The sequence below is a fragment of the Brachycentrus maculatus genome, unplaced genomic scaffold (genome assembly GCF_059751285.1).
Source record: "Brachycentrus maculatus isolate JH-2025_06_01 unplaced genomic scaffold, ASM5975128v1 h1tg000286l, whole genome shotgun sequence".
NCBI lineage: Eukaryota > Metazoa > Arthropoda > Insecta > Trichoptera > Brachycentridae > Brachycentrus > Brachycentrus maculatus.
Window position 1 is genome coordinate 1 of NW_028281037.1, and position 277,053 is coordinate 277,053.

The following is a 277,053-nucleotide window of genomic DNA, read 5'->3' on the forward strand; positions in this document are numbered from 1 at the left end:
ATCTCAACATAGATGAACAAGAATATGGAATTCTGGACATTCACAGGTCATAGGCTTGGTTAAGTGATCACTTTATACACACATTTTGAACAGATTTGTGAACAAGTATTTGATACTCTCAAAATGCTGTAAATAGAATAACTGGTCAAATTTTAATCTACATGAAATCTGCATTATCTCCAATAGGGTATTATCACTTGGAAGGACTATCTTATTTATCATACTCAACCTATAAAGGATTATGTAAAACTCGTTTTGTGTTTATAACAGCCGATATAATCAATAATTTCATTCATAATTTCCTTTAGCAAAATTCGCCTTCGTAAAAACATTGTTTTCCTAAGTTTGTAACGAATGACATCGCAGAAACAAATCCACACTACTACTATTACAGCTCAATAAAGGAGATACATAAAGGGATACGCCCCATAACACACCCAATGACGTAAAATTTGATGCCGTATAGCGGTGTCCATTCTAAACCTTCATATCTCCCTTACTTTTCTACAGATTTCAATAAGAATGTTACCAATAGTTAGATATTTTTCATATCAACTTATTAGCTAATAATAACACATCATTAGCTAAGAATGATCCATCAGGAGTTATTTTTTACATTATTTTGATATTTGTTTTTCAGTGTTGACAATGTGAATTATAACACCATCACTCGGTGCAACATAAACTGGCCCAAGAGTCGCGAGTGTGTGGAAATCCACTACTCAATCGGAGTCCATTACGACAATGAGACCGGGCGTTACGAACTGACCGCGGAACATCTTGACGAGATGTGGTCCAAGTATGGATCCACCATGAATATAACACAATTAGGATTAAATGTAAGTGTTTTTTTATATTTGTTTTAATAACAGCAACACATAAAACAAAAACATTAAAAGAATGTACATAAAATTTGTCCGCCTCCGTAGTGTAATGGTTAGCACGCTCCGCTACCGTTCTGGAGGTCCCGGGTTCGATTCCCAGTGGGATTTATATAAACATAAGTGATTTTTTCACTGTTTTCCATCGTGAACGATGCTCTCAATTTTGTCCGATCATTCCTGGACAGTAAGTACAACGTGGATAGGTGTTAAAACCTTAAAAACATATTTATTTATTTTAATTTACGTCATGTCGTTTACGTCATAATTTACGTTTTGTCCACCTCCGTAGTGTAATGGTCAGCACGCTCCGCTACCGTTCTGGAGGTCCCGGGTTCAATTCCCAGGGGGGTCAAATAAATATAAGTGATTTTTTCACTGTAATATTTATTTAATATTACCCTGGGCTTGTACCTGAAGCGGAGGGCTGATCACCTTTTCTTCGTGTGTTAACGATCAAGATAACACTGTGTTTGTATAATGCAGTGCCCTATGCACCACTGGGGTGCGGATAAGGGTTGAAAAGGAAAAACATAAAATAAAGCCAATTATAGTTAACCACAGAAAGACAAAAAAAGATTAGTACAAGAGTTCTAGATTGAAAAATATGTACGTCATTTATCCCACATTCTAGTTAAACGAACCCCCTACCCCCCCTTCAGTTATTACCTTACCTACGTCTTTTGCCTAAATTAACTATTGCTCGTTAGTTTGTATTTTCACCTGTTGATGAGAACATCCCTAGTTCTTGAAACAAGTTGTTTATATTAATAAATTCAAACATTTTCTTTCTTCTTGCTGGCTACATCCCAACTTATCGTCTTTGTAGACTGCTGGCGTCAGGTCTCCTCGTCCTCAGGTTGTTGGTCCTTCTGTCATGGATAGCGTCACCTAGGCCATGTCTTCGAACCATGTTCTCTCTTTGCAGCATCCATGATTTTATTTATTTAAATTTTTTGTGGTCTTAAATGAGCGTTTTAGTTTTATACTCAAATCGTCGTTCACTCAGAAAAACACAACTAAAACATGAATGATTTATTTTCCCCGACAGGTGTATGTGCCTCCAAATGACCGTGGGATTCTGTGGATGTGGATCGGAATATCCATCGGGGTGATTCTGACATTCTTATTTTTGGTATTCCTAGTCTGGAAACTTAACTGCTTAGGAGATAACGGATTACAGTAAGTATGAGATATTTCATTTATAAAAAAATCACAGGCACATTACATTCAAATACCTCAGACGGGAGGAATATCTAATTTAACATACTTAACCTATAAAGGATTGTATTAGACTTGTTTTGTGTTTATAACAGCCGATATAATCAATATTTTCATTCATCATTTTCTTTTGGAAAATTCGCCTTCGTAAATACGTTGTTTTCGTAAGTTGGTAATGAATGACATCACAGAAACGATGGACTTATTCTAATATTGGTAACATTGCTAAATTATTGGCGGCTCTATTTGTTGATGTCTGTGGTCCAACAAATAGAGCCGCCAATAATTTAGCAATAGTATTTGTGTTTTTATTATTTTTAAAAAAAACTTTAAATTCATACTATTTCTGTGAGCCTAAGCAGCTCATTATTAGAAATAGGTATCAAATTGGGTCGGAGTGGGTTCAAACCGAGAGAACTCTCGGAAAAGTTACATTTTTCTTTTGTTCATAAATATACTCAGTTAACCCTTTCAGGACAACTGGTTACTGCTGCTAACCACAAATTTAAAAAAAATTGTCTAAGTGCCTACAGGTTTCTAGTTAAAACCATAGTGCAATATGTGTTGCCTATGTAACAGAAATAGATTTCATGTTGGTATCATTATCTTGGAGCTTATTTCAGACTACTTATTGTGGCGATGTGCACATATCGGGATATTTATAGGTTTATCTGTATTTTAGTTTATCAATTTTGTAAGGTTATTGAACGAAATAAGCCAAATGACAAGTGAGTTATAGTGATAATAATATTAAAAATAAGTAGTGTTATATATCGCTCACTTCTTTCAAAAACGTCATGAATAAAAAAACTTGATTTTTCAGGAGAACGTTTTTAAAGTTTAAAAATATATTTTTTGACATCTCATCAAAGATGAAGAAGAATATGGAAGTCTGGGCATTTACGGGGCTTACGACCGTCATAGGCTGGTTTAAGTGATCACTTTACACACGTGTAACATTCACCAATTCTACCCATTATTGACAACCACACTACTCAAATTCTTGGAAGTTCTATATATATGAACCAATTTAGAAACCTTGTTCATGAATCACTAGAGACATCTATTGGTGAGATGTAAAGAAGCTTTTTATTAAGCAGAAACTCTTATATTAGTATGTGAGATCCGAATCCTGGATTATAATCACACACATGAGAAACGCCAGAAAATACCATTTTCATTTTTATTATTAAGCTTATAATTTAACCAGATAATTTATTTACAACATTTTGAGTGTGTCCAAATACTTGTTCACAAAAAAATACTTGTTCACTTGTTTTGTGAACAAGTATTTGGACACACTCAAAATGTTGTTTAAAAATATAATACAATGTATTAAAAATAAATATCAAGCCACTTATTGAACTTTTTACTGTGCAATACATCTTTTTAGGTGAAACCTGAAGGTTCTTTCTCCATTTGAAAAATATTTAGTATATTTCAAAAAATAATTGAACAATACCTCTTCTTTAAAATGCAAAAACGACACTTTATGCCCTGTAGCGGGTAAATATTAAGTTAAAAATATGCCGCTTTTGCTGGGATATAGTACATTTTCTGGGCATTCCGAAAACACGCACAACTGAAAATTGACGATTTTTGATTTATGACGTTCTTTAAAGGAGTGAGCAATATATCCTCATATTTTCAAGAATAAATGCTTTTATTTATATTTTATAAAACATGGTCTTTGTTGCTAACTACCAGGCACACAATATGTATTTTTAATTTTGTTGAGGGATAAATATTGTATCAATCTGTGTGCACAATTTTCAGTTGCTGTATACACTTATTTGTAAATAATTTCTAGAAATAAAAATGTGTGTAAAATATATATTTTTTCTGTCCTCAAAGGGTTAAATAGTAAATCTTTGTTCTTCTTGCATCCTTCCCTATTCCTGATAACAAAAAAGGTAGTAATGGATAAAAAATACTTTGCAGATCAGCTTCTATGCGTGAGAGCCTTGTGTCACAAAGAAAGAGCGATATGTCCCTATTTCTAACGCAACACCAAACAGTACCGCCTTTGTATGGATTGGAATCATACGATGAAAAGTTTTGGCCCGGAGAAGAGAACCTGCCTCCTAAATACTCCGGAGACAAGTTGGAAAATTGTGAGACAAAACTTTATTTCAATACGGGTTTATTCTACAATGTGATAGTGTAGTGGCTGCCGCGTTCGGCTACCAACCTGGAGGTCGCAGGTTCGATTCTTAGGGGAGGTCAAAATATCATTAATTGATTACCTAGGCAGTAATTTGAAAGCGGTAAGATTAGGAGTTGAAACAATCGCGGGTATGTATGAGATGCATGAACGTAAAGGGGCGAAGAATGTTTGCAAAGACAGAGTGGTGTGGCGTTCTATTCTCTCTGCCCACCCCTGCGGAGAAGCGGCGTGACGGTTAGTTAGTTTTAACTTTGTGATAATATCAATACATTGTTAATTTAAATTTTACCACTATTTCTTAAAAGCATGTATTTTTCAAACGTATTTTAAAATGATCCGGAATACATTATAACACTCATCTCTAAGGAATTTTTTTTAAAGTGTTATTTTACGAGTAAAATTCAATAATTTACTCGTCAAATACTACTGCCAAAAATATTTTTTTTTACTCTAATATTTATTTAATATTACCCTAGACTGGTACAATGCAACTGTCCTTCATAGTGTAGTGGTTACCGCGTTTGGCTTCCAAGCTGGAGGCCCTGGGTTCGATTCCCAGGGAGGGTTGAAACAAACAAAAGTTTTTGTACTGTAACATTTATTTAATAGTATCCTGGACTGGTACCTCAAGCGTAAGGCCGATCATCTTGCCATCAAATTAATGTTCAACTAAATATAACATCAATTTGAGGCAGTACCCTATGCATGATTGGGTGAGGATGAGGGTAAGAAGAAAAATATAATGCGAGAAATATGCTGTTATATCGACGTGCCATACGTAAAGTGCTCTAACTACATTTTTGTCAATTTTGAGATATTTGGTTATGTTATCAACTGACCGTTATCTACAATACAAATATAAACAAACAAAAAAATATATAAAAATAAATTACGCCTAGTTTTCAGGCGTATAAGCTGCTATCTACATTGAATTTTCGAAATGAACTGAACTCCTAAAACGCTAACAACTTAATTTTGACAAAGCATAAATTTTAAATCGATTTAATACATTATTTTATTGCGTTTTTGAATGTATAATACTAATTTAGAATTTCAGATAAAACCGTTAATTAATAAATTAAAATACGTTGAAAAAAATCTTCTAAGCTCTCCCCTGTAAAGTAACAGATTTGCAGATAGAGTACTTTACCGTAGTAGGGACCGTCAATATAACAGGCATAGTTGTGTAGAATTCTAATGCGAAACTGGCATTACGGGTTCGATTCCCGCCAATTGCAAAATAAATTTAAAGACGCGAGATGTATGTTTTTTACACCTTTCTTTCCCATCTGATCCTTCTTCCTGCTTTTAATTAAATATAGAAACAGATTTGAATCATAAGAAATGAAATCATTCAGAAATGAAGACTATAAGAAGCATATCTGGCAAGAGTCTACGAGATAGAATAAGGAACACCAGGATAAGGGAAATATGCGAGATTGAATATGTCGTTAGGTGGGGAAGGAAATGAAGGAAACAATGGTACGCGCATGTGAGGAGAATGGAACCATCCAGACTCCCCCACATTGCACTGTACGGCTAACCCCATGGTAGACGACTAAAGAGATGGATTGACAGCTGGGAATCGACATCACAGGAGGCTAATCCCTCTTAAAAACAGGCCACAAGGCCTACACCAAGCAGAAGGAGAATTGAATCATAATTTACTGAATTTTATTATTTTTTGTTATAGTTGCCAGTCATCAAAACTACGGATATGTTCATGATCCAGAATATAATGACTTGTATTCCGATGAAATCATAATGTCCATACCTGAAATGAAATATCAAGATCCATTTAGGTAATACTTTACTCAACTTTTATAACTTGTCCAACATCTCTTTAATTAGCTAAATACGGGTTTCTACCTATATTAATTACATCATTTTGAGTGTGTCCAAATACCTGGTACACAAATCTGTATCTCCAATTAGGAGTTATTTTTTATATTTTTGACGTCTCAGCATAGATGAAGAGGAATATGTAAGTCTGGGCATTTACAGGGCTTACGACTTGTCATGGGCTGGTTAAGTGATCATTTTACAGACTTTTTTAAATTATAAGCTACATAAAAAAATTAAAAACATGTTTTTAGGCGGGACTCAAGTATGTGAATATAATCCAGGATTCGGACCTTGCATACAAATAAAAAGAGTCTCTGCTTAATAAAAGCTTTCCTTATTCCGACATAGATGGCTGTTGTGAACTCGTATGTACTTTGTCACGAGATTGATCAATACAACTAGGAATTCCAAAAATTTGAGTAGTGTAGTTGTCAATTATGGGTAGAATTGATGAATGTTACACATGTCGCCCACTCCTTTTAACGTCATATATGTATAAAAAAAATATATTTTTCAGGAAATCGTTTTTAAAGTTAAATGTATTAAAAATAAATATCAATCCACTTATTGAAGTTTTTAGTGTGCAACAGATCTTTTTAGGTAAAACCTGAAGGTTTTTTCTCTATTTGAAAAAAAATATTTAGTATATTTAAAAAATATAATTAAACAATACCTTTTCTTCAAAATGTAAAAACAACATTTTCTGCCCTGTAGCGGGTAAATATTAAGTTAAAAATAAGCCGCTTTTGCTGGGATATAGTACATTTTCTGGGCATTCCAAAAATATGCACAGCTGAAAATTGAAGATTTTTGATATATGACATCGTTGAAAGGAGTGAGCGATGTGTAAAATGATCACTTTACCAACTTGTGTTAAATGATCTGATACCATTTGTCACAGTGTCTAATGGTGGGGACTGACCGGAGCCATTTGGTCGTAACGTAACACGTTACACTGCCATCGTTCGTAAAGTCATTACAGCAAGCTGGGCGCTCCGTCCATAGTCGGAGCGCATTTCGTTACTACGAAATGCTCTGGTCAGTCCTCACCCTAAAAAACACATCTGGCATAGCCAAAGGTGTCACAGACTGTGGGTAGATTTAACCTCCAACCAAAAACCATTCATTTCGCTGTACACTGATATTTTATTATGACTTTTTTCTTCATTTTAGGTTTCAAGGAAGAGACGAAAAAGATGATGTCGACGAATCAAATCTTTAATGCTCCATAACACATATTTTAATCATTCAAACCTTGTATATATAATATTAATATAAAATATATTAAATTTTGTACCGCCATTACTTGGCGAGCTGCATTTCATATAATAAAATATGTAACTACATATATAGCTTCTTCACTTTTATTTTATTTGACAAGTGACCGAGTTCCAACAAAACCCGGTCAATGTTCAAATTAAATTATAAGTGGAAAAAATTATGTTGTTTTACCAAATAATGCGATAAAATATATAAAAACATGTAAATTCATTTTCCAAATAAATATAGGCATAGATTATACTCATAGCATTGGAAGAAATAAAAAAAATAACACATTTTTGTCAATAGTTGGTTTTGTCACTTTTTTTTACTGTTTACACTTTTTCTAAATTTATAGATACCATGGCGTTGAAAATAGAACACTTGTTTGATGTATTTTTTAAGTTATTAATTTAAGTTTTACTTAGTAAATACCACTATTTACTATGTAAAACTTTAGTTAAAAATGGATAGATTTTACCACAAAGTGACTACCGAATCAATTAATGAAATGATTTTTAAGGTTTAATTTTTATGGCGTTGATGAGTACACTTTAAATATAAAAGTAGAACACTTGTTTAAGATAATTTTTATGGTCTTAAAACGACTGTTTTATTTTTATCTTTAAATCATGTCATTCCACAAAGTTAATAAATAATATGAGAACATCCTAATGTTTTTTGTTGATGGAATAAAATAATGATTTATTTAAAGATTTGGCATTTAGTTGGTAGTATTCTGTTTCAATTTGTATCTTAAATGTTAAAATTAAACACTTATTTTCTTGAGTGTACTAAATTGTATTTTATTGTTTTAAAGCACATAAAAATTATATTTGTGACAATTGTTTCACTTTGTTATGGCATTCTCAAACGAATGCCATTTTCATTGTCATTTTAAAACATTCGTTTGAAAATGCCATAACAAGGCCAATTGTCACAAATATAATTTTTATGTGTTTTTTTAACAATAAAATACAATTTGGTGGACTCAAAAAATCAGTGTTTGATTTTAACAGGGTCGGGTTGTGGTCCTGTGGTTAGCGTCGCAGACTCTTAAGTCAGAGTTTCTCGGTTTGAGCCCGCTCTACCGCAATTTGATACCTATTTCTAATAATGAGCCGCTTAGGCTCACAGAAATAGTGTGGAATTGAAATGTAAATAATAAAAACACAAATATTTATGTTTTTAAAAATAATAATACGTAGTGGTATTATTAATGATTTATACAATTTTATCATCAGTCTAGAACAGGAATGGAAATACATAAACCAAAAGACACCTGGGAGTTCCATAGGCTGCTGTGTTAGACATACCAAAACATTGAATTATATTTGGCAGCAATCTCAAGTGCCTTATACATCAAAGGAAACAGAAAAAAATACTTTTTAACAAAAAATTTAATCTCAAAAAAAAAAACATATAATATCAAAATATGTAACTTAAAAACACACAAACAAAATAAATATAACTAAAGCATTAATCTACAGCATATTCAGAACAAATTGAACCTGTAAATGAACCCTTTCTGGTCCAATGTCGAATCTCATTCGACACGGACTTTTTCCTCTTAGGTACCATGTCGGATATTATTTGACATTTTTTTCATCATTAGTATTATTTATTTAAATTCCAAGCTTACATTTTTGTCACTCGTATCTATTACAACAGTATGTGGAGCAGAGGACAAATGATTTTTCCAATTGGAATGTAACTGTCTACCTAGATTTTTTTTAAATTTTGGTGGACCGGAAAGGGTTAATATTACAGTATACCATCTTAACTAGATTTTATATATTTTTAAAAAAGAAAAGGACTCAATCATACTTTGGGTATGATGCCAAAAAGTTTAAATTGAAATTAAATAAAAAAAACATTCTAGTTTAACCGTTTGATTGCCGATCGTCGATTTTCGTCGATTCGTGTTTTAACGAAGATTGCCGATCGTCGATTTCCGTCGATTGCGTCAGTCGTGCTCTGATTCGCGCGTACGTAGGGTGTGGTGCTGCGGCGTTGGTAAATATTATTCTAATATTATCTTAATAGTTGTAAGATCGTAGTAAACCGTTTAAATTTCAGATTCATTTATTATTTTTTTTATTTTAGTTAATTTAAAAAACATAATGTCGAGCGCGTCCTCTGAAATGTCTGATAGCGGGAGCGACGATTTCCACTCCTCTAATTCAAGTTCGAGTAAGAGTAGCTCTGGTGAGAGTGATGTCATATCCGTGTTTCCCAACCGCAGGATGCGAATTTCCAGTAATTCTTCTGATCGTGACCAAGAAATGGAGAGTAACACCAGAAATTACTCATTTACAAATGTACCTCCCGGAACCAATTTTTCTACCGAAAATTCTCATTTTTTCGAAACGCCTGGACTTCGGGATCCTCCTCCGCGTGATTCCAAACCTATATCATATTTTGATTTATTTTTTAATGTCATTCTGTTAACAACGATAAAAAATGAAACCAACAAATATGCCCAACAATTTCTTGAAAACTCTTCTGGTCTGTAGTAATAAAGATGGTGCTGGGCTGCGTAGATCAACGACTATTTGTGCTTATTGTAAGAAGGGTGTCCACACGGCGTGTGCAGGAAAGCAGAGTTGTTGATTTTCTTTTGTTTTTCATTTTTGTCTTTCTTTTTTTCTAAATAAAATACTGTATTCATTTATACAAGCGTTTTATTTCAAATATTTCGACATTCTTTAATAAAACACCGAAAAAATCATCAAAATTCATGAAAATTCAAAGAATTTATGGGGTTTTAAAAAAATATATAGTTTCATAAAAAATGATGTTTTTTTGGTGGCATTTTACAAGAAACTGTATGCATTTTTTGGCACTCAAACGGTTAAATACGGAATGAAATTAAACATATTACATACTTATTATTATGGGTTCTGAATGGATTTCTGGAGTCCATATCATGAGAGAAGCGTTCATTTTCTTTCTACTGTCTGTTTCTGGGTTAGTGACCTCTATGGTCGTTTTGTGCGTTTCCGCTGATTTGGTAACCCGGTCAACCATGGATTTTGTTTATTCATAAAGCGTTATTGTTTCCATCGCGAACGATGCTCTCGATTTTGTCCGATCATTCCTGGGCAGTAAGTACAACGTGGATAGTGTTAAAACTTTAAAAACATATTTATTTCTTTTAACTTACGTCATAATTTACGTTTTGTCCACCTCCGTAGTGTAATGGTCAGCACGCTCCGCTACCGTTCTGGAGGTCCCGGGTTCAATTCCCAGGGGGGTCAAATAAATATAAGTGATTTTTTCACCGTAATATTTATTCAATATTACCCTGGACTGGTACCTGAAGCGGACGGCTGATCACCTTTCCTTCATGCGTTAACGATCAAGATAACACTGCGTTCATACGACGCAGTGCCCTATGCACCATTGGGGTGCGGATAGGGGGTTTATTTTATGTTTATTAATTTATGTCATACAAATGCCACGTGTGTTAACACGAATAATCATTGTGTTGTCTCAAATTTTTTTTGCGGGACGCCGCCATTTTGTTGGTCGCACGGTACTCGTTACAGTATCTCGTCTTCTATAAAAAAAACTAAAAAGCGCTCGGTTTATCAACTTTTGCTTCAATCTAACCGGCATTTTCGCGAATTTACTGAAAAAAACTTTATTTTTTCATTTCATAATCAAAACGACGCCATCTTGAAACACGTACGAGTGAAAATTTTCAAGAGCGACGGATAATTAATTAATTTTTTTATAAAGAATTTTATACTTTGTGTCTAATTTCCTGTAAATTTGCACAACTGTCGGAAAACACCGATCTTTATAAAAAATGAGTGATGAAGAAAATGTTTGGCCATTATCGCCAGTAGATGAATGCTTCTCTCCTGATATGGACTCCAGAAATCAACAGAAACATGATAAGAGTTTTAGTGGTAGGTAAAACTCCATTATTATCGACTTTGGTATATTTAAAAATTTAACATAACTATTAAAGCCTTTTATTATCACATACCAGTCTTCAAAAGTGAAAACTGCAATGGCAATTTTATATTACATTTAAAACTATCTTGAAATTACCTGTTTTCCAGTAATACAATGTATTTCATCATAGTACACCAGTTGCTATAACTGAGGCTCGAAATAGAGAATAATCTGGTTAAATACTATACCAACACTTGAAATAGAGCATGTACCAGTCACATGTTATAACCAAGAGTTTAAATAGAGAATGCACCAGTAATATCCTCTATCTTGATACCGCAATTTGATACCTATTTCTAATAATGAGCCGCTTAGGCTCACAGAAATAGTGTGGAATTGAAATGTAAATAATAAAAACACAAATATTTATGTTTTTAAAAATAATAATACGTAGTGGTATTATTAATGATTTATACAATTTTATCATCAGTCTAGAACAGGAATGGAAATACATAAACCAAAAGACACCTGGGAGTTCCATAGGCTGCTGTGTTAGACATACCAAAACATTGAATTATATTTGGCAGCAATCTCAAGTGCCTTATACATCAAAGGAAACAGAAAAAAATACTTTTTAACAAAAAATTTAATCTCAAAAAAAAAAACATATAATATCAAAATACTTGACAAAATACTTACATCAAGACTTGTCTTGAAATAGAGAATATACCAGTTATGTGCTATAACTCAGGCTTGAAATAGAGAATGTACCACCTCCGTGGTGTAAAACATGGTTAGCATGTTAAGCTACCGTGCTGGAGGCCCCGGGTTCGATTCCAGGGGGAGGGGGGGGGGTGAAAATAAATATTAGCGATTTTACACTCTAATATTTATTTAATTATTACCCTGCCTTCTTTATTTAATACACCTTGCCTACATCGAAGTAACAATCAAGATAACACTGAGTCAAAACAATGCAGTTCCCTATGCACCATTAGGTACGGATAATGGTTGAAAGGAAGATGTGCTAAACAAGGCTTGAATTGAGAAAACGCTGGTTATGTACCACAGGAAAAGCTCATTAATTCCAAATTGAAAAAAATGTTTTACAAATTTGGAATAAATAAAATGGGGAAAATTATTCTTTCATTTTCTATATATATAAATCGATCCACAGCCATTGCTGTATTTTTGCAAAAAATATTACCGACTAAATACAGGTAAACCTCGTTTTACGCCGGTTCAATTAATGCATATTCACATTTACACTGGTTGGGGCCGGCCGTGGGCTTCTCTTATCAAAAATAAGAAGAGTTGATGGAGCAATTCAATCAGAAAATCCTAAAGAAGAAGAGGATGAGAAAGAAAATTATGGAAAAACCCTAAAAACTGTCGATCTAACTCACATCCTTTCTAACTCATATGGTATTACATAAAGTGAAAGATGAATGATAAGGAGAGTGTCATATCCTTTCTTCTATATGTAAAAAGGTTAACAGATAATTTATTGTAACTGCAGACAGTTGGTAGAATTCTATTTTGAATTGTTGGGTAATATATCCAAAATTAAACACGGTTATTGGATTGAATTCTACTTTTATTTATATATATATATATATATATATATATATATATATATATATATATATATATATATATATATATATATATATATATATATATATATATATATATATATATATATATATATATATATATATATATATATATATATATATATATATATATGTATATATATATATATGTATATATATATATATATATGTATATATATATATATATATATATATATATATATATATATATATATATATATATATATATATATATATATATGATAATATGTGACGCGTTTTGTCTTATTAAGACATTATCAAACAATCAATCTATTTGATAATATCTTTAAGTCGAAACGCGTCACATATTATCATATATGTGTAAATAAAAGTAGAATTCAATCCAATAACCGTGTTTAATTTTGATTATACATTTTAGCCAACAATTAACAATAGACAAGGATTTCAATTGAAGTGCCAATATTAAGAGAAGCGTCACAACTGATGTTCGCCTATATGCTATGATTCCGCAAGTAAGGAGGCAATCAAATGAATTCAGAAACTTTTTTCAAAAAAGTGCTATAATTTCATTTCGTGCCAACGAACTGGTGAATTCATATTTATTTAAAAAAAATCATGAATTGAATTAAGAGATTACATATTTATTTTATAAACGTATTTAAGCGTAATATGTTAAATACATTCACAATTTATTTTGGACACATAGGTTATGTAAACTTGTTAGATTATTCTTAAAATTTCCACACGGAACGTAACCTTTTGTCGTCCATTATAATTTGTGTTCATTTTTGAGACATTGTTGAGACACGCCGGCGTCTCTCGGAAAACAAAGTTTACCTGTATACAAAGAATACATACAATGTATATGAAATCAATAAGATTATTGGATTTTTTTTCCTAAAACATTATGATTTTTGCAGCTTTGTCATATTTTATTTTCAATTTGAAATTATCAACCAATACTTACTGTATATAACCAAGGCTTGAAATACAGAACACGAAGGTTATGTGCTATAACCAAGATTTGAAATAGAGTGATAATAATCCACTGGTTGTTTTCTTTGACCAAGGCTTGAAATAGAGAATACATTGGTTGTGTGATTTAACCAAGGCTTGAAATAGAGAATACATTGGTTGTGTGCTTTAAGCAAGGCTTGAAATAGAGAATCCACTGGTTGTGTGCTTTAACCAAGGCTTGAAAGAGAGAATACACTGGTTTGTGCTTTAACAAAGGCTTGAAATAGAGAATACACTGGTTATGTGCTGTAACCAAGTTTTGAAATAGAGAAAAAAATAGTTGTGTGCTTTAACCAAGGCTTGAAATACAGAATACACTGGTTGTATGCTTTGAGCAAGGCTTGAAATAGAGAATAAACTGGTTGTGAGCTGGGAATTTGTTCACATTTGTTTACTTGAAATTGGAAATACATTGGATACGTGCCAAGGTATGAAATAAGGAGAACAGTCACACCAGAATTATTCTCAAACAAATCACAAATGAAACGCTAAAATGCAGGTATCAAAACTAGCGTTGAATTATTTCGACGCCTTACCATGTTAATATAAACACACTTCGGACGGGAAAGGTATTTCTACCCATTCGATCGATTGATGGTTAAGGACGGGAAGTGTTTTGTAACCTTCTGCGCTGGCTTCATCTCAAAGTTAAAAGAGAAGGAATTGTTTAATGTTTTTAAATCAACATTATGTACCAATCTTTGTTAAGATCTAAACTATATGTACACAATTATCAAATCCCGTCGCCAGCGGTCCACAGGCATAAAATAAACACCCGTCCAAAATGTGTTCATATTAAGATAATATTTTTAACATAATAACATGAACAACATTTCCTCACAATTTCAAAGCATATAAAAATATCTATTATGCACTCTGAGATTTTCAGAAATTTTGATACAAAGCCCCGGCCATATGTATTAGGCACCTCCTACAGAATTGGTTTGTCTTTAAATACTGCGACTCTTGGAATTCTTGCAATATTTTCGGATTGTATCGTATTTTGATGGATTTTACCTACTACTTATTACCTGCTATCTCGACCTACGACAATTAGGGACATGGTTTATTTAAAAACACCCTATTTACTAATTTCAAGGGTCAGTTTTATATGTGAACAAGTGCAGTTATTTCTGTACTTTTAATTTAAGCCTTCATTATTTCATATTAAAATGCCAAGAAAACGTGATTTGAGTGAAACTGAGCGGTCTCAAATAATTTATAAACCAATTCTGTGGGGGGGGGTCTAAAGGTAGGGACTGACCGGAGAATTTCATCGTAACTAACATTCGCGGCGAGCATCCGAACATCGGATGGAGTACTCGGAACGAGCTCGGCTCGCTGTACTGACTATACGAATGCTCGCATCGTAACGTGTTACGTTACGACGAAATGACTCCGGTCAGTCCTCACCATAATACATATCGCTCACTCCTTTAAACAATGTCATTTATCAAAAAACTTGATTTTTCAGGAGATCGTTTTTAAAGTTTAACAATATAATAAAATGTATTAAAAATAAATATCAAGCTACTTATTGAACTTTTTACTGTGCAACAGATCTTTTTAGGTAAAACCTGAATGTTTTTCTCCATTTGAAAAATATTTAATATATTTAAAAAAATAAATCAACAATACCTTTTCTTCAAAATGCAAAAACAACACTTTCTGCCCTGTAGTGGGGGAATATTTAGTTAAAAATATGCCGCTTTTGCTGGGATATAGTACATTTTCTGGGCATTCGGAAAACACGCACAACTGAAAATTGACGATTTTTGACGTTGTTGAAAGGAGTGAGCAATATGGCCAAGGCTGTATATTTCTATATGAAATAAACTCTTTAACAACAATAAAAAGTATCATAAAAAAACATTATATACGGTAGAACAGTACTGGTGAAGTCAGGGGTTAGTGGTTCAGGAACTGGTGGAGCGTGGGTCCGTTCCTTCCCAGCGGATCCTGGGGGAACATGAGCATGTCCCCGACCCAGGTGAAGGGCAGCAGGCGCTGCTCGATGGTCTCTCTCCAGGCTTCGTTCTCCAGCAGCAGGTCTCGGTAATTGTCACCGGAAACTATGACTCCGCTGCACTCCGCTGCGCACTGCACAATATACCTGAAACGGAACAATTTATACATAAAAAAAAAATTAAACCCTTATCCGCACCCCAATGGTGCATAGGGCACTGCGTCATATAAACGCAGTGTTATCTTGATCGTTTACGCATGAAGGAAAGGTGATCAGCCCTCCGCTTCAGGTACCAGTCCAAGGTAATATTGAATAAATATAACAGTGAAAAAATCACTAGTATTTATTTTACCCCACTTGGGAATCAAACCCGGGACCTACATAACGGTAGCCGAACGTGCTGACCATTACACTGCGGAGGCGGACAGAACACATAAACATATACATACAAACCGTATTTTTCAAGCTATTGTTAAGACCGCAAATCGCAACATAATTTTCTTTAAACACAAGTAACATGTGATGTAATTGAATTCTTTACTTAAAATACCATTTTTGTATAAAATAAGTTTTCTTCAAAATATGTTTTTATTATTTTTTTATTTTTTATTCAGGAATTGTACAGCTTTACATTTAGTAAAAGCATATAATAAAAAATAGTTACATTCATAAAAAAAAGAAAGCCAATTACACAATTCCACGAATTTGAAAAAGAGTTTTTAAAAAAGTTTAGGAGCTAAAAAAAATTTCAATACACGTTCTAAAAAAAAATTGCACTCAAAAACATGTCCGACCACTAGTGCAGCCAACCACATGTTAATTGTGTGCACTTTAATCAGATATACATGCAACGCAGTCGAGGGATAACTGGAGAAGAGTCATTGCTTCCACAAGGGCCACAACCCTCAGTAATGAGGAGTAAGAAGGAGAAGGAGCCTAAGGGCGGTGACTGACCAACATTTCGTCGTAATGTAACGTCGTAACATCGCTCGCGGCGAGCATCACCGAGCATCCAAAACTATGGGTGGAGTGCTCGGCTCGCTGTACTGACTATACGAATGCTCGCATCGTAACGTGTTACGTTACGACAAAATGCCTCCGGTCAGTCACCACCCTAAGGAAATTCTCCTTGCCTGTTATGCACAAGAATGTATAGCATATTCAGTTTATGTATCTTAAAAATGATAGTGAATAAGTATTCTTCTTCATCTTCTTGCTCAATGCTGAGCGTCGTGGTCTTCTGGAATGTCAGGCACTTGGTGCACAAGTCCTCTCCATTCTTCCCGGTCCTGGGCCAACTTGATGGCAGCGTTTAGCGAGGATCCGGTTAATTCCTTTATTTGGTCTGTCCATCTTGTTGGAGACCGTCCTCTTGCCCGCTTGCCTTCAACTGTACCTGTTACTACCAGTTTTTCAAGACTCTTCTCGTTCTTTCTGGCGATATGCCCAAAGTAGGACAGAATCCTTTTCCTGCAAGTCGTGGAGAGTCTTTCTGTCACTGACAGTTCGCGGAGAATGGAGACGTTTGTGCGTCTTGCAGTCCAAGGAATGCGCAGCATCCTCCTATATGAATATGAATAAGTATAGTAAATAATAAATGAATAAGGTGATCCCGATCATGATCAATGTTATAATGATCCTTAAAAACAATACAATACAATAGATGCAATGGATTCAACATCTTAAATAAATCAAGGTATGTCACATTCCTCTTTTCATATTTTCTAAATAAGACACCACTACATATTCTGTCCGCCTCCGTAGTTTCTCACCATGCTCGGCTACCATACTGGAGGTCCCGGGTTCGATTCCCAGGGGGGGTGAAATAAACATAAGCGATTTTTTCATTATAATATTTATTCAATATTACCCTGGATTGGTACATGAAGCGGAGGGTTGATCACCTTTCCTTCATACGTTAAAGATCAAGATAACACTGCGTTTATATGATGCAGTACCCTATGCACCATCGAGTGGGTGCGGATAAGGGTATGAAGATGTGAAGAAGACATATACCGCATAAAGCATAAAGAAAACATATACCGGGATTGTCGATTGTTGCGCGGTATGATCGATAATCCTGAAATTATCCGGAACATTGGTCTGTATGTTCCCGATATTTACCTAAGACAGCGTCGGCATAGATTGTTTCCCATTCCTATACACAGGACCAACCTGCCGATGGTTATGCCTGTAGGAAGAGCTACTGCTATGTTGAACAATATCTCATTGGATATTGATCTGTTTCATGTGTCTGAAGGAGTTTTCCGAAGCGGGATTATTCTACACCTTTAGCAATAGTTCTTGCATTTATTTTATTTTAATGTATACGATTTTAAAATCTTTATAGTTTGTAATGTATATATGAATTGAAATAAAGGTTGAAGAAAGGACAAACTGACCTGTCATCGTAAGAAGTGATACATCTTCCCATCACCTCTCTAGACGGAGTGTACACTACGTGGCCGGCGTTCTCCAATTGGTCCAACAGTCGGGGATTGGAACTCTTCCATCTTTTGTTTCTATAATACATAGCGCAAGAGTCAAATAAAGATTAATCATATCTCTAAAATTTATTTTAAAAATAATCAAAAAGCCTCAGAACGGTACCTAAATCGTGGAACAAAAGCCTTGACTATGTGTCCTCGTTTTAAAAAATAATCAATACATATTTTAAGTCCTTCGACGGAGAAATTCTTTCCATGGCGGTGCCTGTAAATTTAAAAGAAAATTATTAATTTATTAGATTAACCTTTCCTTTACGGTGCTAAAAAAACTGTATTTGTTACACCACATGAAAATGTGATTTAAACGAGAAAAATGTGAATATTCCTAAATGTTGCTTTTATTGACCATAGTTGAAGATAAAATGTAACAATTTTGTAATGTTAGCCCTGGTAAGCATCTGAAAATGAGAAAAAACAATGCATCGTATGTAGCCGCAATACATACCTCGTGTAGCGACACGACCGCCGCGTACAACGATCAGCGCACTACTGACGCTGTTAACCCGCTACGACATGCGCGTATACGCAAGGCACGACACGCATACGCACACTGAGAAATGTTTGTGTTGATCGGTCAAGTTAAGGCAGCAGCAGGCACCTCGGTGGTTGGAGCGCTTTGTGCAGCGCGGTCAAGGGATTAATGGAGAAGAGTCATCGCTTTGACAAAGGTCACAACTCTCAGTAATGAGGAATAAGAGCGAGATGAAGAATTTTAAATACTTACGACATTGCTACATTACTCCCGTCGATCACAACCAACCGCAGTCCAGTTCTTTTGACGTTTTTATCGTTTCCTGGGAAGTATATATTGGAGCCATTTCGATTGCCCTTGCTCGATTTCTTAGATAATCTTTCAGTCGAGTCGCGAACTGTGTCAGCGAGAGCTGCCAACAAGCGACTCCCTTTGTCCTCCCAACTGTTCAGACTGCCGATTCCCGAAGTGCTCTCATTTTCCAGAGTTAAATCGTAAACTTGGTCAGATTTTGCATAATTATTTACGCTCGTCAATGTATCATCCGTTAGATCGATACTGTGAACGGGTTGCGGGTTGACTAGCGGGATCTGCGTAGCTTGCAAAGTAGAATGATTATCGTCGTCTAAATTTATAACCGAATCGTCCAGAATGGTGCATTGCGATGAGCCGCATTTATCGATAGTTACCAAAGTGCCATCCTCATCGTCCAGAGTCACGATACTAGATCTGGCGCTTTCAAAATTGGGATTATTTATACTATTGGATAGTTTCAGCTTCTTATGGATAGGGGAGACATTTCCTACAAAATTTTTGGCAACGTGTGCGTATGTTTTCACGGCCGTGAGCGGAGTAGACGCAGCGTTAAACCGCTTGGATATTTCTGTAGTCGCATCAAATACACTGTTGTTGTTGTTGACAATCGTTGACGTTAGATCTATTTCACAAACAACCGGTATATTAATAGTTTTAGGCTGTAGAGATTCAGCGGGAGCATTTTCAAGTACCGTATTTTCATTGTCCTCTCTTTTTCGTTTGAGCGGCGCCATTTCAACATTCTTTTGTTCTTCGGCAACTACTTTTGTACCGGCTGATGGAGAACCAAAACTTTCAACGAACACGACGGAATCGGTTGATTTATTGGCAGACTCGTTGCAATCTTCAGACGCACTACTCAGTCTGTTATCATTTAGAATTTGAGAAACTCTTAAATTGAAATTCATCTGTTTTTTCGCAATTTCCTTGCGAGAATTTTTGACGATTTTTGATTTTTTTTTCTCATTTTTTGAAATAGTCGAATCCGCTTCGCCTTTTGAAGTATTCTGAAAATTACAAGGATAATTTATAAATATATTCAAGTTTAAATGATTAAGTAGTTTTAAAAATTGTATAGCAAGCAACCTAAACAAACAGAGGATACTACACCGTTTTCATAATGCATTTATAAAAATAAAAATAATAAATAATAAAAAACATCAAGGAATGCTGACACAGGGGAATTTAAATTTGTTTTATTTAGCTATATATATATATATATATATATATATATATATATATATATATATATATATATATATATATATATATATAACATTATAACTTATATTTATATTTTGGATAAGTTATATAGCACCATTATAGTAAAATGACAGCTTTATCATGCTCCACTAAGATTTAATTGGGGAAAAGGAGATTGTGGAAATGATTTTGCATAGGATACAGATGACATGAATGAAAAATGTTTAGGTAGAAACATGTAACTTTCTTGAATGTTTTTGCAGATACTTTTATGGCACATTTTACAAACTTTATAAAATAAAGCAACTTTGTTTTTTTATAAAAAATTTTCTCCAAACGGTTTCGACAAGAACCCTGTCATCATCAGGGTTTAACAGGTACATATTCAATATGCACAGATAGTTAGTACATTTTTGGATTTAGCGGAATATTCCTTCACCTGGGATTCTTTTTCACCAAAAAGATAAAAGGAAAGTACGATAATGATGTAAAATATGAAATTAACAAAATGTGTTGACAGTACCTCATTGAAAGACATTATAAAAACAATTTTTGAAAATATATAAAATATCAAAATATCACACACACACATGGAAGAAAAAAAAAGCATAAATTTGAATATGGAATGAAAAGTATAATCTAGTAATAATAGACAAAATTCAAAATATATTGTTGAGTAGGTACTGAGTACCTAAACGGCAATGCCTACTACATATCAAATGCAAGCTGATATTTAAATTTACCAATATCACATAAGCCATCTCAAGCAAACCAGTTTTTAAATTAGCATGCATATTTATTAATTATTTTAAATGAACTTTAAGACCATGCTTTAATATTATGGGTTCCCGAAATTAATGTTGTTTTTCAATGTTCCATTTTTAACGGCCAGTTGCCAGCTTGACAGCGCTTGTGGTTTAAATATTTCGAATCGAAGCCTAATTTATTTTTTGATAAAGGCATTAAAATGTTACCAGAAAGATAAAAGGAGGTCATAGAGAATAAAGGAAAATATAAATTGTAATTAAACTTGTGAAATAAAGAAAATAAAAATATATGTTTTTCAAAACATTCTCCTTACCATCCATAGTTTACTTTGTGTAGTAACACTTATTTGAGACTATAAGTGTTTGAAATTGCGTGTGTATAAAAATAAAATTTCTCTTTATTTTTTTTTTATATACAAATGTCAAATGTAATAATTTTATTTTAATTTTAATAATTTTAGTGACCTGAAGATGGAATAATTTTCCAAAACCGGAAGTCACAAATAAGTGTCTTTAAAAAATGGTATTACACAAAGTAAACAATGGATGGTAAGGAGAGTGTTTTATTACCATACCACAAAGTTATCAATGCTTTTAATTTACAAAATATATGTTTTTTTACTTTAATTTTAAAAATGAGATTAGTTTCAGGCGCCCCTAATATTATCCTCGTTCAGGAAAATTTCTTGTGGTGACCATGGTGAACCAATTCATCCCATAAATGCCAAAAAGAAAAATTATTTACAACATTTTGAGTGTGTCCAAATACAAAATCTGGATTATCTCCAATTACAGGAGTTATTTTCATATTATTTTTTGACATCTCATCAAAGATGAAGAAGAATATGGAAGTCTGGGCATTTACGGGGCTTACGACCGTCATAGGCTGGTTTAAGTGATCACTTTACACACGTGTAACATTCACCAATTCTACCCATTATTAATATAAGAGTTTCTGCTTAATAAAAAGCTTCTTTACATCTCACCAATAGATGTCTCTAGTGAAGTTTTAGTGATTCATGAACAAGGTTTCTAAATTGGTTCATATATATAGAACTTCCAAGAATTTGAGTAGTGTGGTTGTCAATAATGGGTAGAATTGGTGAATGTTACACGTGTGTAAAGTGATCACTTAAAGCAGCCTATGACGGTCGTAAGCCCCGTAAATGCCCAGACTTCCATATTCTTCTTCATCTTTGATGAGATGTCAAAAAATAATAAGAAAAATTATATTTCGAATTTAGTATTTCCACATGCACTATGTATAGGAATCTCTGTCGAGTGTACAATATAATAGGAAAAGATAGTTATGAAGCAAATTTTAAAAAAAATTAAAAGGAGAGTGCAAAAAAAATCAGCTGTGAAAAACCTCAACCATACGTACTTCAGGCGGCAACTCCTTCTGCGAACCTAGGCAAATCTTGCTTATCAATTTGTACGACGGAAGCGATGACTTTGGGAATCGTTTTTTATACATTTTCTGAACTTTCACGCGAGACTTTGTTTGCGAAAATTTCTCAATAAGGTAATTTTTTTCCAACACAGATAACTAAAAAAAAAAACGTAGTGAAGTACTGCGAATTCCGCAAAATATAATGATGGGAAAGATAGTAGGACGCCGAGGACCTGGAGGAAAACAAACATTATGGCAACATTCGCGACTGGACCGGGACGAGATGAGTGAAGGAGTTGTTCCGGACGGCGCAGGACCGTGAAGGCTTTGGACCTGACAAGGCACGCGAAGAAGAAGTGAAGTACCAGCTTTTCTGTTGAGTAATTGGTAAGATCTTCTTCTAACCCTTGAAAAATAATCGCATTTTTGCCTTCCCTTCATTGAATCGATCGGAAATTTTGCATTTCTTTGAATTTCAGGTTGGAATTTCTTTTCAATTTTATTTGATCATTAAAACTCGACAATTAAAATTTTGAAAAAAACATTAATCAATAATACTCATTCATTCAAACACTCATCCGCACCCGATGGTGCATAGGGCACTGCATCATATAAACGCCGTGTTATCTTGGTTAAACACATAAATGAAAGGTAATCAGCTCTTCGCTTCAGGTACTAGTCCAGGGTAATATTGAATAAATATTAGAGTGTGAAAAAATATTCTAACCCTTATCCTAATGGTGCATAGGGCAATGCATCGTATAAACGCAGTGTCATCTTGATCGTTTGCACATGAAGGAAAGGTGATCAGCCCTCCGCTTCAGGTGCCAGTCCATATCCAGTCTTATATTTATTTGAACCCCCCCCTGGGAATCGAACCCGGGATCTCCAGTATGGTTGCCTAGCTCGCTAACCACTACACTATGGAGGCGGATAAAAAAATTTTGAATTGGTAAAAATTTGTTTGAATTGGTAAAATACTAACTTTTATTACATTAACCAGTTGTCAGTTTATCCCGAGCGTATTTCGGGCAAGGAGTTTGTGTTGCATTGAGTCCGAGTGCTGCTCGGGCAAATCGTAATCCAACTTGGTGGTATTGATTTGCCCGAGCCAAATATATTTTGGTTTTATTGACTAACCCAAGCAGTGTTCGTGTAGTCCTGTTTCGAGTTGTTTGGTGATGATTTCCGACACCAACGAATTTTCTCGCCAAAATTTGACTGTTGAGTGGTTAATGGAATAAGCTAGTACTTCACCGATTGCGCAACTGATAGCGCTATAATCGGCCATATTTACAAATGTATCGAAACCATATCGCTCACTTCTTTCAAGAATGTCATAAATCAAAAAACTTGATTTTTCAGGAGAACGTTTTTAAAGTTTAAAAATATAATACAATGTATTGAAAATAAATATCAAGCCACTTATTGAACTTCTTACTGTGCAACAGATCTTTTTAGGTAAAACCTGAAGGTTTTATCTCCATTTTAAAAATATTTAATATATTGAAAAAAATTAATTAAACAATACATTTTCTTCAAAATGCAAAAGCAATACTTTCTGCCCTGTAGCGGGTAAATATTAAGTTAAAAATATGCCGCTTTTGCTGGGATATAGTACATTTTCTGGGCATTCCGAAAACATGCACAATTGAAAGTTGTCGATTTTTGATTTATGACATATGTTATGATATATGTTCTTGAAAGGAGTGAGCGATATATGAAAGACCGACATGTGAAAGGTTCCACGACTATTGCATATACACAGGTTTCGAGAATCAATGCACTATGGATGTTCATTAATGGCCAGAATGGCGAACATTACACAAATGTATAAAGTGATCGCCAAAGCCAGCCAAATGCCAGGCCGTAAGCCCTGGGATGCTCAGACTTCAATCTCCTTCTTTTATATAAAAAGGAATGGTAGATGTTTCACATTAAATTGGGACAACTGTAATATTGACATCTGATCCGTAGGGTGAATAATCCAGTGTCTGATATAATAAATAGCATTAATATTTTTAATTTACAAGATTCGCAAACTTTTGTTGTAAATAACATTGAATAATTCATTTTTGTATGCGAAAATATTAGTAAACATGCGTATTTTGAAATGACGTAAATGAATATTCGTAATCGTAATTGAATTGGGCGATTGAATTGTTCATTTTCCTCCCTTAAGCAGGTCATTCCCCTATTCTTATTTGACAACCATATGCGTGAAAGTAAGAAGACAAAATATTGCACTTGAATTGTATGGCATCTGAACGCAACTTAACTAATCTGTTAAAAAATTGGTGCAAGGTATACTTAATATAAGGTTGGCCACCACTGCAAAAAAAACTATAGAAATGAAGAAGAAAAATGAGATTACATATTGTATATCGCTCATTTAGCGCAACAATGGAGTAATTACACTTTTAGAAATATTACAGGAGATGCCATTCAGACGTTGTAGCAACAGAAATGGCGCCATTTTACTAAATTCTGCAATGAAACGCACCATCTAGCAGCATTTCACCACAAAATCAACTCTGTCCATGTTTCTCCCGATGTAAATAGTATTTATGCAAATTTTGATATATTGAATTTATTTTTAACCTTTTCATAGCCGCAAATAAATTACGCCGCAGTGCTCAACAGGCCAAGTATTTTTTTGAAAAAAAAAAGTTGTCTAAAGATTTTTTTTGTTGTTGTTTTTATTGAATTATAATTTACTTACCAAATATTATATCCCGCATCGATTGTTAGAGTTTTATTCTTGAAGTTAAACCAGTTTCAAATTTTCAGGGTTGTCACACTAAGTCGCACACGCAAGTTTTTATTAAATTTAATATTAACACACAACTATTATTTATCAATGGAATATTTTAAAATAATAAGAAAAACACAAAAAAATTGAGCAAAATAAAAACCCCTGGCGTTCAAAACAATCGATTAAAATAATCAATATTTCAAGTGGTTTGAGTGGTAGCCCTAATGACATCTGTCAACTGTCAGCTGAAAGTGATACCGATAAATCACTTAAAAGTATTTAAAAACTTTATAAAATATTTTGTGACAACTTCAACTGATGGCAATGTATGTTCCGTTTTTGACAGATTGTCAATATGAGTTAAAACTGCGGAGTAATACGTCATCAAAAGTACTGACGAGATATCTCGTCTCTGGCCATACGGGCACTCCGCCATTTGCCGAGATATCTCGTCTCTGGCAACCATCGGGTTAAAAAAAGTGTAATTAGGTCATTGTTGCACCAAATAAGCGATATGTGGAGAAGAATATATTTTTAAGACGCATTAGCTTTCAAAAATTGCAATTTCTTGGTACATGAAAAGATATTACAAATTAATAAGATAAAACAAATAATTGATATCAGTACTGTGCTGAAAACTGAGATAAAAATGTCAATTTTTTTTAAATGTTAATTTAATTAATTATTTAAACCGAGATAAAAATGTCTAATTTTTTTTTAATGTCACCCCACTGCTCAATCTCATCAGTTAATAGTAATAATAATAATAATAATAAATTTGGACAATTTATATGGCACCATATTCGTAAAATACTAGCTCAAAGGCGCTTGACTTGCAGTTTATGTATTCAAAAACGGTTTGAAAATTAATATTTAGTCTTAATATTTACATTATAACAAAGCTTTGCAGAATAAACAAAATACATCCATCTCGAAGAAAGGCCATAATTTAAAAGGATAAATAACATATAATCTCATTAATTGATTCGGCAGCCACTTTGTGGTAAAATCTATATATATTCATTTAAATTTTACTTGGTAAATACCACTATTTCTTATAAATAACAACAAAAAAGAAACAGCTCTTACCCCCTCTTCTCCTTCAAGGTCCCAAGCACAACTCTAAAATTTACATTTAGCTTCACATACGGTGTTTGAAAATTATGCGGAGTGCATCGAAACACGTGTCACAATAGATTTTAAGAATAGTGGTTTTTACCAAGTAAAATTATATTTGAAAAAAAAACAATAGTGAAGATTCTTTTTACCTGGAATACTTCCAGTTTCTTTTTGGGTTTCCTTTTGGGAGTGTTTTTGTTTACTTTCCCCATTTTTGGTTATGTTGTTATTGTACGAGTGGTCGTAGTTTTAAAACTTCATCTAAGTTTTATTTGTTCCAATAACTGTTGTTACGTTATTAAACGAGATTTGAGAAGATAATTTAAACGCAACCAAGTATGTCTCATAACAATATCAGACTACTAAATTTCACATACTGAAAATTGAAAATGAGAACCGCAAAAATACAAACAGCGATTTAAAACCGCAGTGCAAAGATTCTGCAGCGATTACAATGACAGATCCACAGACAAATTGTATGGACAGATCGACGGACAGATAGTTACGGAACCACAGTCATCACTAGTTAGGTAGGCTCTATAAACTAAAAAAATTGTTTTTTTTTACAATCGCCACTAATATTATATTGTATATTACTTTGGTCACAATCAACTCTAAAATTAGTTTGTGACTGAGACAACCGGGTAAACAGGCGTTTTCCGATGGCGTTTTCACCTGCAGTTTCCTCTTTCAGAATTCCGAATGCATGAATGCACAAAAATTACGTTCCAAGTACGATTGTTTTTCATACTACTACTTTTACCTCAACAAAGGTCACATCCCTCAGTAATGAGAAGCAAGACAGTGAAAAAGAATAAGACTTTTACCTACTAATCCATATCCGCTCCCTTTGTAGAGCATATGGAGTCGACATGCTTCCAGGCTTCTAGCTAGCTTGTTGGTTGCTAGCTCTTTCATATCTTCCTAAGTCATGTCCGAAGGCCAAAGTTCAGGCAAAGATTGCCAATAAATCATCAACATCGGACGTCCTGGACGATAGAAATCTGATGCCTTGTATAATAAGTTCTTTTCCTAATGCGGATAATACTGCGTGTCCGAAAATTTTGTATCGGATTCATGCATTTGGAATTTGCGTGTGCTAGAAGGCTTATCTGTCAAATTGTGCGATATGTAATGTTCGGTTTTGTTGCAATAATCATATTTTATAATTTGAATTAGTTGTGTTTCAAAAGCGAAAATGCAGTTAATAAATAGGTTTACATTGCCCGTTAGGGCCTTCAAGTCATACGGTCGACTCCTGGGATGTAATCAGTATTTGTCACATCACAAAATTTACAATAATAACAAGTTTCTAACCTCTACATCAAATTTCGATCAGTTCAGACTGTATTGTGAATCTTCGCCTCCCAGGAGTGCAATAAAACCTTTACCGACGCTTATGGACTTTCCAAATGTAGTCTGGCCATCTTTTATAAAGACTATTAGAAATTGGACATTTGCAACGTTCGTTATCAGACCGTACTTGGATAGAGAATTCGTGATTGAAGATTTTGTAGATGGATCGAAACAGGCCGTGGAGGTAAAAAAACCAAATAAAACAATGTAACAATTAATTTATTTTCTAAAAAAATTGTCAGAAGACTGTTCATCAAATCTCGTGAAGTAAATGTTATTTCGTGTAGTATAAATTGAAAGTACCCTAATTTTAGGTTATATCGGCTGCATTAGGTGCTAGTGATTTCTCCACTCTGAAGAACCTGGTATCCAAAGAAGCATATGACGAACTCCACGACTCCATCAGCAAAATGACTGTTGCCGAAAGGGAGCAATTAACCATTATTAGAGATGACATATACTTGTCTTTTCCTTACGAAGTAAGTTCAAATTATGATACAATGAATTCAATAATTCAAAAATCACTTTACACAAGTGTAACAATCGCCAATTCTACCCATTATTGACAACCACACTACTCAAATTCTTGGAAGTTTTATATATTTGAACCAATTTTGAAACATTATTCTTGAATCACTGGAACTTCACTAGAGACATCTATAGGTGAAATAAAAAGAAGCATTTTATTGAGCAGAAACTCTTTTATTAGTATGTGATGTCTGAATCCTGGATTATAATCACATACACGAGAAACGCCAGAAAATATCATTTTCATTTTTTATCATTTTAGCTTTTAATTTGACCAGATAATTTATTCACAACATTTTGAGTGTGTCCAAATACTTCTTCTTCATGTTTGATGAGATGTAAAAAAATAATATGAAAAATACTCCTATAATTGGAGACAATCCAGATTTGTGAACAAGTATTTGGACACACTCAAAATGTTGCATGTGAAAGTTGTTTTTTAACCCTTTTTTTAGGTTGGTGTGATGTTTGAGGATGATAATAGGCGCTGGGTTGAGATTACTATGTGTTTCCACGTGCTGAGAGGATTGAAAAACATGACAGACTCCGGAGAAGACCCGCCTCTAACATTAGGGTAAACATCTGCGTTTTTAAAAATCTATTACTTTTTTTTTCCATCTCTTTTTTTAGCTTTAACTTATCCATGTTTAACCTTTCCAGTACTGATCATCCAAAAATTACACAGCTTTACTTAGCTAAATCGATTCACTGAATAATAATTAAAAACACCAACGCAATTTAAAAAAACAATGACGCACAGCGAAAATGAGTCTTAATTCAGTAACGACGCAATGCGAGGTCTGAGTGTACCTGATTGGGCCAAGTTTTCCTCGGTCTTCTTCTGCTTTTTTTTCCAACTACATTTGCCTCATAAATTTGTTTTACCGTTCTTTCCTCACTCATACATTCCACATTTCCAAACCATCTCAACACACTTTACTTAATTTTATTGATAATGCTTTGAGATGTACTCAGCCTTGCATTCTTTCCTTCATCATTCGAACATCTTATCATGCATCGTTTTGCCGCATATCTGTCTGAGGGATCGCATTTCGCAACCTGACACTTTATTTATAATTTTCTCTTTTCTTCTTTCAGTCTGCAGCCGGAGTACCAAGAAAAGCTCTTTGTCCTCAATTATCGTTTTATAAGGGAGTACACAAAGGGTCTGGCAGAATCTAGTTGGATCGTGAATGTAGTCAACCATTTCAAATTAGCCGACTTCAAAAGACGATAATACCTAGCAATGAATCCCCCTAATTAGTCTCGCATGCATCCGCTGCCTTCTGCGGAAACCGTACTGTGTAAATAAAATAAATGATATCCATTGGTGGTCCCTCTGTAATCCAAACCTCGTAAAAATGTCAGGTTGAGTGTTGCAAGTGGATTTATATCCATAATTGCCATAAAAAATTACACAAAATCCCCAAATCGATGTGGAGATATCACTCACTCCTTTCAACAATGTCAAATATCAAAAAACTTGATTTTTCAGGAGATCGTTTTTAAAGTTTCAGAATATAATGAAATGTATTAAAAATAAAATCAAGCCACTTATTGAACTTTTTACTGTGCAACAGATCTTTTTAGGTAAAACCTGAAGGTTTTTTCTCCATTTGAAAAATATTTAGCATATTTAAAAAAATTAAGTAAACAATACCTTTTCTTCAAAATGCAAAAACAACACTTTATGCTCTGTAGCGGGTAAATATTAAGTTTAAAATATGCCGCTTTTGCTGGGATATAGTACATTTTCTTGGCATTCCGAAAACATGCACAACTAGAAATTGTCGATTTTTGATTTATGACATTCTTGAAAGGAGTGAGCGATATATGCTTTTATTTCTAAAAGATGGATGAATCAATTTTAATATACGAGTTCAAATTTTATTTTTAAGTGACATGAGGTTAGTGTAGATGAACAGTATTGACTCATTCTGATGGAGAACATATTTTTACAATTATATAATTAACTTACAAACTAAGCATAAAAATAATTTAATGAAAACAAGGCAATAAAATAAATAAAAATGATAATTAATATGCATTCTCTTTTTATTCAAGGAGGTTAATTTTTTTCAAATTGATGACTGAACGAATAAAATAAAATTGATGTTGCTACCGTTTTTTTTATAGTTAGGACACAAAAGGGCATAAAAAAAAATGCTCAATAATTCACACAACTGTAATTTGAATTTGTCATAATTTTGAAAAATTCTAGTCCCTCCGATGATTTTCATAGAAAACTTTTGAAAGTTGGAAGTTTATTTCATTTTAATTTTGAAAAATAATACGCTCAAAATTCAAAATAAAATTGTGAGAAAAAAAGTTATTGGTTGACATTTCCGATTTCAATCACTTATTTTGTTTTTAAAAGATTACAAATTATTCTGGAAGTTATTTTTTTTTTAAAATGGTATTGCTAATACTGAATATTTTTCAAATTTCGGTCTTATTAATTTCCAATCTATGAGATTTTAGTGTTATTCAATAAGGGAGAAAACCATCTACGTACTAGTTTTTATACTTAGGGGCCATCAATAAAAACGAATGGAAATAAAATTTCACTGTTTGTTTTATATACATTTTATTTCATCCCCACATAATTTTAATAGTTTATTTTAAGTACAAAACAATTAAAACAGTAATTAGTGCAGTGCAATTATATCCTTAGAATTACAACCGTTTGAAATATTAGTCAGAGAAGATGCACCGTTATACCTCGATAGTGGAGCCTTCCTATTGATTCTGTTATTTTACTTTCTGACGAGTCGTCACCTGTGAAAAATAAAAATTGTAAATATACATGTTTTTCAAAGCCTTCAATTGCTTTTTTCTACATGTCGCTCACTCCTTTCAACAACGTCATATATCAAAAATTGTCAATTTTCAGTTGTGCATATTTTGGGAATGCACAGAAAATGTACTATATCCCAGCAAAAGCGGCATATTTTAAACTTAATATTTACCCGCTACAGGGCAGAAAGTGTTGTTTTTGTATTTTGAGGAAAAGGCATTGTTTAATTATTTTTTTAAATATAATAAATATTTTTCAAATGGAGGAAAAACACTCGGGTTTTACCTAAAAATATCTGATGCACAGTGAAAAGTTCTAAAAGTGGCTTGATATTTTTTTTTTTTTACATTTTATTATATTTTTAAACTTTAAAAATGATCTGAAAAATCAAGTTTTTTTTTTATATATGGCGTTGTTGAAAGGAGTGAGCGATTGCTACGCTTTACCGCATGACTTAAAATTAAAAACTTTCAACACATTTACAGTTATGGCTGCTATAGCATTAGAATTTTTGTCTCATTTAGGAAATGACAGTATTGTCGTCAGCCAATAAAAACTGTAGGAAATGGTCAAAGCCAGTGATAAGCCTGAAGTAAGTAAAAGTCTCTTCACAAGAAATCTCAAAGAATATTATTTAAACCCATGATGCTTACTTATTAACACATTGTTTGCAGGATACGCTCAAAAGCGTCTTTTACATACTGTTGGTAGAGAGCGGGAGACGCTATAAGCGTATTGGCTTACTTTTGGTAGAGCACAAGACGCCAAAAAACATTGTATTGTATTATAAAAAGAGTTTCTGCTCAATAAAAAGATTCTTTTCATCTCACCAATAGATGTCTCTAGTGAAGTTCTGGTGATTCAAGAATAATGTTTCAAAATTGGTTCATATATATATATATATATATAGAACTTCCAAGAATTTGAGTAGTGTTATTGTCAATAATGGGTAGAATTGTTGAATGTTACACATGTGTAAAGTGATCGCTTAAACCAGCCTATGACGGTCGTCAGCCCCGTAAATGCCCAGACTTACACATTCTTCTTCATCTTTGATGATATGTCAAAAAATAATATGAAAATAACTTTGGTAATTGGAGATAATCCAGATTTTTTAACTAGTATTTGGACACACTTAAAATGTTGTAGGTCGAAATTGGGTTTGCGGTTACTTGTGATTAGTATACAACCCTAATTAGTATACTTATTAGTGTCATATACTAATCACAAGTAACCATAAACCCAACTCTGATCTGTACAATGTTTTTTTGGCTTTTGGTAGAGCACGAGAGACGGCAAGAAACTGTTGATTGTCGTCAAGAGGCCTTCCGTTCCACTAGAAGAGGGTTCAACATTTTGCGTCCTAGCTTGGTTTATGGTACCAATGTCCTTAACTATTTTTATCATGTATGATACCACCTATTGTGAGAGTTCCTTATGAACAACTACATCTAGTGAAATAAATTTAATATAAAACTCTTGTATACCTTTCGATTCACAGGATAAGTAAAATTTTGAAGACACATTGTCAAGCTTTTGTGGTTTCTGCAACGATGTTTGTTCACATTGCTCATCCGCAAAATCTGAAAAAGAAAAAAAAATAAGATAACAATTATAACTAGCTAATCATCACACCGCTGAATTGCAGGGGTAGGAAAAGAATAAAATACCATGCCACTCTGTCTTGGCAAACATTTATTGTAACTGTAGGCAGTGGGTAGAATTCCATATTGAATTGTTGGGTAATATATCCAAAATTAAACAAGGTTTATTGGATTGAATTCTATATTTATTTGTATATATGTTAATATGTGACGCGTTTCGTCTTATTAAGACATTATCAAGGACAGAGTGTTTGATAATGTCTTAATAAGACGAAACGCGTCACGTATTAACATACATAAATGTAGAATTCAATCCAATAAACCTTGTTTAATTTTGGATATATTACCCAACAATTTGCAAACATTCTTCGTCTCTTCCACATTGATGCATCTCCTAACAAACCCGCCGATCATTCCAACTCCTGACCTGACCCTGCCTAAGTATTTGAAATACTGTTGAAATCACCACTCATAATCATTGGAATCTTGTAGTAAATACATATATACGCCTTTCTGTGCATTTTCTACAACTCGACTTTTCAAATGCAAAATGCCACTACCTCTTAGGTAGTGGCATTTACCAAGTAAATAATTATGTATTACATATTACTTATTTCCGTCGCTGCAAATGAATAAAGTTATACTATAATACTCAAGTGGCAATGGGCAGGACATATCTGTCGAAGAGATGACGGTCGATGGGGAAGAAAAGTATTGGAATGGCGCCCAAGAACTGGCAAAAGAAGCATCGGCCGACCCCCTACAAGATGGACTGACGATATAAGAAGAATAGCGGGAGTGACCTGGATGCGGAAGGCGGAGGATCGAAGAGGATGGAGACTCATGTGGGAGGCCTACATTCAACAGTGGACGGACACAGGCTGATGATGAATAATACTTTCATGTAATACATAATTATATTGCAGAGGAATACAAAAATTCTGAGCCCGTATCTATTATATTTTATATTGATATTCTCATTTGAAAAGTCGAGTTGTAGTAAATACATATCGCCGGGAGGGGAAGGTTAAGAAATAGTGGCATTTACCAAGTAAAACTTAAATTAAAAATTAATACATTTTTTTAAAATTGTAACTGCAGACAGTTGGTAGAATTCCATATTGAATTGTTGGGTAATATATCCAAAATGTCCATGTATCCAAAATGAGTGTGATAATGTCCTAAGCAGACAAAACGCGTCCAAATTAACATATACATAAATAAATGTAGAATTCAATCAAACAAACCTTGTTTTATTTTGGATATATTACCCAACAATTAAATACATTTTTACCTCAAGTGACTGCTGAATCAATTAATGAAATTAGTGAAGAATTTGGTGTAAAATATACCTTTATGCACCATTTCCAAAATACTCAAGAAGTCGTCATCTTTCCTCAAGTGCCTCTGCAAGTGTCGCACGTACAAGCTGACTCCGGTCAGGTGCTCCTCCCCCCCCAGCCTGCGGGTCGGGCGGTTCCCGAGGTCTTCGCTGTCCAGGCCGCACGAGTTGGAGTAGCGGCTCTCGCAGCCGTCGTGCTGGGACTGCGAGATGGTGGACTCGCAGCACAGCTTCTCAAAGGACGGCATGAACGGAGATGTGGCGTATCCGATAATAAGATTTCGGTTGTGGAGGAACTCTTCTAACGGCGGTATGTTCGAGTATATGTCTGGGTTTAGGTTCCTTTAACAGAGATTAAAAAAAATCATAAACAAATTTTTAATTTTTCAGTAAATACGTAAGTTTAAGTCATGTATCAATTTTAAATCAAACAGATTTTTTGAGTACTAAATTGTATTTAAACAAAAACACATAAAAAATTTATACTGTGATTATTGTTTCGCCTTGTTAGGGCATTATCTAACGACATTCGTTTTCAAGTTTTTCATTTCCTTTTCAAGTCTCGTGATCCCGCAAACAATGTATTACAAAATGTTAACGTGCAAGATATTTACCTATCTGGTGGTTTTCTGCACATATCTAGGAGAAGAATGAAGAGGTCAGGTCTGCTACCGAAAGCATGTTTTGTTATAAAATTCTCGGATACTCCGTTTTGGACCGTGTACCTTTCCGACGGACATTCAATGCCCAACATATATTTGGCACCGCACAATTCAAACCCGTGACCGGCAAAGTAAACCAAAGCTGAAAAAACGCTCTCATAAATAAACGTAATATGAAAATCAGAAGAAAAAACAATAAAATATATTCATTTTTATTATTTATTCTATTAGACAGAATTATCCACCCGATGGATGACATATTTTAATATATATTATACGTAGGCAATATTACTTTTTTAATACTGCCCTAGACTGGTCCCTGAAGCGCAGGAGTGATCACCTTGCCTTTATGTAAGTTACTTACAATCTAGATAACATTGTGTCAATACAATGCAGTGCCCTTTGCACCATTGGGTGCAGATAAGGGTTAGAAGAAGAATACTAATACATAGGTGTCTAAACTTGAGACGAAGCGTCTATTGTTTTTTAATGAAAGAAGAGTTTGAGAATGGTGAATGTTACACTATTGTATAAAGTGTACTTAATCCAGTCAGGTCCAAGTCCTGGGATGCTCAGACTTCCATCTTCTTTCATATAAAAGTCATATCAAGCTGAGACACCTTTAAATTGACATCTCATCCGTAGGGTAAATAATCCAGTGTCCGATATAATAAATAATATTAACACACTAAGGATGGGTGATTTTTACGCCTGTGGAGCACTGGTGATGGGTTTTGATAATTGTATACATATAGTCTAGACCTTTGTATGCATATAGTTAAGAGTTTATGTCCGCCTCCGTAGTGTAATGGTCAGCATACTCGGCTACCGTTCTGGTGGTCCCGGGTTCGATTCCCAGGGGGGTTTAATAAATATAAGTGATTTTTTCACTCTAATATTTATTCAATATTACACTGGACTGGTACCTGAAGTGGAGGGCTGATGACCTTTCCTTCATGTGTAATCGATCGAGATAACACTGCGTTTATATGAAGCAGTGCCCTATGCACCATTGGGGTGCGGTAAGGGATTTTTTAATTATTATAGTTAAGACCTTAACAAAGCCATTGGTACATAATATTCATATAAAAACATTAAATAATTCATTCTTTTCTGACTTTGAAATGAGGCCGGCACAGAAGGTAAAATACCCTTCCCGTTCTTAAGCATCAATCCACCCAACTGGTAGAAATACCTTTCCTGCCCTTAGTGTGTTAATATTGTTAAAAATAATCAATATACGGATTATTACATGCGAGAACTGAAAGGTTCCAATATCGGAGCAACATCAAATATTAGTTGGTGACAAGGGTGTACGAGTATAATGCGTGCAAGGAAGGTAATTTGCTAATGAACGTCGACAAATTCACTTCAATAGCTCTATTTTATACAAAATAGAGCTATTAGAAATATATTTCGTCTACCGTACACCACTCATGTAAAAGACATTTATTTGAGCACTAACATAATACCTTTTGACATTCTACCATCTTATGAGATTACAAATACAATTACAATGCTTCAAATAATGTATTAATTTTAAATTAAAAACAGATTTTTTGAGTCTACTAAGCTGTATTTTATTAACAAAAATACATAAAAAATTATATTGTGACAATTGTTTCGCCTTGTTAGGGCATTATCTACAAATTAAATGTCAAATCAATAAATAAAAATGCTTCAAATAATGTTTAAAACGACTCACAGCAATACCATACCGATTTTTAACATAGAAATTCATAATTATAATACACAAGGACATAACAAAATACACGTGGAGCCAATAAACACTACTAAATTTGGAGTAAGGTCCTTAAAATATATTGGCAATACCCAAATTAACCAGCTGCCTAACATATATAAAATAAAACCCATTCGGGGGTCCAAAATAAATGATCTGAAAAAGTACTTTATGGAAATATATGTATGTATATGTAGTGATTAGTCATATTTTCTTATTTTGTTTTTACTTTGTTTTTTTTTTTTATATTTTCTCATTTGTTATATTTTATCATTTTTTATATTTTCTCATTTGTTTATTTTAAATATGCTTCTTACCTTATGTTTTTCTCATTTATTTCTTTTAAATATGCTTCTTATGCCTATTTATTATACCTGTTTATTGTTTTTATATTTTGCCATGTATTAGTATTAGTTTTGATTATTTAAAAAAAAAACTTTTTTGCTACTTTATTATTTGTGTTCCAATCTTGTTAAACTTAATCCCATGTCCCAAAATGAGAAATAGAAATTACCCATCGGGAATATTATATGTTTATCGTAGTCATACAGGAGAAAGTGACCAAGTGCATTTATTACAAAAACGTGATTATTGACTATTTGATATCTTACTAGCTCAATATTGCCCTGTAAAATTCCCAAAGCGATTTTAATCTTGGAAGTACAATATATTCATTTGTTAAAAATGACTAAATGCATTGATGTTTATTTTGTTGCCAATCAAAAGTGACTTAAATGGCCCTCCTGAACATTTTACGTTTTGTTAGTTGGTCACTTTCTCCTGTACGACTACGATATATGACTTATGTATGTAATATGTTTTGAAAAAAATAAAAATTATGTTAGGTTAGGTCCGGGGAACTTACTGTAAGAGTTGGGTGGTATTTTAGAGCATATACACTCGATCGCCTCTTTCAGCTGGTCGCTGCTAACGTTTTCCAGTATAACGACGATAAACCCCATGGACTTTAGAATGTCGCCGAGGACTCTGCAGTCGGACACGGGGGTGACCAGGTTCGACCAGTTGACGTAGACGGCATTCCCTATCAGTATGGCCACCTTGGCCGTCGGGTTGGAGTACTGCAAGACGGGCAGGGGGGTGATGTCGCTCTGCCACGGGACTTGGCACTCGTCCAGCAGTTTGTAAAATTTCCCTACCGAATAACCCCTCCTGTCCAAGGCGTTGATCACAAATTTCGCGGTATTCATCTCGGGTACATTTCTGGAAATGAATATTACGACATTATATTTTGTATATTAACCGCCCTACACATGCCAACGTACATAATACGCATAGTTTTTCTTCACCATTCCGCGCTAACCCGTATGACCTACAAGAAAAGATATCTGTTCAAAAAATATTTAATGCGTACCGGATACACTGACAAATTTTTGTCAGGTTTCATACCTGACACCATTTCGTGACAACAAACGTTGTGATTTTTTTTTCTTGTTTATAAAAAATATGTAGGGTGGTTAAAAGAATTGTTAACTTTGTGGTATCGTAATATAGCACTCTCCTTATCATTAGTTGTACTCTGTGTAATACCACTTTAATATAAAAATAAATATAAGTGATTTTTTCACTGTAATATTTATTCAATATTACCATGGACTGGTACCTGAAGCGGAGGGCTGATCACCCTTCCTTCATGTATAAACGATCAAGATAACACTGCGTTTATATGACACAGTGCCCTATGCACCATTGGGGTGCGGATAAGGGTTTATTATTATTATTATTATTATTATTCAAAAATTTGAGTAGTGTGGTTGTCAATCATGGGTAGAATTGGTGAATGTTACATGTGTGTAAAGTGATCACTTAACCGAGCCTCTGACGGTTTTTAACCCTGTAAATGCCCAGACTTCCGTATTATTCTTCATCTATGTTATGATGTCAACAATTTTAAACTTCTTTGATAGTTCATTTACAGAAGTAACTAAAAATGTTTACTTGCCCCAGTCATCAGAAAGATTAAATGATAATAATAAATTTGGATAATTTATACACAAAGCGATATTTTCGTAAAATACAACCTTATGGACGCTTAAATCCCAGTTTTATTAGCAAATATAATATTTCAGTATTGTTCAAGTTATCCAGTGGTATATTGTTCAAATTTCTAGTAAGCAAATATGTATAATTTTGATATTTTTTTCTTGAATGTTTTTTGCAGATACTTTGTGGCACATTTTATAAAACTTCATAAACTAAAACTTTGTTTTTAGCCACATTATTATTTGGTACTTTTCTCCAACCCGTTTCGAAACCTTGTCTTTTTTAGGGGTAGATATGTACTCAACTTAAAACTGTGAGATAATAGTAAGGTGAATAGGCGGGATAAAGGAGTGGGTAATTAAGTGAGGTTTAACTTTGCCTTGAGTTTTTTTGCTGTTTTTTTTCCGAGTAATAGCTCGCGATTTTTGAACAAACGAAATAAATGTGTTATTACCTGAGATTCTTAATTTCTGCCACTCTTAGAGCCCAACCATCTGTCCGCTGCAGTAGATCATTATACACTTGATAAGGTAAATTTTGAAGCAGTGACATTTTTTTATATCAAATTTAATATAAATTTATTTACACCGTTAAACATGTCACCCACCGTTAATTAACAATATATTACTAATTAAATGAATATGATGTAGTAATTAACAAATCTAACTAGTTTTAGCGAAATAATGGAATTATTCTAACCAATTCTGACAGCTGTCAAACTTTCCATCGTGCAGTCGTTTCCATAAACCACGGATGCACAGATTATATTCCATAAACGTTTTTCTAGTTCATTGTGTTATGGTCCATATACATACAGCGACACCTACGCGTTATGTTTACACATTTTTGTTTGTAAGTAACATCAGTAACATTAGTACATTCTGTCAAAAAAGGGTAGAAAATAATTGAATGGGTACTGGTGTTATGGCAACACTTAAATATTTATAAGGTCTCTAAGATTTCTTGAATTAAAATAGTAAAGTTGACAATCACAATAAAAAACTACCCTCATAAAATAGTCGTGCTAAAATCAAACGATTTCCCAATTCTCAAAGTAAAAACACAGCAATAACCTTTTATAATAAACTGCTCATAATGTAAACATTTGTTGTAGTACCAATTTTCACTTTTTGACAGACTATGTGTGGTTACATGGTTCAAACATGTTTGAGCTAACCTCATTTTCTCACTATCGAAAGTATGTATTTGTTTTCGAAACTACCAATAACATTGCGGGATATATAACAAATCGTTTTTACAACATTCATCATTACTTTCACTCTTGATTTTTTTAAGACAAAAAGAATAAAAAACAAATTCAAATTTTATCATGACTATGAGAGAAATAATTTTCATGAATATTTCAATTGATTCATTTTGAAACATTAACTTTTTTGCGGTTTGAACACTGTGCAAAAGAACAGAATAAGTAAATGTTGCGCAAACAAAGTTTGTAAAATCAAAAGTTTTAGCAATGGAACTTTCAAGATTTTTTTTAATTTATTCGGACAGCCTTACATTTCGTGAGAGTGTGTAATAAAAAAAAAGTTACATTAATAAAAATAAAGCCAATTACACAATTCCACATTTATGTTAAAATAACGATCAAAAACAACAAGAAAAAAAAAATAAAATAAAAAGAGTGGGATTGTGTGTGTGTGTGAGGAAGGGAGCCTGTGTTTTTCAAATTTTTATTTTTAATAACTATAAGTTTGCAAATTTATACCTACTCTCATTTACTTGGGTTACATTAGTTGCCACAAGGCACAAATAAACACAAAGCAGGCACATGTAGCCGGGCCATTACAATAATCTCAATAAACATAGAATTGTTTATGGTAAAGAGATTATATTTTTTCTATGAATTTATTTTTGTTGTTTTTCTTATCTAAAATCGTGTTCGAATGTGTCAAGATTCCTATTGGATTAATATTTGTATTTTCTATTATGAAAACTTGTAGACTCTGCCTCAGGAAAACTGCTGAAATGTATTTATTCACAGAGGATTTATCGCTCGTCGATACAATATTTTCATATTGTAAATTGAAAGTAGATATCGATGTTATATTCGTAAGTTTGACACTTCATAAACGGATCATATTTATCTATTATTGTTTTGTCTTAATTTTTACAGATTTATAAAGATGACGGTTTACCAGAATACGTATGCCTTAGATGCGTTGATAAGCTGAAAGAGGTAGTGACTTTTATTAATCAGTGTGAAGATAATGATAGAATTCTTCGATCGAATTTGGCATTAGACTTTGTAAAAGACATTAAACCTGAACAAGATGCCGACGTTAAAGAAGAGGACGTTATGGAATTTAAAGAAGAAAGTCTGGAACTGAGCTTAGTCGTTGATGAATATGATTTTAGTGAAATAGCCAACAATTCCCCTGACTGCGATGAAAAAAAGGATAAAACAGATGACACCAAAAAGCCAAAACGCAAAACCAAATGTAGAAAAGAGAAAAAACGGAAATTACTTGTGAACAGTGGCCGACTTTGCCCGGTTTGTGGTAAACACTTCGCTAAGAACTGCTATTTTGAACAACACATGCAAACTCACGGGGATAAAAACTATGTTTGCGACGAATGTCCCAAGTCTTTCCATCTGAAAGACAAGCTCAGAGCGCACAAAATGACGCACAGTGATCTGAGGAAGCACCCCTGCGAATTCTGTGACAAATTTTTCAAAACTAAGCACCACGCTAATCTTCACATGGAGTATGTCCACAGGAAATCTAAGCCCATTCCTTGCAATTTGTGCGGGAAAGTATTTTATAGGCCGCAGTATTTAAAGGTAGATATTTCAGTGATTTTTCTTCTTTTTGTCTGCCTTCATAGTGTAGTGGTCGGCACAATTGGTTACCATGCTGGAGGTCTCGGGTTCGATTCCCAGGGAGGTTGAAATAGAGAGTTTGCACAATATTACCCTGGATGCCTGTAGAGCAGGTCAAACATATCGCTCACTCCTTTCAAGAACGTCATAAATAAAAAATTGTTAATTTTCAGTTGTGCATGTTTTCGGAATGCTCAGAAAATGTACTATATCCCAGCAAAAGAGGCATATTTTTAACTAAATATTTACCCGCTACAGGGCAGAAAGTGTTGTTTCTGCATTTTGGAGAAAAGGTATTGTTTAAGTATTTTTTTTAAATATAATAAATATTTTTCAAATGGAGAAAAAACTTCAGGTTTTACCTAAAAAGATCTGTTGCACAGTAAAATGTTCAATAAATGGCTTGATACTCATATTTAATACATTGTATTATATTTTTAAACTTTAAAAACCTGAAAAATCAAGTTTTTTGATTTATGACGTTCTCGAAAAGAGTGAGCGATATCAGGAGCTAGAAATATGCAATACGCAACCAAATTTATACACTGATAGGCGTGATTAGCTTTAAGGGATCGAATCCAGAACTTTAATTAATTGACAACTTCTTTTAACCTCCCTACACATATGAACGTACGCGATATATGTGCTTTTTCTGCAACATTCCGTGTATGACACCATTCCATGCACACGAGTAAAATATAAGTGTCAAAAATATTTAATGCATGCTGTATACACATCCGGACAAGATAGAGAGAGGGGATAATGAGAAAGTTCCATCCTAAATGCACATATTATGGCAACATTTTGTTAGGTATGAATATAACAAACATTGTTTTCATTATTCTGTAGAAAAAAGGTTATTATTTTTTTTACTGTTTCTCATAAAATTACATCTTAGAGTAGGATGGTTTATTTAAATTTTTTTTATTTAATCGGGTTTTACGATTTGATCACCCATCTCTGAAATGCGCCCGAGTCAAATTTATGTATTTCTTTAAAGTGTGTATTTTTGTTTTTAATAACGTTGTAAGTTAGAAAATTTATTTAATCATCAGTGAATACATCATCAAATAAGATTAGTGAACACTCACACTAAATTTGTTATTTTTCGGTTTATTTTATTTAAATTTTTTCCTAGGAATATTGTAATTAGTACAGTGTAAAAATATTTTTCTTCTTCTGTTTGTGTCATGTCAGGTCCCCTTGACGTCGACTACCACTTGAGAGTAATTGTCCTAATCCTGAGCAGCTTTAAACAGCGCCTTGACGGTACTGATTTCCGTCCAATCTCGTATATTCCGGAGCCAGGAGATCTGCCTTCTGCCCACACCTCGCCGACCCTCTATTTTGCCTTTTATGATAAGGTGCAATAGCTCATACTTCTCTTCTGTAATAATTTTTCTAGACGCACATAATCACGCACACCGCCGAACGTAAGTACGAGTGCGAAGTCTGCCACAAGACGTACTACCTCCGCCACCTGCTGACGGCCCACATGCGCGTGCACACAGGCGAGCGGCCGTACGCGTGCCGCTTCTGCAGCAGCAAGTTCACCATGTTGCAGTCGCGCAAGGAGCACGAGCGCCTGCACACCGGCGAGAGGCCCTTCCAGTGCCCGCTCTGCCCCAAGGGCTTCGCCCAGAAGGGCAACATGAAGAGCCACTTCAAGTACAACCACAAGGGCAGCGATTTCAAGAAGGCCCTATTGGCCTATCGGCAGAGCCAGACGCAGAGTTGAATAGCGGCAACATCTTATTCTTGCTGCAATTCAAAATTTTAGGTTCAAAAATAAATATTGTATAATAATAAGAAAAATATTAATATTTTTGTAAATAAAAGCAGGGCTTTTTTTACACGTAACGCGGTGAAACGGCGTTTTGGCGCCTTTTTTAAGGATATATTTTTTTTAAATTTTCAAAATCAATTAGATGAAACAATGTTTGTGCTTACGTAATTACAATCCATATTTATATAATTCGTCAAAATGACAAAATGTGGTATTGTAATGAATATTAAAATGATATTTGAATATTTTTTTATGTGAGTCCTGGGACCTTTCCGGGAGTTTATAAGTGAGTTCCGGGACCTTTTTTGTTTTAAAAAAAGCCCTGATTAAAACCATTATAACCATATTATAACACATAAATATGTTAAAAACACACTCAATAAATATGGGCGATTTTCACTCTCATATTTATTCAATATTACCCTGGACTGGTACAAAAAGCGCAGGGCTGATTACCTTGCCTTCGTGCAATTAACGATCAAGATAACACTGCGTCGCTACGATGCAGTGCCCTATGCATCATTAGGTATTATAGGCGGATAAGGGTTATAAGAAAAAATTGAAAATATAACACTCCTTATTATTCATCGTTCACTTTGCATAATACTGCTTGAAAAACACTACTTCATGACTACCGGTTTCGAAATTATCATTCCATCATCAGTTTAAATGTAGAATAATTTTAGTACATATGACCTGATGATAGAATGATTATTCCGAAAGTGATAGTCAGGAAGTAGTGTTTTTAAGTGGTATTACACAAAGTCCGCCTCCGTAGTGTAATGGTCAGCACGCTCGGCTACCGTTCTGGAGGTCCCGGGTTCGATTCCCAAGGGGGGTAAAATAAATACAAGTGATTTTTTTCACTGTAATATTGATTCAATATTACCCTGGACTGGTACCTGAAGTGGAGGGCTGATCACCTTTCCTTCATGTGTAAACGATCAAGATAACACTGCGTTTATATGATGCAGTGCCCTATGCACCATTGGGTGCGGATAAGGGTTTTAATTAAAAAAAATAATAATTACACAAAGTGAATGATGAATGATAAGGAGAGTGTTAGGAAAATATTTCCTTCTGATTTTTTTGTTTTTTTGCGATAATTTAAAAAATAAGATAAGATAAAAATACATGAAATTTTTATTTTTATTTTGTTAAAATAGATATTGTTTGAATCTATGAGTATTTTTTCAGTATTTCAATTTTTACATACTCATCTGCGAATGAAGCAATGGTTTTGTGTACAGTAAATTATTAATAGAGAAAATTATTACAACATGAAATATGTAATCATGTCTCAAAAAAAATACAGTGGAACCTCTCATAACGAACATAACTCGCTCCTGAGTCTTACTCGTTAAGTGAAACACAGACTTATGCACTGGCGCGGAAGTACAACTCCTGCCCTTTATGCCTTATGTGAAATATTGCTAACTAACCCATCGGCCTACCTGCCGCCAAACCTTGGCTGTAGGTATGTTTTTACATTTGTATAACAGCCGCAGTTTAAGCCACGCCCACATCCGTGGTAGTTCATATTATAAAGATACTTAAGTGTGATATCTACAAATCAGTGAAGAAAGCTTTTTGTATTGCATTATTTCTAATAATTTTTATACAAATTTATTGATGGCACTTGACAAAAGATGTCCCTCTAAGGATAGAATTATCCTTTTGATTGAAATATCAACTAAAATCAGTTAGAAATCAAAACTTTACATCCTCGGTATAATGTTTTATTGATTTATTTTTTCAAGTTTTCTTGTTATTTTATCACATTTCTGATCCAGACGCACGATAAAATACTTGCATAGTAGTTATATGTACCGTATTTATTGGTAAAACAGTAAAAGTTATAATTTTATGAGATAGTTTATTTTTATAACTCGGTTGAATTTGAACGCCTTTCGCGCTTCAAACACACGAGCGTTATGATTGGTCGGACTGATTCGTACCACAAAAATCAATCTGTAGTGTGTGGTACCTTTTTCTGCATTTAAAGATTATTTCTATGTTTGTTCTCGTTTTATCAGGTGCAAAATATTAGCGCCTCATTGTTTGACAAACCATATCACCTCCCCTCCTGGCGGGGCAACTTTTTTACTATACATTCAATTAGTGTATTTATATACATGTTTTAAAAAAAACTGATATGCGGATGAGTTAAGGGAGCAAATTTTTCACATTTTTTGCTTGCTATGTGAATGACTCGTTATAAGGGGTTCCAATGTATAGCCCAAATTGTAATCATTCTGACGTAATGTAATATAATCTTTACGACCTCTATTGTTAATTTGTTGACTCCTTTACGCAGAGTTTAGAAAAAAAAATAAGCCCAGTATTTTAAAGTGATGTAGTGTAAATGGAGAGATTGCTGGTTTAATTATAAAACTGTTAAAAATATTCCAAATATTTTTATACCATTGACTGTTATTTCTTTCTTGTATTTTATTATATATAGTTATATACAGTGATCTGGTTTCTTGAATTCTAGGTAGTATCATGTCAAAGTAATACAAGAATTAAAAAAAATATCTTACTTTATTACCGAATTAAATATTTTTGTTAATATTAGTGGAAATATTTTGAGAAAAAAACCTAGATTACTACATATTGCATTTTTCTTACCTTTTTAGTATTGATATTTTGTAATCTGTCTGCAAAATACCATACATTAACAAATTAAGTGATGAAAACTTAAACATGTTTACTTATCTCAATTTAAGTAAATAACAATTAAAAAATTATTAACCTAATAAATATTCCAGGGAAAATACTAAATGATTGAGATAACTCACCTTGGAAACTGTCTGTCCTGCAAAATTTTGTTTTATGCAGTTAGTTTTCTTCTGCATTCAGATGACGATTTAGCTTAGTTTAAAAAATATATATTAACACACTTAGGACGAGTGTTTTTTACACCTGCAGACCGATGGCGACAGGTATTGATAATTATGTACATATAGTCAAGACCTTAACAAAGAGACTGGTACATGATATTTATATCAAAACATTAATCATGTAATTCCTTCATTTCTGACTTTGAAATGAGGCCGGCGCAGTAGGTAAAAATACCCTTCCCGTCCTTAAGCATCAATCGACCGAACGGGTAGGAATACCTTTCCCGTCCTTAGTGTGTTAATGACACTGGACTTTTTCAATCAAGCGTCTGGGCCATTATGTAAAAAGTATTATTACTGTGCATAAAACTGTTAAATAAGAACTGTTTATCATTTGTTTTTATTTATATTTAAAAAAATCAACTTCATTCCAGTATTTTCTTGCTTGCCTCTTACCTTTAAGCTATGAAATTTATGAATATTTTTATATCTTCATCGTTGTACAGTTTGAAAATTCCTCGAAAACAAATTTACAGAATTATTCTTTACTTTATTGTGTTTTGCATGTGTTAAAAATTATTATTGTTTTGTATTCAAAATAAACTTTGATACACAAAAAGGTTTTTATTTTTTAATAACAATACTGTATTAATTAAATTATACCACATTGCACATTATTTTCGATATCTTTACACAACAAAAGTTATTTAAATTCTTTTTAACTTGATTGAAACCTTTTTTTTGCAGTGCAAGCTAGTTTATCAGTTAAAAGTAAACAAAGGATATTATTTCCATTCCCAGAATTGTTTATTAAATAAACTAAACATGAATATAAGTAAGTTCTACAAAAGAAAGGTTGAGGGTAGAGTAAATGTTTGTAATTTTATAAAAAAGTATTGTTCACGGAAAAGTACATTACACAACTTATGCCTGAGGTAACCTCAATTGTGAGATTGTCAAAAGCAACTTCTCTCAACCTGCATAAGGCAGCGCCGGATTTTGCAATTTTGGGTTAATAAGCTACTAGGGGAAGAAGTATAAATTAAAATTAATAAAAAAGACTGCTTGCTTGTACTATTATATATGCTAATACATAAAATTAATAGACCCATAAACCAACTATTTCTATAACTGCTCAATGTTGAAACTTTGGTTTTTGCTCTTTTGAAAATATTGAAAATGAATTACGAAAATTTTTTATATTTTCCGGGTCGTAAGTGTCACTTAGGAAGGTACTTACACAAACTAGAATTGCCACTTCACGTCTATTTCGGAACGAACCCTAAGCAGAACAAAGAATTGTACATTTTTATCTATGGTAAACTCTCTATGGTTTTAGATGTCAAAATATATGTTTCTGTCAAATTTTATTAAACAATAAATATTTTCCTAATTGCACTATTAATTAAAAATGCCTTTATTTTTTTGACTTGCGACTAGAGAACGATGTAATATTTATACTTTTCCCTAAATATCTTATTTCTTTGCAATATACAATGGGAATTTGTAGATGTTGTCTTGGTGATGCAGAGATGAGTATATATTTTGAAGATCGTATAACTCTTCTTAGCAAGTTTTTAAGCTATACCAAAATTAAGGTCAGTACATATTAAAAAAAAAATCAATTAATATTTTATGGCTTTTAATAACTTTCATTGCGATGCCAATAAACTATGGTTACTAACCAATAAACTATCAAAATTAAAAACCTTTTGCAGAATTTAAAATAATAGGTTCATTTGCCATTGGGTTGGTCAAATAGAGTTTTAAAAGAAAAATATACTAGTGCAAATTTGTGACTTAGCTGAGAGACTATAATAAAAACGAGAATAAAAAAAATATAATTGACGTCTTTTATATATATATTCTTAGATCTTATTTAGTTAGAAAAAAAAAACCTTTTTCTTTTTTCTAGAAACACCTCGGTATTATCCCTGCAGTAATTTTGTTTACTTCATATTCTACTTATTTGCACCCAACGGTGCATAGGGCACCGAACCTTATTTAATCAGTGCTATATAGATCAGGGGTGTCAAACTCAAAAGGCACCAAGGGCCTCATAAGGTATTTTGGGTACGCCGGCGGGCCACATCAAAAAACTAAAAAATCTCATTTTCATTTTAATATAACTTTCGGTCTATAATTTATTATCATAGACAGTCACATGAGGTAAAGTAGATCCAAATTAATGATTTTATAAAAGAATATCATATCGCTCACTCCTTTCAAGAACGTCATAAATCTAAATACTTGATTTTTCAGGAGAACGCTTTTAAAGTTTAAAAATATATTACAATGTATTAAAAATGAACATCAAGCCACTCATTGAACTTTCTATTGTGCAACAGATCTTTTCAGCTAAAACCTGAAGGTTTTTTCTCCATTTGACATGAATGACACCATAAACATTTGGTATATTTAAAAAAATAATTAAACAATACCTTTTCTTCATAATGCAAAAACAACACTTTCTGCCCTGTACCGGGTAAATATTAAGTTAAATAAAGCGGGTAAATATGCCGCTTTTGCTGGGATATAGTACATTTTCTGGGCGTTCCGAAAAACACGCACAACTGAAAATTTACGATTTTTGATTTATGACGTTCTTGAAAGGAGTGAGCGATATGTTCCCGTACAAAAAATGATATCAATGAAGAATTAAAATAAATGAAAAATATAACCGCGGGCTGCATTAAAAATACCCGCGGGCTGCGAGTTTGACATGCCTGATCTAGATCATTAATTACACAAAGGCAAGGCGTGATCACCTTCTTGTACCAGTCCAGAAAGATTATTTTTTACTTAAAAATTAAAATATAACTTTGTTTTTAAATCACTATAAATATTTTATTATAACTTAATTATAATGTATACCGGTTTCGAAGCTAACCACTTCTTTATCAAGACTGATGATTAATGATCAGTCTTGATAAAGAAGCGGTAGCTTGGAAATCGGTAGACATTATAATTAAGTTATAATAAAATATTTATAGTGATTTTAAAACAAAGTTACATTTTAATTATAAAATGGAAAATCACAAAGTTATTGCTTCAAATATAAATTATATTTTTTACTTCATTGCCAACATCAAATTTAACATTTTGTCACATTCTTTGCGGGAAATGCTTTAGAGCGTCTTTTACATATTGTCGGTAGAGAGCGGGAGACGCTTATAACCGTTCTATTTGCTTTATTTTTGGTAGAGCGCGAGAGACACCAAAAAACATTGTACAGATCGGAATTGGGTTTGCAGTTACTTGTGATCAGTATACGACCCTAATTAGTGTACTAATTATGGGCAGGGTTGATGAAAAAACCACCTGACAACAATGAGTTAATTAATTCTATGATCACCAGACATTTGATAAATTTTGGAATGCCTTTTAAGACATTCTAATAATGGCCGATTAGAGCTTTGTTTAAATAAATTTATCAAGGAAAGAATGCAAGGCTGAGATAAGCATTATCGATAAAATTAAGAAAGGTGTGTTGAGATGGTTTGGACATATGGAACGTATGAGTAAGGAAAGAACGGGTAAACAAATTTATGAGCAAATGTAGTTGGAAAAAGAAGCAGAGGAAGACCGAGGAAAACTTGGCTCAATCAGGTATGTCAAATACTTGAAAGCGGCCGGATCAGCAGTCATAATAATCGTCGGGTATGTATAAGGAGGTGCATGAATGTAGAAGAGGCGAATGTTTGCAAAGACAGAGTGGTGTGGTGTTCGATTCTCTCTGCCTACCCCTACGGCGAATCGGCGTGATGGTTAGTTAGTTAGTTAGTTATTTATCAATAAAAGTTTATTACAATTTCAGGTTTATAAAAATGACGGAATGCCGGAGTTCATTTGTCTTTCGTGCATTTTGAAATTGGAATCGGCCTTCGCCTTTTTGACGCAATGTGAAGAAAGTGATCGAATACTCCGCACAAAAGTGAAAACTGAACCTGTTACAATCTCCGAGGAATTTGTCAATGAACTGAAGCTTTTTACTGTGGACGATTCAGATGAAGACACTAAAGTCAACATTAAAAAGCAAGAATTTTCCGATTTCGAAGATGACCATCATTCGAACGCATCATTCGATATGGATAATGACTCGGGTGTTAGAGAAAAAGACAAAGTGATTAAGAAGAAGAGATGTGAAATGGAAAACAGCAATCTTCTCTGTTTTCAGTGCGGCGAGCAGTTTGAAACGGGACAGCGTAACGCGTTTAATCGGCACTTGTTGGCTCACGGAGAGAAGAGTTTCAAATGCGATCAGTGTCCGAAGGCCTTCTACACCAAACGTTCCATCGATGCGCACAAATTCACCCACGGCGCCCAAAAATTTCCCTGCGAGTTTTGCGATAAAGTTTTCAAAAGTAAAAAGCAGGCTAATTATCACACGGATTATCTTCATCGGAAAAATAAAACTTACCAATGCAACTTTTGTGATAAGATTCTGTACAGACCGGACACTTTTAAGGTGGGTAAAAACGGCAAAAAGTTTTTTTTTATTTATTATTTTAAATTTTTATTAAAAATTCCTCAAAGAAATAGCGATTCAATAATTAATCTTTATTCCAAAAAAAAATCCAAACCCTTATCTGCATCCCGATGGTGCATAGGGCACTGCATCATATAAACGCAGTGTTATCTTGATCGTTAACACATGAATGAAAGGTGATCAACCCTCCGCTTCAGGTACCAGTCCAGGGTAATATCAAATAAATATTAGAGTGAAAAAAGCACTTATATTTATTTGACACTTCTGGGAATCGAACCCAGGACCTCCAGAACGGTAGCCGAGCGTGCTGACCATTACACTTCTATTCTTTATTACTTTTGTATTTTTTGCAGGCGCATGTGGCGGCTCACACGGCAGAAAAGACCTTCAAATGCACATATTGTGACAAGGCGTACACCAAAAAATACTACCTCCTTACACACATGCGAATACACACGGGCGAACGACCCTATCAGTGCAAGTACTGCGACAGCAGCTTCTGCATCCTCCAAAATCTCAGGGAGCACGAGAGATTACACACTGGCGACACCCCGTACAAATGCCCCGTGTGTATTAAGGGATTTGCCCAGAAGGGAAACATGAAGAGCCACTTCAAATTCAACCATAAAGAGTTAGACTTCAAGACCACCTTAGCGGCGTACCGCCAGGGCTTGAAGAACAAACAGTCTCTGCCCAAACAAGCCAGCATTAATTCCACTGAAACAAGTTGCGATTCAACAGTGTGATTAATTTAAATATATATTTTTCATCACAATGAATGACTTTCATTTCTTTTTGTGTTTATGCCAATTAGCAACACAAATAGAATTTAAAATATCGTTGGCTTATTCACAGCTGTCTAAAAGAAATACATCATAGTTTTTACACATCAGCTGTAGTTTGTAACTAAAGTAAATTTTAAGCACAACAATATTTAATTTAATTTGTAATATATATAAAATATTTTTTTTTAAAAGAGTTTAAAATATTCTGAAAAGATGTAGTTGAAGTTCGATAGATTTTTTCAGTGGGTAATTATTTTTGTATTTATTTATTTTTCAAAACATATTACATACATAGGTCATATATACATATAATATTCCCAATGAGTAATTTCTATTTCTCATTTTGGGACATGGGATATAGGTTAACAAGACTGGAACACAAATAATAAAGTAACAAAAAAGATTTTAAATAAATAACCAAAACTAATACATGGCAAAATATAAAAACAATAAACAGGTATAATAAATAGGCATAAGGAGCATATACATATTGCCATATTATATTGTTTATTTTTTTCAAGTACCTATTTAAGTTTTATTAATTGATTCGGCAGTCACTATGTGGTAATATCTATCCATTTTCAATTTTAGTTTTACTTGGTATATACCACTATTTCTTAAAATCTATTGTAACATGTGTTTTGGTGCATTTCACATCATACGATGTTTGAAAATGATGCGAAATGCATCAAAACACGTATCACAGTAGTTTTTGGAAATAGTGGTGTTTATCAAGTAAAACATAAAAAAAACTTAAGTATCCATTTTTTATCTTTTTTTCTGACATTTTTTAATTGGCAAATAAATTAACCTAGTAATCCACAAATATCTTTGAAAGACTTGAGAATACCACAATTTTTAATTTTGTTTAAAACCCTTTGAAATAGCTAGTATTGCATTGGCTAGCATAAGTGATCACTTTATGCGCTACATAATGTTTTCCATCATATCCGTATTCAAATATACATTACCAAAATTCTTGGAGGTTGTACATATAGAGTATCTTAATGACCGCTTTTGGATCTCAGTTGGGACTGCCATCTGTTGAGAACTTTTCAAAGTAAATAGCTTTCATTTCTGACAATAGATGAGATTTATTTCACCTGTGGTCATTTTATTTCACTTATTGTACATATTTGTATATCCTAAAGGATGTTTTAAAAAAATCATCATTTCTCTATTGAGAAGTCAACTGCTAGCTGAATTCCTATCTTTTGGAAATCATTCTGGAGTTCTGTTTGCTTGGGAGATAATTTTACTACTGTTTCTTCAAAGTGTGGGACCTCCTTAGGTAATAGAAACTTGAACCTCAATCTGCGCATGAGAATTGTATGATACTACATGTTTTCAGAGCTTCTCAATGGTGTCAAAAATCAGCTATGAACTCTTGTCTAATCTACCATAAAAAAGATTGAAGAATTTTAAATTTAGTGCCCAAGAATGAATGAATCGTAGCAATGATTCTCCAATTCTTTCCTTTCGACTGTCTGTGTGATTCGGTGAAGTGAAAAAATGACTTTCGAGAATAGAATGTCTCTAACTTCAGATAAAACATGAATCATTAATTGAACTCTGAATTTTTCTTTGGAAAAGAGGTTTCAATGTATTTTACAACATAGTTACATTCTTATGAGTAATTTCTAAAAATTAATTACATTATATAATCATATCATTGGCTATTTATCATTATCATATTTAATCAAAATAGCTAAAAGAGTCTTATCTGTAGGTACCTCCAATTTATATGTAATGGTTTGTAATGCATATATTTTTAATCTTAAAAAATAATTTATCACATTGAACATAGCAGTAGGGATGAACAGTTAATAAAATAAAATAAATTACATTTAAATTTTAGGTTTGGATAATATTTCTATGAGCAATTATGTAGGGTAGTTTTTAAAGGTTTACAAATTCAAATTTCCCGCAGTAAATTGATAACAGCACCCGCCCTGTGGCATGTTACGCCATCTTGTTGATGCACAATGTCACATTAATGCCATTCATCTGAGAGTGAGTAATCAGTAATCATGGTTTTGTAGCGCTCTCTGTTGACCGTAACATTCTGGCCAGCATTGTCATTAAAAAATATGGGCCAATGATTCCACCTGCCCATAAAGCACACCAAACAGTGACTTTTAATGGATGTAAGGGCGTCTTGACAAAGGCTTCTGGGTTTTCTCCACTCCAAATTCAGCTATTTTGCTTATTGACATAGCCATTACTTACTGATTACAAATCAATTGTCAAATTGACAGTCTGTAGGAACAATGTTGCCGGTTTAAAAACCAAACCTCTAAATAACACCTTTTATATAAATTTTGTATATTAAAAGCATTGATAACTTTGTGGTATGGTAATAAAACACTCTCTTTATCATCCATTGTTTACTTTGTGAAATACCACTTTTATAAACACTTATTCGTGGCTACCGGTTTCAGAAAATCATTCCACCATCAGGTCATTAAAATAAAATGGTTACGATTTGACATAAGTATAAAAAAATATTTTAAAAAAGTGTTTATAAAAGTGATATGACACAAAGTGAACAATGGATGATAAGGAGAGTGTTTTATCTCCCTTTATATATTTATGGGTAGGGAGCGAGCCTAACCTATAAACCCTCCTCCTTTCTCATTTTGAGCTTGGGACCAGCGAAGTTAAACAGATACAGACCAGAGCAGATACAGCGAGAACCAAATCTCTTCTAAGAAATTCAGAAATGAGGACATTGAGGTGCATAACCGGAAACATATTCAAAGACCAAATTAGGAACACGGAAATTAGGAAAATGTGTAGTACGGAGGACATAGTTAGATGGGGGAACAGCGAAGACAATTCTGGAATGCCCATGTCAATAGAATTCAAGATAAAAGACTGGCTCGAATTGTTCTTTAAGACAACCCAGATGGAAGAAGACCACCTGGAAGACAGCCTATACCATTGTATTGACAGGCGCTGTGGCGAAGTTGGGTAGAAGCTCGACTGCGAAATTGGCATTGTGGGTTCGATCCCCGCCGAGTGCAAAATAAACTCAAGAATGATTTATTTTCAATTGGTCTGGGTGTTTGTGATGTATTTTTCATATCTACCTTCACTATCCTTACTATCCTACCTGCAGACAAGCCTCTAATAGAGGCTTTGCGAGTTACTCCTTTTAAAAAAAAAAATTCAACCTCATTAATTTACAATTCACTATCATTTTTAACACTTTATTTACCAACAATTTTTTTAAAGACTTACCTTAAAACCCAAGTAAATTTGTACTAATATCAAAGAATACTAGCAATTAACAAATACATTCATAATTTCTGTACCAATTGTTTGATTATTATGATTTTTATTATATTAACTACCAAAAGGCGACTAGTCGGCTTTTTGCTGCCAACCGTAAACGACCAAACACCGATTAGTCAGTTTTTTTTACCTACAAACTGGATTTTTTTTCACAATTATGGATATCACTATATCAATTTCAAATTTGAACTATTAATTTAAAAAAGATATTAACCAGGAATTAAAAATTTAAAAAAATTGCTATAAACTGTCTCCAGGCTTTTCTCTTGGCTGTCAGCTCCTTTGCATCCTCCCAAGTCAGCTTCGCGTCCCGATGTTCTGAGGAGAACTGCCGACGAATTGTCAGCAGTGGTCGTCCTGGGTGGTGCGAACATGATGCCTTGTAAAAGAGGCAAGTTTGTTTAATTAATATGCACTTTTATTAAATATTATTATTAATAATAGTGCATATTAATTAAACATACTTAATAATAGTGCATATTAATTAAAAATTATATTTATTAATATTTTTAATAAATACAATATGTATCTGGAATGAATCACAATACGTCATTTTTTGCTTATACTTTCAAGTGCAAAAACATTGTCTTCAACGGATAGATTTATGACAAATAATGATGTTTATTTGATTTTTAATTTTTAATTTTAAGTTCCTAGTAAATATCCTTTTCAATTGGAAAGTTTAAATTTGAAATGGATATAATGATGTACATAATTGTGAGAATTATTTTCAGTACGTAGGGTAGAAAAACCGACTAATCGATGTTTGATTGTTTGGCAGCGAAAAGTAATAAATATTATTTAAAAAAAAACACTGTTTGAACACTGATTTTCTGCGGACAGATTATTCTATCATTCTATGCCCCTGTTTTTTTTTATAGACGATTATATAACACTATCTTATCTCCATTATTGACACACATTGCTTCTCAAATAGTAAAAAAATCGATTGATTCCTCAGTCCGGCTTTGTGTTTCATAGGTGGAAGTTGTCATACAGGTAATTTTTTTGTGGATCTTAATTTCAATAGCCATGCGTTTTCTATTTGCTATTTGTTTTCCATATTATTCATATTAAATATTGACTCAGGCGTGTTAAATATAATATTTGGCATTATCCCTATAATGACTACTGATGCTTATTCTAAGATTGTTTTTAAATAAAATCAAAAAAGTTAATATGAAGTCTTCTTCTTTTTTATTGGCCTTGTGGTTTTAAGAGGGATTAGCCTCCTGCGTTATCAATCTCCAGCTGTCAATCCATCTCTTACGCATCGATATAACGTATTGATCATATTTGAATCGTATTTATTTTTCTTCTTCTAACTCACATCCACACCCAATGGTGCAAAAGGCTCTGCATAATACAAAATCATTATTATCTTGTTCATAAATAATATTAATGTAATTTAAATAGGCTTGAAAATATACAATGAGTTATTTCCTCTACTTCTGCTACTATCTTAACTGCACCCAATGGTACATTGGGCACTCAATCACATTGACGCAGTGTTAACTTGATTGTTAATTACATGAAGGCGAGGTGATTAGTCCTTCACTTCAGGTGCCAAATGGGATTTTAAATAAATATTAGAGGGTCCATACTGCCAAAATTTTCAAAGTTGTAAATATACAGTACCTTAATAATCACTTCATACCTCAGTTGGAACTGCCATCTGTTTAAATTTTGTGTAGAATATAGCTTTCAAATTCTGGTCATGGATGAAGATTAAATTGAATTTATTTTTATCTATGGATGGATGTTCAATAATGTGCAGAATGGTGAACGTTACAGTGTATTTAGTGATCACTTAAGCTAGACAATGTAAAGTTGTAAGCTCTGTGAACATCCGTATTACCTTTGTATAAAAAGATTATTCCTCTTTGTTTAGACACTTAATATATATTTTATAACTAAGAGGATGTAATTAATATTTGAAGCACTAATTTTGTGATTTTCCATTTTATAACATACAAAATAATTTTGTGACAATTAGTCTTGAGGAAGGATCTATTTGCTTCGAAAGTGGTCGACATTATAACAAAGTTATAAAGTACTTTTACAAAAAGTTGTAGCTTTATAACTACTGGGATTCGAATAACTAATATTTGGGTGCAAAGGACCCCTATAACAGCTATAAAAAATCTTAATACATTCTTGTCGAGAGGTTTTTTCATCAACCCCGACCCTAATTATACTCAGATAATCTGCCCCCCAATCCTTAGAATACTAATCACAAGTAATCACAAACCCAATTCTGATCTATACAATGTTTTTTGGCATGTCTCACGCTCTACCAAAAGTAAGCAAATAGTTTATGTATTAATTTTAAATCAAACACAGATTTTTTGAGTCTACTAAGTTGTATTTTATTAACAAAAAACATATGAAAAATTATATTGTGACAATTGTTTCGCCTTGTTAGAGCATTATCAAACGAATTTAACAAGGCGAAACAATTGTCACAATATAATTTTTTATGTGTTTTTTGTTAATAAAATACAACTTAGTAGACTCAAAAAATCTGTGTTTGATTTAAAATTAATACTTAAATTAAAATGGAGTTCTACAAATTAAACGCCAAATCAATAAATAAAGTAAGCAAATAGAACGCTTATAAGTGTTTCCTGCTCTCTACCAACAGTATTTTAAAGACGCTTTTAGGCGTTTCCTGCAAAAAATATGTTAATAAGTCAGCATCATGAGGTTAAACAATATTAGTCAGTACTATTTTTGATTTGTTTGCTAAGGTTAATGGATAACTTATGTTTATATGTTTAACATGAGGTTATATTATATTTTTTATCACTATGATATTTTCACTGACTAATATTTTAGTTGGGTTTTTTTATATCTAGTCATCGGAAGTCCGTGAAAAGTGTGAGGGAATAATATTTATTAAAAATAGACACTACGTTGATATTTATAAAAATAGATTTTATTTTAATATTTGTATAGCTATAAGTATGGCTCATCAATTTACTTTGTAAAAATATGTTTTTAAATTTATCTTCTTGCGTGTTTGATTTATTAATTTAGGAAATGTTTCAAAGTGAGTAATCGTGAAACAAAGTGACGCGTTTTAAATGAAAAAAAAACTAAAAATAATATAGGCGAGAGATAAAAGTAACTTACATATAAATGATTGATAAGTTTTTTGATAACTACATATTTCTAATAATGAGCCTCTTAGGCTCTCAAAAATAGTATTAAATTGAAGTATTTTTGCAAATAATAAAAACACAAATATCTCTTATTGAAAAAAAAGAAAAAAAAAGTCTTTCATCCTTAGCTCATTCATTCACAACGTCAATATCCCTTGAATAAGTTCCAATCTTCTTATTATTTATCTATATTATTTATATCCTACCACCGAGGTGCCTGCTGCTGCCTTAAGTTGATCGATCCATCGTGTGGGGAATCTTCCTCTCCCTCTCTTCTTCTCTAGGCTACCGATCACAACCGAACAAGGAATTTAATAAATAAATAATGAAAGCCATTTAAAAGATAAAAATCTAGTACATATAATTGTTTTTTGACATCTCATCAAAGATGAAGAAGAATATGGAAGTCTGGGCATATACAGGGATAACGACCATTATAGGCTGGTTTAAGTGATCATTTTACACTTGTGTAACATTCACCAATTCTACCCATTACAACGTGACAACCACATTACTCAAATTCTTTGAAGTTCTATATATATGAACCAATTTTGAAACATTGTTCTTGAATCACTAGAACTTCACTAGAGACATCTGTTGGTGGGATGAAAAGAAGCTTTTTATTGAGTAGAAACTCTTTTATTTGTATGTGAGGTCCGAATCCTAGAATAATCTAGGATTCGGACCTCACATACAAATAAAAGAGTTTCTACTCAATAAAAAGCTTCTTTTCATCCCACCAACAGATGTCTCTAGTGAAGTTCTAGTGATTCAAGAACAATGTTTCAAAATTGGTTCATATATATAGAACTTGATAATAATATCACATACATGAGAAACGCCAGAATCTTCTTTTTCTTCTTGTAGATCCTAGGGATCTGTTTGTGCCTCCGCATGTCGCTCTTGGAATGCTGACTCCCAGCTGTCTTTCCATCTTTTTGGAGGTCTGCCTGGGGGTCTGCGTCCTTCAGGGTTACCTTAAAAGGCAATATGTGGAAGTCTGTCATCTGACATTCTGTTTACATGATCATTCCAGTATCGCCTTTGTCGTCGTCCCCACCTCACGATATCCTCCGTCTTACACTGCTCCGGATGTTGGTATTTCTTACTCGGTCTCGCAATGATATTTGTAAATAGTCTACGCAACATCAGAATAATAATTGTCAATAGTTCATATAAATTTTGGATATGGATTATTCATGCTACAATATTACTCACTAAAACATTTATTCAAATAACTTGAGCTTCTCTTATCATTAGCACAATAAAATATCAAACAGGTTAATTTATTGAATAATCCAAATTGGATTATTCAATAAACGAGCATAATATAAACAAAGCTTTTATTCCGTTTTAAATAACAATAAAAAGTTATAAATTTCTTGAATTAAGGTCGTCAAAACTGGAGATTTATTATTGTGTTCCGTTTCTTATTACGAAACCGAGTGTTTTAAATGCTTCTAAACGCCATATATGTTTAGAGGTGTGAATAATGGCTTACTGTTGTTTTACGGTTACCAGGTCATTGTGATTGTCAATCATGGGTAAATTGGCAAATTTTACACATGTATAAAGTGATTACTTAAACCAACCCATGGTCGTAAGCCCTCTAAATACCTAAACTTCTATTTTATTTATGTGTTCTTTTTTATTCATTTTTATATGTTTAAACCTTTTGTCAGACGGTTTTTTCACTAACCCTGACCCTAATTATACTCCAAACAGTCTGCTTCCCGATCCTCAGTATAATAATCACAAGTTACTGCAAACACAATTTCCATTTATACATTTTTTGGCGTTTCTCGCGCTCTTCCAAAAGTAAGCAAATAGAATGCTTATAAGCGTCTTCTGGTCTCTACTAACAGTATGTAAAATACGCTTTTAAGCATTTCCCGCAAATAATGTCAGCCAATGCCAGCCACAAACCTTGCAATACCCAGACTTCCGTACATTTTGTATAAAAACAAATTCACCACTTATGTTTAATAACTATATCATGTCAAGATTGTGTTTGATTTTTCTTTGAAAAGATAAATAAAGATAGTTAATTAGTTTCTGATAAATTCATGTTTAACGCCTTATGCGTACAAGCGTAAAAACATGAGCTAGTAATCTATTTTTGGTAGTGTATCATAATTAAGTGTGTGATTTTGTTCCCAGAACGACATACCTTGTACCTTGTACATATACACACTCCTATGTTTGCAAATTAGGCAATCACTCAACTCAAATTTGTCTTATCTTTTATCAATACCATAAATCCAAGGTGAAAATATTAAATAAGCATCCCATTTGAGTAATTTTCTGAATAATATTTAATATGCCTCAAGAATGAATAAGTTTCTATTGAATTATTTATAGATTTGGCATCAATGTTGTGAAATAACATGACGATTTGATTATAAAAAAACACTTAAGTATATAAGACCACTTTTGAGTTATAATTAAAATGTAAATTTGTTCTAAAATTACTATAAATATTTTATTATAACTTAATTAACTTAAAAGTATTAATCAGTCTTGATAAAGAAGCGGTTAGCTTCGAAAGCGGTAGACATTATAATTAAGTTATAATAAAATATTTATAGTGATTTAAAAACAAAGTTATATTTTAATTATTAAGTTAAAAATAATCTTTTATTTTTAACTAAATTTTAACTTTAAATTTTAATTATAAAATGGAAAATCACAAAGTTAGTGCTTCAAATATAAATTATACACTTTTGAGTTAATTTACATAAAAACTGTATTGTTTTTACATTAATAAACTCAAAAGCTATCTTTAAAAAAAAAAAGAGGAATATTTGTGTTTTTATTATTTACACAAATATTTAAATGTCATACTATTTCTGTGAGGCTAAGCGGCTCATTATTAGAAATAGGTATCAAATTGTGGTCGAGTGGGTTCGAACCGAGAAAATCTGACTTAAGAGTCCGCGACACTAACCACGGGACCACAACCTAACACTCAAATTAACACAGTGTCGACCCTATGCAGTGGAAGCTGCGACGACGCAATGCAGCACATCGCACTAATGGGGTATCACCCTTACCTGGAGTTTATATCGCTCACTCCTTTCAAGAACGTCACAAATCAAAAATCGACGATTTTCAGATGTACATGTTTTCGGAATGGCCATAAAATGTACTATATCCCAGCAAAAGCGGCATATTCTTAACTTTATATTTACCCGCTACTGTATTGTTTAATTATTTTTTTAAGTATAGTAAATATTTTTCAAATGCAGAAAAAACCTTCAGGTTTTACCTAAAAAGATCTGTTGCACAGTAAAAAGTTCAATAAGTGGCTTGATATTTATTTTTAATACATTGAGTTTTTTGATTTATGACGTTCTTGAAAGGAGTGAGCGATATATGATTCGTTTTGTTAGGGGGTTGTTGTAGTTTCTTTACTATCAGTTGCATTTGTAGGTAGGTGGAAATGTCTGAACGCAACGGTCACTCGTTGGACATTTCGGAAATGGACCAGCTGGGCATGGAGCCCGTCCCGTACAGCGACCGCGCCTCCCGAGAGAAGGCCCGCGCCGTCCCAGTGCGCAGCGTCCACTCTGTCTCCTGGCGCTGGGCCGTCCTCGCTCTGCTGGTCGGCTGCCTGACCTACTACATCGTCCACCTCATCGATCACCACTTGCCACACGTGGTCACCGAATACGAAGTGGTAAGTAACAGTCTTCTAACTAACTAACTGACTAACAATCACACCGCTTCCGGCAGTAATTATTTGTATCATACTTCAGATATTATGCATGCTTAATCTCTTTATATTATTTTTTGACATCTCATCAAAGATGAAGAAGAATATGGAAGTCTGGGCATTTACGGGGCTTACGACCGTCATAGGCTGGTTTGAGTGATCACTTTACACACGTGTAACATTCACCAATTCTACCCATTATTGACAACCACACTACTCAAATTCTTGGAAGTTCTATATATATGAACCAATTTAGAAACCTTGTTCATGAATCACTAAAACTTCACTAGAGACATCTATTGGTGAGATGTAAAGAAGCTTTTTATTAAGCAGAAACTCTTATATTAGTATGTGAGATCCGAATCCCGGATTATAATCACACACATGAGAAACGCCAGAAAATACCATTTTCATTTTTATTATTAAGCTTATAATTTGACCAGATAATTTATTTACAACATTTTGAGTGTGTCCAAATACTTGTTCACAAAATCTGGATTATCTCCAATACATTACATCTCACCAATAGATGTCTCTAGTGAAGTTTTAGTGATTCATGAACAAGGTTTCTAAATTGGTTCATATATATAGAACTTCCAAGAATTTGAGTAGTGTGGTTGTCAATAATGGGTAGAATTGGTGAATGTTACACGTGTGTAAAGTGATCACTCAAACCAGCCTATGACGGTCGTAAGCCCCGTAAATGCCCAGACTTCCATATTCTTCTTCATCTTTGATGAGATGTCAAAAAATAATATGAAAATAACTCCTGTAATAGGAGATAATCCAGATTTTGTGAACAAGTATTTGGACACACTCAAAATGTTGTACATAATCTCTTTCTTGAAGTTTAATTATTGAAATTTGTGAGTAAAAGAAATGTTCTATTTAATTAAGAGAGATTTTCTTCAATATAAATTCACAAAAACATTTTCTAATCTTGAAATAGTAAAATGATCAACAAATGCAATGAGAACAATGCATAAAATTTGTTTCTAGAACCTAAGAAGTTTCACTTATAATGCGCTACAGTCTGACGCATATTTTATTTTTATTTTATTGCCATAGTTCTTAAATTTAAGGGAAAAGAACTGAACAAAATGTCAATGATTACGTTTAGTGATTTCAACTCGTATGAAGCTCAACCATTGATAAGATTCTGGCACAAAGAGAACCATTGTCAGTAATCGGCCTGCAAGCACCCCATTTTTTTAAAAGACAGTACACATCCGTAATATGAGACTATTAAACTATTTAAACATGTGGTTTTATATAGATAACGAAATTTCTTGAATGTTTTTTGCAAATACTTTGTGGCACATTTTATAAACTTTATAAAATTAAACAACTTTGTTGTAACCACTTTTTTTATTTTGAAACCGGTTGGTTAAAGTGTACTTATAATAAAAAGTGGTTTAAACAATGTTGTATAATTTCATAAAGATAACAAAGTATTATATCTTATTTTCATTCAAAATATATTTTTATTATAAACCCTTATCCGCACCAAATGGTGCATAGGGCACTGCTTCATATAAACGCAGTGTTATCTTGATCGTTTACACATGAAGGAAAGGTGATCAGCCCTCCGCTTCAGGTACCAGTCCAGGGTAATATCAAATAAATATTACAGTGAAAAAATCACTTATATTTATTAAACCCCCCCTGGGAATCGAACCCAGGACCTCCAGAATGGTAGCCGAGCGTGCTGACCATTACACTACGGAGGAGGTCAATATAAGTGGTTTTAAAGTCTTAAATATCAAACATCCTGGTTCTTTGTCTAGATTAATGTGAACAATTCTAATGTATGATAATATTAAGGGGAATACTTCATAATATTTGACACTCTAAATGCATTAAGTTAAGACATTTAATTCTTTTGATATCACTAGCTAGTCTACAATATTTAATCTGATGGAACATTTTAATCACTTATCAATTCACTTGGTTATTTTATAATATTTTTTATATACAGGTGTCCCATAATCCAATGCATTCTTTTTAAAGGGGTGTTAGGTTAGGTTAGGTTAGGTTATGTTAGGTTAGGGGAATACTTCATAATATTTGACACTCTAAATGCATTAAGTTAAGACATTTAATACTTTTGATATCACTAGCTAGTCTACAATATTTAATCTGATGGAACATTTTAATCACTTATCAATTCACTCTGTTATTTTATAATATTTGTTATATACAGGTGTCCCATAATCCAATGCATTCAAAGGGGTGTTAGGCCAGTTTATGACTCATCAAAAAATAAAAAATATGACCTCAGTAAAAGTGCCTTAGTTTTCGAGATATTACCACTTTTATGAATTTTCCGAACGTCTTCGCCTTAGATTAGTTTTTTAAGTGTCACTTTTTCAAATTTTCGTATTTTAGGATTCTAATTTATGTAAAAAAAAGTCTCGAATGCAAAGGGTTAATATTGATTTTTAAAAGTATTAAAGCAAATAAAATAATAAACAATGTTTTGAGTGTAAAAATAATAAACATTGCAACAAAATGATAGTTATGAAAGTTTATAATCACACTGAGATTTTAGTTTACTAATTTCCATTGAAAAAAACCATAATTTTCATAGATTTTGTTGTTTCATAGATTTTAAATATTTTCATTGCTTCACAAGTGTTGTCAAATCAAACATATTACAAATGTGTGCTATCTATTTTATTTCTTATCCATTTAGCCAGACTGAGCCACAGCAATGTGTGACCAAGTACAGCAGTTTTATATAATTTTAAAATTAAAAATGTATTTTTTTGCAGATGAACAAAACACACTTGTTCAGTGGCATCAGATCCAAAAACTCCCTCAAGAAGTTGACCAGTATGGGGCCTCGTGTCGTGGGAACTCCGGAGAACAGAGTGATGGCTCCGGCCATCATAACTGATGAACTGTCCCAAGCCAAACTCAAAGCTCACCCGTCCCAGTCTTTGCTGTTTGAGGTAAACTTTACTATCTTGTCTTAACTTGAATCTAATGGCTTATAGAGTACTGGGTCAAAGTGACCCGCTGCTCCTTCATTGGGTAATAAAAGTGATTTTATTTGGATGGTTTAAAAGGTGGATAGGTTAAAACCTATAAAGGGGTTATGAAATTCGCAGAGTTGTTTACTATTTGAGGTAAATTCAATTAATTTTATAAACTGTACAATACCTGGATTGCTTCTATCGTCTTACAAGGCTGTGAAATATGGCACCTTGTTAGGACCTAGAGCAGCCATGTACTTAGCTTTGAGAATAGGTGTCTGCGAAGGATTTTCGGCATGCGGTGGTTCGACTTTGTGAGGAATGAAGAGGTAAGGCGTAGGACGTGGCAAATCTTAGTCACAACTGTTTTCAAGAAAGGGCGATTCAGTTGGCTAGGCCATGTACTCCCCATGCCTCCCGAGAGTCCCCATCAAGCTTGACTCTTTTACAAGGCATCAGGTTCGCGCATTCCAGACAATTCGTTGGCAATTCTCGTCTAAACTTTAGGACGCGGACCTGACATAGGAGGATGCAAAGAAGCTGAAAAACCTGGAGACAGTTTGTAGACTTCATATGCCCCACATAGGGAGCGGATATGGTAAAATAATACAATAATATTATAAAAGACTATATTGATCTAGAGATTGCTACGTATTCCATTGACCGATATGGTCCGCAGTGCAAATGTGCTCCAAAGAGCAAGAGCAGGGAGACAGTTGCTGACTGACATCAAGGTCCGGAAGGTGTCCTATCTGGGGCATGTGCTGAGAGCAGACAAGTACAAGCTATTGCACCTAATAGAAGGTCAACAAAGTGTGGGCGGAATACAGATTTCCTGCCTCCGGAATATATGAGATTGGACATCTGAGTTTTTTAACAAAATGTTGTTACCATAAAATTTAGGGCTCCACGTGTTGTGTGGTGGACGATATTTTTAATCGTATGATTCCCATTACTATAATGTTGCCAGATAGAGATATGTAGGTTTCTCGCGGTATAAATTATATGGCCATTTTTAAGACTGGTGGGAATTTTAAATCAAACGCTCGACATATTTGTATTAATTTGTGAGTGTAAGACGCACCTGAATTTAAGATCCCTAAAATACTGTATTTGGGCTTGCCTAAGACAGTATTGAATTAAAATAACTGCATTCATAACAAATATTAATTAATCTTAACACATTGTAGTCGGGCGCTTCGAACAATAGACTCTAGCCTATTTGCGCGAAAATATATCGCTTTCTTAAAATTGACACAATTTCTAAACCAAAGTATATTTTCGATTGAAATTTTCAAAGAAATCATAAATGACATTTGATCATCAAAAATAAATTATAATCATAATTTTTAATTAAGTATTCCGTATTTCACAATTTTAGAAGCATTGTAAACTCTAAAAAATAGTCTTCCCCTCCGAGGTATCATTCCCTATACAATGCTAATATATTCAAATAATAAAATACCAAAGAGTAAACAAAACAGTGCGAGCGGTATGAAAAGTAGTCCAATACGTGAAATGACTCAAACTAAACTGGAGATTGAGATCGCATAAAAACATTAGATTTTTGGCGATGCCTTTACAAGCGACACACTAGCCAATCCGGACAAGGCATCTCAAATAACGTCAACAGACTGTCGCCTAGCACCCAGGTAGCAGATTATCCTTCGAGGCGTTTTATTTCACGCTGATAACAAACCCGTATATTGCCGTTTCCCGCCGATAACCGACAGTCGACAAAAACGGCATTTGCCGTGTCCTGCAGTTGACCGACAGTCCGCGAAAAACGGCAAATGCCGTGTCCTGCCGACAATGTGTTAACACATTGTTTACGGGAAATGCTTAAAAGCATCTTTTGCATACTGTTAGTAGAGAGCAGGAGACATAAGTATTCTACGAGTATTTGCTTACTTTTGATAGAGCGCAAGATGCCTAAAAATACTGTACAGATCGGAATTGGGTATTGCGGTTACTTGTAATGAAGTTAGTTGTGATTAGCATATGACCCAAGTAAGTACACTAATTATAGTTGGGGTTGATGAAAAAAAACTGTCCGACAAGAATGTGTTAAAAATAAACTGTTGCAATGACTTTGAAAGTGCATGTGAATATAGAGTTTTGATTTTTATTAAAATTTACTCCTTATACAATATCATAAATTTAATCTTATCTTGGCAGATTATCGAACAAAAAAATGTTAGTACATTAAACCCGGTAACTTCTGTTTGTATTATTGTAATAAAATCTCCATTCAGTGCGTTGTTAATTTATTTGACGCCTTTTGCGCGATTATGGTCATAAATTACTATGGATATCGGCATTTTTATCTGTGTGTATTTACCCTTTTTTAAAAGGCTTTTAGTGGCATTATAAAGAAGACCATTTTTCAATTTATTTTTTCATACATATGTATGTATTTGTTATCTCTCTAAAATTAGTTTAAAATATAAATTAATATCACTATATGAATGTCTCTAATTCATTGTTTGCAAATCTGGGTTTTGTCCACTTAGGAGTTAATTATATTGATATCTCAAAATAGATGAGAAAAAATATGGATGTTTGGGTATTTATGGGGCTTACGACCTGTCAAAGGCTGGTTTAAGTTATCACTTACACGTGTTACATTCTCCATTTTACCCATGATTGAAATAATAACTCAACTCAACCATAGATGGTGCTGAGAACTAGCATGTGAAAGAAGGTGTCAATCGAATAATACATACAACCTCCGAAATATACTTAAACCAGCCCTAAAGTCGTACGCCCTGTTAAAACCTAGACTTTCATATTCTTTTTCATCTTTGTTGATATATAATATCAAAATAAATAACTCCGAAGTGGAGGGAAATCTAGAGTTTATTAACAAAAATTTGCACCAACTTAAAATATTTTGAGTGATATGGTTTTCAATCATGGGTAGAAAAGTGAATGTTACAGTGTATAAACAGCCAATGACAATCATAAACACTGTAATACCCAGGAATCCATATTACTTCTTCTTCTTCTTTTTCTAGATCCTAAGGATCTGTTTGTGCCTCCGCTTGTAGCTCTTGGGATGTTGACTCCCAGCTGTCTTTCCACCTTTTTGGAGGCCTGCCTGGGGAACATCCATATTACCATTTCAATAAACTTCTTCACCTATATTGAGATAAAAAGTCTTGATGTTTGAGTTACTTCCCTCGCTTGTTTGAATATTACTGAAGTGAAAGATCATCTGTTCCATAATGCGTGATCACAAAAAGTCCTGATGTTTGCGTTATTTTCCTTTGTCCTTTGAAGCAGTGGTGAGGTTCAGCCGATTCGAACCGGTTCGTTAGAACAGGTGCCTACAATTTTTAGAGTTCGCCGAACTAGTCCTTAACGCTTTGTTGTCACACAATATTCCGATTGAGATCATGTGTCGGAGCATTACTTGGTCCGCCAGGTTATATATCTATTTGAACCTCACAAAGAGGAAAAACTATTGATTTGATAGGTCTCCCATTGGATACCCGGGACCCAGTTCCATCAGTACAAACTTGTTTAAGAAAATGTAACCACACAGCTGATGAGACTGGGATTAAAAAAGGAAAATCAAAGCGTATAAGACGACAACCAAAAGGCGATTTGGAAATATTAAAATAAAACTGACTGAATTATTTTTTAGTTATTTTCTTTTTTGTACTCTGTTCATTATAATTATTTTTTTAGTTATTTCATGTAGGATGTAGGTACCTTCTTTGTTACAGAGCTTGTATATATATTATGATTTATGTTGTACAACATTGTTTCATTACTTTTAACTGTCTTCTAAATCTATTTGAATATTACTGAAGTCAAAGATGGTCTGTTTCATAAGACTTGATTACTAGTATGAATTCACTGATAATCAAATTTGACTAAAAAAGTATATGTGAATTTGATTTATATAGACGCAGCGGGGCAGCGGAGCTTATACTCTAGAATACGTCCCCCGATTCACAAACGTTTATGAGAACATTCAGAATGTGGTGGCCTTTCTGGAAGGAACTAGCAGCGAACACAGTATACTGGTCAATTGCCACTACGATTCCGTTCCCACTAGCGATGGTAAGTAATACAAATATTTGTTTAATAAGACCCCATTGAACACCGTTTCGGTATTTAAGTGTATAAATAGTTCTATTAATTTATTTTATAAAATAAAACTGCTTTGTTTTTGACCACTTTTTATTGGTACTTTTCTCTAAGGCACCGTGGCGTAGTTGGGTAGCTGCTCGACTGTGAAATTGGCATCGCGGGTTCGATTCCCGCCAATTGCAAATTAAATTCTAATATAGAAAGATTTATTTTCAAATTGGTCTAGGTGTCTGTGATGCATTTTCACATTTACCTTCCCTATCCTTACTATCCTACCACAAAGCCTTAAAAAGTAGAGGCTTTGTGGGTTAATCCTCAAAATAAAAAAACGGTTTCGACAAGAACCAGTTGGAGAAAAGTACCAATAAAAAGTAGTTTAAAAACAAAGCAGTTTTATTTTATAAAGTTTATAAAATGTACCAAAGAGTATCTGCAAAAATCATTCCAGAAAAGTTGCATTTATTACTTACCTCGCTTATTAAGTACAAGGTTTATAGATCAATTAGTAGATTCCGGTTACTTCTAGCTAAAAGCGTTTTTTTTTGTATTGTTAATTTATTCTGTATTGGAAACAGGAGAGATAATCTAACGACTGTTTGGCAGTTTGTGCATTACACGGAATTTTACCATCCGGCACTCCGGTTTTGAAAAATAAAAGCGACAACGGCAGTTTAGCGTGATCGAATTTATGCGCAATGTGTTTACGCACCGATCAAGAGTACCGATCCTAAGTAAGATAGACAAAATCACAAGTCAATCCAAGCCAATCATCGTTTTATCGCCGGACGATAAAATTCCGTGAAGCGCACAAACGCCCTTTGAGTAGTATGCGGTAGTGCTAGGATTCCCAGAAATTATGCATAATTTTTCATTTTGATATTTATATACATCTGTTACGATACAATTTGGTTTGCTGGTGTGTTCTCATTTCGTAATTTATGTTAACTAAGTAACCATCACTATGTTTCATATAGAACTGGAGGTTATCTATTGTTTTATTTTTAATATTTTACAAAGTTATTTTTTATTGTCTAGGGGCTTCTGATGATGCGATATCTTGCGCCATAATGTTGGAGCTTGTGAGAGTTCTCACACAAGCTCCTGAACGTCTCAAGTATAATGTTATCTTCCTTTTTAATGGTGCTGAGGAAACTTCGCTGCAGGTAATACAATTCTACATAATTGTTTTATTTTTACATAGGCATAAATAAAATTCATACCTTCATGAAATATTTGAAAAATGTTGTCAAAATATAAGTTTAATAAGAAATTTAAATCATGCTTTTAAAATCTACTTATATATAAAAATAATTCACAAAGAATCTTGTTAAAGGAGTCAAAATTATAGGATAAATACAACTTCCAAAATTTGTCAATTATGGGTGAATGGCGCATTATTATACTACAGCGATTACTTGTCCACCTCCATAGTGTAATGGTCAGCACGCTCGGCTACCGTTCTGGAGGTCCAGGGTTCGATTCCCAGGGGGGGTCAAATAAATATAATTGATTTTTTCACTCTAATATTTATTTAATGGAGTAGATAAGTTGAGTAGTAGTAGTGGATAAGTTGAGATGCCAAAATCCGAACTGAAACACATTACACGCAAGTGGCGGGAAAATGTTATATCTGGAGATGTAAAATACAGTTTTTACAGTATTTTTTTGTTTGTTTAATTATTCATGAATAAACATTGAGACAATACTTTTTAGGGTTCTCATTTATTCCTGACTCATCGGTGGGCATCGACAGCCCGAGTTCTCCTCAATATGGAAGCTGCAGGACAAGGCGGAAGGTCCATTCTCTTCCAATCTGGACCCAAGAACTCCTGGCTTTTCAAAGTAAGTAAATCTTCATTCCAGTACGTGCTTCTTGTTTTAGCTTTTATCTTCACCCAGGTGATGCAAAGGCCACCACAAAGAATCTTCTTCTTCTTCTTCATTAATGGCTTTTCATTCTTCAAGGGTCTACTAACCAGTTTGTAGTTATTTTGTTATCCGCACTTTTTAGATTTATTTTTAGTATATAGTGTCCGCCTCCGTGGTGTAATGGTCAGCGTGTTTAGTTACCGTGCTGGAGGTCCCGGGTTCGATTCCCAGGGGGGGAGGTGAAAATAAATATTAGTGATTTAACACTGTAATATTTATTTAATATTACCCTGGACTGGTTCCTGAAGCGCAAGAGTGATCACCTTGCCTTCATGTAAGTAATGATCAAGATCAATTTGATTCAGTGCCCTATGCACCATTAGGTGCGGATAAGGGTTATAAATAAAAATTATATATATATAGTAAACCTGTTAGTGGGGTAAGTTTTATAATTTATATATTTATTGATTTGGCGTTTAATTAGTAGAACTCCATTTTTAATTGTATATCAAATGTTACATGAAAATTAAACGCTACAATTATCATTAAATGCTATAACTTGTAGACTCAAAAAATCAGTCTTTGATTTTAACATCTATTTAATATATAAATTAGTTTTTTTTAGTAATTTTAGCATAATTAGTGAGTTTTTTTTACACTTTTAACTGTCCTACCTTTAGATTAAAGAGTAATTAAAAATCTTTGAGTTTTCTTTCATCAGATTTCCAATATTGCACTAAAATTCTTTAAATGCAAATCTGTTCTGTTTACTGTATTCTTCATTAATCTTTATTAAAGTAGCAGCAAAATGTGACCAATCCTGTGTTAAACCAATATGAAATCATTAAATCGCACCAAAACGTAACAATTTTACAAGTCAGAATTCCCGATTACTTAAAATCATTTATAATGGAAATGTAACATTTTGGTGAGGACCTCCACATTTATAATATGCCAGACAGAATTTTTAAATAGACCCATTTATGACCCTTTGCAAGTCAGATATCGTAGTCATACAGGAGAAAGTGACCAAGTGCATCATTGACTATTTGATATCTTACTAGCTTAGTATTGCCCTGAAAATATCCCAAAGGATTTTAAACTTGGAAGTATAATAAATTGACTTACAACATTTTGAGTGTGTCCAAATACTTGTTCACAAAATCTGGATTATCTCCAATTACAGGAGTTATTTTCGTATTATTTTTGACATCTCATCAAAGATGAAGAAGAATATGGAAGTCTGGGCATTTACGGGGCTGACGACCGTCATAGGCTGGTTTAAGTGATCACTTTACACACGTGTAACATTCACCAATTCTACCCATTATTGACAACCACACTACTCAAATTCTTGGAAGTTCTGTATATATGAACCAATTTAGAAACCAGCCTATGACGGTCGTCAGCCCCGTAAATGCCCAGACTTCCATATTCTTCTTCATCTTTGATGAGATGTCAAAAATAATATATTGACTTGTTAAAAATGACTAACTGCATTGATGTTTATTTTCTTGCCAACCAAAAGTGATTTAAATGGCCCTCCTGAACATTTTACGTTTTGTCAGTTGGTCACTTTCTCCTGTACGGCTACGATATGTATACTTAGTGAATGGTTTGTTTCAGTATTATGCTCGTGTAGCTCCCCACCCTCACGGGCTCATATTGGGAGAAGAGTTATTCCAAACCGGACTTCTTCCTTCCGATACGGACTTCAGGATCTTCAGAGACTTTGGAAACATACCTGGTAACATTTTATATAAGTTTTAAATTCCCTAATACAGGGATGGCAAAACGGTGGTACGCGAGGCGATTTTGCATGGCACACAAATGAAGAGAAAAAAATTAAAAGGGATAAAACAAAAAAAAAGTTTAGACTTACAGACGAAAGTACTACTGCTTGTATTCTAAGTTACCAGCTATGAACTCGATTTAAAAAGAAAAAAAATTGGCATCTAGCATACAATAACAAAAATCTCAAAAATAATAAATTTATCTTACACTTTTGTAATGATTCGATTGTCCGCCTCCGTGGTGTAATGGTCAGCGTGCTTAGCTACCGTGCTAGAGGTCCCGGGTTCGATACCCAGGGGGGGTGAAAATAGATATTAGTGATTTTACACTGTAATATTTATTTAATATTACCCTGGACTGGTTCCTGACGGGCAAGAGTGATCACCTTGCCTTCATGTAAGTAATGATCAACATAACACTGCGTCAATTCGATGCAGTGCCCTATGCACCGTAGGGTGCGGATGAGGGTTATAAGTAAGTAATAAGTTTGTAATGATTCACTGTTTTAACTTTATATTCCGTTTATTTACTGTGGTTATTATTACTACCCCAACTATGTTTAATCATATAAATAACTTATCCTGACTATGTAAGTGATGCTGTATATTTAAACTATGTGATAAATTTTGAAAAAATTAAAAATAAAGACTTGTCAAGCCTCGGTTTGTAAAATTTATGTTTTCATGTTATTATCCAGGACTTGATTTTGCGTTTGCCCGAAATGGTTACGCATACCACACCATATACGATACGGAGAACTACATACCGGCCGGCAGTCACCAGCATATGGGAAACAATATCTTAGCGATGATCAGAGTTCTTGGCCATGCTCCCGAATTAGAAAATATTAAGGTACCTATTTTAATTAAATAAATATTAATCAAGATACGCTTACCGGCACTGTTACAAATAAACCAAAGTATAAAATAAAAATATGAGTGAGATATTATTTTGAGAAATAAAAAGACTTTGTTTTTTGATACACTCACATTTTTATTAACAACCAAATAGTTTCGGCAACAACCTGTTGCCCTCTTCAGGGTTAAATTAAACCCTGAAGAGGGCAACGGGTTGTTGCCGAAACTAGTTGGTTGTTAATAAAAATGTGAGTGGATCAAAAAAACAAAATTCTTTTTATTTCTCAAAATAATATATCAATATGATCTCAAAGTTAATACTTTCAATATTCAAAACATATGAGTGAGACACTCGGTGTGAAATATCTGATTGTGAAATCATTCCCTTTTTTTCAGTGCTACTATTAAGACTACTACTACTATTACTATTATTTTCATTTGCTAGGAACATTCGGAGGGTCAGATGGTGTACTTCGACTACCTAGGATGGTTCATGGTTAGGTATTCTGTAGGAGCTGGAATAGCCATCAACATCATCGTATTTCTACTCTCAATCTTCAGCACGGTTGTATTTGTAGGACGTTTATCTCAATGTAAGTTAAATTTTATTATTATTTTATTATTCATACCAACAAACATATATAAATACTAAATCTATGATAACATTCCCTCATATTTTGGAATTGTTTAATTTATTTTACATGAATTAAACATGGTTTGTTGGGATGTATATATAGAGAATGTTTAATCCAATGTGTCTTCTGAGTTAAAATAACCCATTTTAATATTATTCTTTGACATCTCATCAAAGATGTAGAAGAATATGGAAGTCTGGGCATTTACGGGGCTGACCGACCGTCATAGGCTGGTTCACCAATTCTACCCATTATTGATAACCACACTACTCAAATTTTTGGAAGTTCTAAATATAAATATATGAACCAATTTTGAAACATTGTTCTTGAATCACTAGTCAGCCCCGTAAATGCCCAGACTTCCATATTCTTCTTCACTTTGATGAGATGTCAAAAAATAATATGGAAAATACTCCTATAATTGGAGATAACTCAGATGTGTGAAAAAGTATTTGGACACATTGAAAATGTTGTAAATGGTTTGTTTTATCTAATACAATCTACTTATGGTGCATTTATTCTTTTAATGCTCTACTTTTCCAAAAAAAGAGACTAACTCTTATGCTTGAAGAAGGTCTTATTGTGATACTGTGAAATTTAAATAATACCCACATTGTACTATATTTACTATTACATATATTTACTATACTCTTTTAAAATAACAGTACATTATTTTTTGATCCTTATCCGCACCCAACAGTGCACTGAAAACTGAAACAGATTGACGCAATGTTAAGTTTAGTGTTAATTGTCAGGTAACAAGCCTACACTTCAAATACCAGTCCAGGGATTACCCTGGACTGAATATCAATCGAGTTGTGGTCCTGGGTTAGTGTCGCTGACTCTTTAATCAGAGTTTCTGGGTTCGAATCTAAGTGGGTTTTGAACCACAATTTGATACCTATTTTTTATAATGAGCTAGTTAGGCTCACAGAAATAGTAGGTAATTTAAGTATTTTTGTATATAAATCCGAATAAATCCGTCCGCCTCCGTAGTGTAATGGTCAGCACGCTCGGCTACCATTCTGGAGGTACCGAGTTCGATTCCTACGGGTGGTCAAAAAAAATAAATGTGATTTTTTTACTCTAATATTTATTCTATATAACCCAGGACTGGTACCTGAAGCGGAGGGCTGATCACCTTTCCTTCGTGTTAACGATCATGATAACACTGTGTTTATATGTTGCAGTGCCCTATGCACCATTGGGGTGCGGATAAGGGTTTGAATTGTACATAAATAAAAATAAAGATAAATATTTTTCTGTATTTTAAATAAAATATTATATTTATACGATAAATAATGAAGCGATTTTTAAAAATATTTATTTCAATTCCCTGGTAATTTAAAGTACCTATTGCAGTAGCCATCCGTCTTTCTTTAAAATTTTCTGTTTTCTCATTTTCCTCTGTAAGAACACTGAGCATTGTACATAAAAAGCATATCTGTTTGTCTAAGACGAATACCTTTTTCTACTTTCTTTTACAACTACTTCTGCTTGCTGCTGTATCATTCTTTGCCTTGCACACTCTACCTCTACTCTTTCCTAGGGCAATGGCTCCCTCAGGGTTGGGGTCCCATAGTAAAGCTAGAGGGGCCCGTCGGGAAGGCCATGGAGCCCATCGAGAAGCTATGGGACAAGAAGAAATACAGATTCTCCGCATCCAAGAAAAGTGATTCAATGTATGCACACGTGGAACAGCTCAACGGGAAAACAAATCCCAATGATGCATTCCGGATGAGCGACCAAGGTAAGCTTCCTTATTATTATAAAACTCTTCGGCTACCAAAATCTGTATGTATAATATATTGACTTTCAGTACTTTAGCGAGAAATACTAGATACCTCAGATCTGACGTCATGATTTAAAAAAGTATCAGATACATTTTGAACGTATGTTAGGGATTCATTCAGGATTAAACAATTATTTTCGATTCATATTATGTTTCTTCTTCTTCAATAAGTTAAACATCGATATTTAGAATTGAAATATCTTACAATGGATCATTATCACGACAGGAGGAATATCTAATTTAACATACTCAACCCATAAAGGATTGTATTAGACTCGTTTTGTGTTTATAACAGCTGATATAATTAATATTTTCATTCATCATTTTCTTGTGGAAAATTCGCCTTTGAAAATACGTTGTTTTCGTAAGTTGGCAATGAACGACGTCACAGAAACGATGGAGTTATTTTGATGTTGGTGTCATTGCTAAATTACTGGCGACTCTATTTGTTGATGTCTATGATGTCATAGAAACCTCAACAGTCCTGGTAACCAAAGTATAACTATTTTAAATTATTTTATACCATTTTTTTTAATTAGAAAATAATCAATTAATCAATCAATCAACATATTAGATGCAGTAACCATCCAACCAGAGGAAGAAGCAAAACCGGACCTAGGAAAGGAAGCTAAACCAAACGACCCTGAAATGCAGACCCAATTTGTTAAATATCCCAGTAAAATTATACCACATTATTTCAACACGCTTCACCGCTCTTGCGCTTCCAATCTATGGCTCTTTTGAACCTATCAATTTCTCTACCTCTCGCTTGTCTATGGACTAAATTATTTTATCAACCTTGAAAAAAATGATTACCAACTGAATACTTTCATTGTGCTTGATTTTACTATGATCTTTACAGAAATCTGCTTGATTATATCAATTCTGGAATGTAAAAAGGCTTGAATAATGTACGATGAGTTTCCTCTTTTTCTCCCAATGGTGCATAGAGCACTGCATACAATCAATGAAGTGTTGACTTGATTGTTAGTTTTATGAAGGCTGGATGATATGTCCTGCATTTCAAGTACCAGATAGTAATAAATATTAGAGTGAAAAACTTTGATTTATTTTCTCTTATACCTTTCTGGGAATCGAACCTGGGACAATAACTAAATGCTCTATCCACTCCACTTTAGAGGCGAAGGCATTAAGTAATTTACAAAGTTTTTTTGGATATAAAATTGTTTTATGTATTTTTTATAACTCGACTGCTTGTACACAGGTTGAACTAAACTAAAAAAAATCTGTATAAAGATAGATTCAGCCAAAGATTTTTTTAGTATTAATTAATGAAGAATGCATCAGATAAGTATATGAAAATACGGCATTTTTTTAATGGCTTCCTTTTGCAATAAGTGGGAATATAATCCGCAACACTAGTTTTGTAGTTGAATGTTTACCCAACTGAACCACGGTTCCTGTTTAATTTTACGTTTTACGATTTTGTGTTTTAAGAGTTATTTTGTAACATGAATATGGCTTAACATATCGCTCACTCCTTTCAACAACGTCATATATAAAAAAATGACAATTTTCAGTTGTGCATGTTTTCAGTATGCCCAGAAAATGTACTATATCCCAGCAAAAGCGGTATATTTTTAACTTAATATTTACCCGCTACAGGGCAGAAAGTGTTGTTTTTGCATTTTGAAGAGAAAGGTATTGTTTAATTATTTTTTTGATTACCTATCAAATATATTTCAAATGGAGAAAACACATTCAGATTTACCTAAAAAGATCTGTTGCACAGTAAAAAGTTCAAAAAGTGGCTTGATATTTATTTTTAATGCATTTTATTATATTTTTAAACTTTAAAAACGATCTCCTGAAAAATGAAGTTTTTTGATATATGACGTTGTTAAAAGGAGTGAGTGATATGGCAATATGGCCTTCGTAGGTATTATTTTGATTTAAAAAATATGTATATATATATTAGCAAGTCTTTTCACATTCCTTTGCTTTCTTCCTCTCTTCAATTCTTAACTTACAGAATATTTTAATATTTTTTTACTTTTTCAGCTAACAATTTTCTAATTTCTTTTATTTTTATATTCTACTATTTATAAAACATAATGGGCGTGCTTACTTGTAATGACATTTAAATCATTATTAATTCATGATTTTAATGTCGTTACTTCAGCCAATATAACATATGATAATTTTAACATCGCTGATATGGCCTATATTTGACATATATTTTAATTTATTAAACTATAACATTGTGTATTAAGAAGGAGGATTAATTTGTATTGGTCGGGAATTGAAAAAAAATTAAACAAACATCAATTATTGACACTAATGACCAAAAGAACTGTCAAACTGATGTTCCTTAAATGCAGAAAACCTTATAAAAAGCACAAAAATCAAGGAGTCAATCCAAATTTCTAAGAGTGTGAATGCTGGGAACAGATTGAATGGTTTAAGGAAATTAGTTTTATCAAATAAAAACTTTTCAGTGAATGCTAAACTGGCAGTACACAACAGAGTCCTAGTTTCAATCTTAATGTATGGAAGTAAAGCATAGAGTTGGTAAAAGATGGATAAATGCTTTCAATCACACAAATGTGCAGCAAAATGATGTTTGATAGATGTTTGAAGGAAAAATGATTATCGATTAAGATTACACTCCATAAATTAACGAGATTTGAGTAAATGTTCTATATTTTTATACTAAATTAATGATTTTAATATTAAATAAGGAAAAACTGCAAGGCTTTGCTCAGTATTATTGATGAAATTTAGAAAGGTATGTTGAGATGGTTTGGGCATGTGAATCGAATGAGTGAAGAAAGAACGATAAAGTTTTTTGATATATGACGCTGTTGAAATGAGTGAGCGATATGTATGCTAAACAAGCTGAAGAATTTTTTTGCAAAAATGGTCCATTAAAAATTTAATGAACTTTAAAGAAGTAAAAACATTTGGTTTTTACTAAAAAAATATTTATATTTTATGAGATGAAGGTTTACGAATGTGGAAGAGATTGTTTGCAATGACAGGATTGGTGTGGCATTTTATTCTTTATACCTACCTTTGCCGTGAAGTATCCGAGTTTAATTTGATTACACATTATGTATTGGCATGTATGGAATGTATAGGTGAAAACAATAAGTGTTAACAAAAAAACTTTCTTTTTTATGATGAGAAGATTCACATATGTGGAAGAGATTGTTTGCAAGACAGGATTGGTGTGGCGTGGTATTCTCTCTGCTTCCTTTGCGGTGAAGTATCCAAGCTTAATTTGATTGCACATCTTGTGTTGGCAGGCATGGCATGGATCGAGCTGAGCTTCGCCATCGGTGGGCAAGTGGGCGGGATGCTGGCCGGGTTCCTGGTCACCATAACCATGGGGGCCTTCATAGACGGAGTGGCCCCTCTCGCCATGCCGTGGTTCTCCAACGTCTGGCTCATCTTCCCCCTCTACTGGTGCCCCTGCCTCGCCGCCTACGGGCTGGTCATCATGCTGGTCGAGAAATGGAGGAGGAACAAGGTGAGCTGCTAAATATTCCATGCGTTGTGTGATAAATGAATACCTAGCTCTCTCAGACTCATCAGAAGATTGCTTGTAAATGAAAAACGTGCTTACTTGATCACAGATCATTCATTTCATTTATTTATTCAAACCCTTATCCGCACGCCAATGGTGCATAGGGCACTGCATCATATAAACGCAGTGTTATTTTGATCGTTAACACATGAAGGAAAGGTGATCAGCCTTCCGCTTCCAGTACTAGTCCAAGGTAGTATTGAATAAATATAAGAGTGAAAAAATCACTTATATTTATTTATTTGATCCCCCCTGGGAATCGAACCCGGGACCTAAAGTACGGTAGCCGAGCGTGCTGACCATTACGGAGGCGGATTTTATTCATTTAAAGTTATAAAATAAAATATAAGAGTGGTGGCGTGGTAAGTTGTGGAACAGGGCGCTATTACCAGGCCGTTGTTGTCTGCTCAAAAGGGCTCTTACTTGTTTACGGATGCGGTTTATTAGTATTCGGTTATTTGGCTGTTTCCGTTGAAACGTCACACCATATTACCAATTCTGTGCCAATGTGACAAGTTCGTCAGTGCTGGCAACTTTGTAAGTCTATTGTCGATGGTACGGACCTACTCACTACCGCACAAGTAAGGACTCCAAAAATTTTTTTAAGAATAATAAAAATCATTGAATCTAGTTGAAAATAATTTCATCACGCGAAGGTCGTGGTCGCTGGCAGCAACTGTCTCAAGTGGCGATCATTTGAAACACCTGAAAACCTGTTTTTTTTTTAATTTTTATGCAGCTTATACTTTGACAAGTTATTTTATTCACAACATTTTGAGATTTCACAACATCTTTGATGAGAGGTATTTTGTCCGCCTCCGTAGTGTAATGGTCAGCACGCTCGGCTACCGTTCTGGAGGTCCCGGGTTCGATTCCCAAGGAGGGTAAAATAAATATAAGTGATTTTTTCACTGTAATATTTATTCAATATTACCATGGACTGGTACCTGAAGCGGAGGGCTGATCACCTTTCCTTCATGTGTAAAAACGATCAAGTTAACACTGCGTTTATATGACACAGTGCCCTATGCACCATTCAGGTGCGGATAAGAGTTTTATTATTATTATTTTATTTGATGAGATGTCAAAATATAGTCAAGTGTTTGGGCTCACTCAAAATGTTAATATATTGTTTCAGCGTGGATTATCTCAGTCCATGGCTACTCAACTGAACTTGGTGGCCGCCCAGGTACCCTGGTCTATAGTTCTGTTCATCCTGACTTGTGCCGGCGCAAGGTCTGCCGCTATATTCATGGTTCCGGTTCTCTTCTCCGCCATAGCCAACCTGATCGTCCATCTCTCCCCGCTCTATCGCTCCGGTAAGGATACATCTTTCTTGACTCTTTATCTACAGTTGGCAGTAACACCTTTGAAAATGCCCACTGTGCATTTGACATAATTTTTTTTAAATATTTGTTTTCTACAGGACTGCCATCTGTTGAGAACTTTGTGAAGTATGAAGCTTTCCGCTTCTGACCATAGGAGATACCATTTCCAAGAATTTGCCAATATATGGATGTTTGCAATTACGCAGTATTTACATAATAACAATATTTAAGTCATTTCATTGATTGATTCGACAGTCACTTGTGGTAATACCTATCCATTTTTAATTTAAGTTTTACTTGGTACATATATACCGCTTTTTAAAAAATCATTGTGACACATGTTTCGATGCATTCTGCAAAATGCTAGGATTTGTTCTGCGTACTGCCAGAGTTTTCGAAAACACCCGTGTGCTGAGAACTCTTTATAACACCTTGGTGCGAAGTAGACTCGAGAGTGGCTCCATGATTTGGGGACCACACGTGCTTAAGTACTCTTTTATGGTAGAGAAAGTCCAAAAGAAGTTTCTGAGGTATCTCTACATGAGAGAGTACGGCTATTATCCTTGGCTCTACCCGACCAAGTTTCTCCAGGGTATGCTTGGCTACAATAGTTTAGAGACTAGAAGGAATGTGTATTTCACTACATATTTTTATCGATTGTTGAGCGGTATGATGGATAATCCTGAAATTATCTAGAGCATCGGTCTATATGTTCCCGATAGTTTCCTAAGACAGTGTCGGCATAGATTGTTTCACTTTCCTATACACTGGACCAACCTGTCTATGGTTATGCCTAAAGGAAGAGCTACCGCTATGTTGAACATTATCTCATTGGATATTGATCTGTTCCATGTGTCTGAAGGAGTTTTCCGAAGCGGGATCCTCCAACGTCCCAAGGACACAACTGGAAAAGTCTGGTGACTTCACTGATTCTAATTTTTTAGGACACATTTTGTAATTAATTTTTTTCTTCTTTTTTAGTTCACACTTGGGCATGGGTATACTTATCAGTTCACCTTCCCTCGGCAATATTCCAGATGTACATAGTCCTGATGGGGTACATGCTGTTCATCCCCATCATGGGACGCTCCGGAACCATCAACGGAGACTTGTACATTGCCATTATCACATCCGGTCTAGTCCTGTACCTGATGTACTTCATCGTGAGTAACTAAAAAATATTTTTAACCCAATCAGAACTAGGAATGAGTTACATCGACATGGAATTGTAAATTGTTACCACTAATTCACAAAAGAAGGCAACTATGCTGTTTACCGTTTTTTGGTGTACGCCTTGTCACAGTATGTGCATTTGAAGGTCTTTTCTGCCGTGTGAGCCGCCACATGCGCCTGCAAAAAATACAAAAGTAATAAAGATTAGAAGTGTAATGGTCAGCACGCTCGACTACCATTCTGAAGGTCCCAGGTTCGATTCTCAGGAGAGGGGTCAAATAAATATAACTGATTTTTTTCACTCTAATATTTATTCAATATTACCCTGGACTGGTACCTGAAGCGGAGGACTGATCACCTTTCCTTCATGTTAACGATCAAGATAACACTGCGTTTATATGTTGCAGTACCCTATGCACCATTGGGGTGTGGATAAGGGTTTGCAGAAAAAAAATACACAATTCCTCTTAAAATTTGAGAAAAATTGGCAAAAAATACAGCCATATACTACAACCATAATTTTCCTATTAAATTATTGTCACTTTGCATTCTGTGTGTGTAAAATCGATATAAATGCAACGTGTTACCAACTTGAAGCACAGGACTGATCACCTAGATCAAAAGAACACTACATCAATATGATGCAGTGTCTTATGCCCCATTGGGTGCGGATTAAAATAAGAAAAAAATATGATTTACTGTTAAACTATTCCTATTTGATAGAAACATAAATAAAAGTCTTGATTTTTTATTTTAAAATACATTTTTTTTTCATTAACCATACTTGCTTTAGTAATTTTATTAATTGATTCGAAAGTCACTTTGTGATAATATTATCTCATTTCATTAATTGATTCGGCAGTCACTTTGTGGTAAAATCTATCCATTTTTAATTAATGTTTTACTTATGGTGTTTGAAAATTATGCGGAATACATTGAAAAACGTGTCACAGTAGATTTTAAGAAATAGTGGTATTTACTAAGTAAAACATTAATTAAAAATGGATATTATCTCACTTGGTTAAAACTTTTATTTCATAAAACCTATTGTGACACATAATTTTAAAACACCATATGTTTAAAAATGATACTGAATGCATCAAAATACATGTCACAATAGATGTTGAGAAAAAGTGGCATTTACCAAGTGTAATTTAAATTAAAAATTGATATTACCACAAAGTGACTGCTAAATCAATCAACCCTTTCCGGTCCATAAAAAAAAATCCACCAGGTCCACTACAGATTTACAGCAATACAGGGTTAAACAATACACCCAAGTTTTTTTTAAAAATAAAACTACACTTGTGTTACAAATTTATTTTTATTTTGAATGTATACAATCTTGTTTCTTATTATTACACTTTACACTAAATACGAGTGAGAAAAAAATATGTTTGCATGTATTTTAACACTAAACTGATGAAGAAAAAAATGTCAAATGACATTCGACGATGGACTCACCGGAATAAAGTCGATGTGGAATGACATTCGACATAGGACTCACCGGAATAAAGTCGATGTGGAATGACATTCGACATAGGACTCACCGGAATAAAGTCGATGTGGAATGACATTTGACATAGGACCGGAAAGGGTTAATGAAAAAAATACTGTGTTATGTCCAGTATTGCAACATATTTCTTGTTGTTTTTAGATTCCTCTATTTGGTTTGATAAGGAAGCCTGGAATGTTACTGAGTTTTCTCACAGCCTTTGCGATAATAATGCTCCCGGTATCCCTCTCCACCTCTGTGGGACAACCCTACCGGCCCGGACCAAACAACCCGGTCCTGCAGCGCTTCTGGATAATGGTACGGCCATCACCAAAATGATTAAAAAAATAAAACCTCTTAACACATTCGGACGAGTATTTTTTACAGGATTTTTACATTTGAAAGGATTTTATAATTATGTACATATAGTTAAGATCTTAACAAAGAGTTTGGTACATAATATTCATTCCTTCTTTTCCACCTTTGAAATAAGGTCAGCACAGAAGGTAATAATACTCTTCTCATCTTTAGGGCGCTTGTCCACTACCCGGAATTCCGTGTAATTTTACTGTCCGGCACGTCAGTTAGCGTTTTAAAACATGATTATATTGGCTTTTATTGGCTTGTGCTTTTGTCTTTCTTTCTTCGGACTGGAGCTCTTGATCGGTGCGTGAACACATTGTGCGTAAATTCGATCATGCTAAACTGTCGTAGTCATTTTCATTTTTCAAAACCGGACTACCTGACGGTGAAATCCCGTGTAGTGGACAAACGCCCTTAAGCATCAATCGACTGAATGGGTAGAAATACTTTTTTCGTCCGAAGTGTGTTAACACATTGTTTTTGGAAAACGCTTAAAAGTTTATTTAACATACTGTTGGTAGAGAGCGGGAGACGCTTATAAGCGTTCTATTTGCTTACTTTTGATACAGCGCGAGATGCTAAAAAACATTTTACAGAATGGAGTTGGGTTTACGTTTACTTGTGATTAGTAAACCCAAATTAGTGTACTAATTAGGGTCAGGTTTGATGAAAAAACTGACCGACAACAATGTGCTAAAAATGCATTGAAAATATTGAAAATGCTAAGTGACAGTAGCTGTCAAGAATTACGCTGTGTGCCATGAGCAATGTTTAGTATTGCGTGTGTTGCTGTTATGTTTAACAGATGGCGCTGTCTTACATATTCTTTCTTTCTTTGTTGAGATGTTAAAAGAAAAAGGTAGTTACTTAATTATATGCAGGGATAAACAAGTTGTTTTGCTGCTATTTTATGCAATTTGTGAAATTATCTGGAGCATTGGTCTGTATGTTCCCGATAGTTACCTAAGACAGCGTCGGCATAGATTGTTTCACATTCCTATACACAGGACCAACCTGCCGATGGTTATACCTGTAGGGAGAGCTACCGCTATGTTGAACAATATCTCATTGGATATTGATCTATTCCATGTGTCTGAAGGAGTTTTCCGAAGCGAGAATCTTCTACACCTTTAGCAATAGTTCTTGCATATTGTAGTCGTACAGGAGAAAGTGACCAACTAACAAAACGTAAAATGTTCAGGAGGGCCATTTAAGTCACTTTTGCATGGCAAGAAAATAAACATCAAGTTTAAAATCCGTTGGGATTTTTTTCAGGCAATATTAAGCTAGTAAGATAACAAATAGTCAATGATCACATTTTTGTAAAAAATGCACTTTCTCCTGTATGACTACGATATATTTTATTTTAATGTATTTTTTAAATATACGATTACAATTTTTTATAGTTTGTAATGTTTATATTAATTGAAATAAATAAATTGAATTAAATTTTATTTAATTTCATTTCATTTCATTGAATTAAATTGAATTTCAGCACACGGAACGGAACTTCTACAACGAGAGTTCGCAGCTGAGGAGGAGTGAAACGGGCTACTTTGTGCTGAATCTGGACCGGAACAGTCCCCGTACCATTCCCTTAATGAGCCGCTCCATATCCTACTTGGGCAACGACTGCGATGACGAGCTGTACTGTGGAGTTCCACTATACACGGCCAGAATGGTCCCTTGGAGGTGAGATTTGCAACCATTTGCTTGTTCTTTTTACTTTATTTAAATCCAGATTCAACAATCTCACGTAATATTTTGTTATTAATTTATTTCATCTTATTAACAACATGTCCAAATACTTTTGAGTATGTCCAAATACTTGTACACAAATCTGGGTTCCTACACTTAGGAGTTATTTTTATATAATCCAGATTTGTGAATAAGATAACCCACGCTGAAACATTTTGAGTGTCTCCAAATACTTGTACACGAATATGAGTTTCTCAATTTAGGAGTTGTTTTACATTTTTGACATCTCAACAAAGATAGATGTTGTGAGTAAAATATTGGTCAAAGTATAAACTGCATAAATTAAATTAAATCCCGCTTTTAGGCGTTTCCCAGTATCTAAAAAAGTCTAGTTAGGTCTTGCATACATCCAAATAAAAGGGTCTCTGCCAAATAAAAAGTTTTCTCAACCCAACAAAGATGGCTCTAGTGAACTCACATGTACAGTGTCGTGAGATTAATGATATTCTTCTTCTCCGTCTTATTCCTCATTGCTGAGGGTTGTGACCCTTGCAGAAGCAATGACTCTTCTCCAGTTATCCCTTGACTGCGCTGCACGTAGCGCTTCAACCACTGAGGTGCCTGCTGCTGCCTTAATTTGATCAGTCAATGATATGTATAGGAGATAAAAAGATTTGAGTAGTGTGGTTGTCAATCATGGGTAGAATGGTGAAAGTTGCACGTTTGTAAAGTGATCACTAAACCAACCTTTGACTGCATATTCTAGTCATTGGCTGGTTAAGTGACTAACCAGACTACTATATTTTCCATCATCTATGTTGAGATGTCGAAAAAAATGTTAAAATAACTCCTAAATGGAGAAAACCCTGATGTATGAACAAGTAAAGGGTGATTTTTTTAAGATCTATCGGTTTTATTAAAAAAAAAAACACATTGAATTCAGAAAAATGCATGAAATCTTTACTTGAATCAATAGTACGGTCTATATAATTTAATGTTTGAAAATTATTTCATTCAAATGTTGACCGCCGCTGCGCCTCAAATGGTCCATCCGCTTAGTCCAATTTTGGCATACACTTTCCAACATTTCGGCCAGTATCTCACGAATAATTGCTTCAATGTTGTCTTCCAATGCGTCAGTCGAAGCGGGCTTGTTAGTATAGACATGAGCCTTAACATAGCCCCACAAACAAACATAGTTTATTTGGACAAACTTAAGATGTTGTGAATAAATAAAAAACTTGATAGTAATGATTACTTTGGATAATTTATTTGGTCATTTGAAAAAGCAGTTTGATTCTGAGTGTCAACTGGGAGAGTTACCCAACCCTAGCTATTGTAAAACTGGTCTGAAATTTTTGCTTTGGTGTTTTCAGTCGTAGAAGTAGTTGGATTCCGGCAGAAGCTCCCGTTATTCCTTCTCCAACCACATTCAGCGTAAAGGAACGCTCTTGTACCACAACTCCTCCTGTCTGTACACTAAGTCTACTAATCAAAGGTAATTATATATTTCAAATCTTATCTTTTATTTACATTATTCAACTCTTCATTCTGATAATGCTCAAACCGTATTTAGCACACAGTTTGTCTTTGCAAATATTCCTCGCTTTTTTCACATTTGGAATCTCCTCATACATACCTGCAAAATGTGGGTACCACTCAGAATGCTACGCATTCCATAGACTGATGCTTAGAAATGTGAATGTGCTCCAAAGAGGTAGAGTATGAAGACAGTTGCTGACTGATATCAAGGTCCAGAAAGTGTCCTATCTGGGGTATGTGCTAAGAGGAGAGAAGTATGAGCTATTCTACCTTATAGAGGATTGACGAGGTTTGGGCAGAAGGCAGATCTCCTGACTTCGGAATATATGAGTTTTTTTTTAGATAGAAGTTGCATTTATTATTTATTTTGTTTATTATGTACAAGGTTTAAAGATCAATCGGTGGATTTTTGTTTCTTCTAGTTAAGAACATGTTTTATTTTAATCTGTGTTGGTAACATGAAAGATAAACTAGTGTGGGCCAATCAGGAACTGGTCAGCATTTGCTCATTGCTGGGAGGAAACCATGTAAAACTCCTCAGGAGAAGCCAGACTGTTGACTGTTGTCAACAAGCCTTCTGTTCCACTAGAAGAGGGTTTGGTATATTGTGTCCTAGCTTGGTTTATGGTACCAATGTCCTTCACTTTTTTCATCAATAGATAAAAAGAATATATGAGATTTTCATATTCTTCTTTATCTTTGATGAGATGTCAAAACATTATAAGAATATATGAGATTAAACAAGGATCAGAACCGCCAAGGCACTGTTCCCTCCCAATTCCCATCATTTGAATTTCTCAATTCATATTTTTCATTTATTTATTCATTTTCTTTTATGTACATTGTAATTCTCGTATATTACATAAAAAAGGCATTCTACATTATGAGTATGAACACAAAAATCTTATCAATAAAAAGAGTGTTCATTCTTTTTTCATAATTAAAATGTAACTTTCTTTTAAAATCACTATAAATATTTTAAAACAAAGTTACATTTTAATTATAAAATGGAAAATCACAAAGTTAGCGCTTCAAATATAAATTACATTGTTTTTTGTTTCCGTAGGTCCAATAAGGATGACGTTGACATTTGCCCCTCGTGATGGAGTTTCTGTAAGTCACTGGAGCCTTCCCACTGTGCCCAAGCCCTCGGGAGTGTGGAAAGGAAGACCTGCCTACTTTGTGCATATCGTCAGGGGAGATGCCACGCAGGACTATTCCCTCTTCATCAAATTTATTGTGAGCTTTACATCCGAATTAAACCATAAAACTCCTAGCAAATTCTTCTTCTAACCCGTATCCACACCTAATGGTAGATAGAGCACTGCATTGTATTGAAGCAGTATTATCTTGATTATTACTCTCATGAAGGCAGGGTGATCACTCATGCGCTTCAGGGACCTGTCCAGGGTAATATTAAATAAATATTAGAGTGTGATATCAATAATATTTATTCCCTCCCTAGGAATCGAACCTGGGATTCACAGCACGGTAACTAAATACGCTAACCATTACACCTCGGAGGCGGACAATTGTAAATTACCGTCGCTCCATCTTTCATGTGCTTGAAATCAATATAAATGCCATCAGTGGAAAGCATAATGTTGCTGAATAGTATTTTCTATGACAATCAGTAGAAATTTGGATAAAACTCTCCTTATCATTCATTACTCACTTTGTGTAATACCATTAAAAAAACTTTTACTTATTTCACGACTACTGTTTTCCGAATAACCATTCCATCAACAGGTCAAATGTAAACTAACGTGAAATTTCTACGGTCTCCTATTTATAGAAAACTATAATTATTATTCTTTGAAAGAGAGAGAAAGAAGATACAGGAATTACAATGGAAATCATCAGGTCAGCTGTATGGATGATGGAATGATTATTCCAAAACCGGTAATCATAAAGTAAAGTTTTTAAGTGGCATTACACAAATTAAATAATTAATGATAAGTATTATATAATGAGAGTGTTATATGACCATACCACAAAGTTAACAATACTTTTAATAAACAAAAAGAAATTTAGATAAACTCTATTTTTTTCTCTATGCTTTTGATTGCTTGTAAAATGTCACTTTGACAGTTGATCTTCTATTTAATTAAATAATTTATACTTAAAACATACAAAATAAATCTACCTTGTAATATGAATCATTTAATATGATACTTCTTTTGACCAGTTCATTACCAACAATTTATCATTTTTTACTCTACCAACACTGGATTATTCACCTACTGGATGACAGATCGATATTATTGTTGTCTCAACTTGGGATAAAACATCAATGGTTATTTTTTTATGAAGGAAGATAGAAGTCTGAGCATTCCAGGATTTATAACCAGGCTTACAATGTCAGAATACAATTAATTTTTTTCTTTCTTTAATTCAGGTAACGAACGTAACAGCTCCGATGGTAGATGTCGGCCTCGCCGGAAATCATATACACCACAACGATATGAGAACGCCGGAATTCCAGAGTTTCCTATCCAGCTTCAGGGAATGGACACAGATGACTGGATGGATTAGTACTTATTCCGCTTACGTTTTCTGATAACATCATTCATATTGTTTAATCATAGTGCACTTTGCCCATACTTTGAATAAAATTTGAATATTAAAATAAGCTAATGTTCGTTGGACCTACTTACATAATATTTTGAAAATATTGTGCCGTGTATTTAAAAGTATTGTATGACTACTAAGATTTCAAATGTGACTTCAGTTGGACTCCTATTATCTGGACTAATCGGGGATAATGTAGTCTGAATAGTAAAACATTTGTACACCCCTCTATAACGTTGAGATAAGTACTGCATTATCGTAGAGAATAATACATAGGGTAAATGTTACAGTGAAACCTGTTAGATTGAACACCACTAGTGCATTGAAAAAAACGTTCAATGTAAGGAGGTGTTCAATTTAACAGGTAAATAAAAAATTTTAGAAAAAAAAAAATTACGCCAATACAAGTAAATTTTTTATCAAATTTAAATGAAAATATTTATTATTAGAAAAAATTTTCAATTGTCATTTGTTTTACGTTTTCCACTTGGTACTTGCACAACTGATGGCGGACAGAGTTTAAAGTCTGTGAAAGACCTTTGACCTCATGTGTATTGGCAAAATCTGAGAGGCACTTTAAGCTGGCAAATGCATTTTGAATTGTGGGCTTAGGAATTGGAATTTCTTGAACAATTGGTTTAATTTCTTCGTCTGATGATTCAAGAGATACAAAAAGAAGATCTTCAAAAAGGTGAAAGAATAAAAAAAAGTAAAGGGGGACAAAGAATTTACCAATATTTAGCTTATCTAAAATTATTAAATGTTCATTCTAACAGTGTGTAATTAAATGATAAATACTATTTTTAATGTTCAATGTTCAAAGTAGAAAGGTGTTCATTCAGAAAAGGTGAATTAGTGAGAAAATACATGTGTGTGTGTTCAATGTATATAATATAGAAAGGTGTTCATTCAGAGAAGGTGTTCAATCTAACAGGTTTTACTGTACAGTGGTACCTCGACATACGAGTTTAATTCGTTCCGCAACCTTGCTCGTATCTTGAATTACTCATATCTCAAAGCAAATTTCCCCATACAAAACAATTGAACTACCATTAATCCGTTCCAACCTCCAAAATGTCACCCCCAGTTATTTTTGTTACGTGGTTTTGAATAATAAAAACGTATTTATAAATATCAAATATTTATTGCACAAAAACAAAAAAGAGAATGTAAAGAAATAAATTAGATATCCTCACTGGTCTTTGCCTTTTTCGCTACATTTTTCTCGCTTTCACCTGTAGGCCGTTTAGAAAAAAACATGTCCAAGGAGGTTTGTTTCTTCCTCCCTCTCAGAATGTTCCGGAAATGATTTAGGCAAGTGTCATTAAAAAGGTCATCATTAAAAGATCGTGATGGCGCAACTGCGTGTTACTACCGAACCGAACTCGTATCTCGAATTTCGCTTGTAACTAAAAGCAAAAAATCACTTGCTCGTCGGCTTGTATCTCGAAAAACTCGTATGTTGGGGCACTCGTATGTCGAGGTACCACTGTATTTTAATTTAATAATGACTCGTTTCAATCATTTCCGATGGTTAAAGTAAACTCAAAATGCTCCCTCCGATAACGCGGTACGTATTTCAATGTTATAGGGGTGTTTGCTGTGATTAAGAGGATGCTAAAAATACATTTTACCAACTCTTTAATAGCGGTTTGCACGCAATTTGTGAGAAGATTCCGAATCCTTACTTCTCTGATTGAAGTGTCAACATCCTAATGATATTAGGCTTAAAATGAAGCTAATTCTTTATACTGGTGACATCTATGGAAATAATCTCGAAGTATAATTTTGTACATGATAAAATTGGACTATGTTGATCTTAGCGGACACTGATATCATACAAAATGTATGTGTGTCTCGCTCGCGTCGCATTTTTTAATAACTTGTAATTGAGAGTGAAAGAGACACACTGTAAAAATGTATTTATTTGTAGCAACCACTGAAATCTAAGAACATAAATAACAATATCTATTCTTTTATATAAATCGAAATATTAAAATTACTGGGCATTGTGTAATAGGTTTTAATTTTCAAACTGTGATATACATTCTTGCAGCTTAAAAACAACATTTTTTTACTAGATTTAAGTTCATTTCTTCATATTTAAAATATGGTCTATATTTAAATGATAGTCTATGGTTCTGTGGTCAAAAAGGACTTGGTATCGTAAAAGGTTGGAAATTTTTCACACAAATATATAAATTTGTATCTTTGTGTTTGAAATCAATACAGTTGTTTATTTTAACGTGTGTTTTTGTACTTTTTTCGTAATAAATAAACTTTTACTGCCTACAAATCTTGTTATTTTTTATTTGTGATGTCATTTGGTATTTCGAATCTATTTTTACAGAGTACATGTACCCTGTTCATGCATTTCATACTGATAACAAGGGATTGAAGCCTGTGGGAATTTTTACGCACTGGTTTTAACAGAATTGCTACCAACTTTCCTATATCATGGTATCATCAATTTGCAAATGAAATATTGGTGTTTTGAATTTATGTACATAGAAAAATAATTTTTAAATTCTTATAATATATACATACTTACTTACTTATAACCTTTATCCTCACCCAATGGTGCATAGGGCACTGCATCGAATTGACGCAGTGTTATCTTGACTGTTACTTTCATGAAGGCAAGGTGATCACTCTTGCCCTTCAGTAACCAGTCCAGGGTCCTTGCCGACAATGATTTTGTAACTGAAAATTTGGTGACTGATTTGGACTAAGTTAATCGTTCTTATTCAAAGTCTATATGGTGACAAGCTTGTATCACGTCAAGTTTTGCTGTTACAGTCATATTATTGTTTGTATGGACCCCATATCGCTCACTCCTTTCAAGAACGTCATAAATCAAAATACTTAATTTTTCAGGAGAACGTTTTTAACATTTAAAAATATAATACAATGTATTAAAAATAAATATCAAGCCACTTACTGAACTTTTAACTGTGCAACAGATCTTTTTAGGTAAAACCTGAAGGTTTTTTCTCCATTTGAAAAATATTTAGTTTATTTAAAAAAATTATTAAACAATACCTTTTCTTCAAAATGCAAAAACAACACTTTCTACCCTGTAGCGGGTAAATATTAACTTAAAAATATGCCTCTTTTGCTGGGATATAGTATATTTTCTGGGCATTCCGAAAATATGCACAACTGAAAATTGACGATTTTTGATTTATGACGTTCTTGAAAGGAGTGAGCGATATGTTGAAACCGTAATAGTGGTTGGTATCTAGACATGTTTTAGTCTAAGGTCTAAGGGATTCAAAAAAAGTATCAATAATTATGGAGTAACAGTGGAAATATATTAACTTATAAATATTGAATACAAAGCATTATATGTTTATATATATATATATATATTTATACATAAATAATAAGATAAACTTTCGTCAATATCAGAATTAAAAATATCCATATCTTAAAAATCTGGCATGCTACATTTTTTTTGCTTTCGTTTCTGAATTTAGCTATGCAAAGTGCATAAAAATCGGCTATTTTCATGCCAGTTACAAAACAAAAGTTGTAAATTGTTGGTCTGTGATATTGGCGTGTAAAATCACTAATATTATTTTCACCACGCCCTGGGAATCGAACCCGGGACCTCCAGCGCGGTAGCTAAATACGCTGACCATTACATCACGGAGGCGGAAAAATACTTAATAGATAGAGGATGTTTTATCCGATGTGTTTACTGAGTTATAATAACCCATTTTAAGATAACGTACCCATGTTTTGGTGCATAGTTTGAGCATTTCTGTTACTTTTTTTAGGGTACATCACTTCTTAATAAAACTATTAATATTTCACAGTTTTAAGTACATATCCATTCTGAAGCACATATCCATATTATACGGTTTTAGTACATATTCATCCTTGAAGATAACAAAGTGCTTGTCGAAACCGGTTGGAAAAAAAGTACCAATAATAAAAGTGGTTTAAAAAAAGCTTTAGTTTTATTTTATATAAGATGTAAAATGTGCCACAGTGATAAGATTTTTTTTTAAAAACATTCAAGAAAGTACATAACTTCACTTTTGGTAAATTAAACTAGATTTGAAATGGCAAGTACACAAAAACAATATGATCAACGCTTCATATTGATACCAACAATTTTTTTTAAACAGGAAAATATTATTTTTATTAATATGTACAATTAAGCATGTATTCATTTTAAATCTCCAGAATTTCAATCTTTGCAAAATTTATAGTACAAACGAAGCGTGGGAACACTTGTGTTGCCTTCTTTCAAAATCCGCCAGATCCAATTTTATGAGATATTAAAATAAATACTCTATCGGAATGCCAATTTATTTATTTAAAAACTTGAAAAAACTGTTAAACAATACTTAAAAACAGTGTTGTATTTCAAATTCCGCTATATTCATGGAACTTGCCTTCTGACCCATATCGGCCAATCAGAGAGCGGGGATAGGTCAAAAATTAAGATGACGTCATTATCGGTTTGTGTCTTATGTTTTTTTTTTAAATTTCCTAAAAAAATGGGAAAATTCTCTATTTCATAATATTTTATCTAAAGATGGACAAATTTTTGAAACGTAAATGTTGCCCGGAGAATTAAGCATTTTTTGTAAAATCGACTTACATGGATCTGGCGGATTTTGAAAGTAAAAACTGCTGACAGTGGAAAGTATGTAACTAGAGACATTGATCTGCCTGATGACTGCACAAAAGTACAATGCACCTAAATAATGCTTGCACCACACATCACATGACATATTGCCTTCTCAAGAGCTGAGTAAGGCATACAGGAATAAGCGTTATAAAATATGCAGCTGCCATATTATCTTATTTCATGCTACTACACACAGGATAATGGGTACCTCTCTGGTTCATCATTTATTTTTTCACATTGATATTAAGTGTGTTATTTAGTGTTTCGACAGCTACTGTATGGTAAGACATTATCTTTTTCTGTTTGGTGTAGGCCTTGTGTTCTGTTTTTAAGAGGAATTTGCCTCCGTCCATGTTGATTCTCAGCTTTCAATCCATCTCTTTGATGGTAAAACGATAAAATTATAAATAAAACGCTTATTTTTTACCACTTAAGTATTATATTTTAACAATTAGTTTTAGAAGCTACAGATGCTTCCATCTACGGGTTTGAATATAAACTTTTAGCATATGTAGCTTCCTAAATGAGTTGTTAAAATATAATACTGAAGTGGTAAAAAACAATTGTTTTATTAATAATCATATATTAATAATTGTATTCGGTATACACTCTTTTATTCATGTTAAATATTGTTATTTGAAACAAATTGTCCTGTGCAAAAAAATTTAAATAATAATAATGGCTGCTACCATATTTCATTCTTTTTTTTTGTTTATGTGTTTTGTTTAATTTTGGGGTGAATTCCTGTATTTGATAAATATTCAAATTGATTTTAACTTTAATTTTTGTCTTTAAAATTAAATAAAACGTTCAGTTACCTGCAGAAAGAGAAAGGTAGAGAGAGAGAAGACAACCAATTTTCTCGTAATTTATTTATTTATTAAACTAAAGTAACAAACATATCATCACGCCACTTTCCGCAGAGAGAATAGAATGCCACACCAATCTTTCTTTGCACATAATCTTCTCATACATACATGCCGATTATTCCGACTTCTGACCTGACCACTTTCAAGTATTTTGAATATTTGATTATGAATCCAATCTCAAGTTTTCCTCGGACTCCGTCTGCTTCTATTACCAACCACTTTCGCCTTGTAAATTTGTTTAACTATCCTTTCTTCACTCATTTGATTCGTATGCCCAAACAATCTCTGTATATCTCTCTTAATTTTACTGAAAATGCTTATAATATCTCAGCCTTGCATTCCCTTATAACACCATTTAAACATCTATCCATGGGCTGTCTGAGAGGGCTCATTTTGACTGCTAGTTTCATCCTTCGTTTACCGACTCCATGCTTCACATACATTAGGGTTAGAACTAGGACTTCATAATTTATTTATTAAATAAAAGAAAATATTATGTCTGTTTTATTATTGTTTTAAATCATTAATATTTTTGGCAACATAAAAAACTATCTAGTATTACCTTTTTATCAGTATTTTTCAACAAACACGTTTCAGATATAAACACTTATCAATTTTATAAACATCAGCAAAGATAATCATATACTTCATCTATTTTTACGTTTCTTTACATAATATTAAATATGATTATCACAATTAAGTACGTATTAAGTTTCAATCACACTTATTACTTGCCTGTATTCCATTAATCCTTCTATTAAATTGATAAGTTTAAATGGACACCAGATTTTATTAAATGTGAAATGTTTTAAATAGTGTTGTTTATTTGAGTAAGTATCTACATGTCTTCTTCTTCTTCTTGGTGTGAGTCTTGTGGCCCGTTTTTAAGATGGATTAGCCTCCTGCGATGTTGATTCCCAGCTGTTAATACATCTCTTTAGTCGTCTACCTTGGGATTAGCCATCCAGTGCAATGTAGGGGAGTCTGGATGGTTCCATTATCCTCACATCATACTTTATATCCTCATACCATTGTCTTCTTCATTGTTTTCCCCACCTAATGACGTTTTGGATCTCACGTATTTCCCTTATCCTGGTGTTCCTTAATTCTATCTCGTAGACTCTTGCCAGATATGCTCCTTAGAGTGTTCATTTCTGACACTCTTGGCACATATTTATCTCTTGACAGTTGGGTTGACGCTCAACTGCAAAAACTGGCGTCGGGTAACAATTTATACAATTTTGAATACACACATCGCTCACTCCTTTCAAGAACGTCATAAATCAAAATTCCTCAATTTTCAATTGTGTATGTTTTCGAAATACCCAGAAAATTTACTATATTTCAGCAAAAGATGCATATTTTTAACTTAATATTTACCCGCTACAGGGCAGAAAGTGTTGTTTTTGCATTTTGAAGAAAAGGTGTTGTTTAATTATTTTTTTTAATATACTAAATATTTTTCAAAAAGAGAAAAAACCTTCAGGTTTTACCTAAAAAGATCTGTTGCACAGTAAAAAGTTCAGTAAGTGGCTTGATATTTATTTTTAATACATTGTATTATATTTTTAAACTTTAAAAGCGTTCTCCTGAAAAATCAAGTTTTTTGGTTTATGACGTTCTTGAAAGGAGTGAGCAACATATAGAAATGAGTCCATTCTGATTTGCCCCTTAAAATTCAATTCCAGAATTCATTTAGAAATTTCTACATAAGTTATTTTAAATATTAAAATTATTTATTGCGGTGGTCTGGGTGTTTGTGATGTATTTTTCACATTTACCTTCCCTATCCTTACTATCCTACCTGCAGACAAGCATCTAAAATAGACGCTTTGCGGATTTTTCCTTTTAAAAAATATGTAAATCTTCATGTATGTTGTTGAAGTATAATATATCTGTGAAAGACCAAAAGAATGATTCAATATTATATGTAGGATATTGACCGCAGACCTCGATTACAATCACTTTTTGCAAATTTAGTTGATCAATATTGATTTACAACTTTACCATTGTTCACACTAATGTAATGTTTTTTTGTTGTTATGTAAATTAATGATAAGTTCATATTTTCTTCTCTGTCTTACTCCTCATTACTGAGAGTTGTAACCCTTGTGAAAGCATTAAAGAATTTCACAATTTGAAAGATAGCTTAAAACATATATGAAGAATGGAAAGCTTAATAACAAATGAATGTTTTTTCTTTCAGAAATTTAACAGAAATAAATTTGTGATGTGTGCATTCAAGAATTTCACAATTTGAAAGGTAGCTTTGAACATATATGAAAAATGGAGAGCTCAATCAATTCAAAATACAACACCAGGTCAATAGGTGAGGAGACACCGACTTCGGAAGGATTGCACTATTCATTTTCATTGGGAGATCCCTTGAATGATGATGAGTCTTCCTCTTACGAAGAGCCGTTGAGTGGAGGCTATCAGTCCGGGAAGTATGCCGGGAGGAAGTCTAGCACTCCGAGGTCCTTGAAAAGGGGTTTGATCTCATTATTCCTAGGTCTCATCTGCTTTGCTATCGTATACCTGGCTGAATCACATTTACCGAGTTCTATTTCTGAGCTGAAAGCTGTAAGTATTACTATCTATCATTATGCTGTATCATTTTGTAATTTATCAATTTATATTTTTTATAACGTAAGAACACTTTCTATTCCTCTCCATAACACATCATTCTTCAGTAATTCCTTCTCTGTCCAAGCGGCCAGACTATGGAATGAATTACCTGTCCAATTGTTGAAAAATGCACCCTCTCTAATAACTTTTAAGAAACTTCTGAGACATTACTATCTGTCATTAAAATCTTAACTGTCCATCAAACCTCCTCCCTTAGTTTTTCCCTCTACCTCCTTCCCTAAACTCCCTTTTTCCTTTGCCTCTCTTATTTATCATCAATTTGTAATTATAACTTATTACTTTTTTAAATGTTATTATGTTAAGTACTATCTAGCCTCTAATTGCAAACGGCAATATATGGTATCAAACGTTACGACCAATATCACTAGTCTGTTTTTGTTTGGTTGGAAGATATTGCTTTTGTGACACTGAATAATTGCGCTTTTTACTAAAACAATATTTTGAAACATTTAACAATTTGAAATTATAAGAATAAAAAAAGGAAATTTTTCTTTTATATTAAATTTAAGATTGCAAAAAATATGGAGTAAGTAGCTCTTATAATACTAATGTTATGAAATTAAATGTGTCGGGTTGTGGTCCCGTGGTTAGTGTCGCGGACTCCTGAGTCAGAGTTTCAGAGTTTCTTGGTTCGAACCCACTCTGCTACAATTTGATACCTATAGTATGCAATTGAAGTATTTTAGTAAATAATTAAAACACAAATATTTCTTTAAAAAAATAATAATTACAAAAACATATATGAGGAATTAAAATTCCCCTGTTAGAGCTTACTAGGTTATAAATTTAATATAAATGAAGAACTTTTATTAACATACTTTCTCGATGAGTGCTTTTTTATTTATTATTATTAGGGCACTCGGTTATTCAGCGGAGATCGATCAGCAGAATCTCTCAGGAAACTGACCAACTTTGGTCCGAGGGTAGTTGGCTCCATAGAAAATGAGTTGACCGCCCCAAATATAATAACTGAAGAACTACAAATGGCTCGCGAAAATGCACACGAATCACAAACCCTGTTGTTCGAGGTAATCAATCAATTACTTAACTTAAAAATCGTATAAATAGGAAAATATTTGTATTGTGTTGCGATGATGCATTGACAGGCGCTGTGGCGTAGTTGGGTAGACGCTTGACTGTGAAACTGGCGTCTTGGGTTCGATTCCCGCCAAGTGCAAAATAAATTCAAAAAGATTTATTTTTAATTAGTCTGGTGATTATGATGTATTCTTCACGTTTATCTTGCCTAGCCTTACTATCCTACCTGCAGACAAGCCTCTAATAGAGGCTATGCGGGTTATTCCTTTTTGATAAAAAAAAAATAATTAAAAAACTTCATTTTATTCACAACATTTCTCGGTGTGTCCAAATCTTTGATCACAAATCTGGGTTTCTCCACTCAGGAGTTATTTTTGACATCTCAACATAGATGAAGAATAATATAGATAAAAGCTTTCTCAAACCAATTAAATTTTTAATGTGTACCTACCAGTGGCGGTACTTCCCTAGAAGCCCAAAGGCCCGGCTTGCCTAACAACTCAAAATAAAAATGACTCAATTTAGACCAAATGATTGAAAATACATAATTAATGTGTGACTATTTTTAAATTATCGCTTACATGATTATTAAACACTATGCATGCCATTAAATGGTGATGGTACTTATTGGTTATGGTTAATATCTGAAGATATTTTACTAAAGTGAACATTTTCTTTATTTCAAGGTGATGGCTATACCTTACAAAAGTTACATGTTAGCATATTTTTACAATGATTACAATACATTGTTTATATTTATAATACTTTCTGGGTGCTTACTATACTGGGAATGATATGAGGTGAAGAAATTATAGATACATCATGTATTCATGAATGTGAAAAATAATGGGCTTGCCTTACTGGTAAACCCTAGGCACGCCACTGGTACCTACATAATTTTGATCCATGCCTATCTTTCAAGTAAAATAAATATGTTTTTTATTCCCTTCTTTAAACAGTCACCACGCAACACTGGCTCTATTGATAATTCAAACCATTTGTCACTGTAAATATTTTGTATATTTTTAGACACAAAAGGGGTCTGGCGCCTACACATTAGGATTCAAGTTAGCATTTGTAAATGTCTACGACAATATCCAGAATGTTGTGGCCATGTTAGAGGGTGCAAGTAAGGATCACAGCATTCTAGTCAACTGCCACTATGACTCCGTTCCAACTAGTCCTGGTAATAAATACTATTTTATTAATTTTGATCTTTGAATATGCTTTGGAGGGACAGCTGGTCTTACACTTCCCAGGAGCGGACCGGAGAATGACAGGACTAGTCCTAAAAAAAGATGAAAAAGAAGAAGAATATGCATGAGTCTCTTTCCTGGCTCCATTCCAACTTATCGTCTTTGTAGATTGTTAAGGACAGCTCTCTTCGTCCTCAGGTTTTGGGCCTTCTATCATTTACAACATCACCTAGGTCATGCCTTTGAATCATGTTATTTTTCTGTAGCATCCATGAGTTCTTTGATGTTCCTCTAGCTATCTTTCGAAGAAAATCCATGCCGATTGTCTGGTTTACAATATGTTCAGGTTCTTTACATCCTTTATGCCAATACCATCTCAATTGCCTTTCCTCTACCTTACTATTGATGTCAGTTACACCCAGGCTTCCACAAATGTGTGAACTCTTTATTGTATCTCTAAAAGACACTCCAGATGACAGCGTTATACATCGTCTAGCATTCGGAGCCATCTATGGTCTTTTGTCTTTTGGTCTCTAGACCAAAAGATAAAAAAATTAATGGATGGCACAATAATATAACATGATTCGAAGGCATGACCTAGATGATGTTGTATGTATATTATAGAAAGACCTACAACCTGAGAACGAGGAGAGCTGACCTTAACAGTCTACAAAGACGATAAGTTGGGATGAAGCAAGGAAAAAGAAGATTGTCATTTATATATATGGAAAATAGACCCTGCTTAGTGCTAATTCGTTGAGCGTGCCATTTAGTTTTAAACAAAAATTGTCATGAACATTTAACTAGAAAAAAGGATGAAATAAGACTGCCATTTATGAAAAAAAACAGAGTCGCAAAATTGTTTAATGTTTAAGGGTTTGAAAATGTATGATGAGATGCCTGAATGTATGAAGAATGAAAAGAATGAAAGTCTGAAAGAATTTAAAAATAAATTTATGTATTTAAAATTAATGGTCAGCACGCTCGGCTACCGTTCTGGAGGTCCCGGGTTCGATTCCCAAGGGGGGTAAAATAAATATTAGTGATTTTTTCACTGTCATATTTATTCAATATCACCCTGGACTGGTTCCTTGAAGCGGAGGGCTGATCACCTTTCCTTCATGTGTAAACGATCAAGATAACACTGCGTTTATATGACGCAGTGCCCTATGCACCATTGGGGTGCGGATAAGGGTTTTATTATTATTAATATTATTATTTAAAATTAATGTATTTATGAATTTAAAAATAATGTATGTAGATGTAGTAAATTAAGTGTATAAAATAGTTTATATTATGTAATATAAGCTAACTTAAGAAATAATAAAATAAAATAAAAAATAAATTTAGCTGGCAAGGATTACCCATGCTAAGCAGAGTATTGCTGTATTTTTGTTCATAGTTAAGTTGCTTTCTTTCTCAGGAGCGTTTGATGATGCCATATCGTGTGCCGTAATGTTAGAACTAGTCAGAGTTCTATCTCAGTCTCCCGTTCGTCTCAAACACAATGTCATATTCTTATTCAATGGAGCAGAAGAATCTGGACTGCAGGTTAGTGATGAATTACAAATATGAAAAGATTTTTAAACATAATAAAACATTCATTTTGTAAAACTTATCCTTATTATTGAGCTGCTCCATGCTGAAGGTTGGCAATCTTCATAACTTTTACTTTATCCGCAGCTACTAAGTTTTTAAGCCAGTATATACGCTTTCCTCCTATACTGCATTTACCTTTCACTTTTTCTTATAATATAATACATATAACTTTGTATTCCTTTACCCGAATGAAATAGCCTAAGTACTCCACCTTTGTTTTCTTAATTTTGTCTATAACTTCTCTCTCTTTTCCCAAACATTTAACAATAGCGAATGTTTTTGCCTAGAATTTTCACTCATGAATTGCATGAAATTATAGTTACTTTAAACATAAAGAGTAAATCCACTCACGAGTAGGCATAGGCTATAAAACTTAAAAAGTTGAAGCCTGAGTAGGGTCATGATAAACGGTGTTGCATGAGCCGTAGTTAGATTTCAGAGTAACTTGGATGTTAGGTAATTAAAAAAAAAAATAACAAAATCTTTGTATCAAAATTTTGCGACCCAAAATATTTTGAGCATTCTTTTGTAGTACCACATTAGGAATTGTTCATTATACTTTACATTTGTTCAGGTGAGAGTCTATACTTAGATTTTGATAGTATAGAGCATGGGTCGGCAACCTTTTGTTGTAAAAGGGCCAAATATTTTTCATAGGGATCAGTGCGGGCCGCACTTGCAGTAGGTATACATACAATATTTATGTACAAATATTTTAGTTTTAAAAATAAAACGCTAAGCGTATATTTTAACGACATTTATTGTATTTTATAAAATCAATGAGATTCCCTTCGCTCCCTTTCTCGCTTCCTTTCACTCGATTGTGTATAATATCGTCCGTCATGTGCGTTGCGGCAAAAATCTCGCGGGCCGCACCAAGATGTCTCGCGGGCCGCATGCGGCCCGCGGGCCGCAGGTTGCCGACCCATGGTATAGAGAATCAATGAAAATATAAAGCATTTTACAATTATCTTTGTACAACTGTGGAGGTCCTCACCAAAATGTCACATTTCCAATATAAATGATTTTAATCAGGAATTCTAGCTTGTAAATGAGTTCCTTTTTGGTGTGATTTAATGATTTCATGTTATCTTATCACAGGATTGGTCACGTTTTGTTGCAATTTTAATTAAGGATTTCGATAGAATACAGTAAACAGAACAGATTTGCATTTAAAGGATTTCTTTGTGCAATATTTAAAATTTAATGAGGACCTACACAACTAAACAATGAATATGATTGCTGATTTTGATTTTAATTAAGATGCGGTCGCGTTGTCCAGCATGGAGGGGACCATGCTGCTTGGCGACAGTTGCGTGCTTCCAAGATATCTAACCTAACCTACCCTGACCTAACCTAACCTAAAATAATAAACATAATTCATTTATCCAGGGTTCTCATTTGTTTCTTCAACATCGATGGGCTTCCTCAGCGAGGATGTTCATCAACTTGGAAGGAGCTGGTCAAGGAGGAACATCCATCCTTTTTCAGGCTGGTCCGGAAAATCCATGGATTCTCAAAGTTCGTATTCAGTTCAACAACAAATCTGCTTAGTAATCACATAGTAAAATATTGTTTAATTACTTCAAGTCCGATGATTATATTATTTAAACTAATTATTTTTTAAAGGAATTGAGCGATTTCATAAGAACTTAAATCCAATACTAATTCTTACTTACTTACTTCAGCTTTCTTTTTGTGTCCAGTATTGAGCAAAGGCCTCCCTCTTGGACTTCCACAGTTCTTTGTTGGACACGTCTCTCTTCCAGTGCTGCCACTTTTTAAATGCCATCTGACCATCCTGTCTGGGGCCTACCCACGCTCTGCGTCCTGTTCTAGGCCTCCAGTCAAACCACTAATCAATTCTTATTCTATTTCTTAGTAAATATATTGACTGCTAATGCATTTGTAATAGTAACAATTCTATACACTGTTCTGAGTTGTGAGAGTGAATGAGTCTCTCCCGGTAGTTATTATAGCCCGGTGTTGTTTTTCTAGTACTATGCTGCAAGCGCTCCTCATCCACATGGACATATAATAGGCGAAGAGATATTTCAAAGCGGAATCCTTCCTTCTGACACCGACTTCAGGATTTTTAGAGACTTTGGAAAAATTCCCGGTAAGCTCATAAAATACTTAATCATGAAAATAATAAGGTGGATATAAAAAGTGACCAATGGAGTAGTTTTAACAGATGAAAAAGAAAAAATATATATAATTGCAAACAAAAGAAAACGGAGGTGAGATGATACTACTACTACTACCATCACACTGTTACACTGCATAGGTTACCGGAGAGGATGGAACACCATACTCTTCTGTCCTGACTGAGCTTCCGTCACATCATACATCTAATCATACGTGCCCTCCGATTACGCAGACTTTTAACACCACCAGATTTTAGGTTCTGATTGATCTTGTCCTTTTGTTCTCCTGTTCACATTTACGAAATATAATTTCTCAGTCATTCTCTCATTATCCATTCGCTCCACATGTCCATACCACCTTAAATAACTTTTTCGATGGTTTCGATTATCCCTGTTAGGATATATTTTGCGGTATAACAACCTTATCATTACGATGGAAAAAAAGAAGGAGAGAGAGGAAGAGAAAAGCCAATAAGGAAGTGTGTGAAGTAGCTAAAAGAGAAGACAGGACAAAAGAGATTCAGCCGAATAAACGTCTTAGAAAATCTGGCTTTGAAAAGACAGTGATGGAAACAGCTGCATAAACAATTGTCTAGTTGTTAAATATTAAGTACACAAAAATGTTTTGTAAATGATACTTTACTATGATAGTTTATAATTTTGAAAATGAAATTTTCAATGTGAGAAAAATGTATTCTTTTACAGTCAAATATTTTTGTTAAAGGTTTGGACTTTGCATTCTACCGTAATGGATATTTTTACCACACCAAATATGACAATTATCAGTATGTGCAATCGGGAAGTATCCAACACTTGGGAGACAATATTCTCGCATTGCTTCGAGCGCTGGGAAATGCTAAAGAACTGGACGATCCCAAGGTTAGAACTCTATTGAATACATAGTATCATTTATAATTATCTCTTTCCATTCAGATGAATTTGTAGCCATAAATATGTATGGCATGCTCTAGTGAAATAATGTATTTGATTATAGTCCAGGATTCGGACCTCACATACTAAAAAAAGAGTTTATGCTTATTCTTTTCATCTCACAAATAGATGTCTCTAGTGAAGTTCTAGTGATTTAAGAACAATGTTTCAAAATTGGTTCATATATATAGAACTTCCAAGAATTTGAGTAATGTGGTTGTCAATAATTGGTAAAATTGGTGAATGTTACACATGTGTAAAGTGATCACCTGTAAGTGTCAGCCCTGTAAATGCCCAGACCTCCATATTCTTCTTTTTCTTTAACTACCTATTTAACCTTAGAAAAAAGATGAAATTCAAAATTTCTTTCTCCTTTATTTTTTTTTTTTTGGTTACATTTGACAGGAAACTCCAGGGAAAATGGTGTATTTTGATTATCTGGGATGGTTCATGGTTCGATACTCCGACACCGCCGGAATTATCATTAACGCTTCTGTCTGTGTGTTGCACATTCTTGGTGTAGTCGTGTTGATAGGGCGCCTCAAACGATGTGAGTATTGACTATTATTAATAATTAAATAAAATTGTTCATGACATGTGATCAAATACGACATGGTCAAAAGGTATGAGTAAAATATGAAAATAATTAGTACCAAACATGAATGATTCAAGTTTTTAGCAATAGATGTCGCCCTACGTACATTTTTAAAAATATTTACTGAACAAACTTAGAACTGATTGTTTTTTTTTCATATTAAACCTTTCCCTTCCGGTGCTAAAATAAAACACGAGTCCCGGTTTTGGGTAGTCACACAATAAAAATTAGCAATTTTAAATCGGAAAAATACGGAGATTCATAGCTAATCCCCTTAATTAATTATAAATGAAGTAAAAATGATAATAATTTAGATTTATTTGCTGAAAACCATCTGGCAACGCTCACGGAACAAGCATAGATCCACTCTTGTCGGGAACCCAAAAGCTACTGCTGCTCCCGCTAGCCGCTAGCCAGAAAACATTGAGCTTTGAGCTTCTGACGCTTGCACAGTGCAAGTATGCAAGAGTGAGATGCAATTATAGTGTCGCGGCTCCCGTGCACTCTTCACGCGCTGTTTATACACGAATTTATTTCCGATGTTCACAAAATACCTCCGATGTATCCGATACATTCTGATTTTTATTAATATTATTTTTTTGCGTAAATATGTTATGGAGGAATACTTAAAATTTCAGCCTTGTATTTATTATATTTATAGAGATATTATAGTTATTAGAAGCAATGTGTACAAGGTACACAATACCGGGAAGGAGGGTTAATAGACGTAGTACTAAAATATTATTTTTTTACACGTACGTGAGTACTTACCTAAAAATACTTATGAATAAATCAGATATATTTCTGATTTTAATTTTAATTAATACTAAGTAGTGGTGCATAAGCCACGATTTCAATATTAATGTGGTGTGTTTAATGTGTTTTGTGTTTTGGAAGAAGTTCTCTGTAGTTCTTGTAAGATGCAGAGATTCATGCGTCCTGTAGTCCACTACATTTCAAACTCATCTGACACATTCCCGCTCAGTGTTCATGATCCTTTCTTCTTCTTCTTTTTTGTCAGCCGTCTCTCCACTGCTGGATGTAGGCCTGATCTAATTTTATCCAGACTTCTCTTGTTTGGGCTTTTTCAATACACTTCAATTCAATTAAATTTCAATTCAATTCATTTTTTAAATTAATATAATAATAATAATAAACCCTTATCCGCACCCCAATGGTGCATAGGGCACTACGTCATATAAACGCAGTGTTATCTTGATCGTTTATACATAAAGGAAAGGTGATCAGCCCTCCGCTTCAAGAAATTAATATATTAAATTAAATTAATATATACATGACAAACTATAAAATTGTTTAATCGTATACATTGAATATACATTAAAATAAAATAGATGCAAGAACTATTGCTAAAGGTGTAGAAGAATCCCGCTTCGGAAAACTCCTTCCGACACATGGAACAGATCAATATCCAATGTGATATTGTTCAACATAGCGGTAGCTCTTTCTACAGGCATAACCATCGGCAGGTTGGTCCTGTGTATAGGAATGTGAAACAATCTATGCCGACGCTGTCTTAGGTAACTATCGGGAACATACAGACCAATGTTCCGGATAATTTCAGGATTATCGATCATACCGCGCAACAATTGATAAAAATGCGTAATCAAATACACTTACTACCACAAGGGGGACAATGTCATCAGCCCATCTTTTCTGGGACCGGCCTTATTCCTCTCTTCATATTCCATGGTTTCCACCACAGAACTCTACTAGGTTATTTAAATAATTAATATTCTTTTAGGGAAATTCCTTCCTAAGGGATGGGGGCTACTCAAAAGGCCGTTGAAAGAAATCAGTTATGTTATAAGAATGTTTGAAAAAGCTACATCTAAATTTCTGAGACCAATTAAAAGAATAATGGAGCCAATTTCTAAATGTTGGAATAAATGTTTCGCGGTCCTTGACCGTGCTACAAGGAAGAAGGAAACCAAATATAATTATGTTTTAAAAAGAGGTAAATTTCCTTCACTAATTAAAACATGAATATGTTCGTATGTTACCACCCATTGAGATTTTAGTCGTATTCGAGACGTATTCGTCAGGAGAATTACTAACATGCACCAGCATATGCACCATTCACATACGAAGGGGTAAACCTACACAAAATATTAATCACGTGTGTAATAAGCTAATTAGTTACAATTCGAGCTGTTACTTGATAATTGCCTGATTTTATTTTTGTTTAGAGTCAATACTGGTTGAATTTATATTTGCCATACTGGGAAGGTTGTTTGGACTATTGGCTGGTTTCCTCACCACCATGATAATGGGATTTTCCATAGACAAAGTGTCTAGTTTAGCCATGCCTTGGTACTCCAACACCTGGCTACTGTTTCCCATATTCTGGTGTCCATTTCTGGCAGCCTACGGACTAATTATTATGCTGGTAGAACAATGGAGAAGAAGTAAGGTGAGAAATAGATGTTTTAATCACTTGATGCTTGGGGTTTTTTTACTCACAACATTTTGAGTTACTTAAAACATTTTGAGTTACTTACAATATTTTGAGTTACTTACAACATTTTGAGTTACTTACAACATTTTGAGTTACTTACAACATCTTGAGTTACTTACAATATCTTGAGTTACTTACAACATTTTGAGATACTTAAAAAAAATTGAGTTACTTACAATATTTTGAGTTACTTACAACATCTTGAGTTACTTACAACATTTTGAGTTTCCGAATTTTAAACTGCATAAAAATTGAAAATCATGCTTTCATTTCAAAACACATTTAAATAAAAGGGTCTTTGCTAAATAAAAGCTTTCCCAAATAAAGATGGCTCCAGTGAACTCACACGAAGTAGGAGTTACAAAAATTAATGTGTGGTTGTCAATCATGGGTAGAATGGTACAATGGACACACACAAAATGTTGTCAAAATATAAGCTCAACTGGTCAAATTATAATTATTATTAACATAAATTGTATACATTTATTTAAATCACAATTTTTAACATATTTAAAAAATATATTTTGCTGAGACCCGCCAAGCCACCTTGTGTGTATTGTCAGTGGAGTTCTTTTTGAATACATTTTTCATTGTTTTTAACCATTTTAACCTAATATAAAGACAAAAAAGAGAGAAAAATTAAGAATATAAACATTTTACAATTTTCATAAAATTAACTCTTGATCATTCACCCATTCATTTATTTTGCCTTTGTTCCATATTTTATTTTGACCTCTAACCTCCGTCGGCAACAAATTAAAAATGTTTGGAACGATATATTGCAGTGTTGGACTCCCATATTTATTGTTAATTCTTGGGACTATCAAACCTTCGTTGTGTGTAAATCGTGTATCATGGTTGTGTACTAAAAGATTTAGATATTTTTGTCTAGTTTGTTGTTCAACGATGATAATGCAGTAATTTTGAATGTTTATACAAGTATATCAAGATTGGATTGTCCCTTTGATTATATATATGACTGGGTACAATTTTTTATGCCCCATAAAAATTTTAAAACATATTTTCAAGCGTTTACCGCTATGTAAAATAATCCGAGTTCAGATCTTGCATACAAATAAAATGGTCTCCACTAAATAAAAGCTTTCTTAACCGCTTCATACTTTTGAACGAGTCACGCTCGCGCGCTTAATGCGTTCAATGCTAAATGCCAATTTTTCATTTTTCATTTACTTTTTCGACGATGAATTTATACAAAATGTTGTAGACATAATTGAAAATGAAATATGCTCAAAATTGTTATATTTTAGTTAAAAATTGGATAAACTTTGAATAAAAATTTTAAGATTTTTTTTTGTGAACACTTATTATAAAAATAACCCTAGCATTAAGTGGTTAATCCAATCAAAGATGTCCGTTGTGAACTTTATCATAGAACGTCATGGGGTTAATCTTGTTTGTACGACTTCCAAAATTTGAGTAGTGTAGTTGTCAATTGTGGGTAGTATGGTGAATATAAAGTGATCACTAAACCAGACTGTGACAGGTTATAAGCCTTGTAAATACCAGACTTCTATATCACGGAGCCAGGAGATTTGTGTTCTACCCACATCTCAACGAATATGAAACAATAATATTGATCAGTTTTCACATGACATTGTATTTATCCCAGCACAATCTGTCGCCAGCCAAGAGCACTCAGCTGAACATTATGGCCGGCCAGATCATCTGGACGGTCCTGCTACTCATCTTTACTTGCATGGAGATCAGGTCCGCAGCCATGCTCATGGTTCCAGTTCTCTTCTCTGCAGTAGCGAACCTCATCATTTATACATCTCCAATTTACAGGCGAGGTAAACTTTTCTTGTTGTGATAAAATAATAATAAATAAAACCCTTACCGCACCCCAATGGTGCATAGGGTACTGTTTCATATAAACGCAGTGTTATCTCGATCGATTACACATGAAGGAAAGGTGATCAGCCCTCCACTTCAGGTACCAGTCCAGTGTAATATTGAATAAATATTAGAGTGAAAAAATCAATCACTTATATTTATCAAACCCCCCTGGGAATCGAACCCGGAACCTCCAGAACGGTAGCCGAGCATGCTGACCATTACACTATGAAGGCGGACAAATAAACACTACGGAGGCGGGCGTTGTGATAAAATACGAGTGCATAACAGGTAGCAAACCCCCAGGAAGAAAACCAAATGATAAAGCGTTAGCTGGATATCCATGTATTAGGAGCAAGCTCTAAGAACAACAGGATCAGTCCTTACCTAAGCAGAAGAACAAGAATAAGATAAAATTTATTATGACTAGTACACAGACTCAAGTTATTTTCAGACAGATCTTTTCTTCTTCTTCATGAGCCTTCTGTCATCCACTGCTAGATTTAGCCCCCTTCCGTATCCTTCCATTTCCTTTAGTCGGTTGCTGCTTGCAGCCAGTTTCTACCCCCCACAGCGACTATGCCGTCAAACCATCTCTTTTGGGGTCTTCGGACACCTCTTTTGTTGCAGACAAATTAATGGCCAATATCGACCTAGGCCTTCTTTTAAGGCCTTTTTCCCAACATTGTAACATGGCCACCATATTTTTATTTAAACAAACTAACATGCCCCCACTTTGAGAATTAGACACGCACTAACAGGTATTTTATTTTATTTCATTTTACAACATTTTGAGTGTGTCCAAATACTTGTTCACAAAATCTGGTTTATCTCCAATTATAGGAGCTATTATCAAATTATTTTTTGACATCTCATTAAAGATGCAGAAGAATATGGGAGTATGCAAGTATGGAAGGATGCAGTGCCCTATGCACCATTGGGTGCGGATAAGTGTTAGAAGAAGAAGACATTATTTCAAACGCAGTTCTTTTTCCACAGTTAACCAGTGGTTTTGGGCGTACTTGATAGTCCAGACACCTTCGACCCTGTTCCAGATGTACATTATCTTGATATTGTACAGAGTCCTTATCCCTATCATGGGCAGGTCCGGAAGTGTCAATGGAGACCTGAACATGGCCATTGTCTCTTCGGTGTTCATCATGTATATGATAAACTTCTTGGTAGGCAATTTTACATATCGCTCACTCCTTTCAACAACGTCATATATCAAAAAGCATGATTTTTCAGGAGATTGTTTTTAAAGTTTAAAAATATTTTTAATTCTATTAAAAATAAATACTGAGCCATTTATTTAACTTTTTACTGTGCAACAGATCTTTTTAGGTAAAACCTGAAGGTTTTTTCTCCATTTGAAAAATATTTAGGTATTGAAAAAAATAATTAAACAATACCTTTTCTTCAAAATGCAAAAACAACACTTTCTGCCCTGTAGCGGGTAAATATTAAGTTAAAATATGCCGCTTGTGCTGGGATATAGTACATTTTTTGGGCATTCCAAAAACATGCACAACTAAAAATTGACATTTTTTGATATATGACGTTGTTGAAAGGAGTGAGCGATATGTTTTCCATCAATTTCAAACATTAAAAGAAAAAAAATATTAGTTATAAGTGGTATTATTCAGTCAACATTGAGAATTTTCTAGTCTAACTATAGCTTTCAAGGCTGTATATAACAGTTAAAGTTGGTTTAAATCTTAAAAATGGTTTTTAGCAGTTTAAAACCACTTTTGGTTGTTTAAAATGGTTGAACCAATTCAAGAAATGTTGATTCGAAGAGATACCAACATATTCCCTCAAAAGATCAATCTAGCATGAGTAATGAAGAGATTTTTTTGTATATTGAAAGCATTGTTAACTTTGTGGTATGATAATATAACATTCTCCTTAAAATAACACTCTCCTTAACATCGTTCACTTTGCGTAAGTAGTACCACTTAAAAGTGGTACTATTTTTACGTGGTATTGCACAAAGTGAACGATGAACGATAAGGAGAAGGTTTTTTTTAAAGAGATAGTTTAAAATAGAAAATTATAGATTAAAAGAAATATCATTATAATTCTAAAAATATACTTTTGAACATTTAAAATGCTTTCCCCATTTTTGTTTTATTATTATTTTTATTTATCTGATCTGCTCCTAATTTCCTAAAACCATATATTATTGTTTTAAATTATTATATTTATATAATAATAATAATAACACCCTTATCCGCACCCCAATGGTGCACAGGGCACTGCTTCATATAAACGCAATGTTATCTTGATCGTTTACACATGAAGGAAAGGTGATCAGCCCTCCGCTTCAGGTACCAGTCCAGGGTAATATTGAATAAATATGACAGTGAAAAAATCACTTATATTTATTTTACCCCCCTTGGGAATCGAACCCGGGACCTCCAGAACGGTAGCCGAGCGTGCTGACCATTACACTACGGAGGCGGACAGTATTATATTTATAAGTAACAATAAATGTATTCCTGAAAATCAAAGGCAAAATCTAGTTAAACATACAAAAGATAAGAAATAAAAATAAATAATAAAAATCAAATTAATAAATAAAAATAAAAAACAGCTACTACCCCCTTTTCAACCTTCAGTGTCTCAAGGACCCAACTCTAAAATTTAGAATTAGCTTCACATACGGTGTTTGAAAATGATGCGGAATGCATCGAAACACATGTCACAGTAGATTTTAAGAAATAGTGGTATTTACTAAGTAAAACATTAATTAAAAATAAACATACAAAAACTCAGAAAAAAGACATTGTTTTAGGTGTTATATATTTCTCTTTGTTTTAGGACCTCATATTATGTTTTTCGGGAAGGCCTGGGGTAGTGTTGGGTATTTTGGGAGCCATTGCTCTGATAATGGTTCCTATATCTCTGAGTACCAACCTTGGGCATCCCTACAGGAGTGGATCGGATCCCATTCCACAGCGTCATTGGATCATGGTAAGGCACTTGACCAGAGTATTGTATTGCCTTTTCAACCCATAGAACTCTCAGTATGAAATAGGGCCTAACTGTCATCAACCATAGGAAGATATACACAACCAAATGCAAATTCCAAAGCGAACGTTCATTTTGTATTGCACATCCACTACTGGATAAAGGCCTCTTCTGTATTCTTCGATTTTTTCAGTCGGTTGTTACGTGTAGGCAGTTTTCACCACCCCCAGCGACTATTTCATCGGACCATTTTTTTGAGGTCTTTCGATCTCTCTTTTATTCTCCTAAAGTCTCTTTCTTAAATTTTAGGGGTCTATCTTTTGGGGTCTTGTCTTGAAATATATCCTTCCCATTGCCATGTTATCCCATTGCTTAGTCTTTGCTATATTATCAATGATATCCGCTATTCTGATTCTGCTCCTAATTTCCTGATTTCTTATTTTATCTCTTAGGCGTATACCAAGTGTGGATCTTTCCATGGATCACTGTGTGCATTTGAGCTTCTCTGCATTTCCTTTTGTCAGAGCCATGGTATTTAACCAGTTGCCAGTTTATCCCTCACGTGACTCAGGCAAGGATTTTGTGTTGCATTGATGAGTCCGAGTGCTGTTCGGGCAAATCGTATTCCAACTTGGTGGTATTGATTTGCCGGAGCGAAATATATTTAAGTATTTGTTTTTATTGACTTACGCGTGCAGTGTTTGGGTAGTCTTGTTTCGAGTTGTTTGGTGATGATTTCCTGTATTGATGAATTTTCTCGCCAAAAATATTACTGTTAAGTGGTTAATGCATATTGCTCACTCCTTTCAAGAACGACATAAATCAAAAATCCCCAATTTTCAGTTGTTCATGTTTTCGGAATGCCCAAAAAAATGTACTATATTCCAGCAAAAGGGGCATATTTTTATCTTAATATTTACCCGCTACAGGGCAGAAAGTGGTGTTTTTGCATTTTGAAGAAAAGGTATTGTTTAATTATTTTTTGAAACATACTATATATTTTCAAATGGAGAAAAATCCTTCAGGTTTTACCTAAAAAGATCTGTTGCACAGTAAAAAGTTTAATAAGTGGCTTTATATTTATTTTCAATACATTTCATTTTATTTTTAAACTTTCAAAACCATCTCCTGAAAAATCAAGTTTTTTGATTTATGATATTCTTGAAAGGAGTGAGTGATATGTAGTCACTGGCAGTACACATGATTTGTATGTTTTACTTTTCAAACAAGTCAGAATCTCTTTACTTTTTAGAATTTGTTTAAGTAGGATTGAAGGTGTTGAAGTAGATAACAAATTCGAAAATTTAACTCTCAGCACAAAGCTCAATATGTTTCTTATTAATTTCAGCACTCTGATCGTCAGTTCTATGACGAGGAGAGCGTGTTGAGAAGACAGGAGACGGGATATTTTGTGCTGAATCTGGACAGGAACAGTCCCCGGACCATTCCCCTGAAGGGACGCTCCTTGCACTCGCTGCAGAAGGACTGCGATGAAGAGATGTACTGTGGCTTACCACAGTACTTGACTAGAATGGTTGTATCGAGGTGATAAAACTAACTACGTATCAGCGTACTTTATATATATATTGTTCTGACCCAAACCAACTTGCTAAAACTTGTATTTATTTAGATTGGCAGTGACAGGGACATTGAAAGCTATTAAATGTTAATTCACGGGATACTTCTTCTTCTTCTCCTTCTTTTTGTAGACCCTAGGGATCTGTTTGTGCCTCCGCATGTCGCTCTTGGGATGTTGACTCCCAGCTGTCTTTCCATCTTTTTGGAGGTCTGCCTGGGGGTCTGCGTCCTTCAGAGTTGCCTTGGAGGGCGATACGTGGAAGTCTGTCTTCTGACATTCTGTTATACAGTTACATGGGATACAATTTTGTATAATATATTCTATAATTTTCACAACTAAGTTTATAAAATAAAATTTAAAAAATGCTTTGCAAGAGAGGGTCTGTCAGGAAGCCTAAATGCTTCTGTATCAGATTCGGGAACGCAGTTGGGACAATTTTTAATGACCCCTATCCGAACCCAACGGTGCATGGGGCACTGTATCAAATTGAAGCAGAAAGATCATTCCAGGGTGATGTTAATGTGGAAAATACCTTACATTTATTTTAACCCCCCTGGGAACCGAACCCGAGACCTAACATACTTACTAGTATATTACGGAGGCAGATTTTTTAAAATTATATTTAAAATAACATATTTTATAATTTTTTAATACCAACACTACCTACAAATAGTGTTATTGAAAGTATAATTCAATAATTGAAACATGAACAGAATTTAAACAAATTTAAAGAATTGAAATAAAGACATTTTTGTACAGTAGATAATAAAAACAAGAGCATCTATATGTCTCATATTATAAAAGAACCTATGTATAATAATAATGCATTCACATAATGCAGTGCCATATGCACCATTGGAGTGCTGATAAGGGTTTGATGATGTATAATAATGGAATCATCAAGTTGCAATAATATAATATTATGTATATTCATTTAGTCCCACGAGCAGCTGGATTCCCTCTTCGGGTCCTTCTTTCTCTGTTAATACAACAGTGGACCATCGGATTTCCTGCATCCCACAACCACCTCAATGCACTCTTCGATTATACTTTCAAGGTAAACTATATTTACATTAACTTAATCTTACAGTGCAAATAGAATCAGAAGAGGTCGATAATTTTATCAACAACCAATTTTGTCATGTAACACTGTTTAACCCTTTGCACTCGAGCCTTATTTTGTATGACATACCAGCAACTCAATGGGTATCATGCAAATTAACAATAAAACCATTCGATACGTGTTTTAAATGCTTTTTTTGAGAAAAATAAAGACGATTGGTTACTATTTTAACATTTTATAGTCTTTCAATGTATGGTCTCTAACAAAACAATAGCCCAAATGAATCCTAGGCTCCCCAGGGCAAGTGTCACAAAACTCAAAGTCTCATGCCTTTGCCAATTTTTGTCCCTCCGTGAGCAAACCACAGTCTCTTTTTGATCCTATACGCAAAACATGTAGTTTTCCATCCAGGCGGACCTCAGTTTAAGGAGTAGACGGCCAAAGTCCCCTACCAACTGATCTTCTAAAGTTTTTACAAACTTTAAGTGACTTAATGCTAGCAAGGACCTTGAGCAACTGGCGGGACAGAATTGTACCTGCGTTAGTACGTATCCTGGCCTCTTATTATTTAAACAACATAACGGTACATAGTGGCGACATATAGTCGCCAAACGATTTACTGGGGAATTTACCATGTCGACATATTTTTGCCATTCGAGTGCTAAGGGTTAATCTAAATAACAATGTTTTTTTTAAAGTTTACTATATTTTGCCAAAACAATATCCCTTTTTAGTGTCCATCATTGGTCTGCAAGCATATTAGGATTCCATTTTACATCATAACTTTTTTAACTGTGTTTGTCACTCACAGTGCCACTTATTGGTTGTGATCGGTAGCCTGAAAGAGAAGAGAGGGAGAGGATGATAGGAAGATCCCCACACGATGGCCTACATGCAGCGCAGTCAAGGGATAACTGGAGAAGAGTCATTGCTTCCACAAGAGTCACAACCCTCAGTAATGAGGAATAAGTAGAAGAGACTTATGGTATTTATAGTAAATTGAAACTAATTTGTTCAGGTCCCAGCAGGCTGACTGTGACGTTCTCTCCGAGAGATAACATGACAGTGATTGGGTGGAGTCTGCCGACTGAAGTGAAGCCCTCGGGAATGTGGAAAGGACGGCCCACCTACTTTCTGCATATTGTTAGAGGAGAAACAAAACAAAATTATCACCTTGCAATTTCATTTAATGTAAGTTGTTTCAGCATGCTTAGTAATAAAAAAATAACAACACAGAGATAAAGCTTGTCAGGAGTTTGGTCCTCTTCATTTTTCTCTATGCTGCTGAAATATGGATCATAAAAGCTGAAAGGAGAAAAATTGACACTTTCAAATGTGGTATTGGATGCGCATGCTCCGAATTCCATTGACAGCTAGACGCACCAACCAGTCTTTTCATCAGGAATTACACTTGGAAGGCTCGACTCTGTCCAATGTCTGTACACGACGGATTCTTCAGTTTTTTGGACACGTTGCGCGTAGCAATCAGAATAGCCTGGAACGACTGGTTATGATTGGAAGCCTGGAGGGGAAGAGAGGGAGAGGAAGATCCCCAGACGATGGGCCGATCATATTAAGGCAGCAGCAGGCACCTCACAGTCAAGGGATGACTGGAAAAGAGTCATTGCTTAGACAAGGGTCACAACCCTCAGTAATGAGGACTAAGAGAGAGAATAAGTAATATATGTCTGTCTACGTATTGTAGTCGTTAGCGTGTTTGGCTACCATGCTAGAGGTCGTGGGCTCAATTCCCAGGAGGTCACTCTTATATTTATTAAAATACTATAAATTAAAAATTGCCTATGAAATGTTTATTTATTTATTTTTAACTTTATGTACAAAAAAATATGTACATTGGCATGCTTATTGCAAAGAAGGAATATTTTCCAACCAACCAAAAAATGCTAAAATAGAAATATTATTTTTTTCCAGGTGACTGAGGATGTACTTTTATCTGCTCCCATGGTAGATTTTGGCTTAGCAGGAAACTACATTCACGAAAAAGATAACAGCAAATTCATTACCTCTGAATTTAAAATTTTTCTGTCCAATTTCCCCAAATGGGCTCAAATCACCCCCTGGATTAGCTCCTACACCGCTTATGTTTTTTGAGATCCAATGAAAAACTTACCTTAACAGATAGGGAACATCTTTTATATGCTGAAAATATGGAAGTCTGGGCATTCACAGAGCTTACACTCTTGTATTTGCTGGCTCTAGTGATCACGCAAGACGTGACCCTACAAGATGGACCCCTTAGCTGACCCAAAAAAAAGCAGAGAGACTCAAATGACAAAAAACACTTATATCCAGTGCGTGGGTAAACAATATAAGTTCATGTCCATCCCAGAAGATAACAAGGTTCTTGTCAAAACCGATTGGAGATAGGTACCAAAAATAAAAGTGTTTAAAATAAACACTGATCCATGGAAAGATCCATAGTTGGTTTAAGCCTGAGAGATAAAATAAGAAAATAAGAAATTAGGAACAGAATCAAAATAGCTAGCAGATATAGATCACGTAATAAGACTCAAATGGCAATGGAGGGGGGATATTTTGCAAGACAGGACTCCACAGGTGTACTCTTAAAATTTTGAGATGGAGACCTTGGGAGAATAAAAGAGGTATCGGAAGACCTCAAAAAAGATGGTCTGACAACATAGCCGCTGTGGGGGGTAGAAACTGGCTGCAAAAAGTAACAGACTAAAGGAAATAAAAGAATACAGAAGAGGTGTATATCCAGCAGTGGAAGAAAAAGGCTATAGAAGAAGAAAGAAAAAGAATATACATCATTCTACCCATTATGGAACATCTATATTGCGTCAATTTTCGAATATTGTTTATAATAAATATGCAGTTTTGTTACAATGTTGAATGTTTGTTACAGTTTTGTTTAAAATGTTGCATAAACAATTACATTGAAGTATCAGATAGAACTGACAGAATGAGCGGCAATCTGTTGAAAAATTTGTGAACCAGAAATCCTCTTGTAACTAAGATAGTAATGTGGTCATTACAATACGGCATATGTTAAGTTTTTGAAATTTGAGGTAATATGGATGTCCAATAATTGGCAGAATGGTGAATGTAAACTTAAGTCAGTCAATGCCAGGTGATGAGCCCCGTGAATGCCCAGACTTCCATATTCCTAGCACATAAAAAATGATTGGTCTCTATTTGAGATATGTATATGTAGTTAATAAATAAAATAATATGTAAATAATATAGTAAAATAAATAGTTTTTTAAAAATATTGTAAAATAAAAAGTTTTAATATTTATTGTCACTATTTTTAATTTAATTTATGTAGGGTAAAAAGGAGTGTTGCCCTCTCTCCCCACATACCCTGTTATTGGCATGCTGATTTCATATGTAAATATTGGCAACACTGATCTTGTCTAATATCATTATTTTAGTTGAATTAACATGCACACACTATTTTTGGGACTTAGTTTTTATGTCCGTTTCCATAGTGTAACGGTTAGCATGTTTAGCTGCCGTGCTAGAGGTCTCCGGTTCGATTCCCAGGGCAGGTTGAAAATAAATATCAATGATTTTACACTCTAATATTTATTTAATACTGCCCTGGATTGGTCTTTGAAGTGCTTACAAGAGTGATCACCTCGCCTTCATGTAAGTAATAATCAAGATAACACTACGTAGTATGATGCAGTGCCCTATGCACCATTGGGTGAGGATAAGGATTAAACGATGAAGATAATTTTGGTTGTTTCTTTACTGAGGGATAAAATCTGAACATTATAGAGGTATGTTTTTTTATTTATGATATAACTGTATCTATACTGATGGATAATCAGTGTTAATATCAAGAGGTCATATTAAGTTCGTATTACTTATGTAACTTCTGATAATGCCTTTTTGTATTTACAAACAATTATATCTATTTAAATATAAGCGTAGTATTCAATTTCTTGCAAAAAGTACTATAAATCATATGGATATATTCAACACTGACTTCACTTTCAAACAGCAATGTCTGATGTCTCTAAATATAAATGACATGTGAATATTATATTCTATCAATGGCTTTGCGTGCGATTCTCATAATGCCCTTACCCATTTTTTATGTTTACTTTTTTTACCCTTCTAAGTATGTATTTTATTTTATGTCATGTACTTTAATATGTATACTTACATTACATTATATTGCTGTAATAGAATTATTATTGCTGTAATTGTCAAATTATTTTGTGCATAGCATGTACATATAAGACGGAGGATATTGTGAAGTGGGGACGACAACAAAGGCGATACTGGAATGACCATGTAAACAGAATGTCAGAAGACAGACTTCCACGTATATCCCTTCAAAGAAACCCTGAAGGACGCAGACCCCCAGGCAGACCTCCAAAAAGGTGGAAAGACAGCTGGGAGTCAGCATTCCAAGAGCGACATGCGGAGGCACAAACAGATCCTTAGGATCTACAAAGAGAAGAAGAAGAATATTGTTCATGTAAAGGCCTTTCAGGCGTTTGTACCAATAAATAAATATAGAAATAAATCAAAATATTAAACCACTTTTGAATTGATTAATGTAATAATGTCCGCCTCCGTAGTGTAATGGTTAGCGTGTTTAGCTACCGTGCTGAAGGTCCCGGGTTCGATTCCCTGGGGGGAGTGAAAATAAATATTAGTGATTTTACACTCTAATATTTATTTAATATTACCCTGGACTGGTTCCTGAAGCGCAAGAGTGATCACCTTGCCTTCATGTAAGTAATGATCAAGATCAATTTGATTCAGTGCCCTATGCACCATTAGGTGCGGATAAGGGTTATAAATAAAAATTATATATATATATATATATATATATATATATATATATATATATATATATATATATATATATATATATATATATATATATAGTAAACCTGTTAGTGGGGTAAGTTTTATAATTTCCCTGAAGGTCCCTGAAGCGCAGGAGTGATCATCTTGCCTTCATGTAAGTAACGATCAAGATAACACTGCGTCAATACAATGCAGTGCCCTATGCACCATTAGGTGTGGATAAGGGTTAGAATAAGAAATATGACTAGATTCAATTTTTATTTTTACCTGTCGATGAGAACACCTGTAGTTCTCGAAACTAGTCATGTTTACAATAATTACCTTAGAAGTGGTCTGATACAAGTTTTTTTATTTATTAATTATTATAATTAAATCATCAAGTGATTCCACAAAGTTAATGCCAAATCCAAAAATATTTTAAGCATATCTAGTTGTTCTTGTGTTAATCCTTTTACTAAGCCTTTCGCATTGAAAATTTAATCTGTACTTTAATCACGGTTATATGTTATAGAAATTATATAACAATTATCAGTTGAATATAAAACATTGATCAGTCTGTACTGGGTCTATATTTGATAATTAATTATTCCAATTTAAGAAATATCAAGTCCGTGTGTAGGTATTTATAAACACAACAGAAACAGTGTCTGTATAGAAATTTCTTTTTATGTACTGTCTGTTTTATAATGTAGAAGTTAGTGTATTTGTACCAACTACTTACTAAGTGGTCTCGGGTTTGATTCCTTTTGATATTTTACAGTGATATTCTTAGCATTTGAGTGATCCTATCTTCTTCTTTCTCTTCATGAGCCCTCTGTCCTCCACTGCTGGATATAAGCCTCTTCCGTATCTTTCCAGTCATCCTATAGTTAGAGATATTAAAGTACCTTTTCTTCTTTCAACCCTTATCCGCACCCGATGGTGTATACGGCACTGCATCATATGAACATAGTGTTATCTTGATCGTTAACACACGAAGAAAAGGTAATCAACCCTCCGCTTCAGTACCTTTAGTGCACGATTATGTTACCTTCTTGACCTACAGTGAAAGGCTGATAATCCCAATGGTTCACAATAAATATAGAAGTAGAACACTTCCATATGTGTTGTAGTTCCTTCTACATATTTTTAATTAGTTGCAAAAGCTAAATAATGGAATGGGTTAGCGATGAAGAGTTTATATCGCTCACTCCTTTCAAGAACGTCATAAATCAAAAATCGACAATTTTCAGTTGTGCATGTTTTCCCAGAATGCCCAGAAAATGTACCAAATCCCAGTAAAAATGGCATATTTTTAACTTTATATTTACCCGCTACAGGGCAGAAAGTGTTATTTTTGCATTTTGAAGAAAAGGTATTGTTTAATTATTTTTTTGAAATATACAAAATATTTTTCAAATGGAGAAAAAATCTTCAGGTTTTACCTCAAAAGATCTGTTGTACAGTAATAAGTTTCATAAGTGGCTTGATATGTATTTTAAATACATTGCATTTTATTTTTAAACTTTAAACATTCTCCTGAAAAATCAAGTTTTTTGATTTATGACGTTCTTGAAAGGAGTGAGCGATATGTTAACGACTTCATGACAGTTTTTTTTCTTGTGTAATTTTCTTACAAATTTGTTGAAAATTGAAAATGGACTATTATTGACAAACTAGTTAGTGCTTTGGTACATCTCTATAAAATAATAGATTCTATGAAAATATTTAAACACTGTAATGTGGAAATAAATTTTAATAATATAATTAGGGATTATTATTAATGATACAATGAATGTGGACGCCGCAAACAATGTGTTAACAGCTTTTAAAGTATATACTCGTAAAGTATATAATCCATTGGAATATCAACATATGGTCTTACTTCATACTTATTCTCGATTAATTTGTTCATTTCGTTATTTGTTCATACTTTTTGATAGTTAATTCAATGATTAAAGAAAACACTTGTTTTTTACCACTTGAGTTTTATTAAAGACTACATGTTTCAGAAGTTAAACTTCCATCATTCAGGTCTGTATAATAACATTACTATACAGACCTGAATGATGGAAGTTTAACTTCTGAAACATGTAGTCTATAATAAAACTCAAGTGGTAAAAAACAAGTGTTTTCTTTAATCATTGTAACATGTCTTACCACAAAGTTAATGCCGAAACAATAAATAAAATAGTTAATTCATATGTAAATACAAATCTGGAGTCCTTGTTTTTCTTCTTCTTCTTGGTGTAGGTCTTTTGGCCTATTTTAATGGGGATTAGCCTCCTGTGATGTGTGATGTCGATTCCTAGCTGTTAATCTACCTCTTTGGTGGTCTGCCCGGGAGTCTTAGGATGGACCATGCTGTGCAATGTGGGGGAGTCTTAATAGATCCATTCATCGCGCATACCATTGTCTCCTTCGTTACTTTTCCCACATAACGACATATTTGATCTTGCATATTTCCCTTATCCTGGTGTTGCTTATTCAATCTCATAGAGTCTTGCCAGATATGCTTCTTAAAGTCTTCATTTCTGACACTCTTAGCGCGTTTTATTGTCACTTATTTTGATCCCATATGTCATGATGGGTCGCACACAAATTTTACTAATAACAATGTTATATATAAGCGCATACATTGGTTGCCTTCTCCACCTAATGACATCTTCGATCTCACATATTTCTCTAATCTGGGGTTAATATTATAATTTATTTAATAAGTGTCTATTCTTCCCCATCATCCTTGAAGGAAGGTAATAACAGAAAATTATGTATTGTTAGTGAAAAAGTGAGATTTGGAGAAAAATTTTGTAAAAAGAATTGCTCAATATCATGGAGTATAATAGAGTTGGTGACAATAAACAGAATTCCTCTGAAAAAAAAACAAAAGTTGTGTTAAAAAACAGCCCACATTCTATCTCGTGGAGTTGGCCCATCATCGTATTGCTGGTCGGATGCCTTGCCTACTATATTATCCACCTCATAGATCATGTTCTACCACATGTGGTTACGGAATTGGATGCGGTAAGTCTTATTTAAACTCACAACATTTTAAGGGTATTCAAATCCTTCATATATCTGTGTTTTCTAATTTAGAGTTAGTTATATATTGACATCTCAACTTAGATGATGAAGAATACGAAAGTCTAAACTTCATGTACAGGAAAGAAATATGTACATTGGTGGTCATAAAGAATATGAACATCCTCCAACCAACCAAAAACAGACTAGTAATATTGGTCAAAATGTTTGATATCTTATATAGCTATTTGGAATCAGAGGGTAGAAAGTGCTTGAACATAAAAAAATCATAAATTACAAATGACTGCTGTATTAATTGAGCAACTATTTTTTTTACATTAAATATTTATGAAAATTACAAATATACATATGAGATCCAAAAATTTGAGTAGTGTGGTTGTGAATCATCGGTAGATGGTGATTGAAACTAGCCTATGACATGTCATAAGCCCTGTAAATCCAGTCATTGAGATTTTTCTTCATCAATATTGAGATGTTAATAAACTTATTTAAACTTCTTCCACAAAAGGGATGTTATTTAAATAATAATAATAATAAATTTGGATTACTTATATAGCGCCACTTTCGTAAAATACTACCTTAAGGGCGCTTCATAAATAAGGGTGCGGTCACTCTCACCCCCATTATAGGCAAATTAAAATGTAATTTTGGACCATATACCGTAGAAGGGATCTACTTGAACTTTGATGTGTTACTTGAGCCCAGTACAAAAAAAAATAGATCTGTATTTGGTCTACAATAATGAATGTACCGACATGATTCATTATTTCCCAAACAAGTGACACTCATTGACACAATACGTTTATTTTTGTAGACCAAATACAGATTTAAATCTCTTTTTTGTACTGGGCTCAAGTAACACATCAAAGTTCAAGTAACCCCGTTCTACGGTACTTATCTTTTCACATGTTTATACGATGTTGGATTGGTTTTCAGGAAGACAACGCTCATGTGTTCAGTGGAACTCGTTCCAGAAATTATTTGCAGAAGTTGACAAGATTGGGACCGAGAATTGTTGGATCCAACAGCAATGAAGTCGCCGCACCACAAGCCCTCATGCTAGAATTACAAGCTATTAAGGAAAAGGCTCATAGCTCGCAATCTCTGCTGTACGAGGTAAGTTTTTCAATTTCTATTTCAATCTTTTTAGGTAAAACCTGAAGGTTTTTTTTTCAATTTGAAAAATATTTAGTATATTTAAAAAAATAATTAAACCACACCTTTTCTTCAAAATGTAAAAACAACACTTTCTGCCCTGCAGTGGGTAAATATTAAGTTAAAAATATTCCGCTTTTGCTGGGATATAGTACATTTTATGGGCATTCCGAAAACATGCACAACTGAAAAATTGTCAATTTTTTATTTTTGACGTTCTTGAAAGGAGTGAGCGATATACATTACAAACTAAAAAAATTAAATTGTATACATTAAAATACATACAAAAATAAAAAAAAATTGTAAGAACTATTGCTAAAGGTGAAAACTCCTTCAGACACATGGAACAGATCAATATCAATGAGATATTGTTCAACATAAAGGTAGCTCTTCCTACAGGCATAATCATCGGCAGGTTGGTCCTGTGTATAGGAATGTGAAACAATCTATGCCGACGCTGTCTTAGGTAACTATCGGGATCACACAGACCAATGTTTCGGATAATTTCAGGATTATGGATCATACCGCGCAACAATCGATAAAAATGCGTAATCAAATACACATTCCTTCTAGTCTCTAAACTTTTGTAGCTAAGTATACCCTGGAGAAACTGGGTGGGGTAGAGCCAAGGATAATAGCCGTACTCCCTCATGTAGAGATACCTCAGAAACTTCTTTTGGACTTTTTCTACCATAAGAGAGTACTTAAGCTCGTGTGGCCCCCAAATCATTGAGCCACTCTCGAGTCTACTTCGCACTAAGGAGTTATAAAGAGTTCTCAGCACGCGGGTATTTTGGAAATTCCAAGAAGGAGGCCTTTGTTCAATACTGGACCCAAGAAGAAGACTGAAGTAGTACATGAGGAAAGAATGCAAGGCTAAGATAAGCATTATAAATAAAATTAAGAAAGGTGTGTTGAGGTGGTTTGGACATGTAAATTGAACAAGTGAATAAAGGATGGTTAAACAAATTTATGAGGTGAATGTGATTAGTAATAGAAGCAGAAAAAGACCGAGGAAAACTTGGCATGATCATGACTATGTTCAAGTATTTGAAATACTTAAACGTGGTCTTAATCTTACTCTTTATTTATTAATTTTTTTCGTACAACCATATATTTTTCCAATGATTATTTTTCATTCTGGAATATATTTTTTTTATCTAAGATTTTTTTTCTCTTTTCTCTATTTTTGTCTGTATTTTTATTTTATTTATTTACTTATACATCAAAATCCATTGAAAAATCATAATTAAATGAAAAAACCTAATCCGCTTATTTTGTATTAAATGATTTTGGTTAAAACATGTTTTAAAAGATTATACGAGATTCTTAAATCAACCGCGCTCACAATTATTTCATGGATTATTTCAACTCTGTGATAATCTTCATATCTTAAGTAATAAAATACTAATCCCGGATTATGGATTGTATTCAACTTACTTATCACATGTGAGGTTTGTCCTTTTGTAGTGAAAAATGCTAACCTACGTATTTATGTAAAATTAAAATCATTTGTTATATACAGAATGTAAATGATACTTAATCCTCCAGACAAGCCTTTATATTAGAGGTTTGTCTGCAGGTGGGTTCGTAAGGATAGAGAAGGCATGATAAGAAGATAGATATGAAAAATACATACAAGATACAATGGTGCCATTGTCGTTTTATTGAGAGGTCACGTTTTGAGCAAAGTAAACCAAAGTCAATATATTGAATGTCAGTACTGTAACAGAGGGATTGTAATCCCTCATAAATGAATTTCAATTCCATAACTTTAGTATTATAGGAGCTACATACTCCATTTTTTTATCTTAAAAATAATATTATAGAAAATTTTCCCTTTTTTATTTTTATAATTTCAAATCGTTAAATGTTTAAAAATATTGTTTTTTCATAACAAGAACAATCAGTCAGTTCCGCGAGATCTATGTTCTTATATATCAGCACATTAATTTTTTGTCTGCTAGTGACAAGTTATTTCTTTCACTGTAATAAATGTGGTATTACTGTAAAGAAAAAGAGCGAGACAATCAGTCAGCGCTAGGCAGCATGTTAAAAAAGACGTGCCATTTATGACTCAGCTAGCGGCGAGTTGATACTTGCTGTGAGCTGCGTACTAAGATTTCCATACAACTGTGAACTGGGGTCTTTCGGTACCTTGCTTTGGAACACGTTTAATTTTTTATTGATCCGTATGGGAAAGGTTAAGAGATCACTTAAACCAGATAATATCTATTCAAAATGTGTTATTTATTTATAATATTCATGTTTTTCAGATCCAGAAAGACAGTGGTGCTTTTATGTATAAAAGCGAACCATCTTTCACAAATGTCTATGACAATATTCAGAATGTGATAGCTGTTTTGGAAGGCTCAAACCAAAACCACAGTCTACTTCTCAACTGTCATTACGACACAGTCCCTACCAGTGAAGGTTTATTATTAATTCATTACTTATTCATTTGTTATTAATGTGATCTTTCTTGAAACCCTGTCATTCCCCAATAATAATGATAATAGCTCCCAACTCGCGCCCGTGTATATTGTCTTCAACATGTGTGGCTATGAGTGCGCAGTGTTGCCATATGCCAAACCAAAAAATCTGAATCAAGCAGTCTAGAAATCTGTATAGAATCAACAACCCAAAATATAACATTTATTTTTAAACACATTTTTATTAATTTTATAAATCAAATCCTTTTCTATTTTTAGCTTGTAGCATGGATCATTGTAGTTGTTTTGGTAGTAATAATCTTTCCAACGTTTCAGTACTTATTATCAAATGTTGATCATGCTCGAATCTATACATATTTTCATTATTCTGTTTTATCATATATGTACTATGTCCAATTCCAAAAATCTGTATAAAACTAAAAGTACTACCTAAGATTAAAATCTGTCATCTGTAACGGTAGCCTAAAATCTGTATCAATACAGATAAATCTGTATATATGGCAACACTGTGAGCGCACACTTATTCGAGCACACACTGCGTATTCCGTGTCCTCGTCACTTCTGCTGTGCCGGTAACCTCGTGAATATCGTCCCCAATTGTCCACAAAGCACTGCATATGTTAAGCATGGTATTCACTCAACCATTAATTAATGAAAGACAGGTTATCGGATATAAATTGAAATCCGGTTGTGGTTCCCTGGTTAGTGTTGCTGACTCTGAATCAGAATTTCTGGGTTCAAGCTTACTCTACAACCTTTTTTTTTAGTAACGGTGTATTTAGGCATACAAAAATAATAAAATTGGAATATTTGTTTTTATAATTAGAACACAAATATCAATTAAAATATTGGATAAGATACATATGACGTAAATGAGGGAGCTCAGGGTGAAGTATATTACTGCCACATGGGAAAGGAAATGGAGAGAAAATAGTATTATTTTATTAAAAATATATAATGAGATTTTTAGAGAGAATAGGAAGAAGATGAGTGATGGAAATTACTCATCTTACGAGTTATGTGTGTAATATGTTTTTAAAAAAATAAAGACAATAGTTTTATTTTTAGGTTTTTTATATGAATTATTTCTTCTATTTAAATATAGAAACAAACTTACATTTTTCTAGGTTAGTACTTAGAAATAGTTAGAAAATTTGAATGATTTTTCAGCATTCATCATCAACCTTAATTTTGTGATCGGAAACGGCGATCCTAACAGCCACAAAAATCTGGAAAATATGAGGCGTAATTTAAGTAGGTACATGCGTGAATAATAATGAAAATGCATATTTTGTAGGTGCTGGTGACAATGCAGTGACTTGTGCCGTTATGTTGGAACTGATAAATGTTCTATCTCAATCAACTGTTAGACTCAAACACAATGTCATCTTCCTCTTCAATGGAGCAGAAGAATCCTCCTTGCAGGTTGCCATTTCTTTCTCTTAGTTCCTTATTTATAGACTATGCATTCCTTATGGGGGGGACTGACTGAAGCCATTTTGTCATAATGTAAGACGTTACAATGCGAGCATTCGTATAGTCAGTACAGTGAGCCGAGGGCTCCATCTATTGTCGAAGCGACGTTACTTTATGACGAAATGCTCCGGTCAGTCCCTTCCTTTAGACTTAAGGTGCATAAACATATCTATTCGTCCAAGAACTAACAGTGAAATAATGACTCATGGAATGCAGAGAATGGATTCCTTCTTGCCAAGAATAATGAGGATAGTATTGAAAATTTGAGGGCATCCAAGCAGAAAGACAGTCTTTATTAGTAGATGGACTAAATAATGATGTATGGGGCTTCTTTTAATGTTGCCTTCAACAGACTACGAGACGCACAAAAAAAGATGAGTGAAAGAATGACTCATGGAATGTAAAGAGTGGATTCGTTCCAAGTTTTGGTATGTTGCTAAGAAGAATGAATAAAATCTTAAAAATTTGAGAGTAAGCGAGGAGGAATATGGTCTTTACAAAGTAGGAAAGACTAAATAATGAAGTATGGGGCTTCTTTGAATGTTGCCTTCATCTTAGCTCGTGACTGGGAGGAGTAGTGGTGAATCACACAGAAAAATCGAGTCATCTTTACCCATGAATCTTAACACTGAGCAAATTGGGGAAAAATAAGTCCCTTATCTGTACTCAATGGTAAATTGGGTGCTGCATCAGTTACTTTAGCCCTAAATTACACAAAAGTAAGATAAAGAGAAGCTGTCACTTCCTTTGCCTTGCTTTGTCCCTATTCTAAAGTGCTCAGCATAATTTTCTCAATGTTTTGTTTATAGTCTTTACAAGTTATCTTTATAAAGTTGTTTGATGTGGGTTTCCAATTCCTACTGTAGATGGCATTTCAAGCGCATTCAGTTGTGGAACATTTTATGACTGACATTATAAGAGAATGTTTTCCTTTCACATTTCACATTTCTCACATTTTTATACTCCACGTGGATTTGAATTGAAATAACCATGAACCTTAAGAAGTCGCTTCATACAAATGAAATTATAAAAATGAAAGCTTTCATTTGTAAGGATACAGATATTTGTGCAATTTGTGGTCCAAGGGATTATCAGTAGACATTTCAAATGCCACCCAGTGTTATGCCACATTTATAGGTATATTAAGAATAATATTTATATAATTTTTTCAGGCTTCTCACATGTTCTTAAAGCACAAATGGGCATCTTCAGCACGAGCCGTCCTTAATTTTGACGCTTGCGGAACTGGAGGAAGGGCTATTTTGTTTCAATCAGGACCCAAAAACTCATGGCTATTATATGTAAATATCATTTTTATATATTCTTGTTTTAAGCAGTGGAAAGGGCTTTGTTATACAATTTGGACCATACAGTCTATTTTGTTTAGACAGGGCACTGTGCGGGCTAGAGTGCGGGTAGAAAACATTATTTTTACTAGGTTAGGCTATATTGTTTTTTAGGATACATCATGAGCTTGGTCACATTATGAGACACCATTCTGCGATTCTGAAAATTAGTTATTTAAACCATATGCTCCCTATGTGAAGTATATGGAATCCACAAACGGTCTCCAACGGACAAATTGTCAGCAGTGGTCCTCCTGGGCGGCGCGAACCTGATGCCTTGTAAAAGAGGCAAGCTTGATGGCCGCTCTCAGGAGGCATGCAGAGTACATGGCTTAGCCAAGTGAATCGCCTTTTCTTGACGACAGTTGTGACCAAGATTTGCTGTGTCCTACGTCTTATCTCTTCATTCCTCAGAATATTGAACTACAATTAAAATTCTTCACAGACACCAATTCTCAAAGCTAAGTACATAGCTGCTTTCGGCTCTTGTAAGGTGCCATGTTATACTTCAATTTACACCAATTTACCTTTTGAAGTTGATTAATTTGCTGATGCTATTTTATTATTTATATATTATTTTATATTATTTTAGTACTACGCTCGCAATGCTCCTTATCCGCATGGGATGATCACGGGTGAAGAAATATTTCAGAATGGGCTCATTCCTTCTGACTCTGACTTTCGGATATTCAGAGACTTTGGAAATATTCCAGGTACGTAAACGGGCAAGTTATGGACCTACTTATTTCACATGTCATGACTAAAATTTTGTTAAAACATGTAATCACAAAGGTCCCTGCTAAATAAAAGCTTTCTCAATCCAACATAGATGGCTGTTTGAATTTATATTTATTTATGTATTTATTTAAACTACATGTACAGAAAGTAAAAGAAAAAGAAAAAGAAAAGGTACATTGGCGGGCTTATTACTAAAAAGTAATATCTTCCAACCAACCAAAAACAGATTTGTGATATTGATCAAAATGTTTGATACCATATTTAGCTGTTTGCAATCAGAGGATAGATAGTAACAAAAACATAAATTACAAATTAACTTTAAAAAAAACATGAATTACAAAAGATGATTAAAAGGAGGGCAAAGGAAAAAGGGAGTATATATACTGTGTAAGATAAATGATATAATATATATAGGAGTTCCAAAAATTTTAGTAGTGTTATATCATGGGTAGAATGGTGAATGTTGCATATGTGATGAGTGATCACTTAACCAACCTATGATAGGTCATAAGCCCTCTAAATATCCATACTTCCATATTCAGCTATGATAAGAAGTCAAAGAATGTAAAGTTAGTGCTTAAAATAGTAATACATTGTTTGCGAGAAACTACTTAAAAGCGTCTTTTACATACCGTAGGTAAAAGCGGGAGACACTATAAGCGTTCTATTTGCTTGCTTTTGGTAGAGCGTGAGACAGCAAAAAACATAGTACAGATCGGAATTGGGTTTGTGGTTACTTGTGATTAGTATTTTTCCGCCTCCGTAGTGTAATGGTCAGCACGCTCGGCTACCGTTCTGGAGGTCCCGGGTTCAATTCCCAGGGGGGGTCACATAAATATTAGTGATTTTTTCACTCTAATATTTATTCAATATTACCCTGGACTGGTACCTGAAGCGGAGGGCTGATCACCTTTCCTTCATGTGTAAACGATCAAGATAACAATGCGTTTATATGAAGCAGTGCCCTTTGCACTATTGGGGTGCGGATAAGGGTTTTTTTATATGTGATTAGTATACTGAGGGTCGGGGGCCGACTATCTGAGCATAATTAGGGTTGGGGTTGATGAAAAAATTGCCTGACAATAATGTGTTAATGGTATTTAATAAATGTAGCACTTTTCAAATCTGTTTTTCTTGCAGGTCTTGACTTTGCTTATGCCCGTAATGGATATCTATATCACACAAAATACGACAAGGAGGAATTCATTCCATTGGGAAGCTATCAGCACTTGGGAGAAAACACTCTCCAGTTAGTAAGGGCACTGGGGAATGCCCCGGAATTGGAAAATGTGAAAGTAAGTAATATTTTTATTCTCAATCCGACTGCTTCATTTCAATTTTTTGACTTCTATAATCATTTTACTAAAGAACGAAATGTATTTTATAAATCTTATTAGATTTTTTTAAATTTTCTAACCAATATAAACATGGTAAAAAATAAATTAAGCTTGAAATTAAGCTGAATTAAGAAGTAATATAATATTCAATTTTGTTTTTCTTAAAAATAAAATGTTTTTTAATATTATTATTAGCTTTTTTAATGTTTTACATAGCAAATACCTCTTCTTGTAAAAATCTTGTGACAGGTGTTTCGATGCATTCCGCATCATTTTCAAACACCGTATCAATGCGGAAAATGATGCAAAATGCATCGAAACACGTGCTTCAAAAGATTTTAAGAAATAGTGGTATTTACCAAGTTAAGGTTTAGTTAAAAATGCATAGATATTACCACAAAAAGACTTATTTATTTTTAAAGACATTTGGCTTATTTATTTTTTTACAAAAATGTTAATAAAATTAGTATATAACCACTCACAGGTGAGTGGTTATATACTAATATTATTAACATTTTTGTAAAAAAAAAATAAGTAAAAATGACTAACCACAAAGTAAATGCTTTAAATATTAATAATATTGAGAATATTATCATTTGGACCTAGACAATCAAAATAAATAAATTTTGTATTGTGTGCGTTGTATTATATTATATAAAATATTTATTCCCCTGATCAATATATTAATTTTATTTTAAGGAACATGCTGATGGTCAAGTGGTTTTCTATGACTATTTAGGATGGTTCATGGTTCGATACTCTCTGGAAGCCAGTATAGCCATCAATGTTTGCGTGTTCCTGTTATCAATATTTAGCGTTGTGATATTCATAGGCCGGATGATGGATTGTAAGTGAGATATATAAATACATTTCTTAAAACGTTCTACACGTTGAACATGGCTCCCGTGTCCATACAAATATTGCAGTCACGTGTTGACAACAACATTTTAAACAAAAGACCCATTCATGACCCTTTTTCATCTTTTGTAAGTCAAAGACTCTCAAAATAAGTTGTCACCGGATAATTTCTTGTAATAATATTGTATTAAATATTTTTACAAATATATTTTGTACAAAATGTAATATATCAATCAATATAATCTTGATATATCCTTCATAAAAAAATATACTTTTCCTGTGACCTTAAACAGATTTTTTACGGCATGGCAGCGCCATCTGTTTAAAATGACAGAAATATTTTTAAAAAATCATAGCAGTTAACATATTTTTCGACAGCTATTAAAATATTATATACCCACAAGCATTGTGAAATTATTCATATGGGATGTATTATTTTTCTTTACTTTCCTTTCCATTTAAACAGACCGTCACAGCAACGCATGGCCAGGTACAGCTGGATTAAAATAACTTGTTAATTAATTGATTTGGTCATTTCACAGGGAAATGGCTTCCTCAAAGCTGGGGACCAATAGGAAGACTGCTAAACCGCTTCTGCAAGAAAAGTAAAGGGACAAACAAAACTTTGGAAAATGAAATTGAAATCCCTATCAGTAAAAAGTACTCCAACAATTCTGAAGTGATTACAGACGTAGCTGGGGCTAATGGAATCCTAGGTAAAAATTACTGTTTATATTAATCAAAACCTTAGTCATTGCAATGACATTTCACTGTGCAATTAGTACAAAAGTTCTCTTATTTTCTTCATCTCTAGCCTTCTGTTCTTCACCGCTGGATACAGAACTCTTCCATTTAACTCTTAAGTCAAAGTCCCATTTTTAATATTTTTCCCATAAAATCGAACCCAATCTAAACACAGTTATCCCCTTCCTTGCTCTTACCCCTCCTTACAACACCATTACCCCCACCCCTATCCTTCTCGAAACCCAACAACTTGTACACTAAAACTAACTAACCATTACGCCGCTTCTCCGCAGGGGTAGGCAGAGAGAATCGAACGCCACACCACTCTGTCTTTGCAAACATTCTTTGCCTCTTCTACATTCATGCATCTCCTCATACATACCCGACGATTATTACGACTCCTGACCCGGCCGCTTTCGAGTATTTGACATACCTGATTGTGCCAAGTTTTCCTCGGTCGTCCTCTGCTTCTTTTTCCAACTACATTCGCTCCGTAAGTTTGTTTAACCGTTCTTTCTTCACTCATACGCTCCACATGTCCAAACCATCTCAACACACCTTTCTTAATTTTATCGATAATGCTTATCTCAGCCTTACATTCTTTCCTTATTTCATCATTCGAACATCTATCAAACATCGTTTTGCCACACATTCGTCTGAGGGATCGCATTTCGACTGCATTCAGTCTGCTTTCATCCTTCTTTTGCCAACTCCATGCTTCGCTTCCATACATAAGGGTTGGAACCAGAACTCCATTTTCTTTTTTTATATAAATGTTTACCATAGTCATAAATTAAACCCTGAAGAGGACAACAGGTTGTTGCCGAAACTAGTTGGTTGTTAATAAAAATGTGAGTGGATAAAAAAACAAAGTCTTTTTATTTCTCAAAATTATATATCAATATGATCCACAAAGTTAATGCTTTCAATGTTCAAAACACTTTTCATTTCCTTCGGTCAGTTGCTGTTCGAAGCTATTTTCTACCCCCCACAGCGACTTTGTCGTCGGACCATCATTTTGAGGTTTTCCAACACCTATTTTTATTTTCCCAAGGTCTCCATCTCAAAATTTTAGGGATCCATCTTGTGGGGTTCTGTCTTATAATATATCCTACCCATTGCCACTTGAGTCTTGTCACGCGATCCATGATATCCTCAATTTTGGTTGTGTTCCTGATTTCTTCATTTCTTACTTTATCCCTCAGGCTTACACCAAGCATGGATCTTTCCATGGATCGCTGTGTGCATTTGATCATCTCTGCGTTTCTTTTTGTCAGAGCCATTGTTGTCTCTTATACAATTTTAAAAACATTGAATGTGAGTCAAAAACCATGTATAATAGATGTTCGAATGGTGATATAAAGTAAAAATGCATGGCTGAGATAAGCATTACCCATGAAATTAAGAAAGGTGTATTGAGACAGTTAAGGCAAGTGAATCGAATAAGTGAAGCTTTCTTCACTCATTGTTCTTTAACAGTAAATCATATTTCGCTCACTCCTTTCAAGAACGTCATAAATCAAAATTTGTCAATTTTCAGTTGGGTATGTTTTCGGAATGCCCAAAAAATTTACTTTATCCCAGCAGAAGCGGTATATTTTTAATTTAATATTTACCCGCCACAGGGCAGAAAGTGTTATTTTTGCATTTTGAAGAAAAGGTATTGTTTAATAATTTTTTGAAATAAACTAAATATTTTTTAAATGGAGAAACAACCTTCAGGTTTTACTTAAAAAGATCTGTTGCACAGTAAAGAGTTCAGTAAGTGGCTTGATATTTATTTTTAATACATTGTATTATATTTTTAAACATTAAAAACGTTCTCCTGAAAAATCGAGTTTTTTGATATATGACGTTCTTGAAAGGAGTGAGCGATTTGTGAGACGAATGTAGTTTGAAATAGAATAAGAAACTTAGCATGATCAGATGCTTGAAAGATGTTAGGTCAGGAGTTTAATAGTCAGGAATAATCGGCACTTAAGTATGAAAAGAAGCATTAATTTGGAAGAGGCGGAGGTTGTTTGCAAAGACAGATCAGTGTAGTGTTCTATTCTCTCTGCCTATCCCTGCGGAGAAGCAGTGTGATGGTTTGTTAGTTAGTTTGTTAGATATTACCCATATTAATTGATAAAAAAAAATCTTTGTAGGCCCAGGAAAGGATACGACAGGACTAAATGGCATTACTGACGTTAACAATGCATTCTCCAAAATAATACCAGATGATGAATTAGCAGAAACAACATCTTCTAGTCACACTCCACACATTGGTAATGTAACATAATGTAGCATAAACAATGTATTATTCTTGATATTGATCAAATAATGTGTGCATAAAACTGTGTTCATATATCGCTCACTCCTTTCAACAACGTCATATATCGAAAATGGACAATTTTCAGTTGTCTTTGTTTTCGAAATGCCCAGAAAATGTTATATATCCCAGCAAAAGCGGCATATTTAAACTAAATATTTACCCGCTACAGGGCAGAAAGTGCTGTTTTTGCATTTTGAAGAGAAGGTATTGTTCAATTTTTTTTGTTTTTAAATACTCTGTATTTTTCAAATGGAGAAAAAACATTCAGGTTTTACCTTAAAAGATCTGTTGCACAGCAAAAAGTTCAATAAATGACTTGATATTTACTTTTAATACATTTTATTATATAATATTTAAAACTTTAAAAATGAAATATGACATTGTTCAAAGGAGTGAGCGATATTATACATGTACATATGTGTATCCTTATAAGATTAACCTTTCCTACACTGATATCCAAAAATTACATGTGATCCGGAGCAGAGTACAAAAAGACCACACTAAATATTTGTATGGAAATCATAGTACGCAGCTGAGTCATAAACGGCACGTCTTTTCGAACATGCAGCCAAACACCTTTATAAGAGTGAATAACATGTTGCTAGCAGACAAAAACTGACTGATTTGCTTTTTATCAAAAACAATATTTTTAAACATTTAATGTTTTGAAATTATAAATATTTTTCGTTTATGACAAAATTACACACAAATATCCACAGATGTCATTGCTATACAAGTAACATTATACTAACTGACAGACGGACTTCAACGTTTATTGACGTCCATACTCTTTTAAGGAAAATTCACACTGACGTTCATTTACGTCCATACTTCCAGACTGGTCAATACTTAAATACTTAATAGAATCAAAATTCATATAAGGGGGATTTCAATTCCCCTGTTCAAGCCAGCTAGGTTTAATTCCTTTCATGACATTACTATTATTTTCAGGTCTGGTGTGTCTAGAACTCTGCATCGCCATGATGGGTCAGTTGGTGGGCATCGGTGCAGGCCTCGCAGCCACTGTTATCATGGGCGCCTTCATAGATGGAGTGGCTCCTCTGACCATGCCCTGGTTCTCTCATGTCTGGTTGATCTTCCCTCTCTTCTGGTGTCCCTTTCTTGCTGCATACGGACTAGTCATCGTATTAGTCAATTACTTGAGGAAAAATAAAGTAAGATTGATTTAAAATAAACATATCGACTGTAGTTATCCGTGTGTTTTTGTGTTTCAAATGTATTTCTCTTTCTAATATATGGTGGTGTATTTATTTTAAATTAATAAACGGTGTCAGATATGCACCACTTAAACTTACAGGTAAACAAAACTGGGGTTTAAAGTACAGTGGAACCTCTCATAACGAGCATAATTCATTCCAGAATCTTACTCGTCAAGCAAAACACTCGTTAAACGAAAAAAAATTCCCAGGGAAATCAATGTAAAATACGATAATGCATTCCATGCCGAAAGAATACTCAATTTTGTATTGACATTTATCCAAGTAAAATAACACATATGTATATTGTCAAAATGTAATAACTCAAAATACAATTTAGATTTTAAAGAAAAAATGTAAAAAAATATGAGTTTATACCAAATAATTAATCCCTTTTTACTAGAAAACTGTCTAAAGACATTTGTTTTTGCCAACGCTTCAAAGTTTGGTGAAAATGTGCCACACACAGAATTATCTTTGAATAAATTTGTAGCACGAATAGCCACCTTCTTTTTAGGGTGATGCTTCTTAATGTACGATGCAACAGTTTCCCATGCTTTCAGCACTTCTCTTATTGTGCTAGAAGATTATTGCTCTGCTACTTCCTCCTCTTCCATTAACAAGCTCTCCTCCATAATTTCTTGCTGTAAAACACGATACAACTCCAAAAGCTCTTCGCTGGTCAGCTCTTGACTGTGCTCTTACACAAGCTCTTCAATATCATTGTTATCCACCTCGAGTCCCAGCGCGGAAATCCCGGCTCACAAGCGAATGTCGTGAAAAAGGGACTTGCCTCTTTCTTTGTTACTCGTTTTATGAAATGTCGCTTGTTAAGAGAGCAAGTTTTTCACATTTTTTTTGTTTGTTATGCGAAATATTCATTATGAAAGGTGCTCTTATGTTAGGTTTCACTGTATTAATCTATCAAATTCAAGTAGGAATAACCTTCCATGATTGTTTCAGCGCCATCTTTCTTTGTCCATGACAACTCAAATGAACTTGGTGGCGAGCCAGATACCTTGGGCTCTTTTGCTACTGATATTGACTTGTGTGGGAATCAGATCGGCGTCCATGCTCATGATCCCAGCATTGTTTTCCACACTGGCCAATCTAATCATTCATCTAACTCCTCTCTACCGGACAGGTAAGACTTTAATTTAAGAAATAATTCATTAAAACATCTAAAAAAAACTACAGTATTTTCAGAATTTTTGATTGCTTAATCACTCAGGGTGACTGCTACCATTAGAATTGAATCCGAGCCTTATACAGAAGTAACCTTTACACTCTACTTGTAAAAATGATGTTTATTAAGCCTAAAGAAGTGGTTTTTTAAGACTACAAAGGATGACAAAATGTTTAAGGCGTTTGGTTTATTAATAAATAGTAATAAAAGAGTTTCTGCTCAATAAAAACTTCTTTTCATCTCACCAATAGATGTCTCTAGTGAAGTTCTAGTGATTCAAGAAGAAGGTTTCTAAATTGGTTCATATATACAAGAACTTCCAAGAAATTGAGTAGTGTGGTTGTCAATAATGGGTAGAATTGGTGAATATTACACGTGGATCTGACTTAAGAGGATGCAAGGGAGCTTACAGCCGACAGAAAAGCCTGGAGACAGTTTGTGGACTCCATATGCTTCACCTAGGGAGCGGATATGGTTTAATATAATATAAAGTGATCACTTAAACTAGCCTATGACGGTCGTCAGCCCCGTAAATGCCCAGACTTCCATATTCTTCTTCATCTTTGATGAGATGTCAAAATCCAATATGAATATTAAGACAGCCTTAATACTGCTGTTGAGTTTTGAATATGCCTTTCGATTTATGACTTATTTAAGTGAATGACCTTTATTTTTTATCAGCATCCTTTTTTAAAACAATCACAGCACACCTCTCATATAAATTTATCTTTTTTTCCAGTTCACAAATGGGTTTGGGTGTATTTGATAGTGCAGATTCCATCCGTGCTTTTCCAAATATATTTTGACTTGTTGGTGTACATGATATTTATTCCTATTATGGCGAGGTCCAGCCCCATCAACGGAGATATGTATATTGCACTAGTCTCTTCATTTGTCATTGTATATTTGATGAACTTTTTGGTGAGTACGCATTCTGAAAACCCCAAAATATAACTTTGTTTTTTGTTTAAATATTTTCATTATATAGTTATATTTTGATATATGTTACAATACTATACACATCAGTTACAATTCACACAGAGCTCAACCAAATATTAGCACCTATTTACAATAAGCAGAAATATATCTCTACTCACTAACTAACTAACTAACCATCACGCTGCTTCTCCGCAGGACTAGGCAGAAAGAAAACAAGGCCACACCGCTCTGTCTTCGAGGCGAATTTTTTTTTTTCGCCTCTTCCATATATTTTTCAAGTATTTCATGATCAAGTATTTCAATTACTGGTCAGGAGTCGAAATACTCGGCAGGTATGTATATGAGAAGATGCATGAATGTGAAAGAAGACAGATTGGTGTAGCTTAGTAGATTCCATTCCTAAACTAACCTAACCTACCCCTGCGGGGAGGCAGCATGTTGGTTAATTAGTTAGTTTTATACATATAAATACATACATTTTATACTTATAAATTTTTAAAATAATGGTCACAACAGTGGAATTTACACAGTGCACAAAGTGATCGCCTAAACCAGTTAATGTCATGTCGTAGGCTCTGTTTTGCTTTTCTCTATCAAGTCTCCTGTCAAAATATCTAATATATATCTTAATGTTTTGTCAATTAATTTCTATTTCATAGATTCCTCTGGTTAGCCTCGTAAGGAAACCTGCGATATTTTTGGGAATCCTAGCAGTGTTTGCCCTTATAATGCTGCCTATATCCCTGTGTACTTCTGTTGGCCAGCCATACAGATCTAGACCCGACGATCCAACACCACAGCGATTCTGGATAATGGTAATATGGATATTTAGTTATGTTAGAACTACGTTAGTAACCATGTCTAAGCTAGACAAAATCTGGAAAGACCGGGTTGTGAGTAACAACACTAAGATAAAGCTTGTTAGGAGTTTGGTCCTCTCAATTTTTCTCTATGCTGCTGAAACATCAACCATTAAAACAGCAGAAAGGAGAAAGATTGACACATTTGAAATGTGGTGGTTGACGCACCAACGAGTCCATTCGCCAGGAAGTACGCTTGGATGTCTTGACTCTGGCCAATGTCTGTACACAACGGATTCTTCAGTTCTTTAGGCACGTTGTGCGTGGTAATGAGGATAGCCTGGAACGCCTAGTTGTGATCGGTAGCCTGGAGGCGAAGAGAGGGAAAGGAAGATCTCCACACGATGGACCGATCAAGTTAAGGTAGCAGCAGGCACCTCGGTGGTTGGAGGGCTACGTGCAGCGCAGTCAAGGGATAACTGGAGATGAATCATTGCTTCCACAAGGGTCACAACCCTCAGTTATGATGAATTAGAGGGAGAATAGAATATAGACTTTAATTAATTGTTTCAGCATGCAGATCGCAAGTTTTACAACGAGAATAATGTATTGAGAAGGCATGAAACGGGATATTTAATTTTCAACTTGGACAGGAATAGTCCTCGAACTGTTCCTTTGAAGGGACGCAACATGCAATCCCTAAAGAATGACTGCGATACAGAAATATACTGCGGAATACCGCACTACGAAGAGACCACTCATTTTTTGAGGTTTGCCAACTTACCCCATATTTAAACCAAACTAAATCAGTGCCTTCTATACATTGTTCCTGTCTGTGCAAAGGCTTAAAAACACCATTTATACTGCAAATTTTTATTTATTCTATCTATCAAACACTGAGTTTTCACTGTAAGGATAATACATCTAACTATATATTATATCTTCTTTAGGGTGAAAATTTAGTTTTCGATTGAATGAATAAAAATCGTTTATAAACAAACAACTAGTAAGATTAGAAGTATAAATAAAAAAGTGTCGGGTTGTGGTCCCGTGGTTAGTGTCGCGGACTCTTAAGTCAGAGTTTCTCGGATCGAACCCACTCAACCAAAATTTGATACCTATTTTTAATAATAAGCCGCTTAGGTCAACAGAAACAGTATGGAAATTTAAGTATTTTTGTGAATAATAAAAACACAAATATTTCTCTTTTATTTAATAAAATAAAAAGATATCACTTACTCCTTTCAAGAACGTCATAAATCAAAAATCATAAATTTTCAGTTGTGCATGTTTTCGGAATGCCCAGAAAATGTACTATATCCCAGCAAAAGGGGCATATTTTTAACTTAATATTTACCCGCTACAGGGCAGAAAGTGTTGTTTTTGCATTTTGAAGAAAAGGTATTGTTTAATTATTTTTTTAAAAATATACTAAATATTTTTCAAATGGAGAAAAAACCCTCAGGTTTTACCTAAAAAGATCTGTTGCACAGTAAAAAGTTCAATAAGTGGCTTGATATTTATTTTTAAAACATTGTATTATATTTTTAAGCTTTAAAAACATTCTCCTGAAAAATCAAGTTTTTTGATTTATGATGTTCTTGAAAGGAGTGAGCGATATGAGAAAGGATTATAAGGTTGTTTAAGTATCACAGTCTTATTGCACTAATAGGAATTAACAATGGTATTTGTTTCCTGTGTTAGGTACAATTTGCAAAAAATATATATCTTACACTGATTGAACTGAGCCGTTTAATTATGTTTATCTTAGTTGCCAATACATTTAATCTTCTTCTTCTTCTTGGTGTAGACCTGGTGGCCTGTTTTAAGTGGGATTAGCCTCTTGCGATGTTGGTTCCCAGCTGTCAATCCATCTCTTTGGTGTTCTGGCCAGAAGTCGTCTACCGTGGGGTTTGGCCGAGCAGTGCAATGTGGGGGAGTTTGGATGGTTCCATTCTCCTCACATGCGCATACCATTGTCTTTTTCATTGCCTTTCCTACCTGACGACATCTTGGATCTCTCATATTTCTCTTATTCTATCTCATAGACTCTGGCCAGATATGCTCCTTCGAGTCTTAATACTTTTAATGTGTTTTATAAAATTTTGTAACATTTAATGATTTTATTTTTTAATGCAGCCCTACGAGTGGCTGGATTACTGGAGAAGCTCCCGTATTTACTGTATATCCGACATCTTTCACATATGCACGCACCTGCATTCCCGATGCTTCTAACTGCACCCTCAATCTGGTGATCAAAGGTAACATTTACTAACATGTCCTCCCCTACATACTCCCATATGTACAGCACATGGTTGTCCAAACAAAACTTTCCTCAAAGGACATTGGCCGCACTTATAACTAAAGTGTCATTTATTTCTAAAATGGAACTAATACTGCCATCTGTGGTTGTATTTTAACACTAAAATCGTATTTGAGACTATTTTCTATTTTATCCATGACATTTTACATAAAACACTGCCGACCTTATTTTCCTGTATAAATTTTTTAATAATTATGTAGATTGCCCAGAGCTTTTATCACTCACCAATTTTCCGGGAGTCCCGGGAGCACAGACCAGAAAAAAAAACTTATTTAAAATCCCTGAAATGCACACCACGTCCTACCAAAATTCATTTTGAATTTGAGCCTGCGATATGTGCAATGTAATGCTTAATGAAATAGACATCAATAATGTTTCTTTTAATAAGTTTAAGCGAAATATTAAGAGAGATAATTTCTATCATTTGATAAAAACATGTAATGTAAGTTTATTAAATAATTATACTTTTCTGTACATGACAGTTCATTTTTATTTTTAGATTGAACTGTTATTTTTTAAATTTTATTATATTATGTTATTTTTGTTAAATATTCTGTTGGTTTTCCAATAAATAAATATAAAAAAATAATAACAATTGAAAAAAAATAAAGTTTGTGGGATGACATCGAAATGATGATGTCAATGTAAACCCACAAAGTAAAACATTGATAAATTTTATTTAAATCATGGTTTTCGGTGTAAATATGTTGCTTGTTTATCAAGATAATATGTTGCTTATGGTATTTACTGATATAAAATATTTGAAAAATGAAATACTTACTCTTAAACCAGCCTTTGACAGGTCTATCTCCAGTGTAATGGTGTAGTTAGTGTAATGGTCAGTACTCTCAGCTACTTGAAATATTTGTGTAAATAATAAAAACACAAATATTTCTCTTTTTATATTAAAAAAAAGATTTGTGAAGAAACAAACCCAGAGTTGGACAAATTAAAAGTATTGTCACAAAATATAAATACTTTTTCTTCTTCTTTTTGTAGATCCTAGGGATCTGTTTGTGCCTCCGCATGTCGCTCTTGGGATGTTGACTACCAGCTGTCTTTCCATCTTTTCGGAGGTCTGCCTGGGGGTCTGCATCCTTCAGGATTACCTTGGAGGGCGATACGTGGAAGTCTGTCTTCTGACATTCTGTTTATATGTTCATTCCAGTATCGCCTTCAGTGTCATCCCCACTTCACGATATCCTCCGTCTTACAGATGCTCCGGATGTCGGTATTTCTAACTCGGTCTCGCAATATAAATACAATAAGCTTTTTCTAACTCCATCAGGTCCATCTAGAGTCACCCTGAGTTTAGTACCCCGAGAAGGCATCGCAGTGGATAGCTGGAGTGTTCCCACAGAGCCAGTGCCATCCGGAGAGTGGAAGGACAGACCTATTTATTATATACACGTTGTAAGGGCAGATCCCACACAAGATTATCTGCTATCCGTTACATTCAATGTGAGTTATCTCTGTAAAACTTGTAATCATATTGTTCTTGGCGTTGTGCTACTTCCCCCTGAAGGCTGGCAATCATAGTGGCAATTTTCACTTTGTCTACTCGCTAACTCTTTTCAACAACGTCATAAATCAAAAAAACTAGATTTTTCAGGAGATCGTTTTTAAAGTTTAAGAATATAATAAAATGTATTAAAAATAAATATCAAGCCATGTTTTGAACGTTTTACTGTCCAACAGATCTTTTTAGGTAAAAACTGAAGGTTTTTTCTTCATTTGAAAAATATTTTGCATATCAAAAAAAATAATTAAACAATACCTTTTCTTCAAATGCAAAAACAACACTTTCTGCCCTGTAGCAGGTAAATATTAAGTAAAAAATATGCCGCTTTTTCTGGGATAAAGTACATTTTCTGGGCATTCCGAAAACATGCACAGTTTAAAATCGACAATTTTTGATATATGACGTTGTTGTTGAGTGACCTTACTGTGCATTTCAAGTTACAAGGCATTGTGTAGGTTTTCACATTGAAAAGTCTTTAGCTGCTTGCTGAATGGATTCAAATACATATACTTAATTGCAATAATTCCATGCGTGTGTAACCAGGTAACTTGCACTTAATTATTATTTATAGATTTGGCATTAACTATGTCCGCTTCCGTAGTGTAATGGTCAGCACACTCGGCTACCGTTCTGGAGGTCCCGGGTTCGATTCCCAGGGGGGGTCAAATAAATAATTGATTTTTAAAATAAGTGTTTTTTTCACTCTAATATTTATTCAATATTACCCTGGACTGGTACTTGAAGCGGAGGGCTGATCACCTTTCCATCGTGTGTTAACGATCAAGATAACATTGCGTTTATATAATTCAGTACCCTATGCACCGTTGGGGTGCCGACAAGGGTTTGAATGAATAATTGTGGAATAATATGATGTTTCAAATTTACAAATAAAACCTTTGTGTACATAAGATTACTTTTGAGTCTATTAATGTAGAGACAACTTCTTGTAACCCTTATCCACACCTAATGGTGCAAAGGGCACTGCATTATATTGACAAAGTGTTATCTTAATCATTACTCACATGTAGTATTTTGATATTTGACATGACAGTAATAAAAAATATATTTATAACAAAATTCAACGGTATTTATATGAAACCTTTTTTACAGGTACCGTCCAATTTCACCGGACCACTCATTGATTTTGGGATCACTGGGAATTATGTTGATCACGCAATCATGATGACACCGGATTATGTAAAGTTTGTCTCCAGCTTTCCGGAATGGACACAAATAGCTCCGTGGATAAGTTCTTACGCTGCACATGTAATCTAAGAATACAGTATTACCGATTAAATCCATAATGTTATCATATTCTGATCATGGCCCATCCAAGTGGTAGGCTTATTACATACTTACCAAACTTACTAGCTTAATATACAAAGTACGATGATTTCAAAGTTTGTTGGGAGAAAAATCTGTTTGCAATTATAATTTTAGACCTTTATTAAATTACAGGTACCTACACTCAATAAAACTTGATTTTACACTTAATAAGGATTTTATTCATTGATAAAAAATCTTTTTACAGTAAGGTATCCATAAGAACACTTGGGAATAATGTCCTTGCATCTCCTTTGAAAGTTTGATTAAGTCAGGTTTGTATGTTATTATTAGCATGTTTTCAGATTCTCATCAATAAGACGATTTCTCGTTTTGCTTTTAATAAGGTTCATGATTACATATCGTCCAAGTCATGATCTTCAATCACCGGCCAAAAAAATTGGTTATCATTCGACCATATCGTACTGTAACCGTCTGCCCATTTGCATTTTCGAAAAAATACGGACCAATGACACCTTTCGACCATAGAGCATACCAAACATCAGTAACGACATTACGACAAACTTACGGCATCAGTAACGCTTCAACTCTCTTCAGAAATCTTCACAATTTTAGCGATTATTTGCGTAGTTGGTCGATAATAACAACCATAATCAGCGCATAATGTGCGAAAAAAGTTACCATAAAAATGACCTCAAAAGAATCGCGTGCATCGAATCTTCCCGAGGTGCCATTTGAATGATATTGTTTTTCACACTAAATGGTAAAGTCCAAACTTTATAATGAAATAAAAAATTTATAAAAAATGTATCGCTGTGTGTTTTATTTAGCTTCTCTTTCCAAACCGAAAAATGAATGACCCTGTATTACAATACTATTTTCAATATATCAAAATACTTTTTAAAATATGTCAATCCTCTTCCTGTCCCCTATATCTTCCTTCAATAAATCAACTTTTATAGAATATATCTAATTATCCCTTTATTGTATGTTTCGTATTATATACAAATCATAATTTATAACATTATTTTAGAAATATAATATTATTACATCTAATAAATGATGCTTAAATAACACATGTAGTTTTAAATGTAGCCATGGTCCACTGCGTGCTTCACAATTCCAGCCAGGCGTAATCTTCCAGCTTTTGTCTCTATTGGTTTTATCTTCATGACTTCTGCTATGTTTATTGGGTCTGTTCCCTAAAATGAATGAACGAAAATTAAGGCAGTGAATTAAGTGTCTTATTCAAGCCTGAGTAACAATACAAAAATGTAAGATTTATTAAATTTGATATGAAGAATTTGATAGAATGTGCAATGATGTTAAAAAAATATATGTTTAACCGGATCCTCGCGGCTCGCATAACCATATGTGTTTTCACAAAACATTCCCCGTACGCGGCTGACATAACCGTATGTGTTTTTACTTTGCTCCAAGTTTCGAACCTCAGTTCAACTTGGAGGGATTTTTTCATGGTGTGGAACTTTGGATAAAATTATACGTCAATCCTCGGCCTTATGACATCTGTTGAAATATCTGACTAATAATTTGTAACATCACAAGGATAAATAAAAGAACAGATCCCTGATTTTTCTTGCGGTCGGTAATTAGTCCGCGCCATAATCATGCCCTATATCTGTCTCACTCTCGAGAGTGAGACAGATATAGGGCATGATTATGACGCTACGCATCGCCAGTGGGTAAGAGTGACACACGATGCGTGCTTTGATTTATTTATGTTACGATCTTATTTGTTTATATTACGATATATTTTAAGAATAATGTGACACAAGTGTATTATAGAGTACCAAAAAGGCACAGTGAATCCCATTGAACGTTTTTGTTTAGGAAAATAAATCGTTTCTTAACTAAATACATGATAAAAGTAATCATTTAAAGTTTCTCAGGAACAAAGTTAACGCGGTTAAAAGGTTAAAAGATGTGTTTAAAAAAAGAGATAATGTACCTAATGGTAAAAAGAAAATACACATCAGAGAAAGAAGACCAAGGAAAGAATTCAAGGCAATTGAAAATAAGCATTATTGATAAAATTAAGAAAGGTATGTTGGGATGGTTTGGACATGTGGAACGAATGAGTGAGTAAAGAACGAGTGAGTAACAAATTTATGATGCGAATGTAGTTAGAAATCTTAGCAAGATCAGGTATATCAAATACTTGAAAGAAACCAGGTCAGGAGTAGAAATAATTGGCGAGTAGATATAAGGAGATGCATGGATGTGTAAGAAACAATGTTTGCAAAGACCCTTGCGGGGAAGCGGTGTGATGATTAGTTAGTTAGAAAAAAGAACATGTAGACATCAACTGAGTTTGACCAGACTTGAGTTACATGCAGTTCAATCCTCTGTACCCATGCTTGCCAGGTAGTAAGTAGTGTGATCATATAAGCAGTAGGTATAATGCTGTCATGTCATTTTCACCATACATTGGATTTAAAATATTAGTGTCGCTTCAATAGTTGATTATTATTGTTACCATGACATCGGCTGTCCAAACTTAAAACACAGTAGGGGACATTTTTTTTGTAGTGCGTTTTTTTTTTGCATTTTGGACTAAGTAGAATGTACTTAGTCCAAAAATGCAAAAAAAACGTACTACAAAAAAAATGTCTCTTACTGTGTTTTGAGTTTGAACAGCCGACATGTCATATGGTTTAAAGATGCAAAATAATACACAAGACTCTACCAACTAAAACTATATCAGGGTTTGATTTTTAACAATGTAATAGACTTTCAAAAGTTTGCCTTGGTACTTAGTAGTACATAATAGACTTTCAAAAGTTGGTGAATTTCCAGGTGAATATGACACAATATTTTGTACGCAGTGAACATTTTAAATGAAAGAGTAGTTAGGTAGAATGACAGTTAGTAGGGTGTAGGCAGAGGTTTGTAAACCATATACTATTAAATAGTGCCTACCTTACCTTGCTACCTACCTCTACCGCCAACCCTGACTAAAAACTCTGCACGCCATTGAATCTATATAGATGTTTATTTTAAATGGTCAAGATAGCAAATCTTACCTGAATTGAATTCACATCAAAAGCCTCTTCAGGTGGCAGAACTGTAACTGGTGTTGATTCTAAGCTGAATCCTACTCCGAAGTAAGAAAATTTCTTTATTTCTCCCATGTAATCGTCCCAAGAATATAGTTTATCGGGATCGCTGCCCATCTCTTTGATCTGTCTAGACAGAACATCATAGTAATATTTCAGCATATCATCGTAGTGCTCGTTTAGGGAATCCGTAGAAGAACACGCGTAGATGAAGAATACTACGTCTAGAACGGGAGGAGCGGATCGGGCAAGTTGGAAGTCGATGATCATAGAATCCATCGGGACAGAAGAGTCTTCTTTGTACTTGAATAAAAAGTTAGGAGTCCAGGAATCTCCGTGTCCGATTACAGCAGATTTGGTTTTGGCGTGTGTCGCTTCAACTATTCGTTCATACGTCTTGTCGCAGGTAAATTCCTTAACCTTTTGAAGGTAGATACTGTCGGGCAATTCCTTTTCTATGGCATCGATGGCACAGATCCTTATTAACTTCCACAAATCTTTATACCAGCTCCAGAATTTAGTGGCAAAATACGTTTCTTGCACACTTTCAGCCAGTTCCTCATATTTTTCCGGATGCTGATCTTTAAAGGCCAACGATAGGGAATGTAATTTGGCGAATTTGTCCAAGATATTAAGGCAATGAACGTAGTCAATGCTCTCTTGTCTGACGACAGTATTATAGCCTCGTACATTCAAATCTTCCAGGGCTACGAAATCATCTATCCCGTTACAAGCGGCGGCGAATAATTTCGGACAATTTTGAAATGGTTCGGTTACATTTTTCTCTGATTGAAACTTCATCAGTGCCGGCATCACTATTTCGTAAAAGTTGATCTCTGTTTTGAAGAAGTCGGAGCATCTGAACGTATTTCTTCTGCCGATGTTTTTTGGGAAGGCTTTAAGAAAGACCTTGAGAGAAACTTCCGAGTCCTTACATTTTCCATAGATACATAGTCTGTATAAATCACAGAGGTATGAATCGCCATTTCCCGATAACTCGGTGAACTGAAATAAACAAAATATACTTTAATACAAGGTTTATAATACTAACAACGCATTGGCATCCATTTTTCAACATGCTTACCTCATTTCTTGTGTAGATGACGTCTTTCTTGAACCATGCACTTAATTTCCGACTTAAATAATCATCAGTTAAAATTGAAGATATTGTCAGAAGATCAACCATGTTTATCCTGCAATTTTAAAAATTTATTTTGTATGTTACACTTTATTTATTTTCTCCTTCTTCTTCTTCTTCATCTTGTTGTAGGCCTTGTGGCCTGTTTTTAAGAGGGATTAGCCTCCTGCGATGTCAAATCCCAGCTATGGACCCATCACTTTGGTGGTCTTTTTTATTTGAATATTATAAATATGTATACACTACATTGCTTTTCCTTCAAAAACATCAATTAACCAGCCCATGACAGGTCATGAGCCCTGTAAATACCCAGACTTCAAGCATATCTTATGATTTACATGCCTAACATTTTGACAGGTAACAAAAACTGTCACCTTTCCTTCATGTGTTTACGATCAAGATAACACTGCGTTTATATGATGCAGTGCCCTATGCGCCATTGGGGTGCGGATAAGAGTTAGAGAGATGTTAAATTAGATATTCCTCTCGTCTGCAAATGATCCATTGTGGTGAGTGGATTCGAACCCAGAAACTCTGACTCAAGAGTCCGCGACACTTACCACGGGACCACACCCCGACACCCATGTAAATCTTGAATCTACCAATGACACACCCGGGACAGTTTATGAAATATTGTATGACTACGGGTATAAATTATTGTTGAATATCACGCGACGGCGATGACGTCCGCTTTTGGGCTCTGAGCGCCAGTTATTTACAAGATATATTATGATTTTTAAATTGAATCAGGCAGGATACAGTAATATAAGATAGGGATAATATTATATTCGTATGGACATTTCATTAGAAGACAGATTTTAAACCATATTGCTTGCTTGCTCTTTGAAATCCTGTGAATTTCCAAAAACCATACAATAATCAATTAATTTTGCCGGTCATTTTGAATGAGTTGCATTAAAACTTTATTATTTTATATCAATGTAAGCCACTTACGATTTGATAAGTCCAAATGGTGTTTTTCCAAAGATATATAGCCTGTGCTCACTCTATTATAGTAACTTTACAATGAACGCTAAAATGATAACGGCGAACGCAGCGGATGTGTCACTTACAGGCAGGATTACTTTACTGTCACTTTTTGACAGATGAAAAGAGGAGAGTTTTCCTCTTGAACACCAAACTAATTTATAAAATGGTAATCGGCGATGCATTTTTTTAAATTACCTAACGTCCAAGTGACTCTGAAATCTAGCTACGGCTTATGCAACGCCGCTTATCGTGACCCTACTCAGGCTTCAACGTTTTAATTTTCATAGCTTATGCCTACTCGTGAGTGGATTTACTCTTTATGTTTAAAGTTACTATAATTTCATGTAATTCATGAGTGATAATTCTAGGCAAAAACTCTCGAGGAGAAGCATGAATATATAGGAGGCAAAGACAGAGTGGTGTGGCATATAAATAAGTACTTGTAAAAAAACAATCATTTATATTTTATAAATATAGATAAAGAAACAAAGCATGAAAACCAACCTACAAAATGAAAAAAAAGTGGATTAATATAAGTATATTATATAGATATTGAGGACAGGCACAAAATATTTCCAGTAAAAATTAGAAAATAAACATCAGATAAATCCGTTGTCTACGGCGTGTTTTATTATCGAAGCCATTCTTTGTCTTCCACGTTTTGTTTTTATGGGTTTTATTTTCATAACGTCTTCCAATCGAACAGCGTCTTCTCCCTGAAAAATGCAATTGTTTAGTCATTTACATGGTGAACTACCATTACGCCGCTTCTCCGTAGTGGTAGACAGTGAAAATAGAATGTCACACCAATCTGTCTTCACAATCTTCGCCTCTTTCACATTCATTCATCTCTTCATAAATACCCGCCTACTCCAACTCCTGACCTGACCACTTTCAAGTATTTGAAATACTTGATCATGTCAAGTTTTCCTCTGTTTCTATCTCCAACTAAATTTGCCTCATAGATTTGTTTTACCGTTATTTTTTCATTCATTCTATCCACATGCCCAAACCATTTCAATACACCCTTCTTAATATTATCGATGGTGCTTATCTAAGTCTTGCAATTTTTCCTTATATTTATCACCATTTGGACATTTATCATACATGGTTTTTGTCTAATTTCATCCTTTTTTTACTAATTTCCAAGAAGTTAGAACCAAAACTTTGTTGTGTACTGCAAGTTTGACAGGTTTATATTTGTACAACATTTTTAAATGACTTAAGTAACATATACTGTTGTACTCACTGTTATTGAATCGACATCAAAAGCATCTTCCGGATCCATAACAATTAACGGGGTAGATTGTATACTCAACGCTACTCCGAAATAAAAATATTTCTTAATATCATCTTTGTATGAAGTTCGGGAATAAGCTGTGTCAGGGTTGCTTCCAAGTTGTCTGATTTGCTTCGATAGAACTTCATAATAATACTCTAGCATGTCTTCGAAATGTTCATTCCTCAATTCTTCGGACGAGCATCCGTATATGAAAAATGATATATCAACAATCGGTGAAGCAGATCGAGCCATTTGAAAATCAATAACCATCGTATCCATCAGCGCATCATCATTATCATATTTAAATAAAAAGTTAGGAGTCCACGAATCTCCGTGACTAATGACTGCAGATTCAACCCCTGGATTCGTTTCAGCAATCATTTTTTTAAACGTAGCATCTGTAGCAAAGTCCTTCATTTTTTCTTCATAAATTGTATTCGGGTACTCCTTTTCCACAGCATCCTTCGCAGACATGCATACGAGATTCCAAAAGCCTTTGAACCAGTCCCAAAATTTGGAATCAAAAGATGATTCTGGAAGGTAATCTGATAATATTTTGTATCCTCGAGGGCATTGGTCCTTATAAGCAAATGACAAAGCGTGAAATTTTGCAAATAATTTTAAGATTTCTTTGCAATGCGAGTAACTGATCGGTTCTTGTCTTACGGCGCTTTTGTAGCCATCAAAATTTACATCTTCTAATGCCAAAAAATCATCGACACCGTCTGAATTTGCTGCGAATAATTTGGGACAGTTCCGAAATAGTTCCGTTATATTTTTTTCTGATTGATATTTCAATAATATCGGTAGCACTTTTGTATAAAAATTTATTTCGGTTCGAAAGAAATCTGAACATCGAAATGTTTTTCTTCTTCCTACATTTTTCGGAATAATTTTGAGAATTACGTTGACAGAAACATGTGTGTCTGATTCTCCAGCAGATTTGATTCTTCCATAAAAACACAATCGATGCATTTCGCTCAAATAGGAATCGCCTTTTCCAGATACTTCGGAAAGCTAAAAAGGCATAAATTGAATTTGCCAGATATCTAAATATTGTCAACATATATGTGTAATTGATTTGTCTTTAATAATAATAATAAAATACCTCATGTTTGACGCAAACAACATCTTTATCGAACCATTTACTGAGCTGCTGGCTCAAGTAGTCCTCTGTTAGTACTGTAGATATGCTTTGCAGATCAATCATTATTCCTCTACACATAAAAACAGAAACACTGATCAAAACACAAAAAAATAGTTTATAAATAATCATGAATGAAGGATGAAAGTTCTCTGAATGCAGTCAAAATACGATCTTTTTGATCGTTATGATAAATGTTCGAATGATGGTATAATGACAGAAGCAAGGCTGAGATGAGCATTATCGATAAAATCAAGAAAGCTGTGTTGAGATGGTTCGGGCATACGAATCGAATGAGTGAAGAATGAATAATAAAACAAAACAAAAAATTATGAGGCGAATGTCGTTGATAATAGAAGCAGAGGAAGACAGAAAAACTTGGAATGATCAAGTATTTCAAATACTTGAAATTAGTCAGGTCAGAAGTTGGAATAATTGGCGGGTATGTATGGGATATGTAAAAATGTGAAAGAGGCGAAAATTATTTGCGAAAACAGACTGGTGTGGCATTCTATTCTCTATTCTCTCTGCGGAAAAGCAGGGTGGGGATTTGTTAGTGTATTTATTTATTATAATATGGGGACAATTGGGCACCCTTGCGGTATTCCATAATGATTTACCCATTATTTGTTCAGAAGCGAAAGCATCTCCCCATTCGTCGCCTTTATCATGACGTATAGCATTTACTCTATTAAAACTGATTACCAAAGTTACATAATATAATCTTTCAACAATAAAACAAATTTTTATCTAATTTACCGAAAATTTCATAATCAGCTTCACAGTCAAATGACATGTATTTTTTAATACGCAATCCAACGATACAAAAAATGAGTGGTAAAATTATGGTAGTCAGAGAACATAGAACGCCATATCAATCTGCTTTTACAAACAATCTTCACCGCTTCCACATTCATGCATCTCATCACACATACCCGCCAATTATTCCGACTCCTGACTTAACCAATTTCAAGTATTTGACGTACTTGATCATGCCACGTTTTTCTCAGTCTTTCTCTGTACCTATTTCAAACTACACTCGCCTCAAAAAAATTGTTTTAGCGTTATTTCTTCACTCATTCATTCCATATAACCAAACCATCTCAACATACATTTCTTCATTTTATCGGTAATGCTTGATTTTTCAGGAGATCGTTTTTTAAGTTTAAGAATATAATGAAATGTATTAAAAAAATTATCAAGCCACGTTTTGAACTTTTTACTGTGAAACAGATCTTTTTAGTTAAAAACTGAGGGTTTTTTCTCTATTTGAAAAATATTTAGTACCTAGGTATATTTAAAAAAATAATTAAACAACTTTTCTTCAAAATACAAAAACAACACTTTCTGCCCTGTAGCGGGTAAATATTAAGTTAAAAATATGCCGCTTTTGCTGGGATATAGTACATTTTCTGGGCATTCCGAAAACATGCACAACTGAAAATTGACGATTTTTGATAAATGACGTTGTTGAAAGGAGTGAGTGATATGTCATTAAAAATAAATACCTGGAAGAGGGGCGGGAGTGGGAGAAAGGGAAAAAGGAACTGAAAATTGTCGATATTTTATATTTGACGTTGTTGAAAGGAGTGAGTGATATTATGTGTGGCTTTTTTTTCATGTTACGCGGCGAAACGGCGTTTCGGCACCTTTTTTCACAGATATATTTTTTAATTTTTAAAATCAATTAAACGAAACAATGTTTGTGCTTACGTAATTTTATTCTAAAATTATTCAATTCGCCAAAATTATAAAATGTGGTATTGTAATGAATATTTAAACGATACATGAATATATGTAGGTATTTTTTAGTTAAAAGCTTGACATGAAGTGAGTTCCGCGACCTTTAGTTTTTAAAATAAAATGCCTGCCTTTTTGTATTAATACCTTTGTAAAAATATAGATAAATAAAAGAAATTTACGACACATATAGCTAATGTGTTATCAGTACAATGCATGGGAGTCATATTGTATTACATCGATCTTTAATCACATATAATACATGACAAAATTATCAGTCACTGCATTCGCTTTAAAATATTGTTTTACAGTTCTTTCTTCACTCATTCGTTCCACACGCCCAAACCATCTCAACACGCCTTTCTTAACTTATATTTATTCTAATAAATTATAAACACATTATATACATACGTATGATTTTCTGTATTTCACCTAAATACAACGCTTTAAACAATTTATACAAATTTGAGTCACAGCAAAGAGAGATATCACTATACATAGTTTATTAAAACGTTTTGACATGTATTTCTAGAGTACTACACACTCATTATTATGTGTTTAGAAGTCGTTCAGCTTGAATTGTTTTAAGATAAGAAAAGTAAATAAATTATTTCCGTCTGTAGCATCAAAGTTGCTTCTCTCTTTTAAAACAGATGTCGTTAATATATGTATATAAAGTGGAAAAAAACTATTTCTTTTCATTGAGATAATGTTTAATTAGCAGAATTCCATATTACGGAGGGGTAATCGATAGCCCGAAACATAATTTTCTTATTGATTTGTTTTTTTTTTGCTTTAAACACCGTTTTTGTATTGACAGAATAAGTTTTTCTGCGAAATAAAAAAGAAAATAGCTATTGAAAGGTACGGAGTTGAAAAATATGCTAAACATATTTTTTCCAATACATATTCTTTAAAAAACAAATTCCAATGTATATTCTTAAACTTACATACTGAATTATATGTTTGAAAGTACACCCCTAAGTTAGCGCAATACGAGAATTAGTTTCAACAAATATATGCATAAAATAGCACAATTAAAAAGAATTTCTTAGATAAAATATCAATATTTAGATTTTCTAAGTTCAAAGAGAACTTTAAACTCTTTTTATACGTAGAGCAATTTTAATACGACATTTCTCCCTAGAGAATATAGCCCATTGGTATTGAAAGGGAAAACTCATGGACCGGTAAACAGGTTCCAAGTTCGCCTAGAGCGTGAGATGCCTCACCGAGATGTGGGTGAGTAGGTACTTCACTTACTTACGTAACATCATGCGTTACGGCATGCGCTCTTCTGGGTAGGCACCTACCAGTACTTAACTACGTACTACGCCTTTATTTAGTAGGGGAAAGAGGGGGGTCTAATTGTAACAGGGGCAGGTTGTTACATCCTAAATAACACCCCTATCGGCAGTCCGCTTTTTAAAAATAAAAGCGACTACGGCAGTTTGTTAAAAACCCTTATCCGCACCCCAATGGTGCATAAGGCACTGTGTCTTATAAACGCAGTGTAATCATGATCGTTTTACACATGAAGGAAAGGTGATCAGCCCTCCGCTTCAGGTACCAGTCCATGGTAATATTGAATAAAAATTACAGTGAAAAAATTACTTTTATTTATTTTTACCCCCCTTGGGAATCGAACCCGGGACCTCCAGAACGGTAGCCGAGCGTGCTGACCATTACACTACGGAGGCGGACAAAACGGCAGTTTAGCGTGATCGAATTTACTCGTAACGTGTTCACGCACCGATCATGAGCACCGATCCGAAGAAAGATGGATAAAAGTACAAGCCAATCCAAGCCAATCATCCGTTTTATATGCCAACTGACGTGCCGGACGGTGTAATTCCGTGTAGTTCATAAATGCCCATAGTGCGTTTGTGACAGAATTTTAACGTCCGTTTTTACGTTACTTCACACAATTAACGATCATAATTACATTGCATCAATTTGATGAAGTGCCCTATGCACCATTGGGTGCGGATGCATATTCTGGTAGCGTGAAAAAACATTATTTTGCAGTACATGAATGAGACATCGCCTCGGGGTGAGTGAGAATATTAAGAATGGAAGTCGTTCTTACAACATGATATGTGAAAGGCGGCCATTATTATATCGTAGCGCAGTTGATACTAAACTCCAACGCGAGCGTTGCAAGTTCGATTCCCACTGCGCTAAAAAATAACGACATTTTAAGGTAATATCGCTCACTCCTTTCAAGAATGTCATAAATCAAAAAACTTGATTTTTCAGGAGAACGTTTTTAAAGTTTAAAAATATAATACAATGTATTAAAAGTAAATATCAAGCCAATTATTGAACTTTTTACTGTGCAACAGATCTTTTTAGGTAAAACCTGGAGGTTTTTTCTCCATTTAAAAATATTTAAAAAATAATTAAACTATACATTTTCTTCAAAATGCAAAAACAACACTTTCTGCCATGTAGCGGGTAAATATTAAGTCAAAAATATGCCTCTTTTGCTGGGATATAGTACATTTTCTGGGCATTCCGAAAACATGGACAGCTGAAAATTGACGATTTTTGATTTATGACGTTCTTGAAAGGAGTGAGCGATATGTTATGCAATTATATTTACCCAAAGGTTTACATATAACATAAATGAGACCTTTTTATGTGTAGACCCCCAGGCAGACCTCCAAAAAGGTGGAGAGATAGCTGGTAGTCAGCATCCCAAGAGCGACAGGCACAGACAGATCCTGAGGATCTATATGTGTCGGGTTGTGGTCCCGTGGTTAGTGTCGCGAACTCTTAAGTCAGAATTTCTCGGTTCGAACCCACTATACCACAATTTGATACCTATTTCTTATAACGAGCCGCTCAGGCTCACAGAAATAAAATGAAATTGAAATATTTATGTAGGATCTGAACTATTTGTTTCAAGGTCTTCTTTTTTTATAAAGATAAATATTTGTGTTTTTTATTTTATTTGTAGAGTGGGTTCGAACCGAGAAACTCTGACTCTTAAGTCTGCGACACTAACCACGGAACCACAACCCTACACAATTTATTCAATATTACCCTGGACTTGTACCTGAAGCGGAGGGCTGATACCGTTCACTCATTATAACACTGCGTTTATCAATTTCGGCGTATTAATATAAAATTTTAGCAAATTTCCCTTGAGCGAGCGTGTGTCATAAATTTTACGTCCTTAAGATTTTTGTTTTGGATTTTCTTTATATAAATGTTATGAAAATGCTGTTATCTAATAAAAAATATAGATCTACTCAAAAAATATATACACATGTCTTTCACCATCGTGTTAATTTATTTTTCCCAATGAGGAATTTTTCATATTATTTTTTGACATCTCATCAAAGATGAAGAAGAATATGGAAGTCTGGGCATTTACGGGGCTGACGACCGTCATAGGCTGGTTTAAGTGATCGCTTTACACACGTGTAACATTCACCAATTCTACCCATTATTGACAACCACACTACTCAAATTCTTGGAAGTTCTATATATATGAACCAATTTAGAAACCTTGTTCTTGAATCACTAGAACTTCACTAGAGACATCTTTTGGTGAGATATAAAGAAGCTTTTTACTAAGCAGAAACTCTTATATTAGTATGTGAGGTCCGAATCCTGGATTATGAAAATAACTCCTATAATTGGAGATAATCCAGATTATGTGAACAAGTATTTGGAGACACTTAAAATGTTGTTAATTTTTTTTTATTGTTCCTCTCTTTAGTTGGTCTGACATGTTTTCCTGTTAAAACACGTCTAAAATCAATTTAAAAAAATGCATTTAGCTATAAAGGAAACGATTTCAATGAAAAATAAATTGGAAATTAGTTTAATTCCATATAAAATACATAAAATACGAGCGATTTAAGGAGCGATTTTTTAAATCGCTTAATGGAAATTTCCAAATTTCTGTGAAAAACAAAAACTTAGCACACTAGGTACGTGTGTAGTTTAGAAAGACACTGACCCTCGAATAGCTTGGAGCTGGATGCTTGCAATTAAGTGGTAAGGGTGGAGGAAGCGATAAGTAGTATTTGTAATAAATTTTATGACAACGCGCCCGCTGGAAGGTTAAATATACACACATTTCAAGAAACTGATTTTTTTACCAGCTTTTTGAAACTAATAAAACTTTTGGCATAATCAGAGAATACGCTCCCAGGGTACTAGCTATACCCAGCAGTATCTACGTCACACTACAGTCGGTGAAACGGTAGAAATACCGTATTTCAGAAAGAGTGTAGTGTAGTATGTAGTGGATAATAGTAGGTAGTAGGTAGACAGGGGTTAGGCAGGAATAGGAAGGTTAGAAGGCGGTAGCAGATATTATCTATTAGTATTATATTATGTATATTGTACTCGGTGCGATGGCGATGGCTTGAATACCAAATTGGTAATGGCACTTAGCGCTCAGAGGCGGATCTGGGATATTTGTAGTTTAACCCAAGATAACTAAACTATATTATTTTAAATTAATGTTTTACTTAGTAAATACCACTATTTCTTAAAATCTACTGTGACACGTGTTTCGATGCACACTATTTTACTAGTTTCGATACCACAAAGTGACTGCTGAATCAATTAATGAAATTAAACTATATTTGTAGATACAATGCCATTTGTGGATCGCACTATATTGACATATCGCTCACTCCTTTCAAGAACGTCATGTATAAAAAAATGTCAATTTTCAGTTGTGCATTTTTCAGAATGCCCAGAAAATCTACTATATCCCAGAAAAAGCGGCATATTTTTAACATAATATTTACCCGCTACAGGGCGGAAAGTGATGTCTTTGCATTTTGAAGAAAAGGTATTGTTGAATATTTTTTTTAATGTACTGAATATTTTTTAAATGGAATAAAAACCTTCAGGTTTTACCTTAAAAGATCTGTTGCGCAGTAAAAAGTTCAATAAGCGGCTGGATATTTATTTTTAATACATTGTAACTTTTTTAAACTTATAAATCGTTCTCCTGAAAAATCAAGTTTTTTGATTTATGACGTTCTTGAAAGGAGTGAGCGATATGTAGTAGCTGTGCGGAATAGTGATTTATTGCTAAATGTCTCTTACATTCATTCCTAATAAACCAAACTTAAGTGTCATGTAATCGGTTCGTATTTTTAATAAATACTTTTGGTTAAGTTTCGTTGTAAGAAATAAAAAATATTTTTTAAATCCAGTCCGATTCTGTTTCCCTACCACCTCTCTTTCTCAAGACTGCCTCCACCAGTTGTGATCTCACCGCGGAACGCATTGCAAGCAAGAACACTCAGTCGTCATCAGTCGACATCACCTCCGCGCTGGACTGTGTGCGACGGGCGAACTCCGCGACCACGAAACATCGACAAACCGACGTCAAAACCAAACGAAAACTAGAAAACAATGTAAAACAAACCCTAACAAACCTTACGGAGAGTGACACTACTAGTGACACCAGTGAAAACTAGTGATAACATTAAAAAACGCGAAGGTTGCGCGAAACTACAATCAATTGTATAAAAATCGAACAAGCATTGCGCAAAAGTGTAAAAATAATTCCAATTTCTTAATTTTTAGGCGCAGTACGCGTAACATCGTGGTCTTAAACCATTTTCTTAACGTTTCGAAAGCCATTAGTGATAAAATTAATTGGAAACAATAAATTGTCGATCAGCCGAACAGGTTAATACCAAGATACGTAATTAGCGCTTGTGCAATAATAGTATCAACAGCATATCAAAGCCGCTTTATGATCTGAGGAATGCAAATTGATTTGACTAGAATTAATAACTAATTTGCATGTTTGCAAGTTTAATGCATTGTTGAATACGTCATCTTACCTATGAATTTGGTGCATCTGTTCATCGGTTGTACATCCTTGATGAATTTGGAAGGTCCCAAAATTCTTCCATAGGTGTTGTGCATTCGTAAAAGGTGACACGGTCCTATTTGGGTCTCCTAATCCATAATTAGTGTCGCCGAATCCGTCATTTGTGTTGGTGATTGCGTGATTGGTGCCAGATACCTTGAATGGTATCCTGCAAACGTGTTAATAATTTTTTGGTGATTCGCTTTGTGGAACTGTGTCGGGATTTCCGGGTGGAGTGGTGACAGTTTGTGATTGAGGATGTAGACTGTCGGACCGCATGAAGAAGTTGAACTTGGTTTTCAATATGAAGCCTGCCGTGAGGACTTTCCTCTGCTGCAGCGTGTTCGTGGCCTCTGGAGTTGTTGCGGTGTATGTCCTGGTAATAACAATGTCACTTTTTTATTCTGCTTGGTGTGTAAGCCTTGTGGCCTGTTTTTAAAATTTATTAGCCACCTGCGATGTCGATTCCCAGCTGTCAATTCATCTCTTTGGTGGTCTGCCCGGGAGTCGGCTAACTTGGGATTTGCGGTGCAGTGCAAGGTAGATGAGTCTGGATGGTTCCATTCTCCTCACATGCGCATACCATTGTCTCCTTCGTTGCCTTCCCCACCGAACGACATCTTCGATCTCGCATATTTCCCTTATCCTGGTGTTCCTTATACTGTCCTGTAGACTCTTGCCAGATATGCTTCTTAGAGTCTTCATTTCTGACTCCGGCGTCCGCTCTGCTCTCGATCCCATACGTCACGATGGGTCGCACAAATTTTACTTATAACAATGTTATTAATAAAATTGTTTTGTTGTTCAGCAATCCGTGACGTCAACAACATAAATGTCTTATCCTCTTGATGCAACGGTCTACCCACACAGCAAACGTGGGGCTGATTTGGTGAACTCGAAAAGAAACCCGTCGCTTTAAAATTGTGTCGGTTAAAATCAGATTGACATTTGACGTGACTAGGTGAATACTGATCATCTGGACACATTGCATTGTTTTTTTTATTTAATATTTATTAAATATTAATCAAGTCCTTCGGTATTTCAAGATAATTCCAATGATTTCATTAATTGATTCGGCAATTACTTTGTGGTAATATCTATCTATTTTAAATTTAAGTTTTAACTGGTAAATTACAAGGTGATTCCAATTTTTAGACTACCAAGAATTTAGACATATTTGGTCTAAAACCAAAAATCAATGTTATTTATTCATGAAGCTTAGATATAAATGCAGAATTTCGCGCAATCTGAACAATATTCATTACTATATCTGGTAGTTTCTTCAAGAAATATTTTCTGTTCAAATTTACATAGGGCGAAAAACATTTTTTTACACCAGATATAAACTATAATTCTAGGGTAGGTATGCTCTCTGAATATCACTTTCTCAAATTCGTTATTAAGTTCACTCAATTTATATATTTACTTTCAAAAAGCATTAATTTAATATTAAACGATTATCCTCCATGTTAATGCATTGCGATTATTTAAATTAATAGGATATCAAAAAGTCTGAATATATTAATCAAAGATTCATTGCAACATCTGATTTGCAAATATAATAATAACTGAACTACTAACTAACTAACTAACCATCACGCCGCTTCCCCGCAGGAGTAGACAGAGAGAATAGAGCGCCACACCACTCTGTCCTTGCAAACATTCTTCGCCTCTTCCACGTTCATGCATCTCCTCGTACATACCCGCCGATTGTTACGACTCCTAACCTGACCACTTTCAAGTATTTGGCATACCTGATCGTGCCATGTTTTTCTCGGTCTTCCCCTGCTTCTTTTCCCGCTAACATTCGCCTCATAAATTTGTTTTACCGTTCTTTCCTCACTCATTCGTTCTACATGTCCAAACCATCTCAACACACGTTTCTTAATTTTATCGATAATGCTTATCTCAGCTTTGCATTCCTTCCTTATTTCACTATTCGTACATCTATCATACATCGTTTTGTCGCACATTCTTATGAAAGATCGCATTTCGACTGCATTCAGTCTACTTTCATCCTTCTTTTGCCAACTCCATGTTTCACTTCCATACATTAGAGTTGGAACCAGGACTCCGTTGTGCACTGCCAGTTTAGCTTCCGCCGATAGGTTTTTATTTGCTATAACTGATTTCAGTGCACCATTAACTTTGTTCCCAGCATTCACTCTCCTTTCTAAGTCTTTATCAATCTTTCCATCCCTAGAAAACATACTACCCAAATACATAAATATAATAACTGTAATATGCAAATTGCCGTATACTGTCATTACTCGTAAATTTCGCCATATAACGTTTTCGACAGAATTTTTTCTTGAATATTAATGTATTATTTACAACAGTTTGAGTGTGTCTAAATACTTGTTCACGGATCTTGATACATCGAAATAAAAGGGTCTCCGCTAAGTAAAAGCTTTCCCAATATTAGCAATATATGGCTCCAGTGAACCCACATGCATTAGATTAATGTCCGCCTTCGTAGTGTAATGGTCAGCATGTAATCGGCTACCATTCTGGAGGTCCCGGGTTCGATTCCCAAAGGGGGTAAAATAAATATAAGGGATTTTTTCACTGTAATATTTATTCAATATTACCCTGGACTGGTACCTGAAGTGGAGAGCTGATCACCTTTCCTTCATGTGTAAACGATCAAGATAACACTGCATTTATATGAAGCAGTGCCCTATGCACCATTGGGTGCGGATAAAGGTTTTTTATTATTATTATGTAGGAGTTCCAAAAATTGGACTAGTGTGATTGTCAATCATGGGTAGAATGGTGAATATTACACGTGTGTAATGTGATCACTTAACCACCCTATGAAAGGTTATAAGCCCCGTGAATAATCAGATTGAAATATTCTTTTATCTATGTTGAGAAGTCAAAAAAGTTCATTTTTGGTTATACAATTGAGTGAGCACTTAAACCAGCCTACGAGAGTTCATAAGGCCTGTACCCAGCCTCCATATTCTTCTTCATCTATGTCGAAATGTAATAAATGTAATATATTATTTGTTTATCTATATAGTCATATTTAGTGGGTTAATAACTCTATTTAAAATCATATTATATGTAACAAAATAACAACTATAGATTTTTTTCCACATATATTTTATTTGACTAGTCACCGGGTTTCGTTGTTACCGACATCATAACCAAACTGATCAACGAAACCCGGTCACTGGTCAAATAAAATATACGTGAAAAACTACTCGTATATATGTAGCTGTTATTTTATTATATAAAATGCAGTTCCACCAAGAAATGTCAGTACAAAACTTCAATCAAACAAAAACATATCAACATTTTGAGTGTGTCCAAATACTTATTCACAAATCTGGATTATCTCCAATTATAGGAGTTTTTTTCATCTCACCAATAGATGTCTCTAGTGAAGTCCTAGTGATTCAAGAACAATGTTTCAAAATTGGTTCGTATATATATATATATATATATATATATATATATATATATATATATATAAATACATATATATATATATATATATATAAATACATATATATATATATATATATATATATATATATATATATATATATATATATATATATATATATATATATATATATATATATATATATATATATATATATATATATATATATATATATATATATATATATATATATATATATATATAGAACTTCCAAGAATTTGAGTAGTGTGGTCGTCAATAATGGGTAGAATTGGTGAATGTTAAACGTTGATTATCTTTTTAAAATTAAACATTTGAATATGCCACTATGTTACACGTGTGTAAAGTGATCACTTAAGCTACCCTATGACGGTCATCAGCCCGGTAAATGCCCAGACTTCCATATTCTTCTTCATCTTTGATGAGTTGTCAAAAAAATAATATGAAAACCATATCAATTGATATTCAGCGACACGCGTGTTTTAACGGTCGTAATTTATTATCCTAATGTATGTCAAATGACGATGCGTACCCAATACCTGATCTTTCTTCTTCAGCATTCAAGGACAGATCCTCCACTGCTGGATATAGGCCTCTTCCGTATCTTTCTATTTCCTTCGGTCAGTTGTTGCTTGCAGCCAATTTTTACCCCCACAGCGGCTATGACGTCGGACCATCTTTTTGAGGCCTTCCGACGCCTCTCTTTTTCTCCAAAGGTTTCCATCTTAAAATTTCAGGGGACCACCTTGTGGGTCCTGTCTTGCAACCGACGTAATTAAAAAATGAGACAAAATAAAGCCGTACAAAAATATTTATTAGGGTTTATGGAAAGTAATATTTATAATAATTTATCTTTAGGTGGTTGAAGAGTTCAAGCTGCATTCTAACGAGCGCAATTTTAAAAAAAAGTCGTGCTAAGATAGTTTGAGCATGCGAATCGAAAGAGTGAAGAATAAAGTAAAACAAATTTATGAGGTTGGTAGTAGAAGCAGAGGAAAACCGAGGAAAAACTTGTTATGATCAAGTATTTCAAATACCTGAAAAGGAAGTGGCCATATCAGGAGTCGGAATAATCGGCGTGTATGTATGAGGAGATGCATGAATATGGAAGTGACGAATAATGTTTTTAAAGACAATGGTGTGGCGTTCTGTTCTCTCTGCCTACCCCTGGCGCGGTGGTTACATAGTTAAATAGTTATGATTGTCGTGATCATGACACAAGGCATTTAAATTGCGTCTCGTCGGCCACCGGAGGCTGACACTTTGTACCTTATATTATCTTCATACGACCAATATAAGGTACAAAGTGCCGGTCACCGGTGGCTGACACTGGCAGTCAATGTGTTAAGGGTCAAAGAGCAGCATACGGCTCGCGAACCACGGTTTTCCAACCACTGCCACAGATGAACACATCATTAAATAGTTATTTAATCAGCGGTGCACGATTCGAGTGGGAGGATTATCTCGTTTGTGTACAAATTACAAAATCAAATGTGCTTTTAACACTCCTTACCTTGGCGTCCCAAAAGGAAGACGAAAAGGTCTCATGCCTAAAGAGACGTGACGCATTGCAGGTATTTCTCAAGTTTGTTTGATAAATCATCACTCTAACTTATTTCCGGTGCGATTATGAAATAAAATGAATAGGAAATCCTTATTTCAAATGAATCTCTTCATTTTTGACATGCATGAAAGAAAATATTTAATTCTGCGCATTTATTTACAGGGCTTACGACCGTCCGGCAGTCTGGTTTTGAAAATGAAAGCGACTACGACAGTTTAGCGTGATCGAATTTAAGCGCAACGTGTTCACGCACCGATCAAGAGCTCGGCTGTCCAAACTCCAAAACACAGTATAAGGAACATTTTTTTGTAGTACGTTTTTTTTGCATTTTTGGACTAAATATATTCTACTTAATCCAAAAATGCAAAAAAAACGTACTACAAAAAAATTTCTCTTACTGTGTTTTAAGTTTGGACAGCCGAGCTCCGACCCGAAGAAAGACGGACAAAAGCACAAGCCAATCCAAGCCAATCATCGTTTTAAAACGCTAAAACGTGCCGGACGGTAAAATTCCGTGTAATTTCGTGTAGTGGACAAACGCCCATAGGCTTGGGATAGTGATTTTATGACTTTATATACGTGTAAAATTCACCAATTCAAGCAATGGTTGACAACCATACTGCTCAATTTTTATAACTCCTAGATACTCGTATATTGATCAAAATCGTGACACAATACGGCTGTCCAAACTTAAAACACAGTCAGGGACATTTTTTTTTGTAGTACGTGTTTTTGCATTTTTGGACTAAAAAGAATCTACTTAGTCCCAAATTGCAAAAAAAACGTACCACAAAAAAATGTGCCTTACTGTGTTTTGATACCTTTTCTTCAAAATGCAAAAACAAAACTTTTTTTCCTGTAGCGGGTAAATATTAAGTTTAAAATATGCCGCTTTTGCTGGGATATAGTACATTTTCTAAGCTTTCCGAAAACATGCACAACTAAAAATCACGTTTTTTTTTATTTATGACCTTTTTAAAAAGAGTGAGCGATATGTGAAAGAAGGTGTAAATCAAAGGATATACACAACTTCGGAAATTTAAGTAGTGTGGTTGTCAATCATGGGTGGAATGGTGAATGTTGCACGCGTGTAAAGTGATCACTTAACAAGCATATGATAGATCATAAGCCCTGTAAAGCCCAGTCATCCACATTCTTTTACATCTTTGTTGAGATGTCAAAAAAGTAAAATACTAGGTATTCTTCGAAGTGAAGACAAAGACTGCAACTAATGGCAGAAACGTGTTTTTTAGTTCTTATCTTAAACCCGCCATAAAAGACTCCCATGACAGGAAGTGCTGTGTGTAAAAATGCCATTATGTATACATATATGTATTATAAGATACCTACAAGTTTAACGGAAGCAGTTACACTAAAGACAAACAAGAAATATTATAATTTCTTGTTTGTTTTGAATAAATTGAGAAATTTAATAGCGAAAGAATATTAATGAAAATGTGTTTCAAACCATTGTGAGCAGTGTTTGAAGTATGATCAAATTATGAATTACTTATCCTATTATGTTTTTAGATTCGATTAGGGAAAATTAAATCGGTAATTATTATGCATAATTAACATGATTTTTATGACATCTCAACAAAGATGAAGAAGAACATGGAAGTCTGGGCATTTACGGGACTTACGACCGTCATAGGCTGATTTAAGTGATCACTTTACACAGCGTAACATTCACCAATTCTACCCGTGATTAATAACAATACTAATATTTTTTTTAAACTTATAGACATATTGATCAAACACGGCATGCGCCAGTTCACTATAGACATCTATGGTGGGATGAGGAAAGCTTTTATTAAGCAGAGACTCTTTAACTTGTATGTGAGGTCCGAATCCTGGATTATATATTCACATACTTGAGAAACATTGACACAACGTTGACACAAGTACCCCTTTATCTTAGGGAATTTTATAAGGGTTTAATGTTTTAAGTTGTAGTTTTTCGTTTTAACTAGCGGAAATGGCTTTAATGAGTCATTTAAAATTGATATACAATTTAAAAACATTAAATTCCCTATAACCTCCCCTCCGATAACGCTTCTACCTATCTCAGCGTTATGGGGGGGTTAACTGTACTTGTTCACAAATCTGTAAATGGCCAGACATCCATATTCTTCTTCATCTATGTTGAGATGTCAAAAAATAGTTCAATTGTTTGAATAAAAATATCATTAATTATTTTTTATCGTTTGTGAAGCGGTCATTATTTATTGATACGTTCCGGCTGCTGAGGTAGCGGTCCAAGTCACTTCATACATTACCCACAACGCGCGAACATTCCTTGGGTCTACAGTTTAATTTAATTTAACTTACTCCGGTTTCGACATAATCTCATTAAATAATATGCAGGTGGCTTGACTTTGTATTTAATTTAACGAATTTGCATAATTTGCCACATCATTATAGTAGATACACAATCGTTAATATCTTTAGGATCTACGAGATATTTTCATACTAGAAAAGAGATTGTTCAATGAATTATTTTGATACTAGACTAGATTTTAATTCAATGAGATATTTTGACTACAGGCAACAACAAAACTAACGGGATGTTTTAATTCTAAACAAAAAAGAAAAAGGAATTTTTGATAAATATAGAAAAAGTAAAAGGGATAATTTGGTTAAAACATAAGGAATAAAAACATATTTTGGTTAAGACACAATGAATAAAGGCACATTTTGTTTTATTTGAATCGGATAGTTATATTTGGTATTATTATTATTATTTAAATAAATACTTAAATATACCACTTTAATGAGTTTTATTTATATATACGACTAGTTTCCAAAACTTACAGATGTTTTCTTCTTCTGGTAAAACTAACTAAAATAAATAAATATAGGGAAGGGGGGTTAAGGAACAAGATTTTTTGTAAAAGGAAACATTGATAATAATGGTGACGTATTTTGTCGTGTTTCAAAATAAGTGGTAATATCCATCAATTTTTAATTTAATTTTTACTTGGTAAATACCATTATTTATTAAAATCCATTGTGATATTGAAATACGTGTCATAATATATTTTAAGAAATTGTGGTATTAAATAAAAAAAAACTTAAATAAAAAAATGATATTTTGATACTAAAAATAATAAATAAAAGGATATTTTGATACCAGACAGATTTTTTTAAAGAATATATTTTGTATGATGATTGGTAGATGATTTCAAGTTATGTATCTAACCGAATTTTGAACGTTTTTATATGTACACATTGGAATGACTCACGCCTCTCGGTATTTTTGTGTTCGTATTTACAAACAAACCGGTATTTGAACAGTTTGTCACGTCACTCTTACTTTTGCCGAAAGTTATTAACAGAACACGTTTGATGCTAATTCAACAAACGCCACATTTTCAAAGCGTGACTAAGAAAAGAAAAGGCCATAAGACGACACGTAAAGATGTCGCAGACAATGGACGGTCGTTGTATTGTCAACAGACAGTCAAACTACGAAACTACAATTAATGTATTCTGTAACAAGAATCGACATGGAAGAGAGAATACCAACTGGAATTGAATTCGTTGAACTGCAGCCAATTGCATTGAAAGATTATACAAATTTTTGATTCTCATAAATTGGTGAAGCTGGGTTTGCTCTGGTCCATTCTGAGCCTCGAGGAAAATATATGCGGAATTTAAGGGTACTTTTGTTTATTTTGTGTTGGTGCATGCACACACAGATGAGGTTAGGTATTTCTAAGTTCTGCCTATATCTTAAGGGTCACCTCTGAGTTTTTCTCTGAGTATATCTTTATGATTTTCTTTCTAATTCTTTTGCTCGGTATATATAGATATTCCGAGATTAGTCTATAGAGATTCGTGTCCAAGTTTATCTTTACGTGTATTTCTAAGTTTTACTATGTATTTTAGTATGTATATCTTTATATTTCTCTAAGTTTATCGCTATCTGTATCTCAAGGGTCATCTGTAAGTTTTTCTCTTTGTATCTTCAGGATTTTCTTTAATTTTGTTTTTCGGAATATCTACAGATTCATCTCCAAGTTTATTTCTATGTGTATCTTTGCGTATCTTGGGGTTTTTTATGAGTATCTTTTTAGGTATGTATATTTGTTTATTTCTAGGTTCTCCTTCAAGATTATCTATTAGTTCATCCATCTCTGATTTCTCTAAGTACATCGATCTATGATTGAGTTTCTGAGCGTACCATTTATGGTATAAAGTGCTTAACCACTGTCGAAATACATGTTTTTTTAAATCATTATTCTCTTCCGCATCCAAATGGTGCACAGGGCACCGCTGTTAACTCCATCGTGATTACCTAAGGTATAGTGATTAGTCCTAGGCTTCAAATCCAAGGATACATGGTATCATATATGATAAAAATAGTGATGGACCAATGTCTGTGTCCTAGCTTGGTTTATAGTACCAATGTGACATAAATCAAGCTAGGACGCAAAATCCCGAACCCTCTTCTAGTGGAACAGAAGGTCTGTTGATGACAATTGAGTTTTACGTGGTTTCCTCTTAGCAACGAGCAAATGTTGACAAGTTCCTGATTGGCTCACACTAGACTATCCTCCTGTTCCAAACAAAGAATAAAATACAACATCTTTTTTTAGTTAGAAGAAACATAAATCCACCTTAATGATTTATAAACCTTGTAAATAATATAAGCAAGATCTTTTGAAAAATCCAAGGATATACGAGGAAAATTATCCTCCATATAATTCTCAATTTCTGAAGTTAATTTAATATCGTTCCTAGTTTTATCGATTACAAACCCGTTTGTATAGCAAAATAATTATCGCTTATGCATTTTCAATGCAGCGAGGCTAAGAATTAACAGGAAGGTATTTTTATTTATTTCAATAAATTCTGGAATCCAGTCTTAGCAATGCAGTTATCCACACCATGCAAATATGTACCTACGGACAGATGATAATAAACTAGATTATAACTGCACATCCTGACAGAAATGTAACTAACGGTTCAATTCGTTATTCAGATATATTATACAATAATTAGTCAGCAGGAAATTATTCAATAAATCATAACGTTTAGTTGGTCGCAAGATGTTGCTTTTTAGCTTATGGTCACTCTAGCTAAAACTAATCCCGTTTTGCGTACATTTAAAATATATATTACGTCCGTTTGAACGGGATTTACGTGCAACGGGAATTAATTTTTGAAATAAATCATACTTATAAATGGTATACCATTATCAGAAGCACATTTTATTTTTACAATTTCGGGTCAAAAAGGAATTTCAAAAGTCGGAAAAGGTCCGAGTTATTCAACAAGCAAATAATGGTTTCTTTCAAGGTATCATGGAAATTGACAATTTATTTTTGATCGAAATTAAGAATTGAAAAATTGACGTAAAAATAAATGATCAAATAATTAATCAGAAAAAGATACATTATATATATATATATATATATATATATATATATATATATATATATATATATATATATATATATATATTTATATATATATATATATATATATATATATATATATATATATGTATATATATATATATATATATATATATATATATATATATATATATAAATATATATATATATATATATATATATATATATATATATATATATATATATATATATATATATATATATATATATATATATATATATATATATATATATATATATATATATATGTATATATATTTATATATATTTATATATATATATATATATATATATATATATATATATATATATATATATATATATATATACATATATATATATATATATATATATATATATATATATATAAATATATATTTATATATATATATATATATATATATATATATATATATATATATATATATATATTTATATATAAATATATATATATATATATATATATATATATATATATATATATATATATATATATATATATATATATGTATATATATATATATATATATATATATATACATATATATATATATATATATATATATATATATATATATATATATATATATATATATATATATATATATGTATATATATATATATATATATATACATATATATATATATATATATATATATATATATATATATATATATATATATATATATATATATATATATATATATATTGCTTTTCATTTGAAGATCAAATTTTAAAAGCAATCGTGAATACGCTTACAATAAGTTTATAAATCTGAGAGTCATTCTGATCGACTCCGATCCATTCCCAACATTGCAAATTTTTTCTAAAGATATAACTCGTTACTCGATTCGTTTCCAATTCAAGGTCATTTGTAAATAAGAAAATGTGAGACTAAATTTACACCACAAATCATTTTACCGGGAGAAGTCATTCATTCATAATACACGTAATTACCAAAATGGTTCTCTTTGTAACACCGTGGGATTTTTCCAATTTAATTGTAGGCCAATTACGACTATATCAATATTTCTCAATGCGATACTACAGTATCTACTCAATGAATTAGGGCCACCCAATATTTTTTTGAATACTCTGAAATCTTTTGGATTATTACCCATTATTTTACATAAATACTTTAAGTTTTCTATTGACATCTAATATCATGTATATTACCTTCAATAATATGTAAAATATACCTGGATTATTTATGCCTTTACAAAATTTCAAACCCTTTTTCTGAGAAAGGTCCCTAATTAGCACAGGTAGACAGATAGTTGAAAGTTCAAAAAATAGTCCTATCTCATTTATTAGTGAAGTTTCTTGAGTTCTGGTTGTTGTTTTGTTCAGAGAGGTTATATAGTTATCGTGTCTTGTGAAAAAAACTTCATTTTTAATTTTAGTTCATAAAGTATAATTTTTTTTTTGTAAACACAAGTGTTTTTTTTGGAAAGGACAAAATGGGAAAAAGTAAAGTCATTTCTGAGGAAAAAAAGTCTAGTGTTATAGTGCTACTGAAATTAGGAATACTATCTAATAGAGAAATTTCAAAAAAAGAAAACGTTTCTCGTCAAACAGTGGACAGATTTTCAAAATCAATAAAAAATTAGTCACCCGCCACCAGCAATCGGCGAAAGAACTGTCGTAGGATTAGAAAAACAACACCGAGGGCTGATCGAAAAATCGTTCAAAGTGCCTTAGAAACCCGTAGTGCATCAGCAAAAACATTAAAAATAAAATTGGAAGAAGAGGGTATAAATATATCGGTATCAACACTGAGGCGACGTCTTTACGAAGTAAATCTGAAATGCAGGCGCCCTGTAAAAGTACCAAAATTGACACCACGAATGAAAGCGGATCGATTAAAATGGGCCAGGCTACATCGAAATTAATCGGTAGATGATTGGAAAAAGGTATTTATTTTAATTGAATTTTCAACATATCATTTTAGTAAATAAACCTATATATTTAAATTAAACTTAAATTTTCATTATTTTTCAGGTCATCTTTAGTGATAAGTGCCGGTTAGAAGCCGTGACAGAGAGCCGTCGATTCGTCAGGAGAACACAAATGGAACGTTACAATGAGGTCTGTGTGGTAAAAGTTATCAAACACCCCCCTGCAACAATGATATGGTCATGTATTATTAACAATTTACCTGGACCGTTGTTTTTCGTGGAAGGAACAATGAACCAAAATTCCTATAAGCAGGTCCTCGAACGAATTTTATTGCCCTTCTACCATACACTCGACCCAACAGAAGGTCCATACACCTTCATGCAGGATGGGGCACCTTGCCACCGGGCTAAATCAATAATAAAATTTTTGTCCAACAAAAATCTGCCTTGCTCCCCTGGCCTGGAAATTCTCCGGACCTTAATCCTATAGAAAACGTATGGAGCATGTTAAAAATAAGGTTTACTCATTTCCAAATCCGACAGTAGACTGTCTAAAAAAAATATTCAAAAAATTTGGTCAGAAGACGAAGAAATAAAAAACATGATACAACAGTGCATTTTAAGTATGCCAAAAAGAATTGAGGCAGTTATTTCTGCCAAAGGTGGAAATACTAAATACTAACTATATTTATATGAAAATATATGCATAATTTAAGCGTAATAAAGTGTTCATGTGTAAATAAAATTCAATGTTGTTTTATTCAAGGTTTTCTCTGAGTTATTTCTGTTTGAATTGAGAAATTGAACAAAATTCTGCGTGGCCCTAATTCATTGAGTAGATACTGTATTTGTGTGTTTCGTCGGGTCATTTTGTCCGCCCCGTAGTGTAGTGGTCAGCACGTTTAGCTAGCGCGTTAGATTCGATTTTTAAGGGGGTCAAAATGAATGTATGTGATTGTTCACTTGTCAATTTAATATTGCCCTGGAATGGTACCTGAAGCGCAGGGCTGATCAGCTTTCATTCGTGTGTTTAGCATCACATTTAAGATAATATAACATGTATTGATCCGCCTCTGTGGTGTAATAGTTGAGTGTGTTAAATTATTTTAAAATAAAAAAAAATTGTCCGCCTCCGTAGTGTAATGGTCAGCACGCTCGGCTACCGTTCTGGAGGTCCCGGGTTCGATTCCCAAGGGGGGTAAAATAAATATAAGTGATTTTTTCACTGTCATATTTATTCAATATTACACTGGACTGGTACCTGAAGCGGAGGGCTGATCACCTTTCCTTTATGTGTAAACGATCAAGATAACACTGCGTTTATATGACGCAGTGCCCTATGCACCATTGGGGTGCGGATAAGGGTTTTATTATAATTTTTTTTATTATGTTAAATTAGATATTCCTCTTGTCTTACAATGATCCATTTATTTTTAATTAATGTTTTACTTAGAAATACCACTTATCATTCACAATTATTATCCCGTGGACTGAAATACAATTTACACCCAAAAAACATAAACGTAGACTTACAAGAATTAGCAGTAGACACTGAAGTTGCGCTTTACAAACAATTGTCATCGTTTAAGTACAAATGTGCAGAAATAATAAAAATAATGTGCCCCGACCCATAAAACAGTGAAAACAAAAAACAAAAGTGATTGGGATGTAGCTTCATCTATAAAGGACTTATTAGTTACCAACAAACAAACCTTAACAAAAGCAAGTGATATTTACTAAGTAAAACATTAATTAAAAATGAATAGATTTTACCACAAAGTGACTGCCGAATCAATTAATGAAAAGATCCATTCATTGAGATCGCTTAATAAATTGGATGTTAGGTTCCATCTTAATTATCACATATACCATGTTTTAAAGTCACTATTTTATTTCAAATAAACAAGCTGTTCTGGGTTTATATATTACACGCATCATTCGTACATATTGGATTAAATTTTCGTGTGATATTTACCAAGGATAACAATACATTGCTACGGCTCTGGTTGGAACAATGGGAGACAATGCAACGATTTGAACATAACAAAAAACAACGCAAAGGTACGTCATGCATGTAACAAAACTTAATAGTTTCACAGTATTCGAGAAAATTCTCGCGGTTTTCATCATTTTTAACCACAATTTATTTATTTATAATTTATAAAATAACATATCGCTCACTCCTTTCAAATACGTCATATATAAAAAATCGTCAATTTTCAGTTGTGCATGTTTTCGGAATGCCGAGAAAGTTTACTATTATATATCCCAGCATAAGCAACATATTTTTAACTTTATATTTACCCGCTGTAGCGGGGCAGAAAGTGTTGTTTTTGCATTTTGAAGAAAAGGTATTGTTTAATTATTTTTTTAAATATACTTAATATTTTTCAAATGGAGAAAAAACATTCAGGTTTTACCTAAAAAGATCCGTTGCACAGTAAAAAGTTCAATAAAGGGCTTGATATTTATTTTTAATACATTTTATTATATTTTTAAACTTTAAAAACGATCTCCTGAAAAATCAAGTTTTTTTTTTAAATATATATCTCTTGCACATCGGGGACTGGTCCAGGATAATATTAAATAAATATTGTAGTGTAAAATCAGTAATATATATTTTCATCCCCCCCTCCCTGGAATCGAGCCCGAGACCTCCAGCACGATAGGTAAACACACTAACCATTGCACCACGGAGGGAGACTTTTAACTCTAAGGAGTTAAAACTCTTTTATTAGTATGTGAGGTCCGAATCCGAATAAAAAGCTTCTTTCATCTCACCAATAGATGTCTCCAGTGAAGTTCTAGTGATTCAAGAATAATGTTTCAAAAATTGGTTCATATATATAGATCTTCTAAGAATTTCAGTAGTGTGGTTGTCAATAATGGGTAGAATTGGTGAATGTTACACGTGTGTAAAGTGATCACTTAAACCAGCCTATGATTGTCGTCAGCCCCGTAAATGCCCAGACTTCCGTATTCTTCTTCATCTTTGATGAGTTATCAAAAAAATTATATCAAGATTTAAATACCTACCTATATTTAGTGGCATGAACAGAGTATGTTGGTATAAATATCTGCTCATTTGGAAGATCAGCATTAAATGAATCAGCTTCATAGATCATTAATGAGAACAGACAGTTCTGATTCCAACTCTTGATTTCAAATATTAAACCGCCATTTTAAGCCGAGAAACGTTGACAGAGATTTTACTTTTTATATTCAGGTTACATCAACGTGTCTCGTGTCGGAATGCAATGAGACATTTCCGCAACAGATGCCACGGATACGATTTTCATCACGTAACTCCTAGTCGGCAAAATAATTTAAATACTTAATAGTTTTATTTAGGCATTAATTCATGTCCGCCTCCATAGTGTGGTGGTTAGCGCGCTAGGCTACCATGCTGGAGGTCCCGGGTTCGATTCCCAAGACTGTCAAAATAAATATTAGTGATTTTTCACTCTAATATTTACTTAATATGACCCTGGACTGGTACCTGAAGCGGAAGGCTGCTCACCTTTCCTTCGTGTAATTAACGATCAAGATAACACTGCTTCTATACGATGCAGTGCCCTATGCACCATTGAGGTGCGGATAAGAGTTAGAAGAAGAAGAAGAATATAAAGGAATCTGCCATTTTATATTTTTTGACATCTCAACATAGATGTAGAAGAATATGGAAGTCTGGGTATTTACAGGGCTTATGACCTGTCGCAGGTTGGTTAAGTGATCACTCTATTCTCCATTCTCCAAGTGTGGTCGTCAATCATGGATCGATCATATGATCGATCTCATGACACAGTACATATCGCTCACTCCTTTCAACAACGTTATATAGGGTCCGCCATCTAAAGTTTTTTTTTTCAACTAGTGCTTATTTCGTGAATGGTAACACTTAGCTCATGTCTGATTTGACAGATAATTAGTTTTATCCTTCCGCTGAGCGAATATGGTTGTGTATACGCTTGAACAACGCTGGGAAATATTGCGACATTACTTTGAAAATCATGGTAATGTTGCAGAATGTGTGCGAAAATTGCGTACGGTTTTTGGAAGAAGAGAAGCACCGTCAGCTCCGTATGTTCGTTATCTTGTGAAAAAAGTGAAAGAAACTGGCATCCTCATCGATAAACCAAAGCGTGAAAAGCCAAAAACAGTGCGTACACCCGAGAATATCGATGTTGTGGCAGAAAGTGTGCGTGAAGCGCCATCAACATCAATTCACCGTCGTTCTCAACAATTGAACATTTCGGAGACATCATTGAGACGAATTTTGCATAAAGACCTTGGTATGACGCCATACAAAGTCCAATTGGTTCAGGAGTTGAAGCCAACTGACCATCCAATGCGTTTTCGCTTCGCTGAGTGGGCCTGCGATCGACTTACAGAAGATGCCGATTTTGCCAAAAAAATCATCTTTTCGGATGAAGCTCATTTTGATCTTGGCGGGTATGTAAACAAGCAAAATTGTCGTATTTGGGGCACAGAAAACCCGCACGCATACATTGAAAAGCCGGTACACCCAAAACGAGTCACTGTTTGGTGCGGATTTTGGTCCAGAGGCATAATTGGGCCATTTTTCTTTGAAAATGAGCAAGGAGTGGCCGTTACAGTCAATGGCGATCGTTATCGGGCCATGTTGAACGGATTTTTGTTAACAAAAATTGAAGAGGAGGATATTGGCAACATTTGGTTTCAACAGGACGGCGCTACGTGCCACACAGCCGAAGCTACACTCGATGTTTTGCGCCCTGTTTTTGAAAAAAAAAAAGTTATTTGGCGGACCCTATATATCAAAAGACTTGATTTTTCAGGAGATCGTTTTAAAGTTTTAGAATATAATAAAATGTTTTAAAAATAAATATCAAGCCACTTATTGAACTTTTTACTATGCGGCAGATCTTTTTAGGTAAAACCTGAAGGTTTTTTCTCCATTTGAAAATATTTAGTATATTCAAAAAAATAATTAAACAATACCTTTTATTCAAAATGCAAAAACAATACTTTCTGCCCTGTAACGGGTAAATATTAAGTTAAAAATATGCCGCTTTTGCTGGGATACAGTACATTTTCTGGGCATTCCGAAAACACGCACAACTGAAAATTGACGATTTTTGAAATATGACGTTGTTGAAAGGAGTGAGCGATATGAGTTCACAACAGCCATCTTTGTTGGATTGAGGAAAGCTTTTTATTAAGCAGACTCTTTTATTTGCATGCAAGATCCGAATCCCGGATTATTTTAACATACTGGTAAACGCCTGTAAACATGATTTTGCACGTGTGAAAATTTCCGATCAATGACAGGTCGTAAGCCCCGTAAATAACTAGACTTTCATGTCAAAAATGTTAAATAACTCCTAAGCGAAGAACCGAGATTTGTGAACAAGTATTTGAACACACTCAAAATGTTGTGAACTGATATTTTGTCTTGTTTTCAAAAGATCGACTGTTGTTTTTTAAAAATTAGAAAAAACATCCAAAAATAATGAAACAGTTATTTATTACTATAGAATATTGAATTTTGTATGTGATTCATGTCCTGAGGGTTTAAACGTAGGTACCTATACAATCTGATACCCTAGTTATATATAACGGTACCTCTTCTTGCATATAAAAACTGCTTAAACGCATTAATCTTAGTAAATCGATGTTTTTTTCCAAATTCCACATTCCTATGTAAATGAAACAATGAAAAAGTCACCAAATATGTGTGTTACACCGCACCTAGAAGACGTTCCTACGCGGTTTGTCTTTTCAGTTGTATGATGACGACATCTTGTGTGTGTAAACATTATTGTGTTTGAGCCATTTAGCATAATTATCCTATGGAGAACTCTCGAATCTAGAGATCTATCATCGCTACCGTTGTAGGTGTGTTGCCATCACCGTTCCTTCATTAATCACAAAAAAAGAACAATTGTTCAAGTACCTACCTACTGGTACTTTAAAAAAAAAAAATTTGATTCGCAATAAAAAATAATGGATAAATATCACGATGTGTGATTATTGGCTAATAAATGAATATGAAAAATCACAAGACTATCGGTAGCATTCTTATATGTAGAGAAATAAGGGATATTTGAAGGTTTAAACTTTAGATATTTTTATAAAACTAAAAACTTGCGTTCGCATACGTCATCAAATTTCCGTCATCAAACGTTTTATGACGTCATATGGTTTATAAAGCTCCAAAAGTAGTAGTGTGGATTGTTTGTTTACCACTACAATACCATTTGTGTACCATTTGTGTTAAACAAATATGGGGGGAGGGGGTGGGAGGGTTGACCATAGGCATCAATAAACAGAGCCGCCAATAATTAAGCAATGTTGCCAATATTAAAATAACTCCATCCTTTCTGTGACGTCATTCATTGCCAACTTACGAAAATAACGTAAGAAACCTAAAAATGTCAAACACACGCGTTACAATATAAAAAAATTGCGAAAATAATACCCCAATAATAGATCGACGAAGAGTGACAAACAGGGTTGCGCTTTTCTTTTCTTTTTTCGTTTTAAAAAATAATAGTTTATCGAATAGACCTAATTGTTACCTGTGAGAGTAGTACTATTGCATTTGCTCTTCTGGTCACAATCATCAATCGAATCGATGAAATACTTAGAAAATTAATACACTTGCATGCGATGTTCTGAACAAAGAAAGAAAACAAAGAGATAGTTATCTTTAAAACGAGAATTTTACATGTTTAAAAACACTTAATGACTACGTCTAGACTCTTCTCGCCTCTCGTTATAAGAGTCTAGACTCTTGTAGACAAAGAGTTTAGAGATTTAGAGAGATTTTAAGAGAATCTATGTATATATTTTACATACAAAGGATCAATATTGAAATTAGTAATGATTTTTTTTAATCTCGGGTGTAACCTCGAGAATTTAGTCTTCTCAGTAATCTCTAAAGATATTTTGTTAAACCCTTATTCGCACCCCAATGGTGCATAGGGCACTGCTTCATATAAACGCAGTGTTATCTTGATCGTTAACACATGAAGGAAAGGTGATCAGCCCTCCACTTCAGATACCAGTCCAGGGTAATATTGAATAAATATTTGAGTGAAAAATCACCTATATTTGATCCCCCCTGGAAATCGAACCCGGGACCTCCAGAACGGTAGCCGAGCTTGCTGACCATTATACTACGGAGGCGGACAAGATTAATATAGATTTATTATTAAAAATTCACATTTAAAAATCACAAAGGAACTTGATACAAAAACAATCAAGTATATGTTCGATCGAATTTGAAAGTAAGTCTTGAATTTATTGATCGCAAAATATGTTAAACGTAGCAAGAAAATATTATGATATCGGTAATTATGGCAAAGACGGAAATTGTGCTGCAATTTTGTGCAGTGAGTAGTGTCTAGTCACCCATAGCCATAAAATTAATTTAATACAAACCATGATTTTAGTAAAAGAGAAAATAAAATGATGATATTGAATCATTATTCTGATGAGAAAAAAAAGAAATTATTTTGACACAACTTGAAGATTTCTGAAAATGAAACAGATAATTATTATATTATTTTTTTACATCTCATCAAAGATGAAGAAGAATATGGAAGTCTGGGCATTTACGGGGCTGACGACCGTCATAGGCTGGTTTAAGTGATAACTTTACACACGTGTAACATTCACCAATTCTACCCATTATTGACAACCACACTACTCAAATTCTTGGAAGTTCTGTATATATGAACCAATTTAGAAACCTTGTTCTTGAATCACTAGAACATTCTCATGTGTGTGATTATAATCCAGGATTCGGACCTCACATATAAGAGTTTCTGTATAGTAAAAAGCTTCTTTACATCTCACCAATAGATGTTTTTCATCTCTAAAAGAAACTTCTTCATCAGCAGATTGCACATGTTATCATGAAATTGATTTTACAACGATTAAATAAACAGTAATAATTATGATATCATGTGTATTTTAGGTTAGATTCCAACTTGCGTTTACCGTTGATTACGGGTATCCTTTCCATACCAAATTAATTTGCAATTCGTTCGGTATCCAATCCTTGTACGCGCCCACAAGGAACAGGTAGGTACGCGAGTGTATTGAACTTCGCCAATACACGCCATAATATATTTATATCATTTAGCATTCGAAGCAGACAGGTACCCGCCTATTGATACCAAACATACTTGTCACAGCTAACTGTGAATACGCGATAGTAACGTTAATCAATAATAATGCAACGCGAGCGGGTACTTGTAATACTTTGCATAGTTCTATTAATAATATGATTACAGCTAGCAAAGACACGGCTATTCTGAATATTTTATTATTCTCACATTCTTACACGCTCAGTAACAATAATAAGTACTTATTTAAAGTATAAATCAATATGCGTTCATGTCATAAAAACTATTAGTCACTTACAAGTGAGATTAATTTATACTTATAAAGTAAATACTTCAAACTCAAATAAGATTTGTAAAATACTTTTTTTACGAAAGTTTAAATCACCCATTTTATTATTCCTTATATAAATTTAGCTAATACGAATATCATTACGATCAAATTCTTGTTTTTTTCTCTTTTTAAAATGTCTGTAAACGTCACTTTCTACAAACTTTTTGAGTTTATGAGACGTTTTTTGCAAAAAAATCCAAAGAGGATATAAAAAAATACCCTCAAATCGGTAATTCCAAATATAACGGTACCTACCTTTAGCAAGTACATACAATATATATCTTTTAGTTGTTATAAAGTTGGTAAACCTGACTAATTTTTTAAATTGCCATATCATGGTAACACTACAATAAGTAAATATTTTTGAAATGGCGGGACCTACATACCGTGAGTACTTACGATATATTTTTAAATCAAGTTCGCAGTTGATATCTCCAATTTCTGACGTTTGAAATTAATGATCTAGAATGGTTTTTGCGATCGATAAAATAAGGAAGAAAGCAATTAAATTAAGTTATCGGTATGTTATTTTTGTTTTATAATAACATACGCCGAAAGTATGTAATAAGATAATGTAACAGGTTTTTATTTTTTATTTTGTCGGGCGACCGATTTACCAATGTGCCTGGCTACAAGACAATTTTAAGCATAAAATAGTCGTACATATGTTTGTTTATTACTTTATACGGAATAAATGCAGTTAGAATCCAGATAAAATCAAAATAGAATCGCATCTGGAACATACTAGAATACATATTTAAACACAATTCCAGCAAAATGTATCTCATCGCAGATCCGACAAAAAGAGATCGACGATCATAGAACTTGACGTTCACCCATTGATATTTGATGAATCAAGTTTGGTATTGATATGATCTGTTTTGAAATTTGACTCTTTGAATTTCAGTTGGTGTGCACATATAATTGAGAGCACAAAGAATGTCTGGGAATTTACATTCGATAATTAAATGGCCTTGCTGCATTATATATCTTTATTCCATTAAATTTAATGTATTATATGCTTTCAATCTAATTAAACCTTGTGACGTAGATCAGCCGAGTAATTGCAGGTGGATATATAATATTTTTTCCCTTTTTGCTTTTCCTTTCTTATTATTATCAATTTGTAATTTATGTTTTTTTTAATGTTCAAGTACTATCTACCCTCTGATTGCAAACAGCTATATCGCTCACTTCTTTCAAAAACATTATATGTAAAAAACTTGATTTTGCAGGAGATTGTTTTTAAAGTTTAAAAATATAATAAAATGTATTAAAAATAAATATCAAGCCACTTATTGAACTTTTTACTGTGCAACAGATCTTTTTAGGTAAAACCTTAATGTTTTTTCTCCATTTGCAAAATATTTAGCATATTTAAAAAAATAATTAACACCTTTTCTTAAAAATGCAAAAACAACACTTTCTGCCCTGTAGCGGGTAAATATTAAGTTAAAAATATGCCGCTTTTGCTGCGATATAGTACATTTTCTGGGCATTCCGAAAACATGCACAACTGAAAATTTACGATTTTTGATATATGATGTTGAAAGTAGTGAGCGATATATGGTATCAAACGTTTAGACTGATATCACCAGTCTGTTTTTGGTTGGTTGGAAGATATTGCTTTTTAACAATGTACTTATTTCTTTTCTACACGTGAAGTTTAAATTTTAAAAAAAATAATTTATATCTAAAATATTTTTCTTCAAAATCAGTTGAAATATTTACACTTTCTTTGACTCTTAATCTGCATCCAATGATCCATAAAGCACTACATCGCAGACTTATTCTTCTTCATCTTTGTTGAGATATCAATATAAAAAACTCCTAAGTGTACAAACCCAGATTTGAGAACAAAATATAACAAAACAACATCAAATATTGTTTATTGATTTAGTTTTGTTATATTTAATTGCAGATTTCATCTATTGAAATGAAATCTCATTTAAGAATTTCACAAATTGATTCCGCAGTCACTTTGTGGTAAAATCGATACATTTTAAATTTAAGTTTTAATTGGTAAATACCATTTTTTCTTAAATTCTATTGTGACACGTGTTTCGATGCATTCCGCAACATTTTCAAAGACGGTATGTGAAGCTAAGTCCACATTTAAGAATTTCCAACCTATGCAAAAAAAGCAGGAAAAGTCCTCTCCAAGCACCAGAGCTCAGTCTTCTTTTTAGAGAGGCTCAGCGCAACTAAAATTATATGATTTTATTAACGTAGAAATGTATAAAAATTGTTTTTAATTGTATTCATATTTATACGGCACAAAAGCCTTTTACAATAGAATATAAAAACAATAAAGAACAGTTTATATTAAGTATTATCATTTTATTTTATTTTTTCACAAATATTTCAGTTTCATACTATTTCTGTGAGCCTAAGCGGCTCATTATTAGAAATAGGTATCAAATTGTGGTAGAGTGGGTTCAGACCGAGAAATTCTGACTCAAAAGAGTCCGCGACACTAACAACGGGACCACAACCCGACACTTGCACAAAAATATCGGTATATAGTTCAGTAGCTGTTAAGTTTAGTTTGAATGTTTGTATCAATTTCTTTCAACTGATTAATTGTAACAGGTCTTTAGTAAACCAAGTTGGATACTCTTTGTTGTATGTTGTAGGGCGTGAAGGTTGGGACATGACAATTTATTTTTTCAAAGATAAATATGATTTTTGAATAGTTTTTTTTCGTCTTTCAGATATCCTACACTATAGCGTTCGCGTACGAGCTGCTATGGATTCTGGAGTCAGAAGTGGGGCTACCCCCCCCGGCCTACTTCCTCGCCCTGTGCTACATCGGCGTGACTACCGCAACAGCTGTTCTCATACACGGACTAGCCACAGTAAGATCTTCATTCCCTGCACTGTTTTACCGACAGCTGTATGATCATTTTTTTGATATAATGTATTGTAATGAAGAATAAAATTTGTTCGCCTCCGTAGTGTAATGGTCAGTACGCTCGGCTACCGTTCTGGAGGTCCCGGGTTCGATTCCCAGGGGGGTCAAATAAATGTAAGTGATTTTTTTCACTGTAATATTTATTCAATATTACCCTGGACTGGTTCGAAGCGGGGGGCTGATCACCTTTCCTTCATGTGTAAACGATCAAGATAAGACTGCGTTTATATAAAGCAGTGCCCTATGCACCATTGGGGTGCGGATAAGGGTTTTATATATATATTATATGTAATTTTTTTCACATGAACTTTACTTGACCGGCAAGTAAGTTTCGTCGTAACCGACATCATCAGATTGGTGTGAAGCTAGTCAAAATTCTATGTTATATTCACAACAAGGCAGGAGTAGAAAACCATGATTTTATATATGTTTTCTGACAAAATTAATTTAAATTGAATGAGTTTAAGTATTGTATTATAATAATAATTACATGTAAGTTATGGTTATGGTTGAAGGCATGATTTGATATAATTATATGTTAGAAATGCATTTTTTATGTGAATTTACATAATATATGTATAGTTAAATCTGGAAACGTTGGTTGAGGACCCCTTCTACTGCTCATTAGTACGGGGAAGTCCTGTAACAGTTGAAACAGCTATTTTTTGGCAGTTACTTCTTATCGACATGACATTTAAGCATCTATTGTTCAATTAATTTAATAAAATTTATTTGCGTATGTTTTTTGTATCTTTAGTTTTGGTGAAGGTACTGCAAATCTTCCTTAAGATCAAAAGTGCTCCCTGACATCAAAAAGGTTCAGAACCACTGGTCTATATGTTTGTACTGTAATTTTAGTTAAAACATAAAAATATATCCTTGTTTCATTATATCATAATGATTGTTTTTAATGAAATTCATTGACCCACTCTGCCGTTACTTGCTTTGCAAAACATGTTGTAAAAAGTCAATATTTTTCATGTTATCACAACAACTGTGCAAATATAACTCAATTTAATAATTGACAAAAATATTATCTCTTATTATCCAGAGCATGCAAGTGTGTACTCTTATACTTATGTGTCATTTTGTTATCTGCAATCAACAATCCAATATACCTCTCTGTAGATTATTGTCCGCCTCCATAGTGTAGTGGTTAGTATGTTTGTTTACCGTACTAGTGGTCCTGGGTTCAATTCCCAGGGGAATCAAAACAATAGCAATAGATTTTTCATCTTTTTTATTTAAATTTCATCATACTTAATTACACATCAAAATAATGCGCCCTCAATGAGTTTTCCCAAGGCACATTTTACGACACTTAATAAAACTTTATGTGTGTTGACCCTCAAGATAACTGCGTTTATATGATGCATTGCCCTATGCACCATTAAGGGTGCAGATAAGGGTTTGAAGTAATGAAAAGTGACAATTGTTTCGCCTAGTTATGGCACTTTCAAATGAACATTTGTTTGAAAATGCCATACATGAAGGCGAAACAATTGTCACAAAATTGATTATAATCGTCATCATCATCATCATCATCAGCCTGTGTTCGTCCACTGTTGAACGTAGGCCTCCCGCATGAGTCTCCATCCTCTTCGATCCTCCGCCTTCCGCATCCAGGTCACTCCCGCTATTCTTCTTATATCGTCAGTCCATCTTGTAGGGGGTCGGCCGATGCTTCGTTTGCCAGTTCTTGGGCGCCATTTATATATATATGTGTTTTTTAAACAATAAAATACAACTTAGTAGACTCAAAGAATCAGTGTTTGATTTAACATTTAGTACATAAATTATTGTTTTATTATTGTCAATTTTATAAAGATGTTTGTTTTTTTTGTGTGTGCAGGACTCCCTGAGGTGTATTCTCGGCTGGCTGATAGCCGTCATCTTGATCCTCATACCTGAGTGCTGCTTCGTGTTCTATATGAGCATCGGATACTGGGTAAATATCCTGCACTCCATTCAGAGCTCCCCACATCCGATACGGAAGCCCTAAGCTTCCAGCCTCCTTCACCACTTGTAAAACAAAACTAATAATAATAATAAAACCCTTATCCGCACCCCAATGGTGCATAGGGCACTGCGTCATATTAACGCATTGTTATCTTGATCGTTTACGCATGAAGGAAAGGTGATCAGCCCTCCGCTTCAGGTACCAGCCCAGGGTAATATTGAATAACAGTGAAAAAATCACTTATATTTATTTTACCCCCCTTGGGAATCGAATCCGGGACCTACAGAACGGTAGCAGAGCGTGCTGACCATTACACTACGGAGGCGGACAAACCAAAACTAGGCAACGAAAATTATGAATAATTGTGACTCTTATTTACATTCAATAGCATTCAATGTCCTTGGCGTTGGCAATCTAAATAAAATTCAAAATTTACTTTACATCTCAATATAGATGAAGAATAATATGGAATTGTGAGTATTTACAGGGCTAACGACCTTAAGTGATCACTTTATACCATTCACCATTCTACCCATGATTGACAATCACAGCATTCAAATTTTGGAAGTTATATTTATCCTTTAATTCAGCGTTCCGTGTGTCCTGCGGCACACTGGTGTACCGTGCTGATTAGTTGGTGTGCCGCGGAAAACAACTGAAAAAAAAACATGTCTTTCCACGCCGGATTTTTTTAACAAATGTATTTATATTTTTTTTTGTTTTTTAGAATACATAGAAAAAATGTGTTTTTGACTCCTTACTTTTCAATAATTCTTTTCTTTTCAAAACCATATAATTATCTCGAAGAAAAACTTATTTTTTCCATGCAAAAACAGTGCTTTATGAAAAAAATCAACTACGTAAAATATTACCTGGATTTAGAGAAAATTAAGTTGCGACTTAACGAATTCGGGCCTTAAAACTGAAATTTTCCGAAACAGAACTAGCACATTTTTCGCTGCATATAAAAAATAAATATCCACTGCTTTCAAAGCGTGCTATTACAATTCTTTTACCATTTGCCACGACTCACTTGTGCCAATTGGGATTTTCGACTTTGACTATAATTTTTTTTAAAACAAACGCCTGATGAAGATCAACGAAGTATTTATATCATTATTTATACTATTTAATAAATCATTTTTAATTATCCAAATGGGGTCCAGTTCCAATGGATTCAGATAATTGGAGTTCTACTGTACTTAATAAATATTATTTGTATTGTAATCAGTCTTTGTTTTGATTTATGCTGTTGTAATTAGTCTTTGTTTTGACATGGGTTGTTGTAATCGGTCTTTGTTTTGACTTGTGTAGTTGTAATCAGTCTTTGTTTTGACTTCTGTAGTTTTAATAAGTCTTTGTTTTGACTTGTGTAGTTGTAATCCATCTTTGTTTTGACTCGTGTAGTTGTAATCAGTCTTTGTTTTGACTTGTGTAGTGATCAGTCTTTGTTTTGACTTGTGTTGTTGTAATCAGGCTGTGTTTTGATTGGCAGGGTCTGCAGTCAATATACGGCATGACGGAGCTGATATTCTACTTGGTGCGGCTGCTAGCCATCGTGGTGGGGATAGTGATCATCCAGTCGTACTACGCCACCAAGCTCATAGAGAGTGCCATGATGAAGCACTCCCTCAGCAGGTGAGGTCAACCGCTACTTCCCAGGACCCTACACATCCATAGTCTAGACCAGCGCTTCCTAAACTCTAGTAACCGTACCACCAGTAGTATGTGAGTGGATGGTTGGTGGTATACAAAAAATAATCAGTAATGGTGAACATAAAAAGTAAAAAAAAAAACAGACATCAAAATTAAAATCATTAAAAGTATTGTATTTTTCATATAATCTGTATTTATTAATATAGGTTATTTTTGGAAAAAATTGCCTGCGGCGCATTTCATTTTTTTATACAAATAATTTTATTTAGTTGTTTTTTTTTTTTTTTTAAATTTGTTGTTAAAAACATACTTCTTTAAATTTCGACAAGAAATGGGCACTTTTAATTTATAAAAAAAATATTGTGAAATGTAAAGTTCAAATGTCTCATTTTTATCAGAAAAAATAAAACCTTTGATATTTAAAAAAAAAATTAAATCAATGGAGTTTTGGGAAACTATAAAATTTATAATGCAAATAGAATAGCAAATTTCTCGAAGAACAATAATTTTTACGAAGTGGTATTAACAAAAAAAATAATAAAAAAAACTATTATATCTTTTATTATATAACATTAAACCACGAGTGTAAGTCCCTTTCCAAGCACAAGAGCACTGACTCTTTTATGGAGAGGCACAGCGAATCGAAATATAAAAGTTCTCCATATGTATAAATGATTCAAATGTATTATGTTATAAATAAAAATGTAAATATATTAAATGAATAAAAAAAAAAATAAAAAAAACAGTGATGGTAGCAGTACCAAGTGGTACGCTAGCCAAAAAAGTTGGGAAACGCTGCTCTAGACCACAGAGCTGAATTTTATTAGTTTTATTTAGAAATAACCCGCAAAGCCTCTATTTGAGAAGCTTGTCTGAGGGTTGGATAGGAACGTTAGACCTGAAAAATATAACTTCTCCGTCTTATTCCTTATTCCTGAGGTTTGTGGCCGTTGTGGAAGCAATGACTCTTCTCCAGTCATCCCTTGACTGCGCTGCACGTAGCGCTCCAACCACCGAGGTGCCTGCTGCTGCCTTAACTTGATCGGTTCATCATGTGGGGATCTTCCTCTCCCTCTCTTCCCTCCAGGCTAAAGATCAGTTTGGCCCCACGTTTAGGGCGTAATAATTATTTCTCGAATATTTCCAGATTATATCGAGATTTGGACTACCAACGCCATCTATTGATGGTACAACACAATTGAATCATTTATCGACTAGTTACATGTTTAACCGACTGAAAAATGTTTTAAAATGTCATTAATATCTCACTACTTGAGAGGTTTAAATGAAATATTTCTTAAATTCACTTTTCACTTGGCGGGAATCAAACCTGCAATGCCAATTTAATAGTTGACGTCGTTTAGCAACGCAGCACATTTGGGTAGAACCCAACTATGCTATGTTGCTTATCGATATTTTATTTTTAATTTGACCTTATAATGAAAATTCCACACTCAAAATATTGGGTTGATCCTCACTTCTTGTATTCAACTCTCATCCTAGTTTAAATCATAAAATTTCAACATATTCATATACAGGTACTTTAGTATCTCTACATAAGAGAGTACGGCTATTATCCTTGGCTCTACCCGACCGAGTTTCTCCAGGATTTGCTTGGCTACAATAGTCAAGAGACTAGAAGGAATGTGTTTTTGATTACATATTTTTATCCATTGTTGCGTGGGATGATGGATAATCCTGAAATTATCCGGAACATTGGTCTGTATGTTCCCGATAGTTACCTAAGACAGCGTCAGCATAGATTATTTCACATTCCTATACACAGGACCAACCTGCTGATGGTTATGCCTGAAGGAAGAGCTACCGCTTGGTTGAACAAAATCTCATTGGATATTGATCTGTTCCATGTGTCTGAAGGAGTTTTCCGATGCGGGATTCTTCTACACCTTTAGCAATAGTTCTTGTATGTTTTCGATTTTTATTTTCGCTTAAATTTTTTAGTTTGTAATGTATATGTTAATTGAAAATAAACAAATATAAATTTAAATTTAAATACTAGTAAAGTATCGTAGCGCTTTAAACCCCTGGGTCTAAATCAATATCAAACTCACATAAGGGTTGATTACGAGGGGTTAGGATTGACCTAATATCTTCTTTTTGTATTAATTTTTAATTACAATGTCAAATATTAATTAGCATCACACTGTATACCAACAATGATTCTAAACAAATTTATTTTATATGTTATAAAATGGTATATCACCGAGTTAGTACATTTTCAGTAATGGGAAGATAGTGAACAACTTGCAGCCTTCCTTGACGGAGAGTGAATTCAACGCGAGTTCCTTTGTTCCCGGGACTGACATTGTGGACGCCCCTTCTCTCTTCGCTTACACCAACTACGGAATGATCAAGGAACAAAGTAAGTTTTATATTTATCAGAAAAACTTCATTTCTGTAATTTCCATGTTCACATTGCTCATAATAAAGCGATATCTTATAAGACACTTAGAAAAAAAGTTCCCTTATATCTAGTTTTTTGTGTTTTATTTTATATAATCTCTTGCGGAAAGCTCATTTTACAAACTTTGTTTGATAAGTGACTTGTTAATTACTCGACTGTTATGATTGATATAGCTAAATATACGATCTAAGTATTTTCTTCCTATCTCTACCTCCTTTATCCATTTATTAAAAGCTGTTTTATAAATCAAACTGACTTAAGGGTAATGAGAGTAGGTTGAAGAGCTTTATCGCGTAATACTCGAAGTTCATAGTTGGGTCTATGAGGGTTTTCATGCGGTGTTATCAGTGATTTGCGTGTCGTTTAGCCTAGGGCTGTTGTTTTGTGATGTATGCGACTAGTTTTTGAATGCAAGTACATATAAGGATTGTTTTAGCATATAGTTATTTGAGTGTCATGAGTTATAATTAGTTGAATATGTATTTTCTTAGTTGAAGTCTTTCTTGGAACTTAAACTATCATTTGTACAGTGTATTTTTGTGCCGTATTAATGCTATTTGATGGTGAGTCACTCGTCCCACATAAAGTAACAAATCTTTCATACCAAAGTATAAATGAAATATATAAATAAATAATAAAAAAAAATTATTATCCATACGGCACTCACTTTGTGGTAGAATCTATCAATTTTTTATTAGTTTTACTTCGTAAATACCACTATTTCTTCAAATCTATTGTGACATGTATTTCAATGCATTCAGCATCATTTTCAAACACTGTATGTGAAGCCAAGTATTATTTTTAGAATTTGTGTTATTTTTTAGGTAAATTTGCGCATTCGATGCCCGATCTCCGAGAGGAGTTCATCCAGAAAGCCCCCCAGGACTTCTCCGGGAAGATGTCCAAGTACTGGCACCCCTCCATGGAGGAGCTGCCTCCTCATCTGCACCAGCATCAGCACCACTTGCAGCCGCACCCGCATCACCAGCTCTTCTACACCAACATCCCTCCGGGCTACGTCTTCCCGCACTACACCAGAAGCCTGGACAGGCGCTGCCGCAAGAACGCTCCGGGAAGGTCCGGGTCGCTCTTAGAACTCCAGCAACTTCACGAAGTTAACAATAGAAACATGTACAGCGCTTACGGTAACAATCTGCTGCCGCCGCGGTCGTTTGAGGACGTCAAGCACGACCCGTTCAACCTGGGCGTCTCTCGAGAACAGGTCTACTACGGGCCCATGATGTACGGGCCCGACAGCTTGGTGAGCAGACGGCAGTACATGGACAGCCGCTACGGCTCCAGCAAGACCTCCATGGGCAACGAATCCGACGACTTGACCAAGTATAGAGACGTCGCCTTGTAGGACCTTGTGGTGATAGTGATTGACCGTCCTTTGGACTTGACTTACGCTGATGAGAGCAACCCTGCTTATTTTTTTTTTCTTTTTTCTTTAAACCCTTATTTGCACCCCAATGGTGCATAGGGCACTGCATCATATAAACGCAGTGTTATCTTGATCACTAATACATGAAGGAAAGGTGATAGCCCACCCCTTCAGGTAGTGGTCCAGGGTAATTTGAATAAATATTGGAGTGAAAAAATCACTTATATTTATTTGACCCCCCTGGGAATCGAACCCGGGAACTCCAGTACGGTAGCCGAGCGTGCTGAACATTACACTACGGAGGCGGACTTTGTATCATCGAAACATCTTTTATTTATGCATTTGCGCCGGAGTTGTGTTTTAGAATAAAACTACAACTGTGGAGGTCCTCACCATAACGTTACATTTCCATTATAAATGATTTTAAGTAATTAGGAATTCTAGCTTGTAAAATTGTTATGTTTTGGTGCAATTTAATGATTTAATATTAGTTTAACACAGGATTGGTCACGTTTTGTCGCAACTTTAATTAAGATTTCGATAGAATACAGTAAACAGAACAGATTTGCATTTAAGGGATTCATTTGTGCAATATTGGAAATGTAACTTTTTGGTTAGGACCTCCACAAATATTCCCTTTATCAAAAAAGAACAAACTTTGTTTTGAAACAGGGAACATGGATTTTACGTGATTTGATTTTGCTCGCATTTATTGTTTAAGCAAAATACATACTATAATTTTTTTTCAATAAAAACATATTTTATAGGGAGATTTTCACTAAAAAGGATTTCATTATTTGAAATTTAAAATTTAATTATTTTAAAACTGAAGTGCTTGTAAATTATGCTCCCGAGAATGTAAAGATAGTTACAAATGTGTTTGTTATTTCGCTCACTCCTTTCAAGAACGTCACAAATCAAAAAACTTGATTTTCCAGGAGAACGTTGTTAATGTTTAAAAATATAATACGATGTATTAAAAATAAATATCAAGCCACTTATTGAACTTTTTACTGTGCAACAGATCTTTTTAGGTAAAACCTGAAGATTTTTTCTCCATTTGAAAAAAAAATAGTTTTATTAAAAAAATAATTAAACAATACCTTATTGAAGAAATGCAAAAACAACGCTTTCTGCCCTGTAGCGGGTATATATTAAGTTAAAAATATGCCTCTTTTTCTGGGATATAGTACATTTTCTGGGCATTCCGAAAATATACTCAACTGAAAATTGACGATTTTTGATTTATGACGTTCTTGAAAGGAGTGAGCGATTTGAAGAAAATAACAAACATTTATTTTTTATTATTTTATCTGCCATTATATCGGTGTTATTCTACTTATGAAGATCTGTTACTTTTTAGTTTTATTTTTTAACCGTTTAAAGCATTTATTATTTAATTAATTGTATAATTAGAAGTCGACAAAAGACATTAACATTTATTACCTTGTACAAACGTAATTACGAATATTTATTAATAAATAAAAATACTGTATCATAAAATAATCACTATACTTTTTGTAGTGTATTGGATTTCTAAAAGAATCTTTTGATTTTTAAATTTTTAAATTGAGAAATGTATGTAGTAATTTCATACAAGTTACCGTAATAAGTGTGGAATGAAGTCATTTGTATAAATAAAATAACTTTAAATTTAATAATATAATTAATACTAAAAAAAAAAAGTTTACACATCTCATCAAAGATGGAGAAGAATATGGAAGTCTGGGCATTTATTATGCTTAAAAAAAGCTTCTTTTCATCTCACCAATAGATGTCTCTAGTGAAGTTCTAGTGATTCAAGAACAATGTTTCAAAATTGGTTCATATATATATATATATATATATAGAACTTCCAAGAATTTGAGTAGTGTGGTTGTCAATAATGGGTAGAATTGGTGAATGTTTCACGTGTGTAAAGTGATCACTTAAACCAGCCTATGACGGTCGTCAGCCCCGTGAATGTCCAGACTTCCATATTCTTCTTTGATGAGATGTCAAAAAATAATATGAAAATAACTCCTGTAATTGGATATAATCCAGATTTTGTGAACACACTCAAAATGTTGTAGACTAATAAAATTATCCGCATTTAAAAATAACTTTAAAATAACCAGTGTTGGAATCGAACCAGAAACTTTTCATATAGTAATCAAATGTGCTAACCACTACACCGCATATCTGGATGAATGAAGATGTAATTAATAACTAAGACTGGATTTCATTGAATTTTTAAAATGTCCAAAAAGTTTAATATTTCGAGTTTGTTTGTTGAAATATCTATAATAATTATATTTTTCTTTGACAATAACACAACTAAGTATAATTGACTGTTATTTTAAGAAAACCTTTAAAGATTTTGGACAATATGTATTCAGAAATATTTTCTCTATGCAATTTCGTGATGGTGACATATTACTGTTAAGTTACAAGTTAAGTATGTAAACATAATTTATATTTTGTAAATATGTACTACAAAAGTTATCAAAATCATTCTTCTTCTTCCGGCGCTTATTCGCACCCAATGTTGCATAGGGCATTGCACTGCATCAGACCGACACATTTTTAACCAGGGTGATATGAAATAAAACACTCTCCTTATGATTTATCGGTCTCTTTGTGTAATACCACTTTAAATAAAGTTTTTTTAAACTTGTATTACACAGAGTGAACAGTGAATGGTAAGGAGAGTGTTATATTACCATACCACAACGTTAACAATGCTTTTAATATATAAAATATATACAGTGAAATCTCTATCTATAGTTTTTAAAGGGACCTATTAAAATGAAATATGAATGCGGGATTAAGAGGTCAATACGCAAATAGATACGACTGAGTAAAGATACCGTCCTCCCAATCTGCATAACCATTTGTAGGCTAAAATTCTAAGAAGAATACATGTTTCAGATGCAAATGTTTTTAAAAAAAAAAAAAAAACTAACCTGAATAGAATTTTAAAAAATACACTGTTTTATTTTCGTAAGTCAATAGTATATTTTCAGCTTTGCAAATAGTATTTTTTTCAGCATCGGTTATTGAATGTGCGTTGTAGAAAGTTTTCTTTCAAAGAGTGAGCACGCTTCTGGAAATGCAGGTACAGGCAGCGGCTCCTTTTCATCAATATCGACCTCTCCTGCTATCAGTTACACAAGCTTTCGATAGTTTCTATCCCATACGTTGCCGTTGAATGTAAGAAAATTGGATATAATGTAAAAAAAACAGACAAAATGTATCAAATATGCAGCTTAATTCGAACGATAAATGCGGTAAATGGTGATAGAGAAACGATCGATGTGGTTCAGTTTAGTATGAAATTAAGTTGGGATAGAAGAAATAAACCATACATCCGGGAAAACGATTATTCGAGGAACGATGGATAGAGGTTTCACTGTATTATATAAATATAAGAGAGAAATCAACATACCCTAATTAAATCATACCATGGGTATACTGGCAAAAAACGTTAACTCTAAAACCCCTGTTTGAAAAATCTCTTTTCTTTAAAGCCTGCATAAAATACCCGCTATTAAACTTAAAGTTGAATTTACTTTTAAAACCACATAAATATGACATTTTAAACTACTTAATGTATTTTTTCAGTTTAAAGAACGTTGAACATATGCATCATAAAGTTGAAATTTCATATTTTCGAGTTAACGTTTTTTGCCAGTATACCCACAATACATATACAAATGATCTTTAGGGATTATTTCCACAGATGTCAGTAGTATGTAGAATAAGCTACATATGGACCCGAGCATCACAAAATGTTATGTAATATTTTAAAGGTCAGCAGTAACTTAGCTTTGGACTATATAACGGAGATGTTGTTTTCTGTACACTTTTACGGTTACAATTTGACTAGTAACCTTATCATTTAACCTGTCCGGGAGTACGGCCATAGTCGTCCAAACAAACCATTCTTCAAAAGAGTATGGGCGTATATGTACGCCCGCACTTATAAACTAAAGCCCGGTGAAATTTATTTCTAAAATGGCACTTGTACTGCCATCTGTGGTTTTATTTAAACACTTCACATTATTTTTTTGTTTTACCCACGAAATTTTACTTAAAACAAAGTTTGTGTAACGTCATCGTAATGGCGCTGTCAAAGAAAACCCATGAAATAAAACATGAATAATTTTTATATAAATCATGTTTACTGATGTAAATATTTTATTTATTCAAGACAAATTGCTATGATATTAAATTATAAAAAGTTTTGAAAATAAATAGCAAAACTCACTCCTGAGTTTTTTCCGCAGAAACTCATTCCTGGACAGTTTGATCAAACTTTTTATTTCTATCAAACGCAAAGCATTTTTTTGTTAACGTTTAATTTCATGCTACAATGTCATTATGTATTTTTATATTGGAAAGTGTAAAATATGAATATAATTATTTATTACGTATATAAGGTATGTGTATATATACGTAGACCAAAGACCAGTAATGTTTTGTATACCTGTTGTATGTGCTGATGATATTCATTTAATAAAATGGTTACCATTTTTGAACATGTGTTTTAATTCCATAGCCAAGACATTTCTTTAAAATTAGTTAAATAGTTCTTTTTCCATGTTCGCTCCCTAGGTGGAGCATATAGCCAACACGAGACGTCTCCAAGTCGCTCTGTCACGCGCCATCTCCTTGGCTTCCTCCCAGGTCAGTCTGGCATCACAAAGTTCCGCTGAGTATAGTCGGTGAATGGTCGTCAGCGGCCTTCCGGGGCGCCGGAATCCTCGGGGTTGCAAGAAGAGGCATGAGGGATTGATGCACTCAGGTGGCATTCTAAGGGCATGTCCCAACCATGTCCACCTTTTCCTCTTCAGGACTTCCAGTATGAGGGGCTGTTGGGTTCTTCTCCTCACATCCTCTTTCCTGACCACTTTATACCCAGTATTCGCCTCAGGTACCTATTTTCAAAACTTGCTAGTTTCTTGCTCTGAGCTTTGGTGAGGTGCCACGACTCACACCTGTTAGGATGCAGGCGTTAAATAGACGACCAATAAATACACCACATAGTTAAAGCGTTAACTTCCTTCTTCTTCTTTTTATAGATCCCAGGGATCTGTTTGTGCCTCCGCATGTCGCTCTTGGGATGTTGACTCCCAGCTGTCTTTCCATCTTTTCAGAGGTCTGCGTCCTTCAGTGTTACCTTGAAGAAGGATACATAGAAGTCTGTTAACTTCCATATGGAATAAATCTCCTGGAAGTCGAAATTAAAATCATAATGTAATTTGTTTGATCCTGTGGTGTCTTCACCTTTAAATATCAAGTAACATCTACAAGCGATAAAGACACCAGACACCGGTTGCAGTTGCAAATTGCAGATAACAATGGTTTATTCGAGGAAAGCACTCAACAGAACAATGGAACGACCAATGCGGCTTTGCACGTCCCAGGTATCGAATAATGTCTGGAGGGGAACATAGGATCTGGAGGGTATATATAGCCAGAGCTACCATCTCAGTCATCTCGCAGTTCATCTCAGTCCTCGACCTGTGATCACAGTTGATCACACCAGTACTGTGACGTGTCTGTACGACCAGTACCGAACTCCGCCGCTACGCGTCAACGGCCATGTATAATCGATTACTTTAATAAATACCAATAATTCAATTCAAAGTGTTTTCATTACAATCCCCGGCCTCACCTCACCTCACCAGCGAGCCCAAAATCCTTTCAAGAGTTCTTCTTCTCCGTCTTATTCCTCATTGCTGAGGGTTGTGACCCTTGCAGAAGCAATGACTCTTCTCCAGTTATCCTTTGACTGCGCTGCACGTAGCGCTATAACCACCGAGGTGCTTGTTGCTGCCTTAATTTGATTGGTCCATCGTGTGGGGATCTTCCTCTCCCTCTCTTTCCCTCCAGGCTACCGATCACAACTAGTCATTCCAGGCTATCCTCGTTGCCACGTGCAACGTGTCCAAAGAACTGGAGAATCTGTCGTGTACAGACATTGGCCAGAGTCAAGCCATCCAAGCGTAGTTCCTGGCGAATGGACGCCAGGCGAATGGCGAATGGTGCGTCTAGCTGTCCATGGAATTCGGAGCATGCGCCTCCAACACCACATTTGGAAGGCATCAAGTTTTCTCCTTTCTGCTGCTTTTCAAGAGTACAACAATGTATCTATTAGATACATGCCCCAAAAATGTAAAGGAAATATTATAAGAAGAAAAAAAAACTAAGTAATTTAGTTCAACTTGCATTTTATTGATACACATATATTGAAATTAAATTAACATAATAAGGACACGGTGTTACATGTGAAAATATCAACTCCAATTTGTAATTTATAGCGGAACAAAGAAATAATTGAATCCGACACGAGAACTTATCACATCATCAAATTGTATTACGTGTCGTTGTGAAATTGTTATTTTTGTGCTCGCTATCAATGTGTCTAGTTGGAGACATTCAACACAGGATCCTCAAAAATATGTATAAGTAACTACTGCGTGTGATTTAAAAACCAAGTTAGAATTTATTAAAAATGAAAGCCTAAACCAAATCTCTTCAATATCAAAATTAAATTAATCACAACACATTTTTATTACGATAGAAATCCGTTAGAAACAACTATAGCAACTTACTCCAGCCTGACCATTATTTGCTTTTAAAAGAAATGATTAGTTTACAAGAACAAATTAATAAACATACATGGAATAATTTTTTCAAACAATTTTGGAAATATATTGCGAAGTAATTCAAAGACGGTTGGATTTTATTTCCAGTGTTTTTCTGTGTCAATTGGACTGGGATAATTCTCTTAAAAACTAAAAAGCCAGAAGACAAAGATAAACTTAAGATTATTTGTTTTTCATTGACTGGGAAAAATATATAAATAAATTCTGAACACTATTTTTCATAACACTAGTGAATATTTATACTATTCCGATATGGCAATACATTTTTGGAAAGGAGATAGCGGAAACCCAAATTATCAAATAAAACATAAATTCTTCATAACCTTCGATGCAACCATTGTAAAATATTTAAACCCTAGATTTACGGGACATTTATAAAATTTTAAATAGACAGCCAATCTATGGGGAGAACTAAGGCAACGCAAGTAAAGCATATCGCTCACTCCTTTCAAGAACATCATTAATAAAAAAACTTGATTTTTCAGGAGAACGTTTTCAAAGTTTCAAAATATTATACAATGTATTAAAAATAAATATCAAGCCACTTATTGAACTTTTTACTGTGCAACAGATCTTTTTAGGTAAAACCTGAACGTTTTTTCTCCATTTGAAAAATATTCAGTATGTTTAAAAAAATAATTAAACAATACCTTTTCTTCAAAATGCAAAAACGACACTTTTTGCCCTGTAGCGGGTAAATATTAAGTTAAAAATATGCCTATTTTGCTGAGATATAGTACGTTTTTTGGGCATTCCGAAAACATGCACAGCTGAAAATTGACGATTTTTGATTTATGACGTTCTTGAAAGGAGTGAGCGATATGGTAACTAACTAGCATGTATCTTAGTTTTTTATCCATATTTTATGATTGTATTTTATATAAAGCTCTCAAAAAACGTGTTGCACTTATTTTTAAATGTTTTTAGTAAACATTTTTTGAAAAATGTGAGTTTTTCTTATTGTCATACATTTTACGATAGTCCTGTATTTAAGGTACATTGAAAAGAGTCCCAGAGTCTAGGGTTCATAAATATATTACATATTTCTTTAAAATATGTATTTAAAAAAAAATATATAAATGATTTTGAATAATGAATGTCAACAAAAAATTTCATTAAAAGAATACAAACTCAAGTCATGAGTTTTATCTAGCTGGCAAAATTAAATTTTGGCAAATAATTGGTTATGAATTTACAAAAAAACTATTTTATCAAATTTACGTGATGATAGGAAAATTACTTTCAGATACATGTATGTATCTGAAACTAACAATATATAAATATAAATTAATGAACATTGTTTTAAATATAAATAATAACTCATGGTCGCATGTAAGGGATTTAAATTGATTTTTTATTGTTTAACTTGGGTGTCCCGCAGACATAAAAATAAAAACCAAGTACAGCAAATAAAAACCGAGGAGCTTAACCTAAAAGTAGGTACGTAATAATGATTAAGTAACACTAGGGCATTTGGTTGAAAGTACTTTTTAAAGAGGGTTTTAAATGCTAAACCGATAATTAATATCCTCAAAAATATAATTAATTGAACCCACAGACTTAACAAACTATGGAAAAACTAGCAATACTAGATTTATTAAAACAAAAATATCCAATAAAACTATATCGTCATTTAAAATGACTTTTTTTAAACAAAGATAACAATGAAATTGTCAAATTTTGGAATAATTGATCAACGTCCAAATAAAACTTATTTAATTGACAAAATATTGATTTAAACAATTGACTATATACTCTTCAAAGATTGCAAATTACACATTCAAATGGACTTCGATACTGTAAAATTATAGTAAATTAAACATTCAAATAAATGGACTTTAATTTTGTGATCGTAAAAATTTTATGGAAGTATTAGGAATTCAATTATGAAGGTATGTTTCTCCTTATTTTTTGTCATGCGAAAGAAAATGCTGAGAAGTTTAAGAAGTGTCTGTCGTATTTATATAAAATAATGTAATTAAAAATATGAAAATACTTAACGCTAAAACAATATCAGATATTCAGTAAAGTCAGTTACAAAACGTACAAATAAATCTCTCAACTAAGCTTCATAACTTTGTATTAATAAATAATCTTTTAAAACAGGCTGTTATCCTTAAAATCTGTTAATAAATTATTACTAATATACATCATCGTGTATGTACAATGGTATAAAAATCATAAGAATATAATAGCTATTACTTCCAATCAAGTATTAATAAATCAATTATATTAAACAGTTATATACCAATATTTGGAATAAGTTAACATTTTCTTTTTATAATTAACTAAACACGGTTTAAAAAATCGACAGATTGAAATCGAAAAACATGCTAAATTGAAAATAAGAATGAAAATAAATGGATTGCCATTTCAAGTATCCATTTCATGCATTGCCATAAAGTAGCTAGGTTCAAATTTTTTAAAATAATGTCGAGTTAATTATAAAGTATTCTTACTGAAAGTACAGGTAAAATAATTAATCGTGTAAATATTTAAGGAACAATTAACATTTTGTCATTATTGCACAAGGAAGATTGCGAGTTTATATAATTTGATATAATTAAGCATCGTCAAACATTAAATAATTGATAGATAAACGCAGTAATTCCAGTCACCCGAGCACTGCTTGGATGACCTTATCCGCTCGCCATTCCAGTTAAATCATGCACTTTACATTTTTATAAATATATATATATATATGCCATACTATGAGGAATCGGCAAACAAAATTATTAACGTATAATTTATATTTGAAGCACTAACTTTGTGATTTTCCATTTTACAATTAAAATATAACTTTGTTTTAAAATCACTATAAATATTTTATCATAACTTAATTATTATTAGTGATTTTAAAACAAGGTTACATTTTTATTATAAAATTATTTATGCTTAATGTTAGGTCACTGGTAATTACACATTCAAATGGACTTCAGTAACAATTAAAACACGCTTAATTTTTTTTTTTATTTTGATTAAAAAGTCACTTCATCGAATATGTTTGCTCTTCTCTTTGCGCTTGAGATATTTTGTTTAAATTTCTGTAATAAATAAGTGACTTTTTGTTTGCAATACATAAACCGAGATCAGTGCGCCAAAATACCATTAAATGCAGGATTTTCATATACAGTGGAACCCTACAAATCCAAACTGTTCGGATTAGCCGAGAAATTTATTATTATAAACATAGTACACACATACTACTTTACACTACAGTAGTGTAGTGTTTGCGAGTGTTCTTTTCTTGTTCATTCTGTTCTAATATTAACCGGATCCACGCGGCTCGCATAACCGTATGTGTTTTAACAAAACATGCCCCATACGCGGCTGACATAAGCGTTTGTGTTTTTACAATGCTCCAAGTTTCGAACCTCAGTTCAACTTAGAGGGATTTTTTCATGGTGTGGAACTTTGGATAAAATAATACGTCAATCCTTGGCCTTATGACATCTGTTGAAATATCTGACTAATAATTTGTAACATCACAAGGATAAATAAAAGAACAGATCCCTGATTTTACTTGCGGTCGGTAATTAGTCCGCCCCATAATCATGCCCTATATCTGTCTCACTCTCGACGCTACGCATCGCCAGTGGGTAAGAGTGACACACGATGCGTGCTTTGATTTATTTATGTTACGATCTAATTTGTTTATATTACGATATATTTCAAGAATAATGTGACACACCTGTATTATAGAGTACCAAAAAGGCACAATGAATCCCATTGAACGTTTTTGTTTAGGAAAATAAATCGTTTCTTAACTAAATACATGATAAAAGTAATCATTTCAAAAATGGCAAAATACCGCCGCGCACGGGCATCTCTTAGAAACAATAAATTGGTTTAAAGGTTAATGAAGTACATGACAGTTTTTTTTCAAAGGTACATGTATAAAATTGGCAACATTTAACATTTCAATCTAACATTACAGTACTTGAGTAGCAATACAGGTACAGTACTCTATACTTTATTAACTTTTCAATAATTTTAAAACGAAATTAGGGTAATATAGATATAATAATTGTGTGTTATAATATCAGTCTTTGCATATTTTAAAAATATCTTCCTACAAATGTTTTTCATTAAAATCTTGTTGGGATTTCTGGAGTTCCACTGTATATCAGACATACGACAGATTATCATTTCGTTAAGTTTTCATTTAAAAAATAATTGCAATACAAATGACTCATTTTAGCAAGAAAGATCCCTTCGGAATCTGTTTAATAGTAACAAAATGCGTAAATAATATATATAAGTATGTTTTATATATGAAGAAAACATTAATAAATAACGCTTAAGGTCAAAACATACTTTGTATCGGGGAAAAATAAGTTAAATTCGTAATAGTTACAATTAATACCCTTTGAATGGCAAAATTTGTCAAATTTTATCTATCTAAACTTACAAACTATAGAAAAACAACACAAATACGGGGAGAGCGGCCTCTTGTTGAACTGAAAGTAACGGTACAAACCTGTCCCAGTCTACTTCCCGCTAACTACTAAATTAGGTAAATACAAGATCATGACACGAGCGAGCGAACAATCACAGAGTTTAATCCTTTCGACGCCGTAATTTTAAGTCTCTATTTTTGAGTTACCCTTTTCACATTTTGTCGGGAGTTCACTAGCAAGAAACTAACTAACTAACGCTACATTTTAGATAAGTACCACAGCGAATATTGTAACATTTATTAAGGTAATGATTATTGGACGCGACCTCCGCGGCCGCACAACTTGTCGCTATCACAAGTTCCAGGACGTGTCCGGCCAAATCTCTATCATAAGAAGACAACAGTGGAGCTGTTAAAGCCATCCCGCCGGAACCTCATCCGCGTCCGAATGCTCCATTCCGACGCCAATCAACTTCCGGCAGAACAATTACGGGAAATTATATATATAGATATCCTTCATTCTACAATACATGGATAATTTGCCCAAAATACATTCCAGACGATTGATCCCACTTAAATTAAAAGGTATATTTACTCTAATTAGTTTATTGGTGTCTCGCGTACAACTAATTGCACTCTATCAATATTCCTGAATATCTTTTAAGAAACATCATCCGGATATGTTTATAAACTTTAGTTTAAATCACCCGCAGACGGCGAGACCTGTTTACGGTTATGATAAAGTGATGGTGATTTTGCAGTTTTGGCAAACCTGAAACCAGCTTTATCGCGCTCGTTGCAGCTATGAAAGGTTTGAACACTAACTGATCAACTAATCGTACAACCGAATGAAGCGTTATCAGTCTCTAGATCACAAATCTACGGCAATACCCGCGCGGCTAGTTCCAGGGAACATATTCAGGCGAAATCTAATCTACGCGACTGTTCCGTCATAAAGTCAAAAGTAAATGCTTTAATAAATAACGCAAATGTTTCAATAATTCATCGAGGAACAAAAATGGCGACAAACGGCCAAAATAATAAAGCTACAGCGAGTTTTGTATTAATATTACGCGAGCTATGTAGAAAATTGTACGTAAAATATCGAAATGTGGATATGCGGAGAACGAGAATGAGGATGAAAGCGTGTCGGTATAATTTCCTATCACAAAATGTATATTAAAAATATTTATTAAAATTTAGCGTCTTGAGCGTTTCACTCGCAGGTTTGGTTACACATTTGGCAAGTTTCCGAAACTGAGTTGGTGAGGGAACGCGACGCGATCCGGAAAGGGTGCACTCCGGCCGGCCGTAGCGGTATACAGACGTAGTAAGTTCGATATATATTGGACCCAACGTGTATATAGTATATGTGGATAGTGTGTGTGGAAGGGCGATGCCGAGTAGCGTGGACTATTGGTACGACATTCAGTATAACACCACACTCATGTAACATAGAACACGGATACATTTAAAACATCTAGTTCATCAATTCTGGACGTTGAAACACCAAGGACTATGGACATTTTCGATACTGTCAATCGGCAGAAATTAAGCGTTGTCATAGAGAAATATTCAACATATTATTTGCTTCTCATCGTGATAATTCACATCTAGGCTCTTTGAACTAATATTTCTTATAATATTAACAGTGCCATATAGAAATACTTGCATAGCACACTCGCTATCTCACTAGATAGGTTATTAATTCCAAGTAGGCTCTCTTGTCCGGCAGATATTATAACAGTAATTTTTAGGCTAATTTGACTCAATACACACTAGTAATATATTGATATTAACCAGAGCCTCCCTGTATCAATTTTTAACTGATATGGGGAGTGATTAAAAAAATATTAAAAGTACCAAGTACAGAAGTATGTTTTAGTGTAACATTTATGGTGATGATTGGTTGCTTATAAAACCGACAACAGAGCAGTTAATTGACTGCAGAAATAATGGAATTTATTCAGACTGTTGATATTTGACAATCAAAAGACAAATTATACATTTCTTCTCCGTTTGACACTAAACCGTTAACTTGTTAGTTACAATTTTAAGTGTGATATCAGGCCCCATACAAAAGTGTCCACAGTCCTTTGAATCCACTTCAAAAACCCAAATGGGAGAAGAATCTCACCCGCTAGGTTTTGAAGCGCACTCATTATGCACAGGAAAAATCACACATATAACATTATGCACTAATATTACTGTAAGCACATTTTACATTAATAAATTGTATCACATCTATTCATGTTGTGTATATAACTATAGACATTTAACTAGACTATTAAAATTAACCAATGGTTAGGCCTATTAGACAAACATTTGATAAAAATACAATTTTTGTATTTATTGTAAATACTATCACTTCACTCTTCCTACGCAAACATTTTAAAAATTCCGCCATCCTCTCCATAAAAAGCTTACATTTCGAAGAACACTTATTTTTTTTTCAAGACAAGTCCACTAAGGACCTTTTGACCTGCGCGATTCAAAACCGCAGCAGATTATTAAAAATATTTTAGAATCAATATTGAATTATCACCAAAACATTCAGATCATTTTTTTTAAAGGAGTTTATAAATCTAGACGGGTTGCCCGATATAATTATTAATACATTAATTATTAAATATTTTTTTTGTTTTTATATTTTATAATTTCAACAGCGATTGATTAGTTTTGTTAAATGCACATCTAACACACATTGATTAACGAGTGCTCCCGAACTAAACAAAACGGCCAATTCATTGTAATGGATTATTCCAATTTACGTTATTGTTTTCAAGAAAATATTTCTCTTATAGAGATCTACCGTTTTGCTATCAAGTATTAGTTTTCGTCTATACGCTAAGTACACGGAGATACAAACATGTATATAAATATGTAATCAAATTCTTCGTCCTGAAGTGACTGTGACTAGCTGAGAGAAGCCAAAGACATGTAAAGTTTTGTATTAGAATAACGATTAATCTCGTGGGTCATTTTCGCATCTTGCACCCAATCGGACCAAACCCAAATCTACTGACGTGACCATAATTATACTAAATATTTTCTTTAAAATGCCATGATTTACATTTCAGCATATCCTCAATTGTCCGGGGATTCGTTTGGCACGGTGTGAGCGATACTTTGCATAATTCGCACACACCATTAATTATTGGCACATAATTTTAGAATATTTTATAGATTTTTAAATTTTAACACAAATGTCTGATTTAATCCCCGAGAGATCATTATCAAGATATTCAACAGAGACGAAGAAGTGTTATGAGAAGGGAAAATGAAAGTCAGGTGATCAATTTATGAATGTGCCTCGTCACATAATATATTATACAACATTTTGAGTGTGTCCAAATACTTGTTCACAAAATCTGGATTATCTCCAATTACAGGAGTTATTTTCATATTATTTTTTGACATCTCATCAAAGATGAAGAAGAATATGGAAGTCTGGACATTTACGGGGCTTACGACCGTCATAGGCTGGTTTAAGTGATCACTTTACACACGTGTAACATTCACCAATTATTCAGCCTATGACGGTCGTAAGCCCCGTAAATGCCCAGACTTCCATATTCTTCTTCATCTTTGATGAGATGTCAGAAAATAATATATATTATACATGTTTAAAAAAATCCAGAATGGTGAATGTGATAATTTAAACCACCCGATGGCAGGCTGCAAATTCTGTAAATACCCAGACAACCATACTCATGTGCGATACGCTTGCGGACACTCAGCATCACGCTCGGAGGTCTGAGATACCCGGAATCTTCTAGGCCAGTCGCCTTTTGCGATCAAAGCAATTTTATTCCCATATGGCAATGACAATCACTTCACGTTAGTACATTTGGTTTGTCCGATTGAGTGCGCGAAAATCTAACATCGATATTTGGCTAGCCTACCTAAAACGTCTCATAAGAATTCAGAAATGCGTCTCAAAATTTCTCGACTTCTAAACATCCATATTAAATACGTAGAATAATTTTTGAGTATACTAAACGAATTGCGGAGGATAAACATCTTCAGGGTACACGTAATTGTATATTTTAAAAAATTGGTCAACATTCATAGCGTACAAATACAGATTGTCTATAATAATAATTTAGCTACTATTTTTAACGTACAGCCATACAAAATTAGCTCTCTTAATTAAAAAAAGTATACGGGTGGTGGGGAATGGTTTTCGATTACGATAAAATATCTTCACGATGTTAAAATTCCTTCTGAACTTTCCTCACGCAATGGTGCACTGGGCACTGCACTATATAATACGGCGTTATCTTTATCATAACTTTAGAGAAAGGGGATATTTTTCTATGAGAGTCTGTTGAATTTTAAGCCGAAACTGCATCAAATCGGATAATATAAATTTGTAATTAAATTTCAGCAACAAAATCAAATAATATACATTTGTAATTAAATTTCAAATGTGTTTTCATAATTGACAATTTGACTGCAGCGAGATAGTGGTAAGTTAAGAATAAGGTAACACAATGGGAATAACAGCGTCAGATATAATTTTTTTATAAATGTTTGAATCACAAAATTGGCCTGAATATAAATATAGAAAGCAACAGATATAAAGATTGCCAAAATTTACAGCAATTTCAAACAATGAGAAATTGCAAATGCCATGATGCAACTTGTAATTATCAAAGATTTTATCACTTCATTTTTGAAAAATCTCTAACTAAAAAAATAATTTTATTGAATTGTGTTATTTGGGTTAAAATTTGTGCAAAAGTAATAAAGTGATACCAACTGATGCAGATTCGGCTAAAAACTGGTTACACTAACAATATTGGTTAAAAACTGATTTTTTTCTTATTTGAAAATAGCATTTCATTGACAAATTGTGATTTTTCAGGAGCCACACAATGCACCATAAGAGTGTTGTGATCATTTTTAATAAAATTATAAGGAGAAATTAAATTAGGTGAATATACAATATTTTAATTATTTGTATGCATGTTTTTAGAAAAAATATAACGTATGATACTGATTAATTTGTAAATTAAACTTGTAAGTGACAGTTTTATTAGCATATTTTTTGAGTGAAAATACATTGATGTTGATGTTCAAGACGGGAATCAAACCCAGGACCTCTACGGTAGATAAATGCGCTACATTGAGACTATTAATAAAATAATTAATAAGTCTTTCATATTTTTTTTTCATAGCATTGAATACTTTTTTAAATATTTTAAATAAAACATTTTATCGACTTCAATGTCTGATAAGGTTGACTGAATTTATTGCAGTCAAGATAACACGGTATCAGTTTAATGCAGAGCCCAAAGAACCAAAATGTGCGGATGATATAAGGAAACATTAACTCGTTCAATATCTCCATTCAAATTTATATTTCCCATAATTATTTTTATTTTGCAAATCTATGTTAAAAATAATATTCAGTACATAGAGATGCAAGGTTTAATATTTTTAATAACTTACGTAAGCATATTTTTAATATTTGATATAGTTTAATCTAACAGTCAAAATTTGGTGGATTTTTTAAATATTCTATAATGAGTGATTTGCGTTTCGGTAAAAAATGTTCGATGAAGTTATAGAAATAAGCTTTTCAAAATTAAATCTTCATTAATTACGGTTATAATAATACAAATTTTAAAACAGCGATTTGATTTGAATATAAACGGGTTTGATAGCAAAATGTCAGTAGAAAACATATATGAAAATTGCTTTAATTCGTTGAATATCGTTTTGGATAATTTTTATAATTGCAGAATAAAGGTGCTTAAGCAAATTAATGATAATAAAGTTATTTTAATGTTATGCTGTATTATTTTAAAATTTGAGAGTTAATATAAATGCTTTTTTTTCATATTCAGTTTTAAATAACCAGGCAAACAATTATAGGGTAACTGAAATGTAACTAGCCACGTTCCTTCAACTGACATTGATTTTTTTTTCAATTAATATAATGAAAAATATAACTTATTATCATAAATACTATTTTTAAAATATACGATTTTATCACTGCTATTGAAAGATTGGTTACTGTCCATTTACATAGTTGGTGTTTAAAAAATATATTGTTCATTATTTTTTTAAAGATCTTTTCTAGTTTTATATTTGTGATTTATTTTTTATGAATATAATAGAATAATCAAGAATAATATGAATACCTAAAAACAAATCAGTTGCGTCAAGTTTCCAGTTACTATACAGTTTACCCTATATATTAAGCGCCACAAACATTTTTTATCAGCTAAAAAAATACTATATTTTAAAACTTTTGAATGTGATAGTAAACTAAAGCGAGTGGCTAAATCGTGACTCCATAGACTTTAGAGTTGAACAGACAACAAACAATTAATTATTAATTAAATAAAAATAATTCATATTCAGAAATACATTAATTTTTTTAATCGTAAATGATTACGCAGGTTATCACAGTTTTCATAACGTTTTTTATGGCCGAAAGTAATTGCCAAATATATATATTTTATCTTTGTATTTTTCAAATGTTTAAAAAGTTGATACAACCTCGCTGGGAGTCAATAAATGAAATGTATTAAAGCGAGTATATTATACGAATAAAAAGTTATAATAATATAAATAAATTAGTAATTATTTTGTGCACAATTTATGGAAGAAACAATTATTAAATATATAAATATACACAAATGCGGCCAATTAATCGTTATCAACTAATCTATGGAAAGTGTAGCTATGAACGCAGTTTATTTTTATTAAGTCAATTAAAACAATTGCAAATTTGTATTTTTAATGCATTCAAAGCACCAGTTTATGTTTTAAAATTATTTTTAAATAAATCTATTTACATATTATATGTCATTTTGGATTGGGAACGCAAAACATTACAGGCAATAAGTGTATTTCTCGTCTAAAAATATCAGGCGATTGAGAATACACACATACATACACTACGTACGTGCGTAGACCCGTTTAAAAAAATAATATAATATATATATGTAAATAAATATACATAGACATGCCTTTAGTTTTAGCGACTTGAAAATACGTTAGGATAATCATTCCTACACGCGTGAGTTATATATTAATACTAAATACATATAGGACATTGAGAATTTAGACAGGAATAAACATGTATTACAATTTCAGCTCATTCATTCCCGGACTTAGGAAACAGGCATAACCATATGTGTTGGCTACAAACAATTTATTCTAATACAAGCGTCGAGTACAGACCGACCTGTTGGCAAAAAACAAAAGTGCTAGCCGGTAAGAAGTCGATAGGTTATGTCGACCATTAACCTATGTAGAGATGTGTGTTAAAAATTCAAATTTTAGTCAAAGCAGCCGTGTTGGCTAGTAACCGGTGGACTCAAGTGTCGGTTAAATTCAACATAGTCGCTAGAAATTGCTGACATGTTAAACTTTTATTAATGCGTCAGAAAAAAACCACCTACTAACGATGTACTGACTTGCCGGTTAAAAAGCAACATGTTAACTAAAAACCGCAACATTGGGTAAAAACCAATATGTCGAATCTTAACCAACATTTTACCATCTACTAACCGATATATCGATACATATATGCAGGGCTTTTTTTCATGTAACACAGTGGAACGGCATTCCGGTACCTTTTATCACAAATAATTTTAATTACAATCTTTATTTATATAATTTGTCAAAATGATAGGAAAAATTACTTTAAATTTTATCAAAATGATATTTGAAAATAATTTTTTTGTAAAAAGCTTGACATGAAGTGAGTTCTGTGACCCCTTTTTATATAAAAAAAAAGCCCTGCACATATGGGTAAAATGCAAATTTATTGGTGATTTAGTTCAAATCCAATGAGCTAGCTAATAAAACCATCGTATAATCTGTACGACAACCTCACTGTCTGCTATAACACATGTGAAAGCTAAACTCACACGCACACACACAATTCTTGCGTCAAAAATTGCAGTCGATTAAATCCGGGAATAATTTAGCCGAGCTAATAGCTAAACATTTGGCTAATACATACATATATCTCAAAAGGCTTTGTTACTAACAATTTGGCAAATTTGAAAAACGTGATTGGTCTTTATATTATAATACAATTATTAGGAGAGATACACAGATGGCAACCCGGGATGTGTCATCCCAGGTTGTTTTAATTCTTAAAAATAAATAGGGGTTCGCACCACAGTTAATTATATTGTCTCTACAAGGTAAACACAATTCCGTTTGTAGCTTTACCGTCACACGTGTGAGAATGGGTACAGCAGTTATTTAGTTCCGCCACCATACGCAGAATAGGCATTCTCCTAATTTATCAATTTATCCCAAAAACAAGTTATCAGCCAAATATATTATGTAAATTAAAAGCGTTGTTAGCTTTGTGGTATGGCAAAATAACACTCTCCTTATCATTCATCATTCACTTGATGTAATACCACTTAAAAACTCGACTTGACAACTATCGGTTTTGGGATAACCATTCTATCAGTAGGTCTACAGTTGATCTGATGATGACTACCAGTTACTCCGAAATCGGTAGTCATGAAGCTGTGTTTTTAAGTGGTATTACACAAAGTGAACGACAAATGGTAAGGAGAATGTTAATGTCATAAATGTTTAATAATATATTGTAAATTAATCTATATTTATTTCATTTCATTATTCATTTGGCAGTTAATTCTGTTAAAATCTACCCATTTTTATTTCAAGTTTTACTTGGTAAATACCACTATTTATAGTATTACAAATAGTGATATTTACTAATTAAAACATAAATTTAATATTTTTGCTTTATTTTCATATTTTGTAGAATTGCTGTTTTTTATTCAGTTTCCGCTTTGTCCGCGAAAAACATTACAAAATGGCGGTTCTTGGTCGATTTGTGCGGCAAATTGACTGAATATGGTGGGGAAATAAGCGCCGGAATGGTGCGCAGAATAAAAGTGCTGTACGCGTTCCCGGCACGCCTACGCGGCGGCTCTCTTTACGACTACCCGACGTTTCATTCAAAGTGCGTCTCAGTCTTGGGGAAATTACACAACTTTGGGCCCGGGACAAAGTTGGCTTCAAAATACGCTTACTTATCAACTCCTTACAGTAGGTACAAGTCCGATTTAATAAAATATTATAAATATAATATATATATATAGACACATAGAGCTAAGTTAATTAATTAATTCCTGTAACTACAAAGACTCACCACACCGAACTCGGGATATTCTAAAGGTGCCAATATAGCGTCTAGCTGCGAAATCGTTCGTAAATCGGGAGGTATATGGTATGTATTCGCTATTATAATCAAAATAAGCAAAGGGATATTTTAATATTAGACAGAATAAGTAATGGTATGTTTTGATACTAGACAGAATAAACATAGGGATACGTTGATGCTAGACAGAATAAGTAAAGTTACATTTTGAAACTAGACACAAAAATCAAAGAGATATTTTGATAGTAGACAGAAAAGCGATATATTGACCTCATTAATAGATTTGGAAGTCACTTTGTGGTAAAATCTGTCCTATTTTAATTTAAGTTTAAAACCTATTGTGACTTGTCAACAGACAATGTAACACCGGTATTTGAAAATGATGCGGAATGCATCGAAATATGTATCACAGCAGATTTTAAGAAATACTAGCATTTACCAAACAAAACTTAAATAAGAAACATATATTTTGGCTTATATTTTGTGATTTTTCTCTTCTGTAGACTATTATACGCACCCAATGGTGCATAGGGCACTGTACCAGATAGACAATGCTTACTTGATCGTTTATTACATAAAGGCAGGGTGATCAATCCGTTCAGGTGAATGTTAAATAAATATTAACACATAGTTTGCGGGAAACGCTTGAAAGCGTATTTTGCGTACTGTTGGTAGCGACGCTTATAAGCGTTCTATTTGCTTACTTTTGGTAGAGCGCGAGAGACGCCAAAAAGCATTGTACAGATGGGAATTGGGTGTTGTAGTTATTTTGCGGATTAGTATACTGAGGATCGGGCAGCAGACTGTATGAGTATAGTTAGGGTCAGAGTTAATGAAAAAACCGCCCGAGGACAATGTGTTAAAGGCATTATTATCCAAAAAAAAATATCAAGTAAAATTTAAATTAAAAATGGAAAAATCTCTTATTATTTTGACAACCCTGGGATTCAAACCCGGGACCTCCGGCACTTTAATCATGTTAAAACATAAATAAATCTGGATTTGAGCATAGCACCCTGATAATTAATATCAAAACCTGTATTTCAAAAGGTTGTAATATTTTTTTTTAAATCCTCAATAATTGTTCATTTATATTTTTTTTTGTCTTTTCCTTTTTTGATACCTTTTCCGAATTGAATATCGCAGCTAGACAATTTGTAGCTATACGGCAATATCGAGTTTTGTGAGTAAATTACACATACATATACATATATATTACCAAGCTCTGAAAAATATTATTACTTTTTATTACAACACCCAGTAATAGTTATTATCCTAAATTAGCACGCTGGCAACACTCTACGAGATAAACACCTTATATCACATTGTGAAACGGGCTTAACAGCGAGTAAATATTAATAATTTGTATCTTCCGACGTCGTGGATTGATCCGGGTTCGTTTTTAATTTAAAATGTCGTTTAAAATATTTGCATTCGGAGATATTGACATGTTTTATTTCATAGATATTTTATATCGATATGTAATTTGTTGTATCGTGACCGTCGCTGTAAAATATCAGATTGCCACTCTACTTTTTACAATTGTTTTATAACGAAATGATTCAATATTGCACAGATAAAAAAATACTAGGTATTTTTGTTTCACATAATGCCTAAAGGGTATTTTAAAAGGTAATGATAGTTAGTGTCGCGGACTCTTTAAGTCAGAGATTCTCGGTTCGAACCCACTCTACCAAAATTTGATACCTATTTCTAATAATGAGCAGCTTAGGCTCACAGAAATGGTATGAAAATGAAACATTTGTAAATAATAGAAAACGCAAATATTTCAGTTTTAAAAAAAAAAAGAATAAATAAAAAAATTATAAGAACTGCAGTGGCAATCTGATCAATATTGGATTATTTGTTCCGGAGAATTGTGGGCTTATTTGATGGGCGCGGCGGTCACGTAATTGTTGTTATGGTTGGCCTTGTGGTCGCTCCGGACGGCACCGTGCACCTTACCCCGCTGCAAGTTTTCTAGGTGGCACTGGCGGCTGTCCGCGTGCGAGTAGTGCATGCCGTTGGGGCGGCGGTGGCGGTTGTACTGTATGGAGCAGTTCCTGGACGGGTCCTGGGGCTTGGGGGGCGCCTTCGTCCCCGGAGACGGGTTCGGGACGGGCGGTTTGGCGGATTCATTATTGGCTGGCTTCTTTGGCGGTTCGACCTTGGGAGCCGCGGCTTCGGGTTTGGTCTCTACGGGAGTCACTTCTGCTTCTTTAATCTGGAATATTTTGATAAAACATTTTTTCATAAATACTGACGGCAGACTGATTGATACTGACAAGTAACAAAAAACACGCTAAGGGCGCTTGTGCACTTCACGGAATTTCACCGTCCGGCAGTCCGGTTTTGAAAAATTAAATGAGTACGACAGTTTAGCGTGATCGAATTTACGCGCAACGTGTTCACGCACCGATCAAGAGCTTCGATCCGAAGAAATATGGACAAAAGCACAAGCCAATCATCGTTTTAAAACGTTAACTGACGTGCCGGACGGTAAAATTCCGTGTAGTGCCCTAAGAGTGTCAGAAATTAAGACTCAAAGTAGCATATCTGGCAAGAGTCTACGAAATCTGTTACACCAGGCAATACATAAGACACAAGAAGGAGAAAAAATAATACAACCTAAAATATCAATTAAATTATTTACCGCTAAAAATAGCAATTATCTTCATTAAAAAAATGTATCAAGAATTTTAAATTTAATTTAGCAACCTCTTCCGTCGTGTCATGAAAAAATGCGCTAAGAGTGTCAGAAATTAAAACTGAAAAGAGCATATCTGACTAGAGCCTACAAGATAGAATAAGGAACACCAGGATTAGGGAAATATGCGAGATCGAAGGTGTCATTAGGTGTGGAGGGCAATGAAGGAGACAATGGTATGGCGCATGTGAGGAGAATGGAACCATCCAGACTCCTCCACATTGCACTGCACAGCCGACCCCAAGGTAGATGACTCCAGACCACCAGGTTGGAGCGCTATGTGCAGCGCAGTCAAGAGATAACAGGAGAAGAGTCATTGCTTCTACAAGGGCACAACCCTCAGTAATGATGACTACGATGGATAAGAGAGCGCTCTTAAACCGGGATAATGTGATTGTAATAATACCTGCGGTTTGGCGGCCATTGCCTTGGTGAGAGTGAGGTCGCACCACATCGCACGGCGTGCCTTCTTAGCGCACAGAGACAAGCGTTTAACGCTGTCTGCGAGCTCTCTTATGGCTAGAAATAAAACCAAACAATAATGAACCTTAATTCTAAAAGACAACATCAACCTCACGCAATCATATACATATTTGACTTAGGTAGTATTGTAATGGAGACATATCACTCACACCTTTCAAGAACGTCATAAATCAAAAAACTTTATTTTTCAGGAGAACGATTTTAAAGTTTAAAAATATAATACAATGTATTAAAAATAAATATCAAGCCACTTATTGAACTTTTTACTGTGCAACAGATCTTTTTAGGTAAAACCTGAATGTTTTTCTCCGTTTGAAAAATATTTAGTTTATTTGAAAAAATAATTAAACAATACCTTTTCTTCAAAATGCAAAAACAACACTTTCTGCCCTGTAGCGGGTAAATATTAAGTTAAAAATATGCCGCTTTTGTTGGGATATATTACATTTTCTGGGCATTCTGAAAACATGCACAACTGAAAATTGCCGATTTTTTATATAAGACGTTGTTGAAAGGAGTGAGCGATATAGTAAAAATGTTTTTTTTAGAATAATTACATATCATATTCAATGGGTCATGGTTCTGAAGGCTTCAATTAAAAATTTGTAATATTTTTGTAACAAAAAAATGTGGTCAAATTATAAGCTGCATAAAAATTGAAAATCATGTTTTCACGGATCTCCCAGTTTGTAAAATAATCTGGTTAGGATCTTGCATGTATCTAAACAAAAGAGTCACTGCTAAATAAAAGATTTCTCAAACCAACCATAGATACAACCATAGATGTCTACAGCGAATTCACACATAAAGCGTCATGAAATTTATGATATATGTAGTACTCTAAAATTTGAGTAGTGTGGTTGTCAATCACGGTGAATGTTACACGTGAGTAAAGTGATCACTTAACCAGCCTATAATGAGTTGTAAGCCCTGTAAATACCCAGACTTCCATATTCTTCTTCATCTATGTTGAGATATCGAAAATGTGTAACTTACTTTTATATCTGTTATTGTAATAAAAAAATCAATAATCTTGACAAAATACGCATTCAAATAACAAAGAAAATATGCCATAATGGCATTGATTGTTGTAAATGTGACAACTGATTTTAAAATGGAGTGATCACAGTAAAAGTAATAAAAAAAGTCACCGTTTATTCAGGCCTTACTCTGGCAGATAGTGGCGCAATTTGTCAATAGAATTTCAAAGCTAGACACTAAAAAAATCACTAAAACTGAAAATTCAAAAGGAACTCATTTATAGAATGAAATGTTACCAGTTTCCTCATCCTTCTGCCTCATCAGCTCCTGGATCCTCGCCGCCTCCACCTCCTTGACGGCCGCCTTCCACTCCTGGATGGCCATGTCGATCTCCGAGTGCGTGTTCACCGATATACCCGACACCCTGTAACATCAAATTGTAATTATACTTAAATGTGCAACTTTAAAAAAATAATAATAATCAGTATCAAATAAAATGAAATATTCAGTTTTATTCTTAATAAAAGTCATCTCTATATGTTTTTCAATCTTTAGTTTTGATGTACGGTGAATTTTCTTTATGATCAAAAGTGCTCTCTGACTTCAAAAAGGTTCAGAACCACTGTGTCCACACTCCCGGAAAGGTTAACAGCAGATACTCACATGGAATCCACGTCCATATCGTCGTCGGAATCCTCCGGGCTGGAGCAGGAACGGGTGTCAGAGTCCAGGATCTCCCCGCGCTTCAGCACAATCACCGGACTCTTCTTGGGGTTGCAGTCCACTCCCCTTGCGGCGGAGGTGCGCTCCCCGTTCCGGAGAATCTTGGTGATGGACTTGTCGGAGTTGGATTGGTCCTGGGCTTGCGCTCTGTCAGCCTCGCTCTTCTCCTTCAAGGCGCTGGCTCGCAACGCCTCCATTTTGCCCATCAGGGTTATGACCTGAAATGATTGTAGATGATAATTATATTAACTCGTAATCTGCGGATCGCATCTATTGTCGTTTTTTATAGAAGTACCGTTGACTGCGGATCGCATGCATAGTCGTTTTTCAACTTTACGTACTTATATCAACACCTATGGATAATTTTTTGCACTTAAATTTGGTTCGAGGCATGGATGAATTAGTTCTCTTTGATTTATTGTCATAAAATATCAAAATTATTTTAATTTAGTGTCAACTTTATCGTGAATACTTCCGGTCGGCTCGTGCTCCGCAGATACGACAGCCGCGTCTTCTATACAGCCGCCATATTTTAGGCCGCGAGTCCGTAAATGTTAATATTTTTGTGTAAATACACTATAAAAACATAATAAGTAAAGTGCATTGTATACTGTGAACATCTATGATGGATATCCGAATGTTTCACTACAAAAAATAGGCAAAAATATGCTTTTTTTGTCAAAAATATTGTAATGTAAAATAATCCAGCACGGGATGGAAAGTTTGGCACTAGAAATCGAGCAGCTTAGAGGTTAACAAGGCGATTCTCAAGACGGTAGGCTAATTTTTAACATAAAGCTCTTTACACAGTCAACAGTCCGCCTTCTCCTGACGAGTTATACGTAGTTTCTTCCCAGCAATGAGCAAATGCTGACAAGTTCCTGATTGGCCCACACCAGATTATCCCTCCTGTTCCCAACACAGATTCAAATAAAAACATATTTAATTAGCTAGAAGAAACAAAAATCCACTAAATGATCTATAAACCTTGTACATAATAAGCAAGGTAAATAAAAAAAGGAATTCCCATCTGAAAAAAATAAAAAATTTAAATAAAACATAAAGTTCTTTCATAGCCTTGTCTCAGGATTCTATAATCAGCTGATGAGAACAACTATTGACTGTCATTTTCTATGGCTTGACAGATGGCTGTCAATGATTGATATATTGGTCCTTAAAAACATGTTTATGACAGATGTCAGTCATTTTTAGAGGTGTTCCTGGTGTATCAGTCACAGGTACAAATACTATGATACGTCAGGAGATCATTATATCATGATACTTGTATGGAGCTGTAATACGTACAATATACTAGCCACTAGCCACTAGTCAAATCTCACAAATCTGTTTCAAACCAATATAACCAGCGATAACATTGTCACTCAAAAAACATAAAACTAATTTTAGCTTATCAATGACTTGCCGGTCAGTCGTTTTGCATTGTATATTGTAAACCTATTTCTTTCTTAGTCTATTGGATTATTAGATACGAATGATGAAAAGAGACAAATATTGACTAAAAATCTACTGTGACAAGTGTTTCGATGCATTCCGCATCATTTTCGGTGTGTGAAAATGATGCGGAATGATCATCGAAACACGTGTCACAGTAGATTTTAAGAAATAGTGGTATTTACTTAGTAAAACATTAATTCATTTTTTTTTTTTTATTCCGAAGAACCGCATAGTACAACACTTTTCTACATTTAGATAGAATAGTGACACTGTGTGGTCCCCACTCCTCCCCAGGGGAGTCAGTCACCTTGGTGTGCTCCCGCAGCATGTCCACGGCGAGGCGGTCCACGCGGGTGGGCGCGGTGGGCGTGCGCGGGATGGGGATGCTGTTGGCCGAGGAGACCATCCGGCCGGGGAAGGCTCGCGCCAGCTCGGCCTCGGTCTTCTTGCGCTCCTGCTCCAGCTGGTGCCACTGCTCGTAGCACACCTCCAGGCGGCTGTGCAGGATGCCCGACGCGTCTGAGCGCCTGCAACATAAACCCAAATATATTATTTATTGTAACTGCAGACAGTTGGTAGAATTCCATATTGAATTGTAGGGTGATATATCCAAAATAAAACACTGTTTTTGGATTGAATTCTACATTTATTTATGTATATTTATGTATATGTGACGCGTTTCGTCTTCTTAGGACATTATCAAACACTGAGACATAGGAAACACTGTTTGATAATGTCCTAAGATGACGAAACGCGTCACGTATACATAAATAAATGTAGAATTCAATCCAATAAACCGTGTTTTATTTTGGATATATTACCCAATATATTGACAAATCATGTCGAAATATAGCATCAACATTCCTATTCTTTTGAGTGATCGACACCTTGTCTTTTTTTTTAAAAAAAAGTTTTAAAAAAAAGTTTATCTTCGAGATTCTTAAATGATTTTTCAGCTCCAAAATGTAATACTAAACAATTTCAACAAAACTTAAAATATTTGGGAATTAAATATATCAATAAAATCCCTAAAAAATTAAAAAAATAGAAGATAAAAATTCCTTAAGAAAAAAATGAATGCCCATTACATATAAATCTTAAAAGAAAATATAAAAAAAGACTACATATTATACCATTAATTATATAAAACATTAGTCCCTCTCCAAGCATAAGAGCTCAGTCTCTTTTTTGGGGAGGCACAGCGAATCTAAAACTATAAGTTTGCCATATGTATAAATGTTTAGAAATTGTATTACGTTGTATTTAAAAAATGTTACTATATCAAATAAATAATAAAAAAAATAAAAAAATGTCAGTCAATAAAAAAAATAGTGTTTCGTTACAGTGCCCTATGCACTATTGTGTGCTGTTAACCCTTACTGGTCCAATGTCGAATCTTATTCAACATCAATTTTTGGTCTTAGGTCCCATGTCGGATGTTATTCGACATTGTTTTCATCATTAGTATTATCTATTTAAATTCCAAGCTTGCGTTTTTGTCACTCGTATCTATTACAACAGTATGTAGAGCAGAGGACAAAAGATGTTTTCCAATGTTAGTTTTTTTTTTAAATTTTGTGTGACCGAAAGGGTTAAAGTTTAAAATAATAAATAATGAATCTTTTGACATCTCAATATAGATGAAGAAGAATATGGAAGTCTGGGTATTTACAGGGCTTACAACCGTCATAGACTTGGTTAAGTGATCACTTTACATAGATGTAACATTCACCAATTCTACCCGTTATTGACAACCACACTACTCAAATTCTAGAAATTCTACCCTAAACTTATACTCTTTCAGTAAGCATAACTAGTGTAGTTTGTGAGGTATTTGCAAGTGATTTAATCGAATTTCAAAATTAAAAAAGAGACCTGAAAGCTGTCCCACCGCATGCCCAGATCTGATACAGCATCTAGGCTTCCTGACAGATCTGCTCTTGCTAAGCAATTTTTTTAACTAAGTTGCGAAATTTATCGAAAATGTGAAACAATATAAAATTGTATCCCGATTTTACTGTGAATATACCTGTCACTGCCAATCTAAATAAATACAAGGAAAGAGACCTACCTGAAATTCCTCAGGTTCATGTGTGGCAGCCAATCCAGCCAGGCAGCCGGGATCTTGCTGATGTGGAAAGGCGGTATGGGCAGCGGGTGCAGCCCGACTCCGTTCATCCTCCCGTCCTCCAGCCACGGGCCCGACGGCAGCTGGGCAAAACCCGGGTTTTTGAAGCCGAACCGGAGCTGCTCCTGAAACTCCATGTTCCTACCATACATCGGCTTGGGGGGCTGGTTCATGAAGCTGAGTTGCTCCATGTTACGGATCATGTGTTCCCTCTGCAGGGCAATATTCTCGTGCTCATAGTACTTTTGTTCGCCCATGTACGCCTGGATCAAGTTCTTCTTCTGCTGCGCCTGAATCAATCCGTTGGGAGCGTTCTTATACCCGTTTGTATGATAGCCATTTTCATACGGCGACACATCGAAATTGTTAGATTTGCTGATGGCGCGGGAAGGGGGAGTGTTGGTTCTCTGCCCGAGGATCTTCCTCATCATGTCTTCTTGGGCCATCTGTTCGTGTAGCAAATGCCTCGAGAGATCATTTACCCCGTCGAGCTGTTTGTCGCTGAAGTTCAAATCGGGCAGAAACGGCGGAGGCGGGTTTGTAAACATCCTGGAATCGATCTTGCCGTTGAATCCGTTGGGCATCGGAGCTTGCTGGCTCTCCGGAGGTTCTTGGTATCTCCGGTTGCTCCAGTACTGGTCCGGAATCACGCCGTTCGGATAGTTGGAAGGGTTCGGCAGAGCCGGGGAATTGTTTACAGGATAAGGTTGTCTTCGGGATGAATCCGACAGAGAAAGAGCCAAGCTTCTTAGAGTATCATTAGGATTCATGTTGTAATCGATGGGAGAGTCCAAATTGACGTTGGGAAATTGATTAAAATCTGGATACGTATTCACACCGTTTCCGAACAAGTTAGGATCCATCATGCCATTGTTCATGTTGAAATTTTGGCTGTTCCTCACCTCCTGGGCCGCCAATCTCAAAAGGTTCATATCGAAGTTTTGCGAAGGGGAAAAATCCAAGTTTGGACTGGAATCGTAATTGATATTGCCGTCAAAAGTGTCGCCGTTTTGGAAATAGTTCATCTGTTTTACGGGGGAACCCTTCATGTAGTTGGGTGATAGGATGTTGTCTTTCGTGTTGAGCCAGTCTTGGGGGTGGACGTAGGGGTTGGTGCCTCGAAGATTGATGGGCTCCTGGTAGTACGAGGGTTGGGAGTTGGGAGGCTGAGATCTGAACATCCCAGGGTCGTAAGATCTCATATTGAGATTGTCCCTATTGTAATAGTTTGGGGGCGGTGAAGAGCTGAAAATAGAGAGAGAAAAATGTTTATATAATCATTTTAATTCATTAACAACATTTTGAGTGTGTCCAAATACTTTTTTTTACTTCTTACTTTTCAACAATTCTTTTCTTTTCAAAACCATAAAATTATTTCGAAGGAAAACTTATTTTTTCAATGCAAAAACGGTGTTTTACGGCCTAGTATTCGTTATATAGCAACTTAATTTTCTTTACAACACTTTGAGTGTGTCAAAATATTTGTTTGCAAATCTAGATTATCTCCAATTATAGGTGTTATTTTTCATATAATTTTTTGATCATCTCAACATAGATGAAGAAGAATATGGAAGTCTGGGCATTTACGGGGCTTACGACCGTCATAAAAAATTATATTTAAATTCATCATTCATCATTTCAAAATTTTATGTTGTTGGAAGTGTGTGAATAATGATATGGTATTGTAGAGTAGTATTGTTTGCATGCTGTTGTAGTGATTGCCCTGATGAAGAGACAGGTACGTCTCGTATTATATACTAATAATATGTCCGCCTCCGTAGTGTAATGGTTCCGGGTTCGATTCTCAGGAGGGGTCAAATAAATACAAGTGATTTTTTCACTCAAATATTTATTCAATATTACCCTGCACTGGTACCTGAAGCGGAGGGCTGATCACCTTGCCTATATGTAATTAACGATCAAGTTTACACTGCATCACTACGATGCAGTGCCCTATGCACCATTAGGTGCGGATAAGGGTTAAAAGAGAAATACACAAATATTACTGACATTTTTGTAAAAAAAAAATATAAAAGTACATATCGCTCACTCCTTTCAAAAACCTCATAAATCAAAAATTGGCAATTTTCAGTTGTGCATGTTTTCGGTATGCCCAGAAAATGTACTTTATCTCAGCAAAAGCGGCATATTTTTAACTGAATATTTACCCGCTACAGGGCAGAAAGTGTTGTTTTTGCATTTTGAAGAAAAGGTATTGTTTAATTATTTTTTTAACTATATTAAATATTTTTCAAATGGAGAAAGAACCTTCAGGTTTTACCTAAAAAGATCTGTTGCACAGTAAAAAATTCAAAAAGTGGCTTGATATTTATTTTTAACTTTAAAAACGTTCTCCTGAAAAATCAAGTTTTTTTATTTATGACGTTCTTGAAAGGAGTGAGCGATATATAATCAACCTTTCAAAGCACCAATTAACTTTTAATTTAATTTTAAGTCACTATGCGGAATAATGGTGATAATTTTAATTGTAAATATTATTTAAAAGCAAATTCCAATTGCTAATTGGTTTTAAAATAACCTCTATATTACATATTTGATTAAACTACAAAAGATAAGAAAACATCAATAAAAGGTGATGAGCGAATATCTCACATCTAACAAAGACTTGTTAGTGAGTAATTTTGTAAAATATCACTTTGGATATTGATCTGTTCCATGTGTCCGAAGGAGTTTTCCGAAGCAGGATTCTTCTACACCTTTAAGTCTTCGTGCTTACTTTTAATATATACACCTTGAATATTGTTTGTTATGTATATCGTCGTATTCATACAGGAGAAAGTGACCAAGTGCATTTTTTACAAAAACGTGATTATTCACTATTTGATATCTTACTAGCTTAATATTCCCCTGAAAAATATCCCAAAGCGATTTGAAACTTGGAAGTATAATATATTGACTTGTTAAAAATGACTAACTGCATTGATGTTTATTTTCTTGCCAAGCCAAAGTGATTTAAATGGCCCTCCTGAACATTTTACGTTTTGTTAGTTGGTCACTTTCTCCTGTACGACTACGATATACATATATATATTTTTTTGTTGAATAAAATTGTAATTGGAATTGAATTTAAATAAAAGACTTTTTTTTAAATAAACTCTCAATTATCTCATCATGCTAGTATCTTATCATGCTAGTATGAGTACGGGTATGCAACCCCCGAGTCTTTTCTTCCTTCTTCCTCTATTTCCTTTCGCACACACCTGTAATGTCCCTTACCCTGAGCTCCTTTGCTTACATCATCTCCATCCTATCAAACATATTCCATCTCTATGTATATCTATTACCCTGGTAGATTTTAAATGTTATCTATTTTTTCCGCCTCCATAGTGAAGTGGTTAGCGCGTTAGGCTACCGATCTGGAGGCTCGGGGTTCGATTCCCAAGAGTGTCAAAATAAATATTAGTGATTCCCCAATACAATGTTTATTTGATATTATATTTTGTTTTTTAAAAGCATTGTTAACTTTGTGGTATGGTAATATCCACTCTCCTTATCATTCATCCTTCACTTTGTGTAATATACCACTTTAATTTAATGAATTTTTTAAAGTGGTATTACACAAAGTGAATGATGAATGATAAGGAGAGTGTTATTTGATATTACCCTGGACCGGTAACTGAAGCGGAGGGCTGATTACCTTTCCTTCTTGTGTTAACAATTAAGATAATACTGCGTTTATATGATGCAGTGCCCTATGCACCATTGAGTGCGGATAAGGGTTTGAAAAAGAAAAGATAATGTTAGTGAATACGGTAAAGCAAATGGAAAAGGTATAATGGGTAAGGAAAAGATATAATGGGTAAGCAAAAGAGGCGTCTGCAAATGACAAGGGTACCCGGAGTTGCATATCCGCACTCGAACTAGCTTGTGTGAGTCGTGCACTACTTACGTGTTCAAATTATTCGAGATAGTTGAGTCGTCGAAAATTAAACAAAAATTTTTACTTGGAAACACAAAACGAAAAATCATTATCATACATTGCATACCCGTTTATGAGATAATTTCATATTTATGCACACATTGTTTTTCTTTACTTTAAACTTTAAACTCATTAAACAGAATGTAAACATCATAATACATTGATTATGTGAACCTGTGACCTACTGAAAAGCTACTAGACATATCAGAACACGTTTACGTATGCATTACATTGCATGCCACATATCGCTCACTCCTTTCAAGAACGTCATAAATCAAAAAACTTGATTTTTAAAAGAATATAATACAATGTACTAAAAATAATTATCAAGCCACTTTTTGAACTTTTTACTGTGCAACAGACCTTTTTAGGTAAAACCTGAAGGTTTTTTCTCCATTTGAAAAATATTAAGTACATTTAAAAATTATAATTTAAAATACCTTTTTTCAAAATGCAAAAACAACACTTTCTGCCCTGTAGCGGGTAAATATTAAGTTAAAAATATGCCGCTTTTGCTGGGATATAGTACATTTTCTAGGCATTCCGAAAACATGCACAACTGAAAATTGACGATTTTTGATTTATGACGTTCTTGAAAGGAGTGAGCGATATGTGCACCATACATAATAGAAAAAAAGCGAGAAGTTGGACTTACGAGGATTCTCCTTCCAAGTCTGGAGTGGGCTCGTCCAGTATCTTGGTGATGAGGTCGTACACCATCGTGTTCTCCGCCATCGGCTGGTCGCTGATGTCATTCTGCTCACACTGAACCAAAAAAAATCGCTGATTAGCAAACCAGTATGCAAACATTCATCTGACAAACATATAATAATGAAAATATTTATTTATTTTTCATGAAACACATAATAACACCGTTTGCAAACGTAATGAGTTTTTCTCCTACAGCCGCTAGGGTGACATTTTAAGCAAGCGAGTATTAATATAATTAACTGTAAAGAAATTTGCCACAAATGTATAATATGGGACTTTTATTTAAAATTATTCAACCGCCTCCGTAGTGTAATGGTCAGCACGCTCGGCTACCGTTCTGGAGGTCCTGGGTTTGATTCCCAAGGGGGGTAAAATAAATATAAGCGATTTTTTCACTGTCATATTTATTCAATATTACCCTGGACTGGTACCTGAAGCGGAGGGCTGATCACCTTTCCTTCATGTGTAAACGATCAAGATAACACTGCGTTTATATGCCGCAGTGCCCTATGCACCATTGGGGTGCGGATAAGGGTTTTATTATTATTATTATTTAAAATACTATTTTTTATTAACCTTCCCCTCCTGGTGATATGTATTTACTACAACTCGAGTTCAAAAATGAGAATTTCAATATAAAATATAATAGATACGGGCTCAGAATTTTTGTATTCCCCGTAATACTATTACGTGCTACATAAAAGTATTATAATATTACTTTTATGTAACACGTTATTCATATGCAGCGACGGAAATAAATAAATTGTAATATAAATCGGGGATAGAATCACCAATACAGACGTTTCTCACAGTATGCGTGCGTGCCGCACTCTACGTACACGCGCACGCGGCTTCATAATGTTTCGGACGATCTCATTTTAGTTGCGCACAAGATGTCGTTCGGGATGATTGTATCCCTACACTAGCTGTGTGGATACTTACGATGTTTTCTTTTTCTTTTTTAGGTATTTATCAGAGCTAACAATAAGATTGAGGGGCGAAGAACTCAAGGACGCCGAAGGACATCATGCCTGAAAAACCTACGACAATGGTTTGGCAGAAGCACCAAATCTCCGTTCCGAGCTGCAGCATCTAAAGTGAAGATAGCCATGATGATCGCCGATCTTCGTAAGAAGTGGCACAGAAAGAAGAATATTACAAAATTGATACATTTGAACTTCATTTTTTATGGTCAATAAAAGTAAGAATAGTAAAAATTTAGGAATATTCATATTTTTCCCGTTTTTAATCACATTTTCATATGGTGTACAAAATACATATCACCGGAGCGCGCGCAAGTTTTTAGCATCGTAAGGGAAGGGTTAATGTTACTAACCACTTAACAATCAAATTTTGTCGAGAAAATTCGTCGGTGCAGGAAATTATCAGCAAACAACTTGAAACAGGACTACCCATTTAGTAACACTGCTCGGGTTAGTCAATAAAAACAATTACATAGATATATTTGGCTAGGGGAAATCAATATGCAATGCAATGCAATCAATATGCAATGCAGTCGAAATGCGATCTCTCAGAAGAATGTGCGACAAATCGATGTATGATAGATGTACGAATAGTGAAATAAGGAAGGAATGCAAAGCTGAGATAAGCATTATGGATAAAATTAAGAAAGGTGTGTTGAGATGGTTTGGACATGTAGAACGAATGAGTGAGGAAAGAACGGTAAAACAAATTTATGAGGCGAATGTTAGCGGGAAAAGAAGCAGAGGAAGACCGAGAAAAACATGGCACGATCATGTATGCCAAATAGTTGAAAGTGGTTAGGTTAGGAGTCGTAACAATCGGCGGGTATGTATGAGGAGATGCATGAACGTGGAAGAGGCGAAGAATGTTTGCAAGGACAGAGTGGTGTGGCGCTCTATTCTCTCTGCCTACCCCTGCGGGGAAGCGGCGTGATGGTTAGTTAGTTAGTTAGTTAGGAAATCAATACTACCGAGTTGGACTGCCTTTGATACATACATGCCTAGGGTAACCGAAGGCGATGCGACAAAACTAGAAAACTACTGCTGGCCTTCACCCGGAGTCTAATCGAACTTGCCACTGTAGATAAATAAGGGAGATATGAAGGTTTAAACCTTAGATATTTGAATAAAACGAAAAACGGATACCGCTATACGTCATAAAATTTTGTGTTATGGGGCGTATCCCTTTTATGTAGATATATAACAAAGCAGATGGTTTATAGAGCTGTCATAGTAGTAGTGTGGATTCGTTTCTGTGACGTCATTCGTTACCAACTTACAAAAACAACATTGTTACGAAGGCGAATTTGGCAAAAGAAAATGATGAATGAAAATATTGATTATATCGGCTGTTATAAACACAAAACGAGTCTAATACAATCCTTTATAGGTTGTGTATGTTAAATTTGATATTCCTCCCGTCTGAAAATGATCCATTGTTTTATTTGATAAAAATACCCTACAGATTCTCTGTACTGTAATCCGAACGCTCTACTAGTCCGAACAGATGGTAAATTTTCAGTGTTCGGATTAAAGAGGTCCTGCTGTACCACTATTTCTATTGAAATCTAGTGTGAAACATGTTTCGATGCATTCTAAACTCAAACACTGTTTGAAAATTTTTGATTTAAGTTTTACTTAGATAATACCACTATTTCTTAAAATCTACTGTGATACGTGTCAATGCATCGAAACACGTGTCACAGTAGATTTTAAGAAATAGTGGTATTTACTGAGTAAAATCTCAATTAAAAATGGATAGATTTTACCACACAGTGACTGCCGAATCAATTAATGAAACTGTTTGAAAAGTTTTAAAATGATGCGGAATGCATTAAAACTTGTGTAACAATGGATTTTAAGATATAGTAATATTTACCAAGTAAAACCTAAATCATAAATGATTCTTCACGTTTCATGGGTATGTCATCAGATAGTAGGACGGGTCAGTGACTGATAGATAAAAACTAATGTATTGTCAATCTGTATCAACAAATTATGCTGAGGTAGTATAGATTTACGTTTGCGAACTTTGAATACTAAGTAATATATTGGTCTCATAATATTTGCATAACAGATTTATGAGTTCAATGCACTCCCTCAGACGAATGTGTGGAAATTCATTGCATGACAGAATTAAAACCATATTAATTAAATTAAAGATATAAGAAAGGAGTGTAGGGCCAAACTAGGGATAATTGAAAAGATTAAGAAGATTGTAGTGCCCTATGCACCATTGCGTGCGAATAATGGCTACAAAAAGAAGGAGAACATCTATACTAATTATTTCTCCATCAAATATAAATTGTTTTAAACTTTAGCATTTCAGCTCAACTAAAGAGCGAAAATGCAGATAAATTATATTTACATGTTTATTTTAGAAATAAATAAAAAATAAAAATATACATGTTTTTTTCGAGAAAAAATTATCTCATCTCATTATCAGGTGAAAAAATTCCATATGTTTGTGTTTTATGTTGTGATTTACTGAGGCGCCTGATAAACTTGCCGATACGACCAATATTTATGTTTTGATTGAGAAATAATTCCGATTATATTAGATAACACAGCGAGCTTGTGAAATGAGAAACATAATCGACTGCGAAAAAAACACGACAAAAAAGCGGTATTGCAAAACAATGTTATCTAGCTTGTTTATCGCCGAAGGCGATATTATGATTGGCGAAAATTAAATTGTTTTGTCCTAAAAACGTACAAAAATTAATAAAAATCATTAAAAGACTTACAAATCTCATTTTTGAAATTGTTTTTCTTTCCGTCTACAAGCTATTTTGACCCTGGTTTGCAACGTTTCATTTCGGTTTTTCAACATACTGGGAGTTTTGACAGCCCGACCATATTTAGTCATAAAATGCACAATAAACGAACGATATTCGATCTGCCGTGTTATGATAGTAAATTTACTCGGCGAACCGGACAGTTTTATTATTTACTAAAAGTAAAAAAGAAGCGCTGGCACGAAAATATAACGCCTCCCACTTGTAGGTCAAAATGACATGACACAAATATTTTTGAAAGTTCACCGTGACGACTCGTAATATAATTTCGTTAATTAGACGGCGCACTTACCTGATCGAAGTCATTTTCCGTTCCCTTAAATATATTTCTTACTTTACACAAATCACTGAAGGCCATTTAATGAAAATATGCTCGAACAGCACTGACGTTTACCTAGGCCATTTTTTTCTCGACTACTAACACAATGTTATACACGGAAAACTCTACCCACACACATATACCGGCGCATTCACTATGCTCAGATTCACGTTTTAAATAAACTTTACCAGGGGCATAAATATGATCAAATAAGATTGAAATGCATTAAATAATATCGAATTGAATATTAAAAATTACGAATAGTATACTTACGTCCATTTTTGTCCATTACAAGCGTATGAAAAAATATTGTGTTCCACGGGAAATTTGAAAATGAACCGCGCAAGCCAGCTAATGTCACGGCGCAAAATACCAACCAAATATTCATAAAACTTATCACGAGGTAAGTACTGTTTATAAAAGTACTTACTTGAAATTCAAAATATAAAAGATGGTAGTAATTTATATATTACTCTTCATTACCTTTTCAAGTTTTTTTTTATTTATTTAAAAAGAGATTTTTTTGTTATTATTTACACAAATATTTCAATTTCATACTATTTCTGTGAGCCTAAGCGGCTCATTATTAGAAATAAGTATCAAATTGTGGTAGAGTGGGTTCGAACCGAGAAATTCTGACTTAAGAGTCCGCAACACTAACCACGGGACCACAACCCAACACCACTCTGGTCATTGAAAATTAATTACATTATTTTAAAGTATTCAGATAAAATTTCAACTTTTGACAAAATATCACGCAATTTTTTTTATTGGAGTTGGCGGAGAACGGAATGCCACATACATTTATATTCATTTGCCTTTTTGAGTGCTATTACCTATTACTCAATAGTAAAAACATTAGGAACAAAGTAATACTTATGGAGATTGAATCCAAATGTGGTAAAATGGTAAATGTTGAGAACTCAATGTTGTCAAAGGGTTATGACTCAACACCACTTAGCTCCCAATTTTCAAATAAGCTCTTAGGGGTTACTTTAATGAAATGGAAATATATACATAACAGATAAAATACTTTAAAAAATATATATGTACTAACCTGTCTGGGAGTGAGTTTTTGCAAGCAAAACTGTATCTGAGGATTAGTTGATTTGCTATTTTTTTTACTTTTCATAATTTTATATTATAGTCAATGCTATAAACAACTTATTTTCTTGATTTTTAAATTTTTATTTAAATCAATAAATAATATTTTTTATTCAAGAAAATATTGTTTAAATATACCCACAGATGGCAGTACAAGTGCCATTTTAGATAAAAATGTCACCGGGCTTTAATTACAAGCGCAGCTGTACATGTACGGCCATACTCCTTTGAGGAAAGTCTTGTACCGCCGTACACATATGGACATACTCCCAGACAGACAGGATCAATCTATGGCAAAACACAAAGTCGTTATTTAAGTCAATTAATTGAATTCTACACAGGACTACTTTAAAGGTATGCAACAAGTGCATTCACACAGACTATAGCAGCCAAAGACATTAAACAAAAATTATATTGGATCCAAATATACCAATTATTAGTTTTAGTCTACCAAGAGTGAGTTGAAATCTACCAATTTCTCGTATCAATCATGTTTCACTCTTAGATCCATGAATCTGGATCACAGGACCCATCAGGATCACCATGCCCTCATAAAAATATTGATCAGGCATCGGACTGAAGCAGTGCGAACCCTGCTTCAGTCCGATGCCTCACCAATATTTATTAGACGATTATTATATTTCTTCTTCTTCTTCTTTTTCCATGTTCGCTCCCTAGGTGGAGCATATGGCCAACACGAGAGTCTCCAAGTCACTCTATCACGCGCCATCTCCTTGGCTTCCTCCCAGGTCAGTCCGGCGTCTCGAAGTTCCGCTGAGTATAGTCGGTGAATGGTCGTCAGCAGCCTTCCAGGGCGCCGGAATCCTCGGGGTTGGAAGAAGAGACATGAGGGGTTGATGCCCTCAGGTGGTTTTCTAAGGACATGTCCCAACCATGTCCACCTTCTCCTCTTCAGGACTTCCAGTATGAGGGGCTGTTGAGTTCTTCTCCCCACATCGTCATTCCTGACGAAGTCATACCACTTTATACCCAGTATTCGCCTCAGGCACCTATTTTCAAAACTTGCTAGTTTCTTGCTTTGAGCTTTGGTGAGGTGCCACGACTCACATCCGTACAGCAACACTGTTAGGATGCAGGGGTTAAAGAGACGACACTTGGTTTTGTCGAGTAAAGCAGCGAGTCCCAGACATTGCGCATTTTATTGAATATAGCTCCTGCCATTCCGAGCCGTACATTCAGTTCCTTCTGGACACTACCATCCTCCACCATGAGTGTTCCAAGGTATCTGAAGGTGTCGACTCGAACAAGCGCTCGTCCCTCACAGGTAAGATGTTGGTCCCAGTCCAGACAGGCTAAGTTGCACATGACATTGGTCTTTTTGGCATTCACTCTCAGGCCTAACCGAATGGAGTTTATTTGGAGGGAGTCAATTATATCTTGCAGGGCTCCAATCGATGTTTCTATTAGAACTGCATCGCCCGCATATTCTAAACCGCATAATTTCTGAGCAGGATTCACTGCAATTCCTCGATCCGGTGGGATTGACATTGATTGATTTTATTATATTTAATGGATGATTTTAACATTAGTATTGTATTACGGATAGTACAATACTAATGTAAAAATCTCATAAACCAGAGAGGAGTTAAAGTTACTGAAATCCATTCTGAGTCATTTTGTTTGATGAAAAAAAGATTATTCCATATTTTTATTTTTTTTACATATCCATCTGTGAATCAAATGATGGGTAAAAATCTTAGCTTTATTGATCCACTCATATTTTTATTAACAACCAACTAGTTTCGGCAACAACCTGTTGCCCTCTTCAGGGTTTAATTTATGACTAGTTGGTAGTTAATAAAAATGTGAGTGGATCAAAAAGCAAAGTCTTTTTATTTCTCAAAATAATATATCAATATGATCCACAAAGTTAATGCTTTCAATATTCAAAACCAAAATCTAAGCATTAACGCAGAACAAATTATTAATATAGGAAATGATTTAAACAATATATATATTTTAAAAAAAAGGAATAACCCGCAAAGCCTCTTTTAGAGACTTGTCTGTATTTAGGATAGTAAGAATAGGGAAGGTAAATGTGAAAAATACATCACAAACACCCATATATTAAATAATTTTATCCCAGAACAAAGTAATTGCCTACTCCGGGACTTAAACCTGGGACATCGGATACCACATCAGCTACTCTACAGATTGAGCTAGCAGTCTGTTAACTTAGTAGAGTTCAAATACACAATAGGGGTCGTGAAGCTATTATATTTCATAGGGAATGATTAATTTCTCGATAAAAGCAATAGACTGCTAAGTTGTATCGGTAAAGCGGTCATATGTGATAACCCATATCCTAGGCTTTAAGAGTTCCGGAGTAGACAGGTAATTTTTCTACCATAAGATATACTTACTTGATATTGTTGTAGTATTCTTCTTCTTATTCAAACCCTTTTCCGCACCACAATAGTGCATCAAATAAATGCAGTGTAAGCTTGATCGTTAACACATGAAGAAAAGGTGATCAGCCCTCCGCTTCAGGTACCAGTCCAGGGTTTTATTGAATAAATATTACAGTGAAAAAATCACTAATATTTATTTGACCCCCCCCTGAGAATCGAATCCGGGACCTCTAGTATGGTAGCCGAGCGTGCTGACCATTACACTACGGAGGCGGACAATACCATAAGATACTCTTACTTTTAATATTTTTTTCTTACTTTTAATATTTTTGTAGTCATTTTCTCTGTTAATTATTCTTCTTCTTATTCAAACCCTTATCCGCACCACAATGGTGCATAGGGCAGTGCATCATATAAACGCAGTGTATGGTAAGCTTGATCGTTAACACATGAAGGAAAGGTGATCAGCCCTCTGCTTCAGGTACCAGTAGGGTAATATTGAAAAATATTAGAGTGAAAAAATCAGTTATATTTATTCGACCCCCCTCCTAGGAATTAAACCCGGGACTTTCAGAACGGTAGCCAAGCGTGCTGACAATTACACTATGGAGCCGGACATTGTTAATTATTTTGGTAACTAAACAAGTCATCGCAAATAAAAAGGTTTTTAGATATCTTTCGAATTGAAAGCACATACAAGTTGATATGGTTACAGAATAAAATTCATTTTATAAGAAACAATATTTTTATTATTCAACTTCATTTAAATATGAAAAATAAATATGACATTTAAGAAAATAAATATGCAATTGTAAAATAGAAGATAAATGAATTGCGAATGATGAATTAATTGTGTTTCCATTGTATAATACTTATAATAATAATGGAATAACATAAAAAAACCTTTAAATGTTTTTGTATTTCATTTCTTTTGGCTATTCAGATATTAATAGCAATTTTCTGGATTATTGTTTTTGGTTTCGTTGCCGCTTTGTACAGACATGCAGCACTAGTAGTGAACAGATTCGATGATCTGCAATTTTAAACAGTATTAGTATTTTTTTATAGCCGACAATGCTCCAAAGATACATAACAGTAAAGAGTAAAATAATATGTTAAAATTGAAATTTTTAATACAATAATTATTATTTGTAAAGTACTTATTTCGTAGATACAATTTAATTCATCAGTCGCGTAAATATCGCATGATATGCAAACGCGAATGTTATCATTTTATGCCAAAATGATCTGCCATCATATTAAATTTTTTATTAAGGTGGAGACCGATCGAAGCATTTCGTTGTAACCTAACACGTTACAATGCGAGCATTCCGGCAGTCAGTACAGCGAGCCGAGTGCTCCATCCATAGTTTCGGATGCTCGGTGATGCTTGCCGCGAGCGATGTTACGACGTTATGTTACGACAAAATGCTCCGGTCAGTCTCCAACTTTAGTTGTCTTTAGTATCCATCATTACTAATGCTGATGCTGTAGTCTTTGTAGTACTCTTTCAAGATTTGTGCAGTGATTTCATGATCAGCTCTGCCATATCCTTGAGAATATCCATAAACATGCAGTTTTTTCTCAGAGGCTTCGTGATTTATCCTTCCCCCTCCTATACACTCGCAATCCAATGGCGACAGTTTGGATTGAACTTCGTCGAAAATATCAGCATGCCAGGTAGCTCTTCCATATCCTCTTACAATGGTTATATTAGGTTCTACGCCATTTACTTCTGGGCCGTGCACTTTGATTAAAATGTATTTAAAAACTCCGTTATCATCAATGTCCACCAAGGGGACATTTTTCAACTCGGCTGTCATTGCTTTCACAGTTCTAAAAAATCTTCGAAAAATTTTGATAGCCTTTCGGAACCGTACACTAAAAAAATGGGATATTTCCGGCGATCGCAATTCGAAGTTTCTAGGTTATTATTTTTAACTGACGTTTCTTTTGGAGGTTATGTATTTTGAATAAAAAGAAAAAAGAAAAATTTTACGATGCTGCCATATGCATAAAAGAACCTACCTTTCTCTAATAAACTGAAATAGGATAAATTGTTTTTAATGAGTTTTAATGGTCAATATCAATTTCAATGGTTTTCAATATTTGACAATGCATGTAATTAAATAAAATATATATAATTATTTAATAAAAATCATAAAAGGTCATAAATTCATTGTAAAATTCATGTCAACGATAAAAGGGTAGCAAAGATATATATTCATAATTATTTTAAATACCGATTGATTCAGACTCCGTAGTATAGTGATAAGCAAGTTCGGCTTTTGTGCCAGTTGAATTTTTACCTTTGTTAATCACCTTTATTAATTATTTGATAGCACAAAAAAAACAAAATCAATTTAAATTTTGTATTTTATAGCAAATGGAGTTTGACGAGTTTTGGTTCGTAGTAATAGAAGCAAAATAAAAGTTTAAAAAAATAGAGAAAAGGAGAGGAGTTATAATGTCTGCGGTAGAATCAATAAGAAAAGTAGTGTAGATTAAAAAAAACAACCATGTATTTTTTCCAAGTGAATTTTATTTGACCAGCAACCGGGTTTCGTCGTAACCGACATCATCAGTCAATTTGTATTTTTATATCATATTTATATCACCAGTCACGTGGAAAAAATTACATAGTTGTTATTTTATTCCATAAAATGCAGTTCCTCCACGAAATGTCAACACAAAACATAAATCTAATTAAAAGTAGTAGTAGTTATTATGTTTGCTAATGGTGAGAGAGTTTTATCTCAGATGTTAATAATTCATAGGTAATAATCATATATATAATATAATATAAACTAAGGAAGGCCTTAAAACAGCCCGCCTGTATTGTATTGGTGCAAAAATAAAACTGTGTTTGTGTTAGAGATAACTAATTGTTTTTATTACAGCCACGGAGCTTTGCATTATATTTAACCCTAGAACACTAAACTATCGTAAAAAATTCGACGGCAAAATGATGATTCCTGGAAAAAAAACAATATTAGCTTCATTCCCGCGCCCCCTGCTTCACAGTACCTTCCTAATTTGTTCCACCAGTGCCATGCGCTGTCATTGTTGTAGATCGTCATTTATGTGTTGACTTACAGCAAGAGTGTCGTAAAATTTACGAATGTTTAGTGTTTACGTGACCAAAGGTAAATGTATTTCTTTTTATCGCTTATTTATTAAGATTTTATATTGATTATAAGTTATTTTGTGTTTTATATATATCTTCATCACTATTTCTTGTGTATCGATGTTAGATTCTTTTGTTTCAAGTACTTTATAAAATTGTTTTAGATGTCTCAAAGGCTTCGAGACGTTGAGATTAGTCGGTTGTTGGACATGGATACTCATGATGATGATGAGGAAAGCGCACACAGCTAGATATATTGAGTGAGCCAGAAGACATGATGTGGACGAGCATCAGGTGACTGAAAGTAAAACTGAAGAAAATATTATCGGGTATAAGAAAATATTATAAGTTTCTTCTCCTGAAAGAGTGAATACATATTCCAATTTTAGGACGTGAAATAAAAAAAAGCTTATAAAAAGTATTATGTTAGTTGAATCTGTTCCTGAAGCTGCAGCAATTCAAGAACTGAATAAAAAAACGATATTTTTCCATCAAGTAAAGAAAAATAACTTTAAGAAATGCAAAAGAGCCATGTGCAGGACGCACATACTTGAACATGTGTCTTTAACTGTGTAGAATAAAAAAAATCATTATTATGTGATCTCTTAAACCCAAAGAATGTTACTGACTAACTAACCATCGCGCCGCTCCCCGCAGGAGTAGGCAGAAAGAATAGAATACCACACCACTCTGTCTCTGCAAACATTGTTCGCCACTTATATTGTACAATCATCCTCATACATACCCGCTGATCATTTCGACTCCTGACTCGGCCGCTTTCAAGTATTTGAAACCTGATCGTAGCATGTTTTTTTCGGTCTGTATCTGCTTTTTTTCAACTACATTAGCCTCAAAAATTTGCTCATTCGTTTCACATGTCCAAACCATCCCAACCCACCTTTCTTAATTTTATCGATAATGCTTACCTCAGCCTTGCATTACTTCATTATTTTACCATTCAAACATCTATCATACATCGTTTTATCGCATTTCTACTACATTCAATCTACCTTCGTCAATGTTACTTTTACTTCTAAAGTAATTAAAGTTTTCGATTATCGTATTTATTCCCGATTTATTTCCATGTCGTATTTTTTACGAATTTTTAGTAACAACGTCACTCATGGGATAGTTTCGTGATCGAGGGTTAAATAGGTACCCTAAAGATAAGAGCGGCTTTGTCGAGCTTACATCGAGAGCGACGCTGCTTCGCAAGTATTACGATCACCGCGGCCGTCCGAATCGCATTCATTGAGCACAACACGTCTACCAAATAAACTAATAATCAAACTTTTCAAATAAAATAATAAATTACAAAAACACAATAAAACACGCCGCAGTTTATTTTACCGGAATGGTTAAAACAATCGCATTAGTGGATGCGTCATAACGCGGCATTTTAAAACCCATGGTCCACCAAATTTTTTAAAAGTGGGTGAATTCAGAAGACTTAAAATGATCTTCAGGAAGAAAATGCGTTTTTCAATAGATTGGTTTAAATTCTAATAATTATTTAATTATAATTGTGTTGTGTTTTATATTCGCCGTTTCGGCGCGAATAAGTGATCCATATTGTGATATAAATAATATTTTTTTATATAATTTAATATAATCAGTATTATTCGATAGTAAAAGCACGTGGCGTTGTAGCTAGGACCAAAGAGGGAAGATCAATCAGGTATGTTTTTTTTCATTTTTGTAAATAATTTTTAACAATAAAAAAATGTGGGGGTAGGTACTAAATACTAACTTACAATTCTCCACATAAAAAATCTATTTTTTAAAGATGTTCTTATATTTACTACACAATTTTTAAAAACTTTTACATAAATATTTATTAGAGACCATTTTGAACAAAAAAAAATTTTTAGGGCTATTTTATTTTGACAGAAATAATTCGTTTCGTTAGATAGCTATCAAGGTTTGTATAAATGTATGTAGTACCTACCCTAGTTCTAGATTTTACGTTCGAAGTTTATAAAAGTTAATGTAGTAAATTGAATGATATAAGTATGTTTTTAGATAATATGAAATGTAATTATGGTTTAATTTTTTTTTTCAAAGATAAATACTTTGCACTTAAAAGTTCCAAAATACTTACATGGGAAGAGTGACTTACATGATTTTTTTTAACCATCAAAATCATGCTTAAATATATTTGAAAACCAGGAAACTTTGTCAACAAATCATTTATAAAGAAATTAAACAATTAAACTTTAGGTATACATATTCTTCTTTTTCACTTCTTTAAACCCTTATCCGCACCCGATGGTCCATAGGGCACTGCATAATATTAACGGAGTGTTCTCTTGATCACATGAAGGAATAGAGATCCGTCTTTCGCTTCAGGTACCAGTATAGGGTAATATTGAATTAACATTAGAGTGAAATAACACATATATTTATTTGACCCCCCCCCTCCTGGAAATCGAACCCGGGACCCCCTGTACGGTAGCTTAACAAGCTAATAATTACACCAATGAGGCAGATTCTATTGTTTATACATATGTGTGTGTGTATATATATATATATATATATATATATATATATATATATATATATATATATATATATATATATATATATATATATATATATATATATATATATATATATATATATATTTATTTATTTATTTATTTGATATCTTGTGTTCTTTAAGAACATTCCAAAATGAGAATAAGAGTATTTCTGTATCTAACCCGAGATTAAAAAGGATTTGTTTGCAAACATATAATAACTTTACCTCCCGAACGTGACTTAAACGATCATCCAATATCCTCGAGCAAGCCAAAAATGGATCTGTGATTAGTTGACGAATTGGACTTCACACGTGCTCCTAAATAAAATTATTCAGAACTGATCTAACCCGAAAGATCTTTACAGAAGAGGGGTCTGGTGATACCCGGCAATATATTGCATAATCACGCAATATATTACCTATACCCAAATAAACCAGCTGTCTGACTTTCAACAACGTCATAAATAAAATAAAAAGATTTTTCAGAAGATCGTTTTTAATGTTTAAAAATAAAATAAATTGTATTAAAAATTAATATCAAGCCACTTATTGAAATTTTACTGTGCAACAGATCTTTTTAGGTAAAACCTGAATGTTTTTTCTCCATTTGAAAAATATTTAGTATATTGAAAAAATAATTAAACAATACCTTCTCTTTAAAATGCAAAATCAACACTTTTTGCCCTGTAGCTGGTAAATAATATATTAATACTTTGTGTAATACCACTTTTCAATTGGTATTACACAAAGCGAACGATGAATAATAAGGAGAGTGTTACTGGTATTGTGTTTTTAAACTATGTACCATCAAAGGCGTTACAAATTGTGTCATGGATGACTTAAAAATATTGAAAATTTAATTTAAAAACTATAATCCCGCATATGTTTTATATCTATTAAAAAAAAACTAACTAACCATCACGCCACCTTCTCTCTTCCACGTTCATGCATCTCCTCATACATACCCGCCGATTGTTACGACTCCTAACCTGACCACTTTCATGTATTTGGCATACCTGATCGTGCCATGTTTTTCTCGGTCTTCCTCTGCTCCTTTTTCCAATTACATTCACCTCATAAATTTGTTTTACCGTTCTTCCCTCACTCATTCGTTCTACATGTCCAAACCATCTCAACACACCTTTCTTAATTTTATCGATAATGCTTACCTCAGCCTTGCATGACTTTATTATTTTACCATTGTTTTTAATGATTTTGACCTAATACACACACAAAAGAGAGAGAATATATATATATATATATATATATATATATATATATATATATATATATATATATATATATATATATATATATATATATATATATATATATATATATATATATATATATATATATATATATATATATGTATATATATATATATATATATATATATATATATATATATATATATATATATATATATATATATATATAATTAAGAAAGGTGTGTTGAGATGGTTTGGACATGTACAACGAATGAGTGAGGAAAGAACGGTAAAACAAATTTATGAGCCGAATGTTAGTGGGAAAAGAAGCAGAGAAAGACCGAGAAAACATGGCACGATCAGGTATGCCAAATACTTGAAAGTGGTCAGGTTAGGAGTCGTAACAATCGGCGGGTATGTATGAGGAGATGCATGAACGTGGAAGAGGCGAAGAATGTTTGCAAGGACAGAGTGGTGTGGAGCTCTATTCTCTCTGCCTACCCCAGCGGGGAAGCGGCGTGATGGTTAGTTAGTTAGTTAGTTATATACTGGGGGGTGTGGAAAAAAGTAGACACGACACCTCGAGGGTTAGTAATAGGCTACTTGTTTTATGTTTTTGCAGTTGCGACTATATTTGTCAGGCGTGACGAAACATTAGCGACCATGTCGCTCACTCCTTTCAAGAACGTCATAAATCAAAATTTGTAAATTTTCAGTTGTGCGTGTTTTCGGAATGTCCAGAAAATGTACTATATCCCAGCAAAAGCGGCATATTTTTAACTTAATATTTAACCGCTACAGGGCAGAAAGTGTTGTTTTTGCATTTTGAAGAAAAGGCATTGTTTAATTATTTTTTTCAAAAACATAAATATTTTTCAAAAGGAGAAAAAAACTTCAGATTTTACCTAAAAAGATCTGTTGCACAGTAAAAAGTTTAGTAAGTGGCTTGATATTTATTTTTAATACATTGTATTACATTCTTAAACTTTAAAAACGTTCTCCTGAAAATTCAAGTATTTTGATTTATGACGTTCTTGAAAGGAGTGAGCGATGTGTGCTCAGTTTTTTATAAAAAATAAAAATAATAACGATGCATTGCTCATAGTTAAATTGATTAATTAGACCTCTATACGCGATTCATTAATATTTAGCAGCAAATAACAGTGGGAATTTTTGCGGTCGTGAACTTGGCACTTAGTTTTTAAACTTTTAGAGGAGTCCACGAATGGTTTGCAAAGCCTAAGTATATTTCTTCTTCTTCTAAACCTTATCGGCACCCAATGGTGCATAGGGCACTTTATAATGTTGGTTTTATCTTGATCATTACTTACTTGAAAGCAAGGTGATCACTTCTGTGCTTGAGGGACCAGCCCAGGGTAATGCTAAATGTATATAATAAATAATTACGTAATACACATAATAAATGTAAATATGAAATAAATATGTATATTTGAATGTATCTATGTATTATGAAAAATAAATAAATAAATAAAAATGCATAAATAAATTAAACCTTTATCTGGACCCCATTGGTGCATAGGGCACTGCGTCATATAAACGCAGTGTTATCTTGATCGTTTACACGTGAAGGAAAGGTGATAAGCCCTCCGCTTCAGGTACCAGTCTAGGGTAATATTGAATAAATATTACAGTGAAAAAATCACTTACATTTATTTTACGCCCCTTGGGAATCGAAAACGGGACCTCTAGAACGGTAGCCGAGCGTTCTGACCATTACACTACGGAGGCGGACATAAATGTATATTAGAGTGTAAATTCACTAATATTTATTTTAACCCCCCCTCTGGAAATCGAACACGGGACCTCAACAAGCTAACCATTACACCACGGAGGCGGACTGTAGGTAGGCTGCAGTGATGGGATTCAAAATTTGATAGAACCGGTTCGCTCTTTAGGTACTACCCCTAACCCCCAAAAAAATGGTTTTTCATTTATTTGTTTTTTATTTTGCACATAAACAGAACATTCACATAACAACTGAGAATGCTCCAAATGCTGAAGCGTATATCTTTCAAGATATTCTTTTTACTAAGTACCATAACTTAACTGAATTTTCCCAATATCTTTTTTTCATCTTTCAAAGAAAAAATCTCTTCATCAGGTTCAAATATTTTTACAACGTGGCAGTCCAAGTAAACCGAGCGTGCTCCGATACATGATCTTAATCGGAATATTTTGTTACAACAAAGGGTTAAGGACCGGTTCGGCGAACAAAAAAAAATAGGCACCGGTTCTACCGAACCGGTGCGAACCGATTGAATCCCACCACTGGTAGGATGTAGGTGCCTATTTATAATGTTGATGGTTTAATCTTACATAGGAAATGTTTTATGGGCAAATCTTCTATAAATAAAGTAAGCTATGATAATAAAAATACTAATCTGTTCCATTACGTCAGAAGTAAATACACTAAAGTTTTATAGTGTAATGAATATTATTCAAGAAGTCTCCCCGATTTAATTCTACGGATAGAAATAATTTCAAAAGCACCGTATAAATTGCACAATCCTTGCCGGTATTCTGTTTATCGCTATATGTTTATATATATAGATGAATGTCTCTGCTAAATAAATAAATTTAATCAACCCAACTATAGATGGTGCCGAGAACTCACATGTGAAATAAGGTGTCAAATAAAGTATATACATATCGCTCACTCCTTTCCAGAACGTCATAAAACAATAAAAAACTTGATTTTTCAGGAGAACGTTTTTAAAGTTTAAAAATATTACACAATGTATTAAAAATAAATATCAAGGCATTTATTGAAATTTTTCTGTGAAACAGATCTTTTTAGGTCCTTTCTTTTTTTAAAACCTGAAGGTTTTTTCTCCGTTTGAAAAAATATTTAGGAAATTAAAAAAAATAATTAAAACAACACATTTTCTTCAAAATGCAGAAACAACACTTTCTGCCCTGTAGCGGGTAAATATTTAGTTAAAAATATGCCTCTTTTGCTGGGATATAGAAAATTTTCTGGGCATTCCGAAAACATACACAACTGAAAATTGACGATTTTTTTTATAACGTTCTTGAAAGGAGTGAGTGATATGCAATCTACGAAATTTGAGTAGTGTTGTTTTCAATCATGGGTAGAATGGTGAATGTTACAAGTGTATAAAATGATCGCCTAAAACAGCCTACGACAGGTTGTAAGCCCTTTAAATCCCAGACTTTCATATTCTACTTATAACCCTTATCCGCACCCAGTGGTGCATAGGGCACTGCATCGAATTGACGCAGTGTTATCTTGATCATTACTTACAAGAAGGCAAGGTGATCACTCTTGCGCTTCATGAACCAGTCCAGGGTAATATTAAATAATATATTATTAGATTAAAACCAATATTTTTTGGGTAAAAATAAAGTGTAAAAATAAAGGTAAAAATAAAAAAGTGTAAAAAAAAGGTAAAAATAAAGTGGAAAAGCTAAAAATATTGGTTTTAATCTAATAATATATTAAAAATGCAATTCCATCACGAAGTGTCAGTGGATAATATAATATTAAATAAATATTACAGTGTAAAATCACTAATATTTATTTTCAACCCCCCCTGGGAATCGAACCTGGGACTTCCAGCACGGTAGCTAAACATGCTGACCATTACGCCACGGAGGCGGATATATTCTATGTTCATCTATTATTGAGATGTCAATATAAAAAAAATGTCTGATTACTTTCCTAGATAAAATTATATGACCTATATTATCGAAGTGTTTCCGAGTTGACCCTCGGCACAACGCGTGGCGTCATGGATGAACGAAAAGCGGCGAATTAAAGCAATTGTCAATCATACTAATTAACCGGTCACCAATGCACACTCATTATTCGAGTCTGCCGGTTATATAAACCACAGTTAGTCGCTACTACAGGGGCTATTCTGAATCGTGCACTGAATACTTGGCTTTTTAAAATAATAATGAATTGTAAACAGCCGTCGTGTTTGTTGTTAAAAATACTTAAGGTTTGTAACAAAGGGTTTATTTCACAACACCAGCGCAAGAGGATTTTATGTTTTTTTATTATTTTTTATTACCTAACGTCCAAGTGACTCTGAAATCTAGCTACGGCTTATGCAACGCCGCTTATCATGTCCCTACTCAGGCTTAAACTTTATAAGTTTTTATAGTCTATGCCTTCTCGTGAGTGGATTTACTCTTTATGTTTTAAGTTACTATAATTTCATGTAATTCATGAATGAAAATTCTAGGCAAAAACACTCGCTACGATTTTATGTATGATCTACATCGGTCTCAATCCAGGGAAGAAGTGCGGATTGCCAACGGTTGTTTTCCAGTACCTAAATAAAATCAAGAATTAAAATCATACACCTAAGTAACTTCACTGCTAACTTAGAATCAATGAAATGTATAAACTCATGCCTGTAGCGAGATAGCGAGGGTTTTTGCCTAGAATTTTCACTCATGAATTACATGAAATTATAGTAACTTTAAACATAAAGAGTAAATCCACTCACAAGTAGGCATAGGCTATACTTATAAAGTTGAAGCCTGTGTAGGGACATGATAAACGGTGTTGCATAAGCTGTAACTAGATTTCAGGATCACTTGGACGGTAGGTATAATTACCTACCGTCCAAGTGACCCTGAAATCTAGTGAAATAAAGGTTGTTTTCCAGTACAAGTGCTCCATACAACATGGCGGGTATCTATTGGCTGAAATCATTCCCCACTCCTTGACATCAATATTGCCATGTTACAATATAAAAAAACGTTTCATTAATTGATTCGGCAGTCACTTTGTGGTAAAATCTATGCATTTTTAATTAATGTTTTACTTAGTAAATACCACTATTTCCTAAAATCTACTGTGACACGTGTTTCGTTGCATTCCGCATCCGCATGTTGAAAATGATGCGGAATGCATCGAAACACGTGTCACAGTAGATTTTAAGAAAAAGTGGTATTTACTAAGTAAAATATCAATAAAAAATATAATTTTGAAACAATAGAAATTCATACAATAAGAATAATAATACTCCCATAGTTAAAAATATGAAAATAACTCTAGCCTCCCCCCTATTGTCTATGTTTCCACTGATAAAAAATTTAACAATAATAATAATAATTAATTAAATAAATAAAACAAAATAATAAATTTGAAAAGTGTTGTTGTCAATCACGGGTAGAATTAGTTGATGTTACTCGTGTGTTAATTGAATACTTAAACCAGCCTATGACGGTCGTAAGCCCTGTAAATACCCAGACTTCCATATTCTTCTTCATCTATGTCAAGATGTCAAAAAATAATAAAAATAAATAATAAAAATAAGAAAGAGCTCCTACCCCCTCTACAACTTTCAACGTCCCAAGGAAATTCTTTATAAAAAATCGGGCGGGACAGACATGTGACCTCTCCGGTGGTCTCCGGTGGTCTCCGGTGGAATGAATTCTGTGTTTACGAATATCCCCTCAACATTTTGTTAAACACAACGAATCGGGCTGCGTTTATAAAATTAACGTCACGCTTAGAGAATTGCGCCATTGTTCACGATACTAAGTCCAATCGCTAAAAATTATCATATCAAAAAGTATCCCCACATATTGGCGTGATATGAATATTTATCTGACACGTTTGTTAATAAAAACCTTAAAAATTAAATAAAAATTTAAACATATTCTCAGCTGTCTAATTATTTATTTTATTACATAATGGACATGTCAAATTCACAAGACTATTGAGAGTGTAATCGTCAATTAAGTCGTCACAAAACGGGATAAGATTGATTATAACATTAATACATTTTATAGTGGTCAGCACGCTCGGCTACCATTCTGGAGGTCCCGGGTTCGATTCCCAGGGGGGGACAAATAAATATTCGTGATTTTTTCACTGTAATATTTATTCAATATTACCCTGAACTGGTTCCTGAAGCGGAGGGCTGATCACCTTTCCTTCATGTGTAAACGATCAAGATAACACTGCGTTATATGACGCAGTGCCCTATGCACCATTGGGGTGCGGATAAGGGTTTTATTATTATTATACATTAAGAAGATCATATGTCGAATATGCAAAATCAGTACGCGACCGGCCGCTTGAGAAGACGCACGTGTTGTCCGTGCACATTTTTTTTATGAATATACATATTGGAATTCAGCAAATTAATATTTTTGAAAATTTTTAAACTCTTTTTATTTTTTTATTTTATTTAATTCATTTACATAAATTGTATACATTTATTTAAAAGAACAATTATATTTTTTTTTGCAGAGACCCACTAAACCACCTTGTGTGTCATGTCTGTGGAGTTCTTTTTACATAGGTTTTTTTAAAATTATTTTTATCCATTTTAACCTATTATACACACAAAAAGAGAGATTTTTTTTAAAGATATAAACTATTTCACAATTTTCATAGAATTAAGTCTTGATCATTTACCCATTCCTTTATTTTGCCTTTGTTCCATGTTTTATTTTGACCTCTAACCTCCGTACTTTTCAGTAAACCATTTTCTTTTCAAAGTCATGTATTTATTTTCAAGAGAAAGTCATTTATTCAATAAGAAAACGGGGTTTTTATTAGTTATAATTAAATTTATCTTTTTATTTAAAAACATGTATTTTTATTTATATTTTTCAACTCCCTTATCATTCAAGAACTCTTTTCTTTTCAAAACCATAAACTTTTTAAAGTACAAAACGGTGTTTTAAGAGAAAAAATTACATAATTTTTTGTATTCTCATCAAAGATGAAGAAGAATATGGAAGTTTACGAGGCTGACGACCGTCATAGGCTAGCTTAAGTGTGTGTAAAGTGAACACTTAAACCAGCCTATGACGGTCGTCAGCCCCGTAAATGCTCAGACTTCCACATTATTCTTCGTCTTTGATGAGATGCCAAAAAATAATGTGAATAATAACTCCCTTAATTGGAGATAATCCAGATTTGTCAACTAGTAATTGGACACACTCAAAAAGTTGTAAAGAAATAATTTAATTCCATCAAATGTTACCTAGGTTAAGAGATTTATCGAAAACCGGGTCCTAATATATGTATATATTTTTTATTATTTTCAGAAATAAAAATACCTCTTCTGAAGAGGGCAACAGGTTGTTACCGAAACTAGCTGGTTGTTACTAACAATGTGGGTGGATCAAAAAACAAAGTCTTTTTATTTCTCAAAATAATCCACAAAGTTAATGCTTTCAATATTCAAAACCTGTATTTTTTTTCAAAACATTCATAAGTCATAATATTCCCGATGAGTAATTTCTATTTCTCATTTTGGGACATGGGAATAAGGTATCATCATATATTTTTTTTTTTTTTTACAAAAATGTTAATGACATTAGTATATAACCACTCACCGAGATTTGTGTGTCTATATTTTTATGTCTATAGAGTGAAAAAATCACTTTTATTTATTTGACCCCCCCTGGGAATCGAACCTGGGACCTCCAGAACGGTAGCCGAGCGTGCTGACCATTACACTACGGAGGCGGACATATACTAATATTGTGGTAATCTACTAATATTATTAACATTTTTATAAAAAAAATATGTAAAAATGACCAACCACAAATTAAATGCTTTAAATATTAATAATATTGAGAATTTCATCATATATTTTCTAAATTACCGATGCTCAGGGCCCATGAGCCAAAAAACCCAAAGTGAACGCAGCATCATTCATTAGGTTTGGCTCAGACTCATTCATACAGTGGCAAATTTGAATATCAGCCATAAATGTGTCACGATGGAAGATTCCATGTGCTAATTTGATTGAAGTGACGAGGTCTCTCTTACATATCGCTCACTCCTTTCAAGAACGTCATAAATCAAAAATCGTCAATTTTCAGTTGTTCATGTTTTCAAAATGCTCAAAAAATGTACTATATCCCAGCTAAAGAGTCATATTTTTAACTTAATATTTACCCACTACAGGGCAGAAAGTGTTGTTTTTGCATTTTGAAGAAAGGTTATTGTTTAATTATTTTTTTAAGTGTACTAAATATTTTTCAAATGGAGAAAAAACCTTCAGGTTTTACCTAAAAAGATCTGTTGCACAGTAAAAAGTTCCATAAGTGGCTTGATATTTATTTTTAATACTTTTTTTTAATTATATTTTTAAACTTAAACGTTCTCCTGAAAAATCAATTTTTTCGATTTATGACGTTCTTGAAAGGAGTGAGCGACATAGTTACTTCTTGAGATTTTCAGGAATATTTTCATGAACCAATCTGGAAATTAATTCGTTCTCAAATAATTATTCCAAGCCTTCCATTGGGTCAAGAACAAAGTCGGATTTTTCTAGATGTTGTTCAGAATAAAAGAGAAACAGGTCAATCAATTTAAATCAATGAATTTATTTATATACAATTTTTTAGTGTGTCCCAATACTTGTCACCGCCTCTATAGTGTAACGGTCAGCACGCTCGGCTACCATTCTGGAGGTCCCGGGTTCGATTCCCAGGGGGGGTCAAATAAATATATAGATTTTATAAGTTAAAATAATAAAAAATGAATTCGATATTTTCTGGCGTTTCTCATGTGTGTGATTATAATCCAGGATTCGGACCTCACATACTAATAAAAGAGTTTCTGCTCAATAAAAAGCTTCTTTTTATCTCACCAATAGATGTCTAAAGTGAAGTTATAGTGATTCAAGAACAATGTTTCAAAGTTGATTCATATATGTAGAACTTCTAAGAATTTGAATAGTGTGGTTGTCAAAAATGGGAAGAATTGGTGAATGTTACACGTGTGTAAAGTGATCACTTAAACTAGCCTATCACGGTCTTCAGCCCCGTAAATACCCAGACTTCCATATTCGTCTTCATCTTTGATGAGAAGAACTGTTTGGTCAAACGGATTTGCGATGCGAAGAGATGGGGCAAGTGAACAAGGCTGCAGCCATCTCAGGATGCCTGGAAAATACTCTGGAAAAATCCTGAGATGAAGATCGGCAGAAAAAGTAAGATTTACAAAACTTGCGTTCGACCCAACATGACGTACGGGACCGAAAGTAGAGCGGACACCGTTGGCACAAAAAACGCGCTAAGAGTGTCAGAAATGAAGACTCTAAGAAGCATATCAGGCAAGAGTCTTCGAGATAGAATAAGAAACGCTAGGATCAGGGAAATATGGGAGATCGAAGATGTCGTTTGGTGGGGAAGGGAACGAAGACAATGGTATGCACATGTGAGGAGAATGGAACCATCCAGACTCCCCGCTTTGCACTGTACGGCCATTCTCAATGTAGACATATATTCTTTGTTTGCCCAATAAGTGACCAAATGCCAATTTTTTTTTAAAACTCTCGGCCCGCTTATTCGCCTCCCTACAGATATCCATCTCGTCCTGGCGAGCAGGAACCCAATTACCTACAAACTTTAAGTTATTTTTTCAGATTGAACGGAATGAATTTATAGTTTAATAATATTTTACAATTAAGTAATATTATATTATTTAATTAACTTGACATTGGCAAAAGCAATATATTTAACGCCATTATATATTAATAACAATAATAAATAACTCCCAAGCAGACCACCAAAGTCATGGATTGACAGTTGAGAATCAACATCGCAGAAGGCTAATCCCCCTTAAAAACAGGTCACAAGGCCTACACCAATAAAATGAAGAAAATCTAGATTTTTTTTCGTATCTCAGATTGAACTGCCATCTGTTAATAAATTTGTGAAGTTAATAGCTTCTGAATTTGAAGAGACGTTCAATTTATTATTACATTTACGAGGAATCTGTTCTGCTTAGATCGAATCAATTGAACTTATATAAAAGTCGTTTTAAAAAATGTGTGTGAAGGTTGTAACGAGCAGTAATTTATTGGGATTTTTCATAATAAATATTAATTGTTGGTGTGAATAGGATAAATACATGGTAATACGAGAAGGTCAGATATATTGTCTCCTTCAATTATTCCGAAACGTTTAAAAAAATATAGACTTACTAACTGGCAGTGCACAACGGAGTCTCGGTTCTAACCCTAATGTAAGGAAGTGAAGCATAGAGGTGGCAAAAGACGAATGAAAGTAGACTGAATGCAGTCGAACTGCGATTTCTCAGACGAACGTAAGGTAAAATAATGTATGATATAATTCATGCTTTGTATGATATAATAAATTTAGTCTTTTTTAACAAGTCAATATATTATACTTGCAAGTATAAAATCGCTTTGGGATTTTTTCATGGCAATATTTTGCAAGTAAGACATAAAATTGTCAATAATCACGTTTTTGTAAAAATGTACTTGGTCACTTTTTCCTGTATGACTACGAAATATTTATTTACGTCAAGAACATTCTGTACAGAAAAATTAATATCATAAAAAACACAATACAGGAATAAAAACGATTTACCTTTATGCAGCTTAGGACAGTTCTGCATTCTAGTGACGAAGGGATCACACAATAATTGGCCAATGCCCAGAGTTTCATATTCCTAACTCAATATATTTCTTCATCTACATATTTCTTTGAGTGTGTACATATCGTAGTCGTACAGGAGAAAGTGACCAACTAACAAAATATAAAATGTTCAGGAGGGCCATTCAAGCCACTTTTGTTTGGCAAGAAAATAAACATCAATACAGTTAGTCATTTTTAACAAGTCAATATATTATACTTCCAAGTTTAAAATCGCTTTGGGATTTTTTCAGGGCAATATTAAGCTAGTAGGATATCAAATAGTCAATGATCATATTTTTGTCAACAAATGCACTTGGTCACTTTCTCGTGTACGACTACGATATGTACTATTTTCAATAATTGCAACCGAAAGTGAAATTGTTAAATATCAGGATGTGGTAAAGTAAGAATGTCGGCGTCCGACTTTGACAATAGACATAAGTATGTGGGTAACTCAACCAAAACCGATTACATACGGAAGTTGACACTTTAACTACGCAGCTTAGATAACTTTTAATTTACTTCTAATGAAAAAAAAGTACTCTTGTATTTAATTTTGAGTGATTTTAATTTTTTTATTTTATTTTTTTATTTGTTCGGGAATTGTACAGCATATAATAAAAAATAGTTACATTGATAAAAAATAAAGCCAATTACACAATTCCACAAATACTTGTTCACAATATGTGTTCAAATTCACAAATCTCGATTTTCTCCACTTAAGGGTTATTTTTACATGTTAACATCTCGACATAGATGAAGAAGAATTCGGTAGTCTGGGTATTTACAGGGCTTATGACATGTCATATTATTTATTCATAATCAATTAGTTTATTATTTTACTACACGAATTTCATTAATTGATTCTGCAGTCACTTCGTGGTAAAATCTATCCGTTTTATTCAAAGTTTTACTTGGTAAATACCACTTTTCATTAAAATGTTTTGTGACACTACTTTGATACATACGGTGTTTGAAAATTATGCGGAATGCGTAGAAACACAAGTCACAATAGATATAATAATCTGAGTATTTACAGGGCTTATGACCTGTCATTGGCTGATTAAGTGATCACTTTACACGCGTGCGTATGAGGTGATGCATGAATGTAAAAGAGGCGATGAATGTTTGCAAGGAAAGACTGGTGTTGCGTTCTATTCTCTCTGCCTACCCTTGCGGGTGAAGCAGCCTGATTGTTAGTTAGTTAGTTAAGTTTTATTTTATTTTTATTATACGGGTCATTAAAATTGCATGTGTTATGGAATGTGTCACATGTGTTATGGTGGTCTGACATTGAAGTCTGATTATCCATTAGTATGAGCCTGTAAAGCGAAACGAATCATTCCCTTATCTTTAATTTTTATGAGTCTACGCAATTACTACCATCATATATTGCTCACTCCTTTCAACAACGCCATATATCAAAAATCGTCAATTTTCAGTTATGCATGTTTTCGGAATGCCCAGAAAATGTTCTATATCCCAGCAAAGGAGGCATATTTTTAACTTAATATTTACCCGCTGCAGAGCAGAAAGTGCTGTTTTTGCATTTTGAAGAAAAGGTATTGTTTAATTATTTTTTTAACTTAACAAAATATTTTTCAAATGAAGAAAAAACATTCAGGTTCTACCTAAAAAGATCTGTTGCGCAGTAAAAAGTTTAATAAGTGGTTTTGATATTTATTTTTAATACATTTTATTTTATTATTAAACTTTAAAAATGATCTCCTGAAAAATCAAAGTTTTTGATATATGACGTTGTTGAAAGGAGTGAGCGATATGTGCAATAATGAAACAAAAATAACTCTTTTATCTAAATCCCGACATCTCGAGGCTGCTTAACCATATGTGGACCTAACTTACTAACTGAGCATCACGCCTCTTCCACGCATGGGTAAGCAGAGAAAATAGAACGCCACACAGGCTGGTTAAGGCCCAGTATTCGAAGTCGAATCTTTTAAGGTAAAACCTAAATGTTTTTTTCGCATTTGAAAAATTTTCAGTTTTTTAAAAAATAATTAAACTATACCTTTTCTTCAAAATGCAAAAAAACACTTTCTGCCCTGTAACGGGTAAATATTAAGTTAAAAATATGCCGCTTTTGCTGGGATATAGTACCTTTTTTGGGCATTCTGAAAACACGCAAAACTGAAAATTGTCGATTTTTGATATAATAATAATACTTAATAATAACTTTTTATTCCAGCTTGACTAAGTGGTGGGTGCAATACTTAGTCAGGCATAAATGTTTTACAACATTTTTTTTATACAATGAAATTAAGAATAATAAACAAATAAGAAAGTGAAAAAAAATAAAATAAAAATAAAAAATTTTGAGAGATGTAGATGAAAATTAGCTCGCTGGCAAACGCAGCGCTGTGCTCCAGTGCCGCCACATGTCCAGCCCCCATCTGTGCTCCACAAGCCGCTTTATGATGAGGTTGGAGCTCTTCATCAGCCTCTCCCGGAAGCCTGCCACTCGGTGCCTTAACAGGCCATCCCAATGTGGTAGGCGTGCTGTATATATGACATTGTTGAAAGGAGTGAGCGATATGTTGAAATGTAAAAAATAACTCCTAATTAGAGATAATACAGATTTGTGAACAAATATTTGGACACACTCAAAATGTTGTACATAAATAATGGTTGAGCAGTTTAACAGAATACCAGGTTGTTGCTGTTGTGGGCAACAGGTTGTTGCCGAAACTAGTTGGAAAAATAAAAATGTGAGTGGATCAGAATACAAAGTATTTTTATTTCTCGAAATAATTTAACAGAATACCCACTGATCACCTTATTTATTTTTTACAGTGCAAATCTACCTTAGAGACTATTTGTCATAGTTTATGCACAAACTGTATTCCTTGCGTTATACAATAATACTAATTTTAACAAGAAACACATTGTCACGGTTACTAATGAAGACATGAAGGAAAACTAAGCATTATTTCAACATTGTCATATAGGGCTTGCTACAAATTATTTTAGAGTCAAAGTATATAAAATTTACTAGTACAGTAAAAATTTAGTAGTACAGTAATTTCGTCCGCCTCTGTAGTGTAATGGTCAGCACGCTCGGCTACCGTTCTGGAGGTCCCGGGTTCGATTCCCAGGGGGGTCAAATAAATATAAGTGATTTTTTCACTTATATTTATTTGACTTGATTTTTTTTTCGGGTCAGGAGTCGTAATAATCGTCGGGTATGTATGAGGAGATGCATGAATGTAGAAGAGGCAAAGAATGTTTGCAAAGACAAAGTGGTGTGGCGTTCGATTCTCTCTGCCTACCCCTGCGGGGAAGCGGCGTGATGGTTAGTTAGTTTTTTTAGTTTAGTTTTAGATTTTTTCACTGTAATATTTATTCAAAATTCCCTGGACTGGTACCTAAAGCGGAGGGCTGATCACCTTTCCTTCGTGTGTATACGATTAAGATAACACTGCGTTCATATGAAGCAGTGCCCTATGCACCATTGGGGTGCGGATAAGGGTTTTATTATTATTATTATTACAGTAAAAACAAATATGGTAGGTGGTACAATGTTCTTTATGAAATAAATTGATAATATTCAATATACTAATTAAATAGACACTCGATTGCAAAGCTGGGGTTGCGGGTTCGATTCCCGCCAATTGAAAAATGATTTTATGAAATATTTATTTGCAATTGGTTTGGGTGTAATGTATTTTTTCACATCTTTTTTTCCTTTCATAACTATACTACCTGCAGACAAGCATCTAAAATATAGCCTTTGCGGGTTATTCCTTAAAAAAAACGAGGAAATTACAAGACAATCGGTACATTTTCAGTAGGTTTATATAGGTTGTCATTTGAAATTTATATTATATATATATATATATATATATATATATATATATATATATATATATATATATATATATATATATACACACACACATATATATATATATATATATATATATATATATATATATATATATATAATATATATATATACACACACACATATATATATATATATATATATATATATATATATATATATATATATATATATATATATATATATATATATATATATTTATAAATAAATTTCTTATACCTCTCAAATCATGGTCTATCACTTCGTTCTTTTCTAGAAAGAACAGTTTCCATTCCTCGCCATAACACATCATTCTTCAGTAATTCCTTCTCTGTCCAAGCGGCCAGACTATGGAACGAATTACTTCTCCTTGTAAAAAATGCACCATCTCTAATAACTTTTAAGAAACGTCTGAGACGTTACTATTTATCATTAGAATTTTAACTGGCCATGAATCCTCCTCCCTTAGTTTTTCCCTCTACCTCCTTCCTTAAACTCCATTTTCCTTTGCCCTCCTTATTTTCATCTTTTGTAATTTATGTTTTTAATATGTTAGTTTTTAATTCCGCTTCTGTAGTGTTATGGTCAGCACGCTCAGCTACCGCTGGAGGTCCCAAGGGGGGTAAAATAAATATTTATTCAATATTACCCTGAACTGGTTGGTACCTGAAGCGGAGGGTTGATCACCTTTCCTTCATGTCTAAACGATCAAGATAACATTGCATTTATATGACGAAGTGCCCTATGCACCATTGGGGTGCGGATAAGGGTTTTACTTTTTACTAATTTTTAATTTTTTTTATGTTTTTTTTTTGTAATGTTCTATTTTAATGGTGCGATTTGTTGCCGGCCCTGATTTTCTCGTTGAACTTATCCGTAGAGGATCTAGCATTGACCTAGACTGGACGGAACAACATATTTCTAATTAAGATTCAATGAATACATTGTTCGGATTTTCTTTACAAATCAGTATTAACCATTTGTCACGTTTTGAAATAATTACTTGATGTCATAATAATATCTTAGATCTACAGCAGAGGTTCCCAAACTTTTTTTGTCTCGTAGACCCCTTGCCATGTTTTTCGATTTTTGGTAGATCCCTCCTTACCTGATATTGTTTTTCAGCAAATTCACTATCTTCTAATGTATTTTTGAAAGTCGATGTATGAAGTGCGCATTGAAAGATTGAAATTTATAACGTGTATGATAATTTATAAAGTGTAATGAAAATTCAAAAAATACACACATGTTAGGTTAATTCAAATCAAAATTAATCTCAGTTAAATAAAATAAATAAGCAAAAAATAAATGCTTTTAGTCTTAGGAATAAACTTGATGTCGTTGACCTCCATTTCTTTTTCATGGACCCCCAATTTTTTTTCGCTGACATATACCCCTTCCAAGTCGTCGTAGACCCCTGGGGGTCGATATAGACCACTTTGGGAATCACTGATCTACAGTCTAGCTCTGTTTATTGGGTGGATTTCTCAAAGGTGTTTATCGATAGATTTTAAACATATTTGCGTACTTTTTTATTTTTTATTTTATGATTTTGATTTTATGTTTTCTGTTAAATTATGTGTAGTTTATATAAGCAGTTTTAATCCATTTTTTCTGGTATCGATTGTATTCTTGCCAGTACCCTTTATTATGACCTAAAACAAAATACATACCCACACACAGGTCATGCCTTTGTGGGATCTTTTTATATTTTTAAATTAAATATTTTTTTGTACTTGTAATTATGATATATTGCGAAATGTAAAAGAATTAAAAATAAATAAAAAAAAACTACAAAAAACAGTAATTAGTTGCATACAATTTTCAGCAAAGGATATATTCAGAACATTTCGATTGTGTCCAAATACTTGTTCACGATTCGTATCTTGCATTCAAATAAAAACGTCTCTGCTAAAATAAAAGCTTTCTCGAACCAACGTAGATAGCTGTAGTGAACTCATTATGTCATGAGATTGATCAATATATCTAGGAGTTCCGAAAATTTGAGTAGTGTGGTTGTCAATCATGGGTAGAATGGTGAATGTTGCACGTGTGATCACACCAGCCTTTTTTTATTTATTATTTTTTTTAGATGGGAATCGCATTTATCTTGCTTTTTTACCTTGCTCATTATGTACAAGTTTCATTAAGTGGATTTTTGTTTCTTCTAACTTATTAAATTTCTTTATATTTAAATCTGTGTTGGGAACAAGAGGGATAATCTAGTGTGGGCCAATCAGGAACTTGTCAGCATTTTCTCATTGCTGGGAGGAAACCACGTTGCACTCCTCAGGAGAAAGAGTCCTAGCTTGGTTTATGTTATCAATGTCCTTCACCACTTAACCAGCCTATGACGGTCATTTTCCCTGTAAATGCCCAGACTTTCATATTCTTCTTCATCTATGTTGAAATTTCAATCAAAACTAACGGAAAATTATTTTATGCTAACTTCATAGAAACCTTAGTAACGCATTTGACAATAAAAATACCTTCTGTACCGAGGGTCATGGCGCTAATTTCAGACAGCTAACAGTCGAGTATTGTTTATATACGAATTTAATGGGTTAAGGTCTTGTACTTAAATAAAGGTCTTCATTCACTATTGTTCAGTACTTTAAAAAATAAATTTAGAATGGTTATAATATTTTTTTTATGCGCGAGAGGAAACTTTTGCGAATTCTATAAGTGTCTTAACTTGATATGAAAGATCTATCGTTCCTCTGTATATAAAAGAAGATGGAAGTCTGTGATCATTTTAACCCTGGGACGCTCAGACTCCGTCTTCTTTCATTATTTAAACAATATATATACATATATATATATATATATATATATATATATATATATATATATATATATATATATATATATATATATATATATATATATATATATATATATATATATATATATATATATATATATATATATATATATATATATATATATATATAAATATATATATATAAATATATATATATATATATATATATATATATATATATATATATATATATATATATATATATGTACATATATATATATATATATATATATATATATATATATATATATATATATATATATAAACATATGTTTTTTCATTTGAACTCCTTACCTTTCAATAACTTTTTTCTTTTCTAAACCATGAATTAATTTCGAAGAAAAACTTATTTTTCAGAAGAAACACAAAAACGGTGTTTTAAGAAAAGAAAAATCAAATTTAGAACGCGAACGGCTGCGTTAGAGGACGGACGTGTTTTCACGCGCTTTCAACTCTTCACCTTTCAATAACTTTTTTCTTTTGAAAAACACATATTTATTTAAAAAAACAAAACTTATTTTTCAAAACAATAACGGTGTTTTCAGAAAAAAATCCATTACGTCAAATTTTACTTGGGTTTAAAAAAAACTAAGTTGCGATTTATCGTTTGTTGGGCCTTAATAAATGATGACTATCTTAGAAGACATGCAATGAAGTAAAAAGTGTCGAGCGTCTAGTCTAGGACATATAGTAGCACGTAATATAAATACACATAACAGTAATTGGCCGTTGAAGGCATATTACAAGGCAGTTTGCGGTCACTGAACTAAATCATTAGGTACTCTCTATTACGTAATCTTCGCTAATTGGAAGTAAACTAACTAACTAACTAACCATCACGCCGCTTCCCCGCAGGGGTAGGCAGAGAGAATCGAACGCCAAACCACTCGGTCTTTGCAAACATTCTTTGCCTCTTCTACATTCATGCATCTCCTCATACATACCCGACGATTATTACGACTCCTGACCCGGCCGCTTTCAAGTATTTGACATACCTGAGTGTGCCAAGTTTTCCTCGGTCGTCCTCTGCTTCTTTTTCCAACTACATTCGCCTCATAAATTTGTTTAACCATTATTTCTTCACTCATACGCTCCACATGTCTAAACCATCTCAACACACCTTTCTTAATTTTATCGATAATGCTTATCTCAGCCTTACATTCTTTCCTTATTTCATCACTCGAACATCTATCAAACATCGTTTTGCCACACATTCGTCTGAGCGATCGCATTTCGACTGCATTCAGTCTGCTTTCATCCTTCTTTTGCCAACTCCATGCTTCGCTTCAATTAGAAGTAACTCACAGATATTTACTGGCTAATTATTATTTTTGTTTCTATCCATCTCGTTGCGTAGTGGTTAGCGATTTGTCCCAGGTTCGATAACCATGGGTGTCAAAAAACGTAAGCAATTCATCACTCTAATATCAGCACATCTCCGTGGTGCAATGGTAAGCGTGTTTATGTACCGTGCTAAATGTCCCGGGTTCAATTTCCAAGGGGGTGAAAATAAAATATTAGTGCTTTTACACTCTTATATTTCATAAATGATTAAAGATGATGATAATTAACGGAATTCGAGGTGTTACTGACATCAATAGTAAGGTAGAGGAAAAGCAATTGAGATGGTATAGGCACATAGGACGTAGAGAACCTGAACAAATTGTAAACCAGGCGATCGCCATGGATCTTCCTCGAAAAACATCTAGAGGAAGACCAGAAAATTCATGGATGGTACAGAAAGATAACATGATTCGAAGGCATGGTCTAGGTGACATTGTATATTATAGAAGAACCTACAACCTGAGGACGAGAAGAGCTGATCTCAACAGTCTACAAAGATGATAAGTTGGGACGGAGCCAGGAAGATGTAATTCATGATCAAAACAAAACTGCGTCGATGCAAGGGTTAGAATAATCTGTAATATATACCTATTCCTAACTGCAACTTATCTCTTTTTTTAATTAATGTTTTATTTAGTAAATACCACTATTTCTTAAAATCTACTGTGACACGTGTTACTAAGCAAAACATTAATTAAAAATGTATAGATTTTACCACAAAGTGACTGCCTAATCAATTAATGCAACTTATCTCATTAAGTGAGGGGATCACTAGAAAACTAAAAACTGAAAAGAACATATCGCTCACTCCTTTCAACAACGTCATATATCAAATATCGTCAATTTTCAGTTGTGCATGTTTTCGGAATGCCCAGAAAATGTACTATATTCCAGCAAAAGCGGCATATTTTTAACTTAATATTTACCCGCTACATGACAGAGAATGTTGTTTTTGCATTTTGAAGAAAAGGTATTATTTTTTTAAATATACTAAATATTTTTCAAATGGAGAAAAAACATTCTGGTTTTACCTAAAAAGATCTGTTGCACAGTAAAAAGTTCAATAAGTGGCTTGATATTTATTTTGAATACATTTTATTACATTTTTAAACTTTAAAAACGATCTCCTGAAAAATCAAGTTTTTGAAAGGAGTGAGCGATATATATACCAGCGTAAAAAAATAAGCACTTTGATTTGTTTCGTAATAAAATCTATCACACACCTAATTTTGTCAAAAGAACTTTGATTATAATGGAATAAACTTGAACAACCCGCTTCCATTATCTATAAAGTCATTAAAAATTGAAACGAAATATGAAAGTGCTATTCATAAGTGGATAGAGGTGAAATACATGTAGATCGCACTATTTAGCTATATCGTATTTGATTGCATAAACAATTTTCTCAGCATGGGAAAACTTAGTGAGGGCATCATCATCATATCAGCCCGTTTAGGTCCACTGCTGGACATAGGCCTCCCCCTTCCACCTCCACTCCTGCGCCGTCCCCATCCACTGTCTTCTAGCAAACTTCCTGATGTCGTCCACCCATCTCATCGGTGGACGTCGTTGAGGCCTCTGGTTCCTCGGTCTCCACACCAGAACGCGTTTCGTCCATCTGTCGTCGGTCATTCTGGCTATGTGACCAGCCCATTTCCACTTCAGCCAAGTAATTCGCTCTACCACGTCACAGATCTGTGTCTGGCGTCGGATCCAATCGTTCCTTTTTTTGTCTCTTAATGTTATTCCTTGGGAGGATGCAAGGGAGCTGGCAGCCGACAGAAAAGCCTGGAGACAGTTTGTGGACTCCATATGCTCCACCTAGGGAGCGGATATGGTTATTATTATTATTATTATTATTAATGTTATTCCAAGCATAATTCGCTCCACGCTCCTCCAGTGAGGGCATATAATTATGTAATTTGTCATTATTAATTATGTACATATATGACGAAATAATTAAATCGAATAAATACGTGTTAAGCTTTAAATAATAGATCATTATAAGGTATTCGCACCTGCTGTTTAATACAGGGTGGCACAAAATTAATCATTCATCGTTCACTTTGTGTAATACCACTTTGTATTACACAATGTTAGCGATGAATGATAAGGAGAATGTTATATTACCATACCACAAAGTTAGCAATGCTTTTGATTTACAAAATAAAAATCACCCTATCGGAAGATGCTTTAATTTTTGCAAAAGGCGTCGGACGTCAGATCATATTTGACATTTCGCTCACTCCTTTCAAGAACGTCATAAATCAAAAATCGTCAATTTTCAGTTGTGCATGTTTTCGGAATGCCCAAAAAATGTACTATATCCCAGCAAAAGCGTCATATTTTTAACTTAATATTTACCCGCTACACGGCAGAAAGTGTTGTTTTAGCATTTTGAAGAAAAGGTATTTTTTAATTATTTTTGTAAATATACTAAATATTTTTCAAATGTTAAAAAAACCTTCAGGTTTTACCTAAAAAGATCTGTTGCACAGTAAAAAGTTCGATACGTGGATTGATATTTATTTTTGATATATTGTATTATATTTTAAAACTTTAAAAACGTTCTCCTGAGAAATCAAGTTTTTTGATTTATGACGTTCTTGAAAGGAGTGAGCGATTTGTGAACTACACAGCTGCAATATACAGTTTCAGAAAAACATACAAATACATACAGATTCAGGATGGCCCAAAATTAATCATCTTATTTTGTTTTTTAATAACTTTTTTTATTGAGTAAAGAAAAAAAATTGAGTGATGTAAATTTTTATTTGAAGCTTTTACAATTTGTTCAATCAAATGGAAAATATAATATCCGTCAAATGTCTGCCGCCAGTGTTGATACAAGTTTGTGCTCGTTTTATCAATCTGTTTGTACATTGCAAAAGTCAAATATGATTGACGTACGACGCCATTTTCAAAAATTATAACATCTTCCGATACTATTATTATTAAAGAAAACACATTTTACCACTTGAGTTTATTTTTGTGACGCCTAGTTTCAGAAGCTAAGCTTCCATCTTCAGGTTTAAATGTAAACTACGTGAGTTTATATTCTGACCTGAAGATGGAAGCTTAGCTTCCGAAACTAGCCATCACAAAAATAAACTCAAGTGGTAAAAAAATAAGTGTTTTCTTTAATTCCTTCCTAGAAGCTTCCATCTTCAGGTCTGAATATAAACTCATGTAGTTTACATTTAGACCTGAAGATGGAAACTTAGCTTCTGAAACTAGGGGTAAGACATGATGATATCATCATGTCTTACCCCTAGTTTCAGAAGCTAAGTTTCCATCTTAAGGTCTAAATGTAAACTACATGAGTTAACATTTAGACTTGAAGATGAAAGCTTCGCTTCCGAAACTAGTCGTCACAAAAATCAACCTAAGTGGTGAAAAACCAAATGTTTTCTTTAATAATATCATCATGTCTTACCACAAAGTAAATGCCGAAACATTAAATAAAATATTTTTGATTAATTTGGCGCCACCCTGTATATGTACCTACATAATATGTTTATGGTACAGGTTTATTTACGTGTGTCGAAAGTTGTTTACTTTTCCACACACTGCAATATAACATACCTACAATAATATATTAAAATACTAATTAAATCCCATTGAACAGTTTGAATACCTTGTTAGCCTCAAAGAACCACTTATAAAGTATCCACATAATTTGATATAAAGTATAAATGGGGGAGTTAAGAATATTATTAGGTGGTCCAAATGTTTGTTAACAAATCTGGGTTTTTCCACTTAGGAAATATTTTTACATTTTGACATCTCAACATAGATGATGAAGAAAATGAAAATCTCGGTATTTACAGGGTTTATGACCTGTCACAGGCTGGTTAAATTATCACTTTACCATTTTACCCATGATTGACAACCCTTCCCTTCCCTTCTAACCCTTATCCTCACCCAATGGTGCATAGGGCACTGCATCGTATAGAAGCAGTGTTATCTGGATCATTAAATACACGAAGGAAAGGTGATCAGCCTTCCGCTTCAGGGTCATATTAAATAATTATTACACTGAAAAATCACAAATATTTATTTAAAACCTCTTGGGAATCGAACCCGGGACCTCCAGCATGGTAGCCTAGCGCACTAACCACTACACTATGGAGGTGAAGAAATGATTGGCAAACACACTACTCAAATTTTTGGAACTCCTACATACATCATAAATCTCATAACGGATTGTTTATCAGTTCACTGGAGCCATCTATGGGCGGTATGAGAAAACTTTTATTCAGCAGTGACAATTTTATTCAGATGTATGCTAGATCCCAACCGGATTATTTTACAAACTGTGAAACACCTGAAAACTAGATTATTTACCTGACAACATTTTTTGGTATGTCCAAACCCTAATATATAACTTATGTATGGATTCAACGCCCAAAAATGTCATATGACATGGTAAAAAATCCCATGTAGGTACTGAATTATAGGATCGTTTTTACGTAAAGGATTTTTTTTTCATAAAACATCGTTTTAATATTTAAAAAGATGTATATTTTCTTTGAAAGAAATATATGGTTTTGAAAAAAGAGTTATTGAAAGACAAAGAGTTGAAAAAAATCAATAAACCAAGTATTCTATATAAAATCCAATGTATATATTTTTTAAATAAGTTCGCGGAGACTCGTCTGGTTGCTTACTGAATTGTATGTTTGCGAGTACCCCCTTAAAAATATCGTGATACTCACTGCATGCATGTCCCCATGTCGCTCACTCTTTTCAACAACGTCATATATTAAAAAAAAAACTTGATTTTTCAGAAGATCGTTTTTAAAGTTTAAGAATATAATGAAATGTATAAATAAATTTAAGGTCACTTTTTAAACTTTTTACCTTTTTAGGTAATACCTGAAGGTTTTTCCTCCATTTGAACAATATTTAGTATTTAAAAAAAATAATTAAACAATACATTTTCTTAAAAATGCAAAAACAACACTTTCTGCCCTGTAGCGGGTAAATATTAAGTTGAAAATATGCCGCTTTTGCTAGAATATTATACATTTTCTGGGTATTCTGAAAACACACACACGCACAACTGAAAATTATCGATTTTTGATATATGACGTTGTTGAAAAGAGTGAGCGATGTATGGTATGTTACCATAAATGATAATCATTGTCCATCATTAAGATGAAATGAAAAGAAAAAAACTTCATAGCCTAGAGAGACACGGATCTAACGATCAATAGATCTTGCTAATTCTTCTATGTAGTTACTTTTTCGGTCTTCGCAAATGACGGGTTTATCCATAGTTGGAACGCAGGTTAATTTTTTGCGAGGTTTGGACAAAAAGTTGGGAAATTCGTAGCTCTAGACATTATCTCTGCCTTTATATATATTGTCATTGCAGCTCGTCATGAAAAAGTTCATTTAAAATTATTGTCATGAATATCCATGAGGCTTTTTTTATTCTAAATGTCTGGCAAACCAATCTTTACCATTCTCAATATTATTAATATTTAAAGCGTTTACTTTGTGGTTAGTCATTTTTACTTATTTATTTTTTTACAAAAAACTTAATAATTTAGTATATAACCACTCACAGAGATTTTTAAAATTACTGAAATCTTTACCCTTTATATATTAATTCGAGAAATAAAAATACTTTGTGATAGTATTTTTATTTCTTAGATGTGATAGTTCCACTCACATTTTTATTAACCAACTAGTTTCGGCAAAAACCTGTTGCCCTCTTCAGGGTTTAATTTATGACATATTTCTCGAAATAATATATCAATATGATCCACAAAGTTAATGCTTTCAATATCCAAAACATCTTTACCCTTTCGTTACCAGGACTTAATGGGATTTGCTATGCGAGGAATAATGTAATTTAAAGATAAATTCGAGTGCAGTGGAGCCTTTCATAACAAGTAATGCGCATAGCGAATTAAAAAAAATGAAAAAATGGATCCCTAACGATCGACGTCTCGCATAACGAGTTACTGAGAAAGGGCCTTTTTGAAAACATTCACTTGAGAGCCGGGACTTTTGCGTTAGTCAAAACAAAAATGTTTCGCTTAACGAGTAAGATTCTGGAACGAATTATGCACGTTATGAGAGGTTCGTTAATAAATTGTAAAATTTGAAATTTAAAAGATGAAGCTACAGAGATCAGTTTTATACATAAATGATTTCAGCAACATTTTAAATCTATTAAATTTAGATAATAATATGATTTAAAATGTAAACAACTCCTATAGTTGTCATTTAAAATGATAAATCATATGTGGAGAGAACTCAGATTTGTGAACAAGTATTTGGACACTCTCAAAATGTTATTTTCATATTTATTTCGAGTATAAGGCGCACATGAATTTTGCTGTCAGTTTTTTTAAGTAAATGTGCGTTTTGTAGTTCGTAAAATAAGTTGTCCGCCTCCGTAGTGTAATGGTCAGCACGCTCGGCTATCGTTCTGGAGGTCCCGGGCTCGATTCCCAAGGGGGGTAAAATAAATAAAAGTGATTTTTTCACTGTCATATTTATTCAATATTACCCTGGACTGGTACCTGAAGCGGAGGGCTGATCACCTTTCCTTCATATGTAAACAATCAAGATAAAACTGCGTTTATATGAAGCAGTGCCCTACGCACCATTGGCGTACGGATAAGGGTTTTATTATTATTATTTAAATAAGTTAATAATAAATATTTTATGTATTAATTTAAACCAAACACGAATGACATGCGTTTGATAATGCCATAACTAGGCTAAACAATTGTTACAATATTAATTTTTATCTGTTTTTGTTAATAAATACAATTTAGTAGACTCAAAAAATCTGTGTTCGATTAAAATAAATACATAAATTAAAATGGAGTTCTACAAATTAAACGCCAAATCAATAAATAATAATAAATATGGTAACATACTTTTCTGAGAAGCATTCCACGTGACTCATACGGATGTAGATATACAAAATATAAATCACATTTTTCGAATAGTTTAAAATATCCCGATGATTTAATTCGAATGATTACCATTGCAATAAGTATCTAACCGTTCAAATTGCCATTATGTAATTTTCCCAATCACATCGAAGGTCACTGGTCTGCAATACTGTGACGAACGTACGAGCTGGTGAAGGACGATCTTCAATGGACCCGGAAGTCTCTTGGCTATATCCTGTTAGGTTCGCGCATAATGGCTACTTTTTATGGATAATTTTACCCGATTTGTCATGTTATACTATTAAGTTACACCGAAAATGGTCTTCGTGACCTCACATTCAGGATATTGTCTTTGTGGACCGAACAGCGGATGAAATCTGGCAGTTTATTGTAATGTAATGACCAAAAATCTCTTGCAAATGTGATGCAAGTCGTTTCAAAAATACAGTTAACATTAAGTTACTAGCTTAATAACTATCGCGCCGCTTCCCCGCAGGGGTAGGCAGAGAGAATATAATGCCACCCTACTCTGTCTTTGCAAACATTCTTCAGATTCACGCATCTCCTCATACATACCCGGCGATTATTTCGACTCCTGATATGACCACATCAAAGTGTTTTACATACCTGATCATGCCAAGTTTTCCTGTGTCTTCTTCTGCTTCATTTTTCAACAAATTTTGCTTTGTGAATTAGTTTTACCGTTCTTTTCTTACTCGTTCGATGGATTTTTTCCTTATTTAATATTATATCATTAATTTGTATCGAAATCAATAACATTTTGTTAAATAGTCGATTTATGGAATAATTTTTGCTTAGGTTCAATATGTGTATAAAAAAAAAAATATATATATATATATATATATATATATATATATATATATATATATATATATATATATATATATATATATATATATATATATATATATATATATATGTATATATATATATATATATATATATATATATATATATATATATATATATATATATATATATATATATATATATATATATATATATATATATGTATACATATATATATACATATATTTATATATATATATGTATATATATATATATATATATATATATATATATATATATATATATATATATATATATATATATATATATATATATATATATATATATATATATATATATATATATATATATATATATATATATATATATATATATATATAAATATATACATTTATTAAATTGACAATTTATGTATGTATACTGGAAGTGGTTTCCTTTCAGTTTGGAAGGGGAGTTAGATGTGAACAATACATTACATATACCCAAACCAATGGAAAAAAAAACATTCATGAATTAATTTTGTAACAGGCAGGAATCGAGCCCGCAACACAATATGTTATATGAAGTTAGATGCAAAAATCTTACAATAGAAAATTAGATTATAAAATAAACACAATATTGAAAAGAAAACAATTGTTTTTTACAACTCAAGTGGGAAAAAACAAATGTTTTTTTTTAAATTTCATCATGTCTTATCACAAAGTAAATAAAACAAAATATCCGTATTTTTTGAAACACTTGAAATGTAAAATAGTGAAAAAAAGTAAATAGTGAATAAATTTCAGTGTACATGGTACAGCAAATAAAAACAATAAGTACAGACTTAGTGTGTTCTGTCTGAAGTATTTAACAAAATCCGATAAAAATGATTTATCACCGAATTATAAAATCATGAATTATTATTTAATTAGTAAAAAAGTGAATACAATATGATCACAAATTAGTTTATCAAAAATATTAATAATATTTATATTTTTTATATTATTCTTGAAGGTTTTTCGCAGATACTTTGTGGCATATTTCATAAACTTTATAAAATTATACACCTTTGTTTTAACCACTTTAAAAAAATTATACATACACTTTTTAACCTACCGGTTTCAACAAGATCCTTGTTATCATCAGGGTTTATTAAATTCTAAAACATCAAAATACTCAATTATATTCTCTTACCAAAAGTTTCCACACACAAAGCTTGTCGGCTGTCCAAACTTAAAACACAGTAAGGGACTTTTTTTAAAAACGTTTTTTTAAATTTTTTTTTGGGCTAAGTAGATTCTAATTAGTCAAAAAATGCAAAAAAACGTTTTAAAAAAAAATGTCCCTCACGGTGTTTTAAGTTTGGACAGCCGTTGTGTGTAGAAGCTTTTGGTAAGATAATGTTATTGAATATTTTAATGTTTTAATGTTTTAGAATTTAATAAACCCTGATGATGACAAGGTTCTTGTCGAAACCGGTAGGTTAATAATAAAAAGTGGTTAAAACAAATGTGTTTAATTTTATAAATATTTATATTATTGAATATATCAGACACAGGATTATTTACCCTACGGATGAGATGTCAATTTAAAGGTGTCTCAACTTAATATGAAAAATTTATCGGTCTTCTTTATATGAAAGAAGATGTGCGAACGGACTAAGCTAAATAAATACTTCACCATGTTCCCAGCTGGCAGCGCTACAATCAGCCACTTTTATAACGTAGGTATCGAAAATCGTACCCCAGTTTTATTTTATAAAGTTTCATAAAATGTGCCAAAAAGCACCAGCAAAAAACATTCAGGAAATTTAAGACTTGCAACAAGTCTATACCTGAAGATGACAAGGTTCTTGTCAAAACCGGTTAAAAAAATTATTAAAGATAAAAGTTTATAATTAAAATATAACTTTGTTTTAAAATCACTATAAATATTTATTATAACTTAATTATATTGTCTACCGGTTTCGAAGCTAACCGCTTCTTTATCAAGACTGATTAATACTAAAATTAATCAGTCTTGATAAAGAAGCGGTTAGCTTCGAAACCGGTAGATATTATAATTAAGTTATAATAAAATACAGTGATTTTAAAACAAAGTAACATTTTAATTATGAAAAGGAAAATCACAAAGTTAGTGCTGCAAATATAAATTATAAAAATAAAAGTGATAAAACGAATTTCCAGATTTATTTTATGAAGTTTTATAAAATGTGTTAAATGTTTTATAAACACGCGCTGAAAACTAACTTTGTACTCAAAATGATAATTGCATCATATAGGTACTTACCTACTTATTATCACTTGATAATAAGTAACATTACCTGAATCGTACAGAATCAAAATCGGACATCTCCTCGATCGATGTACGTGATCGTGATGAATTAGAAAAATCGCAAAAAAACAATAAACATATTAATAATATTAGTATATAACCACTCACCGAGATTTTTATGGCTACCGGTTTCGAGATGTACCCGTCTCTTCGTCAGGACAATCACTACCAAAGCATGCAAACAATACTACCCTTCACTACCATAGCACTATTTACACACTTAAAACTACACATGCGATTTTTGGTCGACCCGAAGACCAACATGCACTAAAGGTTTCAGCACAAACGTGCGTTACGTGCCGAGCCTAGTGCGTGTTTAACCTCGGCTCGAGAACAGTATTCCGCACCAATCTGCCTTTGCAAATAATCTTCGCCTCTTTCACATTAATACATCACCACACTCATACAAAGCCGCCTATTGCTCGACTCCTGAACTGATCACTTTCCAGTATTTAAAATACTTGATAATGCCAAGGTTTCCTCGGTCTTCCTCTGCTTCTATTACCAAACACTTCCACCTTATCTTCACCCATTCGATTCACATGCCCAAACAATCTCAACGTACCTTTCTTAATTTTATCAATAATGCCTTGAATGCTGTCTTTATATAAATTACGAACACCTGTCATAGTTTTTCCGCACATTCGTCAGAGAGATCGCATTTAATCTGCTTTCATCCTTCTTCTGCCAACTCCATGCTTCACTTCCTTACATTACGGTTAGAACCAAACTCCGTTGTGCACTGCCAGTTTAGCTTTCGGACATGCGAGTAGAAAAGGATACATATATAAATAAAAGTAATAAATATTAGATCATTTTTAAAACTGTTTTTACAATTTTAATTAATTTTCTAAACATTTCTAACAGTCTTAAAATAACCAATGCAGTCTCTCCAAAAATGAGACTGAGCTCTTGTGCTTGGAGTGGGACTTACACTTGTCTTACAATTTTCAATTTAATTTTATTGAATTTTTTCCTTTTTTTTTTCTTTTTTAGATTAACATTTATAAAATTCATTTTATTTATTTTTTAGCATTTTAAAGTCATCAATTTTTTTATGTCTGTAGGAAGGTTGTTGAAGTACTTCCCAAATATTTGAAGTTCTGTTGGAATCGTTTGGTATTGCATTTTGGTATTGTTAAGTCATATTTATAACTCAAAGATAAGCTTTTATTTAGATTAAGGTCATTTTCACCCTTAAATAGTTGGAGAATCGCAGTTTTTGGAAAAAGTCTCTACTTTTGGGACCTTTAATACATATAATAATTTACATATTTTTCATCACACTCCATGGGCGACTTAAAAATATATTTGCAATCGATTTGAGACGATGTATCATTACAATTGATACATATTTTTGAGGAAATTGATAAATATCTTTAAAAAAACATCGTAATTATTATACAATCAAAGATAAAAAATCTGTTTGAAATAATTTCTTTAAATTTTATCTCAAACATTGTGATGAATGTAATAGATAAAAATAAATAAATCTATTTAAAGTGATGATCGATTTATTTTGTGTTATTACGAAGTGTGAATATAAGGAAAAAATATAAATTGGTAAGTCCTAAAAACTTCTAAAACTTATTTTATAATATTATTTTACAAAAATAATCTTACGACTTACGATTATTCAAATTTCTGTTTCCAAATATCAACACAAAAAATCAAGTTTCCTTACTTTCACGACATTATCAGAGTAATCACGCTCAATATTGATTTTAAGAATACCTACTTTGTCAAAAAATCTTTATTTTATATATTAAATGTAAAAATATTGATTTTTTGAGTCTAAATTTTATTTTATTTTAAATTAATGTTTTACTTAGTAAATACCACTATTTCTTAAAATCTACTGTGACACGTGTTTCGATACATTCCGCATCATTTTCAAACACCGTATATGAAGCTAATTCCAAACTTTAGAGTTGGGTCCTTGGGACGTTGGAGGTTGAAGGTTGAACGTCCCAAGGACCCAACTCTAAAATTTAGAATTAGCTTCACGTACGGTGTTTGAAAATGATGCGGAATGCATCGAAACACGTGTCACAGTAGATTTTAAGGAATAGTGGTATTTACTAAGTAAAACATTATATTATTTATTGATTCGGCATTAACTTTGTGGAATGACATGATTATTTTAATAAAAATTAAACACTTGAATAATCCACTTAATTGAGTTTTATTTTTATTTACGACTAGTTTCGAAAACGACAGTTGTTTTCATCGTCTGGTACAAATTAAAACTGACTATTGTTAACTGTTTTAATTTGTACCAGAAGATGAAAACAATAGTCGTTTTCGAAACTAGTCGTAAATAAAAATAAAACTCAATTAAGTGGATTATTCAAGTGTTTAATTTTTTATTAAAATAAGTAAAACATTAATTAAAAATGGATAGATTTTACCACAAAGTGACTGCCGATTTGAAGCACTAACTTTGTGATTTTCCATTTTATATTTTAAATTGTAAAAGAAGGTAACATTCTAATTTTACATAAAAATAAATTTTGTGACAAAATTTTTCACCTTGTTTTTATAGCGAAAAAAATAACTTTTTTTTCTTGTAATTGGAAATTCTTGTTTTTTATGACACTTGTTTCCTCATCAAACGTCCAATGACCTACCGTTATTTTTTTTCCTTATTGTCACGAATACGTAACGTGATAACCTCTTTAAATTGAATTAATTCAGAATTATGAGATCCTTAAAAGATGAGACATAATTTCACTTCCTGTAACCTAAATTCATCCACATAAAATAATCATCAGTCTATTGTACATTTATTTATATTATTTATCTATAAAATGGAGTGTTGTGGTGGTTACTATAAGGAGCAGAGAAAGACCGAGGAGAACTTGGCATGATCAGGTATGTCAAGAACTCGAATGTGGTCAGGAAACGAAATAATCGGCGGGTATGTATGAGGAGATGCATGAATAGGCCAATAATGTTAATACAGAGAGTGTGGCGTTCTATTCTCTCTGCCTACGCCTGTGGAAAAGCGGCGTATGGTTAGTTAGTCAGTTAGTTATAATTTAAATTAAAACGTATAAGTCCAATCCATCTCAACACATTTTATTAATTTTATTATTTTTTTAAAATTAATGTTTTACTTAGTAAATACCACTATTTCTTAAAATGTACTGTGACACGTGTTTCGATGCATTCCGCATCATTTTCAAACACCGTATTACGTCCGTATTTCAAATACCGTTTTACAGTGTTTGAAAATGATGCGGAATGCATCGAAACACGTGTCACAGTAGATTTTAAGAAATAGTGGTATTTACTAAGTAAAACATTAATTAAAAATGGATAGATTTTACCACAATGTGACTGCCGAATCAATTAATGAAATAATTTAAATTGATTTCTGATTGAGTTTTATTTCGTAACACACGACTAGTTTCGGAAGCTACGTTGTTAGTGGTATATGTGTCAATTTTTTTGTAAATATTTATTTTATTTATAATGTTTTTCTCATCTATACATTCTTTCCGTATTTCACCATTCGAAAATCTATCACGCATCGTTTTGCCGTACATTCGTTTGAGAGAACCCAAATAATTATTTTCATTGAATTGATTTATTACTTTTTATTTACCTTATATCAATTTTTAAAAAAAATCATTACATCAATCATTACTCCTTCAAAATATATGAAAAGTTTTTTTCGAATGACCGGAAAAGGATGTGTTTGGAGGTATTTTGTTAAGTTAAAATTAAATGTCAAGCTCGTTTGAAGAATTCGCCGATAGGTTGTTTATTTATAATATCATATATCACTCACTCCTTTCAACAACGTCATATATAAAAAAAGTCAATTTTCAGTTGTGCGTGTTCTCGGAATGCCCAGAAAATGTACTATATCTTAGCACAAGCGGCATAATTTTAGCTTAATATTTACCCGCTACAGGGCAGAAAGTGTTGTTTTAGCATTTTGAAGAAAAGGTATTATTTAATTATTTTTTTTTAATATACTAAATATTTTTCAATTGGAGAAACAACATTCAGGTTTTACCTTAAAAGATCTGTTGCACAGTAAAAAATTCAATAAGTGGCTTGATATTTATTTTTAATACATTTTATTATATTTTTAAACTTTAAAATCGATCTCCTAAAAAATTAAGTTTTTTTTATATATTACGTTGTTGAAAGGAGTGAGCGATATGTGATACTCTAGTGCCTAACGTATGATAACACTTTCACTGACGTAGGTATGAATATGTTTAAATTGATTTCCGGTATTCGTTTGAAGTGGAAATAAACGTCTATTTAATTCCGATTAATATTTCAATGATGTCTTCCCTTCCAACTTGATGACGCGTTTGGGATTCCCCGGACATGCAAGTCCAAACATGATAATATCTGACCATTTTTTATTTGGTACTTTAATACGGACGATGACAAAGAGAGAGATACTTTGGAAACTTTTGAGAAAATATGGTATTGGATAATGATAGAACAAGATAAATGCACAGATAATGTGACAGGACAGGTTTTAGTAGAGTAGTGGCAGTATGAATTTTATTAGAAGCCATGGGAAAAAATGGAAACGATGATTGTAATAACTAACTCAGTAACTAACTAACCATCACGCCACTTCCCCGCAAGGGTAGGCAGAGAGAATAGAGCGCCACACCACTCTGTCCTTGCAATCATTCTTCTCCTCTTCCACGTTCATGCATCTCCTCATACATACCCGCCGATTGTTACGACTCCTAACCTGACCACTTTCAAGTATTTGGCATACCTGATCGTGCCATGTTTTTCTCGGTCTTCCTCTGCTTCTTTTCCCTTTAACATTCGCCTCATAAATCCGTTTTACCGTTCTTTCCTCACTCATTCGTTCCACATGTCCAAACCATCTCAACACACATTTTATACATTGTATAAAAAATAAATATCAAGCTACTTATTAACTTTTTACTGTGCAACAAATCTTTTAAGGTAAAACCTGAATATTTTTTCTCCATTTGAAAAATATTTAGTATATTTATGTAAACAATACCCTTTCTTCAAAATGCTAGAACACCCTCTGCCCTGTAGCGGGTAAATATTAAGTTTAAAATAAACCGCTTTTGCTTGGATATAGTACAATTTATAGGAAACCGAAATTCCGAAAACATGCACAGCTGAAAAATGACGATTTTTGATATAAGACGTTGTTGAAAGGAGTGAGCGACATGAGAAACGCCAGAAAACATCATTTTCGTTCTTATTATTTTAGCATATAATTTTTAACCAGTTAATTTATAAAAAGATTTATATTATCCAATGACACTTCGTGATGGAATTGCATTTTAATATATTATTAGATTGAAACCAATATTTTTAGCTTTGCCACTTTATTTTTATTTGACCAGCGACCGGGTTTCGTCGTTACCGACATCATCAGACTGGTTTTTTAATTTACCATTTTTTTTAGACATTTTAGACATTTTTTTTAATGTAGTTAATTTATTCCCAACATTTTGAGTGTGTTGAAATACTGGTTCACAAATCTGGATTATAAAACTCCTATAATTGGAGATAATCCAGATTTGTGAACAAGTATTTGGACACACTCAAAATGTTGTGAATATAATTGTAACAATGAAGTTCAGTCAGGAAGAGCATTTAGATGTCGTGTCATACAAATGACTCGAAAATATGATTTTGCACAGAGAATTATAGAAATTGAAAAATAACCAACCTTAAAGATGAATGATGACAATAAATTTTTTTAAAAACATTTTATTAACATTTAATATATATATATATATATATATATATATATATATATATATATATATATATATATATATATATATATATATATATATATATATATATATATATATATATATATATATATATATATATGTATATATATTATAAATATATATGTATATATATTATAAATATATATATATATATATATATATATATATATATATATATATATATATATATATATATATATATATATATATATATATATATATATATATATATATATGTATATATATTTATATATATATATATATATATAAAATATATGTATATATATATATATATATATATATATATATATATATATATATATATATATATATATATATAAAACCCTTATCCGTGCCCAAATGGTGCATAGGGCACTGCTTCATATAAACGCAGTGTTATCTTGATCGTTCACACATGAAGGAAAGGTGATCAGCCTTCCGCTTCAGGTACCAGTCCAGGGTACTATTAAATAAATATTACAGTGAAAAAATCACTTATATTTATTTTACCCCCCTGGGAATCGAACCCAGGACCTCCAGAACGGTAGCCGAGCGTGCTGACCATTACACTACGGAGGCGGACAATTACTTTATTAACATAGGTATTGACGTAATTAACTCGCAGTCAATTTTTGCAACAAAAAAACTTAAAAGATAAAGACCTCTTTTAACCGGTAGCGCTTTATTATGTATACGAAGAAGACGATTAGTTGGTTTATTAATTTTATATATAAAGGTACTTACTAACCTGTTTTGCAGACTGGTTTTAGTAGCTCTTTGTTCGCTGATTGGACCTGGGACTTCCCAAACCTTCTACATACTTGTAATATGTTATATTTATACGACTACTCTATCTCCACGCACATTCTGATCGCCTGATACTTAATCGAATATTCTCAACTTCTAAACTTTAATAAAAAATTACAAAATATCAAAAAGTAATAATTAAAATAATTTACATCATACTTTGTATATTAAAAGCATTATAAACTTTGTGGTATGGTAATATAATACTCTCTTTATCATTCATCACTAATATTTATTTTACCCCCCTTGGGAATCGAACCCGGGACCTCCGGAACGGTAGCCGTAGCGTGCTGACCATTACACTACGAAGGAGGAATTTTTTCACTGTAATATTTATTCAATATTACCCTGGACTGGTACCTGAAGCGGAGGGCTGATCACCTTTCCTTCATGTGTAAACGATCAAGATAACACTGCGTTTATATGACGCAGTGCCCTATGCATCATTGGGGTGTGGATAAGGGTTTTATTATTATCATTCATAGTTCACTTTGTCTTCTGTCTCTCTTTCGAAATTGTATTTTTGTATAAATGTCAGGCCGTAACAATTTCATTTTAGTCAACATTTGACCTGATGATTGAATGATTATCCCGAAACCGGTAGTTACAACGTACTGTTTTTTAAAGTGGTATTACACAAAGTGAACGATGAATGATAAGGAGAGTGTTTAACTTAGAACATTTTGTATGTGTCGAAATACTTGTTCACAAATCTGGACCTTGCATACAAATTTAAAAAAACTCTGCTTAATAGCTTTCCGTATTTCAACATAGATGGCTGTTGTGAACTCACATGTACTGTGTCACGAGATAGATCAATGTATCTAGGAGTTACAAATTTTTGAGTAGTGTGGTTGTCGAAGAAGAATATGAAAGTCTAAGTATTTACAGGGCTTATGACCGTCAATGGCTTGGTTAGGTGATCACTTTACACATGCGTAACATTCAACCATTCTACCCATGATTGATAACTATACTAGTCAACATTTTGTCAAAAGTTGGTCAAAATTCCTGTACATATTCATTCTTCTTCATCTATGTTGAGATGTAAAAAAAAGTTAAAATAACTCCTACGTAGAGAAAATCCAGATTTGTGACAAAGTATTTGTACACACTCAAAATGTTGTAAATAATAAATGTTCTCGCTGTCATACGTGTCGGGTTGTGGTCCCGTGGTTAGTGTCGCGGACTCTTGAGTAAGAGTTTCTCGGTTTGCATCCACTATACCCCAATTCGCTACCTATTTCTTACAATGAGCCGCTTGGGCTCATAGAAATAGTATGAAATTGAAGTATTTTTGTAAATAATAAAAACACACATATTTCTCTCTCAAATATAAAAATAAATATAATTTACTACGTTTATTGACACCACTGCATTGCCTGATTTAGCGCTCTATGCACATTTGTAAATGATAAGAAAAGAAGAAGAAGAAGTTCTCAATTATTAACAGACTTCATCTGTTTCTTATTGCGCATCTCTCAAAAAAATATGGTTGATCCACGTTATTTTGGGACCATTTGTCTGATTTTAATTATTTATTTAATTTTATTATGTAAATATGTATTGTACATTTTTATCTGTAATTTAAATTCTTATCATAGATAGTATATTTTTGTTATCAACAGAAATTACGTAGAACAGACTGCCAAATTTGATCTTGCTGTAAGGTATTGTATTATTTTTACACATGTGTCCGAGTGTATGAGTCTAAAATTATATACAACATTTTGAGGATGTCCAAATACTTGATCACAAATCCGGATTATCGCCAATGAGATTTTTTTTTTTAAATATTGTTTTATGAATATTTTTAAAAAATAACTCTAAATGGAAATAATCCAGATTTGTGAATAAGTATTTGAACACACTCAAAATGTTGTAAATAAATTAACTGGTCAAATTATAACCTAAAATAAATAAACGGATATTTTATAATTATGTAACTTTGTTTTAAAATCACTATAAATATTTTATTATAACTTAATTATAATGTCTACCGGTTTCGAAGATAACCTCTTCTTTAGCGAAACCAATTAATAACAATTTTCATTTACATAGTTTTATGAATAAGTATTTTTAAATGTGCCTTTGGCACGGAAAATCTCAGTGAGGGCCCACATTTTCGAAAATGTAATTTTTATCGTGTTTATGACATGGCTGTTGTGACCTTACATGTATTGTGTCACGAGTTTGATCAATATATCTAGGAGTTCCAAAAATTGAGTAGTGTGGTTGTCAATCATGGGTAGAATTGGTGAATGTTACACGTGTGTAAAGTGATAACTTTACCAAGCCTATGGTAGTCCTTGTACAACTTGGTGACGACTCCACTTCTTAGCATCTCCTGCGGGTTCAGGGAGTCGATGTTGTGATCATCACACTCCAGTTGGAGAATCCACCTGTTTAGCTCAAACATTGGGCAAGATCTCAGTATAGTTGTGGAGATGAAAAACTACAGTGAAGGAGGATAACTATGACCAATATTCGCGGAGCTAAATGTAGTGGAGTGAAGCGGCTGAACGCTGCTCTACCCTCTTTATATTCCTCCCACATAATGCATACTGGAATGCACTATAGCAAAAGTGTAAGAATCCCTTACCCGTAGCATGACCTTGTAAGTAAGTAAAAGAGAAAAAAAAACCAAGCCTATGACGATCGTATGGCCTGTTTATGCCCAGACTTCCATATTCTTCTTCAATTATCTTGAGATGTCGAAAATATAATCAATGGATAGAAAACATTATAGAAAATTAATTTATTACTTTAGGCCTACTTTTGCAAAAAGAATTGATCGTACCTACTTTTGCAAGAAGTATGATGCGCGATTTTTTAAATGATGCAATATTTCAAATTCAATCAAATGACAAGAACAATTACTCTCGCTGGTTTCCCCAATTAATAAAATAAGAATAGTTGTATGAAAAATAATCGTTAACGCTTTGTTTAAGTATTATAAAGTCACACTAACCTATTGACCATTGTATAAGTTAAAAAAAACGTATGAGAAAGCTATTTTGAGAAAGTCGATTAGTTAACTTTGCGAAAATATTAACATTTCAGCAAAAATGACCCAAAAAATCCAGCCAAGCTAAAGGAAAATGTCTACCAAATGTCAGACCTGCACTTCTCAATGGCTCCGAATGCTAGACGATGTATAACACCTACTCTAGGCAACTAGAAACTGCTGAAATGCGAATGCTTACATGGTCAGCTGGAGTGTCCCTTAGAGATAAAATAAGGAGTTCGTGGAAGCCTGGCTGTAGCAAATATCAATTGTAAGGTAGAGGAAAGGCAATTGAGATAGTATGGGCACACAGAACGCAGAGAACCTGAACATATTATGTATAAGCAAACGCTATAGATCTTTCTCGAAATACTTCTAGAGGAAGATCAAAGATTTTATGGATGTTGCAAAAAGAAAAAATGATTCGAAGGCATGGCCTAGGTGACGTTGTCCATGATAGAGGGATCCACAACCTGAGGATGAGGAGAGCTGACCCCAACAGTCTTCAAAGACAATAAGTTAGTATGGATTCAGGAACAAGAAAAAGAAAGAAAAAATAAAAGAAAATAGGCTTCAGAATAAGTATTCAATACAGAGGTAAACCATTTGACTTCGAAGTATACATATATATTAGAT

General features: G+C 33.6%; 13 protein-coding genes, 2 long non-coding RNA genes and 1 pseudogene across 17 annotated transcripts; 10 read left to right on the forward strand and 6 right to left on the reverse strand.

The window, feature by feature from the left end:
• The first annotated feature begins 629 nt into the window (after window positions 1-629).
• LOC148305074 (uncharacterized) lies at window positions 630-7,668 on the forward strand. Its single transcript, XM_088267267.1, has 5 exons — window positions 630-839; window positions 1,933-2,063; window positions 4,044-4,216; window positions 5,963-6,071; window positions 7,288-7,668. The coding sequence occupies exons 1-5, from the start codon at window positions 789-791 to the stop codon at window positions 7,334-7,336; spliced, it is 513 nt and encodes a 170-aa protein (XP_088123393.1). The 5' UTR covers window positions 630-788; the 3' UTR covers window positions 7,337-7,668.
• A 1,595-nt stretch (window positions 7,669-9,263) lies between these two features.
• Window positions 9,264-10,048, forward strand: LOC148305075 (uncharacterized). Its single transcript, XR_015838245.1, has 2 exons — window positions 9,264-9,390; window positions 9,481-10,048. It is a non-coding gene; the product is annotated as an uncharacterized LOC148305075 (long non-coding RNA).
• Window positions 10,049-13,214: 3,166 nt separating this feature from the next.
• LOC148305076 (uncharacterized) lies at window positions 13,215-26,858 on the reverse strand. Its single transcript, XM_088267266.1, has 6 exons — window positions 26,542-26,858; window positions 22,510-22,674; window positions 19,093-20,162; window positions 18,472-18,573; window positions 18,264-18,383; window positions 13,215-16,008 (listed from the first exon to the last, which is right to left on the reverse strand). Exons 1-6 carry the CDS (start codon window positions 26,602-26,604, stop codon window positions 15,804-15,806), a joined length of 1,725 nt encoding a protein of 574 aa, XP_088123392.1. The 5' UTR covers window positions 26,605-26,858; the 3' UTR covers window positions 13,215-15,803.
• A 648-nt stretch (window positions 26,859-27,506) lies between these two features.
• LOC148305077 (m-AAA protease-interacting protein 1, mitochondrial-like) lies at window positions 27,507-31,099 on the forward strand. The gene is made up of 4 exons (XM_088267257.1): window positions 27,507-27,932; window positions 28,063-28,227; window positions 28,732-28,850; window positions 29,375-31,099. The coding sequence occupies exons 1-4, from the start codon at window positions 27,591-27,593 to the stop codon at window positions 29,511-29,513; spliced, it is 765 nt and encodes a 254-aa protein (XP_088123383.1). The 5' UTR covers window positions 27,507-27,590; the 3' UTR covers window positions 29,514-31,099.
• On the reverse strand, window positions 30,919-39,182 carry LOC148305078 (uncharacterized). Of its 2 annotated transcripts, none has more exons than XM_088267256.1 (6): window positions 39,123-39,182; window positions 37,288-37,643; window positions 34,634-34,823; window positions 34,030-34,361; window positions 32,561-32,656; window positions 30,919-31,054 (listed from the first exon to the last, which is right to left on the reverse strand). In XM_088267256.1, exons 2-6 carry the CDS (start codon window positions 37,628-37,630, stop codon window positions 30,975-30,977), a joined length of 1,041 nt encoding a protein of 346 aa, XP_088123382.1. In that variant the 5' UTR covers window positions 37,631-37,643; window positions 39,123-39,182; the 3' UTR covers window positions 30,919-30,974. The 2 variants fall into 2 exon arrangements, with proteins under 2 accessions (XP_088123382.1, XP_088123381.1); XM_088267255.1 differs by having other exon boundaries at window positions 38,878-39,182.
• A 1,145-nt stretch (window positions 39,183-40,327) lies between these two features.
• Window positions 40,328-51,152, forward strand: LOC148305079 (uncharacterized). The gene is made up of 6 exons (XM_088267268.1): window positions 40,328-40,472; window positions 40,558-41,226; window positions 42,671-42,998; window positions 47,305-47,492; window positions 49,712-50,362; window positions 50,737-51,152. The coding sequence occupies exons 1-6, from the start codon at window positions 40,371-40,373 to the stop codon at window positions 51,127-51,129; spliced, it is 2,331 nt and encodes a 776-aa protein (XP_088123394.1). The 5' UTR covers window positions 40,328-40,370; the 3' UTR covers window positions 51,130-51,152.
• Window positions 51,153-55,446: 4,294 nt separating this feature from the next.
• LOC148305080 (endoplasmic reticulum metallopeptidase 1-like) lies at window positions 55,447-89,209 on the forward strand. The gene is made up of 18 exons (XM_088267261.1): window positions 55,447-55,464; window positions 61,062-61,308; window positions 64,119-64,298; window positions 68,237-68,393; window positions 69,459-69,586; window positions 70,137-70,265; window positions 71,919-72,039; window positions 72,784-72,938; window positions 73,389-73,536; window positions 75,128-75,328; window positions 78,640-78,863; window positions 80,059-80,239; window positions 81,230-81,411; window positions 83,079-83,234; window positions 84,775-84,971; window positions 86,354-86,475; window positions 87,586-87,758; window positions 88,918-89,209. Exons 2-18 carry the CDS (start codon window positions 61,072-61,074, stop codon window positions 89,077-89,079), a joined length of 2,853 nt encoding a protein of 950 aa, XP_088123387.1. The 5' UTR covers window positions 55,447-55,464; window positions 61,062-61,071; the 3' UTR covers window positions 89,080-89,209.
• An 8,934-nt stretch (window positions 89,210-98,143) lies between these two features.
• Window positions 98,144-101,062, forward strand: LOC148305081 (endoplasmic reticulum metallopeptidase 1-like). Its single transcript, XM_088267251.1, has 3 exons — window positions 98,144-98,281; window positions 99,321-99,477; window positions 100,911-101,062. The coding sequence occupies exons 1-3, from the start codon at window positions 98,237-98,239 to the stop codon at window positions 101,060-101,062; spliced, it is 354 nt and encodes a 117-aa protein (XP_088123377.1). The 5' UTR covers window positions 98,144-98,236.
• A 1,413-nt stretch (window positions 101,063-102,475) lies between these two features.
• Window positions 102,476-104,085, forward strand: LOC148305082 (uncharacterized). Its single transcript, XR_015838244.1, has 3 exons — window positions 102,476-102,607; window positions 103,085-103,205; window positions 103,958-104,085. It is a non-coding gene; the product is annotated as an uncharacterized LOC148305082 (long non-coding RNA).
• A 2,884-nt stretch (window positions 104,086-106,969) lies between these two features.
• LOC148305083 (endoplasmic reticulum metallopeptidase 1-like) lies at window positions 106,970-113,610 on the forward strand. Its single transcript, XM_088267252.1, has 5 exons — window positions 106,970-107,189; window positions 108,865-109,045; window positions 110,088-110,269; window positions 111,912-112,064; window positions 113,410-113,610. The coding sequence occupies exons 1-5, from the start codon at window positions 107,040-107,042 to the stop codon at window positions 113,608-113,610; spliced, it is 867 nt and encodes a 288-aa protein (XP_088123378.1). The 5' UTR covers window positions 106,970-107,039.
• Window positions 113,611-122,815: 9,205 nt separating this feature from the next.
• LOC148305084 (endoplasmic reticulum metallopeptidase 1-like) lies at window positions 122,816-144,249 on the forward strand. The gene is made up of 18 exons (XM_088267253.1): window positions 122,816-122,824; window positions 123,473-123,652; window positions 126,040-126,124; window positions 127,442-127,569; window positions 128,793-128,921; window positions 129,559-129,679; window positions 130,845-130,999; window positions 131,741-131,888; window positions 132,442-132,615; window positions 134,791-134,910; window positions 135,909-136,132; window positions 137,138-137,318; window positions 138,100-138,281; window positions 138,959-139,114; window positions 139,673-139,869; window positions 141,239-141,360; window positions 142,711-142,883; window positions 144,055-144,249. Exons 1-18 carry the CDS (start codon window positions 122,816-122,818, stop codon window positions 144,217-144,219), a joined length of 2,649 nt encoding a protein of 882 aa, XP_088123379.1. The 3' UTR covers window positions 144,220-144,249.
• A 944-nt stretch (window positions 144,250-145,193) lies between these two features.
• LOC148305085 (uncharacterized) lies at window positions 145,194-149,552 on the reverse strand. The gene is made up of 4 exons (XM_088267259.1): window positions 149,398-149,552; window positions 148,390-148,498; window positions 147,273-148,310; window positions 145,194-145,430 (listed from the first exon to the last, which is right to left on the reverse strand). The coding sequence occupies exons 2-4, from the start codon at window positions 148,489-148,491 to the stop codon at window positions 145,314-145,316; spliced, it is 1,257 nt and encodes a 418-aa protein (XP_088123385.1). The 5' UTR covers window positions 148,492-148,498; window positions 149,398-149,552; the 3' UTR covers window positions 145,194-145,313.
• Window positions 149,553-149,884: 332 nt separating this feature from the next.
• Window positions 149,885-154,130, reverse strand: LOC148305086 (uncharacterized). Its single transcript, XM_088267262.1, has 4 exons — window positions 154,011-154,130; window positions 151,824-151,932; window positions 150,683-151,732; window positions 149,885-150,149 (listed from the first exon to the last, which is right to left on the reverse strand). The coding sequence occupies exons 2-4, from the start codon at window positions 151,923-151,925 to the stop codon at window positions 150,033-150,035; spliced, it is 1,269 nt and encodes a 422-aa protein (XP_088123388.1). The 5' UTR covers window positions 151,926-151,932; window positions 154,011-154,130; the 3' UTR covers window positions 149,885-150,032.
• A 4,730-nt stretch (window positions 154,131-158,860) lies between these two features.
• Window positions 158,861-191,476, forward strand: LOC148305087 (uncharacterized). 2 transcript variants are annotated; one of them, XM_088267264.1, is made up of 6 exons: window positions 158,861-159,835; window positions 182,935-183,078; window positions 184,987-185,082; window positions 186,590-186,732; window positions 188,994-189,133; window positions 190,000-191,476. In XM_088267264.1, exons 1-6 carry the CDS (start codon window positions 159,734-159,736, stop codon window positions 190,536-190,538), a joined length of 1,164 nt encoding a protein of 387 aa, XP_088123390.1. In that variant the 5' UTR covers window positions 158,861-159,733; the 3' UTR covers window positions 190,539-191,476. The 2 variants fall into 2 exon arrangements, with proteins under 2 accessions (XP_088123390.1, XP_088123389.1); XM_088267263.1 differs by having other exon boundaries at window positions 158,872-159,835; window positions 188,997-189,133; window positions 190,000-190,677.
• A 21,192-nt stretch (window positions 191,477-212,668) lies between these two features.
• Window positions 212,669-228,101, reverse strand: LOC148305088 (uncharacterized). The gene is made up of 8 exons (XM_088267254.1): window positions 227,985-228,101; window positions 223,856-223,965; window positions 219,204-220,505; window positions 217,440-217,659; window positions 215,618-215,895; window positions 215,251-215,378; window positions 213,897-214,009; window positions 212,669-213,007 (listed from the first exon to the last, which is right to left on the reverse strand). The coding sequence occupies exons 1-8, from the start codon at window positions 228,048-228,050 to the stop codon at window positions 212,669-212,671; spliced, it is 2,556 nt and encodes an 851-aa protein (XP_088123380.1). The 5' UTR covers window positions 228,051-228,101.
• A 4,118-nt stretch (window positions 228,102-232,219) lies between these two features.
• LOC148305089 (14 kDa phosphohistidine phosphatase pseudogene) lies at window positions 232,220-233,433 on the reverse strand (annotated as a pseudogene).
• Between the last annotated feature and the right edge of the window lie 43,620 nt (window positions 233,434-277,053).

Excerpts from the sequence above, each read along its gene's own strand:
- LOC148305074 (XM_088267267.1), top strand. The coding sequence starts at position 789 with ATGTGGTCCAAGTATGGATCCACCATGAATATAACACAATTAGGATTA. Across the intron at positions 840-1,932 it reads TAACACAATTAGGATTAAAT|GTGTATGTGCCTCCAAATGA; the intron begins GTAAGTGTTTTT and ends TTTCCCCGACAG. Across the intron at positions 2,064-4,043 it reads TTAGGAGATAACGGATTACA|ATCAGCTTCTATGCGTGAGA; the intron begins GTAAGTATGAGA and ends AATACTTTGCAG.
- LOC148305076 (XM_088267266.1), bottom strand. The coding sequence starts at position 26,604 with ATGGGGAAAGTAAACAAAAACACTCCCAAAAGGAAACCCAAAAAGAAA. Across the intron at positions 22,675-26,541 it reads AGAAACTGGAAGTATTCCAG|TTATCTGTGTTGGAAAAAAA; the intron begins GTAAAAAGAATC and ends TTTTTTTTTTAG. Across the intron at positions 16,009-18,263 it reads ATCACTTCTTACGATGACAG|GTATATTGTGCAGTGCGCAG; the intron begins GTCAGTTTGTCC and ends GTTCCGTTTCAG.
- LOC148305077 (XM_088267257.1), top strand. The coding sequence starts at position 27,591 with ATGCAGTTAATAAATAGGTTTACATTGCCCGTTAGGGCCTTCAAGTCA. Across the intron at positions 27,933-28,062 it reads GATCGAAACAGGCCGTGGAG|GTTATATCGGCTGCATTAGG; the intron begins GTAAAAAAACCA and ends CCCTAATTTTAG. Across the intron at positions 28,851-29,374 it reads GACCCGCCTCTAACATTAGG|TCTGCAGCCGGAGTACCAAG; the intron begins GTAAACATCTGC and ends TTCTTCTTTCAG.
- LOC148305078 (XM_088267255.1), bottom strand. The coding sequence starts at position 38,975 with ATGTCACTGCTTCAAAATTTACCTTATCAAGTGTATAATGATCTACTG. Across the intron at positions 34,362-34,633 it reads TGCAGAAAACCACCAGATAG|GAACCTAAACCCAGACATAT; the intron begins GTAAATATCTTG and ends TCTCTGTTAAAG. Across the intron at positions 32,657-34,029 it reads TTTGGAAATGGTGCATAAAG|ATTTTGCGGATGAGCAATGT; the intron begins GTATATTTTACA and ends TTTCTTTTTCAG.
- LOC148305079 (XM_088267268.1), top strand. The coding sequence starts at position 40,371 with ATGAAAACTTGTAGACTCTGCCTCAGGAAAACTGCTGAAATGTATTTA. Across the intron at positions 41,227-42,670 it reads ATAGGCCGCAGTATTTAAAG|ACGCACATAATCACGCACAC; the intron begins GTAGATATTTCA and ends TAATTTTTCTAG. Across the intron at positions 47,493-49,711 it reads TAAGCTATACCAAAATTAAG|GTTTATAAAAATGACGGAAT; the intron begins GTCAGTACATAT and ends TTACAATTTCAG.
- LOC148305080 (XM_088267261.1), top strand. The coding sequence starts at position 61,072 with ATGTCTGAACGCAACGGTCACTCGTTGGACATTTCGGAAATGGACCAG. Across the intron at positions 73,537-75,127 it reads TGTAGGACGTTTATCTCAAT|GGCAATGGCTCCCTCAGGGT; the intron begins GTAAGTTAAATT and ends ACTCTTTCCTAG. Across the intron at positions 78,864-80,058 it reads AGAAATGGAGGAGGAACAAG|CGTGGATTATCTCAGTCCAT; the intron begins GTGAGCTGCTAA and ends ATATTGTTTCAG.
- LOC148305081 (XM_088267251.1), top strand. The coding sequence starts at position 98,237 with ATGGCTCGCGAAAATGCACACGAATCACAAACCCTGTTGTTCGAG. Across the intron at positions 98,282-99,320 it reads CACAAACCCTGTTGTTCGAG|ACACAAAAGGGGTCTGGCGC; the intron begins GTAATCAATCAA and ends GTATATTTTTAG. Across the intron at positions 99,478-100,910 it reads CTCCGTTCCAACTAGTCCTG|GAGCGTTTGATGATGCCATA; the intron begins GTAATAAATACT and ends TTTCTTTCTCAG.
- LOC148305083 (XM_088267252.1), top strand. The coding sequence starts at position 107,040 with ATGATAATGGGATTTTCCATAGACAAAGTGTCTAGTTTAGCCATGCCT. Across the intron at positions 107,190-108,864 it reads AACAATGGAGAAGAAGTAAG|CACAATCTGTCGCCAGCCAA; the intron begins GTGAGAAATAGA and ends TATTTATCCCAG. Across the intron at positions 109,046-110,087 it reads ATCTCCAATTTACAGGCGAG|TTAACCAGTGGTTTTGGGCG; the intron begins GTAAACTTTTCT and ends CTTTTTCCACAG.
- LOC148305084 (XM_088267253.1), top strand. Across the intron at positions 136,133-137,137 it reads ATTACTTGAGGAAAAATAAA|CGCCATCTTTCTTTGTCCAT; the intron begins GTAAGATTGATT and ends TGATTGTTTCAG. Across the intron at positions 139,115-139,672 it reads CACAGCGATTCTGGATAATG|CATGCAGATCGCAAGTTTTA; the intron begins GTAATATGGATA and ends TAATTGTTTCAG.
- LOC148305085 (XM_088267259.1), bottom strand. The coding sequence starts at position 148,491 with ATGGTTGATCTTCTGACAATATCTTCAATTTTAACTGATGATTATTTA. Across the intron at positions 148,311-148,389 it reads TCATCTACACAAGAAATGAG|TTCACCGAGTTATCGGGAAA; the intron begins GTAAGCATGTTG and ends TGTTTATTTCAG. Across the intron at positions 145,431-147,272 it reads TTGATGTGAATTCAATTCAG|GGAACAGACCCAATAAACAT; the intron begins GTAAGATTTGCT and ends CATTCATTTTAG.
- LOC148305086 (XM_088267262.1), bottom strand. The coding sequence starts at position 151,925 with ATGATTGATCTGCAAAGCATATCTACAGTACTAACAGAGGACTACTTG. Across the intron at positions 151,733-151,823 it reads TTGTTTGCGTCAAACATGAG|CTTTCCGAAGTATCTGGAAA; the intron begins GTATTTTATTAT and ends ATGCCTTTTTAG. Across the intron at positions 150,150-150,682 it reads TTGATGTCGATTCAATAACA|GGAGAAGACGCTGTTCGATT; the intron begins GTGAGTACAACA and ends TGCATTTTTCAG.
- LOC148305087 (XM_088267264.1), top strand. The coding sequence starts at position 159,734 with ATGAAGAAGTTGAACTTGGTTTTCAATATGAAGCCTGCCGTGAGGACT. Across the intron at positions 186,733-188,993 it reads ATGAAGCACTCCCTCAGCAG|TAATGGGAAGATAGTGAACA; the intron begins GTGAGGTCAACC and ends GTACATTTTCAG. Across the intron at positions 189,134-189,999 it reads CGGAATGATCAAGGAACAAA|GTAAATTTGCGCATTCGATG; the intron begins GTAAGTTTTATA and ends GTTATTTTTTAG.
- LOC148305088 (XM_088267254.1), bottom strand. The coding sequence starts at position 228,050 with ATGGCCTTCAGTGATTTGTGTAAAGTAAGAAATATATTTAAGGGAACG. Across the intron at positions 215,896-217,439 it reads TGCTGCGGGAGCACACCAAG|GTCATAACCCTGATGGGCAA; the intron begins GTGACTGACTCC and ends CAATCATTTCAG. Across the intron at positions 214,010-215,250 it reads GCAGAAGGATGAGGAAACTG|CCATAAGAGAGCTCGCAGAC; the intron begins GTAACATTTCAT and ends TTTTATTTCTAG.